Raw genomic sequence first — 246,664 nt, 5'->3', positions numbered from 1 at the left:
GCAGCATGCTCTGATGCCACTGTGCAGAACTCCAGTGTTTACTCTGATAATAGGGATTGGATGTTGTTGTTTCGCACCCCAAGGCATCTACAGAGACGTCATTAAATCAATCCTCAAACAGAGGCTTGTGAGAGGAGGCTCTGATACACTGCGATGGATTCTGCCACCCAACCCCCTCCTCCACCCCCCACCGCCTGAGACAATAGCTCTGCTCTTTGGAGAATGGGAGGAATATGCTCTAGTTAACAACGAGAAGGGAACGCAGGCGTTGGATTCGTTTCCATTAAAGTGGCCACACTCTAAATTTGAGTTTTGAGAGGTTCCCTGAAACACGTGAGGGATTCAATACAAAGCACACCTATAAAACACCATCTCTATCTAATAGAGTAAGTAATAATCAAATGTTTATATCTAACATGAAAACCACAAAATATCCTTTATAACCAATGAGAATGAAGTTAAGACGAAAGGGCCTACCACTGGGAAGAAAATTGGTTGCATCTAAAAAACAAATCCCTTGTTATTTCAGCTTACTTTATCAATGGAATCAAGTTGCATCAACTTGGCAGGTTTCAACAAGTGAATAAAAATGAATACTAAACACAATTCCCCCCAAAATAATTCCTACTTCATTATCTTTCCATCCTCCCCATTGTTCGTATGACCATTTGGTTTGAGCATTTGATTTCCAAGATGGCGTAGCAGTCAGATGTGTGTTTATCTTTGTCTTATCCCGTGTAAATAGCAGTTTTTTTCTTGTATATTTTAATCTCAATTTCTATCTACTAACTAAATATACTTTCCTGCAACCCACCTCACCCAATGTGGTACAGATCTGCTATTTTTATTCCATTCTCTCCACCACGTCACCGGATTTCTGCCGCTCTGGATCATTACACCGGATCATCCCAGCTAGCTCCTCTGTCCCGAAGCAAGCACCAAGTAGCCTTGAGCTAGCCTCGAGCTAGGCCCATATACCAGCTGATTCTAGGGCTACAATACCTATTTTGCCAACTGGCCTGGACCCTTTGCTGTTGACAAGGAACCCCGCCGATCCATCACGACTGGTCTGCCGAAGTAATCGCCCAATGTGTTCTCAACATGCTATTCCGTTACGATGTCGCCAAAGAACCACCTGCTAGCCCCAGCCCGCTAGCTTTTCTGAACACTGTGTCCCTCGCTTGTCTAGCGTAGTAGTGACTACCGAACGGCCCCCTGACTCACCTATTGCTGTTCATTGGACCCTATGATCACTCGGCTACACAGCTGATGCCCCTTGGACTGTTTCAATAACACGGTACCTCATTTTGTTTATCTGTCGGCCCCAGCCTCGAACTCAGGCCCTATATGTACCTAACTGACCCGCTTTGCCCATTCATCGCCATTTACCCGTTGTCTTAGCTCTCCCGACCAACACCTGTGATTACTTTATGCCTCTCTCTAATGTCGATATGCCTTGTCTACTGCTGTCTCGGCTAGATCTTCTTCACTGTAGAGCCCTCAATCCCGATCAACATGCCTTAGATAGCTCTTCTACACACACATGCGGAGACCTCTCCTGGCTCAACTGGTGCCTCCATTGACAAAACCTCTCTCATCGTCACTCAACGCCTAGGTTTACCTCCACCGTATTCACATCCTACCATACCCTTGTCTGTACATTATGCCCTGAATCTATTATACCGCGCCCAGAAATTTGCTCCTTTAATTCTCTGTTCCCAAAGCACTAGACGCTGAAGCTGGAGAATTATATCTCCCTCACTAACTTTAAGCATCAGCTGTCAGAGCAGCTTACTGATCATTGCACCTGTACATAGCTCATCTGTAAATAGCAAATCGCCTCTTTGGGCCATTTATTACCGTACCTCCCTAATCTTACTACATTTGCACACACTGTTAATCCCATATGTAACTCTGTTGTTTTTGTCACACTGCTTTGCTTTATCTTGGCACGGTCGCAGTTGTAAATGAGAACTTGTTCTCAACTGGCCTACCTGGTGAAATAAAGGTGAAATAAAAAATATGAGCAATTGATTTGAGCTTTTCAAATCCCTGTGGAGCAGGAGACTGCTCTCTCAAACCGTTTACTTTCCCTACCTCCCTGGATTTTAATGAGACATTTGTCTGAGGCTGGCTGATAGGGATGCAACCTCTGCAGTGTATAATCAACTCAATCATTAACTGTCTGAGCTCAAATATAGAAGTCTATTAATGCCTTTTCTCTGTCTCCCATGTCTTTTCATAAGGAGTCGGAACATAGGTGATTATGTGACTCATCACGATAGGCATGTGGCCCAACAGCTGAGCACCATGTGCATGTCAGAGTGTTTTCACACATATCCATCAGCCTAGACTAACGTGGCAATTATGACGGGACAGCCAGTTTTAAATGAGCATGAGACCATGGCAACCATCTCTCTTTCTCCCTCCAAATAGCCCAGTTGGAGCGCAGCACCCGCCAATGCCGTCATTCTGGAAGACAGGTGAGAATATGACACAGGAGTTTCCCTCAAGAGCTCTAACCTCTTACCTGCTACAATGTTGAGGATATAATGGGAAAGGTAGCTTATTTTGACTCAGAGCGCTGAGGTACAAAATCTAACAACAACATAAACTGTGTAAACCAGACTAAACAATGAGGAAGGTATTTTGGCTGGCCTCCGGTCTAAATGATAAACAGTGTCCCACCAGATGGTGTGTTTGTGGCTGTCGGCAGGCAGAGCTGGGTTAGAGCCAGGCCTTTCATTAACACATCGTAGCACAGATCAGGAGGTTTTACACAGTCCGGTTTTAAAGCTACTGGATCAGGGGTTAGAGACAGAGAGAGAGAGAGAGAGACAGAGACAGAGAGAGAGAGAGAGAGAGAGAGAGAGACGGACAGAGAGAGAGAGAGAGAGAGACGGACAGAGAGAGAGAGAGAGAGACGGACAGAGAGAGAGAGAGAGAGAAAGAGAGAGAGAGAGAGAGGGGCGATCAGGTAGGTAGGTAGGTGTGGTGTGTGTAGGATCAGAGAGGAGACAGGGGTGAAAAGTTAGGGGTCAAGGGTCAGGTTCCATGGAGGAGTGTGTAGGGAATACTCACTGTCCTCCGAAAAGCTGCATGCCCAGCAGGGCAAAGACAACGATGAAGAGGAAGAGGAGGAAGAGCAAGCTGATAATGGACTTCATTGAGTTGAGAAGAGACACTACCAGGTTCCTCAGGGAGTTCCAGTACCTGGGAAAAGCAGAGAGAAGAGAAAGGAGGAAGAGAGAGAGAAAGAGATGGAGATAGTGGTGAATGGACAAGGAGAATATAGGGAGGAAAGGATGATGGGAGGGTTGATTGTGGTACTACCGGTAAATAGATCCACATTTTCCATTTTTGTTGTGAATCACATGATTATTGACTAATCTAGTGAGTATAAAATGATTGCAATCTAATTTTAATAGGATTATAGACTGACAGAGTGGGACAATGCTAAACATTGCTCTTAGGAAAAATTATTCATATTGTCACCACATTTGATTCTGAATGTATGTTGATATCTTGTATGAGAAATGTGTGTTCACTCACTTGGTAAATTTGAATAACCTGAGCAGACGAAGAGCCCTCAGCACACTAATGCCATAGGATGCCCCTGGTTTGATCATAGACCACACCACCTCAAGTATACTCCCTATTATCACCTGTGGAGAAGAGAACAGGAGAAAAGGCGAAAGAGCTACTGTAACAAAGTAGCTACTACTTGTTACTCAGCAGCTAATCACTGTCACTGATTACACACTACCAGTCAAAAGTTTGGACACACCTACTCATTCAAGGGTTTTTCTTAATTTGACTATTTTCTACATTGTAGAATAATTGCGAAGACATCAAAACCATGAAATAACACATGGAATCATGCAGTAACCAAAAAATTGATAAACAAATCAAAATATATTTTATATTTGAGATTCTTCAAAGTAGCCACCCTTTGCCTTGGTGCCAGCTTTGCAGACTATTGGCATTCTCTCAACCAGCTTCATGAGGTAGTCACCTGGAATGCATTTCAATTAACAGTTGTGCTTTGTTAAAAGTTCATTTGTGGAATTTATTTCCATCTTTCAGCCAATCAGTTGTGTCAGTTATTCTACAATGTGGAAAATAGTAAAACAACTAAGAAAAACCCTGGAATGAGTAGGTGTGTCCAAACTTTTGACTGGTACTGTATACATACACACAGTCCCTTCAGAAAGTATTCAGACCCCTCAACTTTTTTCACATTTTGGTAAGTTACAGCCTTATTCTAAAATGTTAAAGATGACTTTTTCCCCCTATCAATCTACATTCAATACCCCATAAAGACTAAGCAAAAACAATATTGAATACATTTTTTGTTAATTTATTAAACCTTTCAAACGGAAATATCACTTTTACATAAGTACTCAGACCCTTTACTCAGTACTTTGTTGAAGCACCTTTGGCAGTGATTACAGCCTCGAGGCTTCTTGGGTATGACGCTACAAGCTTGGCACACCAGTATTTGGGGATTTTCTCCTATTCTTCTCTGCATATCCTCTCAAGCTTTGTCAGGTTGGATGGGGAGTGTCGCTGCACAGCTATTTTCAGGTCTCAACAGAGATGTTCGATTGAGTTCAAGTCTGGGATCTGCCTGGGCAACTCAAAGACATTCAGAGACTTGTCCCGAAGCCACTTCTGTGTTGTCTCTGCTTTGTGCTTAAGGCTGTTGTCCGGTTGGAAGGTAAACCTTCGCCCCAGTCTGAGGTCCTGAGCAATGTGGAGCAGGTTTTCATCAAGGAGCTCTCTGAACTTTGCTCCGTTCATATTTGCTTCGATCCTGACTAGTCTCCCAGTCCCTGCTGCTGAAAAACATCCACACAGCATGCTGCTGCCACCACCATGCTTCACCATAGGGATTGTGCCAGGTTACCTTCAGAAGTGATGCTTGGCATTCAGGCCAAAGAGATCAATCTTGGTTTTATCAGAGAATCTTGTTTCTCATGGTCTGAGAGTGTTTAGGTGCCTTTTGGCAAACTCCAAGCGGGCTGTCATGTGCCTTTTACAGAGGAGTGTCTTCCGTCTGGCTACTCTACCATAAAGACCTGATTGGTGGAGTGCTGCGGAGATGGTAGTCCTTCTGGAAGGTCCTCCTATCTCCACAGAGGAACTCTGGAGCTCTGTCAGAGTGACCATCGGGTCCTTGGTCACCTCCCTGACCAAGGCCCTTCTCCCCCGATTGCTCAGTTTGGCCGGGACTTCCAAACGTCTTCCATTTAAGAATGATGGAGGCCACTGTGTTCTTGGGGACCTTTAATATTGCAGAAATGTTTGGGTACCCTTCCGCAGATCTGTGCCTCGACACAATCCTGTCTCGGAGCTCTACGGGCAATTCCTTCGACCTCATGGCTTGGTTTTTTGATCAACTGTCAACATTATACAGATAGGTGTGTGCCTTTCCAAATCATGTCCAATCAATTGAATTTACCACAGGTGGACTCCAATCAAGTTGTAGAAACATCTCAAGGATGATCAATGGAAACAGGATGCACCTGAGCTCAATTTCGAGTCTCATAGCAAAGGGTCTGAATACTTATGTCAATAAGTTATGTTTTTTGTTTTTAATACATTTGCAATAAAAATTAAGAACCTGTTTTTAACGGGGTATTATGGGGTATTGTGTGTAGATTGCTGAGGATTTTTATTTATTTCATCAATTTTAGCATAAGGCTGTAACGTAACAAAATGTGGTAAAAGTCAAGGGGTCTAAATACTTTTTAGCAGACGCTTTGATCCCAAGCAACTTACAGTCATGAGTGCATTCATTTTATGTATGGGTGGTCCGGAGAATCAAACTCACTATCCTGGCATTACAAGCACCATGCTCTACCAACTGAGCTACAGAGGACCAATCAATTCAATCAATTGATTCAATTCAACATTTAACATCAAACAATTCAACATTTAATTATCATATAAAAAATGTATCCAGTTGCCATGTAAGTCAAATTAAGTAAGCATCTGTATCTGAGACAGATTAATTAGCTCTTAAAGGTATTGCGCAGGCATTTATGGTGACTTACACTAAAGTCGAAGCAGTTGAAAGAGGAATGGAAGTAGTTCCTGGCTCCCAGGCCATACATCTTCAGGCTCATCTCAGACAGGAACAGACCCAGGAACACAAACTCTGCCAGGTCTGGGGTTCCAGGGGGATGGAGAACCATCAATGACTAAATGCATCAGCTACTAATAATCATCCATTTGATTGTGAATGTGTGTGTATTTGTGCATGTGTGTGTAGGCATCTGTGTGTGTGCACGTGCCTGGTGTGCATACACGTGTGTGTGTGTGACTTACAGAGGGCAGTGGTGAGCCACTCAGGCTGGTCGTAGTGGACGATGGCCACACACAGGGTGTTGAGGCCCACCAGACATAGTACTACCCAGTAGAAGCTCTGGGCTTTGACCATGCGACGGATGAAGAAGCGCATTCTCCTCTCCTTGCGGCGGAAGTAGGACGAGCTCTCCAGCTTACTGCTCTTCACGCTGGCTCGGCCAAACGGAGAGCCTGGGGGGGCTAGGGAAAGTAGGGAAGTCAGCACAGAAAGGTGTATCATGCCATACATCACGTCACATTCCCTAAAGGGATTTACTGTTCATCATTATCAAGTCATCATCCGCAAGTCTAGGGTGATTTGAACATTATATTACATGTTCTAATAGTTTACAAAGAAAACTATTGGCATCCAGCATTAAGTCTGTATTTCTGAATCTGAGGGGGAACAGTATAAGAGTATTGAGGCTACTTCAGGCTGTAATCAACCGCACTAGAAGCTCCATATTTAGACTCTCGCGCTACATTCCACCTGAATAAATCCAAGCTTCTTTGCTAATTGAAAGACATTCACGACTAAGACTAAAATGGATAAGACGCAAATGACTAAGGCAAAAATGTATCCTCAATTCTCACTTTCCACTCTGAAAATGTGCCATTTTTTGCATTAAAAGGTTATGTAATCTGCCTCAATGAGAGTGAAATTGGATCTTTAGTCTAGAACAGGAAAAATGTAGATATAAGATTTGACTGTGTAAAGGCTGTATCCCCATGACATTCATTTAGATGTAAAACAGCCACTGGAGGTTATCAGGAAAGGAATCCAGCTGGTGCTTTTAATGTGAATGCACTAAATCATTGCAATTATCATGGTTAGGAGGATTTCCCCCAATTACAGATTTTTTCTGTGAAGCAAACTGAATTTCATTAATATTAAAACTCTAATTCCATTATCCTGGAGTTATAGTTATAGTTTGTTTATAATAAGAACATTTAATGAACCTAACCTCTGGGTGACTGTGTAAAGCCTGCATCCCCATGACACTTTTACTTTTAGGTATGTGTGTATTATGTGTATTGTTGTGAATTGTTAGATATTACGGCACTGTTGGAGCTAGAAACACAAGCATTTCACTACACCCGCTAAACATGCGTATGTGACCAATACAAATTGATTTGATACAAAGAATCAGTAAAACAAGCAAAACCTCTGACTATGATACTGTGAGTAGAGTTTCCTTGTACAACAAGTGTTGTTATTTGTGTTTACATACCAGAGACAACAGCTAAGTACATCGAGGCATTAAAAAGATGCATGAGAATAGGAAAACATTTTAATAGGCCCAAAGGTCACCAGAGAGGGAACATGACACATTTTCCCAATAGCTTAGATAAGGTACAAGCTGTGAGGACAAGCTCAAGGACTTATCTAAAAGGTCAGTGTTAGCCAAAGGTTGATTTAGTCAGTTAAGGTCAAATGTGAAAGTTGGGGTCAGTCAGACAGTTGACTGGTCAGTCAGATAGGAGTACAGGATGGTTGAGTCTTACCAACAGAGGACATGTCAGTGAAGTGATCCTCTCCCTCCTCAGCACCAATCAGGTCATTCTTACTCTTCTTTACCTTGCCTCGTTTCAACACTGCACATACACAGCACAGCAGAGAGGCAGGAATAAGGACATGTACACACACATGGACATTTACATACACACATATGTATGTGCTGCCAAGCGCACGCACGCACGCACACACCCACCATACCCCTCCCCCATATGTGTGGGCTAATTGGATGCAATGAATAGTGGGCATCAATCAAATTCTTCATTCACCGATTCTAGCTTCCGCTTCAAGTCAGCCTTGAAATAAAAAACTGCAGTGCATGAATGTGATCGTCACATGACCATCAATGTCACAAAAGCTCTTACAACCCTTCTAGAATCTAGAGTACCTCTTCAATGCTCTGCTCAGAGGCAAAATGAGCTCTGCTTATGTTCTCTATGAATGAGGATCGGAGCAACATCTTAATTCTCTGGAGAGTTATGAGTAAATGGTGAAATAGAGAGAACCGATAAGGTGTTTAAAAGAACGACAGACAGATTGACAACGCTCCAGCGTTTGGATCTTTACCTATAAATCTGTCCTTTCATTTCTCTCCATCCCTTCCAGCAACTGTATCTTTGCTCGGTCAGCAATGTTTGGCATTTGCACAATGCAGTCACCTGCACTCCATGCAGCAAGTAGCCTAGTGGTTAGAGCAGGGTTCCTGTGACCGAACGATTGCTAGTTCAACTCCCGAAGCTGACAAGGAGAATCTGTCGATGTGCCCTTGAGGAAGGCACATATCCCCAATGTGCATAGTCACTTGATAAGATGGATGTCCTCCAATTGCGGATTTGCTATCAATGTGACGCTCGTAACTACAATTTCCTCTGTTTTACTGAAAAATGGCATTTGTACAAGATATTCATCGAGGGGACAGGACATCGGATTCAGGGACAACCAGAGGGGGACGGATATGTCTCTTCATCAACAAACTGGTGTTCTGACTCTAGCGATAGTCTCGACCTATTGTTCACCCGTCTTGGAATACCTGATGGTCAAATGCCAACCCTTCTACCTCCCGAGATAGTTTTCCTCTGATATCGTAACTGCTGTATACATTCCACCTCAGGAAATCAACAAAAAGCTGGCACTTGACAAACTGTACGAGGCTATAAACATGCAGGAAACCATGCACCCAAAGCTTGCTTTTCTTGATGCAAATAATATAATTCCGCATCACTAAAACAAGTGATGCCCAACTTCTAACAACAATTCTCCTTTGCCACTCGGGGTAATAAAGTCCTGGACCACTTTTACTCACAAGCAAGCACACAAGGCCCTCCCTTGTCCCCCTTCGGCAAATCTGACAACGACTCTATACTCCTGCTTCCCCTTTATAGACAAAAGCTCAAAACAGGAGGTAAACAGGGCGCGCTCCATTGAAAAATGGTTGTCCGAATAGATGGCAATGCTACAGGACTGCTTTGCTAGCGCTGACAGGAACATGTTCCGGGACTCCACCGATAGCGTTGTCGATCTAACCACCCTCGTCACCGGCTTCATCATGAAATGCTTTGGATGCTTCTCCAATCAAAAGTCCTGGATTCCCTCCAAAGTGTGTCAATGATGGTGAATTGACTGACTTCCAAATACTTAGTATACGTTTTTCAAGATGAGTGATGAGAAAATAATTGTCCAGGCCATTGAGTATCTCACTACAGCCCCATATGCCATGTCTTGAAATATGCAGAGAGACAGATTAAATGTAAGTTTACATTGTAATCATTCTGACAGCCAACTTTTTAGGTCTGCCCACAACTTCTGGACTATATAGCATTCCCAGAAAGCATGGATTATTGAGGCATTATTAGTTGTACACTTGAGACATGACTCTGCCATTGTGCTGTAGAATTTGTGAATATTGTCCTTGTGTGATATACAGAACCAGTCAAAGGTTTGGACACGCCTAAGGGTTTTTCTTTATTTTTACTATTTTATACATTGTAGAACAATAGTGAAGACATCAAAACAATGAAATAACACATGGATTAATGTAGTAACCAAAAAATACATTTTATATTGAGATTATTCAAAGTAGCCACCCTTTGCCTTGATGCCAGCTTTGCACACTCTTGGCATTCTCTCAACCAGCTTCATGACGTAGTCACCTGGAACTCATTTCAATGAACAGTTCATTTGTGGAATTCCTGTCCTTCTTAATGCGTTTCAGCCAATCAGTTGTGCTGTGACAAGGTAGGGGTGGTATACAGAAGATAGCCCTATTTAGTAAAATACCAAGTCCATATTATGGCAAGAACAGCTCAAATAAGCAAAGATAAATGACAGTCCATCATTACTTTAAGACATGAAGGTCAGTCTATGCGGAAAACTAAAATAACTTTTAAAGTTTCTTCAAATCAAATCAAAATGCATTGGTCACATACAAGCGATTAGCAGATATTATTGCTGGTGTAGCAAAATGCTTGTGCTTCTAGCTTCGACAGAGCAGTAATTACTAACAAGTAATATCTAAGAAATTACACAACATATACCCAATACACACAAATCTAAGTAGGAATGAATTAAGAGTACATAAATATAGACGATCGATGTCAGAGCGAACGGACTACGATACAGTAGAATAGTATAGAAAACAGTATATACAGTTGAAGTCGGAAGTTTACATACACTGGTTGGAGTCATTAAAACTCATTTTTCATCCACTCCACAAGTTTCTTGTTAACAAACTATAGTTTTGGCAAGTCGGTTAGGACATCTACTTTGTGCATGGCACAAGTAATTTTTCTAACAATTGTTTACAGACAGATTATTTAACTCACTGTATCACAATTCCAGTGAGTCAGAAGTTTACATACACTAAGTTGACTGTGCCTTTAAATAGCTTGGAAAATTCCAGAAAATTATGTCATGGCTTTAGAAGCTTCTGAAAGTCGAATTGACATCATTAGAGTCAATTGGAGGTGTACCTGTGGATGTATTTCAAGGCCTACCTTCAAACACAGTGCCTCTTTGCTTGACATCATGGGAAAATCAAAAGAAATCAGCCAAGACCACAGAAAAAAAATTGTAGACCTCCACAAGCCTGGTTCATCCTTGGGAGCAATTTCCAAATGCCTGAAGAAACCGCGTTCATCTGTACAAACAATAGTACGCAAGTATAAACACCATGGGACCACGCAGCCGTCATACCGCTCAGGAAGGAGACGCGTTCTGTCTTCTAGAGATGAGCATACTTTGGTGAGAAAAGTGCAGAACAACAGCAAAGGTCCTTGTGAAAATGCTGGAGGAAACCGGTACAAAAGTATCTATACCCACGGTAAAACGAGTCCTATATCGACAGAACCTGAAAGGCCGCTCAGCAAGGAAGAAGCCACGGCTCCAAAACCACCATAAAAAAGCTAGACTACGGTTTGCAACTGCACATGCGGACAAAGATCTTACTTTTTGGAGAAATGTCCTCTGGTCTGATGAAACAAAAATAGAACTGTTTGGCCATAATGACCATCATTATGATTGAAGGAAAAGGGGGGGTGCTTGCAAGCTGAAGAACACCATCCCAACCGTGAAGCACGGGGGTGGCAGCATCATGTTGTGGGGGTGCTTTGCTGCATGAGGGACTGGTGCACTTCACAAAATAGATCAAATCATGAGGATGGAAAATTATGTGGATATATTGAAGCAACATCTCAAGACATCAGTCAGGAAGTTAAAGCTTGGTCACAAATGGGTATTCAAAATGGACAATGACCCCAAGCATACTGCCAAAGTTGGACAACAAAGTCAAGGTATTGGAATGGCCATCACAAATACCGGACCTCAATCCTATAGAGAATTTGTGGGCAGAACTGAAAAAGCGTGTGCAAGTAAGAAGGCCTACAAACCTGACTCAGTTACACCAGCTCTGTCAGGAGGAATGGGACAAAATTCACCCACTATGTTGTGGGAAGCTTGTGGAATGCTACCCAAAATGGTTGACTCAATTTAAAAGCAATGCTACCAAATACTAATTGAGTATGTAAACTTCTGACAAATGGGGAATGTGATGAAAGAAATAAAAGCTGAAAACAATCACTATCTCAACTATTATTGTGACATTTCACATTCTTAAAATAAAGTGTGATCCTAACTGACCTAAGACAGGGAATTTAAATGTATTTGGCTAAGGTGTATGCAAACTTCCGACATCAACTGTACATATCATACATACATATCATAGATGAGTAATGCCAGATATGTAAACATTATTAAGTGACTAAGATACCATATAATAGTATAAATACAGTATAGATGAGATGAGTGATGTGTGATACGTAAACATGACTAAAATGACTAGTGTTCCATTCCTTAAAGTAGCCAGTGATTTCTAGTCTGTACCTATAGGCAGCAGCCTCTAATGTGCTAGTGATGGCTGTTCAACAGTCTGATGGCCTTGAGATAGAAGCTGTTTTTCAGTCTCTCGGTCCCAGCTTTGATGCACCTTTACTGACCTCACCTTCTGGATGATAACGGGATAAACAGGCAGTGGCTCGGGAGGTTGATGTCTTTTGTTTTTTGGCCTTCCTGTGACATCGGGTGCTATAGGTGTCCTGGAGGGCGGGTAGTTTGCCCCCGGTAATGCGTTGGGCAGACCGCACCACCCTCTGGAGAGCCTTATGGTTGCGGGTGGTGCAGTTGCCGTACCAGGCGGTGATACAGCCCGACAAGATGCTTTCAATTGTTCATCTGTAAAAATGTGTGAGGGTTTTAGGTGACAAGCCAGATTTCTTTAGCCTCCTGAGGTTGAAGAGGCTCTGTTGCACCTTCTTCATCACATTGTCTGTGTGGGAGGTCCATTTCAGTTTGTCAGTGATGTGTACACCAAGGAACTTGAAACTTTCCACCTTCTCCACTGTGGTCCCATTGATGTAGATAGGGGGGTGCACCCTCTACTGTCTCCTTACCTCCACGATCATCTCCTTCGTTTTGTTGACGTTGAGTGAGATTGTTTTCCAGGCACCACACTCCCAGAGCCCTCACCTCCTCCCTGTAGGCTGTCTCGTCATTTTTGGTAATCAAGCCTACTACTGTTGTCTCATCTGCAAACTTAATGATTGAGTTGGAGGCGTTCATGGCCATGCAGTCATGGGTGAACAGGGAGTAGAGGAGGGGGCTGAGCACATACCCTTGTGGTGCCCCAGTGTTGAGGATCAGCGGAGTGGAGGTGATGTTTCCTACCTTCACCACCTGGGGGCGGCCCGTCAGGATGTCCAGGACCTCTTGTCCAGATGGGAGAGGGCAGTGTGCAGAGTGATGGCAATTGCATCGTCTGTGGATCTATTGGCCGGTAAGCAAATTGAAGTGGGTTTAGGGTGGTAGGCAAGGTAGAGGTGATATGAACCTTGACTAGTCTCTCAAAGCACTTCATGGTACCAGAGGTGAGTGCTACGGGGCGATATTCATTAACTTCAGTTACCTTTAGCTTCTTGGATACAGGAACAATGGTGGCCATCTTGAAGCATGTAGGGACAGCAGACTGGGATAGGGAGAGATTGAATATGCCCGTAAACACACCAGCCAGCTGGTCTGCGCATGCTCTGAGGACGCGACTTCTGATGCAGTCAAAGCCGGCAGCCCTGCGAGGGTTAACATGTTTAAATGTTTTACTCACGTCGGCCATAGAGAAGGAGAGCCCACAGTCCTTGGCAGTAGGCCGCGTCGGTGGTAGTGTTATTCTCAAAGCATGCGAAGAATGTGTTTTGCCTGTCCGGAAGCAAGACATCGGTCTCGGCGACTTGGCTGGTTTTCCTTTTGTAGTCCGTTTTTGTCTGTAGTCCCTGCCACATACGTCTCGTGTCTGAGCCGTTGAATTGAGACTCCACTTTCTCTCTATACTGATCTTTATCTTGTTTGATTGCCTTGCGGGGTGAATAACTACACTGTTTATATTCTGCCATATTACCAGTCGCCTTGCCATCGTTAAATGCGATGGTTCGTTTCAGTTTCGCACGAATGCTACCATCTATCCACAGTTTCTGGTTAGGGTAGGTTTTAATAGACACAGTGGGTACTACATTTCTTACACACTTCCTTATGAACTCAGTCACCGTATATGTGTAAATTATTTTCGCAAGGATATGTGCTTTCCAGTTTGCATAATGTCCAGTGAAGTTTGTAGAGGGACAATGACACAAAACACACCTTCAGGCTGTGTAAGGGCTATTTGACCAAGAAGGAGAGTAATGGAGTGCTGCATCAGATGACCTGGTCTCCATAATCACCTGACCTCAACCCAATTGAGATGGCTTGGGATGAGTTGGACTGCAGAGTGAAGGAAAAGTGGCCAACAAGTGCTCAGCATAAGTGGGAACTCCTTCATGACTGTTGGAAAAGCATTCCACATGAAGCTGGTTGAGAGAATACCAAGAGTGTACAAAGCTGTCAAAGGCAAAGGGTGGCTACTTTGAAGAACCTAAAATAAATATATATTTACATTTATTTAACACTTTTTTGATTTGTTTAACATGACATGTTTCCATATCTGTTCTTTCATAGTTTTGATGTCTTCAAACCCTTGAATGAGTATGTGTCCAAACTTTTGACTGGTACTGTATATATTACCACTAGTATATTACTAGTATACAAAACCCTTCCGGCTGGCGTTAAGGCGGTGCTAGTGTCAAACGCACATTATTTTGTCATGTAAAAACAGGTACACTGGCATTTTCCAGCCCTAACGTCAGGTTCGGCAATTTACCTGTCTTATATTAGCTCGCTTGCACTCAGATGGGCGAGGTGGAAACATTACATATCTACTTCATATACTCCAGTATTCCTGCACATTGTAAAAACATTTAAACGTTTCTTATTTCTCATGTTTTCTTTATTATATAAATGTGTTATTTTATGAATTATACTATTTTGACATTGATTACTGCCTGTTGTATAGATCTTGCAAGTTGAGCATTTGACTGTACTTGTGCATGTGTCAATAGAACTTGAACCTGCCATTCAATATCCCTTGGCCACGTCGACATTTTCAACTTTAACAATATTATTCAGTGGCATAATAATCTGCATCATGTAATTAAGTTATTAAACAAAGGAAGATGTAGACAAAATACGTAGACCAGCCATCAGTTCTGTCATCTAACCTGAGAAATGTGTGTGAGTGTGTGTGTAGATTTGTGCTTGTGTGTTTGTGTGTGCGCGTATGTATCGTACAGCCCTAATCCAATTAAGTCATCTCTCTAAATCCCCCTAATTAACCCTGGCTCCCACACCAGACCTAATTGGCTGAGAGTATGGACATAACACAACATGCTGCTGCAGGGGGCTGGGGGGAGTAACAGCTGGGACATGACTGGACTCCAGAAGGAGCAGGAAGAACCGTCCAAGTCGGAGAGAAGAGGAAAGAGAAAGAGAAGAGAGAGGAGGGGAGTGAGAGAGAAGGGGAGAGGGAGAAAGAAGAGGGAAGGAGAGAAGAGGACAGAGAAAGAGAAGAGAGAGGAGGGGGACGGAGAGAGAAGGGGAGAGGGAGAAAGAATAGGGAAGGAGAGAAGAGGACAGAGAAAGAGAAGAGAGAGGAGGGGGACGGAGAGAGAAGGGGAGAGGGAGAAAGAATAGGGAAGGAGAGAAGAGGACAGAGAAAGAGAAGAGAGAGGAGGGGGAGTGAGAGAGAAGGGGAAAGGGAGAAAGAAGAGAAGAGGACAGAGAAAGAGAAGAGAGAGGAGGGGGAGTGAGAGAGAAGGGAGAGGGAGAAAGAAGAGGGAAGGAGAGAAGAGGACAGAGAAAGAGGAGAGAGGAGGGGGACGGAGAGAGAAGGGAGAGGGAGAAAGAATAGGGAAGGAGAGAAGAGGACAGAGAAAGAGAAGAGAGAGGAGGGGGACGGAGAGAGAAGGGGAGAGGGAGAAAGAATAGGGAAGGAGAGAAGAGGACAGAGAAAGAGAAGAGAGAGGAGGGGGAGTGAGAGAGAAGGGGAAAGGGAGAAAGAAGAGGGAAGGAGAGAAGAGGACAGAGAAAGAGAAGAGAGAGGAGGGGGAGTGAGAGAGAAGGGGAAAGGGAGAAAGAAGAGGGAAGGAGAGAAGAGAGAGGTGAAGAGAGAGGAGGGGAGTGAGAGAGAAGGGGAGTGGGAGAAAGAAGAGGGAAGGAGAGAAGATGACAGAGAAAGAGAAGAGAGAGGAGGGGGAGTGAGAGAGAAGGGGAGAGGGAGAAAGAAGAGGGAAGGAGAGAAGATGACAGAGAATGAGAAGAGAGAGGAGGGGGAGTGAGAGAGAAGGGGAAAGGGAGAAAGAAGAGGGAAGGAGAGAAGAGAGAGAGGTGAAGAGAGAGAGAGGGGGAGTGAGAGAGAAGGGGTAGTGATAGAGAACAAGAAGAGAACTGCCCACAACAGAGAAGATGAAAAAAGAAGAGAGGGCAAGAAGAGTGGAGTGAAGGGGAATACATAGATGGAAAGTTTAAGAAATAAAGGATAGAAATAGAGGGCGAGAAAGACTGAATAGAGAGAGAGAATGAGACCAGCATCTCATTACAGCAGTCTCCCTGGATCTTAGTAATCGCTCATTGATACTCTATCACATTGTAATAGTGTATTAATCCATATAACCCAGGTGAAAGAGAACCAGACCACATTCATGGAACCCTGAATATGGCATGAATCGAATTGAGCGATTTATATACCACAGAATGACATGGTGCAAAATAGTCTGAATCTGAAAATGGGCGAGGCTAATTCATGAGAATGGTGAATAGTATCTAACTGTGCCTGTTTTACCATAAGGTACCATGGTAGTCCAGTAGGTTACCATGGTAAAGGCCACAGCGTGGACCTCTAGCCCTCTTTTCACCTGGGAGGTTATGTTTCCTCTTGTACCACGCACCGTCCAGAGGGGACTTTTCCTCCGCGTTCTCATCCTCCTCCTCCAGCAGCACCTCCTCTGGAACAGGAGAGGACAGGGTTATATACCATGTCACACACACACACATACTCACATGCTCACACACACACATACTCACATGCTCACACACATTCTCACACACACACACACACACACACACACACACACACACACACACACACACACACACACACACACACACACACAAACTGTACACTCTTAGAAAAAAAAGGGTTCCAAAAGGGTTTTTCTGCTGTCCCCGTGAGAGAACCCTTCTGGGTTTTTCTTTGGAAGAGGTTCTACATGGAACCGAAAAATAGTTCTACCTGGAACAACAGGGTTTTACCTGGAACCAAAAATGGTTCTTCAAAGGGTTTTACTATGGCGACAGTCAAATAAGCCTTTTAGGTTCTAGGTAGGGCCCTTTTTTCTAAGACTCTACATACCCATGTACAGTGCATACACATCACCATCATTTAAAGTAACAATGCACACATGCCTTGCAAAAGTATTCAGACCCCTTGGATTCCTTCACATTTTATTGTGTTACAAAGTGGGATTAAAACGGTAGTCCCATAGGGTTGTGCACAATCGTCCCAGCGTCATCCAGGTTAGGGGAGGGTTTGACCAGGGGGGTCGTTACTTGGCTCATCGCGCTCTAGCGACTACTCGTAGCGGGCCGGGTGCCTGTAGGCTGACCTCGGTCGGCAGTTGAATGTTGTTTCCTCCGAAACATTGGTGTAGCTGGCTTCCGGGTTAAACAGGCGGGTATTAAGAAGCGAAGTTTGGCGGGTTTGGAGCATGACTTGACCTTCGCCTCCCATTGGGGAGTTACAGCGATGAGACAAGATCGAAATTGGGGAGAAAAAGGGGGCTTTTTATATTTTTTATAATCATAAAGAAGTGTATAACTAAAAAAAAGCATAAGTATTCAGCCCCTTAGTTTAGTCAAGACTAAATTAGTTCAGGAGTAAAATTTGGCTTCACAAATCATCTAACGAGTTACATTATTTTTAAATGACTAACTCTTTCTCTGTCCCCATACATACATCTGAAATGTCACTCAATATACACTAAAAACCTGTTTTCGCTTTGTCATTATGGGGTATTGTATGTAGATTGATGAAGGAAATGTTTTAATCCATTATAGAATAAGGCTGTAATGTAACAAAATGTGGAAAACACACACACGGATTAGAAAAAGTGGAGGTGAGCCTGACCTGCCTTGCATATCCACTCCAGGTATCCTGTCAGCTCTCTCTCTATCTGCTGCTGTCTGCGCAGCTTTAGAAAGTCCTGCCTCTTCTCCACACGCTCTCTTTCTTTGGCAAACTCCCTGTGAAACACACACACACACATATGGACACACACATTTCTATGGCATTTCAGCCTCTGTGTGTGTTCCACTCTTCCTCTCCTCTCTGGGAGGAATGGATCATGAAAGTGCTCTTTGAAGGGCCAAACTCAGAGAGAAACAGACATGGATGAATGTCTTCTTCCCTGTTTCTCTCTCTTTAGTCTCTTTTAATATGGGATGCATTATTCACCCACGCACAAACACACAGGCATACAATGTCTCCGATCAGCCCTACAAGGAGACATCCTGTTAAGAGTAACGTAGTATGGCTACATGTTTCTGGTCAGGTGCTATGTTTACATTTTCTGGGAAGCCTAATCTCCTACTCAGTGAATGGCTAGCTCTCCTCTGTTTTGTGTGTGTGTGTGTGTGTGTGTGTGTGCATTGTGTGTGCGTGCGTCCTCCATATCTTCTGTCCTTCCTGAACCCAAAGGCATGCTTCCCATCTGAAACAATTTGGAACAGTTTGTGCATATATTATGATGTCATTTTGTGACGCTTTTGTTCGTTTTGGTCTTCGGGGGGGTTTTCGTCTGTTCGTACAAATCCCCAAATTCTCGAGGCAAGCCGAAATTCGGAGCCAAAATCTACACCCCTTCGTCGTCATTGGTCAACAGTAGGGATTCTTCAGCTAAGTGTTTGTTGTCATTCAGCGACAGACAAATTGTTTTCATGGTACTTTTTTCACTTGAGAAATACTGCACCAAACAGCTTAGTTAGATGTAAAATTGTGCAACTAAGATCTCATTTATTCTCAGTATTTTTGGTTACAACGTCTCAAGATGGACAAACAGTACTATTGCTGCTTTTTCTTGTTTTTCAAGCGAAGGTGTTTTAAGGGAGTATGCGAGCTGGACACCAGCCGAACCAAAGTATGCGGACGCCTTTAGCCTCAAGATCCATGGCCATCTTGTAGAGCCTCCCTTCTCACATTCCACAGCTTACCACAATAGAAACTCAGCCATCACTCCAGTGGTTTAGCTAACAAAGAGATGGCACTGAGAAGACGGTGTCACTTTTGGGTAACATAAAATTATACTGATGATACCGCATTCATTTTGAATTCCTCCAACTGACAGGAAATGCATCTCAACTGAAATGACACTGAAAAGAGCTAAAATTAGTCATCTCCCACTCTCCTTCTCTCCCTCCCTCCCCCGACTTGCTCTCTTTAACCCCCCCTCTCTCTCTTCTCACTCTCCTTCTCTCCCTCCCTCCCCCGACTTGCTCTCTTTAACCCCTCTCTCTCTCTTCTCACTCTCCTTCTCTCCCTCCCTCCCCCGACTTGCTCTCTTTATCTCCCTCTCTCTCTTCTCACTCTCCTTCTCTCCCTCCCTCCCCCGACTTGCTCTCTTTAACCCCCTCTCTCTCTTCTCACTCTCCTTCTCTCCCTCCCTCCCCGACTTGCTCTCTTTATCTCCCTCTCTCTCTCTTCTCACTCTCCTTCTCTCCCTCCCTCCCCCGACTTGCTCTCTTTATCTCCCTCTCTCTCTCTTCTCACTCTCCTTCTTCTCTCCCTCCCTCCCCGACTTGCTCTCTTTAACCCCCTCTCTCTCTCTTCTCACTCTCCTTCTCTCCCTCCCTCCCCCCGACTTGCTCTCTTTAACCCCCTCTCTCTCTCTTCTCACTCTCCTTCTCTCCCTCCCTCCCCCGACTTGCTCTCTTTAACCCCCTCTCTCTCTCTTCTCACTCTCCTTCTCTCCCTCCCTCCCCCGACTTGCTCTCTTTAACCCCCTCTCTCTCTCTCACTCTCCTTCTCTCCCTCCCTCCCCCGACTTGCTCTCTTTAACCCCCCCTCTCTCTTCTCACTCTCCTTCTCTCCCTCCCTCCCCGACTTGCTCTCTTTAACCCCCTCTCTCTCTCTTCTCACTCTCCTTCTCTCCCTCCCTCCCCCGACTTGCTCTCTTTAACCCCCTCTCTCTCTTCTCACTCTCCTTCTCTCCCTCCCTCCCCCGACTTGCTCTCTTTAACCCCCTCTCTCTCTTCTCACTCTCCTTCTCTCCCTCCCTCCCCAGACTTGCTCTCTTTATCTCCCTCTCTTCTCACTCTCCTTCTCTCCCTCCCTCCCCCGACTTGCTCTCTTTAACCCCCCTCTCTCTCTTCTCACTCTCCTTCTCTCCCTCCCTCCCCCGACTTGCTCTCTTTAACCCCCTCTCTCTCTTCTCACTCTCCTTCTCTCCCTCCCTCCCCCGACTTGCTCTCTTTATCTCCCTCTCTCTCTCTTCTCACTCTCCTTCTCTCCCTCCCTCCCCCGACTTGCTCTCTTTATCTCCCTCTCTCTCTCTTCTCACTCTCCTTCTCTCCCTCCCTCCCCCGACTTGCTCTCTTTAACCCCCTCTCTCTCTCTTCTCCCTCTCTCTCTCTTCTCACTCTCTCGCTCTCTCTCCTGTGTTTTAAAATGGCCAGGTCTTTAATCTTAAGCGTGTCCCTTGCTCTTCTCTTTGAACTCAGTGGTGTCGGTCTCATTGTCTCTGACAGTGAGAAACACTCCTCTACACACACTGGGTCCGTCTCAACAGGGCTCATTCCATATACATTGTCATTTGTCTAGAAAGAACTGGGTTCCTATGGGGAAGCAGAACCTTATCTGGGCCTAAGGAAAGAGTTGGTGTGTGTGCATGTGTGAGTGCATGCATAGGTGTGTGCGTGTAAGCATATTTAAAGAACTTTGCAACCCTTTCATCTGTGAGCTGACCTCTTCCACACCATACCTTAACAGTGGGAGACAGGGCTCCGTACGTCTGTGTGTGTGTGTGTGTGTGTGTGTGTGTGTGTGTGTGTGTGTGTGTGTGTGTGTGTGTGTGTGTGTGTGTGTGTGTGTGTATATGTTTGGTCAGACTTACCCTGATAAGACACCCAGGACCAAGTTGAGCATGAAGAAGGATCCGATGATGATCAGGGGGATGAAGTAGAGCCAGTTCCAGGTGTTCCCCGAGGCATCGTTAGCCTGCACGCACGCACGCACACACGCACGCACAATCACACACACACACACACACACACACACACACACACAGACAGAGTGGGAAAGAAAGACAAAGAAAAAGGTGTATGAGTATTACGTATCCTCTTAATGTTTGCAGTTGGTCAATGTACAACATCTGCATAACATCTATATCTGACATGTTTGCTGTACTTGCTTGTACACAAAAACATCAATATACGCTACTTAACACTAAAATAAATGTCTTCTTACCGGTAAACACACTCCCACACAGTCAGTCAACCAACCACCAAATCAGATCCACCAGGTACCATGTGCAGAACAGAGAGACCTTGGGGCTTCTATCACTGTATAACAACCGTGTAATACAACACCAAACTACTGTTTCTAAACAGCCAATTGGAAAAAATTGTGGAAAGCCAAACTAGCCTGACAAGCCAATCCCCTGCTGGGAGAGACACAGGCTGAGGTCTGGCCTATATATTGGTCTGGAGCTGTCTGCCTGCCTGTCTACACTGGCTTGCGAAAGTATTCACCACCTGTGGCATATTTTTCTATTTTATTGACTCACAACCTGGAAATAAAATTGATCTTTACACAACATGCCTACCATTTTTAAGATGCAAAATATTTTTTCTTGTGAAACAAACAAGAAATAAGACAAAAAAACAGAAAACTTGATCGTGCATAACTATTCACCCCCCCCCAAGTCAATACTTTGTAGAGCCACCTTTTGAAGCAATTACAGCTGCAAGTCTCTTGGGGTATGTCTCTATCAGCATGGCACATCTAGCCACTGGGATTTTTGCCCATTCTTCAAGGCAAAACTGCTCCAGCTCCTTCAAGTTGGATGGGTTCCGCTGGTGTACAGCAATCTTTAAGCATACCACAGATTCTCAATTGGTCTGAGGTCTGGGCCATTCCAAGACATTTAAATGTTTCCCCTTAAACCATTCGAGTGAAGCTTTAGCAGTATGCTTAGGGTCATTGTCCTGCTGGAAGGTGAACCTCCGTCCCAGTCTCAAATCTCTGGAAGACCAAAACAGGTTTCCCTCAAGAATTTCCCTGTATTTAGCTCCATCCATAATTCCTTCAATTCTGACTAGTTTCCCAGTCCCTGCCGATGAAAAACATCCCCACAGCAATCTAACTAATTATGTGACTTCTGAAGGAAATCGGTTGCACCAGATCTTATTTAGGGGCTTCATATCAAAGGGTGTTAATACATATGCACGCATCACTTTACAGTTTTTAATTTTTTAGTTTGAAACAAGTCATTTGGACTATTTTGTGTATTTCCATTACATGAAATCCAAATAAAAATCCATTTAAATTACAGGTTGTAATGCAACAAAATAGGAAAAACGCCAAGGGGGATGAATATTTCTGCAAGGCACTGTATCAGCCTGTCTGCCTGACTAGTTTCCCAGTACACTGAGAAAAAAGGGTTCCAAACGGGTTCCTTGGCTGTCCCCATAGAACAAAGATTTTTGGTTGCAGGTAGAATTATTTTGGGTTCTATGTAGAACTCTGGTTCTACCTGCAACCAAAAATAGTTATTTAAAGGGTTCTCCTATGGGGACAGTCACACCTTTTTTTCTGTACTCATAGTTAGTGGGGAGAACAAGTATTTGATACACTGCCAATTTTGCAGGTTTTCCTACTTACAAAGCATGTAGAGGTCTGTAATTTTTTTGATTGAGTGTGTGGACAGGTATCTTTTATACAGGTAACAAGTTCAAACAGGTGCAGTTAATACAGGTAATGAGTGGAAAACAGGAGGGCTTCTTAAAGAAAAACTAACAGGTCTGTGAGAGCTGGAATTCTTACTGGTTGGTAGGTGATCAAATACGTATGCAATACTCATGCAATAAAATGCAATAAAAATCATACAATGTGATTTTCTGGATTTTTGTTTTAGATTCCGTCTCTCACGGTTGAAGTGTACGTATAATAAAAAATTACAGACCTCTACATGCTTTGTAAGTAGAAAAACTTGCAAAATTGGCAGTGTATCAAATACTTGTTCTCCCCACTGTATGTATTGGTACGATATGCTCCAGTGGATTATTGGACTCTAATCCAGCTAGGTCTGCTGTAATGTTACACACTTCTCTTATTCCATGTTGATTTATATTCACGTTTTTATTGTCACGTGCACAAGTACAGTGAACTGCCTTTCTTGCTTACTCTTTCCCAACAATGCAGTTATCAATATCAGTAATACTATAAAACATGTATTTTTAAAAAGTAAAGTGGAACAAAAACATGAGAAAAGGAAAGTGTGTGTGCTAATGTGTGTGTGTGCATAGAGACACGGCAAAAATAAACATAAAAAAGAAAGGTTAATGCAGATCGGAAGTGTACTGTATCTGCAATAACCTGTCATTTGAACTACCCATGAGCTCTCCATGAAAAAACTGCATCATAATTTTTTCGGTGTGCATCCCAAATGACACCCAATTCACAATATAAAAAGTGGTCCCTAATGTCGAACACTATATTGGGAAGACAGTGTGCCATTCGGGACAAGGCCTCAGATTGTGATTGTTGCAGAGAATATTAATAATGCAGTGGGTAGCCTGGTGCCCTCTCTACCCTCCTAAAACTTCCTGGATCAATCTTAGTCTCCAGAGTTGGCCATAGGGTGAGGATTCCATTGTTTAGATAAGACCTACACTAAGACCTCTTGACCAATGGCTTGTACTGGGCAATTAAGGGAAGGTGGCAGGGGGAAGATACTGGCTTAACAAGGGTAATTAACAGCTCAGTCATTAACCCATAGGGACCTGGTTCGTCACCTAATCAGAACACATTCATGTATGCTAACGATCAATAGTGCAGTAACAGATGCAGTAACAGATAAAGATGTGAGACCTATAGTGAATACACTACATGGCCAAAAGTATGTGGACCCCTGCTCGGCGACTACCTCATTCCAAAACCCTGGGCATTAATATGGACTCGGTCACTCTTTTGCTGCCATAACAGCCCCTATAACTATTCTGGAAAGGCTTTCCACTAGATGTCGTAACATTTCTGCAGGGACTTGATACCATTCAGCCACAAGAGCATTAGTGAGCTTGGGCACTGATGTTGGGAGATTAGGCCTTGCTCGCAGTTGGCGTTCCAATTAATTCCAAAGGTGTTCGATGGGGTTGAGGTCAGGGCTCTGTGTGCAGGCCAGTCAAGTTCTTCCACACTGATCTCGACTAACCATTTCTGTATGGACCTCGCTTTCCCGTCACTGAAACTAAGAGGCTCACACCTGAGAACGAGTATACACTGCTCCAGAGTCCAATGACGCCGAGCTTTACACCATTCCAGCCGATGCTTGGCATTGCGCATGGTGATCTTAGGCTCGTGTGCGGCTGCTTGGCCATGGAAACCCATTTCATGACGCTCCCGACTAACAGTTCTTGTGCTGACGTTGCTTCCAGGGGCTGTTTAGAAATCGGTAGTGAGTGTTGCAATGGACAGACAATTTTTACATGCCGACCTCTTCAGCACTCAGTGGTCCTGTTTTGTGAGCTTGTGTGGCCTACCATTTCATGGATGAGCCGGTGTTGCCCCTAGACGTTTCAAATCAAAATCAAATCAAATTTTATTGCTCACACACGTGGTTAGCAGATGTTAATGCGAGTGTAGCGAAATGCTTGTGCTTCTAGTTACAGTAATATCTAACAAGTAATTGAATAATTCCCCAACAACTACCTAATACACACAAATCTGAAGGCGTGAATGAGAATATGTACATATGGATGAGCGATGGCCGAGCGGCATAGGCAAGGTGCAATAGATGGCATAAAATACAGTATATGCATATGAGTAATGTAAGATATGCAAACATTATTAAAGTGGCATTATTTAAAGTGGCATTGTTTAAAGTGACTAGTGATCCATTTATTAAAGCAGCCTCTCTGCAGTGATTGGGTCTCAATGCAAGCAGCAGCCTCTCTGAGTTAGTGATTGCTGTTTAGCAGTCTGATGGCCTTGAGATAGAAGCTGTTTTTCAGACTCTCGGTCCCAGCTTTGATGCACCTGTACTGACCTCGGTGTGACAGGCAGTGGCTTGGGTGGTTGTTGTCCTTGATCTTTTTGGCCTTCCTGTGACATTGGGTGCTGTAGGTGTCATGGAGGGCAGGTAGTTTGCCCCCAGTGATGCGGTGCAGACCACACCATCTTCTGGAGAGCCTTGCAGTTGAGGGAGGTGCAGTTGCCGTACCAGGCTGTGATACAGCCCGACAGGATGCTCTCGATTGATGCTCTCGCATCTGTAAAAGTGTGTCAGGTGTTTGGGTGACAAGTCAATTTTCTTCAGCCTCCTGAGGTTGAACAGGCGGTGTTGCACCTTCTTCACCACCCTGTCTGTGTGGGTGGACCATTTCAGTCTGTCTGTGATGTGTACACAGAGACATTTTTAAAGACTCCACTGCTGTCCTTTCGATGTGGATAGTGGGGTACCTCTTCTGCTGTTTCCTGAAGTCCACAATCATCTCCTTTGTTTTGTTGACGTGGAGTAAGAGGTCGTTTTCCTGACACCCCACTCCGGGTGCCCTCACCTCCTCCCTGTAGGCTGTCTCGTCGTTGTTGGTAATCAAGCCCACGACTGTTGTCTCGTCTGCAAACTTGATGATTGAGTTGGAGGCATGCACGGCCACGCAGTTGTGGGTGAACAGGGAGTACAGGAGGGGGCTGAGCATGTACCCTTGTGGGCCCCCAGTATTGAGGATCAGCGAAGTGGAGATGTTGTTTCCTACCTTCACCACCTGGGGGTGGCCCATCAGAAAGTCCAGGACCCAATTGCACAGGGCGGAGTTGAGACTCAGGGCCTCCAGCTTGATGATGAGCTTGGCGGGTACTATGGTGTTGAATGCTGAGCTGTAGTCAATGAACAGCATTCTTACATAGGTATTCCTCTTGTCCAGATGGGATAGGGCAGTGTGCAGAGAGATGGCGATTGTATCGTCTGTGGACCTGTTGGCGCGGCATGCAAACTGAAGTGGGTCTAGGGTGGCCGATAAGGTGGAGGTGATATGATCCTTGACTTGTCTCTCAAAGCACTTCATGATGACTTCATGATGTGCAGTAGTCATTTAGTTCAGTTACCTTTGCCTTCTTGGGTACTGGAACAATGGTGGCCATCTTGAAGCACGTGGGGATGAAGTGACTATGCATAGATAATAAACAGCGAGCAGCAGCAGTGTACAAAACAAATGTAGGGGGGGGGGGGGGGGGTCAAGGTAAATAGTCCGGTGGCTATTTAATTAATTGTTCAGCAGTCTTATGGCTTTGAGGTAGAAGCTGTTAAGGAGCCTTATGGTCCTAGAAATGGAGTTTCCGGTACAGCTTGCAGTGAGGTAGCAGAGAGAACAGTCTATGACTTGGGTGACTGGAGTCTCTGACAATTTTTAGGATTTCCTCTGACAACGCCTATTATATAGGTCCTGGATGGCAGGAGGCTTGGCCTCAGTGATGTACTGGGCCATACACGCTATCCTCTGTAGCAGCTTACGGTAAGATGCCGAGCAATTTCCATACCAGTGGGTGATGAAACCGATCAGGATGCTCTCGATGGTGCAGCTGCAGAATTTGCGGAGGGAAAAGGTGTTGTAGTGCCCTCTTAATGACTGTTTTGGTGTGTTTGGACCATGATAGTTCATTGGTGATGTGGACACCAAGGAACTTGAAACTCAATGTTAATGGGGGCCTGATCGGCCCAGAATTTTTCCTGTAGTCCACGATCAGCTCCTTTGTCATGCTCAGGGACCACACCACACTGCCAGGTCTCTGATCTCCACCCTATAGGCTGTCTCATTGTTGGTGGTGATCAGGCCTTCCACTGTTTTGTCGTCAGGAAACTTAATGATGGTGTTGGAGTCATCTTTGGCCACGCAGTCGTGGGTAAACAGGGAATACAGGAGGGAACTGAGCACGCGCCCCTGAGGGGCCCCCGTGTTGAGGATCAGCGTGGCAGACGTGTTGTTGCTTACCCATACCACCTCGGGGCGGCCCATCAGGAAGTCTATGATCCAGAGGGAGGTGTTTAGTCCCAAGGTCCTTAGCTTAGTCATGAGCTTTGTGGGAACTAAGGTGTTGAACACTGAGCTGTAGTCAATGAACAGGATCCTCACATAGTTGTTTCTTTTGTCCAGGTGGGAAAGGGCAGTGTGGAGTGCGGTTGAGATTGCGTCATTGGTGAATGATGTTGGGGAGGTGTGCGAATTGGAGTGGATCTAGGGTATCCGGGAGGATGCTGTTGATGTGTGCCATGACCAGCCTTTCAAAGCACTTCATGGCTACCGACGTAAGTGCTACGGGGCAATAATCATTTGGGCAGGTTACCTTCGTCTCCTTGGACACAGGGACTATGTTGGTCTGCTTGAAACATGTAGGTATTATAGACTTGGTCAGGGAGAGGCTGAAGACACTTGCCTGTTGGTATCCTTGAATGTTTTGAGTACACGTCCTGGTAATTCGTCTGGCCCCGCGGCTTTGTGAATGATAACTGTTTAAAGGTCTTGCTCACATTGGCTACCGAGATCGCTATCAAACAGTTGTCCAGAACAGCTGGCACTCTAGTGCATGCCTCAGTGTTGCTTGCCTCGAAGCGAGCATAAAAGGCATTTAGCTCATCTGGTAGGCACGCGTCACTGGGCAGCTAGTGTCTGAGTTTCCCTTTGTAGTCTGTAATAGTTTTCAAGCCAAGCCACATCTTTCAAGCCCAGCCACCAATTACAACATTTTCCATCAAGACAGAAATGCTAAAGGGGGTGGAATTGCAATCTACTATAGAGATAGCCTGCAGAGTTCTGTCATACTATCCAGGTCTACACCCAAACAGTTTGAGCTTCTACTTTTAAAGATCCACCTCTCCAGAAAAAAATCCCTCACTGTTGCCGCTTGTTATAGACCCCCTCAGCTCCCAGCTGTGCCCTGCACACCATATGTCAATTGTTTGCCCCATCTATTGTCAGAGTTTCGTACTGCTAGGTGACCTAAACTGGGATATGCTTAACACCCCGGCCATCCTACAATCTAACCTAGATGCCCTCAAGCTCACAAAAATTATCAAGGAACCTACCAGGTACAACCCCATATCCGTAAACATTGGCACCCTCATAGATATCATCCTGACCAACTTTCCCTCTAAATACACCTCTGCTGTCTTCAATCAGGATCTCAGCGATCATCGCCTGGGTCCGTGGTCAAACGACCACCCATCATCACTGTCAAACGCTCCCTAAAACACTTCTGCGAGCAGGCCTTTCTAATCGACCTGGCCCGGGTTTCCTGGAAGGATATTGACCTCATCCCGTCAGTAGAGGATGACTTCTTATTCTTTAAAAGTGCTTTCCTCACCATCTTAAATAAGCATGCCCCATTCAAAAAATGTGGAACTAAGAACAGATATAGCCCTTGGTTCACGTCAGACTTGACAGCCCTTGACCAGCACAAAAACACCCTGTAGCGTACTGCACCAGCTTCGAATAGTCTCCACGATATGCAACTTTTCAGGGAAGTCAGGAACCAATACACACAGTCAGTTAGGAAAGCAAAGGCTAGCTTTTTGAAAAACAAATTTGCATCCTGCAGCACTAATTCCAAAAAGTTTATGGACACTAAAGTACATGGAGAATAGGAGCACCTTCTCACAGCTGCCCATTGCACTGATACTAGGAAACACTGTCACCACTGATATATCCACAATAATTGAGAATTTCAATAAGCATTTCTCTACAGCTGTCCATGCTTTCCACCTGGCTACCCCAACCCCGGCTAACAGCTCTGCACCCCCCGCAGCAACTGGCCAAAGCCCCCCCCCCCCTCCCACCACTTCTCCTTCACCCAAATACAGATAGCTGATGTTCTGAAAGAGGTAAAAACTCTGGACCCCTACAAATCAGCTGGACCCTTTCTTCCTAAAATGATCCGCCTGCCATTGTTGCAACCCCTATTACTAGTCTGTTCAACCTCTCTTTCGTATTGTCTGAGCTTCTTAAAGATTGGAAAGCGGCTGCGGTCACCCCCTCTTCAAACAAAACAAAGCCTCTTTCACTCAAGGTGCCAAACATACCCTTGTAAAACTGACAATCCTACCGATCCTTAACTTCGGCGATATCATTTACAAAATTGCCTCCAACACTCTATTCAGCAAATTGGATGCAGTCTATCACAGAGCCATCCATTTTGTCATCAAAGCCTCATATACTACCCACCACTGCGACCTGTATGCTCTCGTTGGCTGGCCCTCACTACAAATTCATCGCAAAACCCCCTGGCTCCAGGTCATCTATAAGTCTTTGCTAGGTAAAGCTCCACCTTATCTCAGCTCACTGGTCACCATGGTCAGCACGCGCTCCAAGCAGGTATATTTCACTGGTCATCCCCAAAGCCAACACCTCCTTTGACCGACTTTCCTTCCAGTTATCTGCTGCCAATGACTGGAACGAATTGCAAAAATCATTGAAGTCGGAGACATATCTCCCTCATTAACTTTAAGCGTCAGCTGTCAGAACAGCTTACCGATCGCTACAGCTGTACACAGCCCATCCAACCAACTACCTACCTCATCCCCATATTTTGTTTTTGTTTTTCTGCTATTTTGCACACCAGTATTTCTACTTGCACATCCTCATCTGCACATACAGTATATCACTCCAGTGTAAATGGCTAAATTGTAATTACTTCGCCACTATTGGACTATTTATTGCCTTACCTCCTTACTTCATTTGCACACACTGCATACAGATTTTTCTATTGTGTTATTGACTGTACATGTGTTTGTCCCATGTGTAACTCTGTGTTGTTGTTTTTGTCACACTGCTTTGCTCTATCTTGGCCAGGTCACAGTTGTAAATGAAAACTTGTTCTCAACTGGCCTACCTGGTTAAATAAAGGTGAAATAAAAAATTAAAAAATAAAAAACATCTGACGAGTGTCAGAGCCAGTGTAGTACGATTAAATCTTAATCCAAAGCTGACGCATTGCTTGTTTGATGGTTCGTCTGAGGGCATAGCAGGATTTCTTATAAGTGTCCGGATTAGTGTCCCATTCCTTGAAAGCAGCAGCTCTAGCCTTTAGCTCGATGCGGATGTTGCCTGTAATCCATGACTTCTGGTTGGGATATATACGTATGGTCACTGTGGGAATGACGTCATTGATGCACTTATTGATGAAGCCGGTGACTGAGGTGGTTTACTCCTCAATGCCACTGGATGAATCCCGGGAACATATTCCAGTCTGTGCTAGCAAAACAGTTCTGTAGCGTAGCATTCGCGTCATCTGACCACTTCTGTATTGAGCGAGTCACGGGTACTTTCTGCTTTCGTTTTTGCTTGTAAGCAGGAATCAGGAGGATATAATTATGGTCAGATTTGCCAAATGGGGGGCGGGGAGAGCTTTGTATACATCTCTGTGTGTAGAGTAAAGGTGGGCTAGAGATCTTTTCCTCTGGTTGCACATGTGACATGCTGGTAAAACGGATTTAAGTTTGCCTGCATTAAAGTCCCCGGCCACTAGGAGTGCCGCTTCTGGATAAGCATTTTCTTGTTTGCTTATGGCCTTATAGAGTTGGTTGATTGCGGTCTTAGTGCCAGCATCGGTCTGTGGTGGTGAATTGATACGAATTATATAGATGAGAACTCTCTTGGTAGATAGTGTGGTCTACAGTTTATCATAACGTACTCTACCTCAGGCGAGCAATACCTCGAGACTTCTTTAATATTAGACATCATTACTTACAAATAGACACACACCCCCACCCCTCGTCTATCCAGACATAGCTTCTCTGTTCTGCCGGTGCATTGAAAATCCCGCCAGCTCTATATTATCCGTGTCGTCGTTCAGCCATGACTCAGTGAAACATAAGATATTACAGTTTTTAATGTCCCGTTGGTAGGATAATCTTGATCGTAGGTCATTGATTTAATTGTCCAATGATTGCACGTTGGCCAATAGAATGGATGGCAGTGGGAGTTTACTCGCTTGCTAACAAATTCTCAGAAGGCAGCCCGACCTCCGCCCCCTTTTTCTCTGTCTTTTCCTCACGCAAATTACGGGGATTTGGGCATGTTCCCGGAAAAGCAGTTTATCCTTCTCGTCGGACTCGTGAAAGGAAAAAGTTTCTTCCAGTTCGAGGTGAGTAATTGCTATTGATGTACAGAAGTTATTTTTCGGTCATAAGAGACGATAGCAGAAACATTATGTGCAAAATAAGTTTTAAAAACAAGTTAAAAACAACGCAAAAAAATGAACAAAATACCAGTTGGTTAGGAGCATGTAAAATGTCAACCATCCTCTCCAGCGCCATTGATGATTTTTTGCCCAGGGACTATCTAGCTAAATGTTCTTGTCCATGGTCCCTGACAAAAAAACGAAGTGTTTGTGTGAACACACACATACTATTCCCATCTTACCATCTGTCTCTCAGCTGTCACTTTCTCTGCCCACACACAGGATGAATGTCCAGCATCAGCCTCTCTGTTTCACTTCATCATCCGTTACTCTTGCTTTTGTCTCTTTATCTCTATAACTTCTCTCTCATTCTCTGTAGTTTATCATTCTCTCTCCCAATATCTGACTGACTGTCTCCCCCAGCCTCTCTGGGGACAGTAGATGGATAATTGTAAGGAGAAAATAAAGTGAAAAGATAAACTGTTGTGTCAGCTTCGCTATTGATTTTAAATAAGGCACTGATACATATTTTGAAATGAAAGTCTAAAAACAATAGTTCCTCCAGTCAATGAGCAATGTATTGGGCAATGGCTCACCAGCAGTACCAAATAGAAAACATTGTTCAAACTTTAACCGACCACTTTTACTGTAGTACCCTATCAAAGCAAAGCCAAGCATCTTTAAGGAAAGACAGTTCTGAAGTGACTTTTCATTCACTACTGTATTTCTATTTCATAAACACACACACACACGAATATGTGAACACACACACACAAACACGCACAAACAACTGTTGTTGACAGGGTAGCCTAGTGGTTAGAGTGTTGGACTAGTAAAGGTTGCAAGTTCAAATCCCCGAGCTGACAAGGTACAAATCTGTCGTTCTGCCCCAGAACAGGCAGTTAACCCACTGTTCTTTGGCCATCATTGAAAATAAGAATTTGTTCTTAACTGACTTGCCTAGTTAAATAAAGGTAAAATAAAAAATAAATTTGTTAAGGTGAGAGCAGGTATTACACCCAAACCAAACATGTCGTGTGCACACAGCTCGCTTGCATGAACGTGCGTCTGCGTAGCCAAGTGTTAAAATAGAACTTAGGTCTTCACGTGCTGCAAGTCCCCTCCTTATTGAATATCAGGAAGATACAAACCCACATGGATGATTGAAAGACAAGCGAGGACAGATTAATAATAATAATATATATATATATATATATATATATGCACACATACACAGTACCAGTCCAAAGTTTGGACATCCCTACTCATTCAAGGGTATTTCTTTATTTTAACTATTTTCTACATTGTAGAATAAGAATGAAAACATAAAAACTATGACATAACAGATATGGAATCATGTAGTAACCAAAAAAGTGTTAAACAAATCAAAATATATTTGATATTTTTCAAAGTAGCCACCCTTTGCCTTGATGATATCTTTGCACACTCTTGGCATTCTCTCAACCAGCTTCATGATGTAGTCACCTGGAATGCATTTCAATTAACAGGTGTGTCTTGTTAAAATATAATTTGTGGAATGTCTTTCCTTCTTAATGCATTTGAGCCAATCAGTTGTGTTGTGACAAGCTCAGATAAACAAAGGTAAATGACAGTCTATTATTACTTTAAAGACATGAATATCAGTCAATTCGGAATGTTTCTTCAAGTAGCCGCAAAAACCATCAAGCGCTATGATGAAACTGGCTCTCATGAGGACCGCCACAAGAAAGGAAGACACAGAGATACCTCTGTTGCAGAGGATAAGTTCATTAGCATTACCAGCCTCAGAAATTGCAATCCATATAAATGCTTCACAGAGTTCAAGTAACAGACACATCTCAACATCAACTGGTCATAGGAAACTGCATGAATCAGGCCTTTATTTAACCAGGCAAGTCAGTTAAGAACAAATTCTTATTTACAATGACGGCCTACACCGGCCAAACCCAGACGACGCGGGCCAATTGTGCTCCGCCCTATGGGACTCCCAATCACGGCCGGATGTGATACAGCCTGGATTCAAACCAGGGTGTCTGTAGTGATGCCTCTAGCACTGAGATGCAGTGCCTTAGAGCGCTGGGCCACTCGGGAGCCCAGAAGGGTCTAAAGGATACCATTAAGAAGAAAATATTTGCATGGGCCAAGAAACATGAGCAATGGATATAAGACAGGTGGAAATCTGTCCTTTGGTCTGATGAGTTCAAATTGGGGATTTTTGGTTCCAACCGTCATGTCTTTGTGAAACACAGAGTAGGTGAACGGATGATCTCCGCATGTGTGGTTCCCACCGTAAAGCATGGAGGAGGTGGTGTGATGGTGGGGGAATGATTTGCTGATGACACTGGACGTGATTGATTTAGAATTCAAGGCACATTTAACCAGCATGGCTCTCACAGCATTCTACAGTAAAATGCCATCCCATCTGGTTTGCGCTTAGTGAGACTATAATTTATTTTTCAACAGGAAAATGACCCAAAACACACCTCCAGGCTGTGTAAGGTCTATTTTACCAAGAAGCAGTGTGATGGAGTGCTGCATCAGATGATCTGGCCTCCACAATCACTCGACCTCAACCCAATTCGATGGTTTGGGATGAGTTGGACTGCAAAGTGAAGCAAAAACAGCTAACAAGTGCTCAGCATATGTGGGAACTCCTTCAAGACAGTTGGGAAAGCATTTCAGGTGAAGCTGGTTGAGAGAATGCCAAGAGTGTGCAAAGCTGTCATCAAGTTAAAGAGTGGCTACTTTGAAGAATCTCAAATATATTTTGATTGTTTAATACTTTTTTGGTTACTACATGATTCCATGTGTTATTTCATAGTTTTGTTGTCTTCACTATTATTCTACAATTTAGAAAACAGTAAAAATAAAGAAAAACCCTTGAATGAGTAGGTGTGTCCAAACCTTTGAATGGTACTGTATGTATGTGTGTGTGTGTATATACAGTTGATGTTGGAAGTTTGCATACACATTAGCCAAATACATGTAAACTCAGTTTTTCACAATTCCTGATATTTAATCCTAGTAAACATTCCCTGTCTAAGGTCAGTTAGGATCACCACTTCATTTTAAGAATGTGAAATGTCAGAATAATAGTAGAGAGAATGATTTATTTCAGCTTTTATTTCTTTCATTACATTCCCAGTGGGTCAGAAGTGTACATACTCAATTAGTATTTGGTAGAATTGCCATTAAATTTGGGTCAAACGTTTTGGGTAGCCTTCCACAAGCTTCCCACAATATGTTGGGTGAATTTTGGCCCATTCCTCATGACAGAGCTGGTGTAAAAGGTTTGTAAGCCTCCCCACAAATGTTCTATAGCATTGAGGTCAGGGCTTTGTGAAGGCCACTCCAATACCTTGACTTTGTTTTCCAACTTTGGAAGTATGCTGGGGGTCATAGTCCATTTTGAATACCCATTTGCGACCAAGCTTTAACTTCCTGACTGATGTCTTGAGATGTTGCTTCAATATATCCACATACTTTTCCATCCTCTTGATGCCATCTATTTTGTGAAGTGCACCAGTCTCTCCTGTAGCAAAGCACACCCACAACATTATGCTGCTCTTCGGCTTGCAAGCCTAACCCTTTTTCCTCCAAACATAAACATCGTCATTTAGGGCCAAACAGTTATATTTTTGTTTCATCAGACCAGAGGACATTTCTTCCAAAAGTACGATCTTTGTCCCCATGTGCAGTTGCAAACCGTGGTGTGGCTTTTTTATGGCGGTTTTCAAGCACTGGCTTCTTCCTTGTTATGTTGATATAGGACTCTTGTTAATGTGGATATAGATACTTTTGTACCTGTTTCCTTCAGCATCTTCTTCACAATGTCCTTTGCTGTTGTTCCTGGATTGATTTGCACTTTTGGCACCAAAGTACGTTCATCTCTAGTACCGCTCCTTCCCAAGCGGTACGAAGGCAGCGTGGTCCCATGGTGTTTATACTTGCGTACTATTGTTTGTACAGATGAACATGGTACCTTTCAGGCGTTTGGAAATTGCTCCCAAAGATGAACCAGACTTGTGGAGGTCTACAATTTGGCTGATTTCCTTTGATTTTCCCATGATGTTAAGCACAGAGACACTGAGTTTGAAGGTAGGCCTTGAAATACATTCACAGGTACACCTCCAATTGACTCAAATTAAGTCAATTAGCCTATCAGAAGCTTCTAAAGCCATGACATAATGTTCTGGAATTTTCCAAGCTGTTTAAAAGCACAGTCAACTTAGTGTATGTAAACTTCTGACCCACTGGAATTGTGATACAGTGAATTATAAGTTAAATAATCGGTCTGTAAACAATTGTTGGAAAAATTACTTGTGTCATGCACAAAGTAGATGTCCTAACCGACTTGCCAAAACTATAGTTTGTTAACAAGAAATTTGTGGAGTGGTTGAAAAACAAGTATTAATGACTCCAACCTAAGTGTATGTACATTTCTGACATCAACTGTGTATATATATATACACATCCATATATATATATATATTTGCAGATTTTTTTTATGGAATATCTACATAGGTGTACAGAGGCCAATTATCAGCAACCATCACTCCTGTGTTCCAATGGCACATTGTGTTAGCTAATCCAAGTTTATCATTTACAAAGTCTAATTGATCATTAGAAAACCCTTTTGCAATGTTAGCACAGCTGAAAACTGTTGTTCTGATTAAAGAAGCAATAAAACTGGCCTTTAGACTAGTTGAGTATCTGAGCATCAGCATTTATTTGTATGTTTGATTCCAGGCTCAAATACCAAAATGGCTCAAAAGACCTTTCTTCTGAAACTAGCTATTCTTGTTCTGAGAAATTAAGGCTATTCCATGTGAGAAATTGCCAAGAAACTGAAGATCTCATACAACGCTGTGTCCTACTCCCTTCAAAGAACAGTGCAAACTGGCTCTAATAAGAATAGAAAGAGGAGTGGGAGGCCCCTGTGAACAACCGAGCAAGAGGACAAGTACATTAGAGTGTCTAGTTTGAGAAATAGACACTTCAACAATTTATTTTCCCTGAAAACAAATAATATATACGGAACGCTTCAGTCTGGTTTTAGACAATATCATAGCACTGAGACTGTATTCGTGAAGGTAGTAAATTACCTTTTAATGGTGTCAGACCAAGGCTCTGCATCGGTCCTTGTACTCCTAGACCTTAGTGCTTTTGACACCATCAATCACCACATTCTTTTGGAGAGATTAGAAACCCTAATTGGTCTACACAGACAAGTTCTTGCCTGGTTAAGATCTTGTCTGTCGGAAAGATCAGTTCGTCTCTGTGGAAGATTTGTCCTCTGACAAATCAATTGTAAGTTTCGGTGTTCCTCAAGGTTCCGTTTTAGGACCACTATTGTTTTCACTATATATTCCACCTCTTGTGGATGTCAATCGGAAACAGAATGTTATTTCACTGCTATGCGGACAAAACACAGCTGTACATTTCGAATAAACACGGTGAAGCCCCAAAATGACCTATCCTGGAAGCCTTTTTTTCAGACATAAGAAAGTGGACAGCGGAAAATGTTTTACTTTTAAACTCGGACAAAACAGAGAGGCTAGTTCTAGGTCCGCAGAAACAAAGAGGCCTACTGTTGGTTCTGAATACATTTAATTAATTAATTAAGTCTCAAATAAAACTGTGAGGAATCTCAGCGTTACTCTGGACCCTGATCTCTCTTTTGACGAATATATCAATCTTAGTAACATTGCAAAAATCAGAACTTTTGTCCAAAAATGATGCAGAAAAGCTAATCCATGCTTTTGTCACTTTAAGATTAGACTACTGCAATGCTCTACTCTCCAGGCTACCCGGATAAAGTACTATATACACTTCAGTTAGTGCTAAACATGACTGCCAGAATCCTGACTAGAACCCAAAAATGTGATCATATTACTCCAGTGCTAGCCTCTCTACATTGGCTTCCTGTTAAGACAAGGGCTGATTTCAACATTTTACTGCTAACCTACAGAGCATTACATGGGCTTGCTCCTACCTATCTCTTCTATTTGGTCCTGCCGTACACACCTACATGTATGCTACGGTCACAAGACGCAGGCCTCCTTATTGTCCCTAGAATTTCTAAGCAAACAGCTGGAGGCAGGCTTTTTCTATTTTTATGGAATGGTCTGCCTATCCATGTGAGAGACGCAGACTCGGTCTAGACCTTTAAGTCAATACTGTAGAATCATCTCTTCAGTAGGTCCTATGATTGAATGTAGTCTGGCCCAGGGGTGCGAAGGTGAACGGCACTTGCTGTCTCAACCTCTGAATGGTCGGCTATGAAAAGCCAACTGATATTTCCTCCCGAGGTACTGAGCTGTTGCACTTCTACAACCACTGGTTTTTCCTCCAGGCCTAAGGACAAACACCTTACTCTAGACTTAGAGAAAAAAATCAAATAAATTGTGACAGCTAGGAGGGGCAATAGAGTCAGCTACCATCCTCAGTAGCTTTCCATCTAAGTTGTCAATGTCAGGAGGTTTGTTATTATCGAACAATAACAATACGTTTTCCACCTCTATTACACTATCTTTACAAAATTAAAATGTACAATGATTTTCTTGCATTATTTGTTTTATTATGAATTCTTTATATCCTTAATCTTGGCTTCAAAATACAGTTTCTTCTTCTTTTTGTGGAGTTTAGTCACATAATTTCAGACTTAATAGCCATTCCTTTTACCATCTCTTTCAAACAGTTTTAAAATTCCTCATCAATCCATAAACAGTTCACAGTTCTAACAGTCAGTTTCTTAACAGGTGCATGTTTATTAATAATTGGACGAATCAATTTCACAAATTCATCAAGTGCAATGTCTAGATGCTCCTTATTAATCACATATTTGTTTTACATTGTCCACATAAGAGTCACAGCAAATTCTTTTGTATGATCTTTCATCCACCATTTTAGGCCCAGCTTTTGGAACTTTGGCATTCCTGGTTATAGCTATACTGTGATCACTGCACAAATGCAGCTTTAGAACAAAGTCCTGTGATCAATACACGTGGATGATCTTGTTCCTGTAGTGTTTGTCAACACCCTAGTAGGTTTATTAATAACCTGAACCAGGCACTGGTTACAGTGAGAAGCTTCCTCTTGAGTGGACAGCTTGATGAAAACCAGTCAATAATCTGATCCCAGAGAAAGTAGACCTCTCTGTTTACATCACATGCACTATCAAGCATTCCACACGCATGATTTAGATTGTTAGCACTTGGTGGCCTTTAGAAACACCCCAAAGGAATAGGCTTCAGATGCAGGTGAACCTGCAACCACAGCACTTTAATAAAACTTGGTAGCTAGTTATGAGGTTGGGAGAATGACAGTGCACAGGGAAACAGATTCAAGCCCAAACCCATTCCTACCCCTCAAAGATTCCACAGGGTTGCATCACTGGAGGAGGAAAAGTGCTGTAGAGGCACAATGATGGGAGAGATAAACACACACACCAGCAGATCTGGAGAGCTACAAAAAGGCCACCGTGCTAGACGCATGGTAAAAGATTACACTGGGGTTGCATCCCAAATGGCACCTCATTCTCTCTATATAGTGCATAACAGAGCCCTATGGGCCATGGTCAAAAGTAGTGCACTAAATAGGCACTCTGAATCCTTTAAGAGTGCAGACACAGGGAGAGCGAGGTACAAACTGGTTGGAACAATGGGGGAAACACAAGGAACAAGGGCCTTGAGAGAATTCTGAAAAGGAAAGCATTTTCTTTGCGGTTCTAGGTGATGTTAAGTGCACTACTCTCTGGTTATCATCTTGGTTTTGTTCATGAGATGAACACTGGAATATTATTACGGTGTAAAACGGGAAGAAACTATGTCTCTCTCAATATCTCTCTATCAGCCCTATGTATCTCATTTACACACTCACTGCCCTTGCCTCTCCATTTGTCCTTCTCTCTTTTTCACTTTCTCTCCGTCTCACTGCACATAGAGCTTACGGATGCCTCTGGAATGTGTAGCCAGCCGTCTGTTCTCAGTAAAGACACACACACGCACACATGCACACACAGAGACATGAGCCCAGTCTCTTCCACTCCCCTCATGTTTTACTGCCGATCCAACAAGCTACAACCAAAACGGGATGATTCACTGACAACAGACAAACACAGATCATATTAGTCTCAACGTAGCTCCTCTCACTCCGCGCTGTCCGCCTGCCCCTCCTCCTCACTCCCCTTCTATTTTTAAGTGTTTAATGAGCGATGTGATCGTTGTGACAGTGCAGGATACCATGGAAACGGGTTCAAGGTGAGCCCAGACTACAGTGACTCAGATGGCTCTAATGAGGTGAGAGACACGGGTAACACTGACCACAACCATTGGTGAAACTACGACCACAAAGACTACTGTGACTTTGAAGCTAGGTCCACAACCACTACTGTAATTGTGAAACTACAGTAAGACCCCAAAGACTACTGTGACAAGACAAATGACACACCTTTTAGGGGGCACTATGACCACAAGAGGGCCACACAGGCAATCCACCACTATAAACATTTAGATAGCCATGACCACATTAAGAGTCACAATAATAAACAATTAAACCTTTCCCTGTAGTCAATGACCAAAAGTTCCCTCTAGTAGCTTCATGTGTGGAAAGTTATATTTTTCATAATTAACGTTATTTCTAAACTACCGCTGAAAATAGTGTTTTTGTGGCAAATGGGCCCCAGCCAGCCAAATCACCAGTTGAGATCTTTATCTGCCTCTCTCCCCCCCAACACAATGTTATAAATCACCAGCTGCCCACTATTCCCCAGTCTCCCTGACACCTACAATTGAAGTCGGAAGTTAACATTCACTTAGGTTGGAGTCATTAAAACTAATTTTTCAACCACTCCACAACATTTCTTGTTAACAAACTATTGTTTTGGCAAGTCGGTTAGGACATCGACTTTGTGCATGATGCAAGTAATCTTTCCAACAATTTTTTATAGACAGATTATTTCAGATTATTTTTTTTATATATATATATATATATATATGTATGTATGTATGTATGTATGTATGTATGTATGTATATATATATATATATATATATATATATATATATATATATATATGTATGTATGTATGTATGTATGTATGTATGTATGTATATATATATATATATATATATATATATATATATATATATGTATGTATGTATATGTATGTATATATATATATATATGTATATATATATATACACAGTTGATGTCAGAAATGTACATACACTTAGGTTGGAGTCATTAAAACTTGTTTTTCAACCACTCCACAAATTTCTTGTTAACAAACTATAGTTTTGGCAAGTCGGTTAGGACATCTACTTTGTGCATGACACAAGTAATTTTTCCAACAATTGTTTACAGACCGATTATTTAACTTATAATTCACTGTATCACAATTCCAGTGGGTCAGAAGTTTACATACACTAAGTTGACTGTGCCTTTAAACAGCTTGGAAAATTCCAGAAAAGGATGTCATGGCTTTAGAAGCTTCTGACATCATTTGAGTCAATTGGAGGTGTACCTGTGGATGTATTTCAAGGCTTACCTTCAAACTCAGTGCCTCTTTGCTTGACATAAATGGGAAAATCAAAAGAAATCAGCCAAGACCTCAGAAAAATTGTATACCTCCAGAAGTCTGGTTCATCCTTGGGAGCAATATCCAAATGCCTGAAAGTACCACGATCATGATCATCTGTACAAAAAATAGTACCCAAGTATAAACGCCATGGGACCACGCAGCCGTCATACCGCTCAGGAAGTAGACGTGTTCTGTCTCCTAGAGATGAATGTACTTTGGTGCGAAAAGTGCAAATCAATCCCAGAACAACAGCAAAGGACTTTGTGAAGATGCTGGAGGAAACTGATACAAAAGTATATTTATCCACAGTAAAACGAGTACTATATCAACATAACCTGTAAGGCCGCTCAGCAAGGAAGAAGCGACTGCTCCAAAACTGCCATAAAAAAAGCCAGACTACAGTTTGCAACTGCACATGGGGACAATTTTTTTTCGGAGGTCTTGGCTGATTTCTTTTGATTTTCCCATGATGTCAAGCAAAGAGGCACTGGTGGAAAAATATGGCTGGCAACAACACCTGACTCTGTACTTCAGGCCGCTGCCATAGATCAAGCAATACCAGCACGTCGGGTGAATATCATTTTCATTGCATTATAGGAGGTTATTCTTCTTATCTAAACATGGTAGGTGAATTGATGTTGTAATGGCTTCTACCTTTTTTTGTTATTTCCTGTTTTACAGCTTCGATGTTCTGGAGCCTGATGTTGTCGCCAAGGAGCGTTCGGACTCTATCGGTACCAGGTAGCAGCTTCCTCCCATAGATTGTCTGCCTGTACAAGCATCACCTGGACTGGACAGAGCTAGACAAACTTATTGTTTTGAGGAGAAAGGGGAGTTTTGCGACAAAGAGGCTATGGCCATCACATGCCCTTCACCAAAGTCAAACAGGCTCTCTGAATATAGATTCCCTTGTTCATGCGTGATTTGGACGGACCAGTCATCAGCACTATCTGCAGTGCCTCTATTCACATGACTACTAACACACACGCCATACGTTGCTGCTACTATTCGTTTTTATCCCACTGCTCAGCCACTTTACCCCTGATTGTATGCATACAACTACCTCGTCTATCACTGATATTGTTCTTGTACATACTGTATATTTTATTTATATTGACTCTATTTCTGATATTGCTACTATGCAAGTAACCATTTGGCTGTACCGTTTCCACCTCCTGTAGAGACCCATCCACTTAGCAAGATGTGGCTGGTGGTTAGGGCATTTCCTTCACATGACCCATCAATTTAGACCAGTGTGTCTTTGTGAGCGTTATCTAATATTTATAAATAACTTCTATCTGGACACTTTCTGTTTACCTGAAATTTTCCCTTATTGTAGAATACTACTTTTACCACTTTTAGTCTTAATCTTACAAAATGCAGTGTATGATATGCCATTTTGTAGTGTTTTTGCTTTTATCCAATGAAAAAAAACACAATTTCACATTTTTGCTACATAAGAATGAATCAAGGTGGTCGGTCACATTTGTACATTGTTACAACACTGCATATAGCCATATGATATTTGAAGTGCCTCTATTCCTTTTGAATGGTTGTGTGTAATGTTTACTGTTTATTTTAATTTTTTTAATCACTTTGGTTTACTATTTCACTTGCTTTGGCAATGTAAACATATGTTTTCCATGCCAATAGAGCCATTTGAATTGAATTGTGACATGAGACAGTAAGAGGCCCTACTTGTAAGATATTTTGTGCTAAACATACCTCTATTTGAATCCCCCCCCCCCTTAAATTCAAGTATTTACTCTGAGCATTATAATGGAAAAGGGGAAAAAAGGAAAAGGTCGCGGAGCTACAACAACAGCCCGTAACAAGACAGCAGAAGATATAATCGTCGATGAACCTGAAATAAGATAGCAGCAGCAAAAGAACCCTCATTTCGTGAGGTGATGAAGGAGGAATTGCACGAGGCACTCACAGGCTTACGAGAGGAACTTCGAGAAGATGTAAGAAAATAACTAAATGAGTTCAAAAAGGACATGAACCAGAAACTGGAAGAAAACAAATTAGAACTTCACAGCATATCTACAAGAATGGGGGACGCAGAACAGCGCATTGGGGAAACGGACAGATGGAACTCCGCAGTCAAGGAAATACTTGAACAGTCACTGAAAAGCCAACACGCACTACAGGCAAAAGTGACAGAACTCAAAGGTTTCTCACGTCGAAACAACATTAGACTTTATAACGTAGTAGAGGGTGCAGAAAAAGACTCTATGCCCAACTTCGTGTAGGGTCTATTCAAGGGCATACTTGAATTTTAATTTTTTATTAAACCTTTATTTTACTAGGCAAGTCAGTTAAGAACAAATTCTTATTTTCAATGACGGCCTAGGAACAGTGGGTTAACTGCCTGTTCAGGGGCAGAACAACAGATTTGTACCTTGTCAGCTCGGGGATTCGAACTTGCAACCTTTCGGTTACTAGTCCAACGCTCTAACCACTAGGCTACGCTGCCTGGGAATCGAGAGAGCACACCGAGCTCTGGCCTCAAAACCCCCCAGCGGCGCCCCACCAAAATCCATAGTAGTACGGTGCCTAGAATTCTCAGTCAAAGAGAAAGTCTTACATGCAACCTGGAAAATGCCTGTTAACTTCCAAGGCCAAGGTTCTTTGATCATGACTACGCGGGAGAGATACTGAAAAGAAGGAAAGAATACACCCCCATTAAGAAAGCACTTAAAGAGAAGGGTATTCGCTTCCAAACACCATACCCAGCAAAAATGCGGGTATTTCTGGAAAATGGCCCGGTTACATACGAGCATGCAGATGAGGCGGCTGAGGACCTGAAGTCTGGGGCTTCCCAGTGGAGTATACCGCCAGGAGAAAGGAGACATCACCAGCGGAAAGACTCGAGCAGGCTCTCCCATGGATCACTGTTGACAAGCAGGGTCATGGAGAAAGAGGGAAACCACCTCGGCGAGAGGACGTTCACATCCGAGAGAGACTGAGGCATTTCCAACGGGAAGATGTAAGACACTGAATCGGATTTAACAGAATGAATTGTTACCGCGATCTGTTAAGACTTTGGGTTGTTACGGTTGACATTGCAATAGGTAAAATATATCCCCTATTTTCCCCCAATGCAGAACAAGGGTGAGCAGCCAAAAGCATGTGTTCTTTACGAACACACTAAGTAGCGTCACGGTAATAACATATATATTAGCTAAGGATTAATGACACATTGACAACAGGGCGACAGAAGGGCATATCAAGGGGAGGATTCATGATATGCAAGCATGACCGATATAGTTTTCACTTGTAATTAACCGATGTGTTAATTCCACCAGGTCTTGTTTGTGACTACGTCACGCATTTTCATATCTGAGTGAGGGGCCCATCCTGCGGACAGGCTCATCTCCTCAAACCCCAGAGGCAAGAGACAGTCCTCTGACATGGGAGTCCAAATACCAAAGTATTTTCCCACTTTGGTTTACTTTATTATCGTTCTTGATTTTTTGTTCATTTTTAGGTTCATGATAAGCAGGCAGATATGGTGCACAGGGTTTTCTATTTATATCGATGCATCATGGGGAATATAAGGTCATAAGTCTCAATGTAAACAGACTGGGGAGTGCCATCAAGAGTAGAAAGGTAATAGCAAAGATGAAACGGGAGAGAGTTGACATACTATTCTGTCAGGAAACTCACTTATCCACACCTGAACACGAGAAACTCAAGAAAATGGGATATAGGAACACTTTTTTTTCTCCTTACAAAATGGGTAGAAGGGGAGTTGCAATCTTGATCCCAAATTCAGTTAATTTTGAGTATATCAGAAATAAAAGACAAGGAGGGTAGATTTATACTTGTTAAATGTAAACTGGATAACAAGGAAGTTACCTTATTTAATGTATACGCACCCCCAGGGAGTGACATGGTCTTCTACGGGAAGTTACATTATTTAATGTATACGCACCCCCAGGGAGTGACATGGTCTTCTACAGGAAGTTACATTATTTAATGTATACGCACCCCCAGGGAGTGACATGGTCTTCTACAGGAAGTTACATTATTTAATGTATACGCACCCCCAGGGAGTGACATGGTCTTCTACAGGAAGTTACATTATTTAATGTATACGCACCCCCAGGGAGTGACATGGTCTTCTACAGGAAGTTACATTATTTAATGTATACGCACCCCCAGGGAGTGACATGGTCTTCTACAGGAAGTTACATTATTTAATGTATACGTGCCCCCAGGGAGTGACATGGTCTTCTACAGGAAGTTACATTATTTAATGTATACGTGCCCCCAGGGAGTGACATGTTCTTCTACGGGAAGGTGTTTGATTTAATTGCCACAGAAACCACTGGCACTCTTATCTGTGGAGGGGACTTTAACACAATTCTAAACTCAAAATTGTACAGCACAAACCAAAATAGGAAAATGAGTCTAGTTGCCAAAAAGATCAATAGGATACTGCAGGATCTAGGACTGCTCGATGTATGCCGTGACACCCACAAGACCGATATACTTTTTACTCAGCCCACCACACTGAATTCTCTAGATTAGACTACTTTTTTATGTACAATGCAGATAGATACAGGCTTAAGGATTGTAGGAATAATGAAAATGGGAAAGTATCTCTTGCTATATTGTGGGATGCAGCTAAGGCGGTTATTAGAGGGAAGATCATAGCCATATCATCTCTCAAGAAAAAGATTAAAGCACAGAAACTGCTGAAATTACAGTAACACTAAGAAACTTAGAACGATCTCATAGTCAATACAAAGACCCTCTTGTATTACGAGAGATTCAAAAGTTAAAACAGGAAATTGACCAGATTTATAGAGAAGAAGTAGAGAAAAAGCTTAGGTTCCTGAAACAACGATATTATGAAGCAGGCTCAAAGGCAACCAAATTACTAGCATGGAGACTCCAGAAACAACAAGCACAGAATACCATTTTCAAAATAAAAGACCCCAAAACAAAAAAGATCACATGCAAATTAGATAAAATACAGAATGCATTGGAATCATATTACACAAATCTGTACAAGCAACCAGAGAAGGCAGATGCACAGACAATAGAGCACTTTTTGAACTCACTTGATCTCCCCTCAATTGGGACAGAACAAAATGATAGACTAACTTTAGAAATATCCACCGAAGAAATTAATAAAGCAATATCTCAACTAAAAGTCAACAAGTCTCCAGGCACTGATGGCTTCCCTTCAGAATGGTTCAAGACCTTCAGAGAACAATTAGCACCTCTACTTAAGGCCTGTTTTAACTGGACTCTGAGGGAGGGGGTCTCCCACCGTCATGGAGAGAGGCCATCATATCTGTAATCCCAAAAGAGGGTAAAGATAAGAAAGAATGCAGTTCATATAGACCAATCGCAATTCTTAACACAGATTATAAACTATATGCATCAATAATAGCCAAAAGAATGGAGAACATAATCCCAGAATTGATTGACGGAGATCAAACTGGTTTCATACAAAATAGGCAGACACAGGACAATATAAGGAGAACACTACAAATCATGGACCACATTACTCAGAATAAGACAAGTGCAATATTAATCAGCCTAGATGCAGAACAAGCATTTGATTCAGTGAGATGGGATTACCTATTCCAAGTTATGGAAAGATTTGGTTTCAACAAAGAAGTGATACAGTGCATCAAAACACTGTATTCATGTATTCATGTCCGACCGCTAGAATAAAGATAAATGGACATTTGACACGAACGATAAAATTAGAGCGAGGGGCAAGACAAGGCTATAATCCACACTCATCTCCTTGTACCTCGAACCATTAGCACAGGCAATAAGACAGGACCCAACCTTAGAGGGAATAACCATAAGAGGCTGTGAACATAAGACATGCATGTATGCTGATGACGTTCTGTTATTCCTTAAAGACCCAGGCTCAAGTGTACCTAGATTGATGGATGTTTTACAAACATTTGGAACATATTCAGAGTATGTGCTTAACGTACACAAGACCCAAGCCCTAGTATATAATTATACCCCACAGGAAGAGCTGAAGAGTAGGTATAACTTCACCTGGACCTCTTCATCCATTAAATATCTGGGAGTAAATTTACCAAAAGATACACCCAAACTTTATTGCATGAATTACGATCACATTAACAAGAAAATATATGATGACCTAGACAGGTGGAATTCACTTCCCTTAGATCTTAGTAGTAGAATTGAAACAATCAAAATGAACATCCTGCCAAGGTTACTGTATTTGTTCCAATCACTGCTCATAGAAATCCTGCCTAAACAGTTTAGGGAATGGGATAAACGGATATCAAGGTTTATCTGGAACAGTAAGAGACCAACATTACAGTTACCAAAAAACTGTGGGGGTATGGCCTTACCAAACCTAAAAGATTATTGTGTCAGCCCAATTGAGACCTCTGGTGTGTTGGTGCAATTCAGAATACGAATCCAAATGGAAAGACATGGAGACTACTTTGACAGAGATACCCATACAGTCAGTTTAGGGAAATAAGGACATGTTAAAAGAAATATACAATAGACAAAATCAGTGGATTAATATCTCTCTGAAGACATGGTTTAGGGTAGTTAAGCAAAATAATTTAGACAGCGAGATCAAACTGCTGAGTTGGCCCGCATACGACCCCAGCTTCATCCCTGCAACTCAGGACAGCAGGTTTAAACAATGGACACAGAAAGACATCACATCATTCAGTACAATTATAAGGAATGGGAACCTAGATAACTTCCAGGACATAAGTAAAAAACATGGCTTGGATAAACAAGATTTTTACAGATACCTACAAGTTCGACACTATTTCTTAAGGGAGATAAAAGTGACTGACCCTTGAGTACCTCCAAAATTAATCCAAGTATTCACTAATGCATACAACTTGGGGAGTAACAAAAAAACTATTTCAAATCTCTACTTGGGTATTCAATCCTCAAAGAAACATTCTACAAACTATATCAAAAAGAAATGGGAGGAGGAACTTAACATTGAAATAACTGATGAAACATGGTTGAACATATTAGAGACTCTACAAAGCTCCACCAACTCAAGGTCATGGAGAGAATTCTGTTGGAAGAATGTTATACGTTTCTTCATAACACCTAAATTGAAATCAAAACAGACTGGCTCACTACACCCTTGTTGGAGAGAATGCGGTCTATTGAGGGCGGACCACTCTCATAGCTTTTGGACTTGCCCCGCAATCTAAACTTACTGGGGAGAAATAAGATCTAACATTGGAAAAATAATGGGATTTGACATAGAACAAACATTAATTTCTTTGTACATGGGTGAAATACCTAATAACTAACACAATAGCGAAAAGTACCTCTTGAAGTTCCTACTGGCAGTCAGTAAAAAGGATGTCACTAGGAAGAGGCTGTCAGGGCAGATTGTCTGCCCTGAGATTGGAAGGTTGTGGGTTTGATTCCCCAGGCGAGTTCTACCTAAAACTGTACAAATGGGACCTGATGTCTCTCTGCTTGGCACTCAGCATTAAGGAAATGGATTGGGGGTAAGACCCTGCGACAGATTATGAACCTGTCCAGGGGAAGTACATCAAGCTGCCTCACGCTACAGAAACAGGAGATTCCTGCACTATTCTGGCTCATTCTGACAAGGCTACTTACTTAATGCCATTTACCAGAGGCTTTTAGCCAACACTAGATCACACTACATTGAGACAAAGATCCCATCAGTTGAAGGGAGATAAAGCCTTCTATACAGAGCGAGAGAGGCTTTTGTGCAGTAGTCTTTCCATATGGTCAGGGAGACTGCGGTGCCAAGGAGAATTATGGGGGACATAAAGCTAAACATTTCACAGCAGAGGTGATTATAGATTGTTCTAATTAGCCAGCAGTCATTAGGTTGCTTAGAAAGAGAGAACGAGATAAATAAAATCAACAAGCATGAAATTAAAATTGCCACATTATTAACGCTTGGAACCACCCTATTCACTGAGATCTAACAGTAGCATCTAGCTAGCATGACAGGGTAGCATCCCAAATGGCACCCAATTAACCCTGTATAGTGCACAACTTTTAAATCAGGGCACATTGCTGCTCCGATCCCAGTAGCAGTCAGCAAGAAACAGAAAGAAATATACAGAGAGAAACGGAAGCTAGGTTTCCATTCAATCGGCGACAGATTGTTGCGGATAAAAATGAGTGCGTGATGACAGTGCACAAAACAAAATGTAACTTAGGTTTTCATGCACTGAATATAAATCTAAAGTTCAATGTGTTTCCTTATCCAACAACAGCTCACAGTCTACATGATGAGATTGTTATGGATAAGAGTGAGAATATTTTTATTTGTCAAACAGCAGTCAAGCATTGATCATCATGTCCCCAGAATAAGACTCTCCATATTTGATTGGAAATGAGCATCAAGCTCATAGTGTGCACTTTCATCATAACTTATTTCAGCTGTAGCCTAATAAGCTGCATGGTTTTGCAAGTCGTAGTGGAAGGACAACAAACCATAACATTGCGTAACTCCAAGTTTACTTTGATATGATAGTTATTATATCAATATTTGCACATAAAAGTGTCCACCGCCATTTTTCCGCACAATTCACTTTACCGACACAAAAAGATCACACCATGTCGAACGAACAATTCCATTACAGTTGTTGTGATTTTTACCTTTTATATGGTATGAAGTTACTCGCATAAAACAGTAGATAGAAACGTGGTTAGAGAGAGAGAGAGAGAACGAGACACTGAACAATAGAGAGCAAATGAGAGAGTTATTTAACAAAATATATATATATATTTAAACTTTATTTATCTTGCCAAGTCAGTTAAGAACAAATACTTATTTACAATGACGGCCTAACCCGGCCAAACCCTAACCCGGACAACGTTGGGCCAATTGTGCACCGCCCTATGGGACTCCCAAGGGGCGGCAGGGTAGCCTAGTGGTTAGAGCGCTGGACTAGTAACCGGAAGGTTGCAAGTTCAAATCCCCGAGCTGACAAGGTACAAATCTGTCGTTCTGCCCCTGAACAGGCCGTCATTGAAAATAAGAATTTGTTCTTAACTCTTCCTCTGAGAGCTAAGGATTGGGGCAGAGGAGGGAGAGGCAGATTAGCGCTCACCGCACCATTAATGAGTATCCCAGCATTCCCTTGGGGCTGTGGAGAGGAGACAGTCCATCAATCCACAAGGTTAACGCTGGGTAACGGGAACACACAATGTACAGAATGGAGAGGGGCTTGTGTTCTTATTTCATTATGCTACTGTATTGTTCCTTCCCCTGCATCTGTGCTAAGTACACACACACAGATAGATACAGTCTCCTCACAGTGCCTTTAGCATGATGTGCAAATATTACTGGAAGTGACTCAGAGGCCCAGGCTGAATGTGTGAGCATAACATAAGCAAGGTTTCAACACCATCCCATAGCTCTTATGAGGCCCGCTTTACAATTGTCATGTGTTCACAAACGCATCACTTCCAAGAAAATATCTCCAGGATGTCTTCCAGGATCTGTGTGTGTGCGTGTGTGTGTACGCATGCGTGTGTTTGTGTACCCTGATGAAGACAGCTTGGCTGTCAAAACGTTGGTAATTACATTTTTGCATCTGAGCTCCTAGAGTGTGCGGCTCTCTTTTATTTTCAAGTTTTCTACTCCGCTAGCCAGCACCTCGTCTTAATAGGTGTGCGTTTATTTTTCTTCTAGATATGTGTGTACACATGTACCAGTTCAATCCACTTAACCAGATTCGAGGAGGACGAGCAAACAGGATTGATCTGATAGGAGGAAGGCAAACAGTATGTTTACGAGTTCCATGAGGCCTTGTGAAGAGAGTCTGTCCTACTTAGAGGGAACACTCCTCACCCTGTGTGAAGGCAGCCTTGCCAGGAACACAGCAGGGGGCATGAGAGAGAGAGAGACAGAGAGGGGAGAGAGAAATAGACAAATTGGGAAAAAGGTGAGAGAAATAGAGAGAGGGAGGAAGAGAAGGGGAAGAGGGAGAGGTAGAGACAGAAACAGAGAGAGAGAAGAGAGATAAATAATGGGGAGAGAGACAAAGGGATAGAGTGTGACAGGTGCACTAAAAGCCCAGTGAGTCTGTTCCCAGCAGCATGTAGCCACACAGGAGAGGAGCTTGCTAGCATAATGAGAAAGCAGGCAACAGGAGAGGTTTTATAAAGAGGGAACAAATGAGGATAGAGAGAAGAGGGAGAGGTGTTGGAAGTTGTAGCAGTTGCAAATGCTGCTATCCTGCCACGTTGCTGGCAGCTCAGCCTACCTAAAGACAAGGTGGCAGGATTTGGGGGGGAAAGGAGGAAGCCAGAATCCACACAGGGCTCCAGAACCCAGCAGGGAGTAATCTAAACTGCTGTCTGCTAGTCCTTGTTGTCACATACCAGCTGGTCTTTATTCAAACTGTCTGCTAGTCCTTGTTCTCACATACCAGCTGGTCTTTATTCAAACTGTCTGTTAGTCCTTGTTCTCACATACCAGCTGGTCTATATTCAAACTGTCTGCTAGTTCTTATTCTCACATACCAGCTGGTCTTTATTCAAACTCTCACATACCAGCTGGTCTTTATTCAAACTGTCTGCTAGTCCTTGTTCTCACATACCAGCTGGTCTTTATTCAAACTGTCTGTTAGTCCTTGTTCTCACATACCAGCTGGTCTTTATTCAAACTGTCTGTTAGTCCTTGTTCTCACATACCAGCTGGTCTTTATTCAAACTGTCTGCTAGTCCTTATTCTCACATACCAGCTGGTCTTTATTCAAACTGTCTGTTAGTCCGTGTTCTTACATACCAGTTGGTCTATATTCAAACGGTCTGTTAGTGCTTGTTCTCACATACCAGCTGGTCTATATTCAAACTGTCTGCTAGTCCTTATTCTCACATACCAGCTGGTATATATTCAAACTGTCTGCTAGTCCTTGTTCTCACATACCAGCTGGTCTTTATTCAAACTCTCACATACCAGCTGGTCTTTATTCAAACTGCCTGTTAGTCCTAGTTCTCACATACCAGCTAGTCTTTATTCAAACTGCCTGTTAGTCCTAGTTCTCACATACCAGCTAGTCTTTATTCAAACTGTCTGCTAGTCCTTATTCTCACATACTAGCTGGTCTTTATTCAAACTCTCATATACCAGCTGGTCTTTATTCAAACTGTCTGCTAGTCCTTGTTCTCACATATCAGCTGGTCTATATTCAAACAGTCTGTTAGTCCTTGTTCTCACATACCAGCTGGTCTATATTCAAACTGTCTGCTAGTCCTTGTTCTCACATACCAGCTAGTCTTTATTCAAACTGTCTGCTAGTCCTTGTTCTCACATACCAGCTGGACTTTATTCAAACTGTCTGTTAGTCCTTGTTCTCACATACCAGCTGGTCTATATTCAAACTGTCTGCTAGTCCTTGTTCTCACATACTAGCTGGTCTTTATTCAAACTGTCTGCTAGTCCTTGTTCTCACATACCAGCTGGTCTTTATTCAAACTGTCTGTTAGTCCTTGTTCTCATATACCAGCTGGTCTTTATTCAAACTGTCTGCTAGTCCTTGTTCTCACATACCAGCTGGTCTTTATTCAAACTGTCTGCTAGTCCTTGTTCTCACATACCAGCTGGTCTTTATTCAAACTGTCTGCTAGTCCTTGTTCTCACATACCAGCTGGTCTTTATTCAAAATGTCTGTTAGTCCTTGTTCTCACATACCAGCTGGTCTTTATTCAAACTGTCTGTTAGTCCTTGTTCTCACATACCAGCTGGTCTATATTCAGACTGTGTGTTAGTCCTTGTTCTCACATACCAGCTGGTCTTTATTCAAACTGTCTGCTAGTCCTTGTTCTCACATACCAGCTGGTCTATATTCAAACTGTCTGCTAGTCCTTATTCCCACATACCAGCTGGTCTTTATTCAAACTGTCTGTTAGTCCTTGTTCTCACATACCAGATAGTCTTTATTCAAACTGTCTGTTAGTCCTTGTTCTCACATACCAGCTGGTCTACATTCAAACTGTCTGCTAGTCCTTATTCTCACATACCAGCTGGTCATTATTCAATCTCTCACATACCAGCTGGTCTTTATTCAAACTGTATGCTAGTCCTTGTTCTCACATACCAGATAGTCTTTATTCAAACTGTCTGTTAGTCCTTGTTCTCACATACCAGCTGGTCTATATTCAAACTGTCTGCTAGTCCTTATTCTCACATACCAGCTGGTATTTATTCAATCTCTCACATACCAGCTGGTCTTTATTCAAACTGTCTGTTAGTCCTTGTTCTCACATACCAGCTGGTCTATATTCAAACTGTCTGTTAGTCCTTGTTCTCACATACCAGCTGGTCTTTATTCAAACTGTCTGCTAGTCCTTGTTCTCACATACCAGCTGGTCTTTATTCAAACTGTCTGCTAGTCCTTATTCTCACATACCAGCTGGTCTTTATTCAAACTGTCTGCTAGTCCTTGTTCTCACATACCAGCTGGTCTTTATTCAAACTGTCTGTTAGTCCTTGGTCTCAGATACCAGTTGGTCTTTATTCAAACTGTCTGTTAGTCCTTGTTCTCACATACCAGCTGGTCTATATTCAAACTGTCTGCTAGTCCTTATTCTCACATACCAGCTGGTATTTATTCAATCTCTCACATACCAGCTGGTCTTTATTCAAACTGTCTGTTAGTCCTTGTTCTCACATACCAGCTGGTCTATATTCAAACTGTCTGTTAGTCCTTGTTCTCACATACCAGCTGGTCTTTATTCAAACTGTCTGCTAGTCCTTGTTCTCACATACCAGCTGGTCTTTATTCAAACTGTCTGCTAGTCCTTGTTCTCACATACCAGCTGGTCTATATTCAAACTGTCTGTTAGTCCTTGTTCTCACATACCAGCTGGTCTTTATTCAAAATGTCTGTTAGTCCTTGTTCTCACATACCAGCTGGTCTTTATTCAAACTGTCTGTTAGTCCTTGTTCTCACATACCAGCTGGTCTATATTCAGACTGTGTGTTAGTCCTTGTTCTCACATGCCAGCTGGTCTTTATTCAAACTGTCTGCTAGTCCTTGTTCTCACATACCAGCTGGTCTATATTCAAACTGTCTGCTAGTCCTTATTCCCACATACCAGCTGGTCTTTATTCAAACTGTCTGTTAGTCCTTGTTCTCACATACCAGATAGTCTTTATTCAAACTGTCTGTTAGTCCTTGTTCTCACATACCAGCTGGTCTTTATTCAAACTGTCTGTTAGTCCTTGTTCTCACATACCAGCTGGTCTACATTCAAACTGTGTGTTAGTCCTTGTTCTCACATACCAGCTGGTCTTTATTCAAACTGTCTGCTAGTCCTTGTTCTCACATACCAGCTGGTCTTTATTCAAACTGTCTGCTAGTCCTTGTTCTCACATACCAGCTGGTCTTTATTCAAACTGTCTGTTAGTCCTTGGTCTCAGATACCAGTTGGTCTTTATTCAAGCTGTCTGTTAGTCCTTGTTCTCACATACCAGCTGGTCTATATTCAAACTGTCTGCTAGTCCTTATTCTCACATACCAGCTGGTCTTTATTCAATCTCTTACATACCAGCTGGTCTTTATTCAAACTGTATGCTAGTCCTTGTTCTCACATACCAGATAGTCTTTATTCAAACTGTCTGCTAGTCCTTATTATCACATACCAGCTGGTCATTATTCAATCTCTCACATACCAGCTGGTCTTTATTCAAACTGTATGCTAGTCCTTGTTCTCACATACCAGATAGTCTTTATTCAAACTGTCTGTTAGTCCTTGTTCTTACATACCAGCTGGTCTTTATTCAAACTGTCTGCTAGTCCTTGTTCTCACATACCAGCTGGTCTTTATTCAAACTGTCTGCTAGTCCTTGTTCTCACATACCAGCTGGTCTATATTCAAACTGTCTGTTAGTCCTTGTTCTCACATACCAGCTGGTCTTTATTCAAAATGTCTGTTAGTCCTTGTTCTCACATACCAGCTGGTCTTTATTCAAACTGTCTGTTAGTCCTTGTTCTCACATACCAGCTGGTCTATATTCAGACTGTGTGTTAGTCCTTGTTCTCACATGCCAGCTGGTCTTTATTCAAACTGTCTGCTAGTCCTTGTTCTCACATACCAGCTGGTCTATATTCAAACTGTCTGCTAGTCCTTATTCCCACATACCAGCTGGTCTTTATTCAAACTGTCTGTTAGTCCTTGTTCTCACATACCAGATAGTCTTTATTCAAACTGTCTGTTAGTCCTTGTTCTCACATACCAGCTGGTCTTTATTCAAACTGTCTGTTAGTCCTTGTTCTCACATACCAGCTGGTCTACATTCAAACTGTGTGTTAGTCCTTGTTCTCACATACCAGCTGGTCTTTATTCAAACTGTCTGCTAGTCCTTGTTCTCACATACCAGCTGGTCTTTATTCAAACTGTCTGCTAGTCCTTGTTCTCACATACCAGCTGGTCTTTATTCAAACTGTCTGTTAGTCCTTGGTCTCAGATACCAGTTGGTCTTTATTCAAGCTGTCTGTTAGTCCTTGTTCTCACATACCAGCTGGTCTATATTCAAACTGTCTGCTAGTCCTTATTCTCACATACCAGCTGGTCTTTATTCAATCTCTTACATACCAGCTGGTCTTTATTCAAACTGTATGCTAGTCCTTGTTCTCACATACCAGATAGTCTTTATTCAAACTGTCTGCTAGTCCTTATTATCACATACCAGCTGGTCATTATTCAATCTCTCACATACCAGCTGGTCTTTATTCAAACTGTATGCTAGTCCTTGTTCTCACATACCAGATAGTCTTTATTCAAACTGTCTGTTAGTCCTTGTTCTTACATACCAGCTGGTCTTTATTCAAACTGTCTGCTAGTCCTTGTTCTCACATACCAGCTGGTCTTTATTCAAACTGTCTGCTAGTCCTTGTTCTCACATACCAGCTGGTCTATATTCAAACTGTCTGTTAGTCCTTGTTCTCACATACCAGCTGGTCTTTATTCAAAATGTCTGTTAGTCCTTGTTCTCACATACCAGCTGGTCTTTATTCAAACTGTCTGTTAGTCCTTGTTCTCACATACCAGCTGGTCTATATTCAGACTGTGTGTTAGTCCTTGTTCTCACATGCCAGCTGGTCTTTATTCAAACTGTCTGCTAGTCCTTGTTCTCACATACCAGCTGGTCTATATTCAAACTGTCTGCTAGTCCTTATTCCCACATACCAGCTGGTCTTTATTCAAACTGTCTGTTAGTCCTTGTTCTCACATACCAGATAGTCTTTATTCAAACTGTCTGTTAGTCCTTGTTCTCACATACCAGCTGGTCTTTATTCAAACTGTCTGTTAGTCCTTGTTCTCACATACCAGCTGGTCTACATTCAAACTGTGTGTTAGTCCTTGTTCTCACATACCAGCTGGTCTTTATTCAAACTGTCTGCTAGTCCTTGTTCTCACATACCAGCTGGTCTTTATTCAAACTGTCTGCTAGTCCTTGTTCTCACATACCAGCTGGTCTTTATTCAAACTGTCTGTTAGTCCTTGGTCTCAGATACCAGTTGGTCTTTATTCAAGCTGTCTGTTAGTCCTTGTTCTCACATACCAGCTGGTCTATATTCAAACTGTCTGCTAGTCCTTATTCTCACATACCAGCTGGTCTTTATTCAATCTCTTACATACCAGCTGGTCTTTATTCAAACTGTATGCTAGTCCTTGTTCTCACATACCAGATAGTCTTTATTCAAACTGTCTGCTAGTCCTTATTATCACATACCAGCTGGTCATTATTCAATCTCTCACATACCAGCTGGTCTTTATTCAAACTGTATGCTAGTCCTTGTTCTCACATACCAGATAGTCTTTATTCAAACTGTCTGTTAGTCCTTGTTCTCACATACCAGCTGGTCTTTATTCAAACTGTCTGCTAGTCCTTATTCTCACATACCAGCTGGTCTTTATTCAAACTGTCTGCTAGTCCTTGTTCTCACATACCAGCTGGTCTTTATTCAAACTGTCTGTTAGTCCTTGGTCTCAGATACCAGTTGGTCTTTATTCAAACTGTCTGTTAGTCCTTGTTCTCACATACCAGCTGGTCTATATTCAAACGGTCTGCTAGTCCTTATTCTCACATACCAGCTGGTATTTATTCAATCTCTCACATACCAGCTGGTCTTTATTCAAACTGTCTGTTAGTCCTTGTTCTCACATACCAGCTGGTCTATATTCAAACTGTCTGTTAGTCCTTGTTCTCACATACCAGCTGGTCTTTATTCAAACTGTCTGCTAGTCCTTGTTCTCACATACCAGCTGGTCTTTATTCAAACTGTCTGTTAGTCCTTGTTCTCACATACCAGCTGGTCTATATTCAAACTGTCTGTTAGTCCTTGTTCTCACATACCAGCTGGTCTTTATTCAAACTGTCTGCTAGTCCTTGTTCTCACATACCAGCTGGTCTATATTCAAACTGTCTGCTAGTCCTTGTTCTCACATACCAGCTAGTCTTTATTCAAACTGTCTGCTAGTCCTTGTTCTCACATACCAGCTGGACTTTATTCAAACTGTCTGTTAGTCCTTGTTCTCACATACCAGCTGGTCTATATTCAAACTGTCTGCTAGTCCTTGTTCTCACATACCAGCTGGTCTTTATTCAAACTGTCTGCTAGTCCTTGTTCTCACATACCAGCTGGTCTTTATTCAAACTGTCTGCTAGTCCTTGTTCTCACATGCCAGCTGGTCTTTATTCAAAATGTCTGTTAGTCCTTGTTCTCACATACCAGCTGGTCTTTATTCAAACTGTCTGTTAGTCCTTGTTCTCACATACCAGCTGGTCTATATTCAGACTGTGTGTTAGTCCTTGTTCTCACATACCAGCTGGTCTTTATTCAAACTGTCTGCTAGTCCTTGTTCTCACATACCAGCTGGTCTATATTCAAACTGTCTGCTAGTCCTTATTCTCACATACCAGCTGGTCTTTATTCAATCTCTTACATACCAGCTGGTCTTTATTCAAACTGTATGCTAGTCCTTGTTCTCACATACCAGATAGTCTTTATTCAAACTGTCTGCTAGTCCTTATTATCACATACCAGCTGGTCATTATTCAATCTCTCACATACCAGCTGGTCTTTATTCAAACTGTATGCTAGTCCTTGTTCTCACATACCAGATAGTCTTTATTCAAACTGTCTGTTAGTCCTTGTTCTCACATACCAGCTGGTCTTTATTCAAACTGTCTGCTAGTCCTTATTCTCACATACCAGCTGGTCTTTATTCAAACTGTCTGCTAGTCCTTGTTCTCACATACCAGCTGGTCTTTATTCAAACTGTCTGTTAGTCCTTGGTCTCAGATACCAGTTGGTCTTTATTCAAACTGTCTGTTAGTCCTTGTTCTCACATACCAGCTGGTCTATATTCAAACGGTCTGCTAGTCCTTATTCTCACATACCAGCTGGTATTTATTCAATCTCTCACATACCAGCTGGTCTTTATTCAAACTGTCTGTTAGTCCTTGTTCTCACATACCAGCTGGTCTATATTCAAACTGTCTGTTAGTCCTTGTTCTCACATACCAGCTGGTCTTTATTCAAACTGTCTGCTAGTCCTTGTTCTCACATACCAGCTGGTCTTTATTCAAACTGTCTGTTAGTCCTTGTTCTCACATACCAGCTGGTCTATATTCAAACTGTCTGTTAGTCCTTGTTCTCACATACCAGCTGGTCTTTATTCAAACTGTCTGCTAGTCCTTGTTCTCACATACCAGCTGGTCTATATTCAAACTGTCTGCTAGTCCTTGTTCTCACATACCAGCTAGTCTTTATTCAAACTGTCTGCTAGTCCTTGTTCTCACATACCAGCTGGACTTTATTCAAACTGTCTGTTAGTCCTTGTTCTCACATACCAGCTGGTCTATATTCAAACTGTCTGCTAGTCCTTGTTCTCACATACCAGCTGGTCTTTATTCAAACTGTCTGCTAGTCCTTGTTCTCACATACCAGCTGGTCTTTATTCAAACTGTCTGCTAGTCCTTGTTCTCACATGCCAGCTGGTCTTTATTCAAAATGTCTGTTAGTCCTTGTTCTCACATACCAGCTGGTCTTTATTCAAACTGTCTGTTAGTCCTTGTTCTCACATACCAGCTGGTCTATATTCAGACTGTGTGTTAGTCCTTGTTCTCACATACCAGCTGGTCTTTATTCAAACTGTCTGCTAGTCCTTGTTCTCACATACCAGCTGGTCTATATTCAAACTGTCTGCTAGTCCTTATTCCCACATACCAGCTGGTCTTTATTCAAACTGTCTGTTAGTCCTTGTTCTCACATACCAGATAGTCTTTATTCAAACGGTCTGTTAGTCCTTGTTCTCACATACCAGCTGGTCTACATTCAAACTGTGTGTTAGTCCTTGTTCTCACATACCAGCTGGTCTTTATTCAAACTGTCTGCTAGTCCTTGTTCTCACATACCAGCTGGTCTTTATTCAAACTGTCTGCTAGTCCTTGTTCTCACATACCAGCTGGTCTTTATTCAAACTGTCTGTTAGTCCTTGGTCTCACATACCAGCTGGTCTATATTCAAACTGTCTGTTAGTCCTTGTTCTCACATACCAGCTGGTCTTTATTCAAACTGTCTGCTAGTCCTTGTTCTCACATACCAGCTGGTCTTTATTCAAACTGTCTGTTAGTCCTTGGTCTCAGATACCAGTTGGTCTTTATTCAAGCTGTCTGTTAGTCCTTGTTCTCACATACCAGCTGGTCTATATTCAAACTGTCTGCTAGTCCTTATTCTCACATACCAGCTGGTCTTTATTCAATCTCTTACATACCAGCTGGTCTTTATTCAAACTGTATGCTAGTCCTTGTTCTCACATACCAGATAGTCTTTATTCAAACTGTCTGCTAGTCCTTATTATCACATACCAGCTGGTCATTATTCAATCTCTCACATACCAGCTGGTCTTTATTCAAACTGTATGCTAGTCCTTGTTCTCACATACCAGATAGTCTTTATTCAAACTGTCTGTTAGTCCTTGTTCTCACATACCAGCTGGTCTTTATTCAAACTGTCTGCTAGTCCTTATTCTCACATACCAGCTGGTCTTTATTCAAACTGTCTGCTAGTCCTTGTTCTCACATACCAGCTGGTCTTTATTCAAACTGTCTGTTAGTCCTTGGTCTCAGATACCAGTTGGTCTTTATTCAAACTGTCTGTTAGTCCTTGTTCTCACATACCAGCTGGTCTATATTCAAACGGTCTGCTAGTCCTTATTCTCACATACCAGCTGGTATTTATTCAATCTCTCACATACCAGCTGGTCTTTATTCAAACTGTCTGTTAGTCCTTGTTCTCACATACCAGCTGGTCTATATTCAAACTGTCTGTTAGTCCTTGTTCTCACATACCAGCTGGTCTTTATTCAAACTGTCTGCTAGTCCTTGTTCTCACATACCAGCTGGTCTTTATTCAAACTGTCTGTTAGTCCTTGTTCTCACATACCAGCTGGTCTATATTCAAACTGTCTGTTAGTCCTTGTTCTCACATACCAGCTGGTCTTTATTCAAACTGTCTGCTAGTCCTTGTTCTCACATACCAGCTGGTCTATATTCAAACTGTCTGCTAGTCCTTGTTCTCACATACCAGCTAGTCTTTATTCAAACTGTCTGCTAGTCCTTGTTCTCACATACCAGCTGGACTTTATTCAAACTGTCTGTTAGTCCTTGTTCTCACATACCAGCTGGTCTATATTCAAACTGTCTGCTAGTCCTTGTTCTCACATACCAGCTGGTCTTTATTCAAACTGTCTGCTAGTCCTTGTTCTCACATACCAGCTGGTCTTTATTCAAACTGTCTGCTAGTCCTTGTTCTCACATGCCAGCTGGTCTTTATTCAAAATGTCTGTTAGTCCTTGTTCTCACATACCAGCTGGTCTTTATTCAAACTGTCTGTTAGTCCTTGTTCTCACATACCAGCTGGTCTATATTCAGACTGTGTGTTAGTCCTTGTTCTCACATACCAGCTGGTCTTTATTCAAACTGTCTGCTAGTCCTTGTTCTCACATACCAGCTGGTCTATATTCAAACTGTCTGCTAGTCCTTATTCCCACATACCAGCTGGTCTTTATTCAAACTGTCTGTTAGTCCTTGTTCTCACATACCAGATAGTCTTTATTCAAACGGTCTGTTAGTCCTTGTTCTCACATACCAGCTGGTCTACATTCAAACTGTGTGTTAGTCCTTGTTCTCACATACCAGCTGGTCTTTATTCAAACTGTCTGCTAGTCCTTGTTCTCACATACCAGCTGGTCTTTATTCAAACTGTCTGCTAGTCCTTGTTCTCACATACCAGCTGGTCTTTATTCAAACTGTCTGTTAGTCCTTGGTCTCAGATACCAGTTGGTCTTTATTCAAGCTGTCTGTTAGTCCTTGTTCTCACATACCAGCTGGTCTATATTCAAACTGTCTGCTAGTCCTTATTCTCACATACCAGCTGGTCTTTATTCAATCTCTCACATACCAGCTGGTCTTTATTCAAACTGTATGCTATTCCTTGTTCTCACATACCAGATAGTCTTTATTCAAACTGTCTGTTAGTCCTTGTTCTCACATACCAGCTGGTCTTTATTCAAACTGTCTGCTAGTCCTTATTCTCACATACCAGCTGGTCTTTATTCAAACTGTCTGCTAGTACTTGTTCTCACATACCAGCTGGTCTTTATTCAAACTGTCTGTTAGTCCTTGGTCTCAGATACCAGTTGGTCTTTATTCAAACTGTCTGTTAGTCCTTGTTCTCACATACCAGCTGGTCTATATTCAAACTGTCTGCTAGTCCTTATTCTCACATACCAGCTGGTATTTATTCAATCTCTCACATACCAGCTGGTCTTTATTCAAACTGTCTGTTAGTCCTTGTTCTCACATACCAGCTGGTCTATATTCAAACTGTCTGTTAGTCCTTGTTCTCACATACCAGCTGGTCTTTATTCAAACTGTCTGCTAGTCCTTGTTCTCACATACCAGCTGGTCTTTATTCAAACTGTCTACTAGTCCTTGTTCTCACATACCAGCTGGTCTATATTCAAACTGTCTGCTAGTCCTTATTCTCACATACCAGCTGGTCTTTATTCAAACTGTCTGTTAGTCCTTGTTCTCACATACCAGATAGTCTTTATTCAAACTGTCTGTTAGTCCTTGTTCTCAAATACCAGCTGGTCTTTATTCAAACTGTCTGTTAGTCCTTGTTCTGACATACCAGCTGGTCTATATTCAAACTGTCTGCTAGTCCTTATTCTCACATACCAGCTGGTCTTTATTCAAACTGTCTGTTAGTCCTTGGTATCAGATACCAGTTGGTCTTTATTCAAACTGTCTGTTAGTCCTTGTTCTCACATACCAGCTGGTCTTTATTCAAATTGTCTGTTAGTCCTTGTTCTCACATACCAGCTGGTCTATATTCAAACTGACATACCAGCTGGTCTATATTCAAACTGTCTGCTAGTCCTTGTTCTCACATACCAGCTGGTCTTTATTCAAACTGTCTGTTAGTCCTTGGTCTCAGATACCAGTTGGTCTTTATTCCAACTGTCTGTTAGTCCTTGTTCTCACATACCAGCTGGTCTATATTCAAACTGTCTGCTAGTCCTTATTCTCACATACCAGCTGGTCTTTATTCAATCTCTCACATACCAGCTGGTCTTTATTCAAACTGTATGCTAGTCCTTGTTCTCACATACCAGTTGGTCTATATTCAAACTGTCTGCTAGTCCTTGTTCTCACATACCAGCTGGTCTTTATTCAAACTCTCACATACCAGCCGGTCTTTATTCAAACTGTCTGTTAGTCCTTGTTCTCACATACCAGCTGGTCTATATTCAAACTGTCTGTTAGTCCTTGTTCTCACATACCAGCTGGTCTTTATTCAAACTGTCTGCTAGTCCTTGTTCTCACATACCAGCTGGTCTATATTCAAACTGTCTGCTAGTCCTTATACTCACATATCAGCTGGTCTTTATTGAAACTGTCTGCTAGTCCTTGTTCTCACATACCAGCTGGTCTTTATTCAAACTGTCTGTTAGTCCTTGTTCTCACATACCAGCTGGTCTTTATTCAAAATGTCTGTTAGTCCTTGTTCTCACATACCAGCTGGTCTTTATTCAAACTGTCTGTTAGTCCTTGTTCTCACATACCAGCTGGTCTTTATTCAAACTGTCTGCTAGTCCTTGTTCTCACATACCAGCTGGTCTATATTCAAACTGTCTGCTAGTCCTTATACTCACATATCAGCTGGTCTTTATTGAAACTGTCTGCTAGTCCTTGTTCTCACATACCAGCTGGTCTTTATTCAAACTGTCTGTTAGTCCTTGTTCTCACAAACCAGCTGGTCTTTATTCAAAATGTCTGTTAGTCCTTGTTCTCACATACCAGCTGGTCTTTATTCAAACTGTCTGTTAGTCCTTGTTCTCACATACCAGCTGGTCTTTATTCAAACTGTCTGTTAGTCCTTGTTCTCACATACCAGCTGGTCTACATTCAAACTGTGTGTTAGTCCTTGTTCTCACATACCAGCTGGTCTTTATTCAAACTGTCTGCTAGTCCTTGTTCTCACATACCAGCTGGTCTTTATTCAAACTGTCTGCTAGTCCTTGTTCTCACATACCAGCTGGTCTTTATTCAAACTGTCTGTTAGTCCTTGGTCTCAGATACCAGTTGGTCTTTATTCAAGCTGTCTGTTAGTCCTTGTTCTCACATACCAGCTGGTCTATATTCAAACTGTCTGCTAGTCCTTATTCTCACATACCAGCTGGTCTTTATTCAATCTCTCACATACCAGCTGGTCTTTATTCAAACTGTATGCTAGTCCTTGTTCTCACATACCAGATAGTCTTTATTCAAACTGTCTGCTAGTCCTTATTATCACATACCAGCTGGTCATTATTCAATCTCTCACATACCAGCTGGTCTTTATTCAAACTGTATGCTAGTCCTTGTTCTCACATACCAGATAGTCTTTATTCAAACTGTCTGTTAGTCCTTGTTCTCACATACCAGCTGGTCTTTATTCAAACTGTCTGCTAGTCCTTATTCTCACATACCAGCTGGTCTTTATTCAAACTGTCTGCTAGTCCTTGTTCTCACATACCAGCTGGTCTTTATTCAAACTGTCTGTTAGTCCTTGGTCTCAGATACCAGTTGGTCTTTATTCAAACTGTCTGTTAGTCCTTGTTCTCACATACCAGCTGGTCTATATTCAAACGGTCTGCTAGTCCTTATTCTCACATACCAGCTGGTATTTATTCAATCTCTCACATACCAGCTGGTCTTTATTCAAACTGTCTGTTAGTCCTTGTTCTCACATACCAGCTGGTCTATATTCAAACTGTCTGTTAGTCCTTGTTCTCACATACCAGCTGGTCTTTATTCAAACTGTCTGCTAGTCCTTGTTCTCACATACCAGCTGGTCTTTATTCAAACTGTCTGTTAGTCCTTGTTCTCACATACCAGCTGGTCTATATTCAAACTGTCTGTTAGTCCTTGTTCTCACATACCAGCTGGTCTTTATTCAAACTGTCTGCTAGTCCTTGTTCTCACATACCAGCTGGACTTTATTCAAACTGTCTGTTAGTCCTTGTTCTCACATACCAGCTGGTCTATATTCAAACTGTCTGCTAGTCCTTGTTCTCACATACCAGCTGGTCTTTATTCAAACTGTCTGCTAGTCCTTGTTCTCACATACCAGCTGGTCTTTATTCAAACTGTCTGCTAGTCCTTGTTCTCACATACCAGCTGGTCTTTATTCAAAATGTCTGTTAGTCCTTGTTCTCACATACCAGCTGGTCTTTATTCAAACTGTCTGTTAGTCCTTGTTCTCACATACCAGCTGGTCTATATTCAGACTGTGTGTTAGTCCTTGTTCTCACATACCAGCTGGTCTTTATTCAAACTGTCTGTTAGTCCTTGGTCTCAGATACCAGTTGGTCTTTATTCAAGCTGTCTGTTAGTCCTTGTTCTCACATACCAGCTGGTCTATATTCAAACTGTCTGCTAGTCCTTATTCTCACATACCAGCTGGTCTTTATTCAATCTCTCACATACCAGCTGGTCTTTATTCAAACTGTATGCTAGTCCTTGTTCTCACATACCAGATAGTCTTTATTCAAACTGTCTGCTAGTCCTTATTATCACATACCAGCTGGTCATTATTCAATCTCTCACATACCAGCTGGTCTTTATTCAAACTGTATGCTAGTCCTTGTTCTCACATACCAGATAGTCTTTATTCAAACTGTCTGTTAGTCCTTGTTCTCACATACCAGCTGGTCTTTATTCAAACTGTCTGCTAGTCCTTATTCTCACATACCAGCTGGTCTTTATTCAAACTGTCTGCTAGTCCTTGTTCTCACATACCAGCTGGTCTTTATTCAAACTGTCTGTTAGTCCTTGGTCTCAGATACCAGTTGGTCTTTATTCAAACTGTCTGTTAGTCCTTGTTCTCACATACCAGCTGGTCTATATTCAAACTGTCTGTTAGTCCTTGTTCTCACATACCAGCTGGTCTTTATTCAAACTGTCTGCTAGTCCTTGTTCTCACATACCAGCTGGTCTTTATTCAAACTGTCTGCTAGTCCTTGTTCTCACATACCAGCTGGTCTATATTCAAACTGTCTGCTAGTCCTTATTCTCACATACCAGCTGGTCTTTATTCAAACTGTCTGTTAGTCCTTGTTCTCAGATACCAGATAGTCTTTATTCAAACTGTCTGTTAGTCCTTGTTCTCACATACCAGCTGGTCTTTATTCAAACTGTCTGTTAGTCCTTGTTCTCACATACCAGCTGGTCTATATTCAAACTGTCTTTTAGTCCTTGTTCTCACATACCAGCTGGTCTATATTCAAACTGTCTGCTAGTCCTTGTTCTCACATACCAGCTGGTCTTTATTCAAACTGTCTGTTAGTCCTTGGTCTCAGATACCAGTTGGTCTTTATTCCAACTGTCTGTTAGTCCTTGTTCTCACATACCAGCTGGTCTATATTCAAACTGTCTGCTAGTCCTTATTCTCACATACCAGCTGGTCTTTATTCAATCTCTCACATACCAGCTGGTCTTTATTCAAACTGTATGCTAGTCCTTGTTCTCACATACCAGTTGGTCTATATTCAAACTGTCTGCTAGTCCTTATTCTCACATACCAGCTGGTCTTTATTCAAACTGTCTGTTAGTCCTTGTTCTCACATACCAGCTGGTCTTTATTCAAACTGTCTGTTAGTTCTGGTTCTCCAATACCAGGTGCTCTTCATTCAAACTGTCTGTTAGTCCTGGTTCTCCAATAACAGCTGGTCTTTATTCAAACTGTCTGCTAGTCCTTGTTCTCACATACCAGCTGGTCTTTATTCAAACTGTCTGCTAGTCCTTGTTCTCACATACCAGCTGGTCTTTATTCAAACTGTCTGTTAGTCCTTGTTCTCACATACCAGCTGGTCTATATTCAAACTGTCTGCTAGTCCTTATTCTCACATACCAGCTGGTCTTTATTCAAACTCTCACATATCAGCTGGTCTATATTCAAACTGCCTGTTAGTCCTTGTTCTCACATACCAGCTGGTCTTTATTCAAACTGTCTGTTGGTTCTGGTTCTCCAATACCAGGTTCTCTTCATTCAAACTGTCTGTTAGTCCTGGTTCTCCAATACCAGGTGCTCTTCATTCAAACTGTCTGCTAGTCCTTGTTCTCACATACCAGCTGGTCTTTATTCAAACTGTCTGCTAGTCCTTGTTCTCACATACCAGCTGGTCTATATTCAAACTGTCTGCTAGTCCTTGTTCTCACATACCAGCTAGTCTTTATTCAAACTGTCTGCTAGTCCTTGTTCTCACATACCAGCTGGACTTTATTCAAACTGTCTGTTAGTCCTTGTTCTCACATACCAGCTGGTCTATATTCAAACTGTCTGCTAGTCCTTGTTCTCACATACCAGCTGGTCTTTATTCAAACTGTCTGCTAGTCCTTGTTCTCACATACCAGCTGGTCTTTATTCAAACTGTCTGCTAGTCCTTGTTCTCACATACCAGCTGGTCTTTATTCAAAATGTCTGTTAGTCCTTGTTCTCACATACCAGCTGGTCTTTATTCAAACTGTCTGTTAGTCCTTGTTCTCACATACCAGCTGGTCTATATTCAGACTGTGTGTTAGTCCTTGTTCTCACATACCAGCTGGTCTTTATTCAAACTGTCTGCTAGTCCTTGTTCTCACATACCAGCTGGTCTATATTCAAACTGTCTGCTAGTCCTTATTCCCACATACCAGCTGGTCTTTATTCAAACTGTCTGTTAGTCCTTGTTCTCACATACCAGATAGTCTTTATTCAAACTGTCTGTTAGTCCTTGTTCTCACATACCAGCTGGTCTTTATTCAAACTGTCTGTTAGTCCTTGTTCTCACATACCAGCTGGTCTTTATTCAAACTGTCTGTTAGTCCTTGTTCTCACATACCAGCTGGTCTATATTCAAACGGTCTGCTAGTCCTTATTCTCACATACCAGCTGGTATTTATTCAATCTCTCACATACCAGCTGGTCTTTATTCAAACTGTCTGTTAGTCCTTGTTCTCACATACCAGCTGGTCTATATTCAAACTGTCTGTTAGTCCTTGTTCTCACATACCAGCTGGTCTTTATTCAAACTGTCTGCTAGTCCTTGTTCTCACATACCAGCTGGTCTTTATTCAAACTGTCTGCTAGTCCTTGTTCTCACATACCAGCTGGTCTATATTCAAACTGTCTGCTAGTCCTTATTCTCACATACCAGCTGGTCTTTATTCAAACTGTCTGTTAGTCCTTGTTCTCAGATACCAGATAGTCTTTATTCAAACTGTCTGTTAGTCCTTGTTCTCACATACCAGCTGGTCTTTATTCAAACTGTCTGTTAGTCCTTGTTCTCACATACCAGCTGGTCTATATTCAAACTGTCTTTTAGTCCTTGTTCGCACATACCAGCTGGTCTATATTCAAACTGTCTGCTAGTCCTTGTTCTCACATACCAGCTGGTCTTTATTCAAACTGTCTGTTAGTCCTTGGTCTCAGATACCAGTTGGTCTTTATTCCAACTGTCTGTTAGTCCTTGTTCTCACATACCAGCTGGTCTATATTCAAACTGTCTGCTAGTCCTTATTCTCACATACCAGCTGGTCTTTATTCAATCTCTCACATACCAGCTGGTCTTTATTCAAACTGTATGCTAGTCCTTGTTCTCACATACCAGTTGGTCTTTATTCAAACTGTCTGCTAGTCCTTGTTCTCACATACCAGCTGGTCTTTATTCAAACTCTCACATACCAGCTGGTCTTTATTCAAACTGTCTGTTAGTCCTTGTTCTCACATATCAGCTGGTCTTTATTCAAACTGTCTGCTAGTCCTTGTTCTCACATACCAGCTGGTCTTTATTCAAACTGTCTGTTAGTCCTTGTTCTCACATACCAGCTGGTCTTTATTCAAACTGTCTGTTAGTTCTTGTTCTCACATACCAGCTGGTCTTTATTCAAACTGTCTGCTAGTCCTTGTTCTCACATACCAGCTGGTCTTTATTAAAACTGTCTGCTAGTCCTTGTTCTCACATACCAGCTGGTCTTTATTCAAACTGTCTGTTAGTCCTTGTTCTCACATACCAGCTGGTCTAATTCAAACTGTCTGCTAGTCCTTATTCTCACATACCAGCTGGTCTTTATTCAAACTCTCACATATCAGCTGGTCTATATTCAAACTGTCTGCTAGTCCTTATTCTCACATACCAGCTGGTCTTTATTCAAACTGTCTGTTAGTCCTTGTTCTCACATACCAGCTGGTCTTTATTCAAACTGTCTGTTAGTTCTGGTTCTCCAATACCAGGTGCTCTTCATTCAAACTGTCTGTTAGTCCTGGTTCTCCAATAACAGCTGGTCTTTATTCAAACTGTCTGCTAGTCCTTGTTCTCACATACCAGCTGGTCTTTATTCAAACTGTCTGCTAGTCCTTGTTCTCACATACCAGCTGGTCTTTATTCAAACTGTCTGCTAGTCCTTGTTCTCACATACCAGCTGGTCTTTATTCAAACTGTCTGCTAGTCCTTGTTCTCACATACCAGCTGGTCTTTATTCAAAATGTCTGTTAGTCCTTGTTCTCACATACCAGCTGGTCTTTATTCAAACTTCAACATACCAGCTGGTCTATATTCAGACTGTGTGTTAGTCCTTGTTCTCACATACCAGCTGGTCTTTATTCAAACTGTCTGTTCCTTGTTCTCACATACCAGCTGGTCTATATTCAAACTGTCTGCTGCTGGTCTTTATTCAAACTGTCTGTTAGTCCTTGTTCTCACATACCAGATAGTCTTTATTCAAACTGTCTGTTAGTCCTTGTTCTCACATACCAGCTGGTCTTTATTCAAACTGTCTGTTAGTCCTTGTTCTCACATACCAGCTGGTCTTTATTCAAACTGTCTGTTAGTCCTTGTTCTCACATACCAGCTGGTCTATATTCAAACTGTCTGCTTAGTCCTTGGTTCTCACATACCAGCTGGTCTTTATTCAAACTGTCTGTTAGTCCTTGTTCTCACATACCAGCTGGTCTTTATTCAAACTGTCTGTTAGTCCTTGTTCTCACATACCAGCTGGTCTTTATTCAAACTGTCTGCTAGTCTTGTTCTCACATATGGTCTTTATTCAAACTGTCTGCTAGTCCTTGTTCTCACATACCAGCTGGTCTATATTCAAACTGTCTGCTAGTCCTTGTTCTCACATACCAGCTGGTCTTTATTCAAACTGTCTGTTAGTCCTTGTTCTCAGATACCAGCTGGTCTTTATTCAAACTGTCTGTTAGTCCTTGTTCTCACATACCAGCTGGTCTTTATTCAAACTGTCTGTTAGTCCTTGTTCTCACATACCAGCTGGTCTATATTCAAACTGTCTGTTAGTCCTTGTTCTCACATACCAGCTGGTCTATATTCAAACTGTCTGCTAGTCCTTGTTCTCACATACCAGCTGGTCTTTATTCAAACTGTCTGTTAGTCCTTGGTCTCAGATACCAGTTGGTCTTTATTCCAACTGTCTGTTAGTCCTTGTTCTCACATACCAGCTGGTCTTTATTCAAACTGTCTGCTAGTCCTTATTCTCACATACCAGCTGGTCTTTATTCAAACTACCAGCTCTGTATGTAGTCCTTGTTCTCACATACCAGTTGGTCTTTATTCAAACTGTCTGCTAGTCCTTGTTCTCACATACCAGCTGGTCTTTATTCAAACTCTCACATACCAGCTGGTCTTTATTCAAACTGTCTGTTAGTCCTTGTTCTCACATATCAGCTGGTCTTTATTCAAACTGTCTGTTAGTCCTTGTTCTCACATACCAGCTGGTCTTTATTCAAACTGTCTGTTAGTCCTTGTTCTCACATACCAGCTGGTCTTTATTCAAACTGTCTGTTAGTTCTTGTTCTCACATACCAGCTGGTCTTTATTCAAACTGTCTGCTAGTCCTTGTTCTCACATACCAGCTGGTCTTTATTAAAACTGTCTGCTAGTCCTTGTTCTCACATACCAGCTGGTCTTTATTCAAACTGTCTGTTAGTCCTTGTTCTCACATACCAGCTGGTCTATATTCAAACTGTCTGCTAGTCCTTATTCTCACATACCAGCTGGTCTTTATTCAAACTCTCACATATCAGCTGGTCTATATTCAAACTGTCTGCTAGTCCTTATTCTCACATACCAGCTGGTCTTTATTCAAACTGTCTGTTAGTCCTTGTTCTCACATACCAGCTGGTCTTTATTCAAACTGTCTGTTAGTTCTGGTTCTCCAATACCAGGTGCTCTTCATTCAAACTGTCTGTTAGTCCTGGTTCTCCAATAACAGCTGGTCTTTATTCAAACTGTCTGCTAGTCCTTGTTCTCACATACCAGCTGGTCTTTATTCAAACTGTCTGCTAGTCCTTGTTCTCACATACCAGCTGGTCTTTATTCAAACTGTCTGTTAGTCCTTGTTCTCACATACCAGCTGGTCTATATTCAAACTGTCTGCTAGTCCTTATTCTCACATACCAGCTGGTCTTTATTCAAACTCTCACATATCAGCTGGTCTATATTCAAACTGCCTGTTAGTCCTTGTTCTCACATACCAGCTGGTCTTTATTCAAACTGTCTGTTGGTTCTGGTTCTCCAATACCAGGTTCTCTTCATTCAAACTGTCTGTTAGTCCTGGTTCTCCAATACCAGGTGCTCTTCATTCAAACTGTCTGCTAGTCCTTGTTCTCACATACCAGCTGGTCTTTATTCAAACTGTCTGCTAGTCCTTGTTCTCACATACCAGCTGGTCTATATTCAAACTGTCTGCTAGTCCTTGTTCTCACATACCAGCTAGTCTTTATTCAAACTGTCTGCTAGTCCTTGTTCTCACATACCAGCTGGACTTTATTCAAACTGTCTGTTAGTCCTTGTTCTCACATACCAGCTGGTCTATATTCAAACTGTCTGCTAGTCCTTGTTCTCACATACCAGCTGGTCTTTATTCAAACTGTCTGCTAGTCCTTGTTCTCACATACCAGCTGGTCTTTATTCAAACTGTCTGCTAGTCCTTGTTCTCACATACCAGCTGGTCTTTATTCAAAATGTCTGTTAGTCCTTGTTCTCACATACCAGCTGGTCTTTATTCAAACTGTCTGTTAGTCCTTGTTCTCACATACCAGCTGGTCTATATTCAGACTGTGTGTTAGTCCTTGTTCTCACATACCAGCTGGTCTTTATTCAAACTGTCTGCTAGTCCTTGTTCTCACATACCAGCTGGTCTATATTCAAACTGTCTGCTAGTCCTTATTCCCACATACCAGCTGGTCTTTATTCAAACTGTCTGTTAGTCCTTGTTCTCACATACCAGATAGTCTTTATTCAAACTGTCTGTTAGTCCTTGTTCTCACATACCAGCTGGTCTTTATTCAAACTGTCTGTTAGTCCTTGTTCTCACATACCAGCTGGTCTTTATTCAAACTGTCTGTTAGTCCTTGTTCTCACATACCAGCTGGTCTATATTCAAACGGTCTGCTAGTCCTTATTCTCACATACCAGCTGGTATTTATTCAATCTCTCACATACCAGCTGGTCTTTATTCAAACTGTCTGTTAGTCCTTGTTCTCACATACCAGCTGGTCTATATTCAAACTGTCTGTTAGTCCTTGTTCTCACATACCAGCTGGTCTTTATTCAAACTGTCTGCTAGTCCTTGTTCTCACATACCAGCTGGTCTTTATTCAAACTGTCTGCTAGCCCTTGTTCTCACATACCAGCTGGTCTATATTCAAACTGTCTGCTAGTCCTTATTCTCACATACCAGCTGGTCTTTATTCAAACTGTCTGTTAGTCCTTGTTCTCAGATACCAGATAGTCTTTATTCAAACTGTCTGTTAGTCCTTGTTCTCACATACCAGCTGGTCTTTATTCAAACTGTCTGTTAGTCCTTGTTCTCACATACCAGCTGGTCTATATTCAAACTGTCTTTTAGTCCTTGTTCTCACATACCAGCTGGTCTATATTCAAACTGTCTGCTAGTCCTTGTTCTCACATACCAGCTGGTCTTTATTCAAACTGTCTGCTAGTCCTTGTTCTCACATACCAGCTGGTCTTTATTCAAACTGTCTGTTAGTCCTTGTTCTCACATACCAGCTGGTCTATATTCAAACTGTCTGCTAGTCCTTATTCTCACATACCAGCTGGTCTTTATTCAAACTCTCACATATCAGCTGGTCTATATTCAAACTGCCTGTTAGTCCTTGTTCTCACATACCAGCTGGTCTTTATTCAAACTGTCTGTTGGTTCTGGTTCTCCAATACCAGGTTCTCTTCATTCAAACTGTCTGTTAGTCCTGGTTCTCCAATACCAGGTGCTCTTCATTCAAACTGTCTGCTAGTCCTTGTTCTCACATACCAGCTGGTCTTTATTCAAACTGTCTGCTAGTCCTTGTTCTCACATACCAGCTGGTCTATATTCAAACTGTCTGCTAGTCCTTGTTCTCACATACCAGCTAGTCTTTATTCAAACTGTCTGCTAGTCCTTGTTCTCACATACCAGCTGGTCTTTATTCAAACTGTCTGTTAGTCCTTGTTCTCACATACCAGCTGGTCTATATTCAAACTGTCTGCTAGTCCTTGTTCTCACATACCAGCTGGTCTTTATTCAAACTGTCTGGTCTTGTTCTCACATACCAGCTGGTCTTTATTCAAACTGTCTGCTAGTCCTTGTTCTCACATACCAGCTGGTCTTTATATTCAGTCCTTGTTCTGTACCAGTTAGTCCTTGTTCTCACATACCAGCTGGTCTTTATTCAAACTGTCTGCTAGTTCTCACATACCAGTTTCAAACTGTCTGCTAGTCCTTGTTCTCACATACCAGCTGGTCTATATTCAAACTGTCTGCTAGTCCTTATTCCCACATACCAGCTGGTCTTTATTCAAACTGTCTGTTAGTCCTTGTTCTCACATACCAGATAGTCTTTATTCAAACTGTCTGTTAGTCCTTGTTCTCACATACCAGCTGGTCTTTATTCAAACTGTCTGTTAGTCCTTGTTCTCACATACCAGCTGGTCTTTATTCAAACTGTCTGTTAGTCCTTGTTCTCACATACCAGCTGGTCTATATTCAAACGGTCTGCTAGTCCTTATTCTCACATACCAGCTGGTATTTATTCAATCTCTCACATACCAGCTGGTCTTTATTCAAACTGTCTGTTAGTCCTTGTTCTCACATACCAGCTGGTCTATATTCAAACTGTCTGTTAGTCCTTGTTCTCACATACCAGCTGGTCTTTATTCAAACTGTCTGCTAGTCCTTGTTCTCACATACCAGCTGGTCTTTATTCAAACTGTCTGCTAGCCCTTGTTCTCACATACCAGCTGGTCTATATTCAAACTGTCTGCTAGTCCTTATTCTCACATACCAGCTGGTCTTTATTCAAACTGTCTGTTAGTCCTTGTTCTCAGATACCAGATAGTCTTTATTCAAACTGTCTGTTAGTCCTTGTTCTCACATACCAGCTGGTCTTTATTCAAACTGTCTGTTAGTCCTTGTTCTCACATACCAGCTGGTCTATATTCAAACTGTCTTTTAGTCCTTGTTCTCACATACCAGCTGGTCTATATTCAAACTGTCTGCTAGTCCTTGTTCTCACATACCAGCTGGTCTTTATTCAAACTGTCTGTTAGTCCTTGGTCTCAGATACCAGTTGGTCTTTATTCCAACTGTCTGTTAGTCCTTGTTCTCACATACCAGCTGGTCTATATTCAAACTGTCTGCTAGTCCTTATTCTCACATACCAGCTGGTCTTTATTCAATCTCTCACATACCAGCTGGTCTTTATTCAAACTGTATGCTAGTCCTTGTTCTCACATACCAGTTGGTCTTTATTCAAACTGTCTGCTAGTCCTTGTTCTCACATACCAGCTGGTCTTTATTCAAACTCTCACATACCAGCTGGTCTTTATTCAAACTGTCTGTTAGTCCTTGTTCTCACATATCAGCTGGTCTTTATTCAAACTGTCTGCTAGTCCTTGTTCTCACATACCAGCTGGTCTTTATTCAAACTGTCTGTTAGTCCTTGTTCTCACATACCAGCTGGTCTTTATTCAAACTGTCTGTTAGTTCTTGTTCTCACATACCAGCTGGTCTTTATTCAAACTGTCTGCTAGTCCTTGTTCTCACATACCAGCTGGTCTTTATTAAAACTGTCTGCTAGTCCTTGTTCTCACATACCAGCTGGTCTTTATTCAAACTGTCTGTTAGTCCTTGTTCTCACATACCAGCTGGTCTATATTCAAACTGTCTGCTAGTCCTTATTCTCACATACCAGCTGGTCTTTATTCAAACTCTCACATATCAGCTGGTCTATATTCAAACTGCCTGTTAGTCCTTGTTCTCACATACCAGCTGGTCTTTATTCAAACTGTCTGTTGGTTCTGGTTCTCCAATACCAGGTTCTCTTCATTCAAACTGTCTGTTAGTCCTGGTTCTCCAATACCAGGTGCTCTTCATTCAAACTGTCTGTTAGTCCTTGTTCTCACATACCAGCTGGTCTTTATTCAAACTGTCTGTTAGTTCTGGGTCTCCAATACCAGGTGCTCTTCATTCAAACTGTCTGTTAGTCCTGGTTCTCCAATACCAGGTGCTCGTCATTCAAACGGTCTGCTAGTCCTTATTGCTCACATACCAGCTGGTCTTTATTCAAACTCTCACATACCAGATGGTCTTTATTCAAACTGTCTGTTAGTCCTTGTTCTCACATACCAGCTGGTCTTTATTCAAACTGTCTGTTAGTCCTTGTTCTCACATACCAGCTAGTCTTTATTCAAACTGTCTGTTAGTCCTTGTTCTCACATACCAGTTGGTCTTTATTCAAACTGTCTGTTAGTCCTTGTTCTCACATACCAGCTGGTCTATATTCAAACTGTCTGTTAGTCCTTGTTCTCACATACCAGCTGGTCTATATTCAAACTGTCTGCTAGTCCTTATTCTCACATACCAGCTGGTCTTTATTCAAACTGTCTGCTAGTCCTTGTTCTCAAATACCAGCTGGTCTTTATTCAAACTGTCTGCTAGTCCTTATTCTCACATACCAGCTGGTCTTTATTCAAACTCTCACATACCAGCTGGTCTTTATTCAAACTGTCTGCTAGTCCTTGTTCTCAAATACCAGCTGGTCTTTATTCAAACTGTCTGTTAGTCCTTGTTCTCACATACCAGCTGGTCTATATTCAAACTGTCTGCTAGTCCTTGTTCTCACATACCAGTTGGTCTTTATTCAAACTGTCTGTTAGTCCTTGTTCTCACATACCAGCTGGTCTATATTCAAACTGTGTGCTAGTCCTTATTCTCACATACCAGCTGGTCTTTATTCAAACTCTCACATACCAGCTGGTCTTTATTCAAATTGTAAGCTAGTCCTTGTTCTCACATACCAGCTGGTCTTTATTCAAACTGTCTGCTAGTCCTTGTTCTCACATACCAGCTGGTCTTCATTCAAACTCTCACATACCAGCTGGTCTTTATTCAAACGGTCTGTTAGTCCTTGTTCTCACATACCAGCTGGTCTTTATTCAAACGGTCTGTTAGTCCTTGTTCTCACATACCAGCTGGTCTATATTCAAACTGTCTGTTAGTCCTTGTTCTCACATACCAGCTGGTCTTTATTCAAACTGTCTGCTAGTCCTTGTTCTCACATACCAGCTGGTCTATATTCAAACTGTCTGCTAGTCCTTATACTCACATATCAGCTGGTCTTTATTCAAACTGTCTGCTAGCCCTTGTTCTCACATACCAGCTGGTCTTTATTCAAACTGTCTGTTAGTCCTTGTTCTCACATACCAGCTGGTCTTTATTCAAACTGTCTGTTAGTCCTTGTTCTCACATACCAGCTGGTCTTTATTCAAACTGTCTGCTAGTCCTTGTTCTCACATACCAGGTGCTCTTCATTCAAACTGTCTGTTAGTCCTTGTTCTCACATACCAGCTGGCCTTTATTCAAACTGTCTGTTAGTTCTGGTTCTCCAATACCAGGTGCTCTTCATTCAAACTGTCTGTTAGTCCTTGTTCTCACATACCAGCTGGTCTATATTCAAACTGTCTGCTAGTCCTTATTCTCACATACCAGCTGGTCTTTATTCAATCTCTCACATACCAGCTGGTCTTTATTCAAACTGTATGCTAGTCCTTGTTCTCACATACCAGATAGTCTTTATTCAAACTGTCTGCTAGTCCTTATTATCACATACCAGCTGGTCATTATTCAATCTCTCACATACCAGCTGGTCTTTATTCAAACTGTATGCTAGTCCTTGTTCTCACATACCAGATAGTCTTTATTCAAACTGTCTGTTAGTCCTTGTTCTCACATACCAGCTGGTCTTTATTCAAACTGTCTGCTAGTCCTTATTCTCACATACCAGCTGGTCTTTATTCAAACTGTCTGCTAGTCCTTGTTCTCACATACCAGCTGGTCTTTATTCAAACTGTCTGTTAGTCCTTGGTCTCAGATACCAGTTGGTCTTTATTCAAACTGTCTGTTAGTCCTTGTTCTCACATACCAGCTGGTCTATATTCAAACGGTCTGCTAGTCCTTATTCTCACATACCAGCTGGTATTTATTCAATCTCTCACATACCAGCTGGTCTTTATTCAAACTGTCTGTTAGTCCTTGTTCTCACATACCAGCTGGTCTATATTCAAACTGTCTGCTAGTCCTTGTTCTCACATACCAGTTGGTCTTTATTCAAACTGTCTGTTAGTCCTTGTTCTCACATACCAGCTGGTCTATATTCAAACTGTGTGCTAGTCCTTATTCTCACATACCAGCTGGTCTTTATTCAAACTCTCACATACCAGCTGGTCTTTATTCAAATTGTAAGCTAGTCCTTGTTCTCACATACCAGCTGGTCTTTATTCAAACTGTCTGCTAGTCCTTGTTCTCACATACCAGCTGGTCTTCATTCAAACTCTCACATACCAGCTGGTCTTTATTCAAACGGTCTGTTAGTCCTTGTTCTCACATACCAGCTGGTCTTTATTCAAACGGTCTGTTAGTCCTTGTTCTCACATACCAGCTGGTCTATATTCAAACTGTCTGTTAGTCCTTGTTCTCACATACCAGCTGGTCTTTATTCAAACTGTCTGCTAGTCCTTGTTCTCACATACCAGCTGGTCTATATTCAAACTGTCTGCTAGTCCTTATACTCACATATCAGCTGGTCTTTATTCAAACTGTCTGCTAGCCCTTGTTCTCACATACCAGCTGGTCTTTATTCAAACTGTCTGTTAGTCCTTGTTCTCACATACCAGCTGGTCTTTATTCAAACTGTCTGTTAGTCCTTGTTCTCACATACCAGCTGGTCTTTATTCAAACTGTCTGCTAGTCCTTGTTCTCACATACCAGGTGCTCTTCATTCAAACTGTCTGTTAGTCCTTGTTCTCACATACCAGCTGGCCTTTATTCAAACTGTCTGTTAGTTCTGGTTCTCCAATACCAGGTGCTCTTCATTCAAACTGTCTGTTAGTCCTTGTTCTCACATACCAGCTGGTCTATATTCAAACTGTCTGCTAGTCCTTATTCTCACATACCAGCTGGTCTTTATTCAATCTCTCACATACCAGCTGGTCTTTATTCAAACTGTATGCTAGTCCTTGTTCTCACATACCAGATAGTCTTTATTCAAACTGTCTGCTAGTCCTTATTATCACATACCAGCTGGTCATTATTCAATCTCTCACATACCAGCTGGTCTTTATTCAAACTGTATGCTAGTCCTTGTTCTCACATACCAGATAGTCTTTATTCAAACTGTCTGTTAGTCCTTGTTCTCACATACCAGCTGGTCTTTATTCAAACTGTCTGCTAGTCCTTATTCTCACATACCAGCTGGTCTTTATTCAAACTGTCTGCTAGTCCTTGTTCTCACATACCAGCTGGTCTTTATTCAAACTGTCTGTTAGTCCTTGGTCTCAGATACCAGTTGGTCTTTATTCAAACTGTCTGTTAGTCCTTGTTCTCACATACCAGCTGGTCTTTATTCAAACTGTCTGCTAGTCCTTGTTCTCACATACCAGCTGGTCTTTATTCAAACTGTCTGCTAGTCCTTGTTCTCACATACCAGCTGGTCTATATTCAAACTGTCTGCTAGTCCTTGTTCTCACATACCAGCTAGTCTTTATTCAAACTGTCTGCTAGTCCTTGTTCTCACATACCAGCTGGACTTTATTCAAACTGTCTGTTAGTCCTTGTTCTCACATACCAGCTGGTCTATATTCAAACTGTCTGCTAGTCCTTGTTCTCACATACCAGCTGGTCTTTATTCAAACTGTCTGCTAGTCCTTGTTCTCACATACCAGCTGGTCTTTATTCAAACTGTCTGCTAGTCCTTGTTCTCACATACCAGCTGGTCTTTATTCAAACTGTCTGTTAGTCCTTGTTCTCACATACCAGATAGTCTTTATTCAAACTGTCTGTTAGTCCTTGTTCTCACATACCAGCTGGTCTTTATTCAAACTGTCTGTTAGTCCTTGTTCTCACATACCAGCTGGTCTTTATTCAAACTGTCTGTTAGTCCTTGTTCTCACATACCAGCTGGTCTATATTCAAACGGTCTGCTAGTCCTTATTCTCACATACCAGCTGGTATTTATTCAATCTCTCACATACCAGCTGGTCTTTATTCAAACTGTCTGTTAGTCCTTGTTCTCACATACCAGCTGGTCTATATTCAAACTGTCTGTTAGTCCTTGTTCTCACATACCAGCTGGTCTTTATTCAAACTGTCTGCTAGTCCTTGTTCTCACATACCAGCTGGTCTTTATTCAAACTGTCTGCTAGTCCTTGTTCTCACATACCAGCTGGTCTATATTCAAACTGTCTGCTAGTCCTTATTCTCACATACCAGCTGGTCTTTATTCAAACTGTCTGTTAGTCCTTGTTCTGACATACCAGCTGGTCTATATTCAAACTGTCTGTTAGTCCTTGTTCTCACATACCAGCTGGTCTATATTCAAACTGTCTTTTAGTCCTTGTTCTCACATACCAGCTGGTCTATATTCAAACTGTCTGCTAGTCCTTGTTCTCACATACCAGCTGGTCTTTATTCAAACTGTCTGTTAGTCCTTGGTCTCAGATACCAGTTGGTCTTTATTCCAACTGTCTGTTAGTCCTTGTTCTCACATACCAGCTGGTCTATATTCAAACTGTCTGCTAGTCCTTATTCTCACATACCAGCTGGTCTTTATTCAATCTCTCACATACCAGCTGGTCTTTATTCAAACTGTATGCTAGTCCTTGTTCTCACATACCAGTTGGTCTTTATTCAAACTGTCTGCTAGTCCTTGTTCTCACATACCAGCTGGTCTTTATTCAAACTCTCACATACCAGCTGGTCTTTATTCAAACTGTCTGTTAGTCCTTGTTCTCACATATCAGCTGGTCTTTATTCAAACTGTCTGCTAGTCCTTGTTCTCACATACCAGCTGGTCTTTATTAAAACTGTCTGCTAGTCCTTGTTCTCACATACCAGCTGGTCTTTATTCAAACTGTCTGTTAGTCCTTGTTCTCACATACCAGCTGGTCTATATTCAAACTGTCTGCTAGTCCTTATTCTCACATACCAGCTGGTCTTTATTCAAACTCTCACATATCAGCTGGTCTATATTCAAACTGTCTGCTAGTCCTTATTCTCACATACCAGCTGGTCTTTATTCAAACTGTCTGTTAGTCCTTGTTCTCACATACCAGCTGGTCTTTATTCAAACTGTCTGTTAGTTCTGGTTCTCCAATACCAGGTGCTCTTCATTCAAACTGTCTGTTAGTCCTGGTTCTCCAATACCAGCTGGTCTTTATTCAAACTGTCTGCTAGTCCTTGTTCTCACATACCAGCTGGTCTTTATTCAAACTGTCTGCTAGTCCTTGTTCTCACATACCAGCTGGTCTTTATTCAAACTGTCTGTTAGTCCTTGTTCTCACATACCAGCTGGTCTATATTCAAACTGTCTGCTAGTCCTTATTCTCACATACCAGCTGGTCTTTATTCAAACTCTCACATATCAGCTGGTCTATATTCAAACTGCCTGTTAGTCCTTGTTCTCACATACCAGCTGGTCTTTATTCAAACTGTCTGTTGGTTCTGGTTCTCCAATACCAGGTTCTCTTCATTCAAACTGTCTGTTAGTCCTGGTTCTCCAATACCAGGTGCTCTTCATTCAAACTGTCTGTTAGTCCTTGTTCTCACATACCAGCTGGTCTTTATTCAAACTGTCTGTTAGTTCTGGGTCTCCAATACCAGGTGCTCTTCATTCAAACTGTCTGTTAGTCCTGGTTCTCCAATACCAGGTGCTCGTCATTCAAACGGTCTGCTAGTCCTTATTGCTCACATACCAGCTGGTCTTTATTCAAACTCTCACATACCAGATGGTCTTTATTCAAACTGTCTGTTAGTCCTTGTTCTCACATACCAGCTGGTCTTTATTCAAACTGTCTGTTAGTCCTTGTTCTCACATACCAGCTGGTCTATATTCAAACTGTGTGTTAGTCCTTGTTCTCACATACCAGCTGGTCTTTATTCAAACTGTCTGCTAGTCCTTGTTCTCACATACCAGCTGGTCTATATTCAAACTGTCTGCTAGTCCTTATTCTCACATACCAGCTGGTCTTTATTCAAACTGTCTGTTAGTCCTTGTTCTCACATACCAGCTAGTCTTTATTCAAACTGTCTGTTAGTCCTTGTTCTCACATACCAGTTGGTCTTTATTCAAACTGTCTGTTAGTCCTTGTTCTCACATACCAGCTGGTCTATATTCAAACTGTCTGTTAGTCCTTGTTCTCACATACCAGCTGGTCTATATTCAAACTGTCTGCTAGTCCTTATTCTCACATACCAGCTGGTCTTTATTCAAACTGTCTGCTAGTCCTTGTTCTCAAATACCAGCTGGTCTTTATTCAAACTGTCTGCTAGTCCTTATTCTCACATACCAGCTGGTCTTTATTCAAACTCTCACATACCAGCTGGTCTTTATTCAAACTGTCTGCTAGTCCTTGTTCTCAAATACCAGCTGGTCTTTATTCAAACTGTCTGTTAGTCCTTGTTCTCACATACCAGCTGGTCTATATTCAAACTGTCTGCTAGTCCTTGTTCTCACATACCAGTTGGTCTTTATTCAAACTGTCTGTTAGTCCTTGTTCTCACATACCAGCTGGTCTATATTCAAACTGTGTGCTAGTCCTTATTCTCACATACCAGCTGGTCTTTATTCAAACTCTCACATACCAGCTGGTCTTTATTCAAATTGTAAGCTAGTCCTTGTTCTCACATACCAGCTGGTCTTTATTCAAACTGTCTGCTAGTCCTTGTTCTCACATACCAGCTGGTCTTCATTCAAACTCTCACATACCAGCTGGTCTTTATTCAAACGGTCTGTTAGTCCTTGTTCTCACATACCAGCTGGTCTTTATTCAAACGGTCTGTTAGTCCTTGTTCTCACATACCAGCTGGTCTATATTCAAACTGTCTGTTAGTCCTTGTTCTCACATACCAGCTGGTCTTTATTCAAACTGTCTGCTAGTCCTTGTTCTCACATACCAGCTGGTCTATATTCAAACTGTCTGCTAGTCCTTATACTCACATATCAGCTGGTCTTTATTCAAACTGTCTGCTAGCCCTTGTTCTCACATACCAGCTGGTCTTTATTCAAACTGTCTGTTAGTCCTTGTTCTCACATACCAGCTGGTCTTTATTCAAACTGTCTGTTAGTCCTTGTTCTCACATACCAGCTGGTCTTTATTCAAACTGTCTGCTAGTCCTTGTTCTCACATACCAGGTGCTCTTCATTCAAACTGTCTGTTAGTCCTTGTTCTCACATACCAGCTGGCCTTTATTCAAACTGTCTGTTAGTTCTGGTTCTCCAATACCAGGTGCTCTTCATTCAAACTGTCTGTTAGTCCTGGTTCTCCAATACCAGGTGCTCTTCATTCAAACTGTCTGTTAGTCCTGGTTCTCCAATACCAGGTGCTCTTCATTCAAACCGCTAACTGAACGCACCTTTGGGTGCACACTGGCTGACCTCCAGGACACCTACAACACCAGGTGTCGCAGGAAGGCCAAGAAGATAATCAGGGACCCCAGCCACCTGATTCATGGCCTGTGCTTCCCGTTTCGATCACTCAGACGCAGGCAGTATAGGAGCATCATGACTGTAAGACTGGCCTATAGTTTTTACCCCCAAAGCCACCACTAGTCAGCTACCTGCTCCCCCCTTGCCCACTTGGACTTCCTACCCACCACCTCCTCAACGGACATTTTTACACTGCCTCCAACTAAAATGGACATTTTATCATGCTGAATAGCTACCACTAGTCAGACACCTGCTCGCCCTGTCCCCCCTTCCTACTCCCCTGGTATTCCTACCCCCCATCCCCTCCTCCCCTGCTGTTCCAACACCCCTTAATATATATTATTACTATCTATTTTTATATGTCACTTTGTCCTGCATTGTTGGTTGGAATTGTCACTGTAATTACATCTGCAACCCTGTACATGTGACTATTAAACTCTCTAATTTAAACACACACACAAACGTACGTAATGGAAACACACGGTACCAAGTTTTAGGCCTCCCTTACTTGTCTACATTTTGATAGCCTTTTATAGACAGATTTTGATAGATCACCTTTCAAGGTTGGATAAATAAGTGTCTCTCAATAAGGAGTTGATGGAGCTGAAATAGATAGATATTCTCCCACTGGAGTCAATGTGTTGATGTGGAGGTAAAAATGGATCTGATAGAAAACAGTTCCTGTATGCATACTTTATGCCATCAGTGTCAATGGAGGGTGTGAGTTGATCATAGTGTTGACGGCTCTACCAGCTGGAGGTTGTGTGTGTGTGTGTTTGACCCTCTGTGTGGTGGTGGTGTGAGAGGTCTTGACAGCCTGCTAATGTATGTGTGTGTGTGTGTGTACATGTGAGTTATTTTAGTAAAGAACAGAGGGGTAACAAATCAGCTCAAGGCACTGGTAACATCTCCCCAGCTGTAGGTAGGTTTGTTTGTGTGTGTGAGATTCTGTGCACATACACACACAGCAGCACAGCAGACACGTACGCTACCTCCAGATCCTCAGTTCTGTTCAAATTAAATGTTATTTGTCATATGTGCTTACTTACAAGACCTTAACCAACAATGTAGTTTGACGAAGAATAAGCGTTTACTAAAATAAACTGAAGTCAGAGTGAATGTGCGGGGGAACAGGTTAGTCAAGGTAATTGAGGTAACATGTACATTGTAGGTAGAGGTAAAGTAACTATGCATAGAAAATAAACAGTAGCAGCATTGTAAAAATGGGGGGGAGGGGGACAATGCAAATAGTACCGGTAGCCATTTGGTTAGCTGTTCAGGAGTCTTATGGCTTGGGGGTAGAAGCTGTAAAGAAGCCTCTTGGACCTAGACTTTGCGCTCCAGTACTGCTTGCCGTGCAGTATCAGAGAGAACAGTCTATGACTAGGGTGGCTGGAGTCTTTGACAGTTTTTAGGGCCTTCATCTAACACCACCGGTATAGAGGTCCTGGATGGCAGGAAGCTTGGCCCCAATGATGTACTGGGCAATACAAACTACCCTCTGTAGTGCCTTGCGGTCGGAGGCCAAGCAGTTGCCATACCAGGCGGTGATGCAACCAGATGCTCTCGATGGTGCAGCTGTAGACCTTTTTGAGGATCTGAGGGCCCATGCCAAATCTTTTCATTCTCCTGAGGGGGAATAGGTGTTGTCGTGCCCTCTTCACGACTGTCTTGGTGTGTTTGGACCAAGTTAGTTTGTTGGTGATGTGGACACCAAGGAACTTGAACCTCTTAACCTGCTCCACTACAGCCCCGTCGATGAGACGGGGGTGTGCTCGGTCATCCTTTTCCTGTAGTCCACAATCATCTCCTTTGTCTTGATCACGTTGAGGGAGAGGTTGTTATCCTGGCACCACACTGCCAGGTCTCTGACCTCCTCACTATCGGCTGTCTCCTCGTTGTCGGTGATCCGGCCTACTACTGTTGTGTGGTCAGCAAACTTAATGTTGTTGGGAGTCGTGCTTGGCCATGCAGTCATAGGTGAAAAGGGAGTACAGGAGGAGACTGAGCACGATCCCGAGGGTCCACCATGTTGAGGATCATCATGGCAGATGTGTTGTTACCTACCCTTACCACCTGGGGGCGGCCCATCAGGAAGTACAGGACCGAGTTGCAGAGGGCTTAGTGATGAGGTTTGAGGACACTATGGTGTTGAACGCTGAGCTGTAGTCAATGATTAGCATTCTCACGTTTGCTACTCAGTCAAATAAACCTCTAGTAGCTCTCTTTCTCTCCATCTTTTCTATACACAGACATGCACTCACTATATACCCAATAGAATATAGGGAGAGAAACCGTGAGAGAGAGAAGGAAAGTGTGGGATGTGTTAGCTCTTAGTTTACAATAAGTGGAAAAGTAATGTGTGTGTAGTGTTGCAAAATTCCAGTATATTTCCCAAGTGTGCCAGTTTTCCAGAAAACCTGGTTGAAACATTCACAGAATCAGGCAGGATATCCAGAATTCTCCAACCAGGATTTCTGAAAAACCTGAGAATTTTGGGAGAGTTGACTGAATTTTGTAACCCTATAGAGGTGACATTGTTCTTGGAGAAAGCGTAAAAGAGAGACAGATGGAGAGAGAGAACGAAATAATGAAAGACAGAGGTCTTACATTGTAGAGGATGTCCACCCATCCCTCCATGGTGATGCACTGGAAGACGGTGAGCACGGCAAACAGGATGTTGTCAAAGTTGGTGATGCCGTAGTTGGGGCCGATCCAGTACTCTGTACACTCTGTACCATTAGGACACATCCTGGCTGGGGCCTCCGTACCACAGGGGAACGCTGCTGCTCGCTCACCTGGATGGGGGAGAAGAGAAAGAAGGGAGAGAGAGGGGAGAGTGGGGGGGGGGGGGGGGTGGTAGGGGGAAGAGAGAGGGGTAGGGAGGGAGAGTGGTAGGGGGAAGAGAGGGGGAGTGGTAAGGGGAGTGGTAGGGGGAAGAGAGGGGGAGGGAGGGAGGGAGGGGGAGTAGTAGGGAGAGAGGGATAGAAAAAGAACAGGGAGAGATGGGGTGAGGGAGGGAGGAGGGGAAGGTAGGGCGGGGTGGGGGGAGGGACACAGGGGAGAGGGGGAGGGAGATAGTGAGTTACTGTAATTACAACACATACAGTAAAACAAACACACTGGCAGATTAAGTGAGCTTAAAATATGGTACACACACACACACACTCACTAACATGCACTCAGTGCACACCTGCTGATAAATCACACACACAGGAACGTGCAGCTGGGGAGATGTTACCAGTGCCTTGAGCTGATTTGTTACCCCACTGTTCTTTACTAAAATAACTCACATGTACACACACACACACACACACATACATTAGCAGGCTGTCAAGACCTCTCACACCACCACCACACAGAGGGTCAAACACACACACACACAACCTCCAGCTGGTAGAGCCATCAACACTATGATCAACTCACACCCTCCATTGACACTGATGGCATAAAGTATGCATACAGGAACTGTTTTCTATCAGATCCATTTTTACCTCCACATCAACACATTGACTCCAGTGGGAGAATATCTATCTATTTCAGCTCCATCAACTCCTTATTGAGAGACACTTATTTATCCAACCTTGAAAGGTGATCTATCAAAATCTGTCTATAAAAGGCTATCAAAATGTAGACAAGTAAGGGAGGCCTAAAACTTGGTACTGTGTGTTGTGTTTCCATAACCTACTGTGTGTGTTTGTCTGTGTGTGTGTGTGTGTACTACTACTGTGTACAGTACTGTGTGCAGTATGTGTGTGTAATCCATTCAGCACTCACCAGTGTCGACAGTGAAGCAGGTGGAGTGGAACTTGCCCATGTAGAACTCCACTCCGATGATGGCAAACATGAGTATGGCGAAGAAGAGCAGCATGCCTATCTGGAGCAGAGGCACCATGGCCTTCATGATAGACTTCAAAACCACCTGAAGACCTGTGGAGAGAGATGGATTGGGAAGGAAGAGAGATGGGGGGGTGAAGGGAGAGAAAGGTGACATGTTGACCATGTAAGATAAGATACGTCATACTTAATAAGTCAGTTTGTGTGTGTGTGTTTAGAAATGTATGATCTGTATACAAATCTTCCATATTTTATTAATGCTACAGTAATGTGATGGTGCACACTAAGTAACCTGTTGTTGATGTCAGTGACTTACTGGGGATGCCAGACACCAGTTTGAGTGGTCTCAGTACTCTCACCGCTCGCAGAGTCCTCAGGTCAAAGTCTGAGCCCACCGTGGCCAGGATCCTGGAGACACATACATGACAACGAGAGGAGAGTCAGGTGGGTGCATTCATAAGAGGCACGTAAAAACAGTACACTCAGGGCAAGATATCTTCACCACTTTCTCTCTCTGTCAGTAAGGACATTAGAGCAGCAGCAGGTCCTTAAATTGATGGGCTATTTACCAGTTCATGCTTTTCACTACAATAATATGACATCAAGACATACTGTATGTGAGGTTGATGCCAATCATATGGGTTGGTCTTGCCTGTGGTTCAGTACCAGCTGGTGAAATGCATCGTTTCATATTGGTTTCCCATCAGTGGGAGTGTGTGTGAAGCAGGTGTGTGTGGATGATAACTCAAGCTAAAGAGATAGACTGTAAGGATTACATAGTTCTGTGTGTGTGTGTGTGTGTGTGTGTGTGTGTGTGTGTGTGTGTGTGTGTGTGTGTGTGTGTGTGTGTGTGTGTGTGTGTGTAACTCTCAGTCACAGAGCCACAGCTGGCTGGCTGCATTATAAGCAGAAGCACATGGATGGGGGGGACAACTAAGTGCTGCACTAAAACCTACTGAAAAACATCACACACTGCGAGAGAGAGACAGAAATACAGTCAGGTCCAGAATCATTGGCACCATTGACAAAGATGAGCAAAAAAGACTGAATAAAATAAATAATAATACTGAGCTATACTGTATGCTCCCCCCAAAATTGGGAAATTATATGATCTTATGCTAATACAATTGTTCAGAGAAAGAGATTTTGTTCAACAAGTATTACAAAATAAAACATTTAAAAGTTCAATACTGGCACCGGTTGCAAGGATAATGATGCCGAGACTTTTTCTATAATGTTTTATGAGATTGTAGTACACGTTGGGAGGGATCCTAATACAGAATCTTTACAGATCATTGATATTCTTTGTCTAAAGACTGACCTCTTCAATTCAAACCACAGGTTTTAAATGGGTTTCATGTTGGGCTCGAACCAGGAACACATCGACAACAGTCACCCTCGAAGCAGCGTTACCCATGCAGAGCAAGGGGAATAACTACTCCAAGTCTCAGAGCAAGTGACGTTTGAAACGCTATTAGCACGCACCCCGCTAACTAGCTAGCCATTTCACATCGGTTACACCAGCCTAATCTCGGGAGTTGATGGGCTTGAAATCATAAACAGCGCAATTCTTGAAGCACAGCAAAGAGCTGCTGTTTGAATGAATGCTTACGAGCCTGCTGGTGCCTACCATCGCTCAGTCAGACTGCTCTATCAAATCATAGACTTAGTTATAACATAATAACACACAGAAATACGAGCCTTAGGTCATCAATATGGTCGAATCTGGAAACTATCATCTCGAAAACAAGACATTTATTATTTCAGTGAAATACGGAACCGTTCCGTATTTTATCTAATGGGTGGCATCCATGAGTCTAAATATTCCTGTTACATTGCATAATCTTCAATGTTATGTCATAATTCTCTAAAGTTTAAATTTCACTCTTGACTGGCCTGTGCACTCGCGGGACCCATCCTCTGCTTGCTCAACCACATTTTTTTTCGCACATAACTAACTCAGTGTTTGCTGAGTCATCTTAAAGTATGACTCAGAAATACAAAACAGGCTTAATTAGCTACCTCGCAATGCCACACTTATGAGCCCCGAAATACAGAATGAGTTGCTTGAGTGTGCAGCATCATTGTTAATGTGGAGGATAAAGATGAAGTTCATTCTGCTCCTTCCACATATTTTGCCATACTAGCAGATTAATATAAGATCAATCTAAACGAGAATTTATTGCTGTGTGCATTCGATACATTCATGCTGGAATAATTTTTTATTTATTTCACGTTTATGTAACCAGGTAGGCCAGTTGAGAACAAGTTCTCATTTACAACTGCGACCTGGCCAAGATAAAGCAAAGCAGTGCTACACAAACAACAACACAGAGTTACACATGGAATAAACAAACATACAGTCAATAACACAATAGAAAAAGTCTATATACAATGTGTGCAAATGAAGTAGGATAAGGGAGGTAAGGCAATAAATAGGCCATAGTGGAGAAAAAATTACAATATAGCAATTAAACACTGGAGTGATAGATGTGCAGGAGATGAATGTACAAGTAGAGATACTGGGGTGCAAAGGAGCAAAATAAATAAATAAATAACAGTATGGGGATGAGGTAGTTGGATGGGCTATTTACAGATGGGCTATGTACAGGTGCAGTGATCAGTGAGCTACTCTGACAGCTTGTGCTTAAAGTTAATGAGGGAGATATAAGTCTCTAGCTTAAGTGATTTTTTCAGTTAATTCCAGTCATTGGCAGCAGAGAACTGGAAGGAAAGGCGGCAAAATTAGGAATTGGCTTTGGGGGTGACCAGTGAAATATATCTGCTGGAGAGCGTGCTACGGGTGGGTGCTGCTATGGTGACCAGTGAGCTGAGATAAGGCGAGGCTTTACCGAGCAAAGACTTATAGATGACCTGGAGCCAGTGGGTTCGGCGACGAATATGAAGTGAGTGGCAGCCAGAGAGAGCATACAGGTCGCAGTGGTGGGTAGTATATGGGGCTTTGGTGACAAAACGGATGGCACTGTGATAGACTGCATCCAATTTGCTGAGTAGAGTGTTGGAGGCTATGTTGTAAATGACATTGCCGAAGTCAAGGATCGGTAGGATAGTCAGTTTTACGAGGGTATGTTTGGCAGCATGAGTGAAGGATGCCTTGTTGCGAAATAGGAAGCCGATTCTGGATTTAATTTTGGATTGGAGATGCTTAATGTGAGTCTGGAAGGAGAGTTTACAGTCTAACCAGACACCTAGGTATTTGTAGTTGTCCACATATTTTAAGTCAGAACCGTCCAGAGTAGTGATACTGGACGGGCGGGCAGGTGTGGGCAGCAATCGGTTGAAGAGCATGCATTTAGTTTTAGAGGCCACAGAAGGAGCTCGTCTGGAGGTTGGTTAACACAGTGTCCAAAGAAGGGCCAGAAGTATACAGAATGGTGTCGTCTGCGTAGAGGTGGATCAGAGAATCACCAGCAGCAAGAGCGATATCATTGATGTATACAGAGAAGAGAGTCGGCCCGAGAATTTAACCCTATGGCACCCCCATAGAGACTGCCAGAGGTCCAGAAAACAGGCCCTCCGATTTGACATACTGAACTCTGTCTGAGAAGTAGCTGGTGAACCAGGCATGGCAGTCATTTGAGAAACCAAGGCTGTTGTGTCTGCTGATAAGAATTTGGTGATTGACAGAGTCAAAAGCCTTGGCCAGGCCGATGAATACAGCTGCACAGTATTGTCTCTTATCGAGGACCTTAGAAAGGCAAGGTAGGATAGATATAGGTCTGTAAGCAGTTTGGGTCTAGAGTGTCTCCCCCTTTGAAGAGGGGGGTGACCGTGGCCGCTTTCTAATCTTTGGACGATACGAAAGAGATGTTGAACAGGCTAGTAATAGGGGTTGCAACAATTGTGGCGGATAATTTTAGAAAAGAGAGGGTCCAGATTGTCTTGCGCAGCTGATTTGTAGGGGTCCAGAATTTGCAGCTCTTTCAGAACATCAGCTATCTGGATTTGGGTGAAGGAGAAATGGGGGAGGTTTGGGCCAGCCGTAGAAAAATGCTAATCGAAATACTCAATTATCGTAGATTTATCTGTGATGAGTGTTTCCTAGCCTCAGTGCAGTGGGTAGCTGGGAGGAGGTGCTCTTATTCTCCAATGGACTTTACATTGTCCCAGAACCTTTTGGACTTTGTGCTACAGGATGCAAATTTCTGTTTTAAAAAGCTATCCTTGCTTTCCTAACTGCCGGTGTGTATTGGTCCTAACTTCCCTGAAAAGTTGCATATCCCGAGGGCTATTCGATGCTAATCCAGTACGCCACAGGATGTTTTTGTGCTGAAAGGCCTTCTCGCTGAAGTGTTTTAGGGAGCGTTTGACAATGATGAGAGGTGTTCGTTTGACCGAAGACCCATTGCGGACACAGGCAATGAGGCAGTGATCGCTGAGATCCTGGTTGAAGACAGCAGAGGTGCATTTGGAGGGCAGGTTGGTTAGGATGATATCTATGAGGGTGCCCGTGTTTACGGATTTGGGGTTGTACCTTGATAATTTGTGTGAGATTGAGGCAATCAAGCTTAGATTGTAGGATGGCCAGGGTGTTAAGCATGTCCCAGTTTAGGTCACCTAACAGCACAAGCTCTGAAGATAGATGGGGGCAATCAATTCAGGGTGTCCAGGGCATAGCTGGAGGCAGACGGTGGTCTATAGCAAGTGGCAACGGTGAGAGATTTGTTTCTGGAAAGGTGGATTTTTAAAAGTAGAAGCTCAAATTGTTTGGGCACAGACCTGGATAGTAAGACAGAATTCTGCAGGCTATCTCTGCAGTAGATTGCAACTCTGCCCCCTTTGGCAGTTCTATTTGTCGGAATATTTTATAGTTCGGGATGGACATTTCAGGGTTTTTGGAGGTATTCCTAAGCCAGGATTCAGACACGACTAGGACATCCGGGTTGTCAGAGTGTGCTAAAGCAGTGAATAAAACAAATTTAGGGAGGAGGCTTCTAATGTTAACGCATGAAACCAAGACTTTTACGGTTACAGAAGTCAACAAATGAGAGCACCTTGTCAAGACGTTGGCCTGGGGGTAGGTTTATGTCAGTCATAAATACCTCTTCCCCCCTTTTTCCTCTCTCTACCCTACTGATGTTACATTTGCAAACCCCTTTGGTTAAAATAGAGATTCTGGGAACATCAGAAGGTGGGGGGAAATGAACTATATTCTGGTAAAACCGACCAATTGAATATATGCGGTGGTACTTAATGAATATGATGTCAGTTCGGTTGTCATCTGAGACATTCTCATCAATGATAAGATGACATAAACTCTACAGTGGAAAGTCACATCAGAGTTATTGGATTCACATGGAATTGTTGTTCAATTTAAATGTTTGAATATGAAATTATTCGTGATGGGATGAAATGTGATTTTAGCTTCTAAAATGTGAGATTTGGGTTTTCATAAGGTTAGGGCTATGCTCAATCAGTGGCCCGCCCCTGTGAAGGGACATGGGCTATAAAACTTTTCAAGCACGCCCTCCTCTCCCTTCCTATATAAAGCCTTGACGACAATGTAACCTCCTGTTCCGAGGATGTGAGGACGATGGTCCGATGTCAGAATGGTTCAGACAATAACTACAGAACGAAGCCAACATCAGCGTGAGCTTTGGTTGCGAATGGTATGAACTTTGAACTCTTATTCACTACAGAAGTGATACCTCCTAGCCGTTGATTTAGCAACAGCAGCTCCAAACGCAGGTTAGGAAGGAACAGACAGAGTATCCCGTCTACCACACAACGACGTTACTACAACGTATCCAATTTACCAGCAGATACATTCTTCAAAGGATTCGGTTGGGCAACACGGCCTTCCATCTACCACCAACCTACCGAAGCGCAGCTCAGAGTAAACAGTTGTTGCATTTTCCTTTTCCAAATGGGCGGTAATTTAGAATGCATATGATACTGTATTTACGATAGCACAGCTTCGCCTTTTGTTCCTCAGTCTTCCCGCTCCTCCACTCAAACCCAGCCCTTTTCTTTTGTGTAACAAGCTGTCATATCTGTTCCGCCCGCTAGGGACGTTTTCCTTTATGACGTAATTTGTAATGAAGTTATGATTAATTATGTGTATGTGTAATTCTGTGTGATTAGTTAGGTATTTAGTAAATAAATAACTAAACCCAATTATGTATTCCTGATTCTACTTGTTAGCCAGGATTCGTGAAGATAACCAAGAATTTACAACTTTCAGATGAGACTGAATTAAGGTGACGATTAATATTGACTGCTATTGATGTAAAATATTACTAGGTCTAAGAGTTTATTCGGAAGATAACAGCTCTATAAATATTATTTCGTGGTGCCCTGACTCTAGTTAATTACATTTACATGATTAGCTCAATCAGGTAATATTAATTACGGATAAAAAAAATTATAGAATAACATGTCATATCACTTAATCCGGCATAGCCAAAGACACGACAACCTGGGGAATGGGAGTGGAGCTAGGAACTGCAGGGCCTGGATTAACCTCTACATCACCAGAGGAACAGAGGAGGAGTACGAGGCTACGGCTAAAGGCTATAAGAAATGGTTGTCTGGTACGTTTGCAACAGAGAGTAAAAGGAGCAGGTTTCTGGGCATGGTAGAATATATTCAAGGCATAATGTACAGACAAAGGTATGGTTGGATGTGAGTACAATGGAGGTAAACCTATGCATGGAGTGAAGATGAGAGAGATATTGTCTCTAGAAACATAATTTAAACCAGGTGAGGTCACCACATGTGTGGGGGTTGGAACTAAAGGGTTAGCTAAGGCGTATTGAGCAGGGCTAGAGGCTCTACAGTGAAATAAGGCAATAATCACTAACCAAAACAGCAATGGACAAGACATGCTGAAATTAGGGAGAGGCATGCGTAGCCGAGTGATCATAGGAGTCCAGTGAGTTGCTAGGCGGACTGGAGACATGGCGATTCAGACAGCTAGCGGGCCGGGGCTGGCAAGCTTGCAGAAGGGCCTTAGAGGGACGTCGCGACGGAAGTGTCTGTTGTAGCCCCCTCGTGCGGTTACGTCGGCAGACCAGTCATGATGGATCGGCGGGGCTCCGTATCGGCAGTAAAAGGGGTCCAGGCCAATTGGCAAAATAGGTATTGTAGCCCAAGGAGTGGCTGATGGACCTCTTCAGCTAGCCGGGAAATGGGCCTAGCACAAGCTAGCTCCAGGATAATTGGTACTTGCTCTGGGACAGAGAAGTTTGCCAGGAGTGGCCACTCGGATAGCAGCTAGCTAGCTGCGATGATCCAGGTGAAAGGGTTCAAAGCTGGCGGTAGGAATCCAGAGATATGGAGAAAAATAAGTCTAATATGCTCTGGTTTGAATTGCGCTGTGCAGACTGGCAAGAGTTGTCTGGGCTAAAGGTTAGCTGATGACTGCTAGCTGACACCTAGCTAGTTAGCTGGCTAGCTTCTGTTGGGGGTTCCGGTTCTAAAGTAAAGAAAATAGCAGATCCATACCACATTGGGTGAGGCGGATTGCAGGAGAGTATGTTGAAGTTTAGGTTAAGAAAAATATTTTTTTAAATATATGCGAAGAAAAAAAGATATATACATGGGACACGACAAGATGAAGACAAAGACGTCTGACTGCTATACTATCTTGGACTTGATTAAAGAAAGAGCTGTTGGGTTTATGGAAACTGCTGACTTGTCTGCACAAGGAATTTCTCAGAAAATACTGTAACCCCTGGAGTTGGATCCCACTCTGTGTGAGGGTTTATGTTTCGATGGCGCTTCAGTCATATCGGGGAACAGAGGAGGGGTAGAAGTCCTACTAAAGCAAACATTTAAGCAAGCGGTATATGTGCATTGCAACTCCCACCATCTGAATTTGGCTCTGTGCACCGCGACAAAAAGTGTCGGGACATGTCAGTACTTTTTTTGACACAGTAAACTAGTTACACACATTTATGAGTGGATCCCACAGACATGCTGGATTCATAGAAGTACAGAAAGAGTTGCATCCCGATAGACCGTGTATCGAGCTAGAAAGATCCACAGATGTACGTTAGAGTTCAAAATCAGGATCAGTGAGTAAAGTGCTGTTACTGATAGATGTCATTTTAGAGGTTCTTGCAGATTTTCCAGAGGCTTGTGGACAAAGCAAATTAGAAGCTGATGCCCTCTTACAACAAATCCAGAAAAATACGTTTTTATTCCTGTTACTCACGTTGAGTCAATTGTTTGACACTAGTGATTTTAAAGCTCTACATTGTCTGTGACGGACTGTATTGGTTTAATTGAAATCCTCAAAAGCAGCTTTTCTACGTTCAGCGATAACTCAGGCGGAGACTTTGATAAAGTTCTCAAGCTAACTGAAGAGATGATGATTAAGCATGATATTAGTCATTGGGATGTGAGCGCATCACGGCAGCAAAAAATGCCTGTAAAATTGGCAGTGTAGTCACAACTTCTTTAGGGAAAACATCCAGCATCAAGAGTGACAGTGACCTGAGGAGACTTTGGAACTATATTCTAGACAGACAGATTACTGAGTTGAACTCAAGATTTCAAGAAGACACATCCCAAACCTGCGGCCTTAAAGAGCAGCTGAACACCACATGCAACCTTTATACAATATCAATTGAGGATGCTGAATTCGCTGTTTTTATTCAGCAGTTGAGTCGCAAAATTAACATGGGAAAGAGTGAGTTTTCCTCCATAATGAGTGTACTTGACAGCTGCCCTGATTATATTTTCCCTAATATAAACTCTCTGTTAAGGATCATTGTCACACTTCAATGACATCATGCAATGTAGAGAGACTTTTCTCAACAACAACTAGGATAAGAGAAATCGTCTTCGCACATCAATGACAAGGGCCCGGCTGAACCACTTCAGTTTGCTGTCTTTTGATCGTGAACTGACAGATACATTGGATTATGATGAAATCATCACCATATTCAACTCAAAGCCTCGCCGTCTGTGCCTTATGATTGTAAGTCACGCCTTATGTATGGTACGTCTGCGAAAGGAAAGTTACCATTTTATAGTAATAATGCCCACCATGGTATAAATTGAATCATCAAATATAAGCTTGCTTGCCCATCGAGATTAAAGTGAGTCTGAAGATGAGTTTTATATTGCTGGGAAGTTGGCAACTGGTCTAAAGTTACTGCCTTTTTTAATGTGCTGGGATAGGTAATTATTTGTATACAGTTGAAGTCGGAAGTTTACATACACCTTAGCCAAGTACAGTTTTTCACAATTCCTGACATTTAATCCTAGTAATAACTCCTTGTTTAAGGTCAGTTAGGATCACCACTTTATTTTAGGAATGTGAAATGTCAGAATAATAGTAGAGAGAATGATTTATTTCAGCTTTTATTTCTTTCATCATATTCCCAGTGGGTCAGAAGTTTACGTACACTTAATTAGTATTTGGTAGCGTTGCCTTTATATTGTTTAACTTGGGTCAAACATTTCGGGTAGCCTTCCAACAAGCTTCCCACAATAAGTTGGGTGAATTTTGGCCCATTCCTCCTGACAGAGCTGGTGTAACTGAGTCAGGTTTGAAGGCCTTCTTGCTCGCACATGCTTTTTCAGTTCTGCCCACAATCTTTCTATAGGATTGAGGTCAGGGCTTTGTGATGGCCACTCCAATACCTTTACTTTGTTGTCCTTAAGCCATTTTGCCACAACTTTGGAAGTATGCTGGGGGTCATGTCCATTTGGAAGACCCATTTGCGACCGAGCTTTAACTTCCTGACTGATGTCTTGAGATGTTGCTTCAATATATCCACATCATTTTTCTTAAACATAATGCCATCTATTTTGTGAAGTGCACCAGTCCCTCCTACAGCAAAGCACCCCAACAACATGATGCTGCCACCCCCGTGCTTCACGGTTGGGATGGTGTTCTTCAGCTTGCAAGCCTCCCCCGTTTTCCACCAAACATAACAATGGTCATTATGGATAAAAAGTTATATTTCTGTTTCATCAGACTAGTGGACATTTCTCCAAAAAGTAAGATCTTTGTCCCCATGTGCAGCTGCAAACTGTAGTCTGGCTTTTTTAAGGTGGTTTTGGAGCGCTGGCTTCTTCCTTGCTGAGCGTGCTTTCAGGTTCTGTCGATATAGGACTCGTTTTACTGTTGATATAGATACTTTTGTACCTGTTTTCTCCAGCATCTTCACAAGGTCCTTTTCTGTTGTTCTGGGATTGATGGTCCCATGTTCTTTATACTTGCATACTATTGTTTGTACAGATGAACGTGGTACCTTCAGGCATTTGGAAATTGCTCCCAAGGATGAACCAGACTTGTGGAGGTCTACAATTTATTTCTGAGGTCTTGGCTGATTTCCTTTGATTTTCCCATGATGTCAAGCAATGAGGCACTGAGTTTGAAGGTAGGCCTTGAAATACATTCACAGGTACACCTCCAATTGACTCAAATGGTGTCAATTAGCTTATCAGAAGCTTCTAAAACCATGGCATAATGTTCTGGAATTTTCCAAGCTGTTTAAAGGCAGTCAGCTTAGTGTATGTAAACTTCTGACCCACTGGAATTGTAATACAGTGAATTATAAGTGAAATATTTTGTCTGTAAATAATTGTTTTAAAAATTACTTGTGTCATTCAAAAAGTAGATTTCTTAACCGACTTGCCAAAACGATAGTTTGTTAACAAGAAATTTGTGGAGCGGTTGAAAAACTAGTTTTAATGACTCCAACCTAAGTGTACGTAAATTTCCAACTTCAACGGTATGTAATGAGGTTGCTCCAAGTACTATGCACTAGTATGAAACGATTGTATTACGAAATAATATACAGTGCACATCGCAAATTAAATAAATAAGTAGAAAAAAATGGCAATCCAAATTTTTCTAGGCCTACCCCCAAAAAATAATTCTGGCTGTATTTGTGAGTGCAGTCATTTCTGAGTCTTGATTATTTATCCTTTATTTTACCAGGTAAGTTGACTGAGAACACGTTCTCATTTGCAGCAACGACCTAGGGAATAGTTACAGGGGAGAGGAGGGGGATGAATGAGCCAATTGTAAACTGGGGATTATTAGGTGACCGTGATGGTTTGAGGGCCAGATTGGGAATTTAGCCAGGACACTAGGTTTAACACCCCTACTCTTATGATAAGTGCCATGACCTCAGAGAGTCAGGACACCCGTTTAACGTCCCATCCGAAAGACGGCACCCTACACAGGGCAGTGTCCCCAATCACATATATTTGTTTTAGACCAGAGGAAAGAATGCCTCCTACTGGCCCTCCAACACCACTTCCAGCAGCATCTGGTCTCCCATCCAGGAACTGACCAGGACCAACTCTGCTTAGCTTCAGAAGCAAGCCAGCAGTGATATGCAGGGTGGTATGCACAGTAGTAAGTATTTCTTCAGGTGAACAAAAATCTCTGCTCTTAAATTAATTTACTGCATGCGGAAATGCCTTTCTGCTTGATCAAAGTCACACTCGCAAGCTCTCAAGTTTAATTTGCGTTCAACGACACTGGCCTGCACTCGCGGCACCCGCCCTCTGCTCGCTCGACCACAGATCTTCTCCCTCGACTCAAGTGTTTGCTTGTGCAATGATGTTTCATCTTGCTCGCTTCCGTTCGACTGTTGAATTGGAATTGACACCATATCAGCCCGAATCAATGATGAAACCTTGTGTGTGTGTGTGTGTGTGTGTGTGTGTGTGTGTGATGGGGACAGGAGGGCATGGTTTTATGTCTGAGGAGCAGACACGCAGCTGGGAGTTGAAGAGGAGTGGGTTTTATTATCTCTTTATCATCACCACAATATATCTATGTGGGTGCCAGGCGATGCCACGGGAAATATAAAGGATGATGCAATCAGCCATCAGCCACACACTCGGCGCCTGCTAGCCACACACAATCAGACGGCGGGTGTGTATGCATTTCATAAAGACACACACACACACACACAAATGTTATCTTGTGGGTCCTTGGTGATGTTTCCCTATCCTGTGAGTCACCCCTTATCAGTATACCAAAACATAGCATATGGCAGAAATCTTAAGCATATATTGTGGAGAGCATTCACCTGTATGAACCTTTGGACTGAGCCCACTCTCTGGGGGGGTGGGGCTTTTTCAATATATGCTTTTTCAAGTTTTTAAGTCAAGAAAATTGATGTAGTAATGGCAGAATGTCCATTTAACCCTAAAAGCAACAACAGACAGGTAACTGCCAAAATAAAGGAAACACAAGTAAATAAGGGATACAAGTACATTATTTATAACCCTAAAAGTGCTAATTAAACATTTCACAGTATCAAGCTGTAACACTTTATTTTATTAACCTTATGTAACAAGTAAATAGTTTAAATCTCTCCAAATAAGCATATATTTAACAAATTTTACATAACAGTCAAATTGTTTAAATCTCTCCAAATAAGCATATATTTGACACATTTTACATAAGTCAAATTTGATGTTTAGAAATATGTTTTTATGCTTTGAACAGTTATTTTGATCAATTTCATCCATAGCAACTTGTCATGTACATGTTACTGTTGTTCATTAAAAGTGTTTGTGATGTTTAGAAATTGGCGATTGAGCTAATCTGACATACCAGTACAACGAAAGACTTTCAGCATGCTTAGGAATGCTATAGGCTATCAACTCAGTTCCAATTGCATCTGAAAGATGATACTCTCAACTTGGTAAAGAGACATTGACAGAAAGCTAATTATGTTTTTATATTTTTGTGTTATAGTGGCTGACACGCCCTCCAGGGGCCCAATCTAGGGTGGCTCCATATCTATATATCTACCTTTGTGATAAATGTGATGCTTTTACCATAAAGTGCACGATTGAGTCACATTTAAAAGATGTAATTCCTCCAGAAATCATGGTAAGTGGTGTATTTTGGTCGGTGACTAGCTGCTTGACAGTCTTCAAATTTGGTGCTTCGAGGGTTAAGCGTATATTGTGGAGAGCATTCAACTGTATATGGACTGAGCCCACACACTGGGGCTATACTATTGATATATTCTAGTTGGTCTACAGCTCTGTTCCTAGTAGCTAACAGGCAGACCTGTGGCAGGCAGAGACTCCACACCAAACCACACACCAAGCCAAGGTACCAGGCAGAAACACCTACACTACTACACTGAGCAAAAATAAAAAGATCCCAGAAATGTTCCATATGCACAAGAAACGTATTTCTCTCAAATTTTGTGCACAAATTAGTTTACATTCCTGTTAGTGAGCATTTCTACTTTCACAAGATAATCCATCCACCTGACATGTGTGGCATATCAAGAAGCTGATTAAAACCTCTTCTGGATAGGACCCTTCATCTCAATTTCAACCTAAAATGACATACCCAAATCTAACTGCCTGTAACTCAGGACCCGAAGCAAGGATTTGTATATTCTTAATACTATTTGAATGGAAAAACTATGAAGTTTGTGGAGATGTGAAATTAATGTAGGAGAATATAACACAATAAATGTGGGAAAAGATAAAAACAAAAAAAAACATGTGTTTTCTATTTTATCATCTTTGATATGCAAAAGAAAGGCCATACATTGAGATAGGAAGCTGGGGATAATTTAGATGTTGTCCACATTCAAGAATGAGAGAGCTACATAATATTTAGAATGAAGTCTTTCAGGTGTCCCTCACAAGTTTGCCCAAATGTACCCAAGTGGCCGAATTAATAAATGTATACATTTTCAAGTATATAACTATAGAGAACATACAAAAATGCTATGGTAATAAAACATTAAGTTTACACACTCCCAGGAATGTCATACATGATGGATCATTAGCTTCCCTACATAAAAGGTACTAACAGGAGACGCGACAAGAACGCTGATCCAATGCCTCCCAACACAGACGTTAACTATTTAAGATAAGGGCCAAGTTAGCAACCAACACTGATCTAATAGCATAGTGTAAATACACACAGCACAAACAATGTGAAAAAAAATGTACACACTATTTTTATTTAATCTTAATTGTATCAGGGGGTGAGCCCTGCATCAATACATCAAATACACAACACATATCTATAAACATATATATTATATAGAGTATGGGGAACACCATCACTATAATGAAATATGAAGATCAATAGGCAATAAGATACTCAAACCACAGCATGTCATAGCCAACATAACATACACATAGGCTATGCTAACACATTGTATGCCTCAGGAATATATATAAACTCAGCAAAAAAAGAAACGTCCCCTTTTCAGGACCTTTTCTTTCAAAGATAATTCGTAAAAATCCAAATAACTTCACAGATCTTCATTGTAAAGGGTTTAAACACTGTTTCCCATGCATGTTCAGTAAACCATAAACAATTAACATGCACCTGTGGAACGGTCGTTAAGACAGTAACAACTGACAAACGGTAGGCAATTATGGTCACAGTTATGAAAACTTAGGACACTAAAGCGGCCTTTCTACCGACTCTGAAAAACACCAAAAGAATAATGCCCAGGATCCCTGCTCATCTGTGTGAACATGCCTGAGGCATGCTGCAAGGAGGCAGATGTGGCCAGGGCAATAAATTGCAATGTCCGTACTGTGAGACGTCTAAGACAGCGTTACAGGGAGACAGAACAGACAGCTGATCGTCCTCGCAGTGGCAGACCACGTGTAACAACACCTGCACAGGATCGGTACATCCGAACATCACACCTGCGGGACAGGTACAGGATGGCAACAACAACTGCCCGAGTTACACCAGGAACGCACAATCCTTCCATCAGTGCTCAGACTGTCCGCAATAGGCTAAGAGAGACTGGACTGAGGGCTTGCAGGCTTGCAGATCCTCACCAGACATCACCGGTAACAATGTTGCCTATGGGCACAAACCCACCATCGCTGGACCAGACAGGACTGGCAAAAAGTGCTCTTCACTGACGAGTCGCTGTTTTGTCTCACCAGGGGTGACGGTCGGATTGGCGTTTATCGTCGAAGGAATGAGCGTTACACCGAGGCCTGTACTCTGGAGAGGGATTAATTTGGAGGTGGAGTGTCCGTCATGGTCTGGGGCGGTGTGTCACAGCATCATTGGACTGAGCTTGTTGTCATTGCAGCCAATCTCAACGCTGTGCGTTACAGGGAAGACATCCTCTTCCCTCATGTGGTACCCTTCCTGCAGGCTTATCCTGACATGACCCTCCAGCATGACAATGCCACCAGCCATACTGCTCGTTCTGTGCGTGATTTCCTTCAAGACAGAAATGTCTGTGTTCTGCCATGGCCAGCAAAGAGCCCGGATCTCAATCCCATTGAGCACATCTGGGACCTGTTGGATAGGATGAGGAGGAGATGCACTGCAGTACTTAATGCAGCTGGTGGCCACACCAGATACTGACTGTTACTTTTGATTTTGACCCCCCCTTTGTTCAGGGACACATTATTCCATTTCTGTTAGTCACATGTCTGTGGAACTTGTTCCGCTTATGTCTCAGTTGTTGAATCTTGTTTTTACACATGTTAAGTTTGCTGAAAATAAACGCAGTTGATAGTGAGGACATTTCTTAAATTTGCTGATTTTATATATATATTAGAAAAATCTCAAATGAATATGCAACCATTTAAGCAACTGCATTAGCATACTGATCTAAAAGTGGATCTTGTTTTTCTTTCCAAAAACATTTATTCCACGCAGGAATCAAAACTGTGGTCACTCACAAAGTCCACATCCATGTGTGTGTGTCACTCTCCCGGACAATTTCTGCAATAATCTCATCCAAATGTGTATACTTAGACTTCGATTTAGCTTTTCCATTCCTAGTAGCCATGTTTTACTTTTTCAGTTTTGAGAAAAGTATGTAGAAGAGAACGAACCGCTGCGTAACGTAAATTACCATGCGTTCAGTTTGCTTTCACATGAAAATGAACACTGTTGCGCACAGCTCTAGCATGATGGCTGTTTGTCGTACAAAGGGAATTCACATACTACTGGAAAGCCCAGCTCATTGGCTATCCAGCTAGCTATGTTTCAATGACCAAGACACTGTAATTCAAGTGAACACCGCTTGTCTCATTGGTGCGTAATGATGTCTGACCTTCATGGGCTAATTGTCATGTTGTGTAGCCAATACATAATGTAGAAAGATGAAACACGTTTGGTTGCCTTCTAGAGTGTCTGAGGATTGCACAGAAACCAAACTTGACCGGGTTAAACAACGTTTTGCCGAATAGATTTAATAAATTGTTTTCATTCATGCAAAACGCAGTATACAACATGGACAGTGTAGGATTTGAAAAAATACTTTATCAAACAAAAAAATGCTACATTTTATCTCTGGGACCCTCAGGATGACCAGTCAGAGCAAGATTCTTGAATGACAGTACATTATTTACCGTCAGAGGTGAATGTATCAAACTAGTTGCCTTGATAAAAGTGTTGTTATCGTGCACTACCCTCAAACAATGGCATGATATTTTTTCACTGTAATAGCTACTGTAAATTGCAGTTAGGTTAACAATCATTTAAGCTTCCTGACGATATAAGACATGTCTATGTCCCGGAAAGTTGGCTGTTGCTTACAATGCCATTCTAGTCACATATCGCATATTGAGCAGCAACTGTCCCAATTTCGGGACACTGATTCTGTAGAGATTTTAAACAGCATGATCATTACACAGGTGCATCTTGTGCTGGGGCCAATAAAAAGGCACTCAAAAATGTGCAGTTTTGTCATACAACACAATGCCATTGGCATGCTGATTGCAGGAATGTCCACCAGAGCTGTTGCCAGAGAATTGAATGTTAATTTTTCGACCATAGTCCAGAGCGGTTTTAGAGAATTTGGCAGTATGTTCAACCGGCCTCACAACCACAGACCACGTATATGGTGTCGTGTGGGTGAGCGGTTTGCTTGTGTCAACGTTGTGAACAGAGTGCCACATGGTGACGGTGGGTATGGGTTATGGTATGGGCAGGCATAAGCTACGGACAACAAACACAATTGCATTTTATCGATGGCAATTTGAATACAGACGCCCATTGTCATGCCATTCATCCACCCCCATCACGTTTCAGCATAATAACGCACGGCCCCATGTCACAAGGATCTGTACACAATTCCTGGAGACTGAAAATGTCCCAGTTTCTCCATAGCCTGCATACTCACCAGACATGTCACGCATTGAGCAGGTTTGGGATGCTCTGGATCAACGTGTACGACAGCGTGTTCCAGTTCCCGCAAATATCCAGCAACTTCGTACAGCCATTGAAGAATAGTGGGACAACATTCCACAGGAAACAATCAACAGCCTGATCAACTCTATATTTAAATTTTTTGCTTGAGGAAAATGGTGTTCACGCAGATTTTTTATTTAACTAGGCAAGTCAGTTAAGAACAAATGCTTATTTACAATGACGGCCTACCAAAAGGCCTCCGGGCGGGACAGGGGGCTGGGATTAAAACAAAAAATCTAGGACCAAACACACATCACGACAAGAGAGACACCACAACACTACATAGAGAGAGACCTAAGACAACAACATAGCATGGCAGCAAAACAACATGACAACAACATGCTAGCAACACAACATAGTAGCAGCACAAAACATAGTACAAACATTATTGGTCACAGAAAACAGCACAAAGGTCTGTTTTTATCTCACGGGAAGCAGGTACAACTGTCAGTAAGAGTGTCAATGATTGAGTCTTTGAATGAAGAGACAGAGATAAAACTGTCCAGTTTGAGTGTTTTTTGCAGCTCGTTCCAGTCGCTAGCTGCAGCGAACTGAAAAGAGGAGCGACCCAGGGATGATTTGACTGATTTTCTTATATGAACTGTAACTCAGTAAAATCTTTGAAATTTCTGTGCATTTCATCCTGTTACATTAGGATGCCTCAGTAGCTCTGGAGCCTGTGTGTGAATACAGCTCGTCATTCCTTCCTCCAGATCCACGCGCGCAGAGAGAGAAAAAGGTTTCCTGCCCTCTGCGGGTGAGTGAGACACTTTAATTACTGAAACACAGCCAGTCTGGGGGCACCGATTGAGTTCTTCACACGTCCTGACTAAAGGAGGCGCAATGTGCACTCTCAGAGGAGAAGCCAGTAGTGTGAGCACAGTGAGGGGAGTAGTAGGAGCACAAAAGCGGCTGCCTGACTGTCTACCTGATCCTCTGTGTCTGTCGGTCTGTCTCGATAGGCCAACAGCTTAATTCCAGACCTATGCCGTGATACAGGCAGATAGAATTGCCTTGCTTTCTGTATAGTTGTCTTTCTTAAAGGAAATGTTCCCCCATTTTGAATGTTATACTGTTTTTGTGCATCTCAGAGATGTTCTATCAATTCCCTGGGTCATTAACTCATCTGAGTTATTGGTGTTCTAATTAGGAAATGTATAATGCCCAAACTAGCAGACTATCGACCTATCGCGTTCATGTTGTCATGCTGCGTCACGCGGTTGCTAAGCTAAATCGTCACATTGTGGATTTTGTAGGCGACTTGAGCTGCAACAGATTTTTGCTACCAACCTCATAATACCAAAATTAAACATTTGTTCACCAAAAATATTTCTCTCTCATATTAGTGTTATGTAACACTGTAAATTAAATGAATGAGTGGTTTTGGGTGGATTTGTCCATTAATGTCTCTAAATGCAAACACAAACATACAGAAATGACACACATACCCTATGAACTGGCCATTAGACAAAGCCCATTTCTTGCCAATTAAAATTCATTTCTGCCATCTCTTCTAATAGAAAGGGACATCAGTCAAGTCCACCAATTACGTAGCGGCAGTCTTCACGTGTCATATCCTGTTAGTCTGCTAGGCGGGGGTCAACTCGTCAGTGAAGCTTTGACCACAGCCTCCCGCCACCATGTGATTTGAGAGGACAGCCGTGCCGAGACAGAAACGGAGAGAGGCATTTTCCACAATGCCCCATAAGGACGGGTCTAATGAATTCATTGTGCCTGCCAGGCCTCCTTTTGATCAAATATGGCCACCTTTGGCAGTCGCATTGACTGTGATGAACAGGGCGTCAACATGAGGAGTGATGAGACATTTTCAGATTAGAGACATGAACATCTCAGACATCAAAGATCAGGACAGAAAAGTCAGACAAAACAAACTGTCCATCCCACGTCAACAATACGTCTTTCTCACGTCTTTTTCCTCGTCTCACATAGCCAGACTTCATATTTTAGGGGTTGGCATGCATCCCATGAACCTGGAGAACCTAGAAACTTGATGCGTGCGGCTGTCTTTATCCTAGTTCTATTACTGTCATTATGGGCAGATACAGTATATTAGAAAGAATATTCTCTGAGTGTTGAGCAGCGTAGCTTGAGCACTGATGTCACAGCAGTCAGGCAGGGTACAACATGTTCTCCTTAGGGGTTCTCCTGTACTGTAGAAGTTGAAATCTGAGCCAGTCTCTTGCCTATTCCCACCTCAGTCAATTAACACAGCAGAGAAGGGGGGGGGGGAATGTTAGTTTTGCCACATTACTCACCCGTCCTCCCCCTCTCCTCCCCCGCCTCCTCACCCCTCAGAACGTTAATTAATGCCAGCCCACTAATGTGTCGCAAGCTGATCCTGCACTAATTGCAGAAAAACTAAAAAAGAAAAGAGAAGAAATTGACTGAGTCATGTGTTTTCATTCCCTCTTCACACCCAATAGGATGCTCTTAGCCATTGCCAGATTTGGTAAATAAGGAAAGAAAAGTGTGGCCGTTGGGTTTTATCAAACTGACTGGCTGACTTGATGACAAAGCTATGGCAAGTCTCCGTGCCCTCTCTGCCCCTGCCACCAATTCAGCTAGAGGGGATGAAGGCTTTCTACCAAAACATTTAAATCACTCAATTATTCATTCTCACAATTTCCCCATAAGACAAAACAATATAATACACAAATCCTTAATTTTGGTAAATATTGAATAAATAGTGTGAAAATAGAAAGAAGCGGTGGCAGGCAGCCATTGTTGGAGTGAGTAATACTCTGCTTCCTTCCCTGGTGGTAGCTGCATTGGGTGACGCTGGTTGTTAGAGACCAGAGCCTGCTGTGGCCTTGGGGGACAGAGAGAGAGAGAGAGGCTGACGTCATGGTCTTATTTTAGGTCCGTCCACCAAGGAACTCTGGAAGACCCAGCGCCAGATAAGGAAAGGGGTCAGCTGACTGTGTCAGAGTCCCACTGCTGCACACAGTACAGTACACCAGTGGTTCTCAGACTGGAGTGTCGGGAGAAGGATTTGTGGGGTCACGAGTGTGAAAAAGAATGGGAAAATATATATTTTTCATTCATCTTTTAAAAGGCTACATCCACCATGTGGATTTGATATTCATTCCTTTGCCTATTAGATCTGGTTAATAACATAGTCCTACAATATTGTACCAAATTCTTATCTCAAAAACATCTCATCTGTGCTTCAGAGCCAAAATGTTGAGCGTCAACTGTTGACTAATGGCACTGGCGCGCTAAGGCGGGCGCGCATAGCCATACTAGTAACCAGAAAGCACTTACATTTTCTCCCATTTTGCTTGGCATCCATATAAAATACAGTTCAGCAATCTGCTATGGACATCTTTGCCAGAACAATAATTGATCATTTTCATATATTGGCCTAATTTAGGTGACTACTGGCTAAAGATTGCCGTAACATCACACGTTTTCCAAGATGACGTAGCTGTCAGACGTCTTTGTCTTGTCTCGTCCCATGTGTATATATCTTTTTCTTCACATTCTTTTTAATATTTTTCCTCAACCTCAACTTCAAAATACTCTCCTGCAACCCGCCTCACCCAATGTGGTGTGGATTTTTATTTTTTCCTAAAGTATTTCTATTTACCTCCGAACTAGAATACCTCAACTGAAGCTAGCTAACTAGCTACCAGCTATCAGTAAGCTAACCACTGCTAACGGTCATCAGCTAACCTTTTGCTCGGAAAGCTCTCGCCACTTCGTACAACGCGTTTCAAACCAGAGCATAACGGACCTATTTTTCTCTCCATATCCCGAATTCCTACCCCTAACTCTGAACCTTTTCATCTCAGCTAGCTAACCGCAACCCGGGTTGACTACTCCTGGCTAACGTTTCCGTCCCGGAGCTAGCACCAAATAGCCTGGGGCTAGCCCATGCTAGACCCATCTCCCGGCTCACTCCTGGGCTGCAATATCCGGACCCCTTCTACTGCCGGTATGGGGCACGGAACCCCGCCAATTGTCTACAACTGGAATACCGACATAATCTGCCCGAGGATTCCAACAGGCCCCTCAGGCGCGACGCCCGCTGAAGGCCCATTCTGCTAACCTGCTAATCCGGCTACCTAGAGCTACTTGGAACCCTACTAACTCCGCGACTGGTCTATTGACATCACCGCACAAAGAGGCAAAAACAGACTTACCCCAATCGCGACGTCCCCCAAAGGCTAACTGCAAGCTTGCCTGACCCGGTCTGCTAACTGCTAGCCCCTGGTAAATGCTTGCTTGCTAACCCAGTCAGCTAACTGCTAGCTTGTTTAGCCACGGCCTGCTAACTGTCTGAATCACCGTGGACCCATATGTTCACTTGGATATGCATGCCTCTCTCTAAACGACATCATAACCGTCATCGATAAGATACATTACTGTGCAGCCGTATTCATCGACCTGGCCAAGGCTTTTGACTCTGTCAATCACCACATTCTTATTGGCAGACTCGACAGCCTTGGTTTCTCAAATGATTGCCTCGCCTGGTTTACCAACTACTTCTTTGATAGAGTTCAGTATGTCAAATCGGAGGGCCTGTTGTCCGGACCTCTGGCAGTCTCTATGGGGGTGCCACAGGGTTCAATCCTCGGACCGACTCTCTTCTCTGTATACATCAATGATGTCGCTCTTGCTGCTGGTGATTCTCTGGTACACCTCTACTCAGACGACACCATTCTGCATACTTCTGGCCCCTCTTTGGATACTGGGTTAACTAACCTCCTGACGAGCTTCAATGCCATACAACTCTCCTTCCATGGCCTCCAACTGCTCTTAAACGCAGGGAAAACTAAATGCATGCTATTCAACCGATCCCTGCCTGCACCTGCTCGCCCGTCCAGCATCACTAGTCTGGAAGGCTCTGACTTAGAATACGTGGACAACTACAAATACCTAAGTGTCTGGTTAGACTGTAAACTCTCCTTCCAGACTCACATTAAGCATCTCCAATCCAAAATCAAATCTAGAATTGGCTTCCTATATCGCAACAAAGCATCCTTCACTCATGCTGCCAAAAATACTCTCGTAAAACTGACCATCCTACCAATCCTTGACATCGGTCATGTCATCTATAAAATAGCCTCCAACACTCTTCTCAACAAACTGGATGCAGTCTATCACAGTGCCATCCGCTTTGCCACCAAAGCCCCATACACTACCCACCATTGCGACCTGTACGCTTTCGTTGGTTGGCCCTCGCTTCATACTCGTCACCAAACCCACTGGCTACAGGTTATCTACAAGTCTCTGCTAGGTAAAGCCCCGCCTTATCTCAGCTCACTGGTCACCATAGCAGCACCCACTCGTAGCACACGCTCCAGCAGGTATATCTCACTGGTCACCCCCAAAGTCAATTCCTCCTTTGTCTTTCCTTCCAGTTCTCTGCTGCCAATGACTGGAACGAACGTCAAAAATCTCCCTCACTAGCTTTAAAGCACCAGCTGTCAGAGCAGCTCAAAGATCACTGCACCTGTACATAGCCCATCTGTAAACAGCCCATCTATCTACCTACCTCATCCCCATACAGTATTTATTTATTTATCTTGCTCCTTTGCACCCCAGTATCTCTACTTGCACATTAATCGTCTGCACATCTACCATTCCAGTGTTTCAATTGCTATATTGGAATTACTTCGCCACCATGGCCTATTTATTGCCTTAACTCCCTTATCTTACCTCATTTACACTCACTGTACATAGACATTTGGTTTTCTTTTGTTCCGCTGTACTATTGACTATGTTTTGTTTATTCCATGTGTAACTCTGCGTTGTTGTTTGTGTCGAATTGCTATGCTTTATCTTGGCCAGGTCGCAGTTGCAAATGAGAACTTGTTCTCAACTAGCCTACCTGGTTAAATAAAGGTAAAATAAATCAAATAAAACTGCCGTCAATACTTATGGGTCGAAGATGTTTTTGCTTAATTTATTACAATATTTGGCTACAGACAGACCATGCCTTCCATCCGATCCGGCAACTGCTTACAGGTAGGTTGTATGCTGCTTGCTCTGGGAATCCAGAGAAGTGACATTTCCCTCCCTAGTCATAAATAACTTTCAGCTCAAACTGCAGGTGTAAAAAAAAGAGTTTATTTCTGTATCTTGCATTTTGAAGAAGCATAATCGTTTATGGCTGTAATGACTGGTTACATTTGTGTAGAAACTGTGCGTGCTTGTGTGCGCATGGATGTGCATGTACGGGGGTAGCAAGCTTTTTGGGGGTCACAAGTCAAAAAGTTTGAGAACCACTCCATAAGAGAACCCTTTGAAGAACCCTTTTTTTGTTCCAGGTAGAACCATTTTGGGTTTCATGTAAAACAAGAGTTCTACATGGAACCCAAAAGGGTTTCAACTGGTACCAAATAGTGTTCTATCAAGACAGCCAAAGAACCCTTTTGGAACCCTTTTTTCTACGAGTGAAGGATAAGAAGCTGATAATACATCTATTTTTGGATAATGATCGGCTAGACAAAAACATACACACTTGAGAGAACCTTGAGATAAAATAGTGTACCTGTACGCGTATGTGGTGTATGGTAACATTAGTTAACCCAGCCAACCTTCCTCCAGTATATAATAATTGCAAATCCTCTTTTGTGTTGGTACTAACTCAAACATCAATATTCTTTCCAAATGGAATCAAAACAAAAAGTGTCCACTGTCTGGCCCAAGGGATCCTGCTCCCCTCTCATGAATTAAATTGAGGGAGTGGGTTGCTGTTAAAATAAAATACGAGAGAGTGGAAGAGAGAGAGAGAATGAGAGTGGAAGAGATACAGTGGGAGACAGAGAGAGAGCAAGAGAGAGAGAGAGAGAGATACACTACATGACCAAAAGTATGTGGACACTTGCTCGTCAAACATCTAATTTCAAAATAATGGGCATTAATATGGAGATGGTCCCCCCTTCGCTGCTATAACAACCTCTACTCTTCTGGGAAGGCTTTCTACTAGATATTAGAACATTGCTGTGCGGACTTCCATTCAGCCACAAAAGCATTAGGCCTGGCTCGCAGTCGGCGTTCCAATTCCTCCCAATGGTGTTTGATGGGGTTGAGGTCAGGGCTCTGTGCAGGCCAGTCAAGTTCTTCCACAAAGATCTCAACAAACCATCTCTGTATGGACCTCGCTGTGTGCACGGGGGCATTGCCATGCTGAAACAGGAAAGGGCTTTCACCAAACTGTTGCCACAAAGTTGGAAACACAGAAATCATCTAGAATGTCATTGTATGCTGTTGCATGAAAGATTTCCCTTTACTGGTACTAAGGGGCTTAGCTTGAACTATGAAAAACTGCCCCAGACTCCTATTCCTCCTCCAACAAACTTTAGTTTGCACTATGCATTTGGGCAGGTAGCGTTCTCCTGGCATTCGCCAAACCCAAATTCGTCCGTCAGACTGCCAGCTGGTGTAGCGTGATTCTTCACTACAGAGAACGCTTTTCCACTGCTCCAATGGCGGCCAGATTTACACCATTTCAGCCGACGCTTGGCTTTGTGCATGGTGATTTTAGGCTGTGTGTGGCTGATCGGCCATGGAAGCCCATTTCATGAAGCTAGTGACAACCAATTACTGTGCTAACGTTGTTTCCAAAGGAAGTTTGGAACCCGGTAGTGAGTGTTGCAACCAAGGACAACCAATGTGCTACAGCAGTCGGCATGTGAGTTGTGTGGCCTACCACTTCGTGGCTGAGCCGTTGTTGCTCCTAGACGTTTCTACTTCCCAATAACAGCACTTACAGTTGACCGGAGCAGCTCTAGCAGGACATAAATTTAATGAACTGACTTGTTGGAAAGGTGGCATCTTATGACTGTGCCACATTGTGCCACACTGTGCCAAACCATCTTAATTGGGTTGAGGTCGGGTGATTGTGGTCATCTAGGTCATCTGATGCAGTACTCCATCACTCTCCTTCTTGGTAAAATAGCCCTTACACAGCCTGGAGGTGTGTTGGGTCATTGTGTCCTGGTGAAAAACTAAATTACAGTCCCACTAAGTGCAAACCAGATGGGATGGCGTATCGCTGCAGAGTGCTGTGGTAGCCATGCTGGTTAAGTTTGCCTTGAATTCTAAATAAATCACTGAGGGTCACCAGCAAAGCACCATCACACCACCACTTCCATACTTCACGGTGGGAACCACACATGCAGAGAATATCAGTTTCTGCGTCTCACAAAGACATGGTGGTTGGAACCAAAAATCTCAAATTTGGACTCATTAGACCGGTCTAATGTCCATTGCTTGTGTTTCTTGGCCCAAGCAAGTCTCTTCTTCTTCTTATTGGTGTCCTTTAGTAATGGTTTCTCTGCAGCAATTCGACCATGAAGGCCTGATTTACAGTCTCCTCTGAACAGTTGATGTTGAGATGAGTATGTTACTTGAACTCTGTGAAGCATTTATTTGGCCTGCAATTTCTGAGGCTGATAACTCTAATGAACTTATCCTCTGCAGCAGAAGTTACCCTGGGACTTCCTTTCCTTTGCCGGTCCTCATGAGAGCCAGTTTCATCATATCGCTTGAAGTTTTTTGTGGAAGCATTTGAAGGATTTACTGACCTTCATGTCTTTAAAGTAATGAAGGACTGTCGTTTCACTTTGTTTATTTGAGCTGTTCTTGCCATAATATGGACTTGTTATTTTACCAAATAGGGCTATCTTACCCTACCTTGTACCTTGTCACAACACAACTGATTGTCTCAAACGCATTAAGGAAAGAAATTACACAAATGAACTTTTAACAAGGCACACCTGTTAATTGAAATGGTTTCCAGGTGACTACCTCGTGAAGGTGGTTGAGAGAAAGCCAAGAGTGTGCAAAGCTGTCATCAAGGCAAAGTGTGGCTATTTAGAAAAATCTCAAATCTCAAATATTTTGATTTTTTAAACATTTTCTTCGGTTACTACATTATTCCATGTGTTATTTCATAGTTTTGATGTCTTCACTAGTATTCTACAATGTAGAAAATAGTAAAAATAAAGAAATACACTTGAATGAGTAGGTGTGTCCAAACTTTTGGCTGGTACTGTGTGTGTGTGTGTGTGTGTGTGTGTGTGTGTGTGTGTGTGTGTGTGTGTGTGTGTGTGTGTGTGTGTGTGTGTGTGTGTGTGTGTGTGTGTGTGTGTGTATATATATATATATATATATATAGAACCTGGTTCTTCACCTCCTTATTGGATATCAGGAAGATACAAACCCACATATATATATGTAATTAGTATCTATATATATATATATATGTGGGTTTGTATCTTCCTGATATCCAATAAGGAGGTGAAGAACCAGGTTCTATTTTAGAGCTTGGCTACGCAGATGCACGTTCACGCAAGCGAGCTGTGTTGGTGAAATTAAATTGCTAGCATGCGAAACGTGGCACCTTAACAAAGAAGACTATAAACAACAGTCATTTGTGGATGTTTGTGTGTGTGCCAAAGACACGACTTAAATCTGCCGTTTCCAGCTACAATAGACATTTACAACAGTAACATTGGCTACACTGTATAGACAATAAATAATTGCATTTCTTTCAAAAACAAGGACATTTCTAAGTGTGTGTGTGTATACATACCACCATTCAAAAGTTTGGAGTCAATTAATAAAATGCAAAAAAAATGCTAATTAATTACTTAAAAATCATACAATGTGATTTTCTGGATTTTTGTTTTAGATTCCATCTCTCACAGTTGAAGTGTACCTATGATTTAAAAAATTACAGACCTCTACATACTTTGTAAGTAGGGAAAACCTGCAAAATCAGCAGTGTATCAAATACTTGTTCTCCCCACTATACACACACACATACATACATATATAATATATATATATATATACATACACAGAGAGGAGACAGAGGAGCCTCTTAAAGAATAAGTTACAGGTCTGTGAGAGCCAGAAATCTTATTTGTGAGAGCCAGAAATCTTACTTATTTTCCACCATAATTTGCCATTAAAATAACATCAAATGTGCAAATAAACTCATAAAAATCCTAGAATGTGATTTTCTGGATTTTTTTTCTCATTTCGTCTGTCATAATTGAAGTGTACCTATGATGAAAATTACAGGCCTCTCTCATCTTTTTAAGTGGGAAAACTTGCACAATTGGTGGCTGACTAAATACTTTTTTGCCCCACTGTATATACATACATACACTACCATTCAAAAGTTGAGTCACTTAGAAATGTCCTTGTTTTTTAAAGAAAAGCTGCTTTTTTGTCCATTAAAATAACATCAAATTGATCAGAAATACAGTGTCGACAATGTTAATGTTGTAAATGTCTATTGTAGCTGTAATATCTACATAGGCGTTGTGTCCTTGGTATCATTAAAAGTGAAGACTGTTATTTTATCAAATCAATTCTCTGTAATTATTATTACGTGATTAAACAAATCATGTAAATGTAATTAACTAGGAAGTCGGGGGACCACGGAAAATCTTCAGATTACAAAGTTACAATTTTCGGAATATAACTTGATATTTTAATATTCAATGATAAATTAGTCTTCTATTAATTAATTATTCTTTACCTCACGTCAGTCTCATTCCAAACGTCGCAAATTGTTGGTTATCTGCACAAACCCAGCCTTTACTATAAATCATCCATACACCAATTGGCTTAATCATTTATTTACTAACTAAATAATCACAGAAATGCATAAACAAACAAACAGTATATATATTACCAACAAATGATAGGGAAGATTCCCTAGTGGGCTAAGCCGACTTGGTGGACAAAGGGAAGTGGGTGTGGACAGAGAGAGCGGGAAAGACAAAAGGGATCACTACACACAATTGACAATTATATTAATTGAAATGCTAATCCTTTGCCAATGAACACTCACTCATTCGGGAATAATTTAAATCAATATATATTTACTCCCATGTGTCGTGATCTTTTCTGTTAGAATCCGGTGTGTCTGATGGAGAGTTCATCCGAGTCGCTCTCTCTTTCGTGGTTAGAATGGATACTTCAGAGTACCATTCAGAAATGTTCTCATAGATAGATGTTTTGGCGGTTCTCGGTATTCGCATCCCAGGTTCACAATAATTTATAGCTGCAGACTAGTAATTAGTATCTAACATTTGCTCTTATTCTGTAGGGATCGACAGTCTCAGAGTTTAACCATTTCCAGCCGTGTAGCCAATGCTCCACGGGGTATGGTTAGGAATTCAATAACTATTCGCAATCACAGCTCACGCTGTGGGTTTGCTTAGTCTAAACTATTCGCAATCACAGCTCACGCTGTGGGTTTACTTAGTCTAAACTATTCGCAATCACAGCTCACGCTGTGGGTTTACTTAGTCTAAACTATTCGCAATCACAGCTCACGCTGTGGGTTTACTTAGTCTAAACTATTCACAATCACAGCTCACGCTGTGGGTTTGCTTAGTCTAAACTATTCGCAATCACAGCTCACGCTGTGGGTTTGCTCAGTCTTGGTACTCAAAACTGTGCCACCTCAGCTTACACCGAGGTATGCCCTCAGGAGTGGGTTTTATTCGTAACAGTAGAAAAGGCGGTTCTATGACGCCTGATCATGTCTGTGTTCACGGGGGCATGCCAATGACTTAGTTAAACTTTAAATGTGAGAGAAACCCTTTAAAGGTTTAACATCACATTATATAATTTCACAAATAGTTTCATCTTGACTCATTCATTTTATACAATAATTAGATGCAAACCCCATAATTGAGAAATGTACACATTCAGAGATATAGTTATGTCTGTTTGGTCACCAAACAGGTCACCAAATGAAACACACTCATCATACCCGTCCCTTAAGTGTCCACAGACCATTCCCACCTTCTCACAAGTTGACACTTTGTTTCATATTCCGATTTTGGGGATTTCGGAGTTTGGCCACGTGAAATCCTTTGTTCACTCTGTGGTCTCTCTGCATGAAAAGGGGGAGAGAGTCTCCGCCAGGAATCTACAACCTGAGATAACAGAACCTGGGTTGTAGGAGAGAGTGAGAGAGAGGGGGAAGCCACGATCTATATCCAGAAAGGGCCATGTCATGAAAGCGTACAGAGGCCCATTATCAGCAACCATCACTCCTGTGTCTAGTTTGAGAAACAGAAGCCTCACAAGTCCTCAACTGGCAGATTCATTAAATAGTACACACCAGTCTCAATGTCAACAGTGAAGAGGCGACTCTGGGATGCTGGGAGGCCCCACAATAAGCAAGTAAAGAGTTATAGCTAGCTATGTTCCTTCAGCTGCATTGCAAGGCAAGCTTACACAATTGTACATGACATTTTTCAGTAAATGCTTTAGCTAGCTAGATTCTTTACATCCACAAGACGACAGCCTGGTTTGCTGGTTCTCAGGAGTCCCTAAAACATTAAACACAAATGACATATTCATTCTCCTAACACCAGCTAGTTGGCTAATGTTAGCTTGTCAGATAACTTGCTAAATAGCGATTTTTGTAAATGAACTCTACGACAAACAAAAAAATATGCACAAGCTTTTTTAATTTTAAAGGAGGAACAATTGTATTTGCAAAAGGGTTTTCTAATGATCAGTTAGCCTTTTAAAATGCTAAACTTGGATTAGCTAACACAACGTGCCATTGGAACACAGGAGTGATGGTTGCTGATAATGGGCCTCTGTACGCCTATGTAGATATTCCATAAAATAAAAAGATGTTTCCAGCTACAATAGTTATTTACAACATTAACAATGTCTACACTGTATTTCTGATCAATTTGATGTTATTTTAAATGGAGAGAAAATGTGCTTTTCTTTCAAAAACAAGGACATTTCTAAGTGACCCCAAACTTTTGAACGGTAGTGTACACACACAAACACATACACTCTTAGAAAAAGGGGTTCCAAAAGGGTTCTTCAGCTGTCCCCATAGGAGTACCCTTTCTGGTTACTGGTAGAACCCTTTTGGGTTCCATGTAGAACCCTCCACGGAAAGGGTTCTTCATGAAACCCAAAAGCGTTCTACCTGGAACCAAAAAAAGGTTATTCAAAAGGGTTATCCTATGGGGACAGCCAAATAACAATTATTAGGTTCTAGATACACTCTTAGAAAAAAAAGTGCTAACGTACATTACAGTCGACCCAGAACGCACATCCCACTGGGCACACAATGGTTGAATAAATGTTGTTTCCAAGTCATTTCAATAAAATTACATTGAATGTGGAATAGATGTTGAGTTGACGTCTGTGCCCAGTGGGATCACAGGCCTCTCCATAGAGATCCTATAATTAAATTGATTCTATAAGTAACTCTATGGCACTGTCACTCGAAGCTAAGGAATAGGAGACTGCTGAACCAGAGTGATGTTAGCAGTAGAGGAGACATGGCAAAGAAGGGACACGTTGAAAACAGATAACCAAAGGAATTAATAAAGGATGTATAGTCAAAGATTAATCCTGTGCACATTTTCATTCAAAGCACTAATTGAGAGTAATTTAGTATGTTGATGTAAATAATCCAACAGATGAGGACTGAGGTTTGAGAGTTGTTGACTATGGAAGGCAGATTCTAGTAGCCTTGATGAAAGACAGAGAGATTAGAGCAGAGGGCAAATCTTTGCGAACAGCAGTGATCCAGTTGGAGGGAGCTATTTTCTCGTCCTTTTTTCATTAATATTAACAAATTGTGTATGAGTTGGCGCATCCTACTCCGTTTGATTCAGAGGGTTTGTCACAACCTCATTAAGACGTCTAGAGGTGTATCATCAAAATCATGGGATTAGTCTCAATTGTATTCCCTTGATTCCTCACATCCACTCTCCTGGCCTCAGATCTTCTGCTCCAATGTGCTTTGAGAAGGAGATGAGGAGGGAGGACATGAGGAATCAAGAATTCACTCCTGCTCTCCATTGCCACCTATGAAAAGCAATCATAGAAAACCACTACTGTACCTCAGAGCAGATTTCTATGACCCTCAACATTCACAAAAGGTTGACCCTTCTACAGTGAAGAAGATCAAGCCTATGACATTGAAAATGCTGTATTTCACTAATGTAATATTTCTACTCCACTTCTACACTTCGCAAACTGCTGATCACCTCATCTTCCAAAGACAGACAATCTCTGATTGGTGCTTTCTGTAGCTGAGAGAGAGCGAGAGAGAGACACTGGGACACACATTAGCCAGAGACTTGAAACCATTTGCATTCACATTCATTTTGTCTAATTGGGCTGCATGTGTAAGAGGAAAGTAGAAAAGAGACAACAACCTTGCCCCAACCCGGTCCGCCCACTCTCATTTGCTGACTAATCGCCTAGATAAACACATTAGTAGTGAGCGTACAATGAGGGGACTGGGAGGGCATGTGAGTCCAAGGCTCCAGAAAAACAAGCTTATAGCCTCTATAACAAATATTACGATTGTATGTGGGTGGAGCCCTGACATCACCCTGATATTGTAGAACAAGAGACCGAATGGAGGATGATTACAACAAGATGTTTTTCTTGAATTATAAATTATTGTTCTTTCCAAGTAACAATATGGTAATAAAACAAATGACAGCTAAAAGGATGTGTTGAAAGAGAAATGGATGTCAGGGCCTAATAAAGTGAGACCCGGCCAGGTCTCTGGCCTCCTCCCTATAGGCCGTCTCGTCGTTGTCGGTGATCAGGCCTACCACTGTTATGTCGTCTGCAAACTTAATGATGGTGTTGGAGTCGTGCCTGGCCATGCAGACATGGATGAACAGGGAGTACAGGAGGGGACTGAGCACACACCCCTGGGGGGCTCCAGTGTTGAGGATCAGCGTGGCAGATGTGTTGCTACCTACCCTCACCACCTGGGGGTGGCCCGTCAGGAAGTCCAGGATCCAGTTGCAGAGGGAGGTGTTTAGTCCCAGGATCCTTAGCTTAGTGATGAGCTTTGAGGGTACTATGGTGTTGAATGCTGAGCTGTAGTCAATGAGTAGCATTCTCACATAAGTGTTCCTGTTGTCCAGGTGGGAAAGGGCAGTGTGGAGTGCAATAGAGATGGCATCATCTGTGGATCTGTTGGGGCGGTATGCAAATTGGAGCCTTTCAAAGCACTTCATGGCTACAGACGTGAGTGCTACGGGTCTGTAGTCATTTAGGCAGGTTGCCTTTGTGTTCTTGGGCACAGGGACTATGGTGGTCTGCTTGAAACATGTTGGTATTACAGACTCAATCAGGGTTGAACATGTTGAAAATGTCAGTGAAGACACCTGCCAGTTGGTCAGCACATGCCCGGAGCACACGTCCTGATAATCCTTCTGGCCCCGCAGCCTTGTGTATGTTGACCTATTTAAAGGTCTTACTCACGTCGGCTACGGAGAGCGTGATCACACAGTCGTCCAGAACAGCTGATGTTCTCATGCATGCCTCAGTGTTGCTTGCCTCGAAGTGAGCATAGAAGTGATTTAGCTCATCTGGTAGGCTCGTGTCACTGGGCAGTTTGCGGCTGTGCTTCCCTTTGTAGTCTGTAATAGTTTGCAAGCCCTGCCACATAAGATGAGAGTCGGAGCCGGTGTTATATGATTCAATCTTAGCCCTGTATTGACGCTTTGCCTGTTCGATGGGCATAGCAAGATTTCTTGTAAGCTTCCGGGCTAGAGTCCCACACATTGAAAGCGGCAGCTCTGCCCTTTAGCTTAGTGCGAATGTTGCCTGTAATCCATGGCTTCTGGTTGGGGTATGTACGTACAGTCACTGTTGGGACAACGTCCTTACCGGAGTGTGCCGTTCTAGCTTGCCGATACAGCGTATATCCTGCTAGCTTAATATTCATGTCGTCATTCAGCCACGATTCTGTGAAACATAGGATATTACAGTTTTTGATGCCCCATTGATAGAATATTAGTGATCGTACCTCGTCTAATTTATTGTCCAATGACGAGTAATATTGACAGTAACGGCAGTTTGCCCACTCGCCTTCTGCGGGTCCTCACGAGGCATCCCGCTCTGTGTCCCCTGTGCCTGCATTTCTTCCTCTTGCAAATAATGGGGATATTGGCCCTGTCGGGTGTTTGGAGAATGTCCTGTGCGTCTTACTTGTTGAAGAAAAAATCTTAAAATACGTAAGATACGGTTGCAGAAACATAATGTACAAAAAAAGTTACAATTAATGGGGAAAAAAACACATAATAGCACAACTGGTTGTGCACCGGTAAAACTGCTGCCATTTCTTCCGGCACCATTTTTATTAAATTGTATGCTGTTAAGATTTCCCTTCACTGGAACTATGGGGCCTAGTCCGAACCATGAAAAACAGCCCCAGACCCTTATTCCTCCTCCACCGACCTAGCACTATGCATTGGGGCAGGTAGCATTCTCCTGGCATCCGCCAAACCCAGATTTGTCCGTCGGACTGCCAGCTGGTGAAGCGTGATTCATCACTCCAGAGAATGCGTTTCCACTGCTCCAGAGTCCAATAGTGGAATGCTTCACACCACTCCAGCCGGCGCTTGGCATTTTGCATGGTGATCTTAGGCTTGTGTATGGTGATCTTAGGCTTGTGTATGGTGATCTTAGGCTTGTGTAAACCTATTTCATGAAGCTCCCGACAAACAGTTATTGTGCTGACTTTGCTTCCAGATGCAGTTTGGAACTTGGTAGTGAGTGATGCAACCGAGGACAGACAATTTTTATGCGTTACGTGCTTCGGCACTCGGCGTCCCGTTCTGTGAGCTTGTGTGGCCTACCATTTCGCGGCTGAGCCGTTGCTGCTCCTAGACGTTTCCACTTCACAATAACAGCACTTACAGTTGACCGGGCCAGCCCTAGTAGGGCCGAAATTTTGCGAACTGACTTGTTGGAAAGGTGGCATCCTATGATGGTGCCACAGTGAAAGTCACTGAGCTCCTCAGTAAGGCCAATGTTTGTCTATGGAGATTGCATGGCTGTGTGCTCGGTTTTATACACTTGTCAGCAAATGGTGTGGCTGAAATAGATGAATCCACTCATTTGAAGGGGTGTCCACATACTTTTGTATATACTGTATAGTGTAGGAACACAGCCAACTGATGTACCAGATAATTATCACAAAACAGACGCATGCACACACGTACACAAACTTAAAAGGAACAATTTATATTGGGCGGCAGAGTAGCCTAGTGGTTATAGTGTTGGACTAGTAACCGGAAGGTTGCATGTTCAAACCCCCGAGCTGACAAGGTACAAATCTGTCGTTCTGCCCCTGAACAGGCAGTTAACCCAATGTTCCTAGGCCGTCATTGAAATTAAGAATTTGTTCTTAACTGACTTGCCTTGTTAAATAAAGGTAAAAAAATTAAAAATAAATGTCTTTGAGGGTCAATTATTTTATGTTCAGACGAAAGCAGACTGAACTTCGTTTGAGTGTCTCTCATCAGACAAAATAATGATTTCAGCAAACAAACAAGAAACAGTGTGTCCCCCCGCTCGCTCAGTGACTACAGGGCTCTCAGGGAGAAAGAGAGCAGCAATTGACTGCTACACATGGCCTGTCTTTCTGTCTGAGAAACTCTCCTCTTCCCCCTTGGGCATGTTACATCACTCACTCCCATAACAATAATTAATTCTTCCCTCAGTATACAGCAAATAGTGTTAGCTAAATATAACCACACCAGACATACTTCCAGACTGTATGAGCACATCAAGTAGTGTCGATTTCTCAATAAAAAGCTACCGATGGCTACTTAAAGCACACAGATAATGGTGTTAAAAACCAAGTGAGTTTGGTTTAATTTCCCATTGTGTAGGAAAATAAGAACAAAGAACCAAATAAGAACAAAGTGTGCTATCAAATGGCGAGAACAGAGGTGGAAGAAGCTGCGAACCAGACCCAGAAATCGTTACTGTCCTCAGTGCGTCCATATCAGATGAGGTAGTGCTTACATTACACCTTCTCGAACAGGCACAATAGAATTTCAGATCAATGACTTATTGACTCCATGAAAAGACTGCGTCCCGCTCTGGGGCCATTGCATATTACAAGCTAATGAAAATAATTATTCTTGGATGGCGACAGATCAGAATGTATTTATGTGAACAGTAGATGAGGTGAAAGGGGTGAGAGAAGAAAAGCCATTTTCTTTTTCCTACGACGGTCCTTGTTAGCGAGAGACCAAATCAATCTCCAAATGGATGTTCAAATCACACCAGGGAGATGGAATAGCAAGACCCTTTTGCCGACACAACACATGTACTGTATGTCACCTTCTGTCAATGGTAATCCATTCCAAGGAGGTGCACCCTCACACATTCTCTTCTGCTGGGTCCTCAGCTTGGCATGTATATAGTTTGTCTTTTAGCCAATGTCTTCATCCCAAATGTTTAGGGCTGTGCACATACCTTTTGGAGGGGGAGGGGGGGGGGGTGCATGTGCTCAAACCAAAACAACCCCCCCCTCTCCAAAAAAAATCCTGCAGCCACGGTCACAGATTTGTTGTGCAATTATTACTTTTATTATTTAGTAGATACACTGCTACTCGACCAGTGCTCCAGACTAACATGTTCCCCTGGTGACACTGGTGCCACTAAGATTTTTAGTCACACAAATACGTTTTAGCAGTGTCACAAAATTTGTATCATCTTAAAAAGTAATTCACAGTGCTTTATTAAAAAGTGTAGACTACGGAGATGGTACTCGAGAACTAAGTTGTTTAATCATCTTTTCATTGTTGTGATTCAAAATATTTTCATGTGCAACCTAATACAGGGATTGTCATGCATTTTGGTTTAACAAATATGCTTTTGTTGTTAGATTTGACTGTTAATATAGGACTCCAGAATGTCCTTTTTTTATATGTGAATTTACCGGCATCTTTATGTACAATAATATCATAGGCTCATTTATTTGGGACTAATTCACCACCTGCTTAAGTGGAAACTCATAACAAGATTGCTGACTCTAAATATACCTCCCTAATCTTACTACTACTCCCTAATCTTACTACTACTCCCTGATCTGACTACTACTCCCTAATCTGACTACTACTCCCTAATCTTACTACTACTCCCTAATCTTACTACTACTCCCTAATCTTACTACTACTCCCTAATCTTACTACTACTCCCTAATCTTACTACTACTCCCTAATCTTACTACTACTCCCTGATCTGACTACTACTCCCTGATCTGACTACTACTCCCTAATCTTACTACTACTCCCTAATATTACTACTACTCCCTAATCTTACTACTACTCCCTAATGTTACTACTACTCCCTGATCTTACTACTACTCCCTAATCTCACTACTACTCCCTAATCTCACTACTACTCCCTAATCTTACTACTACTCCCTAATCTTACTACTACTCCCTAATCTTACTACTACTCCCTAATCTTACTACTACTCCCTGATCTAGATTATTCTATTGTGTTATTGACTGTACGCTTGTTTATGTTTAACTCGATGTTGTTGCAGTTGTAAATGAGAACTTGTTCTCAACTGGCCTACCTGGTTAAATAAAGGTTAAATAAAAATATAATACCCACTGCTAATAGCCATGTATTAATCTAATAGTAAATGTTATGTCCCAAAAAACATTTCAGTTGTATATCGTCCAATGAGGCCTACACAATCCCAATGGCCATGGAGAATTTCGCTCACTCAGTATCTCAATGCCATATCAAATATCTTGGTTGTAAAATAGTTGCTATTGAGTTAAAAATGTAGAGCTGAGAAATAAGAATACCAGAAATCTAAGAACCTCCTTAACTGTGACAACAGGATGGCTGTGTTTTGGATTTTAAAATGTTATACATTGGAGCATGTTTCCCCTCCCCGGAAAGTAGAGAAAGATTGGCTTGCTCGACACAGCAGTAGGCCCCAGCGAAACAGGTACAGGGACAGGCAGACACATTCATTAAAGAAATCATGATGATAATTTACTTTACTTTTACCCCATCCCATCTGGTATGTGCAACTATCATTTGGTTTTCAACAGGACAATGACCCAACACACCTCCAGGCTCTGTAAGGGCTATTTGACCAAGAAGGAGAGTGATTGAGTGCTGCATCAGATGACCTGGCCTCCATAATCACCTGACCTCAACCCAATTGCGATGGTTTGGTATGAGTTGGACCGCAGAGTGAAGGAAAAGCAGCCAACAAGTGCTCAGCATATGTGTGAACTCCTTCAAGACTGTAAGAAAAGCATCACAAACTTTTCATTACATTTCATTACATTTCATTATAGTACAACGGTTTGATTTGTCTAATCTTAGCAATTTCTTCTTAGCTAGCTACATAGCCGTCATTGTATCAAAGATAATTGCGTAATTATCGTATTTCGTCGTCCTAACGTAGTCTACACTGCTATCTGCCCAGCAGCTAGCCAGCTAGCAAACGTTCACCGTCTACCGAATAGCTGCGCTGTAGAAACTATTACACTCAACTGAACGACTTGATTAGTGTAGTGTTAGCTAGCTACATAGTTGTCTTTGCTGTCTTCGTATCCAAGATTATTGTGTAGTTTAGAGTGTGTAGTTTTAGAGTGATTATCTTAATTTACCGAGGTTAGCTAGCCAGCTATTTGTCGTCCTTCACATAGGAGACACTGCTAGCTAGCCAACAGCTAGCCAACGTCTACCGAATAGAAATTCCGCACTCAACAACCCGGTCGCATTCCGCTTCGCTCCACAGGTAGTATCACATTTTCATTTCATTTCATTACAGTACAACGGTTTGATTTGTTTGATCGTAGCTAGCTACATAGCCGTCTTTGTATCAAAGATAATTGTGTAGTCTAGAGCGATTTTCTAGGTTAGCTAGCCAGCTAGGTTAGCTAGCCAGCTATTGTCGTTCTTTTAACGCAACGTAACGTAATCAACACTGCTAGCTAGCCAGCTAGCCCCCGAATAGCAGCACTGTAGAAACTATTACACTCAACGGAACGACTTGATTAGTGTAGTGTCAACAACGCAGCCACTGCCAGTTAGCCTACAAAGTCAACAACGCAGCCACTGCCAGCTAGCCTACCTCAGCAGTACTGTATCATTTTAATAATTTTAGTCAATAAGATTCTTGCTACGTAAGCTTAACTTTCTGAACATTCGAGACGTGTAGTCCACTTGTCATTCCAATCTCCTTTGCATTAGCGTAGCCTCTTCTGTAGCCTGTCAACTATGTGTCTGTCTATCCCTGTTCTCTCCTCTCTGCACAGACCATACAAACGCTCCACACCGCGTGGCCGCGGCCACCCTAATCTGGTGGTCCCAGCGCGCACGACCCACGTGGAGTTCCAGGTCTCCGGTAGCCTCTGGAACTGCCGATCTGCGGCCAACAAGGCAGAGTTCATCTCAGCCTATGCCTCCCTCCAGTCCCTCGACTTCTTGGCACTGACGGAAACATGGATCACCACAGATAACACTGCTACTCCTACTGCTCTCTCTTCGTCCGCCCACGTGTTCTCGCACACCCCGAGAGCTTCTGGTCAGCGGGGTGGTGGCACCGGGATCCTCATCTCTCCCAAGTGGTCATTCTCTCTTTCTCCCCTTACCCATCTGTCTATCGCCTCCTTTGAATTCCATGCTGTCACAGTTACCAGCCCTTTCAAGCTTAACATCCTTATCATTTATCGCCCTCCAGGTTCCCTCGGAGAGTTCATCAATGAGCTTGATGCCTTGATAAGCTCCTTTCCTGAGGACGGCTCACCTCTCACAGTTCTGGGCGACTTTAACCTCCCCACGTCTACCTTTGACTCATTCCTCTCTGCCTCCTTCTTTCCACTCCTCTCCTCTTTTGACCTCACCCTCTCACCTTCCCCCTACTCACAAGGCAGGCAATACGCTCGACCTCATCTTTACTAGATGCTGTTCTTCCACTAACCTCATTGCAACTCCCCTCCAAGTCTCCGACCACTACCTTGTATCCTTTTCCCTCTCGCTCTCAACCAACACTTCCCACACTGCCCCTACTCGGATGGTATCGCGCCGTCCCAACCTTCGCTCTCTCTCCCCCGCTACTCTCTCCTCTTCCATCCTATCATCTCTTCCCTCTGCTCAAACCTTCTCCAACCTATCTCCTGATTCTGCCTCCTCAACCCTCCTCTCCTCCCTTTCTGCATCCTTTGACTCTCTATGTCCCCTATCCTCCAGGCCGGCTCGGCCCTCCCCTCCCGCTCCGTGGCTCGACGACTCATTGCGAGCTCACAGAACAGGGCTCCGGGCAGCCGAGCGGAAATGGAGGAAAACTCGCCTCCCTGCGGACCTGGCATCCTTTCACTCCCTCCTCTCTACATTTTCCTCTTCTGTCTCTGCTGCTAAAGCCACTTTCTACCACTCTAAATTCCAAGCATCTGCCTCTAACCCTAGGAAGCTCTTTGCCACCTTCTCCTCCCTCCTGAATCCTCCTCCCCCTCCCCCCCTCCTCCCTCTCTGCAGATGACTTCGTCAACCATTTTGAAAAGAAGGTCGACGACATCCGATCCTCGTTTGCTAAGTCAAACGACACCGCTGGTTCTGCTCACACTGCCCTACCCTGTGCTCTGACCACTTTCTCCCCTCTCTCTCCAGATGAAATCTCGCGTCTTGTGACGGCCGGCCGCCCAACAACCTGCCCGCTTGACCCTATCCCCTCCTCTCTTCTCCAGACCATTTCCGGAGACCTTCTCCCTTACCTCACCTCGCTCATCAACTCATCCCTGACCGCTGGCTACGTCCCTTCCGTCTTCAAGAGAGCGAGAGTTGCACCCCTTCTGAAAAAAACCTACACTCGATCCCTCCCATGTCAACAACTACAGACCAGTATCCCTTCTTTCTTTTCTCTCCAAAACTCTTGAACGTGCCGTCCTTGGCCAGCTCTCCCGCTATCTCTCTCAGAATGACCTTCTTGATCCAAATCAGTCAGGTTTCAAGACTAGTCATTCAACTGAGACTGCTCTTCTCTGTATCACGGAGGCGCTCCGCACTGCTAAAGCTAACTCTCTCTCCTCTGCTCTCATCCTTCTAGACCTATCGGCTGCCTTCGATACTGTGAACCATCAGATCCTCCTCTCCACCCTCTCCGAGTTGGGCATCTCCGGCGCGGCCCACGCTTGGATTGCGTCCTACCTGACAGGTCGCTCCTACCAGGTGGCGTGGCGAGAATCTGTCTCCTCACCACGTGCTCTCACCACTGGTGTCCCCCAGGGCTCTGTTCTAGGCCCTCTCCTATTCTCGCTATACACCAAGTCACTTGGCTCTGTCATAACCTCACATGGTCTCTCCTATCATTGCTATGCAGACGACACACAATTAATCTTCTCCTTTCCCCTTCTGATGACCAGGTGGCGAATCGCATCTCTGCATGTCTGGCAGACATATCAGTGTGGATGACGGATCACCACCTCAAGCTGAACCTCGGCAAGACGGAGCTGCTCTTCCTCCCGGGGAAGGACTGCCCGTTCCATGATCTCGCCATCACGGTTGACAACTCCATTGTGTCCTCCTCCCAGAGCGCTAAGAACCTTGGTGTGATCCTGGACAACACCCTGTCGTTCTCAAATAACATCAAGGCGGTGGCCCGTTCCTGTAGGTTCATGCTCTACAACATCCGCAGAGTACGACCCTGCCTCACACAGGAAGCGGCGCAGGTCCTAATCCAGGCACTTGTCATCTCCTGTCTGGATTACTGCAACTCGCTGTTGGCTGGGCTCCTGCCTGTGCCATTAAACCCCTACAACTCATCCAGAACGCCGCAGCCCGTCTGGTGTTCAACCTTCCCAAGTTCTCTCACGTCACCCCGCTCCTCCGCTCTCTCCACTGGCTTCCAGTTGAAGCTCGCATCCGCTACAAGACCATGGTGCTTGCCTACGGAGCTGTGAGGGGAACGGCACCTCAGTACCTCCAGGCTCTGATCAGGCCCTACACCCAAACAAGGGCACTGCGTTCATCCACCTCTGGCCTGCTCGCCTCCCTACCACTGAGGAAGTACAGTTCCCGCTCAGCCCAGTCAAAACTGTTCGCTGCTCTGGCCCCCAATGGTGGAACAAACTCCCTCACGACGCCAGGACAGCGGAGTCAATCACCACCTTCCGGAGACACCTGAAACCCCACCTCTTTAAGGAATACCTAGGATAGGATAAAGTAATCCCTCTCACCCCCCTTAAAAGATTTAGATGCACTACTGTTCCACTGGATGTCATAAGGTGAATGCACCAATTTGTAAGTCGCTCTGGATAAGAGCGTCTGCTAAATGACTTAAATGTAAATGTAAATGTAATAAGTGGATAGAGTAGTACATATACAGCAACAGTTGAAAAGGATTGTCTTGACCAGAATACAGTTTACTGTCTTTATATTTGGTTGATTGAGCTCTGGCTGGACAAGTGGAAGTGGTAATTCATTTATTCGTTTGCTCATCTATCACTGCAGAAACATTTAGCATGCAATAACGTAACCTAAATCAAGTCTATTAGTTATCTATTGACTCACGTCAATGGAGCCTAGGCTATATTCCTATCATCCCAATCCCACTGAAACGCAAAATCCTTTTCTTGTCTTGCATGAAAATTCCTAACTTTATTCTATAATCCATTAGTTGCATTATCAACGCAATGCCTATGCATGTCAAAATACCGCTATAACATTTGTCCGCTTCTCTGCGCTGTCTCATATTGCTGCCCATATGAGAGTTTCAGTAGAGAATGTGTGATCAACAAACAGTATGAGAGATGGCCCCTGTTAAGATATCTTGATATTTAAACCATTTCCTCTCTTCATGTCCCCGTTATTTATGAGCTGATCTGGTATCTCTATAATTATCAACTTGACTTTGGCAAATATGGTGATATTCTGATATTCCCGGTACTGAAACTTCGGGAAAATATATAATATATAAAATATATTTTCGGGAAAATATTAACCCTTATGAAAAAAGATTTCAAAAGAGTCCAAAATAACACATTTTTATTGACTGCAGTAATTTTGCAGTGTAACTGCAATTACAGTGAAGCAAAACTGCAGTTCAACTGCAGTACACTATAGTTATTCTGCAATCACTGTGTCCAAAATACCACAGTCGACTGCAGTTACTGCACTTTTACTGCAGTTTCAAAACGGCAATCTTTTTTGTAAGGAAATCCCTAGTATTGACTGCATCAAAACAAGAGAAGCTAGTTACTCGAGCTAGGCTAATTGAGACTAAATAACTTTAACTATGCACTTTTTCCACTTCCAAATCCTACAGTAAATATTAGGGAATGCAATTATAGTGATTATATTTCTGTGGTCGATACTGTAGCTCTGATACATAGCCAGAAGGTCCACGTTTCAAGTTATTGTCAGGTGCACTAGTACAGTGAAATGCATTTCTTGCTTGCTCTTTGAACAATGTACTATAATAAATCATGTATATAAAGGTCTTCACACACAATCACAGTGCTCGAGCGGGTACAAACCCTTGGATGAGGCCAGTGGTAAATTAGCAGATTTTGCTGGAAGGGTTCAGAGATTCACACCATTGCCAGCTCATACAGTACACCCCTCAGCCTGGACAGCTGTCTCCACCCAGGGGCCAGGGAGAGGAGCAAACCCCCTCCACACACACACACTTCAACCCCCTTGACATGCAACCATTTTCTCTTACGTTCACAGCAGAGGGTAGGACGGAGAGAGAGAGAAATAAAGAAAGGAATCAAATAAAAATGGATTAGAAAAAGAGAAATATAGAGTACACTACAGCACGCTGGCAGCTATACCTGTCAACTCTCTCATTGTCATGCAAAGTATCATCCTCCCACACATGCTGTCACTGTCTTATTATATGGGGTATAATATAATTATGACAAAAATAAAGAGTCGCACACACTATATGTAAGCTTCCAGTAATTTGTTGGGACAAATATATATATAAAGGTTTCAGCCACTCTGCCTTGCTTCTTCAGGCTGGAGAAGCACAGTGATGCCAAAACTTGTGTTTACCCAACATATTACTTACATATACAGCTTACATATAGAGTGTGCGACTCTCTATTTTTATAGTCTACAGTTCACTCACCTTTAGTCAGCACCTCCACTAAAATGATGGGGTATTTGCCAGCTCATGTTTTTCACTACAATAATATGACATCAATACTTACTGTATGTGAGGTTGATGCCAATCATATGGGTTGGTCTTGCCTGTGGTTCAGTACCAGCTGGTGAGATGCATCGTTTCATATTGGTTTCCCATCAGTGGGAGTGTGTGTGAAGAAGGTGTGTGTGGATGATAACTCAAGCTAAAGAGATAGACTGTAAGGATTACATAGTTCTGTGTGTGTGTGTATGTGTATGTGTATGTGTATGTGTGTGTGTGTGTGTGTGTGTTGTGGGATAAAGGGAGAGACCGAGAGGGTTAGAGAAGGAACCTCCTGTGCCTCCTGCCTAAGTGTGTCTGTGTGCGTGAATATTCATGAATGTTAGATGGCATGTGAAAGGTCATGATTGAAAGGGTCAATGAGTGTGTGTGTGCCTGCATGATGTGCATAAGCGTTAGTGTTCATGTGTTTGTGAGAATACTGAGACTGAGCCACACTGACCATAGATCGCACCCTGTCACCATAGAAACAGGAAGGTGAGATGACAACAGCTCCATTGGGTTTGTGAGAGTAGCACAGCATTAGATGGAGCGAGAGAGTTTTTCCTAACGTCACACTGCAAAGGGGCACACGCAGGAATATGGACAAGACTAATGTCAATATTAATTGAGACTGAATTCCTCCATGTCAACTAAAATATCCTCCATAAAGATTCATATACCTACTATGATTAGTAGGTGTGACGCCAGAGTGCACGCAAAACACATGCACACACACACTTTGATAAGTAAAAGCCATGCATTCGTAGATAGCAATGGAAAGAAAAAATATGATTCTGTGCTGAGAGGAGCACAGCCTTCCTTCAGGTCGTGGGCAGAGAGAGGGCGAGGCAGAGAGAGAAAAAGAGGAAAGGAGAGAGAAGGGAGGAAGAGAGAGAGTAAATTAAGGGATGGCTGTCTGCAACATACAGACAGAGCTAACAACAAAACAAGGCTGGCATTATCACATACAGAGCTGAACACGAACACATAGGGTTATCAGAGTCAGGGACAGATACGCAGGGGACATAAGGACAAGGATAAACACAAAGAGCCAGAACAAAGAGCCAGAAGTAGATAAAGACATAACAAGATCACAGGTTGAGGGCAACAACAATAGAAAATACACTAAAAACATCCACGCAGGGACAAAGACATCCACACAGGGACAAAGACAAACACAGGGGGCATGAGGGGACAGTGGGAATTGACACGGTGCATCATGGGGGGTTTACTGAGATCTAAGGCTGTGTTAACATTTAAATGTCAGGTGGAGGGATGGAGAGACTTGTTGGCAGTGCAGGGCCCAGGGGTGAATCGAGAAAGGCAGAAAGAAGAGAGAAAAGAGAGAGAGATAACAGGGGTAGCAGAGACAGAGAATTAGGGAGGTAGCTGAAGCTCTATGTGCATTAATCCAGCCTAAGAGCAACATGGAGGACAGTATTTTTAATGAAACAGAGAGATGATTGTGGGAAATTTTTCCCGAAGGACCCATTCTGACAAGGTGCACTGTGATGTAAGCTAGCGAGTGCGATTAACCCGATCTAGCAAGTTTAAGCCTTGTGCTGAAAAGCCATGTGCAGCCTACTGGGGGCCACCCATACGTGGGTATGATGCTACACCTGTACACCTTGGCATACCTGTATTTGGGGAGTTTCTCCCATTCCTCTCTGCAGATCCTCTCAAACTTTGTCAGGTTGGATGTGGAGCATTGCTGCACAGCTATTTGCAGGTCTCTCCAGAGATGTTTGATTATAAAAACCTGTTTTTGCTTTGTCATTATGGTGTATTGTGTAGATTGATGAGGGAAAAAAACAAACAATTTAATATATTTAGAATAAGGCTGTAATGTAACAAAATGTGGTAAAATTCAAGGGCTCCGAATGCACTGTACTCATATTGAACTTACTATTTGGATAAATCTGAACTACCTTGACCAAATGAACAGACTATAGGGTATAATTACTAGAAGCTATACTGTAAGTCAGAAACTCCCACTAAAAAGGGCATTGAATATATCCCTGCTGGCAATCCAGCAGAACCACTTCTCCCACACTAGAAGCTAACATTCCCTCCTCTCTCATGGGTGTTGAAATCATTAGCATAACTACAGGTAACTGCCAAAGTAAAGAATACACCAACATAATGACTTAATAGAGCGTTGGGCTACCATGAGCCAGAACGGCTTCAATATGCCTCGTCATTAGGTCTACATAGTGTCTGGAACTCTACAGACGTCTTGCTTCCGGATAAGCTAAAACACCTTTCTTGCTTTGAGGATAACAGTGTTGCAGACGCGGCCAGCTACCAAGGACTGTGGGCTCTCCTTCTCCGTGGCCGACGTGAGAAAGACATTTAAGCGTGTTAACCCTCGCAAGGCTGCCGGCCCAGACGGCATCCTTAGCCACATCTTCAGAGCATGTGCAGACACGCTGGCTGGAGTGTTTACGGACATATTCAATCTCTCCCTATCCCAGTCTGCTGTCCCCACTTGCATCAGGAAGTCCACCATTGTTCCTGTACTCAAGAAAGCAAAGGTAACTGAACTAAATGACTATCACCCTGTAGCACTCAGTTCTGTCATAATGAAGTGCTTTGAAAGACTAGTCAAGGATCACATCACCTCTACCTTAGACCCACTTCAATTTGCTTACTGCCCCAATAGATCCAGAGATAACGCAATCGCCATCACACTGCCCTAACCCATCTGGACAAGAGGAATACCTATGTAAGAATGCTGTTCATTGATTATAGCTCAGCATTCAACAGCATAGTACCCTCCAAGCTCATCATTAAGATCGGGACCGTGGGTCTGAATCCCGCCATGCGTAACTGGTTCCTGGACTTTGACAGGCTGTCCCCCAGGTTGTGAAGGTAGGAAACAACACCTCCACGTCTGTGATCCTGAACACAGAGTCCCCACAGGGGAGCGTGTTCAGCACCCTCCTGTACTCCCTGTTCACCCATGACTGCGTGGACATGCACGCATTCAACTCATTAAGTTTGTAGACGACACAACAGTATTTGCCCTGGTAGAAAGCTTCAAGTTCCTCTGCGTACACGTCACAGACAAACTGAAATGGACCACCCACACAGACAGTGTGGTGAATTAGGCACAAAAGCAAAACAACCTCAGGAGGCTGAAGAAATTTGTCTTGGCACCTAAAATCCTCACAAACCTTTGAGATGCACAATTGAGAGCATCCTGTCGGGCTGTATCATCGCCTGGTATGGCAACAGCACCGCCCTCAACCGCAGGGCTCTCCAGAGGGTGGTGCGGTCTGCCCAACGCATCAAACTACCTGCCCTCCAGGACCATGTACAGCACCAGATGTTACAGGAAGGCCAAAAAGATCATCAAGGACAACAACCACCCGAGCCACTGCCTGTTCACTCCACTATCATCCAGAAGGTGAGGTCAGAACAGGTGCATCAAAGCTGGGACCGAGAGACTGCAAAACAGCTTCTACCTCAAGACCATCAGACTTAAATAGCCATCACTAGCACCTGAGAGTCTGCTGCCCTATATACATACACTTGAAATCACTGGCCACTTTAATAAATGTTTACATATTTTGCATGACTCATCTCATATGTATATACTGTATTCTATTCTACTGTATTTTAGTTTATGCCGCTCCGTTATTGCTCAACCAAATATGTACAGTGGGGCAAAAAAGTATTTAGTCAGCCACCAATTGTGCAAGTTCTACCACTTAAAAAGATGAGAGGCCTGTAATTTTCATCATAGGTACACTTCAACTATGACAGACAAAATGAGAATAAAAAAAATCAAGAAAATCACATTGTAGGATATTTAATGAATTTATTTGCAAATTATGGTGGAAAATAAGTATTTGGTCAATAACAAAAGTGTATCTCAATACTTTGTTATATACCCTTTGTTGGCAATGACAGAGGTCAAACGTTTTCTGTCTTCACAAGGTTTTCACACTGTTGCAGGTATTTTGGCCCATTCCTCCATGCAGATCTCCTCTAGAACAGTGATGTTATTGGGCTGTTGCTGGGCAACACGGACTTTCAACTCCCTCCAAAGTTTTTCTATGGGGTTGAGATCTGGAGACTGGCTAGGCCACTCCAGGACCTTGAAATGCTTCTTACGAAGCCACTCCTTCGTTGACTGGGCGGTGTGTTTGGGATCATTGTCATGCTGAAAGACCCAGCCACGTTTCATCTTCAATGCCCTTGATGATGGAAGGAGGTTTTCATTCAAAATCTCACGATACATGGCCCCATAAATGTTGTCCTTTACACGGATCAGTCGTCCTGGTCCCTTTGCAGAAAAACAGCCCCAAAGCATGATGTTTCCACCCCCATGCTTCACAGTAGGTATGATGTTTTTTTGATGCAACTCAGCATTCTTTGTCCTCCAAACACGACGAGTTGAGTTTTTACCAAAAAGTTATATTTTGGTTTCATCTGACCATATGACATTCTCCCAATCTTCTTCTGGATCATCCAAATTCTCTCTAGCAAACTTCAGACGGGCCTGGACATGTACTGGCTTAAGCAGGGGGACACGTCTGGCACTGCAGGATTTGAGTCCCTGGCGGCGTAGTGTGTTACCGATGGTAGGCTTTGTTACTTTGGTCCCAGCTCTCTGCAGGTCATTCACTAGGTCCCTCCGTGTGGTTCTGGGATTTTTGCTCACCGTTCTTGTCATCCTTTTGACCCCACGGGTGAGATCTTGCGTGGAGCCCCAGATCGAGAGAGATTATCAGTGGTCTTGTATGTCTTCCATTTCCTAATAATTGCTCCCACAGTTGATTTCTTCAAACCAAGCTTCTTACCTATTGCAGATTCAGTCTTCCCAGCCTGGTGCAGGTCTACAATTTTGTTTCTGGTGTTCTTTGACAGCTCTTTGGTCTTGGCCATAGTGGAGTTTGGAGTGTGACTGTTTGAACAGGTGCCATTAATACAGGTAGCGAGTGGAGGACAGAGGAGCCTCTTAAAGAAGAAATTACAGGTCTGTGAGAGCCAGAAATCTTGCTTGTTTGTTGGTGACCAAATACTTATTTTCCACCATAATTTGCAAATAAATTCATTAAAAATCCTACAATGTGATTTTCTGGATTTTTTTCCAAATTTTATCTGTCATAGTTGCAGTGTACCTATGATGAAAATTACAGGCCTCATCTTTTTAAGTGGGAGAACTTTTGCGCAATTGGTGGCTGACTAAATACGTTTTTTGCCCCACTGTATACATTCTTAATTCTATTCCTTTAGATGTGTGTATTGTTGTGAAATTGTTGCACTGTGGAGATGTAAACACAAGCATTTCACTACACCCGCAATAACATCTGCTAAACATGCATCTGTGACCAATAAAATTTGATGTGCTGGAAAACGGCATCTCAGGGGCCACTCCAGAATCTCCCATAATTGTTCAATTGGGTTGAGATCTGGTAACAGACTTCCATGGCATATGGTTTACATCGTTTTCATTCTCGTCAAACCATTCAGTGACCTGTGGATGGGGGGCATTGGCATCTTATGGGGGCATAGCCATGGTAGCCAAAACAACGAGCAACTGGCCCTGTCCGGCATTTTGTTACATGACCCTAAGCATGATGGGATGTCAATTGCTTCGGAGTTACTCAGGAACCACCTGGTTTCGATATACTTTGCATCTCTCACTTACTCAAATGTTTCCTTTATTTTGGCAGTTACCGGTACATTTGATTCAGTCCTGGTATTTTTCCCTGTCCCTCACTTTTTTTATGCAGAACGGATATACAGTAGTAAATCAATTGCCATGGCGACTAAAAGGCTTCTCAGTGTTTCGGGTGCTATTCCCCCAAAATTCTGCTATCCCAGAAAGAGTGCAAGAGGAAGGGAAAGACAGGGAGGAAAGCAAGGGAAAAACATGGTTGAACATAACCAAATATCACCACCACAAGGGGCAATGAAATACTCACTGCACAAAAATATAAAAGCAACATGTAAAGTGTTGGTCCCATGTTTCATGAGCTGAAAATAAATAAATTCCAGAAATGCTCCATACGCAGGGACTAATTAATTTATTTCATTTGACTTATTTCCTTATATGAACTGTAACTCAGTAAAAACGTTCATTGTTGCGTTTATATTTTTGTTCAGTATAGATGGGTGCTCATACTTCATTATTTATTTGGCTTTCAACAAGGTTGAAAAGCAAGACATGAATAAAAAGAGTGTATATTATCACAAATTCACGTTTTCTTGAAGAAAGCACACCAACATAACTAAACGCTCCTTAATCATCATCACGTACGTGCACACAGACACACAGTGTGGTGAATGGCAGGCAGCGCCTAGTGGCGAAGGGCAGGCAGTGGAGGCAGGGTCTCAAACGGGTCAGCCGCTCTGCTCCTGTTTCCATTCACACCCATGGATTAGACTGGCTCTCCTGAGATGCCCTCCGGTGCGCGAGCGCCAGACAGTTCATCTAAAGGCCTTCTCCATCTTCTTGCTCTCTGTCTGCGTCCCAAACAGCATCCTCTGTCTCTGCTCTAGACACCGACTGCCTGGGGTTCAGTTTCAGACAATAACTGGCACGTGTGTGCGTGTATATTTCTCTAGATACTCTACTCATAAGTGGATTGCCTGTACAGGAATATGAGCATTCATGTGTAAAATCTATGCATGCGTGCTCATGTGTCATTCCTGCAGTGAGGGGAGAGTTTTCCAGAAGAGCAATCCAGCCAGGGCAGTGAGTTGAAGGACAAACAAGGGTCCAGTGATCGATTAGAGCAGCACATCTCAGAATGATAACAGCCTTGTTTGGCTGACCTAGATTGTGGACTGGCCATTTAGTGGGATGGTGTGTCACTAACAAGGAGATAACGCTTGGCTGATCCCAAGGCAGACAATCTCTGCAACTCATTCCCCTCCCGCTAAAGGCACTAGTCAATATTGACTTATAGTGGATTGGTTAAATGTCAGATAGCAACACGTTATTTCAATCGAGGTGTTTGGTTAAGAGACTGTATTTAGTTTAATTTGTGTTTTTTAGATCATGTTTAAGACTTGGATGATGATCCATTTAATAGCTGAAAAACACCATACTGACCGTATGGAAGGGGCTGACCGTATCAATAGTCTCCACTGCTAGGGATCAATATTTCATGAGCATATCAAGCAAACACAGACAGATGCATGCACTGACCACAGGGTTGGATGGCTGGATCCTCCCCTCGCCCACACAGCCCCTCTTTGTCTTGCTCATACTTACCTTGAGCTTAATTGCCTCATCCACAGTCTCTCACTTTCTCCCTCCTTCTCTTGCGCTCTGTGACACGTTTACCTCCCCGTCTTACTCTACCCCTCCTCTCTGTATACAAGTTATTTACATTTACATTTAAGTCATTTAGCAGACGCTCTTATCCAGAGCGACTTATGCGAGTTATGCTCCCTCTCGCTTTCTCTGTCAGATATGCCACAGAAAAAGGGCAAATACAGAGCGGCGCTGAGTGAACAAACAGAGCGTTTCTACACTAAAGCGAGACGAGACGATAGGAGGCGAGCGCTTCAGCACCGAGCGAGCCAGCCTCCTGGTAGATGTAATGATACAAAAGGGAAACTGGAAGAGGAAGGATATTCTCTAAACGCACGAAGCAAACTCTCCCCTCACTCACCCTCTGTTCTATGGAACTGAAGGGAGGCAGACACAAAGCTTTCTCTACAACCATCCTCTCCATTACACTGCTGTTTGGGAGAACGGACAAGTCGCAAAAAGCCATCTTTCTCCCTTTTACAGGCTTTCCATGGAGCTGTAGAGAACCAATACTTGCTAGTCAACAGCCCATTACAACACAGCCATGTGATGTGGTTTATATTTTGTTGACCTACACCCTTGGAGGAGCACTCAGAGAATGAAGAGGAGGCTGACTGGTGTACACCAATAGGAGTTGGTTGCATCATTCATTATTCACACGGTCGGTGGTTTCACCTCCTCCACATTCGTAAGTCTTGAGGGACACGTTATGAGAGTGCTATGGTACCATCTATGTTCAGATGTATTTGGACAACAGAAACAGTGGGTGGGGTTTGAGGGAGACATTTTATTGCAGACATTTTGGGTACACAGAAACAACACAAATACACTATATCTCGATCTTGAGAGCAGACTGAGATGAGCAAGTAGCCAGGGCCCTATGTGCCTTGACCGTAAAGCCAACCTGATCATTTGGCCGATCCTTTGGCAAACCTTCCTTGACAGGTCTTCTTATGTATTGTATTTGTTTGCAGCTTGGAGCCAAGATGTTATGATGGGTGAAGAGACGTTATCAGTGGGCAGCCATGAATGATAAACAGCATTTCCACATTCAGATCTCTGTCAAAAGCCTGATGAATCATCACAGTTCCCTGGCCAATACAATCTGTTAAGACTTCTGATGCAGTGATGAGACTTCCTGGCTCAGAGAGGACCTTTTCAAACACTTCCTCCGTACATACACTGCTGTCAGTCTGGGATTGGCTGCACAAGGCTGCCATCAGGGGAAGGGCGGGAGGACAGAGGACTCCATCTTGGCTCCAGGCTCCTTGGGCAGACTGATTGACAGCTTTTCGTCGAATCATAATAGCCAATGATCTTTCCATCAAGCTTGTTGGCATACAGGTAGGACCTTCTGAATCTCAATTTCCAACACACACCAACGTGCACAAATTCAACCCACTCCCACTTCAGAGGAGTCGTTTTACCACTACAGAGACACAGAGAAAGTCATTACCATGTGAAGGGAGTGGCCCAGCCAAAAGCTGAACCTATCCAAGGGAGATGGCCACCACGCAGGCTACTACATAATAGAGAGATGCCGCTAATGTCACCACTTCTTGCTTTATTCCCTCTCTCTTACTGTCTCCTCTCTCTCAGCACAAACCTCTGCCTCCACCAAAAGTGACATAACCATCAGATGACAAAGCAGATCTCAGGTTCAGATATATCAATTATGATGAGACGCATCCTTACAATCACTGTAATCATTACATCAAAGGTCACATTTTAATTTGCTCAACTGTGATGGGTGGCAGAATTCAATTACATTTTAGGAAATGTGGTCATTAGGCGACCTGGGTAATCGCTGCTGTAAAAAAAAAATTAAAAGCTATGTGTGAAGAGACGTCAGCTGTGGCTTTCTCTAGTTCATCTGCTCACAGGAAAATTAACAACCACCACTCAACAATGCATGAATGCACTACTGCCAGCAAAACCACACAGATATGGGGTGTGTGTGTGGTGTGTGCAGAAAGCTCTGAACTGAAGAAGTGCACTGATTCACAAGCTATTAACATCTGCCTGGGGTTGGTACAAATGCTACAGCTTGTGGCGTAACTCTTGACCCCTCCAACAGGAAAGTGGCATATACATATACTGTATGTCATAATGATTGTCAGGGGATGGAAGAATCCCTCGAAACCAATACACCCACCACTCTCACGCAGTGAGTCAGTCTAAACCATCTAGACCATTGATTTCTACTTGATGCCACTCGAGTAGATAAAGTTCTGAACAAGACATTGTTTCTGTTGTTAAGGGTTCACATAAAAGGAACCAATAGTCTCTTAATCTCAATAGTTTTTTTTTGTAACACTGACACCACACCATAGAGACCTGTGCATGGTCACATAGGCATGAAGGCACCTAACATGGTCCACACACACCCGCACAGTCGTGAAGAGGGCACGACCGAGCCTCTTCCCCCTCTGGAGGCTGCAAAGATTTTGCATGGGTCCTCGGATCCTCAAAGTTCAACCGCTCCACCATCGATAGCATCTTGACTGGATGCATCAGTGCTTGGTATGGCAAATTTATGCACCACCTTTGACCACAAAGCGGTACAGAGTGTGGTACGGACAGCCCAGTAGATCATCGGTGCCGAGCTCCCTGCCATCCAAGACTTCTATATCAGGAGGTGTCAGAGGAAGGTCCAAAAAATTGTCAAAGACTCCAACCACCCACGCCATAGACTGTTCACTCTGCTACCGTCCGGCAAACGGAACAGGGGCATCGGCTCTCGGACCAACATGCTCGAGACAGCTTCTACCCCCAAGCCATAAGACTGCTAAAAGATACAGACTGCTAAATAATCAATTAATGGTACCCTAACTATCTGCCCTGACTATTTCTTGCACTGACCCTTTACTCACTAGACACACACACAACCATTCAAACGTTTGGGATCACTTAGAAATATTATTGTTTTTGAAAATAAAAGCACATTTTTCATTGATTAAAATAACATAAACTTGATCAGAAATACAGTGTAGACATTAATGTTGTAATTGACGATTGTAGCTGGAAACGGCTGATTTTTAATGGAATATCTACATAGGTGTACAGAGGCCCATTATCAGCAACAATCACTCATGTGTTCCAATGTCACGTTGTGTTAGCTAATTCAAGTTTATCATTTAAAAAAAGCTAACTGATCATTAGAAAATCCTTTTGCAATTATGTTAGCACAGCTGAAAACTGTTGTCCTGATTAAAGAAGCAATAAAACTGGCCTTCTTTAGACTAGCTGAGAATCTGCAGCGTCAGCATTTGTGGGTTCGATTACAGGCTCAAAATGAGGGGGAAGCCACTAGCTATACACAAAAGGGGCCACGTCATGACAGTACGATCTTTGGCCCCATGTGCAGTTGCAAACCGTGTTCTGGCTTTTTTATGGCGGTTTTGGAGCAGTGGCTTCTTCCTTGATGAGCGGCCTTTCAGGTTATGTTGATACAGGACACATTTTACTGTGGATATAGATACTTTTGTACCTCTTTCCTCCAGCATCTTCACAAGGTCCTTTGCTGTTGTTCTGGGATTGATTTGCACTTTTCGCACCAAAATACATTAATCTCTAGGAGACAGAACGCGTCTCCTTCCTGAGCGGTATGACAGCTGCATGGTCCCATGGTGTTTATACTTGTGTACTATTGATTGTACAGATGAACATGGTACTTTCAGGCATTTGGAAATTGCTCCCAATGATGAACCAGACTTGTGGAGGTCTACAATTTATTTTCTGAGGTCTTGGCTGATTTATTTTGATTTTCCCATGATGTCAAGCAAAGAGGCACTGAGTTTGAAAATAGGCCTTGAAATACATCCACAGGTACACCTCCAATTGACTCAAATGATGTAAATTTGCCTATCATCAGAAGCTTCTAAAGCCATGAAATTATTTTCTGGAATTTTCCAAGGTGTTTAAAGGCACAGTCAACTTAGTGTATGTAAACATCTGACCCACTGGAAGTGTGATACAGAGAATTATAAAGTGAAATAATCTGTCTAAACAATTGTTGAAAAAATTACTTGTCATGCACAAAGTAAATGTCCTAACCGACTTGCCAAAACTATAGTTTGTTAAAGAATGGCTCATAAGCAAGCATTTCAAAGTCAAATCTACACCAGTTGAGTTTGGCATGTGACAAATAAAATGTGATATGAGTGAGAAAAAGTGTTCAGTTGGCACGACAGCTGGCCAGGGATGAGTGATGAGTGGTGGGAGGTGGTACCTCATACGTGGCACCTCATGGTCCACCTCTTCCTTTGTTTCCCCAGTGCTACGCCTGCTCTCACACAGGTGCCAAAGAAGTGTGTGTTAAGTTCATGTTTTAAGTATCCCTATATTATTAAAGGTGCTATCACTCTTATTAGTACGCCTGCGCGTTAGTCTCACTGTTGATGGACCTGGCCTGAGAGCAATGGCAATCATGTATTGTGGAAATACGGTTTAGTAAACGTTAAACTGGAACCTAGTCGTTGTGTCATTTTAAGTTAACATTGTAGTTATTAGCCATTCTCTCCTACCAATGTACCACCTCGGTTCAACGACAAGAGGTCGTATGAAAATAGGAAAAAAATAACTTGGAATCTGGACACGGGTTACTAATCTGGATGAGATAAAGCATGCACTTGTGGTGGTATTATTACTCGAGACACGGGTTACTAATCTGGATGAGATAAAGCATGCACTTGTGGTATTATCACTCGAGACACAGGTTACTAATCTGGATGAGATAAAGCATGCACTTGTGGTGGTATTATCACTCGAGACACGGGTTACTAATCTGGATGAGATAAAGCATGCACTTGTGGTGGTATTATTACTCGAGACACGGGTTACTAATCTGGATGAGATAAAGCATGCACTTGTGGTATTATCACTCGAGACACGGGTTACTAATCTGGATGAGATAAAGCATGCACTTGTGGTGGTATTATCACTCGAGACACGGGTTACTAATCTGGATGAGATAAAGCATGCACTTGTGGTGGTATTATCACTCGAGACACGGGTTACTAATCTGGATGAGATAAACCATGCACTGGTGGTGGTATTATCACTTGAGACACGGGTTATTAATCTGGATGAGATAAAGCATGCACTGGTGGTGGTATTATCACTCGAGACACGGGTTACTAATCTGGATGAGATAAAGCATGCACTTGTGGTGGTATTATTACTCGAGACACGGGTTACTAATCTGGATGAGATAAAGCATGCACTGGTGGTGGTATTATCACTCGAGGGAAGAGCGAGACATACAGCACAGGAAATATCCCTGGAGGATTTGAACAAGGATGATGGTATGGGAATTTAAATCAGAGCACTTGATTCTGTGTGTCTTAAAGAAGAGAGAGACCGTGCCTACGAGGCATATTCAAACTTTGACAGTGTTACTAGAGACATTTTGGTTGCAATGACGGACTACATAATTGATTTCGGACAGAGGTAAAACAGGATGCACAAGTACGACATGGTTCTCCTGAATGCAGTGTTAGCGTTCAGGTTGCAGGATGGCGCCGACAGAGATGGTCGCCTCGCTTCGAGTCCTTAGGAAACCTTTTTTATGTATTATTTCTTACATTGTTACCCCAGAAAATCTTAAGTGTTATTAAAATACAACCGGGGAGAACTATTGGATAAAAGAGAACTATTTGATAAATGTCAATTTACCAACTTTATGACCAGGAATATTACTTTCCCAAACTGGATCCTTTGTTTGGACCACCAGCCAGGACAGTGGATCTAATTCCTGAAGCCGACCCGAAACAACGTCGCCGCAGAAGTGGCAGACGGCGCAGCCTCCTGGTCAGGCTCCGTAGGCGTGCACACCGCCCACCGCTTCCGGGTATACTACTCGCCAATGTCCAGTTTCTTGACAACAAGGTAGACGAAATTAGAGTAAGGGTTTCCTTCCAAAGAGATATCAGAGATAGTACTCCACTCCTCCACCAAGGCACCTGCAAGTTCCTGGACATTTATGGGGGGAATGGCCCTAACCCTCACTCTATGATCCAACAGGTCCCAGACGTGCTCAATGGGATTGAGATTCAGGCTCTTCGCAGGCCATGGCAGAACACTGACATTCCTGTCTTGCAGGAAATCATGCACAGAACGAGCAATATGGCTGGTGCCATTGTCATGCTGGAGGGTCATGTCAGGATGAGCCTGCAGGAAGGGTACCACATGAGGGAGGAGGATGTCTTCCCTGTAACGCACAGCGTTGAGATTGCCTGCAATGACAACAAGCTCAGTCCGATGATGCTGTGACACACCGCCCCAGACCATGACGGACCCTCCACCTCCAAATTGATCCCGCTCCAGAGTACAGGCCTCTGTGTAACGCTCATTCCTTCAACGATAAACGTGAATCCGACCGTCACCCCTGGTGAGACAAAACCGCGACTCATCAGTGAAGAGCACTTTTTGTCAGTCCTGTCTGGTCCAGCGATGGTGGGTTTGTGCCCATAGGAAACGTTGTTGCCAGTGATATAAGGCAGGTCCTCATCAGACAACAGGCCTACAAGCCCTCATTTCAGCCTCTCTCAGCCTATTGCGGACAGTCTGGGCACTGATTGAGGGATTGTGCGTTCCTGGTGTAACTTGGGCAGTTGTTGTTGCCATCCCGTACCTGTCCCGCAGGTGTGATGTTCGGATGTACCGATCCTGTCCAGGTGTTGTTACATGTGGTCTGCCACTGTGAGGACGATCAGCTGTCTGTCCTGTCTCCCTGTAGAGCTGTCTTAGGCGTACAGACATTGCAATTTATTGCCCTGGCCATATCGGCAGTCCTCATGCCTCCTTGCAGCATGCCTAAGGCACGTTCACGCAGATGAGCAAGGATCCTGGGCATCTTTCTTTTGGTGTTTTTCAGAGTCAGTAGAAAGGTCTCTTTAGTGTCCTAGGTTTTCATAACTGTGACCTTAATTGTCTACTGTCTGTAAGCTCTTAGTGTCTTAATGAACATGCACCTGTGGAACGGTCATAAATTGTTTATGGAACAAGCATGGGAAACAGTGTTTCAAACCTTTACAATGAAGATCTGTGAAGTTGTTTGGATTTTTACAAATTATCTTTGAAAGACAAGGTCCTGAAAAAGGAATGTTTCTTTTTTTGCTGAGTTTATGTAGATATTCTTATTCCGTCCCTTTAAATTTGTGTATTAGGTAGTTGTTGGGGAATTGTTAGATAGTACTGCACTGTTGGAACTAGAAGCACAAGCATTTCGCTACACTCGCATTAACATATGCTAACCATTTGTATGTGACCAATACAAATTGATTTTAAGTTGCTAGATACTACCTGTCTGGATGGCAGGGAGAAGCAGTTGGCTTTGACTGCTTGTACTGTGCTCACTTTTCCGTCAATGAAGTCAGCACTGAAAATATTTTTGGGTGAAAAGACGTCTATCGTGATGGAATGCAAGTGAGTGACTTATTATTATACTCATATATTATACTGAACAACAGAGAAAAGACGCCAACTAGTCACATTCTCAAGACAACCAGACGAGGGCTCCATTGCACGGCACAAATCCACTGGACAGGTATGGGAAGGAGATCAAAATGTTCTATTGGTCAAAGCACTTACCGTTGGGTTAAAGACTGTCCTCATAAAAATGAACAAGTTAAACTAACAGAGGAAAATGTAAACACAGAGAGAGCAGTGTAACTTTACACTGTTTTCAAACAAATCTGTTTCTGATATTGAGATCTTTATAGTTGAATCCTTAGGATCTGCTGTGATTGATATGGCATGTACACAATGTGTGTGGTGCAAAATGGCTTGATAGCTATGTCAGTTAACTAAATATGAAAGAAATACAAAATATGATTGACACACCAAGCAACTGAGCTTTCAAATTTGGAGACGGTAGAATGGACAATACTCCCAAAAGAGTTAAGATACCAGCAAAAATGTGTCAGATTAAGTGTTACATTAAAACAGAAGTGGTCCCTACAGATATCCCCGTACTATTAAGCAAAGCTTCCCTCAAGAAAGCAGGGGCTGTATTAGACATTAAAAAAAATGACAAGGCAGTGATGTTTAAAAAAAACATTGACGTTTGAACTTACTACCTCAGGCCACTATTGTGTAAACATTTTAGACAAAGACATCACACAGAGTCCATGTAAATTCTGATGCACACAGAGCACATGGAGATTCTGACAGTCACAGAGAACATGAACACAAAGGAAAAACAGTTTGGACATGCTACAGTTGAAAGACTTCAGAAATGACTCAGCAGTTCTGGGAATAAGGATGATGAGAGTATTTCCATTCTACAGCAGATAGTTAACCGTTGTGAGACATGTCAGAAATACAGCAAACTTAATCCCAGACCAGCTGTTGGTTTGCCACTGGCTTCCAAGTACAATGAAACATTGGCTGTAGATCTACATGAGCTAGGACCAAGTGTGTGGTACCTTCACATAGTCAACCACTTCACACACTTTAGTGCTGGAAGCATTGTGAATACAAAGAAACCCAGTGAAATCATCAAGCACTTCATTCATTCCTGGATAAGTGTGCATGTCCCGCCCCAGAATGTGTAGTGACAATGGAGGAGAATTCAATAATAATGAAATAAGAGAAATGGCAGAGAACTTCAACATGGAAGTAAAGACAACTTCTGCATACAGTCCATGGAGGAATGGACTTCTGGAGAGACACTCAAACACTCACAGGAGATGCTGAAAGTGAAGCAAGACAATAGATGTGACTGGAAAACAGCCCTAGATTGGGCTTTGTTGGCAAAAAAAAAATGCATCATGTTCATGTCTACAGCCCATACCAACTAGTGTTCGGGCAGAACCCTAATCTTCCCTCTGTACTGGTTGACAAGCCACCAGCACTAGAAGGGACCAGTGTGATTGAATGGGTGGGACAGCACCTTTCAGCACTTTATGCAGCGAGAAAAGCATTCACTGAAGCAGAGTGTTCAAAGAGAATTCGCAGGGCTCTGCGTAACCAGCTTCGACCCACCGATGAGAAATACGAGACTGGAAACAAAGTGTACTACAAAAGATTTGACTGTCAAGAGTGGAAAAGGACTGGCAGTAGTCATTGGCCAAGATGGTGTGGTGATATTTGAGGCACGGAGGCACCATTGTCAAGGTGCATCACTCAAGATTGTGGAAAGTAAATGATCAACAAGATGGAGGGGCTGTTGCTGAGAATCAACCTCCTAATGAAAATGACAAAAATGACACATTAACAGACAAATCTTCCAGATGTCGCATCCAATGATATAGACACTGGAACAGGAAATGGAGCAGAGACCTTCAACCATGACACATGTAATACTGTTGAGCGTTCAACTGAGGAAAACGTTCAACAACAGCCACGTATTAAGACAACACGGTTGTTCCAATCTGAAAACTGGACAAACTTAAATACATGGACAGAGAAACACACAGCAACAGTCATTGAACGAGCAGGAAAAACCAAAGGAAAAGACCAGAACTGGTACAACTTGCATTTCTCTGAACCAGCTACACTTTCTGGTACAACAGGGTCAGCTGACCTGTCATGTGTTTTGGTTCCTGAGTGGCGCAGGGAAATGCTGTAGGAATGCTCAACCAGTGTAGCTCATTCAGCCGACAGAAACTTTCAACCGGTTCTCCCCATTAAGCAGCAAGTCGGAGTCAAAGGCCGAGCCTTCTCTGGTCTCTACTCCTCTCGTTACGGGGTCTGAGACGCCGAAGCCTCCCACCATTAGCTCTGACAAATTGAAAACCCTAGTCATTGGCGACTCCATTAACCGCAGTATTAGACTTAAAACGAATCATTCAGCGATCATACACTGTTTACCAGGGGCAGGGCTACCTACATTAAGGCTAATCTGAAGATGGTTCTGGCTAAAGCTAAAACTGATGAGTGTAGAGAGTATAGGGATATTGTTATCCATGTCGGCACCAACGATGTTAGGATGAAACAGTCAGAGATCACCAAGCGCAACATAGCTTCAGCGTGTAAATCAGCAAGAAAGATGTGTCAGCATCGAGTAATTGTCTCTGGCCCCCTCCCAGTTAGGGGGAGTGATGAGCTCTACAGCAGTCTCACAACTCAATCACTGGTTGAAAACTGTTTTCTACCCCTCCCAAATGATAGAATTTGTAGATAATTGGCCCTCTTTCTGGGACTCACCCACAAACAGGACCAAGCCTAGCCTGCTGAGGAGTGACGGACTCCATCCTAGCTGGAGAGGTGCTCTCATCTTATCTATGAACATAGACAGGGCTCTAACTCCCCTAGCTCCACAATGAAATAGGGTGCAGGCCAGGCAAAAGGCTGTTAGCCAGCCTGCCAGCTTAGTGGAGTCTGCCACTAGCAGCTCAGCTATCCCCATTGAGACCGCGTCTGTGCCTCGACCGAGGTTGGGCAAATGCTAAACATGGCGGTGTTCGCCTTAGCAATCTCACTAGAATAAAGACCTCCTCCATTCCTGACATTATTGAAAGAGATTGTGATACCTCACATCTCAAAATAGGGCTACTTAATGTTAGATGCCCCACTTCCAAGGCAGTTATAATCAATGAACGAATCACTGATCATAATCTTGATGTGATTGGTCTGACTGAAACATGGTTTCAGCCTGATAAATTTACTGTGTTAAATGAGCCCTCACCTCCTGATTACACTAGTGACCATATCCCCCGTGCATCCCGCAAAGGCGGAGGTGTTGCTGACATTTACGATAGCAAATTTCAATTTACAAAAAAAAAACAGACGTTGTCCTCTTTTGAGCTTCTAGTCATGAAATCGATGCAGCCTACTAAATCACTTTTTATAGCTACTGTTTACAGGCCTCCTGGGCCATATACAGCGTTCCTCACTGAGTTCCCTGAATTCCTATCAGATCTTGTAGTCATAGCAGATAACATTCACATTTTTGCTGACTTTAATATTCACATGGAAAAGTCCACAGACCCACTCCAAAAGGCTTTCGGAGCCATCATTGACTCAGTGGGTTTTGTCCAACATGTCTCCGGACCTGCTCACTGCCACAGTCATACTCTGAACCTAGTTTTGTCCCATGGAATAAATATTTTGGATCTTAATGTTTTTCCTCATAATCCTGAACTATCGGACCACCATTTTATTACGTTTGCAATCGCAACAAATAATCTGCTCAGACCCCAACCAAGGAGCATCAAAAGTCGTGCTATAAATTCTCAGACAACCCAAAGATTCCTTGATGCCCTTCCAGACTCGCTCTGCCTACCCAAGGACGTCAGAGGACAAAACTCAGTTAACCACCTAACTGAGGAACTCAATTTAACCTTGCGCAATACACTAGATGCAGTTGCACCCCTAAAAACTAAAAACATTTGTCATAAGAAACTAGCTCCCTGGTATACAGAAAATTGGAAAGGAAATGGCAACACCAAACTGGAAGTCTTCCGACTAGCTTGGAAAGACAGTACCGTGCAGTATCGAAGAGCCCTCACTGCTGCTCAATCATCCTATTTTTCCAACAAAATGTAGGAAAATAAGATAGTCGCAAAGCTAACTAAAAAGCAGCATTCTCCAAGAGAGGATGGCTTTCTCTTCAGCAGTAATAAATCCCTGAACTTCTTTGAGGAAAAGATCAATCATTAGAAAGCAAATCGGAGTATTCCTCCAAAGCTCAGTTGTCCTCAGTCTGCACAACTATGCCAGGATCTAGGATCAAGTGTTTTAATACTATATCTCTTGACACAATGATGAAAAAAATCATGGCCTCTAAACCTTTGAGCTGACCCTATGCTAACTAGACTACTGAGAGAGCTGCTTCCTGTGCTTGGCCCTCCTATGTGGAACATACTCTGGACCCTGATCTCGATTTTGACGAACATATCAAGACTTTTTCAAGGACAATTTTTTTCCACCTACGCAACACTGCAAAAATCTGAAATTTTAGGTCCAAAAATGATGCAGAAAAATGTATCCATGCTTTTGTTACTTCAAGGTTAGACTACAGCAATGCTCTACTTTCCGGCTACCCAGATAAAGCACTAAATAAACTTCAGTTGGTGCTAAATACGGCTGCTAGAATCCTGACAAGAACCAAATAATTTGATCATATTACTCCAGTGCTAGCCTCCCTACACTGGCTTCCTGTTAAGGCAAGGGCTGATTTTGAGGTTTTACTGATAACCTACAAAACATTACATGGGCTTGCTCCTACCCATCTTTCCGATTTGGTCCTGCCATACATACCTACACGTACACCCTACGGTCACAAGACGCAGGCCTCCTAATTGTCCCTATAATTTCTAAGCAAACAGCTGGAGGCAGGGCTTTCACCTATAGAGCTCGATTTTTATGGAATGGTCTGCCTACCCATGTGAGAGACGTAGACTCAACCTTTAAGTCTTTACTGAAGACTCATCTCTTCAGTAGGTCCTATGATTGAGTGTAGTCTGGCCCAGGAGTGTGAAGTTGAACGGAAAGGCTCTGGAGCAACGAACCGCCATTGCTGTCTCTGCCTGGCCGGTTCCCCTCTCTCCACTGGGATTCTCTGCCTCTAACCCTATTACAGGGGCTGAGTCACTAGCTTACTGGTGCTCTTCCATGCCATCCCTAGGAGGGGTGCGTCACTTGAGTGGGTTGAGTCACTGACGTGATCTTCCTGTCTGGGTTGGCACCCCGCCTTGGGTTGTGCCGTGGCTGAGATCTTTGTGGGCTATACTCAGCCTTGTCTCAGGATGGTAAATTGGTGGTTGAAGATATCCCTCTAGTGGTGTGGGGGCTGTGCTTTGGCAAAGTGGGTGGGGTTATATCCTGCCTGTTTGGCCCTGTCCGGTGGTATTGTCGGACTGGGCCACAGTGTCTCTGGACCCCTCCTGTCTCGGCCTCCAGTATTTATGCTGCAGTAGTTTTTGTGTCGGGGGCCTAGGCTCAGTCTGTTATATCTGGAGTATTATATCTCCTGTCTTATCCGGTGTCCTATGTGAATTTAAGTATGCTCTATATAATTCTCTCTTTCTTTCTCTCTCTCGGAGGACCTGAGCCCTAGGAACATGCCTCAGGACTACCTGGCATGGTGACTCCTTGCTGTCCCCAGTCCACCTGGGGGTGCTGCTGCTCCAGTTTCAACTGTTCTACCTGCGGCTATGGAATCCTGACCAGTTCACCGGACGTGCTACCTGTCCCAGACCTCTAACTCTCTAGAGACAGCAGGAGCGGTAGAGGTGCTGACCTGTTGCACCCTCGACAACTACTGTGATTATTATTATTTGACCATACTGGTCATTTATAAACATTTGAACATCTTGGCCATGTTCTGTTATAATCTCCACCCGGCACAGCCAGAAGAGGACTGGCCACCCGTCATAGCCTGGTTCCTCTCTAGGTTTATTCCTGGGTTTTGGCCTTTCTAGGGAGTTTTTCCTAGCCACCGTGCTTCTACACTTGCATTGCTTGCCGTTTGGGGTTTTAGGCTGGGTTTCTGTACAACACTTTGAGATATCAGCTGATCTAAGAAGGGCTATGCATTTCAGTGCTAGAGGTGTCACTACAGCCACCCTGGGCGGCGTACAATTGGCCCAGCGTCATCCGGGTTTGGCCATCATCGTAAAGAATTTGTTCTTAACTGATTTGCCTAGTTAAATAAAAAGGTAAAAACAAATAAAATAAAACAAAAAAATTGAGATCAATCCCAGGATCTAACCAATGGAAAATCAAGACAAACACAATGACATTCAAAATGATGATGTACTTGAAACCAAGAACGTGTCATTTGACTCAGCTAAACTAAATGAGCTCAGTAGTTGGAGGAACTCACAGTGAGGAGGTAGAGATGTGGGCAGGAACAAAGACCCACCTGCAGCTGGTGTTGATTGGTATGCCAGCAGATATTGTTGCTGTGCAGCTGAACGGTAACCAGTTCATCAGATAAAAGGGCCTCTTCTTTTAGGTTACACAGTAACCGACAGACGTGGGCTGCGTATGAAATGACACTCTATGTCAAATGTAATGCACTAAATAGGGAATAGGGTGCCATTTCGGACACAGCCACATTATGTGTTCAGTCATTCATTAATATTGAGTGTGTACTTATTTAACCAGGCAAGTAAATTAAGAACACATTCTTATTTACAATGACAGACAGGCAAGAGGCAAAGGGTACTGGGGCTTAAAAATACATTTAAAAAAATAAAAGACAAAAACAGACAGAAGACACAGGCAACAGCACAAATACAACAGAAAACAAATGATGGATGTGCCCAGTCGGACATGTCTCAACAACCTGTAAACTTGTCCTGCAGGGACACCAGGTCGTGGAGTTTTGGTTGGCTTGGAGGAAATTCCAAGTGATGAAAGGACCTTTTTCCATGCTCGGATCGAATTTTCGGGACTGTGCCACATGAGTCTGGGCATGTGTGCTCTGCTTTGGATGATATTGTGAACAAATAAACCCCAGCCACAAGCTGGAGGGCCCCAGATGAATCACTGCTGTCAGACAGTAGGACACACACACACACCTGGGGAGGTGCAAATAGAACAGGGAGACAGTCTTAACTAATACAACCTGTCCACTTTGATGCAAGTCCCTTGACTAAAAACAACATGGTAGAAGTGGAGGAAACTCCCCATATAGCCGGATGATTGAGAGTAAAACAAGCTCTCGCAGTGGATATCGTCAGAGGCCTTGCCAAAATAAGTACAGCACTAGCGTAAAACATAACACTTTATTATTTCAGGAGTTCAGTTCCTAGCTGCTATAATGTGATCATTATTACCAAAAAAGTAGGTGAGTCTAGGGCTGTTACGGTGACTGTATTCCCTCCACACAGGCGGTCATGAGTCATGACTGCAGTCAAATTCCACGTAACCGTTTAGTCACAGTAACTAGGCTTCTCCAAGAGCTGATGCTGCTGATGATCATTAGTAGCCTACCAAACTTGCTAAATGCCTGGTACTCAGCACTCCATTGTCCCTCTAATCACTCTGACGTCAATGCAAATGTAATCAAAAATCGAATCAAACACTTCATGAGAGCCCATGAGCTCGTGTGGAGCAACATTTCTATAGGCTATGCAACTGAGTGAGAAAACAGAATTTTGACGGCCTCTTATATAGGATCCCATCAGCTTTCTTCTATAGGCTAGGCCTATTATATTTATTTCTCAACATCCCTAATATTAAGCACATTGCTTCTGTTTACAACAGGAGTATAGCCTACCTAGCCAATTAACCATGGGAAAAGTGTCCCGGTTTCAAGACAGGTGCATGATACTGGTCAATTGTAAATGAAAACAAACTGCATCATGCAGACTAACCCATAAGCCTATATGTTTTAATAAGGTTTGTATCACAACTAAAGTGGCCAAATAACTTCCTAAAATTCAGCACATTAATCTGCTTTACAACTGGTGTTGAGCCTAACTGGCATACATATGCAGCGCATGAGTTAAGTTTAGGACAGGTCATTTTTACAATAAAAATGCACCTTTATAATAAAGCATTACATGCATAAATCGCATTTGCGGTCACTTTTGCGAATGGTGTTTTCCCGCTAATTTATTACATTTTGGAACATTTGCACATTGCTGCGTTTATAATGTGAATAAATAACCTAATAGTTGATCAACATTTTAAGCTAAATGTTCTGATCTGCTGCATCAGCCTCATTGCTTTTAAAAGTATTGTTGATACTAGTTGCTGTATTCATTTGGAATCTCTCTCATCCCACAACTGTCCCAGACTATGTTTGGAATATTTATTTAAATCACACAGAAGGACAAGTTGACCAATAGAATAGGTAAATGTTTACACTATAGGGGATAGTAGACTGACATAGGCTAGTGCTTTTGCTGTTCGTTAGGCCTATTCATCTTGTTGCCTGACAAAAAGTAAATGTGGACAGTTCTTCCAACATCTTCAATATGCGCCTTTGAATTCTATAAGGACTCATTTGCGTCCCCGATTTATCGGTCTTCACTTGTAGACTGAGAAGGACCCGATCACGTGACGGACATTGGATAATAAGATTTGAGATATCTGAGAGAGCCATGTGAGTGAGCGGTGCTTTGGAGCACGCAGCCAGGAGAAGGGAATTATAATTATTATATTCAGCCCAAGGGCAAAACACTGGCCACTACAGGCATGGATTTTTTAAGGGGGCATTACATCCACAAAAAAGGGAACTTAAGGCATTATCAAGTGCTTGTCAAATTGTGAATGAGAGACTGATGGTGTGCAGAATGTGCAAAAAATAAAGCATGCCTTTCATGTGACTTTTTTTCAAATAATAATTTGAGTCGCTTAATGCAGCCTTAGAATGTATTAAAAATCCAAACATATAGCCCAACATTTTGATTACAATTAAAGTTGCATAAATAACACTAAATTAAGCATATAGCAGGACCTGTTTCTTTGTTAACTGCTCAACACAGAACAGCTGTATGTGCACACTCCCTCAAATCATTGAGAAAATATATATTTTATTCAGCTATGTTCAGTTTTATTCTTCATACTATGAAATTATATAAAATAATGCCACGGAATTCTAAGCAAATCTTGTCTGCTTAATGAACTAGTGTAGCCCACAGCCATTTGGCTTAGCCAGATCAGGACCTAACATAAGGACAACTCAGAGTATGCCCAAACAGACTACATTGTCTTCACATCGCGTTTCTTTAGACCTGCCTAAAATAACTGGATGGTGTAGGCTATATTAAATGGATTTATTATACTTTTTTAAATGTAGATGTTCCAAAGCTCTGCATCAGTGGCTTTCAGGCTATGCGTAGAAGCCAGGAGATACTAAATGCTTTCTGTTAATTCACGGTCAATTACCGTGAGACCGGCAGTTATTCGCTTGACAATCACAGGCTGACAAAATGTCATGACCGCCACAGCCCTATGTGAAACACTGGATATAAAATATAGTGTAAAATATGGTAATATTTGGGTTTATTTATTATGCCATAACCAACACAACCTTTATTTCCATATCAATGACCTAAATCTGTCCTGTTTAAAATGCTGACGACGTAAAACACATTTCATTTTACAGCCCTATTTACAAGCCTGTGCTTTTTATAGGATGCCTGAGATTTGATGAGGTGCTGAGAGCACGGGGAAATTTCACAGTGGCACCGTTTAGCGGTGCTCTTCTCCTGTAACTCTGACGGCACTACTCTGGAAGCAACAGTCATAGAAATGTATCCTTCAGGTGACAAAGATGTCATTTAATTCATTAAAATTGATATGAGGGAGGTGAAATAAACAGCGGAAAGACAACTGAGCAGAAACAGAATGAGAATGTGTGTAAGTGTCCACACGTGTGTGTAAGACAGAAAAAAATAGGGAGATGAGAGAAAGAGATGAGTGAGAAAAACAAAAGAGAAAGAGATGTGTAGATCCCCCTGGAGCACATTGGCCAGCTGACAGCGAGAGGAGCTGGTATCAGTATGTTACAATGTGGGGAACGGCGTTCCGCACCAGCATTTACAAACCACTTATGCAAAAAACACTAAGCCTTCTGAAGACTGGCTGTACCAGGCAGACAGGCATGAGAGTCCCACAGCCAACAGCTAATCAACCCAGCTCAGTTCCCTGCCCATGTCTAAGCATACATAAGGCTGTGGCGATCACAACATTTCATCAGCCGGTGATTGTCAACCAAATAACTGTCGGTCTAACGGTAATTGACCGCCACAGCCCTATGTATGCCTAATAATAAATCCATGTAATATAGGCTACACCTTCACAAATCCATAATTTATTTTAGACAGTTCTAAAGAAGCAAGATATTAAGAAAATGTAGTCTATAATAATAGCATACTCTTGAGTTGTCCTTATGCTAGGTCCTGATGTGTCTAGGCCAAATGGCAATGGGCTACACTGGTTCATTTAAGAGACAATATTTGCTTATCATTCCGTGGCATTATTTTATAGTATGAAGAATATAATTGAACAAAGCAGAATAAAACAAATATTTTCTCCAAATGATTTGAGGGAGTGCGCACATGCGGATATTCTGTGTTGAGTGGTTAACAAAGAAACAGGTACTCTTATAGGCATCATTTAGAGTTAATGCCACTTTAGTTGGGCTATATGTTTTGATGTTTAATACATTGTAAGGGTGCATGATGAGACTAATGATGATTTGAAAGAAGTTGCTTGAAAGGCATGAGCTCCGCTTAGTTGTTTGCGCAGGCTGCACACATTCCAATAGTCTCTCATTTACAATTTGACAAGCACTTGATAATGCCTCGAATTTCACAGGGGCATCCCCTTCATGGCCATAATGCACCCTAAAAAAAATCCATGCCTTTTGCAGCCCGGAGTGCCGAAGCGTCTCTCACTCACATGCCTCGGTCATGTGATCGGGTCTTTCTCACAGGCTACACGAAGACAGACACATCTGGGAAACAACTGCATCCTTATCCAATTCCAAGGTGCACATTGAAGATATTGAAAGAACGTTCCACATTTACTTTTCGCCAGCCAACAAGATGAGTAGGCAAAAGCACTAGCCTATGTCAATCTACTATACTCCATAGTACCAAAGTCAACCTATCGTATTCTGTGCGAGAAATACAAAAAATCCAAACAGTCTGGGACAGCTGTGGGATGCTATAGATCAAATTAATACAACCACTAGCGTCAAAAAAAAGGTATGCAACGTTGCTGACGTAACAGAACGTTTAGCTTAAAATGTTGATAAACTATGAGGCCATTTCTTCACATAAGCGCAGCAATGCGCACATGGTAGTAGGCTATAAGAGGAATGTTCCATTAAAGGGAAAACGCCATTATCAAAAGTGACCACAAATGCAATTATGCATATCATGCTTTTATTATAAAAGGTGTATTTTTATGGTGAAAATTATCTTCCCCAAACTTGAAATTCACTTGCTGCTTATGCCAGTTAGGCACTACACCAAACCTAAAGCAGATTAATGTACTTCATTTTAAGAAGTTCATTTTGCCACTTTAGTTATGATACAAACCTTATTAAAAAATATAGGTTAGGCTACAAGAGGTGCACGACTATGATTAGAAAAAGTCGTCAAAAAAGGCATTGTTTCTTATGCTGGTCATCAATCACAAGTTATAATATATAATTGATAGGCTAATATTATCACCCAGACTATTCTTCATTCAATCTTGTCTTTACATATACTAAATAATATATGTGTGACATTTGTTTTGATTTAGAATGAACATTTAGAATGCACGTGTGTCGACAACGGGCCAGCGGGAAAAAATATGTTATCTATGCACTTACATGGGGAATGGAGGACGCTTTTCCCCGTGGTTCATTTACATGCCAGCCAAGTAGATTATTCTCCTTTTGTAAATATAAGCAATGTGCTTAATATTAGGAAAGTTGAGAAATAAATAGTAGGCCTAGCCTACAGAAAGCTGATGCCAACCTCGTCTTTTTATTAGCAGCCATCACTGTTTTCTCCCAAAATTGCATAGGCTGTAGAAATGTTGCCCTCATGAAGTATTTGAGATAGATTTTCAAATACATTTGCATTGATGTCAGAGTGATTAGAGGGACAATGGAGTGCTGACTACCAGGCAATTAGCAAGTTTGATAGGCTATTAATGACCAGTGACTAAACGGTCACATGGAATTTGACTGCCATCATGACTCGTGACCAGTCACCGCCACAGTCACGGTGACTGGTCACCGCAACAGCCCTAGGCATACAGCAGTCAGCAGGTAGAGGGAAATCACATCAATGTGAGAAAAAGCCAAACCATAAGGAACATAGTTCTTATCACAGAGATCCTTCTCTTTGTGGATGTGGGAAATATTTAACTGGAAAAGGACTTCCTGACTGTTCTTATGAGGCAGCTGAGGTCAAACAGATGCGTTTCGGGAACAACCTTGGTCAGTGTTTCAATATTCAACTCGCGTCAAATTTGATCATGCTTTCCGGCATGTTTGAAAGGTGAATTCCTGCAGTCAAATATAGGGCAACCAAGTCCTAATCAAATCAAATTTTATTTGTCACATACACATGTTTAGCAGATGTTAATGCGAGTGTAGCGAAATGCTTGTGCTTCTAGTTCCGACAATGCAGTAATAACCAACAAGTAATCTAGCTAACAATTCCAAAAGTACTACCTTATAGACACAAGTGTAAGGGGATAAAGAATATGTACATAAAGATATATGAATGAGTGATGGTACAGAGCGGCATAGGCAAGATACAGTAGATGGTATTGAGTACAGTATATACATATGAGATGAGTATGTAAACAAAGTGGCATAGTTAAAGTGGCTAGTGATACATGTATTACATAAAGATGCAGTAGATGATATAGAGTACAGTATATACGTATACATATGAGATGAATAATGTAGGGTATGTAAACATTATATTAGGTAGCATTGTTTAAAGTGGCTAGTGATATATTTTACATAATTTCCCATCAATTCCCATTATTAAAGTGGCTGGAGTTGAGTCAGTGTGTTGGCAGCAGCCACTCAATGTTAGTGGTGGCTGTTTAACAGTCTGATGGCCTTGAGATAGAAGCTGTTTTTCAGTCTCTCGGTCCCAGCTTTGATGCACCTGTACTGACCTCGCCTTCTGGATGATAGCGGGGTGAACAGGCAGTGGCCCGGGTGGTTGTTGTCCTTGATGATCTTTATGGCCTTCCTGTGACATCGGGTGGTGTAGGTGTCCTGGAGGGCAGGTAGTGTGCCCCCGGTGATGCGTTGTGCAGACCTCACTACCCTCTGGAGAGCCTTACGGTTGTGGGCGGAGCAGTTGCCGTACCAGGCGGTGATACAGCCCGACAGGATGCTCTCGATTGTGCATCTGTAGAAGTTTGTGAGTGCTTTTGGTGACAAGCCGAATTTCTTCAGCCTCCTGAGTTTGAAGAGGCGCTGCTGCGCCTTCTTCACGACGCTGTCTGTGTGGGTGGACCAATTCAGTTGGTCTGTGATGTGTACGCCGAGGAACTTAAAACTTACTACCCTCTCCACTACTGTTCCATCGATGTGGATAGGGGGATGTTCCCTCTGCTGTTTCCTGAAGTCCACAATCATCTCCTTGGTTTTGTTGACGTTGAGTGTGAGGTTATTTGCCTGACACCACACTCCATTGGGCCCTCACCTCCTCCCTGTAGGCCGTCTCGTCGTTGTTGGTAATCAAGCCTACCACTGTTGTGTCGTCCGTAAACTTGATGATTGAGTTGGAGGCGTGCGTGGCCACGCAGTCGTGGGTGAACAGGGAGTACAGGAGAGGGCTCAGAACTCACCCTTGTGGGGCCCCAGTGTTGAGGATCAGCGGGGTGGAGATGTTGTTGCCTACCCTCACCACCTGGGGGCGGCCCGTCAGGAAGTCCAGTACCCAGTTGCACAGGGCGGGGTCGAGACCCAGGGTCTCGAGCTTGATGACGAGCTTGGAGGGCACTATGGTGTTAAATGCCGAGCTGTAGTCGATGAACAGCATTCTCACATAGGTATTCCTCTTGTCCAGATGGGTTAGGGCACTGTGCAGTGCGGTTGAGATTGCATCGTCTGTGGACCTATTTGGGCGGTAAGCAAATTGGAGTGGGTCTAGGGTGTCAGGTAGGGTGGAGGTGATATGGTCCTTGACTAGTCTCTCAAAGCACTTCATGATGATGGAAGTGAGTGCTATGGGATGGTAGTCGTTTAGCTCAGTTACCTTAGCTTTCTTGGGAACAGGAACAATGGTGGCCCTCTTGAAGCATGTGGGAACAACAGACTGGGATAGGGAATGATTGAATATGTCCGTAAACACACCAGCCAGCTGGTCTGCGCATGCTCTGAGGGCGCGGCTGGGGATGCCGTCTGGGCTGCAGCCTTGCGAGGGTTGACACGTTTAAATGTTTTCCTCACGTCGGCTGCAGTGAAGGAGAGTCCGCATGTTTTGGTTGCGGGCCGTGTCAGTGGCACTGTATTGTCCTCAAAGCGGGCAAAAAAGTTATTTAGTCTGCCTGGGAGCAAGACATCCTGGTCCGTGACGGGGCTGGTTTTCTTTTTGTAATCCGTGATTGACTGTAGACCCTGCCACATACCTTGTGTGTCTGAGCCGTTGAATTGAGATTCTACTTTGTCTCTATACTGACGCTTATCTTGTTTGATTGCCTTGCGGAGGGAATAGCTACACCGTTTGTATTCGGTCATGTTCACGGTCACCTTGCCCTGATTAAAAGCAGTAGTTTGCGCTTTCAGTTTCACGCCAATGCTGCCATCAATCCACGGTTTCTGGTTTGGGAATGTTTTAATCGTTGCTATGGGAACGACATCTTCAACGCACGTTCTAATGAACTCGCTCACCGAATCAGCGTATTCGTCAATGTTGTTGTTTGATGCAATACGAAACATATCCCATAATCAATATTAATCTTATGGACTAACCCTAATGGACTAACAGAATCAGGGAATCGAGACATGGGTTTGTTTTCCTAGCTATCATTTAGCATTTGCATCACTGAGACCCCTATTAGCATTCTCTAAATAGCATACTGAATCACCTCCAAGTGACTTCAAATCAGCAGCGGCAGAGGCCTCCCGGGTGGCGCAGTGGTTAAGCTGTGCCATCAGAGTCCCTGGGTTCGCGCCCAGGCTCTGTCGTAACCGGCCGCGACCGGGAGGTCCGTGGGGCGACGCACAATTGGCCTAGCGTCGCCCGGGTTAGGGAGGGCTTGGTCAGTAGGGGTGTCCTTGTCTCATCGCGCACCAGCGACTCCTGTGGCGGGCTGGGCGCAGTGTGCGCTAGCCAAGGTGGCCAGGTGCACAGTGTTTCCTCCGGCGCATTGGTGCGGCTGGCTTCCGGGTTGGATGCGCACTGTCTTAAGAAGCAGTGCGGCTTGGTTGGGTTGTGTATCGGAGGACGCATGACTTTCAACCTTCGTCTCTCCCGAGCCCGTATGGGAGTTGTAGCGATGAGACAAGATAGTAGCTACTACAACAATTGGATACCACGAAATTGGGGAGAAAAAGGGGTAAAATTCTAAAAAATGAAAATAAAAATAAAAATCAGCAGCGTCAGCTACATAATATTAGAGGCTAGTATTACAATATTTTCCCAAGTGGTGAAAAAACTCCGGAAGGTTTTTGACATACTACACTATAGAGAACCTGGTAGAAAAACATATCAGATACTCCATCAGTACTGACAAGGTGTCTAAGTACTACACAATTAATAAACAAAGTGAAAGAATTCCACCTCTCAAGGATGAAAAAAGACAAGATCAAGATAGAAAGAGGAAACAGGAAGGGAGGTGTAGTGATAGAGATGTGAATACTGTACTTAGAGGATGGAAGCAGACATAAAGAGACATGATTTAAAGAAAGAAAGAGATTGCCACACACCCAGGGGTAATATGACTACCGGTAAGCCTAAGCAGACAGAGAAACACACACACCTCATGTGCACAACTCTCCAAAGCCACACCTCAAAGCCAGGGTGTGTAAATAAGGCTCCTATCTGTACATTTCAAATGGGATTTTGATGCCCTGACCAGGAGGTGTGACACGGAGACTGTCGTTTTAGTGTCACTTTGCATCAGGCAGTGACAGCGCAGCACGCCCATTCCAAACGACACCATATGGTTCATTCATACTGTCATGTCTTATTCAGCAGAGCCCCGAGGTCTGGCAACATACAGATGACACACACACATTTGTTTTACTATCCTTGCGGCGACCCAAAAATGTATTCCCATACAAAATCCTATTTTCTCTAACCCCTAACACTAAAAGTAAACATAACCCCTAAGCCTAAAAATAGTTTTTTTTTCCTTGTGGGAACCAGCGAAATGTCTCCACTTGTCTGAATTCTCCTTGTTTTACTATCCTTGTGACGACTTCTGGTACCCACAAGGATAGTCAAATCAAACCACAGACACACATATAATCTCAAGCACACATCACCTGTAGAGCTTTGTGAGAGCAAAACAGTTACGCAAGTACCAGACATACAGTAACAGTTTGGCAGAGGTTCAAATGGACTGAAACAGACAGGACTGACCCAAACACGCTTCTCTCTACTGCCACTTTGAAGCCCACGATTGTTGGTCCGACCATATTACATGAAAAATGCACATGAAAGGGTGAAGGATTGAAAGCAGTACTTTGAAGTCAGCAACGGCCATCTCATATCCATAACACTTAGAGGTCCGACTTGATCATCAAGTCCAAACGCAGATGACAAACAACACTACTGCCAATGTTTTGTCTGCATGTAGTTTACTGTTAGCATAGAGTGAAGTCTTTGACCTCACCGCGAGAACATTTGATTGTGGTTGCCATGCTGTTGCTAAGGGCTTTACAAGGCCAACTGAGGCCTTGATCAATAAAAGTGATGCCTGGATGTCTACAAGCATGAACAATGAGAGGAGCTGGCGCTCTAACCACAGGAGCACGGTGGATCACAGACCTGGCAAGCTCTCGGAGGGAAACAAAACACAGCCGATTATAGATCTCTCATTCAACACATACACATCTCACATAACTCTCCTGTGATTAAAAGCTGGCCATCAATCAAATGCATGGGCTAAGAAAACGGGAAGCAGCTCTCCTCCTTTTCACCGTGTTTCAGCACATACTGTAACTGATTAATTACTCTGTTATAAATTCAATAGACCAAGGGGCCTTTTCAATCAAAACAGTGAACCAGGTTTCTAAATGAAGTAATCAGATGTTCCTGTGTAGCTAGTTAAATTAATAATAATACAACGAACACAACATCCAGTATTGCAGCGCAAAAAGATTTGTACTCCTCTCTGAAAATGTGGTTACTGAGTTAAAATTGGATGGAACCCGTGAAATTGACGGGCGGTAACACACTGGGCGGCAGGTAGCCTATCGGTCAACAGCATTGGGCCAGTTACCGAAAGGTTGATGGTTTGAATCCCTGAGCAGACTAGGTGAAAAATCTGTTGATGTGCCCTTGAATAAGGCACTTAACCCTAATTGCTCCTGTGAGTCACTCTGGTTAATTGCGCTTGTTAAATGACAAAATATATATATATATATATATATATCACCTTTATATAACCAGGTAGGCTAGTTGAGTTCTCATTTGCAACTGCAACCTGGCCAAGATAAAGCAAAGCAGTTCGACACATACAACAACACAGAGTTACACATGGAATAAACAAACATACAATCAATAATACAGTGGAAAAAATATATATACAGCATGTGCAAATAAAAGAGGTAAGGCAATAAATAGGCCATGGTGGCGAAGTAATTATAATATAGCAATAGAAAACACTGGAATGGTAGAATGTGCAGAAGATTAATGCGCAAGTAGATACTGGGGTGCAAAGGAGCAAGATAAATAAATAAATACAGTATGGGGATGAGGTAGATTGGATGGGCTATTTACAGATGAGCTATGTACAGGTGCAGTGATCTGTGAGCTGCTCTGACAACTGGTGCTTAAAGCTAGTGAGGGAGGTAAGAGTCTCCAGCTTCAGTGATTTTTGCAGTTCGTTCCAGTCATTGGCAGCAGAGAACTGTAGTGTTTAAAGCAAGAAAATACCCGTTCTTCAACATGTCATGGATACTCTCAGGTCCAGAGTTGTGGTTGGCTGTTTTGGCTCCAGGTCAGTATTTATTTTTATTTTACCTTTATTTAACCAGGAAGGGCTCATTGACATTCAAATCTATTTTTCAAGAGCGCCCTGGCCAAGATAGGCAGCACCAAGTCATTACAAAAAAATTACAGACAGACAACATGAAAAACTACAAGTAATCTAGTAAAAACCATTGAATTCACAAGAGTATAAAACAGCAAATTAAAAACATTGACAGGTCAGGGAATCAGCCTCAAAATCCTTCATCAGTGATTTAAAAACACCAAATCGGGACAAGTTCTTCTAGTTTAAAAGTATTTTGTAAGGTGTTCCAAGATGATGGCGCAGAGTACATAAAAGCCTGTTTACCAAATTCAGTTCAGATATTTGGAACAGTTAGCAGGATAAAGTCCAGCGAACGAAGAGTACCCACCACATTTCTGAACAATGAAAATGCACAAATAAAAAGGTAGTAAACCCAAAATGACTTTGTAAATAAAAGTATACCAGTGACTGAGCCTACGAGTGACTAAAGAAGGCCAGCCAACCCTGGTCTACAAAGTGCAGTGGTGCGTAAGGGTTTTGCAGTTTAAAATAAATCTCAAAGTGCCATGGTAAAGAGTGTCAATTGATCTCAAACACTGAGCGGAAGCATTCATATATAAAATATCCCCAGTCTAGTAAAGGCATAAATGTAGCTGATACTAGCCTCCTTCTGGCTTCAAAGGAAAATATACATGAGCATGAGTACCTGAGTTCTTTCAGTTGTCAGTGTTCTTGGCTCTGTACTCTATTGATTAGGCCTGTGGCACCCAGGGCAGATGTATTATCTTATTAGCAGCTGCTGATGCCTGAACAGGAAAGATTTTTTAAAAGTCTGTCACTGTCCCAAGGATCACAATCATTAGCATGTATATTTTAAGGTTGGGCAACCATATGTCCCCAATCTCCTGGGGACAGTCCCCGGTTTTAGTTTTGTCAGAAGAAAAACGCAACTCTGGTGTTAATTGAGTCAGATATTTCATTATTCAAACACTGTATCCAATCAGATTTTAATGTAAAAATGTTGTCTGACCTTAAACCAAACGCTTCTCCCGCAGACCTTTTTATGAGAATGTTCGATGGCAGTGATAGATACATTGCAACCACCAGATAAACAACCATGGCCAGAAAGTGTTGCATCCAACAGCATAGGCTACCAAACTTGGGTAATTCTAAAATCACTAGATAGAAATGGATAACCCCTCCCAGTCTGTGTTATAATGAATAACAGTATTTGAAAGATCGTTTTCAATAAATCGTCACAATAAGGTGTAGAGCATTTGATTTGCCTGCTGGTGGACAGAGTATGTGAGCAAAGCTGTGAAGGCGGAAATCCCGCTCATGGAGCGGTGCATTCATTAACCTGTTGAGTGTAGGGGGCAGTATTTCGATGTTCGGATGAAAAACGTACCCAAATGAAACTGCCTATTTCTCAGGTCCAGAATATGCATATAATTGTCAGATTAGGATAGAAAACACTCTAAAGCTTCCAAAACGGTCAAAATATTGTCTGTGGGTATAACAGAACTGATATTGCAGGCGAAAACCTGAGGAAAATCCAACAAGGAAGTGCCTAAGAGAAACAAATCTCCCTGTTCCATTGCATGCCTTCCCTCCATTTAAAGGGATATCAACCAGATTAATTTTCCTATGGCTTCCACATGGTGTGAACAGTCTTTAGACATAGTTTCAGGCTTTTATTCTGAAAAATGAGCGAGAAGGATCACCGTGTCAGTGGATGGCTGGGTGCCAGCAGAGTTTTGCATGCGCAACAGCTTGGAGCAGACATTTTCTCTCTCTCCTATTGAAAAAGCTATAGTCCGATTGAAATATTATCGATTATTTATTGTAAAAACAACCTGAGGATTGATTATAAAAAACGTTTGACATGTTTCTACGAACTTTACGGATACTATTTGGAATTTTTGTCTGCCCCGTCGTGACCGTTCGAGCCTGTGGATTTCTGAACAAAACGCGCCAACCAAATGGAGGTATTTTGGATATAAAAATAATCTTTATGGAACAAAAGGAACATTTATTGTTTAACTGGGAGTCTCGTGAGTGCAAACATCTGAAGATCATCAAAGGTAAGCAATTCATTTTATCTACTTTGCTGCTAGCAGTTTGTAATGTTTTGTCTGCCGAGAGAGATGTCCTAACATAAACACTTGGATAGCTTTTTCTGCAGAGCTTTTTTTAAATCCAACACACCAGGTGGATTAACAACAAGCTAAGCTTTGTTTTGCTATATTGCGCTTGTGATTTCATGAAAATTTAATATTTTTAGTAATTTAATTTGAATTTGGCCCTCGGCAATTCAGCGGATGTTGACAAATGATCCCGCTAACGGGATGGGTCCAAGAAGTTAAATTCACAATTTAACCGACACCCATCTATTTTTGTGACTACCTGGACCTACCATTTGTTTTTGAAGTATTGAAAGCAAACGATTTGAATTAAAAGTATTTTAATAAACAACAGGAGAAGGTGACTAAGTAGCTCTCATTTCAAATAGGCTACATGTCGTGTTAAACAGCATATGAACACTAAATAGGTCAGGAGCCAGACAGGTAGCCTAAATAAAATCATTATTTAGGCAAAAGCATGCAAATAAATAAATTGAGAAGCATTTGCGAGTGACACTAGGCTGGCAGGGACATTAAGAGCTCAGCATTCAAACAACATTTTGTTGTATTAAATCATTATAGTCTATAAATTGCACATATAGGTTATAACTTACTTAGAATTCATTACAAATTAAACGAAAAAATGCCTTAGGCTCCATTACAGGGACTTTGAATACATTTTTGGAAACATGAGTTTGGCCAGAGTCTCTTGCTTCAGGCTCATGGAGAACGGTGGATAATACCTGGGCAGGGATGCTTAGTCATTCATTTGACATTTTTCTGTAGGTAGGCCTAAAGAGTTTAGGCAAAATAACCCGACCAAAAGGAAAGCTCCTTGAAAAAGAGGCAATATGCCAGCACTATTGGGCCAAAATCACTGATGGCCTATTGTAGAGATTACAGAACGAAAATGAACGAAACTTAAGAGATCAGATTTTTTGTTTATAAATACATTGCTACAATGACACACTTCGCTAGCTACCCACTTCGTTCCTTTTTGTTAGCATGTGCAAGTTCTTTCGGGATACCCGTCTATTCAGATTCCACAATGACTCTTTAGTTGTGGACACATCACCGCACTGCGTCTCTTGCTCCACCTCATCTTTGCGAGTTACCTTGATTTTTCATCTGTGTGTTAATCAGATTCTTCATGAAAATATTTAGCATACTAGATGACAGTAGCTAAAGTAAGGGGTCATAGCGGCAAACAACTAGACTACAAATGCATGCTGGCCCAGGCATGCCCTGAGCTCGTGAAGTGAGCGCTACTGGATGCGAAATTGGGGAGGACGGCGCTCCACCCTTTGGGTAACTCGCTTTACTCTCCAGTCAAATTGAGCAAGCTCCACTCCACGCTCCAGCTCTGCTCCAATCACAACTGCGTTAATTTTAAAAAGGATTGTTAAATGTGAACTATACTGAACATAAAAATAAACGCAACAATTTCTATGATTTTACTGAATTACAGTTCATAGAAGGAAATCAGTCAATTTAAATAAATATATTAGGCCTTAATTTATGGATTTCACATAACTGGGCAGGGGCACAGCCATGGGTGGGCATGGGAGGGCATAGACCCATCTACTCGGGAGCCAGGGCCAGCCAAACAGAAATAGTTTTTACCCACAATCTTGGCAAAGGAGAAAACCTTCACTAACAGGGATTTAAACATTTTTTTTGCACAATATGAGACAAATAAGCTGTGTGTGTATATGGAAAATTTCTGGAATCTTTTATTTTAGCTAATGCCCCTCCTGTACTCCCTATTCACTTATGACTGCATGGCCAGGCATGACTCCAACGCCGTCATTCAGTTTGCCGTTGACAACAGTGGTAGGCCTGATCACCGACAACGATGAGACAGCCTATGGGGAGAAGGTCAGAGACCTGGCCGTGTGGTGCCAGGATACCAACTCTCCCTCAGCGTGATCAAGACAAAGAAGATGATTGTGGACTAGAGGAAAAGGAGGACCGAGCACTCCCCCATTCTCATCGCAAGGGCTGTAGTGGAGCAGGTTGAGAGCTTCAAGTTCTTTGGTGTCCACATCAACAACAAACTAACATGGTCCAAACACACCAAGACCGTCATGAAGAGGGCACGACAAAGCTGATTTCCCCTCAGGAGACTGAAAAGAATTTGCATGGGTCCTCAGATCCTCAAAAATATCTACAGCTGCACCATCGAGAGCATCACTGCCTGGTATGGCAACTGCTCAACCTCCGACCGCAAGGAACTACAGAGGGTAGGGCGTACGGCCCAGTACATCACTGGGGCCAAGCTTCCTGCCATGAAAGGAACTCTATACCAAGCGGTGCCAGAGGAAGGCAGAAATTGTCAGACTCCAGCCGCCCTAGTCAGACTGTTCTCTCTGCTACCACATGGCAAGCAGTACCGGAGCGCCAAGTCTAGGTACAGAACCAGTACCCCCTGTATATAGCCTCACCATTATTATTTTACTGCTGTGCTTTAATTATGTTACTTTAATTTTAAAAAATATTTTTCTTTACTTAAGTATAAATTTGTAGCGGTATTTATTAGAGAGGGGTAAAGAAAGATTTTGTTCGGGCGCCAGGCAGGTATTAACGAAAGGAAAAGAGTAGAATAGAGAGAGTACCACTACCAGACCCACACACATCAGCAGAAGAGACTGCCTAGAGTGTAGCCTGTTTACCAGATAGCCAGTGGAGAGAAAAGAGAATACACACCATATGAAACCCACATCACAGCACAGGGGTAACCTAAACAAGAATACCTCATACAATAATACTAATACTAATAATGGCAGAGCAATTCAACAGCAACGTCATACAAGAACGAACCCAGTCATCAACATAGGATTTGCAATAATCTGTATTATTTTCTAGTGGATGAGTGCACAGGGTATGAATGTGGGGGGTGTTCATCGACACAACAAAGGCCTTAAAAATGTCCACAGTCTTCTCGGCCACATGTCATTAGTACACCCCACCTCAATACAGTTCACATAATATACAACTTGCAAGTAACCTACTAAAATGTCCATCCAAATACTTCTGGCAGGGAAATAATAGTCCAGCTCTAATGAACTTCAATGGGAAGTGCATTTAAAAAATAGAGAGTCTGTTGCAGGGTAAAGCACTGGAATGAGAGGGAAGAGAAAGAGAGAGAAAAAGATCAATCTTAGCTGTGGTCTTCAGGCCTGCCGGTGTCTGACTGTCCGATGGTTTGTTGGTTTGTTTGTTAAAGCTTCGCAACAATGTTGCTACTAATCCATGCGATCCATAACGGGCGCGGTCCCAAACAAAAACAACCACGATCTAAAGCGATCACACCGATGATTGAGTTAAATACTTTATAAACTACAAACGCTGAAAAACAAACAACTTCTGCAGCACAGCACACACAATCAAACTGTCGCGCCACCCAAGAGTTCCTCCCCAAAGAGCTGAACGAGCTCTCTTTATTTCCTCCTTCCTTACTGCTCATGCACTCTTAAAGTGGCAGCGCACGGTGAAGGCTCCGTGCAGATTTCGCCACAAATTAACACTTATTTTTCTTACAACAGCATTGTTGGTTAAGTGCTTGTAAGTAAGCATTTCACTAAGGTTGCGTTTATATTTTTGTTCAGTATATTTTGTTATCAGAGCTGCCGACTCATGCAGTGGCATGAAACACATATTTGACCTCATATCTCATGAATTCAAAAGTACTGATTTAATTTTCTAATTTGTCCATTGTATAGTCAGCATGTTAACTTTAAAAAATGATGGGCCACCAGAATGGCGCAGTGTGCCACCAGAGATCCTGGTTCGAGGCCAGGCTCTGTCGCAGCCGGCCGCGACTGGGTAGCACTGTTTTGTCAACAAAATTAGATTGCGGTTACTCCCATCCCTATCGCAGAATGCAGCCTTTTGACAGCATGTACTAAAGTCGATTTAATCCACACTTGCATTAGTCGCCTCGTTTTGTGATTAGTATTTAGGCTGTGACAATGACAAGGCAGCAGACACATCTACAGTATGTTTTAGCAGGGAATTTTGGTAGGGTGACCTGATTTGTAACTATGAAAATAATTTTGGCAAACAGTTTGTACGTTTTATTCTGGGGGGAAGGAATAAATAAAAACATTTGGTTAGGGTGTAGGGGAAGATTTATGTAATCTTGTCTTCAGGAGATTTTATTATCTGTTACATTGCATTTATTCTTATCAGTGGAACAATTCTCATTCTTAGCAAATCTCTCTCCAAGCTTTCTTCAAAAGTTGGCAGCCCAGTCACCTCTTGAAGAGCATAGTCAGACCTACAAATGTCCAATTATTCCATGCAAAACAATTGTGCACATTTTTAGAGTTACACAGCAAGTAACTGCATGCTTTTTATGATCAGTAAGCATCAATGATCATGTAATTTCAGATATGTGACGGTACCTTATCCATTTGGCATGTAGCTAGCTAAGCAAACATCATTTAGCTTGCTTCAGAGATTAGGCTTTTGGAAAGAGCTTGACATCCTGGTAAAGTTGTCAGTCGGACTACTATCCTCACCACTCTACGTAGATAGCAAGCAAATCAAACAATATTTGGATATAGTCATCTAGTTTATCCCCTGAAAGTTTGCTTTTTACCTAGCCATATTTACGTGATCTGTTATTAGCTAGCTATCCAATTTGAAGTGGTCCTTCAATCAATCAATGTAGCCTATATGTCTGTCAGCAGCAATCATAATTAAAAATGTACAAACAATGTTGAAAAGGGGATCATGTTAGCTAACTTTGCTAGGTAGGCCTACATTGGTTGGAGGGGAAAAAAAGTACATTTAGGTCTGTACAACATGTTACTGGTAGCTTGCAAAGTAAACATTAATCGGCTAACAGTATCATGGCAAATGCACTCTTCTATTGCTTGACAGGCAGAACCCTCAAAAGATGGGAAATTAACATAAACCACTCAGGTATTGTTCACTTTTATATCACTCAAATATCCAATAAATGGTGGCCAATATTGAGAGATGTTGCTTCTGCTCTGACAATGTTCCCCAACTCTGAGGATTGTTTTTTCCAGCAGGACAATGCTCCATGCCACACAGCCAGGTCAATCAAGGTGTGGATGGAGGACCACCAGTTCAAGACCCTGTCATGGCCAGCCCAATCTCCAGACCTGAACCCCATTGAAAACCTCTGGAATGTGATCAAGAGGAAGATGGATGGTCACAAGCCATCAAACAAAGCCGAGCTGCTTGAATTTTTGCGCCAGGAGTGGCATAAAGTCACCCAACATCAATGTGAAAGACTGGTGGAGAGCATGCAGACACGCATGAAAGCTGGGATTGAAAATCAGGGTTGTTCCACCAAATATTGATTTCTGAACTCTTCCTAAGTTAAAACACTAGTATTGTGTTGTTTAAAAATGAAAATGAACTTACTTTCTTTGCATTATTCGAGGTCTGCCAACACTGCATATTTTTTGTTTGTTATTTTGACCAGTTTGCATTTTCTGCAAATAAATGCTCTAAATGACAATATTTCTATTCAGAATTTGGGAAAAATGTTGTCAGTAGTACATAAATGAAAATGTGTTTTATTCTTACCCAAACACATACCTATAAAAAGTAAAACCAGAGAAACTGATAATTTTGCAGTGGTCTCTTCATTTTTTACAGAGCTGTATACTGAACAAAAATTAAACACAACATGCAAAAAATGTACAATTTTACTGAGTCACAGTTCATAAGGAAATAAGTAAATTGAAACAAATTCTTTAGGCCCTAATCTGTGGATTTCACATGACTGGGAATATAAATATGCATATGTTGGTCACAAATACCTTTAAAAAAAAAAGTAGGGGTGTGGATCAGAAAACCAGCCAGTATCTGGTGAGACCATCATTTGCCCCATGCAGCGAAACACATCTCCTTCGCATAGAGTTGATCACGCTGTTGATTGTGGGCTATGGAATGTTTTCCGACTCCTCTTTAATAGCTGTGCGAAGTTGCTGGATATTGGAGGGGAACTGGAACACGCTATCATACACACTGATCCAGAGCGTCACAAACAATGGGTGACATGTCTGGTGAGTATGCAGGCCATAGAAGAACTGGGAAATTTTCAGCTTCCAGGAATTGTGTCCAGATCCTTGCACAATGGAGCGGTGCATTATCATGCTGAAACATGATGATGGCAGCGGATGAATGACAATGGGAATCAGGATCTTGTCACAGTCCAGCGGCAGGGTAGCCTAGTGGTAAGAGTGTTGGTAACCGAAAGGTTGCAAGTTCAAATCCCCGAGCTGACAAGGTACAAATCTGTCGTTCTGCCCCTGAACAGTTCCTAGGCCGTCATTGAAAATAAGAATTTGTTCTTAACTGATTTGCCTAGTTAAATTTAAAAAATTAAAAAACTGGAACACGCTGTCATACACGCCGATCCAGAGCGTCACATTCAAATTACCATCGATAAAATGCAATTGTGTTCGTTGTCTGTAGCTTATGGCTGCCCATACCGTAACCCTACCGCCACCATGGGGCACTCTGTTTACAACGTTGACATCAGCAAACCGCTCGCTTACAATCTACATACATGTGGTGTGCAGTTGTGAGGCCAGTTGGACGTACTGCCATATTTTCTAAAATTATGTTAGAGGCAGCTTATGGTAGAGAAATGGTCAATTCTCGGGGAACATCTCTTGTAGACATTCCTGACATTTTTTGAGTGTCCTTTTATTGTCCCCAGCACAAGCAGCACAACATTTTAGAAAAAAATAACTTTTTGTGCACATGGAAAATGTCTGGGATCTTGTATTTCAGCTCGTCAAACATGGGACCAAAACTGTACATGTTGTTTTTAGTTTTTATTCATTGTAGTTCAATGCCATTGCTTGTTTGTTTTTGCTATAAAGACAGCTGGGCTGCCTAAGATAAGATATTTCACATTGTACATGCGCTCTAAAATAAAATAACGCTACTGATTACTTATGAGAGGTGTGTGTGTAGGGGAGGGGGGCAAGACGAATACTACATCAACAGCCAAACTGTTTCTCCCACTCCCTTCCCCACTCTCTCACTCTTCATTACTTACCAGCTTCAGTATGCAGCTTGATTTATTTGTTTATCGACTTTCCGGAATGGCCATTATTTAGACCATAAATCTTATCCAAACTACTTATAACAAGCTGGCACAATACCTTGCTACTCATAAATTGAACAAAGCAAGGCAACGTTTACCACCGGCAAGAGCAACAGAGAAATAGAAGCAGTAACAGAGTGACTGTGTTGCATTTGTAGGCCCATGCCTGGCTCCCTATAGCAGTGGAGTATGATACACCCTGAGGTGATTCTAGCTGATGACCTGGCTGGTCCACTTCTCAGAGGTGATTATACTGTGTTGGTACCGCATCACTGCTCCACATAGTTACAGTAGCTCTACCCTCTCACCCATCTGGAGTCAATCAGAGGCCGAGCCATTACTGTTCTCCAAAGTCCTCTGACTGGCTAGTGTCACCTTGCCAGCCAGACACTCTCTCAGCACAGCCGGACTAAGAGCCGAGACCAGACTTTGAACTTATGGAACACAGAGCATCCATCCAAAACTGTGCTGTCTCACTGAAGTTCTACTCATTTTTACCTTTGGCTGAGTTAGCCTATTACAGTGCCTTGCGAAAGTATTCGGCCCCCTTGAACTTTGCGACCTTTTGCCACATTTCAGGCTTCAAACATGAAGATATAAAACTGTATTTTTTTGTGAAGAATCAACAACAAGTGGGACACAATCATGAAGTGGAACGACATTTATTGGATATTTCAAACTTTTTTAACAAATCAAAAACGGAAAAATTGGGCATGCAAAATTATTCAGCCCCTTTACTTTCAGTGCAGCAAACTCTCTCCAGAAGTTCAGTGAGGATCTCTGAATGATCCAATGTTGACCTAAATGACTAATGATGATAGATACAATCCACCTGTGTGTAATCAAGTCTCCGTATAAATGCACCTGCACTGTGATAGTCTCAGAGGTCCGTTAAAAGCGCAGAGAGCATCATGAAGAACAAGGAACACACCAGGCAGGTCCGAGATACTGTTGTGAAGAAGTTTAAAGCCGGATTTGGATACAAAAAGATTTCCCTAGCTTTAAACATCCCAAGGAGCACTGTGCAAGCGATAATATTGAAATGGAAGGAGTATCAGACCACTGCAAATCTACCAAGACCTGGCCGTCCCTCTAAACTTTCAGCTCATACAAGGAGAAGACTGATCAGAGATGCAGCCAAGAGGCCCATGATCACTCTGGATGAACTGCAGAGATCTACAGCTGAGGTGGGAGACTCTGTCCATAGGACAACAATCAGTCGTATATTGCACAAATCTGGCCTTTATGGAAGAGTGGCAAGAAGAAAGCCATTTCTTAAAGATATCCATAAAAAGTGTTGTTTAAAGTTTGCCACAAGCCACCTGGGAGACACACCAAACATGTGGAAGAAGGTGCTCTGGTCAGATGAAACCAAAATTGAACTTTTTGGCAACAATGCAAAACGTTATGTTTGGCGTAAAAGCAACACATCCCCACTGTCAAACATGGTGGTGGCAGCATCATGGTTTGGGCCTGCTTTTCTTCAGCAGGGACAGGGAAGATGGTTAAAATTGATGGGAAGATGGATGGAGCCAAATACAGGACCATTCTGGAAGAAAACCTGATGGAGTCTGCAAAAGACCTGAGACTGGGACGGAGATTTGTCTTCCAACAAGACAATGATCCAAAACATAAAGCAAAATCTACAATGGAATGGTTCAAAAATAAACATATCCAGGTGTTAGAATGGCCAAGTCAAAGTCCAGACCTGAATCCAATCGAGAATCTGTGGAAGGAACTGAAAACTGCTGTTCACAAATGCTCTCCATCCAACCTCACTGAGCTCGAGCTGTTTTGCAAGGAGGAATGGGAAAAAATTTCAGTCTCTCGATGTGCAAAACTGATACAGACATACCCCAAGCGACTTACAGCTGTAATCGCAGCAAAAGGTGGCGCTACAAAGTATTAACTTAAGGGGGCTGAATAATTTTGCAAGGCACTGTACCTCAAGCTTCCACTGAGCCCTTGCATCATAAAGGGAGGGTCAAAACAAAGACTCATGAGCAAATTTCATGAGCAATATTAGACAATAAATTGGTATAACAGAATGTATTTTTTTATTTAAACGTCACTTTCGGTTGCTTTGCATTAATATTCTTTGTTGGACAGTGTTAATCATTAAGTATAGCACAATAGTGGAAAAGGCAAATTCCAGGCAAATGCAACGCTAAGGAATGTGCCCCATACACATTCATAAAACACATACAAATAAGCATGGACATGAACAAATCTACACACACACACACACACGGCAGGCCAAGGACTCACCCAGTGAGGACGACCACAAAGTCCATTACGTTCCAGCCGTTGCGGAGGTACGAGCCTTTGTGAAATGCAAAGCCCAAGGCAATAATCTTAATGCCAGCCTCGAAACAGAATATTCCAATAAAGTAGGGCTCTGTGTCATCCTGCAGAGAGACAGGGAACAAGGGAGAGGGAAATGAAGCATGGCAGAAGAGAGACCGGGAACAAGGGAGAGGGAAATGAAGCATGGCAGAAGAGAGACAGGGAACAAGGGAGAGGGAAATGAAACATGGCAGAAGAGACAGGGAACAAGGGAGAGGGAAATGAAGCATGGCAGAAGAGAGACAGGGAACAAGGGAGAGGGAAATGAAGCATGGCAGAAGAGAGACAGGGAACAAGGGAGAGGGAAATGAAGCATGGCAGAAGAGAGAGGGGGGAAGAGAAGGGGGATTGTTTATTTTACTTTTCTACTAGCATGTGGAGAATGGGTCAAGGAATGGAACCCTCTCTTCATGGATGAAAAGAGGAGAAGGAGAGAGGGGAAGTGAAAACATAGCCTACACCAGAAGAGCAACTGTAATCTTGGACACCATTTTCAATCAGTGAGATTAACACATTCATCCTAACATGTTATCACCTGCATAAGATAAAAGCTTACATTTTACTCTTAACAAATAATACTAATTGACAGCAAATGAGTATGATTACAAATTACACAACTATAAGTTGATGAAGCTATTTAGTCTCCAATAGGGCTATTAGTGATTGGCTTCCTGCTAAATATATTTAACAAAACATTAAAACAATTAAACCATTTGAGTGGCATGAAGATCTTTAACAAAAAAAACATTTTCAGATAGGATGACCCTTGCTCTTGTTCAAAGAAGTGCTGGATCAGACACAAATCACATGTCACTTAACTCATGAGGCCCTGTTACACACACAGGCACCAGCAGAGGATATTGCACACCTTACAGTAACTTCCCTCTTTCTCTCTCCACAGCTCTATGAACTCAACCACCAATGCAAATAATCACAAATGAGTTTGACAGGCTAAAGGGTATGTGAGCTTTTCACTAACTGTACGGTAAGAACTAACAACAATTAAACTAGTAAAATAATAGACATGTTTTGTTAACGTCACTGTAACAGAATGGTACGGCAAATTAAAGTGTTTTAAATAACTGGTTTGTTGTTCAGCCAGTGAAGTGATTCTGGGCCTCCCGCTGACTATGAAGACAACACACAAGGTTGAGGCTCTCGGGGCTTTAATGTAAGGAAAGACACTAATGAAGAGCATTAAGACTGACATCTATGCATCTCTGTCTGCTATAAAAGAGATAGCAGACAAAACAATGCTATGCCAAGCCTTATAAACTCAAAAAAAAAAAAATGTCCTCTCACTGTCAACTGCGTTTATTCTCAGCAAACTTAACATGTGTAAATATTTGTATGAACATAACAATATTCAACAGACATAAACTGAACAAGTTCCACAGACATGTGACTAACAGAAATTGAATAATGTGTCCCTGAACAAAGGGGGGGGGGGGTCAAAATCAAAAGTCAGTATCTGTGGTGGCCACCAGCTGCATTAAGTATTGCAGTGCATCTCCTCCTCATGGACTGCACCAGATTTGCCCGTTCTTGCTGTGAGATGTTACCCCACTTCCACCAATGCACCTGTAAGTTCCCGGACATTTCTGGGGGAATGGCCCTAACCATCACCCTCCGATCCAACAGGTCCCAGTTGTGTTTAATGGGATTGAGATTAGGGCTCTTTGCTGGCCATGGTAGAACACTGTAATTCCTGTCTTGTAGGAAATCACGCACAGAACGAGCAGTATGGCTGGTGGCATTGTCATGCTGGAGGGCCATATCAGGATGATCCTGCAGGAAGGAGGTCTTCCCTGTAACGCACAGTGTTGAGATTGCCTGCAATGACAACAGGCTCAGTTTGATGATGCGTGACACACCAACCCAGACCATGACGGACCCTCCCCCTCCAAATCAATCCCGCTCCAGAGTACAGGCCTCATTCCTTCGACGATAAACGTGATTCCGACCATCACCCCTGATGAGACAAAACCACGACTCGTCAGTGAAGAACACTTTTTTCTAGTCCTGTCTGGTCCAGCGACGGTGGGATTGTGCCCATAGGTGACGCTGTTGCCAGTGATGTCTGGTGAGGACCTGCCTTACAACAGGCCTACAAGCCCTCAGTTCAGCCTCTCTCAGCCTAATGCGGTCAGTCTGAGCACTGATGGAGGGAGTGTGCCTTCCTGGTGTAACTTGGGAAGTTGTTGTTGCCATCCTGTATCTGTCCCGCAGGTGTGATGTTCGAATGTACCGATCCTGTGCAGATGTTGTTACACGTGGTCTGCCACTGCGAGGACCATCAGCTGTCCATCCTGTCTCCCTGTAGCGCTGTCTTAGGTGTCACACAGTACAGATATTGCAATTTATTTCCCTGGCCACATCTGCAGTCCTCATGCCTCCTTGCAGCATGCCTAAGGCACATTCACACAGATGAGCAGGGACCCTGGGCATCTTTCTTTTGGTGTTTTTCAGAGTCAGTAGAAAGGCCTCTTTTAGCGTCCTAAGTTTTCATAACTGTGACCTTAATTGCCTACCGTCTGTAAGCTGTTAGTGTCTTAACAACCATTCCACAGGTGCATGTTCATTAATTGTTTATGGTTCATTGAACAAGCATGGGAAACACTGTTTAAACCCTTTACAGTGAAGATCTGTGAAGTTATTTGGATTTTTACTAATTATCTTTGAAAGACAGGGTCCTGACAAGGGGACATTTATTTTTTTGCTGAGTTTATAATGGCTAGGCTGGAGGGTCAATCCATAAATGCATTATGTAGTACAGTAGACTGTTTGTTAACATAAGGTATAGATGTCAAATGTTCATGAATAATGAACACTCCATCTAAAGTAAATGCATCTGGAGGGGCAGAGGGGAAATCACAGGGGACCATGAGGGTAAAACTCTGCTATGGAGCTGAACAACCATGCCTGTTGACAATGTTCTATTATCATGAGCTCCACATAACAGACACACCTCAATCTATTCACCCTGGACCATAAAAGATGCTGGTATTCCATGTTTCTTCTTGAGGTGAAGGAGGGAGAAAGGAAGAGGGGAGTTGTATATTCTCTCTCAAACACTAATCAGTTTCTCAGGTGTCGAGTACCTTGTGTTTTCTTGTGCCACTACTTCACTGCTGATGTTGCATCACAATTACGGAGATAATTGAGAACAGGAGCAGGTGCCTACATTTGAGGGGAGTCATTAACCTTATCTCGCCAAGCTGTTGCAGCAGAGCCTTTTATGCCTTTTCCTCTATTTTATACAGACTCCCAGGAGTAAAAACATCCTTAAGACCGATCTGTGAGCTAAGTGCTGAACAATGTAATGCTATTCTATGCGTGTCCTGACTGAAGACGCTGTGTTGGAGGATTGTGGTGCTGTTTCTCTAATGGCTACGTGGCAGCCCCTCCAACTTCATTCTTTCACAGCTTAAAGTGAAAAGATACCATTTAAGCTTTTTACAGTTTAAACGGCATTGGTTTAATGACTCAACTGGCAGAGTTCAAACGGGGGTTTAAGCTACGCGTGTGAGCAGGTGGTGGAACAAGGGGCCTGTGGAGGAGAAGGGGGATCAAAGCCTGCTCAGTGTGAGGCTCAACAGATTTACAGAATGATAGCTGGGAGGAGGGGAGACACACACATCTCCATGCTTCCAGAAACTAATAAGAAAGGGGTGCTGCTCTCCCATGTACTGGAGGTGTGTCTGAGACTCAGGGCCCTCTGGGAGGTGTTGTTAGGGCTGACTGGACTGCCTCATCACAGAGTTCAAGTGGTGGAAAGCTCAAAATTAGCAAAAAAGAACAAACATTACACACTTTTACAGCAAACAAACAGAAGACAAAACTGAATAAGTATATAAATTGTAGCACTAAGTAAAGTTATAGAAAGTGTGATAGGTATAGTTATCATAGGCTGTGTCACAAATGGAATCCTATTCCTTACATTGTCCACTCTGGCTCCTGCGTGTCGTGTTAGAATGCCACCATCTGACGGAAGACAATGGGGAAATAGGGTGCCATTTGGTACACAACCATCCATTTGGGACTCAGTGTGAGGAGTGTCTTACCAGACGTTCTGACATGGGGGTCTTGTCATTTTCTGGTAGGTGCTGCTCCAGGGCCAGTACGATGCAGTTGGCGATGATGGTGGCCAGGATCAAGTACTCAAACGGAGTGTGCAGGTTAAGGAACACAAGCCATGACAAAGAATTGCATGCACGGTAAAAGAAAAGAAACACTAACTCCGACATGTAAGTTTATTAGTCTTAACCCATAGCGGTAAATATCTCTGTATTGACATAGAATAACCTAGATTTTAAAAAAGATAGGCAAATACCCAAATTGTGTAAAGGATGGGGAGAGTTGCCTCAACAGTGTTTATGTACAATGAGCATCACTAAAACGGTCTCACTGCCACCACCCACCTGAGGTGCCACAGAACAGATTGATCTATTTGGATGAGCAGAGCAGAACATATATTCAGCTTTAGGAAGTCACTGACTCATTGAGCTCAGTTAACCAATTAATGACATTGACTGAACAGGAGTCCAATAGATATCCTAATTCACACAGCATGGCTACACATGGACAGAAATAAAAGATGGTAGGCTTATCCCACACACTACAACAATAGACCATACTCTGCCCATGCAGGGTTGCTAAGAGCCTGGGCTGTAGAGCTATCCTTGGGTTACCATTTCAATCCGTTTTCTATGGTTGAATCGTGTGCCCAGGGCCCGCCAGAAGCCTAACACTGCACTTTGCCCTTGCAAACAGGCCATAACGAGCCTTACTCGACTGAGTGGACAAATACGAAAAATTAATGGTGGAATCTGCCCTTTAGGCGAGGCGTTTTACAACATCAGAGCCAGCGGTCTCCAACTCACTGGGCGCTCACCTTACCATGGAAACGGACAAATCGGTGAACAGCAACAGTTGAAATGACACTGCTAACAAACAGGCAATGTGCAAACGAGACGGGTGCCTTAAAAAACGAACCCTTATAATCCAAGAGAAGCAAGCGCTGAGATATCTAAAAACATACATACACATTGCAAAGATTAAACTCGCTCATTTACAATTGTAACTGAAAACTGAATCTAGCGAATATGTAGTTGGCAATTGCGAATCACAACCAAATATGTTTGAAGTAAAAAGCAGTTGTGCATAATTCGTGAGTGTGTACACGGTACATAGGACATTTTGCCAAGTCATTAAACTGTATATGCTAACACTATTATTGGATGAAAATCCTTTCTCGTGTCCAATCAGGCAGAACACTGAGTGACAGGTGTACCAGAGGTTAAGCAAAAGGTTTAATGAACTAATAATTTACACCAGAATAGGCTTACTTCCTATAATGTAATAATCGATTGAGTACACTTACAGATGAGCTTCGAAATGGTGACAAAGGGCATACATTTGTCATGTTCAGTAAAATCAGACATATTGAAATAAAATAAAAGCGCTTCACTCCCTGTGTCATGTTTCTTAATGAAAATCTTCCAATGCGTGTTTGTCAAATAAGGATATGTGCGTTATACAAATACCAATGTGTAACCTGGTTTTGGGTAGGAAAGGATATGGCCATTCGGTTATTCGCTTAGCATACTTCCTAATGATATTGTCCTCTCGAAAGATGAACAAGGATCGGTTGACAGTGAAGCAGTTCTGTTTGACAGGGTTAGGGTTGTATATGGCCATTGTCCTGGCTCTCTGAGCCATCGACTGCTTGTACATCCTTTGGCCGCCTGGAGGACCACCAGCCCGGGCGCCACCTCTGCCTGCGCCGGGCGCACCTCTGCCTCCTCCACCTGCTCCAGCTCCAAAGCGGGTGGGTAGACCTTCTGCGAAGCGAGCCATTCTGGAAACGCACAGATCCAACAATAAAAATCCAAACTGGTGTCAGTGGAAATGGAGGGCAGAAGCATTACAACAAACACGCTTAGCCAGACCACAGGTTTGCATTAGTGTATGGCTTGTGTTTTAAGAAAATACATCGATTTTCTTTGGGTAAATCCTTTCCTTTTTGTCCATTCTCAAAGAAATTCGAAATATAATTAAATAAAGTTTGCATTCAATCGCAATATGTGCCAAATGCACTTCAACCTATCTAATGATATATTCTCCAATTAATTCCACATATCACATCCATGTCAGCCCTCTCCCACTAAATAGATAATGCAGCCACAACAGGAAAAATGCCGAAATGAAACACACACGTGTATCTTTTCGGTAGTGGCTACATCTTGTCAATGTTGAAAGACCCCAGAAAAAGTATTTTGAGTCTCCAGAAGAAAAGAAAAGTACACAAAACAGTTATGTTTTGTCTGCAAGTGTCAATTATCGATTCCAATGGCATAGCAATGAACCATTACGGGGTTGTTTCCTCCTGATTCTCACTTGAACGCTCGCTGTCTGTACAACGCAACCAATTCAGTAGACTCCGATCCAATGATTTACTGGTCCCTAACTATCAGCGCATGTGACCAAAATTAGCCTATCGGTACTCGACCAGCTCAGGAGCGCTCTGCGGATGGAGCTGGATGGATGTGAGTGACTGGCTGGATGTGTGACAGAGAGTTTCTAATAATTATTTACTCAGGACGCACCAAGAGCCTATATTTAATTTGTGTTTAATAATGTATTCGATTAAACATTAAGCCTACATGAAACATGTATAATACGTTAGGATTTGTTGGTAGGCTAAACGCGCTAAACATATAAAATCATACTGTCATGTAGTTTACTGGGTTTGACACCAGTGGGCATCCTTGATGTATGACGTCACTACTTGAAGTGAAAATCGTTGTATCTAAGTGGCCTGAAAAGAGTGCCCCTTGTAGGCTATTGTGGCACTACTGATTATAGAAAAGGTCCACATTGTGTGCAACTGTCAACGCAGGAGAGCTCTACTTTTTCTGGACCGGATGATGCGGATTATGGAGCTGCGATCAGAGCATTGCATCTTCTTCATTCCACAAGTTAACACAGCATTTGCCTGCACAAAGGGAAGGTGAGACTGTACAACAATTTAGCACTCGCCTTAGGCAGGGTGCAAGAGAGAGATTTTTCCGGTGATACTGAGAATCAGATCAGGAATGCTATTCTTAGCTAATGTAGCCTACATCAGACTATGCACAAAGTTACTGGAGGAAGGCGCAAAGCTAACGCTAGCCCGCATGTTGGAACTATTTTCTCAGTCTGAGAAAATCGAGGACCCGATGTCAGCCATGTCAATGACCGTTAAGCTGCAATATGTAAATTGTTTTATTATTTGTTTCATCCAAACGTTACAATATCGCACCTCCAGTCTGCCTGAACCTCTTCAATTTCCCTGTCTGGTTCGAGTTTGCAGCCATATTTACAGCGGCATAAATAATGAATGGACAGTTTCTGGAGGCAGCGCCAGCTCAGACAGATTATGAATGGGATGTCGATGCCCATATAGCAGATAAGGGTAGCACACAACCTGAACAAGCAGCTCGGACCCCATCTAACCCAAAGAAATGGGAACTGGAGGGCCAACGGGGGAAAACGATAGATATAAGCCAGATAGCTGCCAAAAGTTTGAACGTACGTATCATTAACTTAAACTCGTAAGAAAATCCATACATAAATTGTTAGGATTGTAAGAAATGCCATGCGTGAAACATGAAAAGTAACCGTTAAAATAGATACGTAAACGTACAAACCATATGTTACGACTATGAATCAAAATATAATCGTTTAATTCTTACTTACGTCTCGCTTTACTCAGATACAGATATTTTTTATATGTACAAACTTTTGTCAGGAATGTGGCATCTGCAAAGTACATGAAACAAACTTAGCTAGTCGAAGTTAGTTAGTCAATCAAGCAACTTCTAGGCCAGATGATAGTTGCTTTGCATCTTCTGGTTTAATGATCAAAATAAAAGTCGAGCTTGTTTTAGAACGGCATTCGATAAAGACGTTATACCAGTAGATGACGTAGTATAGGCTTGGGCCTTCAGCAAATTACTATTGTGAGAATGATTATATAAAGACAGAGAAGAGCCTTGTCTAGAATAACAGCCTGAGCTGCAAAATAGAAAGTAAATCTGATTTAGGCTAGGCCTATTCCACTATCTTAATATACCATGCTGTTGTGTGTAATTTAATGGCTATATAATTGCATAATTTATTTTTATAGTCTGTGGGGCTGTGGTGATCATGTAACCTAATGAATCACACTTTTCCAGTATTTAGGAGCATGGACTGTAGGTCTTATATTAGGCATTTTGACTGCTGTATTAGCGAATTCCACTCTGTGTGTAGGCTTGTTATAGCCATTTGCATTGCACAACCCCATCACGCAGAGGCTATATTCATATCAATAAATGAGACAAAACAAAATATTGATTAAGTCTGGGCTATAACCTGTCCTGAGTGAAATAGCCAAGGGGTCCCAAATGGTCAAGACTATCTATAGCCTATAATTGTTTATATTTTTTATTAACCCATCCACCACCCCCCACTCTACGGAGGACAACTATATATATATATATATTTTTTTACAGCTTTTCTGACAAATATACAGTGGGGCAAAAAAGTATTTAGTCAGCCACCAATTGTGCAAGTTCTCCCACTTAAAAAGTCGAGAGAGGCCTGTAATTTTCATCATAGGTACACTTCAACTATGACAGACAATGAGGGGAAAAAATCCAGAAAATCACATTGTAGGATTTTTAATGAATTTATTTGCATATTATGGTGGAAAATAAGTATTTGGTCACCTACAAACAAGCAAGATTTCTGGCTCTCACAGACCTGTAACTTCTTCTTTAAGAGGCTCCTCCACTCGTTACCTGTATTAATGGCACCTGTTTGAACTTGTTATCAGTATAAAAGACACCTGTCCACAACCTCAAACAGTCACACTCCAAACTCCACTATGGCCAAGACCAAAGAGCTGTCGAAGGACACCAGAAACAAAATTGTAGACCTGCACCAGGCTGGAAAGACTGAATCTGCAATAGGTAAGCAGCTTGGTTTGAAGAAATCAACTGTGGGAGCAATTATTAGGAAATGGAAGACATACAAGACCACTGATCATTTCCCTCGATCTGGGGCTCCACGCAAGATCTCACCCCAGAACCAGAACCTTGTGAAGACTTACAGAAAACGTTTGACCTCTGTCATTGCCAACAAAGGGTATATAACAAAGTATTGAGATAAACTTTGGTTATTGACCAAATAGGTGGAAAATAAGTATTTGGTCAATAACAAAAGTTTATCTCAATACTTTGTTATATACCCTTTGTTGGCAATGACAGAGGTCAAACGTTTTCTGTAAGTCTTCACAAGGTTTTCACACACTGTTGCTGGTATTTTGGCCCATTCCTCCATGCAGATCTCCTCTAGAGCAGTGATGTTTTGGGGCTGTTGCTGGGCAACACGGACTTTCAACTCCCTCCAAAGATTTTCTATGGGGTTGAGATCTGGAGACTGGCTAGGCCACTCCAGGACTGAATGGAGATGAGCCTCCCCCACCAGCTCACTGCTGAAGATATTCCCTAGGAAGTTGTCCTGTGTTTCCCAACTAGGGACTGGGTGGGATGGCAGTGGCCTGGCGGGTCTTTCTGTGCAATCATGGTCGGTCTGTCCCCCTGAGCCAAAGACCCTGTTTGAGCTGCTTGGATGCCCCCTGGTTTAGGAGCTTATCTCCCTCTGTGCTGGCTTGGCATCACTGTCACTTACTATCCTCAAGGACCACTGGAATTCAGGTTTTCATAGTCTATACATCAGACTGGTGGGAGAAGCTATAGGAGGACGTAATGGAATAAATGGAAAGGTATCAAACATGGAAACCACAGGTTTGACACCATTTCAGTAATTACATTCCAATGACTCATTCCAATGAGCCCATCCTCCTATAGCTCCTCCCACCAGCCTCTGCTATACATTTATTGAATGTGTTTAATTGACCTCATCTATGTAAGAGAGCTATTGATGGCATGGTATAAGCTCAATGTTGCAATAAATCCAACAGAACAGCCTCTTAGGTTGATAGAAAGAAACTTTGAGAAATGCCTGTGCATAATAGTGCCTAATAACTCATGGCCTGTGTTTGATTTGTAGATATCTAGAGGAGTTGAGTGAGGTTTTAATCCCTCTGGTGGCTGCAATTATCTATTGCAACAGAATGAAAATGCAAATTAATAAGTAACCTTTTCAGTGATATTAGAGACCAAATATCCCTCGCACAAACGCTACTGGGAAGAAAGCCTCTATCAAAGTTGTCAAAAGTGTTAATCTTCCTCAGGTCATTGCGCTAGCCTAGCCTGAGAATACCATTACTGGGTCATTCGACTTGTTCTATCAATTCGTTTCATTTTGAGATGTTTAACTTGGTGGCAAATACTTTATTTAATCTAATTTTAACATTTTGTCATAAAGAGCTCATGTTTAACTTGATAAAAAAACACGTTTTCCCAGAGAGTAAAAAAAACAAACTATTAGTGCCTATTAAGTGGAAAATAAACTAACAGGGTTGACAGCTGTAACAGGGTGGATGATTCATCTTAAATCAGGCAGAAATCCCCTTGTGACAGGGGAAATGGAAGCTTGTTGTGTGCAACAGAGTGGCAATTGAATTTGTTAAACATTTCTAGCCTGTCTATCAAGGTTGATGTGTTATGCTCGACTCACTCAGTTTTCCACCACAAAACACTAGAAAATTGCCAAAAAATAGTAGAACCATCTCAACTGCTTTTACACTATGATTTGAAGTATTAATGTTCAATGTTTTTTTTTATTATTATTATTTAAAAAGGAATAGTTTCACCATATTAAAACGAACGGAATGATCAACATTATTATTATTAAAATGGTTTCTGAATCACTAATTACATGATAACAATCTTCAGAAATAACTAGTGCTTTACAATGATGGTTAAAACCTGGAGAAATGTTGTGGTTACTTGGGTTTAAATGTTCCTGGAAGTCACAGAGGGACATGTCAAAATGCTGCATTTTGGCACTTTAGCAAATCTGTATTTCTATAACAAATCTGATTTATTGAATTCTCTATGTGGTCTATATTAAAGGGAACTTCATTGAATATCACAGGCTTTTAAATGTCAATATTGGTGCTGATTTTGTACTTTACCTGTTAGACTTGGACCATGGCGTGCTATTGAGGGCTTCGTGTGTACGAATGATGTTATGATTACCACGACTCCCTCCTGAAGCTGCTCTCTCGTCAAGGTGCAGGATGGCATCATACTGTTGAGGAACGTCCATCTGCTGCCATGACGAGTCAATGTCGATGCTGTCCGTTTCTTCAGCATTCTCGCTTATCACTGCCTGTCGTTGACGAAGGCTTTCAGGAGACTGGGCCCATGAGCTGTATTCCGTGCCCAAAGTCAGCATCCTCCATGAGCCGAATGTGGCAGAGCGCATTGCTTGTGGGGTTAACAAAATAAAATAAATCATAACATCACCTTATGGTTTTTACAAGTATAAAATTATTCTAGCTGTGATTGTAGGCTACAGTAGGCATATAGGCTAGTTAACATATTGCCTGGGACTCAAATTGAACTGGATTTTATTTACTGCTTATTTGTTTTTATGAGATATGGCCTACAGATACTTGTTGCATCATATCTGGTCTTGTAGCTGTTTTTTCTTGGCCTGTCCTATTACTAATTTGAGTCAATCCCATGCAAACTTGCCCCAAACCAGCAAAATAAAAGGCAACTCTAATCCACTATGCCTGCTTGTGCATTTTACTCAATTGAATTCAACATTAGCCTAATATTGGTTAAAGGCCCAGTGCAGTTAAAATTAGTTTTTTTATTGTGTTTTGTATTATATTGTTGAACAGCCGATGTATTTTCAACCAGCAACTATCAGGATATAACACACTTTTTCAGTGTTAATTTCAATCTGCACAGGACCTTCAAATCAGCAGGATTTTTGCACGTCATGGGGCAGGTTTTGGCATGCCTCATGACATCATCAGGTGGTAAATGAGTTAATGAACCAATAACGAAGAGAGTTACAAACATCTCTGCCAATAATGGCAATTTTTCAATTTTCCCCTATCCACTCAGACCACTCCCAGACGGTCCAAGCTAAATTCTTACTTCTGGAATAGTTTTTTGATAAAATGCTATTGTTTATTTTTGACAATTTTAATAGAAAACTATTACAATAAGGTACTTAACTGCTGCATTGGGGCTTTAATAGTGGTTACATGAGAATGCACACAATGTACTGGCCAAATGTGAGGTGCCAATACATGCTCTAGTGTCCAAATAATTATTTCATGTACAAAACCAAGTTTTATTTAATAATAAATAATAGAAGGAACCACAAACAGGGTTGAAAAAAAAGTGACTCATTGTCTGACACAAAAGCAAGTGGAGTATCACAGTGTTGCGATGTTGAGGAGTGAGTGAGGAAGGCAGCCAGAAAAGGAAGAAGCACCATAAACCAAGTCCCATCATGGATGCACCTTCGAGGGAAGCTTTGCAATTTAAGAATCCTCACCTACCATAAACCACAGTGGATCGCCTTTCCGCCCATTTGGAGTAGTTTGGGGCCCTCCTCTCCATGACTGCTCCCTTACTAACCGCTGTGTCTGTAATCCAAGGTAAAAAATGAAATGGCTACAAAAGCAAGCCAACTAACATTTCACTTCTACTGTGTATATGCCTGCTTACAGGGACTTCTCTACGTGGCACAAGGACTGGGGGCACAAAAGGTTTTGCCCCCATGGAATGCGGAAAGGCTGTTTCCTGTTCTGCTAGTTAAGAGCTTTGTTATCAGCCCAAATGTCTTCAGTTCTGAAGGAGAAAATTCTCTGATTCAATGATCAACGCTTCTTTCTCTGTAATCAGGAAGGGAGCAATCATCGACCTAAAAGGACTGCTGATTCACAATCAAAGTCACTTCCTGATGTGTTCTCGTTGCTTGGTTTCTTCTGGGGACATTTTGAGTTCAAGCATCAGAGGCCTTTCTAAGCCATCAACCAATGCCTATCTCTGAATGCAAAGATATCAGAGAGATAAACAACTGAGTTCAATGGGATCAACCGTCCAGCCTGGTCTCATAGACTAGACATTTATTTTACCTTTTATTTAACTAGGCAAGTCAGTTAAGAACAAATTCTTATTTTCAGTGACGGCCTAGGATCAGTGGGTTAACTGCCTGTTCAGGGGCAGAACGACAGATTTGTACCTTGTCAGCTCGGGGTTTGAACTTGAAACCTTCCGGTTACTAGTCCAACGCTCTAACCACTAGGCTACCCTGCCGCCCCATAGCGTAGTAAATGTAAATCTGGAACACCAAAAGAATATGATATGTAAAATTTGGTATGGTTACATAATACAGATGGTTACTTCAGGCAAAAACGAAAGGATTGGGTGGATGGGTGGGCATATAACGTGAACACCTATCAACCCAAAGGTTGCGAGTTTAAATCTCATCACGGACAACTTTAGCATTTTAGCTAATTAGAAACGTTTTAACTACTTACTACATTTGAGCTACTTTGCAACTACTTAGCATGTTACTAACCTTAACCCTTTAACCTAATTCCTAAACTTAACCTAAACCCTAACCCCTAGCCTAGCTAACATTAGCTAGCTAGCTAACATTAGCAACCTAGCCACTTCGCTAGAATTCGTAACATATAAGTTTGCAAATTCGTAACATATCATACGAATTGTAATTAGTAACATATCATACGAAATGGGTGATTGATATCCACATACGAAACATATCATACTAAATATCATACTAAATTAAGTGTCTCGGATTCACCTGCAGAATAATATGAAAATGGGACCAGGATGCAGCATCAGGTCCTGGCTTATATGCCACCCTAGGCCAGACAAAAAATATTGCAACCTCTTATCCCGCAAAGTAGAATAGTAGCCTAGGCTATACAGTGAATTCTTCTTGTCTCAGCATTTCTAATTATACTCTAGACTTGCTGGCTTCCCAACTAGGCATAGGCCTATCCTCTAGTAATTTGAAACAATCCGCAGCAGGAGTAATTAGATAATTTTGACAAATGTATTTCGAAAGCACCATCTAGTCTATTGTATCTGATATTGAGAGCTTGAATAGCCAAAATAATTCATCTTAAATCATTGTCAGGTATCAGGACTATAAAGCCAATGGAACTACAAACCACATATATAGGCATTCCCAATAAGTGTATTCATGCATGTCAACATCAGAAGCCTCCTCCCTAAGTTTGTTTTACTCACTGCTTTAGCACACTCCACTAACCCTGATGTCCTTGCCGTGTCTGAATCCTGGCTTAGGAAGGCCACCAAAATTTCTGAGATTTCCATACCCAACTATAACATTTCCTGTCAAGATAAAACTGCCAAAGGAGGAGGAGTTGCAGTCTACTGCAGAGATAGCCTGTAAAGTCATGTCATACTTTCCAGGTCCATACCCAAACAGTTCGAACTACTAATTTAAAAAATTACTCTCTCCAGAAATAAGTCTCTCACTGTTGCCGCCTCCTTATCTACAAAATAGCTTCCAATACTCTACTCAGCAAACTGGATGCAGTTTATCACAGTGCCATCCGTTTTGTTACTAAAGCACCTTATACCACCCACCACTGCGAACTGTATGCTCTAGTCGGCTGGCCTTCGCTACATATTCGTTGCCAGAACCCACTGGCTCCAGGTCATCCAGGTTCCGCCTTATCTCAGTTCACTGGTCACAATGGCAACACCCACCCGTAGCACGTGCTCCAGCAGGTGTATCTCACTGATCATCCCTAAAGCCAACACCTCATTTGGCCGCCTTTCGTTCCAGTTCTCTGCTGCCTGTGACTGGAACGAATTGCAAAAATCGCTGAAGTTGGAGACTTATCTCCCTCACCAACTTCAAACATCTGCTATCTGAGCAGCTAACCGATGGCTGTAGCTGTACATAGTCTATCGGTAAATAGCCCACCCAATTTTACCGACCTCATCCCCATACTGTTTATATTTATTTACTTTTCTGCTCTTTTGCACACCAGTATCTCTACCTGTACATGACCATCTGATCATTTATCACTCCAGTGTTAATCTGCAAAATTGTACTTATTTGCCTACCTCCTCATGCCTTTTGCACACAATGTATATAGACTCTTTTTTTTCTACTGTGTTATTGACTTGTTAATTGTTTACTCCATGTGTAACTCTGTGTTGTCTGTTCACACTGCTATGCTTTATCTTGGCCAGGTCGCAGTTGTAAATGAGAACTTGTTCTCAACTAGCCTACCTGGTTAAATAAAGGTGAAATAAAAATAAATTGGCCATTTGGAAGACCCATTTGCGACCAAGCCGACACTGAAGAAGGGGAGGGGTGGGTGGCGAAGATATAGGCGCATCTCTCCAGTATGCGCTCAGCTGTCTCCCACCAATTCATGCTGCATTAATTGTGTGTATTGCTTGCCCTTTGATTGTTTATTTTTGATCAATTCCCCATTACATATGTCACCAGTAGCCTAGTAAATGTACCGTGAATCACCTCATTTGGTTAGGCCTACAAAAGTTCATGCATGTATTAATCACATTTACCATTCTCCAGTGGTGTAAAGTACTTGTTGTTTTTTGAGGTATCTGTACTTCACTGTACTATTTATATTTTTAACAACTTTTACTCCACTACATTACTAAAATGACAAATAAACAATATATGTTTTAATCCATACAATTACCCTCACACCCAAAACTACTCGTAATGGTTAGCAGGACAGGAAAATGGTCCAATTCACACATTTATCAAGAACATCCCTGGTCATCCCTACTGCCTCTGATCTGGCGTTACTTAAACAAATTGCTTCGTTTGTAAATTATGTCTGAATGTTGGCTATCCGTAAATGAATAAAAACAAGAAAATTGTGCTGTCCTGTTTGCTTAATATATGGAGTGTGAAATTATTTATACTTGTACTTTTGATTATTCACTCTCCTGTTGTGTTGGTTTCATGCTAATGATTTCTGTGTTCCCTGTCCAAAATGACCGCCCCATTATAGCTGATTACAAATCCATAATACATATATTATCACCTAATATTGTGTTAGATCTTTTTATTATCTTAAGTTATTGTGAACATTACAAGTTTTGAACTTCTGTTTGCTATTTATGACCTGTAGGCCTCATTGACCTGAGCTCATACAACTCGTTTTTGAGAAAATAAATAATGTATGGATTATTTTCACTATAACAAATACTCAGATGAAACATATTGTGCTATATTTATCACAGACTACTTTGTGTCAAAGTTTAACAAGGACTCTCTCCTCAACAGTGTCATGCTCAAGATATGATCAAGAGCCTCACATACATTTCTAACCTTTCAATGTCTTTCTTGCCCTACTACAGCCTTGTGCATGGCCATTTTGCATCTTCAAAGCGGTCTGTCTGACATGTATTATCTATCTATACCACAGAGGAATGATCTTTAATGGTAAACTCACCGCAGATGTTGAGATGAGCGTGATGAAAGGACTGCTCTCAGAGTATCTTGAGCATGTGCACAGGTGCGCTTCACGCTGCTACGAAATGGAAGCTACAGGACCAAAACAGAGAAGTTTTCCATCCTATCATTTGGTCATTGTGCTGCCACAGAATTAATTGTGAGCAAGGCCTCAAAAAAGCTTTATATGCCAAAGCTGCGAGAAAAGTTCTATATGTTATTGAAACAATGTTGCGATTGTTTGTGAGAATGCCAACAGGTGTGGTTCCCGTGGGGGAAAGATTCTGTTGGGGAAGGTTCCCGTGGGGGTTGCCATGGAATCCAGGAAGGGGAGTGAGGTGTGTGTGCTCAAACACACATGCATGTGGGGGTCTGGGAGAGGAAGTGTGTCCATCTGATGAATGGGCTTGTGCCTGAACTCAATTTTATACACTAATTGTAGTCTCACCCATTCATGTCTAACGAACCGTCATTTTTGACCGGGGTACACCACAGGTGTACAAAAGTTCAACAAAACACCCAAAATGTATTTCTGTTCAGATGCCCTGTGCGGACAAAGTCATGGAACCTTATGACAATCAGATGCAGTGAACTACATTTTTCAGAGAGAGAACTTGTAAATCGGTCCAAATCGACTGGAACACAGCAGGAGGGTTAAGTATATTTTTAGCAATTACATTTACTTTTGATACTTACGTATATTTAAAACCAAATACTTTTAGACTTTACTTAAGTAGTATTTTACTGGGTGACTTTCACTTTTACTTGAGTCAATTTCTATAAAGGTATCTTTACTTTTACTAAAGTATGACAATTGGGTACTTTTTCCACCACTGCCGTTCTCATTCTCGGAGAGGAAACATTGTTTGCAAAGTTCACAACCTACTACACTTGTGAGGAACACGTTTTGCTTTACTTCATACCATCGTATAAGCCCTACGAGTTTTGTAAAATTTTTTATGATCTTATGTTAGGAGATCTCCATGTGAGCATATGTCTGGTCTGGTTTATTTCTCTGTCCTGTTAATGTTGACGTAGTGCGCACACCTGAGCACGACAATGTGGGCTACCTGGCTTGCTGCGCACAAATGTTGGAAAGTGCACATTTGTGGATGTCTGATTTCTCACAACCACTAATAATCTGAAATGTTCAGTGATTTTTTTCTTCACCTCATACAGTATGTCAACATAAATACATCAATTGCGAATGTTAGGCTAATAGGCCTAGTTCCTCGAAATATATATATATATATTTTAAACTTTCCAACACCCCCCCTCGATAATAACCAAGCCTCGGTGTGAAAGAGCAAAATGTTATGCTCTGATGATCCCACATATCCAGTAGAAACTTCAAAAATGCCTGAACACTTTTCCCTATGAGGGACCGGAATAGGCTAGTTGATACAATGTTGCAAGCTGGTTAGCAACGAGCTTCAGGATAGGCCAGGTTGATTGATTTGATACAATGTTGCACTTCACTAGCCATAGCTCAAGTCGAGACAGATAAAGAGAGGCAGACAGGCTGAGTAGATGGATGTATGTGATTGAAAGAACCTGAATTTATCAGGATATTTTCTACAGTTTTTATTTTTGAAGTTTATGTATTTTCACTTAGTTGACAATGGCCTACTGCTGAATTGTGCCTATAGGCTATCTCTGAGTTCCATGTGCTCATTTCTTTAGCCGCCAATGGCTCACCTTGTAGGCCTATTAATGTGTCAATAATGGCAGAGGCTGGTAAGGACTACTCTCGCATTAGCTGAAAGTTAATTTGGAGATTTTTACCATTTTAATTCAGATTTTTATTATTAACCACGTGACAATGATGTTGAGAAACGGAAACGTTATTATTGAAATTAAACTGTTCCACGATAATGCGAATACGAAAATCATAATTGAAGCAGATTGGTAGAAATGGTAGGACACATTATTTTAGCTTCCCCAAACATGAATCTCACGCGTTGTGCCGCCTATGACTCCTATAAGCCTACCTACCAAAGTTTATCAGGAGTTGCGTTATCTTGGATAATGCCGTTCTTATTTTCTGCTTTGCCATGATCAGGTCAGAAATTGAGGAATAGGCCTACACACTTTAAATCGCAAACTATCATACAAATTTAGCCCACTGAGTGAAACTCCCAGACAGCAGTTGTGAGTAGCATAAATTCAGTGCATAGGCTATTGTCCATTTTACTTTGATATCGTGTGATTGTTAACATGTTAATTCATATTCACATCGAAGCCATTTGTTTTATTTGATAGAGTGCCATTCAGGCTATTTCATCCGAGACACTCATGCTGTAAAAAGTGTCTGTGACAATGTCATAAATTAAATTCGGTTGCCATGTAGACTACAGAAAAGGCCACAATGCCTTCAGAAAGTACTCATACCCCTTCACTTATTCCACATTTTGTGTTATAGCCTGTATTCAAAATGGACACACAATACCTACAATGACAAAGCGAAAACATGTTTTTAGACATTTTTGCAAATGTATTGAAAATTAAATACAGAAATATCTTATTTACAAAAAATTATTCCAGCCCTGAGTCAATACTTGAATCCCCGTTGGCAGCGATTACAGCTGAGTCTTTCTGGGTAAATCTCTAAGAGCTTTACACACCTATTTTTTTTCTTCTTCAAGCTCTGTCAAATTGGTTGTTGTCATTGCTCGACAGCAACTGTAACTAGGCCACTTTGGAACATTCAATGTCTTCTTGGTAAGCCCCTACAGTGTATATTTGGCCTTGTGTTTCAGGTTATTGTCCTGGCCCTGCTGAAAGGTGAATTTGTCTCCCAGTGTTTGTGGGTAAGCAGACTGAACCAGATTTTCCTTAAGGATTTTGCCTGTGCTTAGCTATATTCTGTTTCTTTTTATAGTAAAAAAAAACACCTTAGTCCTTGCAGATGACAAGCATACCCATAACATGTTGCAGCCGCCACCATGTTTGAAAATATGAAGTGGTACTCAGTGATGTGTTGTGTTGGATTTGCCCCAAACACAACACTTTGTATTCAGGACATGAAGTTAATTTCTTTGGCATTTTCTTTGCAGTTTTAGGATGCATGTTTGGGAATATTTTTTATTCTGTACAGGCTTCCTTCTTTTCACTCTGAAATTAGGTTAGCATTGTGGAGTAACTACAATGTTGTTTATCCATCCTCAGTTTTCTCCTGTCACAGCCATTAAACTCTAACAATTTAAAGTCAACTGAGTTAGGAAGTACACCTGTATTTTTCTCATGACTGGGTGTATTGATACACCATCCAAGGTGTAATTTATAACTTCACCATGCTCAAAGGATAGGAAGGACGCCTGTATCTTTGTCGAGACTGGGTGTATTAATACACAATATAAAGTGTAATGAATAACTTCACCATGCTCAAAGGGATATTCAATGTCTGCCTTTTTTCTATTTCTGCCCATCTATGCTGGGGTTAAAGAAAAAAAATCCCATGACTGAAACTTAAAATTGTTCTCAGACCGATTGTCTAGGGCTAAGTTAACCTCCCCTTTTATTTAAGTCATGACCATCATGCTTTTGGGTGAAAGAGGATACTTTTTTACAAGTATTAAACAGCAAGTTTGCCAATTCCAGTACCCTTGCTTATGGGGTCCGGGGTCCTCCCCAGGAGAATTGGACACAACACCCTGATTGTTATTGTTAATTATTATGATTTTATAAATATGAATAAACAATTATTAATTCGAAGGAAAAAAGTAATTACAAGGTGTGTCGTTGCCCTTTTAAGACAATATTGCACCTTTTAAGAGCTCTGTTTAGTACCTGCGCCTAAACCATGCTTGAAGCTCCGGTTGAAAAACTGCATTTGTGAAAACAATGCCACACGTGCAATTGAAGCAGTAGAAAATTAAACGTGGTATCAATGCAAAACTGGGGCCGCCCTCTTTTTTTTTAAACAAAGGCAAAAACTACTTTCAAAATACATTTGCCGAAACTGCTTTTCCCACGATTGCATTAATAATAGTGCATTGTCTGATAACTTGTGTTAATAACAGCTAACGTAGGCTACACACCGCTATCTGAGTTGAGCATGGTGCGCATTAAAATACTTTTAATTCCCTTCATCTGAACATTGGAATGTCATCAACAATCATGCATGCCAGTTCAGCGCACACATCCTAACAGAAAATAAAATATTGGAGAATACATTTCTTTGGGAATATAGTATATTTCGTGGAACAAATATGCTTCTGTCTGTATTAGGCTGTCATCTCCAAACCATCCCCCCCAGATATTTTTATTGCGGATCTACACTGATCCAAAGATTATGGATATACTGACAATACACTGTACATCTCTCTCTCTGCCCAAACAATGGGAGTCGTTGTCCACATAACGGCACGCGGGTTGTCTTGCTCCCGCCTTTGATGAGGGTTGTTGACATAAACCGGCTGTATACTGTGGAGAGAAGATGCTGTGCTACTAGCCTCATACATCATGAAATAAAAATAAAAATTAAAAAAGACCATGAATATGCATAGCCATCTCGAGACAAATCCGATAGTGTTTTGCTCATAGTTGCCGGGATGTCACGTGTCCTACTTATCAGTACACAAACAACTCAAGCATTACGACCCTTCTATTCGATCAAATAAACCTCACCTAGCAAATAAGCCAAATTCGACACTAATTGACCTCCATATAAAAAGTAATTGCTTGGTGGGAAAAAACGCCACCTGCTGGAGACAGATTTTCCGCCGAGTTGGGCCTCAATTCAATTTTAAATCATTTTGAGAGCTTTATTGGCATGGGAAAAATATGTTAACGTTGCCTAAACTAGTAACGCCGATAATCAAAGGGGAAATAAACAGTAAACATTCTTTTGGAACTTCTGTGAGTAAAGACATTTCAAATGTCTCAGCCTCCAGTATTTATGCTGCATTAGTTTATGTGTCGGGGGGCTAGGGTCAGTTTGTTATATCTGGAGTACTTCTCCTGTCCTATTCGGTGTCCTGTGTGAATCTAAGTGTGCGTTCTCTAATTCTCTCCTTCTCTCTTTCTTTCTCTCTCTCGGAGGACCTGAGCCCTAGGACCATGCCCCAGGACTACCTGACATGATGACTCCTTGCTGTCCCCAGTCCACCTGGCCATGCTGCTGCTCCAGTTTCAACTGGCCTGGGCCCTAGGACCATGTCCCAGGACTACCTGACATGATGACTCCTTGCTGTCCCCAGTCCACCTGGCCATGCTGCTGCTCCAGTTTCAACTGTTCTGCCTTACTATTATTCAACCATGCTGGTCATTTATGAACATTTGAACATCTTGGCCACGTTCTGTTATAATCTCCACCCGGCACAGCCAGAAGAGGACTGGCCACCCCACATATGCTCTCTCTAATTCTCTCTTTCTCTCTCTCTCGGAGGACCTGAGCCCTAGGACCGTGCCCCAGGACTACCTGACATGATGACTCCTTGCTGTCCCCAGTCCACCTGACTGTGCTGCTGCTCCAGTTTCAACTGTTCTGCCTTATTATTATTCGACCATGCTGGTCATTTATGAACATTTGAACATCTTGGTCATGTTCTGTTATAATCTCTACCCGGCACAGCCAGAAGAGGACTGGCCACCCCACATAGCCTGGTTCCTCTCTAGGTTTCTTCCTAGGTTTTGGCCTTTCTAGGGAGTTTTTCCTAGCCACCGTGCTTTTACACCTGCATTGTTTGCTGTTTGGGGTTTTAGGCTGGGTTTCTGTACAGCACTTTGAGATATCAGCTGATGTACGAAGGGCTATATAAATAAATTTGATTTGATTTGATTTTTGAAATGTCATACAGTGTTGTAATGACATGCAAACAGTTAAAACACAAAAGGGAAAATATGTTGTATTTACAATGGTGTTTGTCTTCACAAGCAACTGAGCATATTTATGCTTGCAATAACAAAGTGGTTGAATACTTGACAAGATGTCTTTTCAGTTTTAATTCATTTGTAAACATAATTCCACTGACATGGGATATTGGGTGTAGGCGAGTGACAAAAAAAAAATCTAAATGGAATACATTTTAAATTCAGACTAACAACACAACAAAATGTGGAAAAAGGTCAAGCAGTGGGAATACTTTGAAGGCACCATCTGCCTCAAGCTTCTGTCTCCAGGTATTTCTCAGGCTTCCTCTTAAAATCTTCTCTTCCGAAAATCCTCATCCCCCCGGAACCTGTCTGGTGTGCCCCACCACACTCATTATGCTCTTAATAAAACCTGGCAGCCATATCCATTAGTAGTAAATTTATTGAAAGATACAACCAATTCGATGGATGTTGCACAGTCCAGAAATATGTAACAGAAAGTAAATTTTGTATAACCTTTTTATATTCATACCTTTGAAAAATGTGCACAAGAGTCACTACTGTACTAACCACATTAAATACATAGGAATAATGTGTAGGTTTCCATCAACATGAAATGGTGTAACAAAATTGAAACAGGCTAAACTACAGTAACTACAGATACAAAACTGAAGTTAAATGTAAAAAGAAAAATAATTTGCTTAATTTTACAATGCAAAATCAACAAAAGGAAAAGAAAACATTGGCAGCAGAATACTTGCATCTCACCCCATTAACAGTCAACCCCAATGCAGTCCCTCCAGAATTGTGTAAAATGTATTTAAAACTTAATATTCAAGGTGTCAGCCTTAGAACATGCTTAAAAATCCTGCAGATAAAAAATACAAATCCACCCGCTTTAATTTTGTAGGTACAGTATAGTACATAACTGTACAGCTTAGTCAACTCCCACCTCAACCCTTTTGCAATCTTCATACCCTTACAGTTGGTCAATTTGATGTCACACCACCTTTCATATATGCACATACTGTTTCCAGAACAAAAGTATTTAATAGAAGAGGACCATTGTGTTGAAGAGGAATTCATGCCAGAACTGACAGAATCTGCCACTCCTTTGTGGTCAAAACAGATCTGCCTTTACTGGACAGTGTCAACTTTACTTCGCCCCTCAAAACAGAACAGCGAGTTAGGTTGGTTAGTATTCTCATAGACTTCAAATGTTGTACTCATGATCATTATCAAAAGGTCTTTCCATAACCTGATTCTGCATACAATACACTTGACTAAATGTAACAGAATATAACATTAGATTTCAAATTAGATTTGAATATAAAGTGAATTCAAAAGTATTTTGTTTTCATAATTGTTATCTAGCACTGACAATTATTTTCCTGTAGAAATGCTCAAGAGAAGAAGTCCAGTAGAAACATAAATGATTGTGACTTAAGTCCTCTGTCCCCTTTGCAATCAAACTATAGCATGAGGTAAATCCATCAAACGTCTCAAATTGTGCATGAACATTTCTCATTTCTATGGTATCATGTGAGAGGGTAAGGGCACTCCTATGCTACAAATGCCTTTCGCACAGTGGAAATATTTTTCATGGATAGATATACATTGTTGCTTAGTACAAACTTAATTCAGACCAAGGGCCAGGAAACACCATTACCCAGAACTGAGCACAAAGCCGGTTTGAGAATGACAATGGGAAACAACAAAACAAGAGCCAGGCTCATAGTAGTGTTTTTTTCTTCTCATAAAAGTTGTTCATAGTGCATCGGACACACGTCAACAAACAGACTGGCTTCCTGTCCAATATTTCCTGCACTGAGGGTGAGTTTTAGCAGAAGTTCAGAATTTGTGCTGGTAAGGAGGTGATGTTAGAGCTGGTTGAAACATGAAGCAGGTGGGTTTCTGTGGGGTTGATTTTAGGTCTCAGTGATGGGCTCCACAGGCCTGAAGGTGATGATTCAACTGGGGATGGAGGTGGGGCGTCTGGGGACGTACGGCCTAGGGGTGGAGGTTGCTGTTTGGGGGAATGGAGACATATCTCCACTGGTCTGGAAGTCCTTTTTGTGGGGGTGTCAGAGGAGGCTCAGAAAGGGGTGGTGGAGGAGCTGGTGTCAGGGAGGGCGCTGGACTGCTGGTCCAGGGGTGAGCTGTCTGCCTGGCACAGGGCGATGGTCGCTGCAGAGTGCTTGCACTTGGGAGAGCCGCACTCACAGCTAAAGTGCTTTCCCTTGATTTCCCAGAAATTGTCACCGTAGTCAAACCTGAGAGATGAGGGGTTGGAGAGAAATCTTAAATCAAGCAACCTAATCTTGATTTTAGGGGGAACAAAGTTATTAAAGGCCCAAAAAACCAAAAGAAAACAGATTTCAACTTAAATATGCTTACAGGGTAATAACTTCCAAAGATTGGTAATAACTTGACCGTGTGCCAAGTAAAACATTAAAGTGCCTTCAGAAAGTATTCACAAGGTGGGATTAAAATGGATTTAATTGTAATGTTTTGTCAACGATATACACAAAATACTCTAATGACAAAATGGAAAACTTCAATAAACAAATCCTTTTACACCCAATAAACCCTAACTGTTTTAAAGTCACTATTGGCCTCATTGTGAAATTGCTGAGGTTACCTTCCTCTCCGGGCAACTGAGTTAGGAAAGACGCCTGTATCTTTGGAGTGACGGTGTATTGCTACACCATCCAAAGTGTAATGAATAACTTTACCATGCTCACAGGGATATTCACAGTACCCTTCTTTGCGAGGCATTGGAAAACCTCCCTGGTCTTTGTTGTTTAAGCTGTGTTTGAAATTCACTGATCAACTGAGGGACCTTACAGATAATTGTATATGTGGGGTACAGAGATGAGATTGTTGAATTACGATCATGTTAAAAACCTTTTTGGGATAGACGTGCCGCTAGCACCCCACCTCGACAACATCCGGTCATATTGCAGAGCGCAAAATTCAAAATGTGTAATATTAAACATTCATGAAAATACAAGTGTCTTACATTGTTTAAAAGTTGAATTTATTGTTAATCCATCCACTCTGTCAGATTTCAAAAAAGGCTTTACGGCAAAAGCACACCATGCGATTATCTGAGGAAAGCACCACGCACACAAAAGCATTACATACATTTTCCAACCAAGCAGAGGCACCACAAAAGTCAGAAATAGCGATAAAATAAATCACTTACATTTGAAGATCTTCCTCTGGTTGCAATCACAAGGGTCCCAGCTACATAACAAATGGTCCTTTTGTTCGATAAAGTCCTTCTTAATATCCCATAAAAGTCAGTTTAGTTAGCGCGCTTGACTCAGTAATCCACCGGTTTTCCTCGTTCAAAATGCATACAAACGAATCCCGAAAGTTACTAATGAACTTCCTCCAAACAAGTCAAACAAAGTTTCTAATTAATCCTCAGGTACCCTAATATGTAAATAAATTAGAACATTTAAGAGAGAATGGTATGTTCATTACCGGAGATAAATAATGAAGTGCACGCCCTCACTGACACGCACCACAACACTACAGCCAAAGTGGGAGCCACTTAGAAAAACTACAAATTCCAGCTCATTTTTCAAAAAACAAGCCTGAAACCTAAAGACTGACATCTACTGGAAGCCCTAGGAACTGCAATCTGGGAGGTATTACATTCGAGTCTCATAGCAAAGGGTCTTAACACTTATGTAAATATGTTATTTCCATTTTTTATATATATAATTTGCACATTATTATTATTATTTTGTAACGATTGGCTTTCATTATGGGATATTGTGTGTAGCTTGAGGAAAATATTGTATTTAATCAATTTGAGTAAGGCTGTAACGTAACAAAATGTAGAAAAATGAAGGAGAATTCCCATCCTTTCACTTGTCCAACGTTTTGTTGTTACAGCCTGAATTTAAAATGTATTAAATAGAGGTTTTGTGTCACTGTCCTACACACAATACCCCATAATGTTAAAGTGGATTTATGTTTTTTGAAATTTGTACAAATTCATAAATGAAAGGCTGAAATCTCTTGAGTCAATAAGTATTCAACCCCTTTGTTATGACAAGCCTAAGTAAGCACATTTTTACTCCTGAACAGAGGTGCCCAATGTAAACTGCGTGTTACTCAGGCTCAGAAGCTAGGATATGCATATAATTGCTAGTATTGGATAGAAAACACTACATTTTTCAACTGTTAAAATAATGTCTGTGAGTATAACAAAACTGATATAGCAGGTGAAAACCGGAGGAGAATTCATCCGGGAAATATTGAGGTCACCACTCATTATAATGGCTGTCTATGGGAATATGAATGTAAAATGCATTGTACATGACCCTTACCCTAGCTCTTCCCCAGCCTTGATGGTCTCGCAGGCGAAGAAGGCGATATGGGGGAAGCGCAGGTCCTGGTGTGCCGTGAACACCCGGCAGGAGAATAGGTTCGGCTCGCACATGTGGTTGATGAACCGGCTGATGTTGCCATAGAAACGGGCATCTATGCAGTACACGTCACCCACCTGCGACCAAAGAATACCCATAAATGGATGATAATGAATAAAGCAGGATCTGCTGTGGTAGAGATATCAAAGAGAATAACAAAGACAATTATCAGAAGAATAGAGTGTTTTAGAAACCCCACAAGGATAGGCCTCAAGCGACAGGAATAAAATTCATTTTTGATCACTGGGTAACAGATTGAGTTGAGATAACTAGTTACATTTAGGATTTGTCCTAGTAGCACTGATCCCTACCTTGCTATCCAGGTTGAACAGATAGCAGTCGTTTTCCCTGACATCTGCCTCTGCATCAGAGATGATCTCCCCCACGTACCTGTGGACAAGAAGTGGGGCCCGGACCCACCAACACCACAAATATCAATGCAGCACCACACACAGATGACATTGCATGGGAAATCATTAAGAACTTGCAGCAAAATAAAGCTTAACTATGCATTGTGAAAGGGGTACGTCTGGGACTCACTCGCACACAAAGGTCCCCTGAGGAATTTCCTGCAGTGTCCGGACCCCCCAGCCCATCCGACTGGTCCGGAACAGCTGGAGCCGGACCCTGAGAAAAACAAACTTTTTCAGCATTGATGTTCTTACAACACACTCAATCTCCCAAACATCATCTTCACATGGATTTGGGAAGTCAAATCCATGAAAACTTTCCCATGAAGGACTACTGATTGTCATTAAAATATTTTTATTTTATTTAGATGTTCTTATCAATAGGGTTGACAAGTGTTTGCTTGGTTTCATAAATATGGTAGCATGTATAGACAGGAAATTTGGCTGTCAGTGTGGCCATGTGAGGCGGTCTTGGTACGGTACCTCAGTCCGTTCTGGACCACACGGTTCTTGCAGGTTCTCCAGCAGGAGCAGGCGTGGTTACACTCGAAGATAAGGGGCGGTTCCTCACGATAGAACTCGGGGAGCAGACGACCATTCTGAGAACAGTCACGGAACAGACATGACGATCATGCAAGATCATCACTTTGTCAACAATAGTGAAGTACTCGGCCTTACCTTGTCATACCAACAGCGTAGGCTGAGCTGGCCACACATGCAGCTGCTTGAGGAGCAGTTGTCTTTACACACACAGTACTGTGGACAGCAGGGACGAAAAGACATGGTCATTTAATCTTTCATGACATGCTATCCCAGGGGTGGGCAGTAAAAATTGTCTTGAGCGCCACCTTGGGATTTCAAAATTCAGCAGTAGGCCGCAAATATTTCTTCAAACAGATTTGTTTGTCAAAAGCAATTTGCGGGCCAGAAAAAAAGGCTGTCATTTAAAAGTATTGGTTCCTTATAATTCGACATACTTAATCTAGTTTTAGACAGGCACATTTATTTTTTTGCCATTTACTTAGTTTACCCAAACCTCCCACGGGACAGATTGAATGGGTATGTTGCCCACCACGGTGCTAGCCTGTAAGCATGATCAACTATATGATGGTCTATCCAGCAACATTACCCACCTGTAAGTGTGTGATGTTCTTGTCTATGTTCATGGGGGAGGTAACACAGTTGTCTGGCACGTATTTATAGTTGTCTGGACAGGGCTCACTATCCACCGAGTTGACACAGGGGACTGGAACTCTCTCATACCCCCGGGCTATGTCTCTGTAGTGTGGAGGGAGATGGAGGCTCAGGTCCCAGTGGACTCAGTGTTAGACTATCAATGCATTATTATCAAAACAAAGGAGGTAGCGACAAGTGAAGGAGAGATAAAAGGAGAAGGGTACCATGCATTGCCGACAAAAGAAAAATAATGTCTAAGAGCGTAATGCAGGAGATTATTGTGAGAGAAAATGAGAACAAGGGATTCTACCTGTTGAGGACCTTCTCCCCCTTGGTGCTGCTCCTGGCCTCCCTAATCCTCCTGTTTGTTTGAAGGGTGAGCCACACCCTGGAGCTGCGGCTGCAGCAGTCCGGCGGGGTCTCCCCCTCGCGGTTCTTCAAGTTGACATCCACCCCACGAGACAGCAAGAGTCTGAGGGACCACAGACTTCACCACATCACTTAAGTGTACTAGATGGAATAGTCCTGATATGGCTACAGCCTTGGTTATAATAAAGGAGGCTACATCCAAACGAGTGCTGTAGATGGCGATTTTATTACTTATTGCTGAATCACCAGAGCCATTTCCCCTAAACCTTTACTCACGTGACACATTCAAGCCTGTTCTCCCGCGCGGCGATGTGCAGAGGGGAGTCTCCATGGATGTTGACAGCGTGGAGATCACACTTGGCCTCTAGGAGGAGCTCAGCAATCTCCACACTGCCAGAGAATGCAGCCCAGTGGAGACAGATGTTCTCCTCCTTCAAAACAACAACAAACAGCAGCAAATTCACAAGTCAGACAAAACAAAGCCATAGACATAACAGTCAGACATAAGTCAGACACAAAGCCATTGAAACTATTTGGCTTGGGGGAGGTCATGAGGACCTTCAGTTGAACATGGTTACTGACCTTGTCCCTGATGTTGATGTCAGCCCCTTTAATGAGAAGCAGCTTCACCTGGTTTAGGTGCTTATACTCCGTTGCCCAGATCATGGCCGTCCAACCACCATCGTCCTAGAGAGTAGCAACATCATAGCTTTAAGAATGGGCCCCTACAGTACAGGATTGGTTTAAATGTCCTGGATATAACGATGTGCAAGTTCACCAACCTTCTCCAAGAGATTGTATTATAAGAGGGTGAGGATGTATTTCTATTCAAGAGCTCAGAGACCAAGCTTAGGTGGCAGGGTTACCACCACAAGGACAAAGAATGCCTTAATCGCACCATACCTGCCGCAAGGTCAATCACTTCAAATACCACACTGGGGTTCTAAACTGTGCAGTCCCACAGGCATATGGCGTCAGAGGCCCTTTGATGGTGGCATACAAAGGACGAAAGAGATCTCCTTTTGAAATGCTAAAGCATCCCTGCCACACGTCACTGATATGAGATAAATTTTTAGAGGCAAAGAAAAACAACCGTTTTAGAGAGATGGCCAGAATAGAGGTCAAAGGCAACTTACTCGGCAGTGTATAGCTTTACACAATCAAATAGGTTATCAGACAGCAGGGGAGCTGCAATCCTAACTAATGCATACTAGGAAAGAGCTGATAATTCCGCAGCGGCTGCAAAGTAAGAGAATACCATTAGGGACCCATGTCGAGTGGATGGGGGCAGCACACCCACCGGGAGGAGAATCAGACCTCTACAGAAAGGCCACTAGTGAGAGGATGACACACAGGCCAGAGGAAAATAGAACTGGATCAACATGAAAGCATTCTTGGTTCTGGTTGTGGTTGACTTCAGTAGTACAACCAACATGTGCCATCCTAAGCCATAACCTTCTTGAGGGACTAAACTTGATTGTGCAGAATTACAGTTATGCTCAAATAAACTTGTATTTCACTGGTTTATGACTGAAAAGGACAGAACTCACCTGACAGTTGATGTCTATGAGTCCAGTGGAGAGGAGATGCTCCACGATGTTGTAATGGCCAATCTTAGCAGCTAGGTGGAGACACGTGAACCCCTCCACATCCTGGAGAACAGAGGGAAGTCAACACACATTGCTCCGGTCATAAGATTTGCACTGTAATACAATGCAACCATCTAATAACCAACCAACAGTGCTTGCATGCTATCAAAATACCCTTACCAACGCCTAAAACAAGAGCGGCACTTCCATACAGCAGCTTTAAATCCACTACGCCCATGGAGCTATACATCAATAAAACAACTTTGGAGGATGATGTGAAAATGATATAGTGGTGGAAAGAGGGGGTTGGTGGACCCACCTTGTGGCTGGCAATGGCTCCTGCACTCAGTAGGTAGCGGACTGTCTCCAGGTGGTTGTTCTCACAGGCCTCCATCAGGGGTGTGCGCTGGTCCTCATCACAGATGTCCAGGTTAGCACCAGACTGGTAGGTAGGGAGGGACATCAAAACTGGATCAATCTACTCATCAATACTATGGACATGTCCTTATACAATGTCAAAATATTAAAATATTGTCTGATCAAAATGAACACGAGTCCATTATAAGATGTCAATCCATGTTCAACATGATAAGCTGGTGAGTCACATGACAGATACCAGTGAACCCATTCTGAAAAGCTCTATTCTGCATGTCCAAGTAATGCATTGTCTACCCCATCACTCATCCACTGCCAGGGGGAACCATAGCCAACCATCACCTGAACCAGCAGGTGACAGATCTCCTGGTGGCCTGCCGCAGCTGCTACATGGAGGGGGGTGCGTCTGCTCTGGCTCTCCATCTTAAAGTTAGGGTCCATCCCATCCACTAGTGGACAGAGATGCAGAAAGATATATATATTTTTTTAATCACAAAATCCCAACCACAGAACCAGTTATAAAGAGTGAATGGCCAGATAATGACTTTTGTTAATTGATTAATATAAACATCCTGGCCCACTGAGGTTTTACTCAAGGCATCTCCCCTCACCCAGCATGAGAAGGACCTTCTGTAGCTCGCCCTGTTTGGCAGAGATGAACAGCTGCTTGGGGTGAAACCGCAGCTTCTTGGGTCTGATGCACGACACATGGAGAAAGTCAAGTCAAAGGAATACACACACCCTCACAATAACAGGAAAAACTTGATAGATAATTGAACGTGCATAAACATGAGCAAAGCACACAAGAACGTCAAAAGAATGTACTGTACAATGCACTTTTCACAATACTAATAACAATCTGAAACAATTTAGCCTAACGAGTGCATAGTAGAGCAGCATTCTTCTCTCAACCCTGAGTGTTGGTAGTGTCTTACTTCTCTGTGTCCAGTGCCAGCAGGATGCTCTCCAATGTCTCTTTAGGGGTGGTGCCCACTCCTATGCCCATCCCAATCCCCACTGCAGGAGGCAGTACTCCGGTTCTGGAGCACCCAGGGAAGGAGGTGTCCAGTGTGTGCCCAGGGGGGATGGAGAGAGAGCTGTCTGCTCGGCCACTTATATCACCTCCCACAGAGAAACAGGATAGACTGAAACACACACAGAATGCCTGACTACTACAACAGAAGAGTGATACGGTTCAAAGTACCAGTGACCTCTTCCCAGACTGAAAGGGAGGTGTAATAGGAAACCCCCTCTTCCCACCACTATATCACTTCATCATCTTCCAAAGATGTTTTATTGATGTATAGCTCCATGAGCATAGTGGCTTTAATGCTGCTGTATTGAAGTGCCACTCTTGTTTTAGGCTGAGGTAAGGGTATTTTGATAGCATGCAAGCCTTCTTGGGCCACAACAACCCAGAACAGCTTCAATGGACCTGGGCATATATTCTACAAGTGTCTGGAACTCTATTGGAGGGATGCGACACCATTCTTCCATGAGAATTTCCATAATTTGGTGTTTTGTTAGAGGTGGTGGAAACAGCCGTCTCAGGTGCTGCTCCAGAATCTCCCATAAATTGTTCATTTGGGTTGAGATCTGGTGACAGACGGCCATGGCATATGGTTTACATCGTTTTCATGCTCATCAAACCAATCAGGAACACTCATGCCATGTGGATGGGGACATAGCCATGGTAGCCAAAATAATGGCCTGCCCAGCATTTTTATACATGACTAAGCATGATGGCATGTTAATTGCTTAATTAACTCGGGAACCACACCTGTGTGAAAGCACCTGCTTTCAGTATACATTGTATCCCTCATTTACTCAAGTGTTTCCTTTATTTTGACAGTTGTATGTATTGACGAAAATGCTAGACTGCAATGGACCCCCCCATTACTCCCAACAGTGCTGTGAACCTACCCCCCAGTGGTGGTGTCTGCCCTGCCCTCTGTAGCCCCGGGGGTGGCAGGGCCGTGTGCAGCATGTGTGGCGGGCATGGTGGAGGTGGTGTCGGCCTTGGCAACGGTGACCTCCTTGGCCTTGCTGGCCTCCTCTCCACAGTGTGGACAGAAGGTTTGGCCCTTCAGCACCGAGGCACAGGCCCGGTGGAAACGGTGGGAGATGTTGACATCCAGTTGGCACTCCATGAAGGTCCCCTACAACCCACAGCTAGGTCAGTTCGACTACAGCTGGAAAATCCCAGTATAACTGTTATGTTTAGGAACTTGGATGACAAAATTAAGCCCATCGATAAGTCAGTGGTTTACTTGGGCCAGGGGTTTTTCCTAAACACAGGACATGACCAGGAAAACATATTTGTGCCCTAACAGCAACCATCACTATACGTAGGACCCAAAGCTTTTACTGGCTTACTACAAGACACTTTCTACTAACTCAGAATTAGATGGTGTTTTCCCATTCCCACCCCAGGGAGGTTCCAGTACTTACAGCCCTGCAGAAGAAGCCACAGCCGGGGCAGCACTGGTGTTTGACCATGCCGGCCCGGTGGTCCTCACACAGCACCAGCAGCTGCACAGAGTTCGAAGGACGCATCATCTCATGCTTTAGAACCGCACTCTGACATCTGCTTAGCTGTGGGGAGAAGGAAAGAGATTTGAGTGAGAAACAAAGGCTGCATCCCAATTTTCCAGCCTTTTCCCAGTGTAGAAAAGAATGGAGAATCAGGAGGCAGCCAAAGATACAGGGAGAGAATGTGATAAGTGAACATACGGAATGGAATAAGTATAAAAATAGGATGAGGCCAAGCGTCAGGCTCACCTGTCGGTCAAAGCTCTCCGTGGCCATGCATTTCCTGTCGGCCAGTGTGAGGATCTCCCGGCTCTTGGGTGTCTCCATGCGACAGCTGCAGAGGGGTAGCTCCTGCACCATGTCTTCCTCCACACCCCCAGTAACTCCTGCACAGAGGACCATCAACTCAGCTCAGCTCATCCAACAGATGTCAATGTGACCCTTCCTAGACACAGGTTTCCTGCTCTTTCCAAGAGTTTATAGAGACTCATTTGAAAAGACACAAATATACTATAAAGAGCAAAACTCACAAAAAAAAGAGACATCCCTTTTTCAGGACCCAGTCTTTCAAAGATAATTCCTAAAAATCCAAATAACTTCAGATCTTCATTGTAAAGGGTTTAAACAGTGTTTCCCATGCTTGTTCAATGAACCATAAACAATTAATGAACATGCACCCGTGGAACGGTCGTTAAGACACTAACAGCTTACAGACGGTAGGCAATTAAGGTCACAGTTATGAAAACTTAGGACACTAGAGGGCTTTCTGCTGACTCTGAAAAACACAAAAAAAAAGATACCCAGGAACCCTGCTCATCTGCGTGAACGTGCCTTAGGCATGCTGCAAGGAGGCATGAGGACTGCAGATGCGGCCAGGGCAATAAATTGCAATGTCCGTACTGTGAGACGCCTAAGACAGCGCTACAGGGAGACAGGACGGACGGCTGATCGTCCTCGCAGTGGCAGACCACGTGTAACAACACCTGCACATCCGAATAGCACAGGTACAGGATGGCAACAACAATTGCCCAAGTTACACCAGGAATGCACATTCCCTCCATCAGTGCTCAGACTGTCCGCAATAGGCTGAGAGAGGCTGGACTGAGGGCTTGTAGGCCTGTAAGGCAGGTCCTCACCAGACATCACCATCAACAACGTCACCTATGGGCACAAACCCACCATCGCTGGACAAGACAGGACTGGAAAAAAGTGCTCTTCACTGACGAGTCAAGGTTTTGTCTCACCAGGGGTGATGGTCAGATTAGCATTTATCGTCGAAGGAATGAGCGTTACACAGGAGGCCTGTACTCTGGAGCGGGATCGATTTGGAGGTGGATAGTCCGTCATGGTCTGGGGCGGTGTGTCACAGCATCATCGGACTAAGCTTGTCATTGCAGGCAATCTCAAGGCTGTGCATGACAGCGAAGACATCCTCCTCCCTCATGTGGTACCCTTCCTGCAGGCTCATCCTGACATGACCCTCCAGCATGATAAGGCCACCAGCCATACTGCTCGTTGTGTGACTTCCTTCAATACAGGAATGTCCGTGTTCTGCCATGGCCAGCGAAGAGCCCGGATCTCAATCCCATTGAGCACGTCTGGGACCTGTTGGATCGGATGGTGAGGGCTAGGGCCATCCCCCCCAGACATGTCCAGGAACTTGCAGGTGCCTTGGTGGAAGAGTGGGGTAACATCTCTCAGCAAGAACTGGCAAATCTGCTGCAGTCCATGAGGATGAGATGCACTGCAGTATTTAATGCAGCTGGTGGCCCCACCAGATAGTGACTGATACTTTTGATTTTGACCCCCGCTTTGTTCAGGGACACATTATTCCATTTCTGTTTGTCACATGTGTGGAACTTGTTTATGTCTGTTGAATATTGTTATGTTCATACAAATATTTACACGTTAAGATCTTTGAAAATAAACGCAGTTGACAGTGAGGACATTTCTTTTTTTGCTGAGTTTACAATAGTGTTACAGTTCCAGACTCTACTATCTCGTCACATATTTTATATTTCTATGACAGACATCACCAGCAGGGGGGAGGCTCAGCACTGCTCCGATGAGTCATCTGGCCCAGTGAGGGAGGAGAGGCCTTGTCCCTTAACATAAATAGAAACTCTTACCAACAGGCAGTTCAGTTCTCAACTATACCACTACCTACTTCTCTTACTCCCCCATCACCAACTCCTATAAGGCCTAACTCACCTGTGTGCTGTGGGGAGAGCAGCATTTCCTTGGCTTTAAGGTTGAGTGAGTGGAGGGGAACCTCTGTGTAGTCCTTACTCAGGCCTGCCTGGCCCTGGGGCCCTGTGCCTGAAAGGGGAGGAGAGTTAGCTAACACAGGGAGCAGAAAGTCAGGGGTAAGAAAGTCAGGGGTAAGAGATATCTCCAAGTCTTTATTATAGTCCTCATAAGGCAGAAATATGGGTTTCTGTACCAGGGAGTCCCTCAGTCTTGGGCTTCCTATTTTGTTTCCTGGATGGCCGGAGCAAGAAGTAGTCTCCCTTTGATTTCTTTTTCAACCTCTTCTTCACGCTGGATTCCGAGCTCTGTGTGAAAGCAGATCAATTGAGATATGTAAAGTTCTATTCTCTCCCATGAACATCAATATATTCCTCACTCTGATGGTGAAACAGATGATGGTGGAACAGACAGAGAAAATGACTGTGCATTGATAATGTTTGGGTTCAGAAAAACACTCCTTCATGCCATTGGATGATGGTCTAATCAGCGGACTCAAAGAAGGTTAAATTGTTGTCAATGATTGTGTGTTCTTACCAAGTCTGACTCGTTCCCCTCTTCTTCACCTTCCTCCTCAGCTGATTCCTCAGAGTCCGGCTCCTCTCCCAGCTCCCCCTGAACAGACAAGTATCACAACGTCAAAGAGGTTTGGCCATTTGGAAAGGGAGGGTGGGGGATTTAATGGTCTACATTATTTGTGATTCGATACCTGTGATACCTATGAATGTAATAGGAGCATCATTTTATCAAAGTTATCAGCTGGGGTCCAGGTAAAGCAAACTAAGATAATGAAGTCAATAGGTTCCCACCTGAAGGGCAGGGCCTGATGTTTGACTCTTCTCCAGGGCTGTGGGGACACCTTCCTCTCCACCCTGCTCCACCTCTTCCTCCCACTCCTCTCCATCCTCCCACCCTTCCTCCTCTGACTCGTTCTCCACCCTTTCCCCGTTCACGTGTGATACCGCTTTAGCCTACGAGGAGAAGCAGAGTAATATTACAACATGACACTTATAGCTAAATCTCCTAATTACAATACATTTATTGTAAAACAGTTAAGATAGTCTACGGAAGTGAGACCTGTGCACTTTGAGTTGATTGAAGTTGACTAAACATCTGCAGCACCGTCCCCTGCCTCAGCACTTTCGTTTTCTTCCTGGGGACCAGACTGTATGTTCCCATCTTCCGTCTCTTCTTCCTCGATGCTGGAAGAGAGCGTTCAATTGAGCTCAAGGAGCCATGAACCTCTTTACAGAAGCTCTCATTCATACTCCTCTGGCTTTTGCAGCCTTGAAACAAGTAAATAGCCTTCAGTAAGCAAAGTCCTGCCATTATATAACTGCATTTCCATTGTTGTGTGTGGACTGTGATGATTATTTGGCTTATACCCCTGTCCCTCCCCTTCCAGGGCCCAGTGCGGTCTGTCTGACCTGTCTGGGACTTGGCCGTTGCTGCAGCCGGCACGTCGATTTGGCTCGGAGGTAACTGGTTCCGGGAGGGGGACGTCTGCTGGGACTTCTCCTCCTCTGGTCCATTCTGACTCTCCTCGTCTGCACCGTTTGGTTCTGTTAATTTCCTGTTTAGAAGCTATGGGGATAAAAAACAGCAGTGAATCAAGTGGTGGCTATGCTTGATATTGTTGTTGCACTTCCCTCACCAGTTGCAGAACCAATAAAACATGCAATCACTGTCCAATGTGGACTATGTCTCATCCAAAGACCAAGACAATTAATGGACTACCTCTTTACTAGGCTAAAGTTAGTTACCTTTAGTGTCTGGTTGGATGCTGGCATGGACATGGTTTTGCGTGCTCGGTGTATGGCGATGGACTGCGGGGAAGGGGCGGGGGAGTCGTTAGCGGACGTGCCGTTTTTAGTCTCTGCGTCTGAGGTCCCCTGTCCCGACGGGGACCCGGCGTGCTGGGTGTCAGTCGTTATTGCGCCCAGACTGTGGCCGCACCCGTCTGCCAAAGGCGGGAAAGTTTTGGCGGCGTGTCCAATCATGGTGGTGCCTGAGGGCAACCAGCTAGTCCTGTGTGGGGCAGCCGTCAAGCCCGTCGAAGACCCCCCCTCCTGCTGCTTGCTGAGAATGTATCCGTTACTACCGGTGGTGGAGCCGTGAGGCAGGTCCGTCTCCATCATCCCATTCTCTGTAGCCGCCTGTGACCCGTTGGCCTGGGAGATCAGGGGGGTGGGGTTCTTGTGTCTGTTCCCCAACTCTGCACTCTCATAGGTCCCATTTAGCTCCGCCTCTGCTCTGGGACTGGACTGCAGTCTGGCAGCTACCTCCTTGTCTCTTGATGCATCTATAATAGTAGATATCAGTCACTCACAGTATGGCCTTATGTTAGTTCAAGAGAGGACATACAGGTAACTGCCAAAATAATGAAAACACTTAAGTGAATGAGGGATACAATGTGTATTGAAAACAGGTGCTTAGGTGTGGTTCCTGACTTAATTCAGCAATTCAAATCACATCACGCTTAGAGTCATGTATAACATTGCTGGACATCCCATTATTTTGGCTACCACGGCTATGCCCCCATAGGTTGACAACGTCCCCACCCACAGGGCATGAGTGATCACTGATTGGTTTAATGAGGATGAAAACCATATGCCATGGCCGTCTCAGTCACCAGATCAACCCAGCTGAACACATGGGAGATTCCAGAGCAGGGCCTGAGAGTGTTTTCCACCACCATCAACAAAAAAAACTAATTATGGAATTTCAAGGAAGAATGGTGTTGCATCCCTCCAATAGAGTTCCAGACACTTGTTGAATCTATGCCCAGGTGCATTGAAGCCGTTCTGACTTGTGGTGGCCCTATTAAGACACTTTATGCTTCCTTTATTTTGGCAGAGTACACCTTGCCATGTTTAGCTGTGATGACTTTAAAGATGAACTCACCTCCCTCCTCCGCTTGGTCCCCAGGTGACTCCATCCCATCCTCCATGGACTCCCCTTTAACCACTCTGCCTTTGGCCAGACCTGTGGGCTGACAGCACACATATACACTTAACGCCATACACAGCGTCAAGAACACAACTATGGTCAGAGAACGTCCTATACAGCAGCATGCTGGAAAATAAGCAGCCCTGCTATGCACTAACAGAGCCTGTCTCCATATACACAAGTTACAGACTAACATAATGCACTCATTCACCTAACCTAAGTAGCCAGTCCTTTACAATTTCACCTGATTTTTTAAACTTAGCCTGAACATTTCAAAGAATGCGGTAGGTTGAAGTATTATTGGAAGCGTATGATCCCCATGGCTGAAATGGCATACAGCAGTAGGAAATGAATCAAACAGTGTCTCCACCTCCAGAGAGCTGCATTCTGAAAAGCTTTACCTGCAATGTCTCAAACCTCCAGAAGAGGAATCTCATGCTCAAACAACTTATCGGAGACCTAAGTCAATGTGATTGGTAAGGTTAGCACCAGGACCACACATCAAATATGATGGTTATGGTAAAGACCTATTCAGGGAAAACTATCCATCTTCTGTTCTTGTTTGCCTTGCATCATTCTGCCTCGTTTCACTGATGCACCTGGCCTCTCTTTCAATACAAGGTAATGCAATTTTCCAGCAGCACCAGAAAACAGCAATGGAAGGAAATTCACCATCTTCCCCTCCCCCGTGACAACCCAGGCCCCAGACGGCATTGGCCGTGGAGCATTTATGGTGATAGGGCCTCTGCAGAAGTCAGGGCATTCTTGCGCTTCATGGAGCAGCGCAGAACTGTTGTGAAGGAAGTGAGTTTGTGTTTATATAGGACCTCCTGCCGACACCTACCGTCAACCAATCATGTCAATGCGGAGCTATAAGGAGCCCTCCGCAATGTTACAGAATTTGAGAGGCACACAGTGATGCGCTACAGAGTTCATTTTGGTCTCTGCATGCCTCCGGAGGCTCTGCAATTGCGTCACACCATCCATATGGCGCCTCCGACCACATTTTCAGATCAACCATGAATTGGCTTTAAAACCACTACAAAATGTCTACTCTTAAAGCACCCTTCTCTCAGTCTCCAGCAGGGGAGCCACTACACAGAGTCTTATATTAGCTCAAGTTTGTGCTTTGGTTTTGGAGGATATAGCCTAGCCTAGCATTAGCCTTCTTCACCAGCTGTCCACTGCCACCTTCCCTCAGTCACCTCAGCCACAGAACGGCCCCCACCTTTTGGCACACAGCTATCAAAAGCTGACGAGGACTGGATCTATTGGATCAGTTACAGAGGCCTCTTGTTTCAATGTGTCCTTCAGGATTAGCCTGGCCAATGCCTGTCAGAATAAAAATAAAAAAGACACCTCAGCCTAGCTGCTAGATTTGAGGGAAGAGGTTTTTGCCATGAGACCCTGCTCTCGTGACCTGGATGCATCTCTAGAATCTACAGGGAGCATCACCTGACAGAGAACATGGTGCTAAGGCTGATAATTCACCTTAGAAATAACAAGCAATATCATTTTTGAAGGTAACCCAACCAATAGGCTAATTTCTTAAATCTGAGCAAAGGGATATGTGAATTGCCTATGACCACTGACACTCCAGTGGACAAAGACACTGGTGTCCTTTGCCAGGCTTTTGATAATGTAGTGATCTGTCTGTAGAGCAACACTTGTAACTCAGTGGTTCTACAGACAAATCTATTAATATTCGGAGCATTCTCTAACTTGTATCCTCTGGGTTATGAGAGAAATGCAATGAAGAGATGCTCTTTGACTTATATGTTTTATGAAAAATCACAACCATATAAAAACGAAGTCTTCCGACATTAAACAGATGTACATTTAGCTTTTTCAACAGTTACAGGGTAAATGTGTCTTACTCGTCAGAGTGGCTAGCAGCACCCAAGAGCAAGCTGTCAGGCTGAGGCACCCAAAGAAGAAGGATCTCCAAGGTATTCAAGGAGTTCCAAGGTGTGTGGTTCGACACACATCTATATGGGAGGAGGAAAACCCTTTAGTTTTCCTTCATGGTATCAAGAAACCTTCTCTAACAGTGCTTCTCCATGTCCTTAGTCCTCCCCCTAGTGGGTAAAAAGGGAACGTGCCCATTGGAGGGAGAAGAGAGGGGGAGGGGAGAGCTGTCTGCAGAGCTCCGCCATTTCCTAACCAGATTGTTTACTGACACAACGTGGCCAACGCTGCATTTTTCCACTAGGTGGGGGACATAAGAGTCAGGATTTGTGTGGGTGGGGGGGATGGGAGCTCAAAGGCAGATCCACCTATGGGTACTAAAATAATTAGCGCACATTAGAAAAGACAGATCAGAATCATTACAAATGTAGGCTACATAATAAAATCCTGTACAAAAATATATAACTAAACCCAAACAAATTCTGAGATATTGTAAAAGAAATAAAATAATAATTAAGACAGGCTTTTAAATTGTTGATATCAGAGTCAGACACTGTCATTTAAACATGACTGTGCATCTATCTGCCAAGTATTTCTTGCCAAAAATCTATCTAATTGCAGTGAGGTCAGCGCAGCCTATAGGCCTAGCTATCTTGGGTTGTTTCTGATGCCAGACTCCTGAATTAGGCTCGTCTATCTAATGAAAGGTGGTGAACGAATAGAAAACATCTACTAACACAGTCCAGCATAGTAAACAACAATTAAGCCTTCTCCTATTGCAGGTGTTAGACTGCCCATGAGAGCAACACCTTAAAGGAAAGTTGGTAGCATGAACAAACAGTGAGGAGTTTGGATTTACACCAAACTGAAAAAAATCAACTAATTGTTACAAAGCCATTTTGAGTGTAAAATGCAGGCACCATCACACTGGAGAGTGAACATGGTACGGGACACCACTGAGGCTAGGCTATTATAAAGACCTGGGTCCCGAGGCGGTCTATTGCACAGAATTATCCTGAAGTCATTCCTCTCATCTGTTTCTATCCAATGTCTTTGACCATATGGGACATTCTCCCTGCAGTACCTTATTGGCCCGTTCCTGAAGGAGAGGGTAAGGCTGCAGAGGGAGAAAGAGAGGATGGGTCTCAGTCCTAGAGTGCCTGCCTGGCAGGAAGGAGAACCATTCGAGATTACCAGGAAGTCCGATCTCTGACCTGCACGCAGTCATCTCCAGCCTACTGTAGCCTGCTCCTTTCCCTTGTGTCAATGATCCAAGCACAGCTAATGAGTCCCTTTCGCACAATACGCAATCAATCCATGGAGATTTCTCAAACAGCTGGATCGGCGAAACACATCAGTGAGACAAAATACATTTTTCTAACCCCTGACCCAGGTGAACACAGTGCGTTACTAACCATTTCACCACAGGGTAGTAGAGGTTTGCTTCCATATGCAATGTTGCAATCAAAGATCACATAAGGCTGAAAATCCCTTGATTACTGATCAAGCGCTCTGTTCAAGCCCTCTGTCATGGACTCTGAAGACTGGCTGCACCTCCCAGGGGCCAAAGAACTGCCTCCTTTGAGCAAAGACCAGACCAAGCAACCAATGACAGATTAGCAGCCTAAATGTCAATGGCAGAGACGACAAAGCCACAAAAAAATACATGGAAATACAGAGCAAGTTCAATGTGTCTCGACAGAGGACGATTCAAAAGCAACCAAGGGGAAAGTGTAGGCTAACGTCTCCTTCCCTGTGGTAAATATGCGCTTGCAGCAAGCATCATACCTGCTTTCTCCTGATGGGCTCCATTGAGGAGAGTGGTTGAGAGGGACAGAGAGAGCGAGCAAGAGAGAGAGAGCGGGAGTCTCGAACGGATTATTCCTCTTTTCCTTGTCCTCCCCACTTGCACACATTAATCTTGTTGGTCATGTGACCCAGCAGCTCCCTCTGTTGGTCTCTCTCTTAAGAGGGCTTCCGCAGAGCATGCTCAGTCAGTTCAAATTTCAGTGGCTCTTTTTTCCCCCGTCTCTCTCGCTCGCAACCTGTTTGCTAATGAATGCGCGCAGCCATTTCAAGAACAGCAACAAAAAATGAGGAAAGGTAGCTAGGCAAGGGGCCAAAGAGGAGAGCTGCATGAGAGTCAGAACCCTAAATACCCAACATATGCTCTCCTTCACAAGGACAAAGAGCCCCAAATATAACCAAAATGGGAGCGACTTTCAACTATCTTACTTCTGTCAAGGAATTGGTCTCCACAGAGCAGGAAAAGGAGAAGATACCACACAATGATATCAGGCCTAACCAACTACTGTAATGCACCTGTGAAATAGCCTAATGATGCCCACTTCACTGTATAGGCTAGGAGAGGACAGAAAAGGCCTCCAGCTCCCACTGTTCTCTGACATGAATCAGACAGATCTCACGTTAATTCTATTGAACAAAATAATTGAGCAATGATCAGGGGCAAAAACAGAAAGGATAGCTTGAAGATGAGGACAATCTCTGAAACATGACCATAAGCCCCCCCAAAACAAATTCTGTCCCCTGGGAGGTGCAGCACTGCCGATGATCTGTTGCTACCTTGCGGCGCAATCATTTTTCAGTTTGTGTATAATGCATAACACCAAAGCTTATTCTAGGATCTACTCCAATCCCATTGATTCACACAGCTGGGTAACTGGTCCACCTCTCCAGAGGTGAAATGCATTATGCGTGCAGTCAGGATCTCTCCCTCTTCCTACTCTTGCTTCCTCTCCATCTCTAAAGGGTGGGAGGCATCAACACTTCCTCTCTGACTACAGAATTAATTTCTTATCTTCAGGCTGAAAACCACAAGGCAACACCACACAATACCTCCCAGAAGAGCTAGGGAAACTAGCACATATCACAATAACACAGGGTCTTCTTCTGATTTCATATGCACATTGCACATGTTTTCCCAATCCTCTTTTTGACCTCTCCAGAGTAACGTCTTTTCATTTGTTGTGGTAAATGAAAACACCAAAACTAATTGTTTCCCGCCAAACTGATGTGAAGTGGAAAGTATTTCAAGGGAGGATAATATGGAATTATCCCTTTTCTCAGAGATAGTTTGATAAGGACACTCAAGATCTGGCACACGGGCCTAGTCTTTCAGAATGTCCAATGGCTATTCTGGGATTCCCTGTTATGAGTGGAGTGGCTGGAATAAAAAAAAAAAAATGGACTAATAACAAACCTTTCTCCAGAACATGAAGATAATTAGCCTAGATAGGCTGGGAACTCAACGGTGCTCAACGCTTCTGCCCTCTGTGTTCATGCTGCTCTATTTCCATGGCGGTTTCAGGCTGTCAACATGGCACCACAAAGCAGAGTGAGAGTCAGTCTACTGCGCATGCTCAGTAGAAGGCATGTCAGCCATTTTGAAGCTATGAACTAGCCAAGTGGCAAGCGGTGGAATAGGATCTGATAAACCCTGGCAGTCCCTTCTCTCAAAATAGTCCATCTTTACACATCGCTGAACAAAAGAAAATCTGTTTCCGTTTTCAGTTGACAGGAATCAACTTGTTTTCTTCTGCCTCGATAGAGCCGACACAGGAAGAGAGAGAGAGAGAAAGAGTACATGAATGAGAGCAAGAGCGTGATGGAGAGAAAGAGGGAGCGAGAGAGAGAACGAAAGAGTTGTTACAGGAGCTCTGGCCAGGATAGGATCTCTGTCAGTCTACTAGCAGCAGTGTATGCTACCACACCCCCACAGAAAGCAGGGGGCCCACTGCCAATGAGACATTTAGTCCTTAGCTCTTCTGGCTAAAGCCACTACAATGAGTAGAACCTATGCACATGCATGGCAATTGAGGCTACCAGACATCACTAGTACACTAAAATAAACTATGCTTAAAAGCCTTGAAGAAAAGGACTTGACAATTACTCTTCTACATTCGGACAGTTTCTACTGTACTCGCCTGCCATCACACAAGTAATCATATTTTAAACACCCCATCTGCAATAAAATATAGCACCATTAGTTGCAGAGGTGGGAGGATTCTCAGGATTACATGCAATGTTTATAGGAGAGCATACAAATCAGCTAGATTTGGAAACATCAATGCTGTTCATTGGGAACAAAGTCCTTTCCCAGATCAGCCCCCATTAATTAAATCAATGAGTCAGAGTGGAACACAGGACTTCTGCTAACCTGTCCCTGCTGAGCTGAGCTCCTGGGGTGGATGTGGATTTCAGGCCCCTCTACATGGAGCGTTCAGATGATAGTCCCTCAGTCTTTACCACAGGAATGTGGCTTAGCAATAGCCACATACTAGGCTATAGGCAGCTGATCAAGTCTTGCTGGTGATCTGGTTCCCGTGATTGATACTAGAGCATGTTTGGTCTACAGGTAAAAGACATGGCCCAGTCTGGAAAGTTGACAGAATTACATCGATTAGCCTAATTAGCCAATTAAATATTCCATTCGTCCATCATGAGTTTTCGCTTAAAAAGGCAAAGGAAGGATATTCAATTCCCAAACTGGTTGCAGAGAATACTTAAAAAGGACAGAAGTCAGGCAGTGAAAGACAACACGATCCATGTGAACAAGCTCCATTTGAAGATACTTGAAATGGAGATTGTTATAATGCTGTCCTTTTTTCTTTAAGTTGAGCCCCCAGGCAACCATTGAAGTACCTGGATAAAGCAGTGAGTGTCCAATAATGGGGGAGGAAGAGGGCAAGAGTTGAGCTCCACACTCCAACATCTAGCGTCCCACACATGCAGCGTCCCAGCTCAGGTCACATGACCAACTCTCAATAGAAAGCTCTGCCATGGCCCTTACTGGGCATGCTCAGATGGAGCCCTGCTGTTCTTCATGGAAAAGGAAGAAGAGGAAAAAAAAACATTGCAGCCATTTCGTGAAACAATATCAAGAGACAATGGGTAAACTGTCAAGGGGTCTAACACTTCAGAATGTTCATGTCTAGTCATGAAATCATACATTTTTACGCAATCAATCGGTGACACGCAATCAAAAATATTATTTTCTGTTAATAATCACATCAACAATATTTTCCAGAGGATTTAGGATTAGGATGGCCGGAAAGGTTTTTGGGGTTGAATATCAGGGTAACATCTGACCAAGTCCTTCCTACTAGATCTAGCATACATTTGCAGAGAGACAATAGCCTCTGAAATAGCCTAAATCTAGTTCACTTACCTAAAAGAAAGATCTTCTTGGAAGTGTACCATACTGTAAGAGTAGAATATCACCTTAATGGAAACAAGGACTTTAACAATGCACATGTCTAAAAATACGAATTATACTGCCCTACGTCTATCTACCCTATTACACTACGTAGCCTAACGCAATAATCACTTTCCAGTCACAAACTTGGACCCCTTCAGGGGCCAAGAAGTTCACAATTCTTTATCTGGATAAACTATACTGAGGTAGGCCTAAAACGAAGAGTCCAGATGGGTCATTGTCGTCTGTTTTTTACAGATTAACACTAACAGGATATATCGCCCAACAACCTGAATGGTGTTGATAACTGCCTTATGATTAGTTGACAGCATCTAGAATGACATTGATTAAATTGCAATGCAAAGTATCTGTAGAACACAGCTATACTCACTTTACATTAAATCATTGTACTGCTGCTGGGTTTATTCATTCAAAAAGTAGCCTGAACAAAAAAAAATAGGCCTCCCCATTAAATAAATGTTTCATCGAAAAGAGGCATTGCATATTTTCCATTTAAGAGTAGGATCTGTGTAGATGATAAGCTGCATGCTCTATCATGACCCAAAAAACAGGAATAGGAGGCTTTTTCCATCACAGAGTCTTCAATCCAAGCAAGATCGATAAGATGCATCCCAAAAATCACCCAATTCACCCACTCCTTTTGCCACTTCAGATATCAGTGGAAGGCACTTCAGCCACCGCGCCTGAATTAGCTAAACCCGCACACATCCTACCTGCACATCACAGGTTACAATAGGTTTAGGCTACATACAGCTTGTGGCCTGATTGCTAAAACAATGATTTATCAGTTACCTGACAAATATATAAGATAGAAGGAAATAGTGTGATAACCACAACATGAGTGAATATTTTGAGAAATAAAGACCAATAATGTCCCCATTCCACCAAAACAGAAGACTCCCAGTATAAGGTTGCAGTAATATAGAATGTTTACACCCCACCAGCCCAGCCCAACATACCTTTGTCTGTCAGCAACAGAGGCCGTGCCTTCAAGGAGCTGAGCTGACGCCATAAGAGTGGGTCGTTGCTGTGAAGGCCAAAGAGGCCAGGTTGTCTGCTCTAATCAGTACCCCCTCTATACAGCAGGAGCAGCAGAGCTCAACTCAGTGCTGAGCATGCTCACTGATGCCCAACATCTGTCAGTCAGAGGGAAAGGGAAGGCTGCAGGGAAGAACTAGCTTTCCTGGCTAACAATGAGCAAAACTCTCCAGCGGCGTCCCTGTTTACCCACACCACCACCAGTCGGACTTTCTTGTATAATCAATACACTTCTCTTTAGCAAATGTTTTAAGTCTGTAAATAAATCATTTGTTGAATAATCATTTTAAGATTAATCCCTCGACTAATGTTTTTTAATGCTCTCATCCAAAATGCCGGCAAATGGCCGAAACAATAAACCAAGTTAGGTCAGGCTCTCTGACAGTCTTTGCCCAATAGAGATCTTTGTCAAACAACAAAGAAGCCTCCAGGGCCCTTCTTTTAGGGAGCCACCACCAGGGCCTTTAATGAGAATTTAAGCCTACACACTAACCTTCAAAGCCAGGTAGGATAAGGAAATATGTCAGTAAACCATCAAATGTCTTCTCGATTCACAGAGAAACCAGTCTAAACAACATTGACAACATCCACTCCTCTGTATTCCCTGCCAAAACCGTCTCTATGGGCATGGCGTGTGGTTATTACTGGCATGTGTAGGATATTGTATGCATGAAAAAAAACGTGTTGCCTATGTGGCTCTGGACCAATAATTAATAGATTTTTGGGTGCAGAAGACAACTGAGGATTTAGAAGATTAATCCCTTTAAACAAGCTAGACGCACGTTGTCCCTCACAAAACTGACATTCAAGTTCTCAAACAGATGAAGATGGTACAGAGGGCTGCCCCTGTCAATGGAAGGAAGCTGTCAGGTGCTGGGGCAGACTGTACCCGAGTGACACGTCATTCGAGCTCCCTCTGTCGGATAACAGCGGATTATGACAAAATTGCAAATGTACATGAGAGTTTGAGTAGACGTCACCAAAGTCTGTTGACATATTGATCATATTACTTTTTTACGGCCCATATCAGCGGAGCATTCGACATTGTTGGTTAATAAGTCAACACAACACCGGGTGGTGGAAAGTGCGTGGAAGCTAGCTATCTACAGTAATCACGTCTGGCTACACTGTAGCGATCTAACAAATCCCCCATGCTTCCCTGTGCATACAAGTTTTGCTATTCTGAAGCGTTAGCGATTCTTTTAAAAGTCACCAGTTTACTATCTTGTGTTATATTGATCTCAAAATGTTTCGTTACTAACCCCCACAGTTAGCTAGCGAGTAGGAGTTCCACGCTAGATCGCTAGCTATATTCTACATGCTCAATATGTAATTGTTGATGTCTCGTGCAGCGAACACCAGCAATACTACTGAAAGTTTGATTTGAGAGGAAACATGGCTTTATTCGATGTTCGTAGGTACAGAATACACTGACCAGAATCATGTCGCTTGCTACCTACCAAACATACGTGAAAAACCGTAGCTAAGTTATATAAAGTGTGGTTAACTACATCCTTTACCGAAAGCCTTGCTTGGACTCAATATACCGATGACTGTACACATCCTACATAACTACTACAGTACTGTACACATTTTATACATTTATTTTCCTAACTCTGACATTGCTCGTTCTGATATGTCTTAGTTCCTTTATATTGTTAGGTTGGGTATTACTGCACTGTTAGAGGTAGGAACATAAGCATTTCGCTGCACCTGCGATAACAGCTCCAAAATGTGTACGTGACCAATCAAAATTGATGTATAGTTATTCCCAGCCATGGCTACTCAGGTTCTCTAACATTAAAACCAACGTTAGCTAACTTGCTAAGCGAATCTGCTGCCTAGCAGGTCCCAGCATGTGGGCCAGCGTAGAAACAGACTGCTCTTGCAATAGTATATGCAAAAAAAATAGTTGAAATACATTGCAAGAGTTAAACTAATTACAATAATGTAATGTATGTGTTTTGCACAGGCAAACCAGTCGCGAAGAGACGGATAGTAATAAAGCCCTGACAATTGTATGACTGATACCACAACGACAGCGCTGGATACATCAACTTGCACAATTCAGATTCAAGGGCCGCGCATCCTCCCAACGACACAAGCGCATTCAATCGCCATACCAACACAAAAGCTCAGGATAGAGCCGGGCGGGCAGTTTGAAATTGACTGCAGGCATAGGTGTCACTACAGTTACCCAAGTTCCGCTTTCTTTCCCTAAAACGATTACATTTGTTGCTACGGGAAAGCCCACATATTCATACAAACCCCCACACCTCATCTGATGGAAATCAATCTTGATGTAAATGTGTCTCTCGCTTACCTCGGCTTGCACGGAAGCCATGGCTCTTTTTGCCTAAACAGTCTCCGCCCACTTTACTCTATACGTCATCACATTCGTTTCTCTGACGTGCAGAGGATGGTAATGGTTAGAAGGGATACAGCTTTTGTCAAATTATTAACGTAAAAAATATACATTTGGGGAATTTTAGCTTACTCTAATCCTTTTCCTAACCTTAACCTAATTCTCCTAACCTGCTACGTTAATTCTCCTAACCTGCTACGAATTCAAATATGATGTAAATTAATATATATATTAAAAAAATGTTTACCCCTTTTTCTCCCCAATTTCGTGGTATCCAATTGGTAGTTACAGTCTTGTCTCATCACTGCAACTCCCATACATACTCGGGCGAGGCAAAGGTCGAGAGCCGGGCGTCCTCCAAAAAACAACCCAACCAAGCCGCACTGCTTCTTGACACAATGTCCGCTTAACTCGCAAGCCAGCCACACCAATGTGTCAAAGGAAACACTGTACACCTGGCAACCGTGACAGTGTGCATGCACCCGGCTCGTCACAGGAGTCGCTAGAGCGCGATGGGACAAGGACATCCCTGCCGGCCAAACCTTCTAACTCGGACGACGTTGGGCCAATTGTGCGCTGCCCCATGGGTCTCCCAGTCGTGGCTGGCTGTGACAGAGCCTGAACTCAAACCAGGATTTATAGTGGCACAGCTAGCACTGTGATGCAGTGCCTCAGATCTCTGCGCCACCCAAATCTGAATCTTAATTTGACAAAAGCTGGATCCCTTCTAGCCAGGGCGCTCAAGAGTCGTCTGCCACAGAGAGGATGGAGAGAGATGGATTTTGGCCCCTTCACACTGCCCTTTCCCAATTGGACAAGAGGGGAAACAACTATTCGAGAATGCTGTTTATAGACTACAGTTCAGCGTTCCACATCATAGTCCACTCCAAGCTCATCAACAAGCTAGGGACCCTGGGACGGAACCCCTCCCTCTTCAACTGGATCCTGGACTTACTGACAGGTCGGCCCCAGGTGGTGAGGGTTGGCAACAACACCTCCGCCACGCTGACCCTCAACACGGGGGCCCCTAAGAGGTGTGGTGCTTAGTCCCCTCCTGTACTCCCTGTTCGTGGGTGCACACGACTCCAACACCATCATCAAGCTTGCTGACAACACTATGGTGGTAGGCCTGATCACCTATGGCGATGAGTCAGACTACAGGGAGGAGGTCAGAGACTTAGCAGTGTGGTGCCGGGACAACAACCTCTCCCTTAATGTCAGTAAGACCAAGAATCTCATCGTGGACTGTAGGAAAAAGAGTGCATAGCACGCCCCATCCACATTGATTGGCGTCCACATCACCAAGAACTTAACACCCTCAGGAGGCTGAAAAGATTTTGCATGGGCCCTCAGATCCTCAAAAAGTTAAAAGTCCTCAAAAATAGCTGCACCATTGAGAGCATATTGACTGGCTGCATCACCACTTGGTATGGCAATTGCACCTCCCTTGACCGCAAAGCGCTACAAAGGGTGGTAAGGACAGCCCAGTTTAACCTTTATTTAACTAAAAATAGTTAAATAGGCAGTGTCAGAGGAAGGTTTGAAAAATTGACAAAGCCATAGACTGTTCACTGCTACCGTCTGGCAAAAGGTACTGGAGCATCAGCTCTCGAACCAATAAGCTCCAAGACAGCTTCTACCCCCAAGCCGTAAATCTTCTAAATAGTCAATTAGGGGCACCCAAACTATCTGCACTGACTCTATCTTGCACTGACACTGCGCACACTCACTATACTTTATATACACACCATACAATCACTCACACACACTACACTTTCAATCCCACACAAATCCATCACACATTAAAACACTACATGCACACAACACACACGCATACCGACACAACACAAACACTTTTACACTCATAGTTTGTGGGTGCTACTCTGAACTTTATTTTACTCGTGTTATCTATCATGATGCCTAGTCACTTAACTTAACTTGTAGAAACTCCTTAAAGACTGTTAGAAAAGCCTTCCAGGTGAAGCTGGTTGAGAGAATGTCAAGAGTGTGCAAAGCTCTCATCAAGGCAAAGGGTGGCTAATTTGAAGAATCTAAAATCTATTGGACACTTTTGGTTACTACATTATTCATTATGTGCTATTTCAAAGTTTTGGTTTCTGCACTATTACTCTACAATGTAGAAAATAGTAAAAATAAAGAAAAACCCTTGAATGAGTAGATGTGTCCAAACTTTTGACTGGTAATGTAGATTCGAGCCAATGTCTTAAGTAGTTGAACATGTTATTACTCCAACATCGTGAAAGTGACACGTTAGATTTTTAGTCAAAAACAACTTTATATAGAAGGAGTACCTTTGATTTTGACGGCCTGCACATGTGTAGTTCAGCGCGAGACGACCAATAGACCCGATGACGTGTTTCTACGCATGAGCTTTGCTAGCCAACATCACCATGACGCCATCGCCTACAAGTGTGATCGGCGAGTTTTAGCCTAATGTTTTCACACTTTTACAGTGTTAGTTTCATCAGCTGTCGTAGAGTATGATACAAAATACAGGAAAACATCATTTTGACTGCACTGAACTTTTAAGCAACTATGTTCCGAACCCACTACTGTGCTTTGGGTGCCAAGGATTCAGAGATGTTGCAGTATTTTGTAGAAGGGAGATCCCATGATCTGAGAAATGTGTAGGAGAGCTGTCAGAGGGAGTGTAAAGTTGGAATAGAGAAAGGACTGTGTGAGAGAGACAGATTGAGATTGCCATAGTTCGAATGGGGCAGAACGTTTCCTGTGCTGAGGCGGTGAAGAGAGTAAAGGATAGCCCAAGTGTGAATGAATCGACTGGGAGCCCCACAGTGAGCAGGCTTAGGCCTGAAGAGAGAGGCAGAGATGATGATATTTTAGTAAGGTAGGATTTCTTTGTTTAGTGCTGTGGTCATTAATTGTACCACACAGATGGAACGGGAATCCCAGAAGATTGATTTGGTGGTAGCAGCAGCAGATATGTTTTTGGGTGTCAGAGCTTTGAGAGAAGGGGTTTGCCTCGTGTAGGATCTGTTAGGGACAAAGTAGTGGGAAGGGGGTGGTGGGTTTGTTGGGGATAGTGGCTTATAGGCTATGTACTGTAGGGTTAGATTCCCTTTTTCCTTTTTTTGTGAACAATGTGCAATTCACATTCTGACCTGTGAAAAGCAGCAATACACAACAAAGCGTTGTGTCTGCCAGAAAACCACACGAAGAAGAAGAAGCAGACGCAATGATTTGTATAATCATTGGGCGGCAGGGTAGCCTAGTGGTTGGCGCGTTGGACTAGTAACCGGAAGGTTGCAAGTTCAAACCCCCGAGCTGACAAGGTATAAATCTGTCGTTCTGCCCCTGAACAGGCAGTCAACCCACTGTTCCTAGGCTGTCATTGAAAATAAGAATTTGTTCTTAACTGACTTGCCTAGTAAAATAAAGGTAAAATTAAAATTAGATAGACCATAGTTGTTTTCAATGGGAACAAATTAGTCATGGCGGGCAGAACAAGCAAGGAGAGCCAAGCTCGAGCTCGTGAGATCCTACTGGTTTGTTCTAGCAGGATTTGCATATATCTCTGTCCAGTGTCTGTGATCTTTTGCCAATTTTAATCTTTTATTTTTATTGGCCAGTCTGAGATATGTCTTTTTCTTTGCAACTCTGCCTAGAAGGCCAGCATCCCGGAGTCGCCTCTTCACTGTTGACACATTGAGACGGGTGTTTTGCGGGTACTATTTAATGAACCTGCCAGTTGAGGATTTGTGAGGCGTCTGCTTCTCAAACTAGATACTAATGTACTTGTACTCTTGCTCAGGGCCTCCCAGTCCTCTTTCTATTCTGGTTAGAGACAGTTTGCGCTGTTCTGTGAAGGGAGTAGTACACAGCATTGTACGAGATCTTCAGTTTCTTGGTAGTTCCTCGCACGGCATAGTCTTAATTTCTTAGAACAAGAATAGACTGATGAGTTTCAGAAGAAAGTTCTTTGTTTCTGGCCATTTTGAGCCTGTAATCGAACCCAGAAATGCTGATGCTCCAGATACTCAACTAGTCTATAGGCCAGTTTTCTTGCTTCTTTAATCAGGACAACAGTTTTCAGCTGTGCTAACATAATAGCAAAAGGGTTTTTTCTAATGATCAATTAGCCTTTTAAAATTATAAACTTGGATTAGCTAACACAACGTGCCATTGGAACACAGGAGTGATGGTTGCTGATAATGGGCCTCTGTACGCCTATGTAGATATTCCATTAAAAAATCAGCCGTTTCCAGCTACAATAGTCATTTACAACATTAACAATGTCTACACTGTATTTCTGATCAATTTGATGTTATTTTAATGGACAAAAAATGTGCTTTTCTTTCAAAAACAAGGACTTTTCTAACTGACCCCAAACTTTCGAACGGTAATGTATATATATTTTTTGGTACAAAAAAATGTGTCTCAAAGCAGGTGGGGCTCTGCCACTGTATATTGCCAACACACCATAGCCAAGGCCTGCATCCAGTCACTCCGAGTTGTGTCATGCATCATAACAGCCCCAGCCACAGCATATTTGTCACACCGCTTAAATATATAATATACCTCTCGCTTAGGGAAGTGCTTCAATAAGCCAGTTATTGTGTTGGTTCTACCGTTAACTTTACATTTACATTTACATTTAAGTCATTTAGCAGACGCTCTTATCCAGAACTTTAATCAGTTATCCCAGTGTTAACCAGCTTGCCAGACACTAATAGAGACAACAACCCTGTTGACAATACCCAATCCATTTTTCCCGGTGTGTTTAGGAACATTTTTTAAAGGTAAAAGGATAATGACACCAATTACTTTAGAAACGTACAGGCCTTCCAAGCCCTACATTACATCTATTCATATTTATTAAGTTTTATCTTAGAAGCTAATCGTTCCGATTCACATCTGGGAACAAGGGGCACACTATATAACAGCTTTTAAGTCATAATATACCCGGCCTCTACAATTAGGCCATGTCATATAAAAAAATAAAACGTGGTATTTCTAATGTACTACTGTGCAATATGCATATTAACTATACAATCAAAAAGAAAAAAGGTCAGCCCGACCAATCTTCTCCTTTCCCCTAAATCAAAACCTGATTGTAAGTCCATCTAGTCCAAAGTTCCATATCGCCAACGTTTATCATACCCAATGTATTTATCATACACAATTTATTTATCATACCCAACCTTAATTTATGTAGTCCAGGGTTCTATATTGCATTGTAAAAAACAAATGAATCCATAATTATACTATGTAATGCGTTGCAAATGTGTATCGGGGACTACTCCAGATGGATGTAGCTATCATTCACAGCCAAAAAATATTGTTTAAAATATTTACATACAGTGCCTTGCAAAAGTATTCGGCCCCCTTGAACTTTGCGACCTTTTGCCACATTTCAGGCTTCAAACATAAAGATATAAAACTGTATTTTTTGTGAAGAATCAACAACAAGTGGGACACAATCATGAAGTGGAACAACATTTATTGGATATTTCAAACTTTTTTAACAAATCAAAAACTGAAAAATTGGGCGTGCAAAATTATTCAGCCCCTTTACTTTCAGTGCAGCAAACTCTCTCCAGAAGTTCAGTGAGGATCTCTGAATGATCCAATGTTGACCTAAATGACTAATGATGATAAATACAATCCACCTGTGTGTAATCAAGTCTCCGTATAAATGCACCTGCACTGTGATAGTCTCAGAGGTCCGTTAAAAGCGCAGAGAGCATCATGAAGAACAAGGAACACACCAGGCAGGTCCGAGATACTGTTGTGAAGAAGTTTAAAGACGGATTTGGATACAAAAAGATTTCCCAAGCTTTAAACATCCCAAGGAGTACTGTGCAAGCGATAATATTGAAATGGAAGGAGTATCAGACCACTGCAAATCTACCAAGACCTGGCCGTCCCTCTAAACTTTCAGCTCATACAAGGAGAAGACTGATCAGAGATGCAGCCAAGAGGCCCATGATCACTCTGGATGAACTGCAGAGATCTACAGCTGAGGTGGGAGACTCTGTCCATAGGACAACAATCAGTCGTATATTGCACAAATCTGGCCTTTATGGAAGAGTGGCAAGAAGAAAGACATTTCTTAAAGATATCCATAAAAAGTGTCGTTTAAAGGTGTTCAACCTTCCCAAGTTCTCTCACGTCTCTCAAGCCACCTGGGAGACACACCAAACATGTGGAAGAAGGTGCTCTGGTCAGATGAAACCAAAATTTTTGGCAACAATGCAAAACGTTATGTTTGGCGTAAAAGCAACACAGCTCATCACCCTGAACACACCATCCCCACTGTCAAACATGGTGGTGGCAGCATCATGGTTTGGGCTTGCTTTTCTTCAGCAGGGACAGGGAAGATGGTTAAAATTGATGGGAAGATGGATGGAGCCAAATACAGGACCATTCTGGAAGAAAACCTAATGGAGCCTGCAAAAGACCTGAGACTGGGACGGAGATTTGTCTTCCAACAAGACAATGATCCAAAACAAAGCAAAATCTACAATGGAATGGTTCAAAAATAAACATATCCAGGTGTTAGAATGGCCAAGTCAAAGTCCAGACCTGAATCCAATCGAGAATCTGTGGAAAGAACTGAAAACTGCTGTTCACAAATGCTCTCCATCCAACCTCACTGAGCTCGAGCTGTTTTGCAAGGAGGAATGGGAAAAAATTTCAGTCTCTCGATGTGCAAAACTGATAGAGACATACCCCAAGCGACTTACAGCTGTAATCGCAGCAAAAGGTGGCGCTACAAAGTATTAACTTAAGGGGGCTGAATAATTTTGCACGCCCAATTTTTCAGTTTTTGATTTGTTAAAAAAGTTTGAAATATCCAATAAATGTCTTTCCACTTCATGATTGTGTCCCACTTGTTGTTGATTCTTCACAAAAAAATACAGTTTTATATCTTTATGTTTGAAGCCTGAAATGTGGCAAAAGGTCGCAAAGTTCAAGGGGGCCGAATACTTTCGCAAGGCACTGTACTTTGCAAGACGAACGATTTCCTCAATAGACCTGTTTACATGGACACACCTGAAATCATGCTCTTGATGGGACTTTTGATAAATGCAGAAAATCGCCAGTCAAAATAAACAAAATAAATGTTATTTATTTTGTTCAGACAAAGTTTGTATTAGAAAACTATTTATACGTGTGAGTACAGTTTGTTTAGTGCTGTTGAGGCTGTTCGCTCTTAATGGTAAAATGGATCCCATAATAAAGGCCATTGTAAAGTACACTACAATACCAAAAGTATGTGGACACCTGAACATCGCATTCCAAAACCATGGGCATTAATATGGAGTTGGTTCCCCCTTTGCTGCTATAACAGCCTCCACTCTTCTGGGAAGGCTTTCTACTAGATGTTGGAACATTGCTGCTGGGACTTGCTTCCATTCCATAAATCACGGGAAACCAGCGCTCCGAAAGACATGTGTCACAAAACAAACAATACCTTACAGTGATGGGGTGCAAAGAACTAAACTAAATAGTGTGTGATAGTGACATACAGGTGTGTGAACAGGTGATTAGAATTCAGGTGATTGGGATCTGGAGAGTGAGCTCCGTTCAGGGGATGTAGGTGTTAGAGAGTGTGAGCTGGAAGCAGACATTACAAGATCATCTGGAGGTGAATTTAAGAAAGAAGGAAGGGAAATAGGAGGGATAGAAGGGAGACAGACACACACACACAAACCTGACCTAAGGCCAGGGAGTGGGAGGAGAGCAGATCAGACTGTGACTATCATTACTCAAGTGCAATAAGTCCAGACAGTTCCAGTGTGGAGGATTGCTACTGTGAATTAGTCATCCAGAACATGTCTATAACTATGAGATCAGACTCAAACAATGCCTGATCTGAGGGCAGCTTCGTGTTTTCCTTTTGAATCATGCTGATCAGTTTGTCCTAGCCTGCAGTAAGTGAGGCTGCCATTGGCGAAACCACCTTTTGTAATAATATTGACATGATCATTTACGTCAATGTGTGATGTTCACTAGTTGGTTCCAGGCTCAATTCCTTTTGGGTCATGGCTTAAGACATGGGTCTTGGATAAAAACCTTGGATGGTTATAAATATAACTGAAAAGTAGAAACATAGGACAAAACATATTGGAACAACTCATCCAGAGGGTTATCATGGGTCATAGATCATCTCTGACCTGTCCTTCTGTGCAGTGGACTGACCTTAGATCAGTAGGCAAGAGTGAACTAGCTAGCTCTACAGCCCATTGTTGAAGGTCTGTATAGTGCTGTATGGGAGAGATCCTTGTCAATACTGTGTCATCTCCCAACACCAGACTGGACCGCATTCCATTGTGGTTTTATTGACTACTGATCCACTAGACAGTCCAAACCCTTAATAAAATATTGGCCCCAACACTCCCCCTCAGGAGCTGAATGGATTTGACAATGCTGTCACCCTCTGCATGGTCAGTGTCTGAGGTCTTCAACCATGCACTCAATGAACTACGATGTGTAAGAAAGGCTGTTGGATGTAGTAAAAAATAAATCCAGGAGAGGGCACTGTTGCCACAAATGTGCTTGTATGAATGTTGTAGTACAGCAGGGGTCCCCAATTACATTCAGCTGAGGCCAATAAAAATTTAAAATTAAATAAGACTATTACATAAAATAAAAAATAATAATATTCATAATAGGTGTGTGCTTTAAATTTTGGAATGGATGGTCAGGGTGCTGGATAATAATTAAGTAATAAGGAGCAACGCAGAGTTCTTGGAAACAGCCCTTACATGCTGCCCCTGTCGCATGTGTGAGTATTGCCCAAAAAATGTACACATACATGTTATTCAATCTGCACGCGAGTGGCGCTAAAATAGAAGTTGGTTTTATTTGCACACAATGCAAATAGTCTGGGTAACCATTTGGTTACCTGTTCAGGAGTTTTATGGCTTGGGCGTAAAAACTGTTAAGAAGATAATTAACGGTCAATTACTGTTAGAACGGCAGTTATTTTCTAGATGATTATGCATGACAAAATTTCATTACAGCCACAGCCCTTGTTCAGAGTTTGTTTTGATACTTCAACCTGCATGTCCTGATCACATCTGGTGTGGATGGATAAAATCAACATACTCTTGATGGCGCACCCGCGCGCTTGGTCTGGTCAGCATTGGTATATTTGCCATATACCGGAAACCGCTGAGGGGCCTTATTGCTATTATAAACTGGTTACCAATGTAATTAAAAAGTAATTAAATAATTTTGCATCATACCCGTGGTATATTGTCTCATATCAGCATCCGGGACTCAAACTAGCCGGTTTATAATTATGAATAATTTGTACACTGAACATTTTTATACAAGAAGCCAAGCCCAAACAGATATAATATTGGACAAAACATGTTTACAGAATGTGTCATTTTACCTATAAAACAGAAATCAATGTTTAAAGTGAGAATTAGGCAGGTCTTTTGCTGAAAATGAAAGGAAATGATTGCCTACTTCATCCGTGTGTGTGTGTGTGTGTGTGTGTGTGTGTGTGTGTGTGTGTGTGTGTGTGTGTGTGTGTATACAGGACCAGTCAAAAGTTTTTTTCGCAGGGTTTTTCTTTATTTTTAATATTTTCTACATTGTAGAGTAATAGTGAAGATATCAAAACTATGAAATAACACATGGAATCATGTAGTAACCAAAAAAGTGTTAAAGAAATAAAAAATATATTTGAGATTCTTTAAAGTAGACACCCTTTGCCTTGATGACAGCTTTGCACTCTCTTGACATTCTCTAAACCAGCTTCACCTGGAATGCTTCTCCAACAGTCTTACAGGAGTTCCCACATATGCTGTGGTAGCCATGCAGGTTAAGTGTGCCTTGAATTCTAAATAAACCACTGACAGTGTCCCCAGCAAAGTACCCCCACACCATCATACCTCCTCCATGCTTCACGGTGGGAACCACATATGCAGAGATGATCCGTTCACCTACTATGCGTCTCACAAAGACACGGCAGTTGGAACCAAAAATCTCAAATTTGGACCCATCAGACCAAAGGACAGAATTCCACCAGTCTAATGTCCATTGCTCGTGTTTCTTGGCCCAAGCAAGTCTCTTCTTATTATTGGTGTCCTTTAGTAGTGGCTTCTTTGCAGGAATTTGACCATGAAAGCCTGATTCACGCAGTCTCCTCTGAACAGTTGATGTTGAGATGTCTCTTGAACTCTGAAGCATTTATTTGGGCTGCAATTATTTATTTATTTTTTACTTTATAGATTTTCAGATAAAACAACAGAAACAGTACAACCCCAACCAGTCATTCTCCCTCCCTCCCTCCCTCCCTCCCTCCCTCCAAACCACCCACCCACCATGGCATGTATAAAAGTAAGTTAAATAGGAAAGAAAAACAGAAACAAAACAATGGGAAAAAAGCTCAATACAAATTCTTATCAGCACAAACAGCTACTAGAACAAACATGATGACTGCTTACCAAACTATGCAAGTTACACTAAGCAAAAAACAGGCTCTCCACGTATTATATTAATCGGGACCAATGAACCTAACCTTCTCCAGAGGCAAAGATGACATCACCTCCTTAACCCACTGCATAAAGGAGGGAGGCTTTGCAGACTTCCAGTGGAAGAGGACAAGGTGGCGAGCTAGCAGCTTTCGCATTTGCCTGATGTGTGGCAGCATTCTGGTCTAGGGGAAGTACCCAAAAAATGGCAGGGACTGAGTTGGGGCTAACAGTTGTATTACACATATGTGAGAATGCCTCAAAAATGGGGTCCCAGAGGCCACTCAAAGATTGGCATGACCAAAACATGTGTCCCACAGGCACTAGACTGGTGGCATCTCAAACACTTGGGGTCAACAGTTAGACATATTTTTGCCAGTCTGTTATTTGCGTAATGGAGACGGTGCTAAACCTTCAACTGAATGAGCCCATCCCTGCCTTATGCAAAATTATGTGTGGATACGCTCAATACTGTGTTTGTGTTGACATATATCATCGGGTAGCTCACCACCCATGTCTTGCTCCCATGTAGATGTTGTATTTGTCAAGGAAGGTGGATTAATGTTCTGTATTATGTCATATAATCTGGAGATTGTGCCCTTCAGATACAGGTTAAGATCTAAGCACCTATCGACTGGACACTTAGTAGGCTCGAGTGGAAATTAAGGGAAATGTGTTTTAGCTAAGCTGCGAGTTTGCAGGTACCTAACAAAAGTGGGTTTTGGGAATATTATGGTCAACCCTCAGAGTATCGAATGAGACAAATGTGTTGTCAACAAATAGGTCACAAAAAACACCAGACTGTTCCTATGCCAGAACTGGAATGGGGTTCAAAACATGGGTGCCAAGGTTCATGGGCATTGGGGAGCACAGGAGCGAGACAGGAGAAGTTGGAAGGCTTAACTAACTCCATGATGGCCCAAGTTGGGCCATCCTTGTTTTCAAATGTAGAAACCCAATAAACACATTTAGATATATGTATATGTATAGAAAAACCCTGGAATGAGTAGGTGTGTCCAAACCTTTGACTGGTAGTGTGTGTGTGTGTGTGTGTGTGTGCGTGCGTGTGTGTGTGTACACCCCTTCAAATGAGTGGATTTGGCTATTTACCCCACACCTTTTGCTGACCGGTGTATAAAATCGAGTACACAGCCATGCAATCTCCATAGACAAATATTGGCGGTAGAATGGCCTTACTGAGGAGCTCAGTGACTTTCAATGTGGCACCGTCATAGGATGCCACCTTTCCAACAAGTCAGTTTGTCAAATTTATGCCCTGCTAGAGCTGCCCTGGTCAACTGTAAGTGTTGTTACTGTGAAGTGGAAACGTAGGCCCCACAAACTCAAAGAACGGGACCGCTGAAGCACGTAGTGTGTAAAAATCATCCGTCCTTGGTTCCAAACTTGTATTTTTTTGAATGTATAATAATTTAACTTGGCAAGTCAGTTAAGAACAAATTCTTCTTTACAATGACGGCATTCTTCACAAAATATAAGACAAAACACCCATCACGACCAGAGAGACAACACTACATAAAGAGAGACCTAAGACAACAACATAGCATGGCAGAAACACATGAAAACACAGCATGGTAACAACACATGACAACATCATGGTAGCAACACAACATGGCAGCAGCACAAACATGGTACAAACAATATTGGGCCTCTGGAAGCAATGTCAGCACAATAACTGTTAGTCGGGAGCTTCATGAAATGGGTTTCAATGGCCAAGCAGCCTCACACACAAGCCTAAGATCACAATGCCAAGTGTCGGCTGGAGTTTTATTTATTTTTATTTTTATTTTTTTATTTCACCTTTATTTAACCAGGTAGGCTAGTTGAGAACAAGTTCTCATTTGCAACTGCGACCTGGCCAAGATAAAGCATAGCAGTGTGAACAGACAACACAGAGTTACACATGGAGTAAACAATTAACAAGTCAATAACACAGTAGAAAAAAATGGGCAGTCTATATACAATGCAAAAGGCATGAGGAGGTAGGCGAATAATACAATTTTGCAGATTAACACTGGGGTGATAAATGATCAGATGGTCATTTACAGGTAGAGATATTGGTGTGCAAGAGCAGAAAAGTAAATAAATAAATAAAAAAACAGTATAAAAACAGTATGGGAATGAGGTAGGTGAAAATGGGTGGGCTATTTACCAATAGACTATGTACAGCTGCAGCGATCGGTTAGCTGCTCGGATAGCTGATGTTTGAAGTTGGTGAGGGAGATAAAAGTCTCCAACTTCAGCGATTTTTGCAGTTCGTTCCAGTCACAGGCAGCAGAGTACTGGAACGAAAGGCGGCCAAATGAGGTGTTGGCTTTAGGGATGATCAGTGAGATACACCTGCTGGAGCGCGTGCTACGGATGGGTGTTGCCATCGTGACCAGTGAACTGAGATAAGGCGGAGCTTTACCTAGCATGGACTTGTAGATGACCTGGAGCCAGTGGGCCTGGCGACGAATATGTAGCGAGGGCCAGCCGACTAGAGCATACAAGTCGCAGTGGTGGGTGGTGTAAGGTGCTTTGGTGACAAAACGGATGGCACTGTGATAGACTGCATCCAGTTTGCTGAGTAGAGTGTTGGAAGCCATTTTGTAGATGACATCGCCGAAGTCGAGGATCGGTAGGATAGTCAGTTTTACTAGGGTAAGCTTGGCGGCGTGAGTGAAGGAGGCTTTGTTGCGGAATAGAAAGCCGACTCTTGATTTGATTTTCGATTGGAGATGTTTGATGTGAGTCTGGAAGGAGAGTTTGCAGTCTAGCCAGACACCTAGGTACTTATAGATGTCCACATATTCAAGGTCGGAACCATCCAGGGTGGTGATGCTAGTCGGGCATGCGGGTGCAGGCAGCGATCGGTTGAAAAGCATGCATTTGGTTTTACTCGCGTTTAAGAGCAGTTGGAGGCCACGGAAGGGGTGCTGTATGGCATTGAAGCTCGTTTGGAGGTTAGATAGCACAGTGTCCAATGACGGGCCGAAAGTATATAGAATGGTGTCGTCTGCGTAGAGGTGGATCAGGGAATCGCCCGCAGCAAGAGCAACATCATTGATATATACAGAGAAAAGAGTCGGCCCAAGAATTGAACCCTGTGGCACCCCCATAGAGACTGCCAGAGGACCGGACAGCATGCCCTCCGATTTGACACACTGAACTCTGTCTGCAAAGTAATTGGTGAACCAGGCAAGGCAGTCATCCGAGAAACCGAGGCTATTGAGTCTGCCGATAAGAATATGGTGATTGACAGAGTCGAAAGCCTTGGCGAGGTCGATGAAGACGGCTGCACAGTACTGTCTTTTATCGATGGCGGTTATGATATCGTTTAGTACCTTGAGCGTGGCTGAGGTGCACCCGTGACCGGCTCGGAAACCAGATTGCACAGCGGAGAAGGTACGGTGGGATTCGAGATGTTCAGTGACCTGTTTGTTGACTTGGCTTTCAAGACCTTAGATAGGCAGGGCAGGATGGATATAGGTCTATAGCAGTTTGGGTCCAGGGTGTCTCCCCCTTTGAAGAGGGGGATGACTGCGGCAGCTTTCAATCCTTGGGGATCTCAGACGATATGAAAGAGAGGTTGAACAGGCTGGTAATAGGGGTTGCGACAATGGCGGCAGATAGTTTCAGAAATAGAGGGTCCAGATTGTCAAGCCCAGCTGATTTGTACGGGTCTAGGTTTTGCAGCTCTTTCAGAACATCTGCTATCTGGATTTGGGTAAAGGAGAACCTGGAGAGGCCTGGGCGAGGAGCTGCGGGGGGGCGGAGCTGTTGGCCGAGGTTGGAGTAGCCAGGCGGAAGGCATGGCCAGCCGTTGAGAAGTGCTTATTGAAGCTTTCGATAATCGTGGATTTATCGGTGGAGACCGTGTTACCTAGCCTCAGTGCAGTGGGCAGCTGGGAGGAGGTGCTCTTGTTCTCCATGGACTTCACAGTGTCCCAGAACTTTTGGAGTTGGAGCTACAGGATGCAAACTTCTGCCTGAAGAAGCTGGCCTTAGCTTTCCTGACTGACTGCGTGTATTGGTTCCTGACTTCCCTGAACAGTTGCATGTCACGGGGCTATTCGATGCTATTGCAGTCCGCCACAGGATGTTTTTGTGCTGGTCGAGGGCAGTCAGGTCTGGAGTGAACCAAGGGCTGTATCTGTTCTTGGTTCTGCATTTTTTGAACGGAGCATGCTTATCTAAAATGGTGAGGAAGTTACTTTTAAAGAATGACCAGGCATCCTCAACTGACGGGATGAGGTCAATGTCCTTCCAGGATACCCGGGCCAGGTCGATTAGAAAGGCCTGCTCACAGAAGTGTTTTAGGGAGCGTTTGACAGTGATGAGGGGTGGTCGTTTGACTGCGGCTCCGTGGCGGATACAGGCAATGAGGCAGTGATCGCTGAGATCCTGGTTGAAGACAGCGGAGGTGTATTTGGAGGGCCAGTTGGTCAGGATGACGTCTATGAGGGTGCCCTTGTTTACAGAGTTAGGGTTGTACCTGGTGGGTTCCTTGATGATTTGAGTGAGATTGAGGGCATCTAGCTTACATTGTAGGACTGCCGGGGTGTTAAGCATATCCCAGTTTAGGTCACCTAACAGAACAAACTCTGAAGCTAGATGGGGGGCGATCAATTCACAAATGGTGTCCAGGGCACAGCTGGGAGCTGAGGGTGGTCGGTAGCAGGCGCCAACAGTGAGAGACTTATTTCTGGAGAGGGTAATTTTCAAAATTAGTAGTTCGAACTGTTTGGGTATGGACCTGGAAAGTATGACATTACTTTGCAGGCTATCTCTGCAGTAGACTGCAACTCCGCCCCCTTTGGTAGTTCTATCTTGACGGAAGATGTTATAGTTGGGTATGGAAATCTCTGAATTTTTGGTGGCCTTCCTGAGCCAGGATTCAGACACGGCAAGGACATCAGGGTTAGCAGAGTGTGCTAAAGCAGTGAGTAAAACAAACTTAGGGAGGAGGCTTCTGATGTTGACATGCATAAAACCAAGGCTTTTTCGATCACAGAAGTCAACAAATGAGGGTACCTGGGGACATGCAGGGCCTGGGTTTACCTCCACATCACCCGCGGAACAGAGAAGGAGTAGTATGAGGGTGCGGCTAAAGGCTATCAAAACTGGTCGCCTAGAGCGTTGGGGGCAGAGGATAAGAGGAGCAGGTTTCTGGGCATGGTAGAATATATTCAGGGCATAATGCGCAGACAGGGGTATGGTGGGGTGCGGGTACAGCGGAGGTAGGCCCAGGCACTGGGTGATGATGAGAGAGGTTGTATCTCTGGACATGCTGGTTGTAATGGGTGAGGTCACCGCATGTGTGGGAGGTGGGACAAAGGAGGTAACAGGGGTATGCAGAGTGGGTCTAGGGGCTCCATTGTGAACTAAAACAATGATAACTAACCTGAACAACAGTATACAAGGCATATTGACATCTGAGAGAGACATACAGCGAGGCATACAGTAATCACAGGTGTTGAATTTGGAAAGCTAGCTAAAAACAGTAGGCGAGGCTAATCCGCTAGCACAACAAACAGCAGGTAAAATGGCGTTGACCAGGCAACGGGGCCGACAGGTAAGACAAACAAGCAGAAAGGAGTACCGTGATTAATGGACAGTCCAGCGTGCGTCAGCTATGTAGCCAAGAGATCAGTGTCCAGGGGGCAGCGGTGGATGGGCAGGGGGGCTGGGCTGGCGAGTGTTATCCAGGTTTTTTAAAAACTAACAATGACTAAATAGCTTGTAGCTAGTTAGCTGGTTAGCGTCTGGAGGTTCTTGAGTGTGTCATAAAAATAAAAATAAGAGTAAAAGTAATAGCGATTCCGTATCACATTGGGTGAGCCAGGTTTCCGGAAGGTATAAACAAATTAAAAATCAAAAAGAGATAGAAAGTAAATGGGGTCAGAGAGTGATTGGGACGCGGTGGTTCAGACGGTTAGCAGGCCTGTGCTAACAAGCTAACAGTTCGTAGGCCCGAGCTAGACAAGGTAGCAGTTAGCGGACCGGAGCTTGACAAGCTAGCCGTTATAGCAGGCCGAATTAGCAAGCAGGGAGATAGCGAGGGCTAGAGAGTTAACCTTTGGGGGACGTCGCGATGGGGTGAGTCTGTTTATTCCTCTTCATGCGGTGAGCTGGAGATACAGCGATTCAGAAAGCTCGCGGGCCTTGGCCAGGAGATGGATCTTTGGCGATGTCGCAGCGGAAAAGCCTGTTGAAACCCCCTCGGACGATTATGTCGGCGGACCAGTCGTGATGGATCGGCGGGGCTCCGTGTCGGCAGTAGAGGGTCCAGGCCAATTGGCAAATTAGGTATTGTTGGACCTCTTCGGCTAGTCGGGAGATGGGCTTAGCTCGAGGCTAGCTCCAGGCTAACTGGTGCTTGCTCTGGGACAGAGACGTTAGCCAGGAGTAGCCACTCGGATTGCAGCTAGCTAGTTGCGATGATCCGGTGTAAAGGTTCAGAGCTTGCGGTAGGAATCCGGAGATGTGGTAGAGAAAAAGCAGTCTGATATGCTTTGGGTAGATGTCGCGCTGGTGTCCTAGTTAGCGTTGAAGACCGCTAGCAGTGGCTAGCTACTAGCTAGTAGCTAGTTAGCTGGCTAGCTTCTGATGAGGGTTCCGATTCTAAAGTATAGAAAAAGCAGATCCGTACCACATTGGGTGATGCGGGTTGCAGGAGAGTATATTCAGCCTGTAGTTGGAAAGTGAGATTAAAATATGTACGAAATATATACAGAAAAAAACGAGGAAAAACTATATTTACACTATACAGGACGGGACAAGACAAAACACACGTCCGACTGCTACGCCATCTTGGAATAAAAAAGTGTGTGTAAAGCTCACCGCCATTGGACTCTGGAGAAGTGGAAATGCGTTCTCTTGAGTGATCACGCTTGGAGGAGGAATGATGGTCTGTTCAGGGCTAGGCCCATTAGTTCCAGTGAAGGTAAATCTTAATGCTACAGCATACAATGACATTCTAGATAATTATGTGCTTCCAACAAGTGTGGGGAAGGCCCTTCCCTGTTTCAGCATGACAATGCCCCCGTGCACAAAGCAAGGTTCATACATAAATGGTTTGTCGAGATTGGTGTGGAAGAACTTGACTAGCCTGCACAGAGCCCTGACCTCAAATACATCGAACACCTTTGGGATGAATTGGAACACCAACTGCAAGCCAGGCCTAATGGCACAACATCAGTGCCCGATCTCACTAATGCTGTTGTGGCTGAATGGAAGCAAGTCCCTACAGCAATGTTCCAACACCTAGTGGAAAGCCTTCCCATAAGAGTGGAGGCTGTTATAGCAACAAAGGGGAACCAACTCCATATTATTGCCCATTACTTTGGAATGAGATGTTCGATGAGCAGATGTCCACCTACTTTTGGTCATGTAGTGTATCTAAAAGGGAAAGGGGGATACCTAGTCAGTTGTCCAGTTGAATTTATTCAACTTAAATGTGTCTTCTGAATCAGAGAGGTGTGGGGGGCTGCCTTAATGACATCCACGTCTTCAGTGCACGGGGAAAAGTGGGTTAACTGCCTTTACTATTTAAAAAACATGCCTACTAAAAAAATAACTACTATTTAGAATGCAAGTACAGTCGTGGCCAAAACCTTTGAGAATGACACAAATATTAATTTTCACAAGGTCTGCTGCCTCAGTTGTTTGTATGATGGCAATTTGCATAAACTCCAGAATGTTATGAAGAGTGATCAGATGAATTGCAATTAATTTCAAAGTCCCTCTTTGCCATGCAAATGAACTGAATCCCCCAAAAACATTTCCACTGCATTTTAGCCCTGCCACAAAAGGACCAGCTGACATCATGTCAGTGATTCTCTCGTTAACCCAGGTATGAGTGTTGACGAGGACAAGGCTGGAGATCACTCTGTCATGCTGATTGAGTTCGAATAACAGACTGGAAGCTTCAAAAGGAGGGTGGTGCTTGGAATCATTGTTCTTTCTCTGTCAACCATGGTTACCTGCAAGGAAACACGTGTCGTCATCATTGCTTTGCACAAAAAGGGCTTCAGAGGCAAGGATATTGCTGCCATTAAGATTGCACCTAAATCAACCATTTATCGGATCTTCAAGAACTTGAAATTGTTGTGAAGAAGGCTTCAGGGCGCCCAAGAAAGTCCAGCAAGCACCAGGACCATCTCCTGAAGTTGATTCAGCTGCGGGATCGGGGCACCACCAGTACAGAGCTTGGAGTGGCAGCAGGCAGGTGTGGGTCCATCTGCACGCACAGTGAGGCAAAGACTTTTGGAGGATGGCTTGGTGTCAAGAAGGGCAGCAAAGAAGCCACTTCCTTCCAGGAAAAACATCAGGGACAGACTGATATTCTACAAAAGGTACAGGGATTGGACTGCTGAGGACTGGGATAAAGTCATTTTCTCTGATGAATCCCCTTTCCGATTGTTTGGGGGATCCGGGAAAAAGTTTGTACGGAGAAGACAAGGTGAACGCTACCATCAATAATGTGTCATGCCAACAGTAAAGCATCCTGAGACCATTCATGTGTGGGGTTGCTTCTCAGCCAAGGGAGTGGGCTCACTCACAATTTTGCCTAAGAACACAGCCATGAATAAAGAATGGTACCAACACATCCTCCGAGAGCAACTTCTCCCCACCATCCAGGAACAGTTTGGTGACCAACAATGCCTTTTCCAGCATGATGGAGCACCTTGCCATAAGGCAAAAGTGATAACTAAGTGGCTAGGGGAATAAAACATTGATATTTTGGGTCCATGTCCAGGAAACTCCCCAGACATTGATCCCATTGAGAACTTGAGGTCTTGTATTTATTGCAGTTATTCCCAAATGAGCGGCCGTTCATGTGCAAAGGATTAGCATTTCAATGAATATAATTACCCACTGTGTGTGGTGAATCCATTTTGTCTTTATCGGTCCACACCCACTTTCCTTTTCCCACCAAGCCGTCATATAGTTTAATCCCACTAGGGAATCTTCCCCATCATTGTTAGTAACCAATATCTACGGTTTGTTTGTTTATGCATTTCTGTGATTAGTTAGTAAATAAATGATGAAGCCAATTGGTGTATAGATGATTCATGGTTTAGGCTGGGTTCATTCAGATAACCAAGAATTCTACAACGTTTGAAACGAGACTGTAAGGTAAAGAATAATTCATTAATAGAAGACTAATTGATCAGATATTAAAATATCTTTAGTTATATTTGGACAATTATAAATGTGTAATCTGAAGATTTTTCGTGGTACCCTGACTTCCCACTTAATTAAATTGACATGATTAGTTTAATTACATAATAATAATTAGAAATTTGATTTGATAAAATAAGTATTCAAATTTCATGATAGCCAACGACACGACACAAGCTAGCTAACAAGCTTGGGTTTGCAGAGCGGCATCTGCATTAAAAACACATATGACCTTTTTTGTTGTTAATAGCCATTGAAAAAGTGAATCCATTCTTCTCCAATTAAAAATCTCTCTCCCCATCCTCTGAATCACACTTGTAACGTCAGTAGGCTACAGCTATGCTTCGGAGGAGGAGGGGCAGGTAGCCTACATGCGAGTGCACACACTGGTAAAGATTCTCAGCTGGCAGGCAGACGCTGGAAGAAGTTTCTGATTGACAGAGGAAGGGCTTTGCATAGGTTATTTGTTGCAGGTTTTTTGTGTGGGACTGGTAAAAACTACATGAAAGTAAAATAACGTTAACTGTTTCCTGTCCTTTTAAAGTAACTGTTCTGTTCCGCAACCATATACAATAGATCACTTTTGTTCTGGGTTTTGATTCTGTTTCTTGAAAGATTTGGTTATTTTCTGGTTTTCGGTTCTGTTACCTGAACTGGTTCCAACCCCTTCTGCCAAGATGATATTTTATACTTATTCATCGGTCTGCGTATGTTTTTCCACAGCTCAACCTTTATGCTGGGTCGCGACTCAAAAGATGTGTCTATTGGTGGGTCACGAAGCAAAAAGGTTTGCGATTCTATGGGCTAGAGGATGATTGACTGACACTCTGCACATAGTTAATTGATAGTTGAGGAAGAGGAGTGACAGGGCATTGTTTTTAACATAACATTATGAGGTTCCCGCTGTGCCTATGATAAAGGAAGCAATGTGAATATGATGTACTGCTGAACCAAAGTTAATGTAAGATGGGACTTTCAGACCAGTCTTACTGATTGAACTTACGTTAACTACATTTGGTTAGAGCTGTGGTATTGACAAATTTATTTTCTTTAAACGGGCAATCTGCAGTTCCTACATACATTTTTGGACTTGTAAATGAATGATCCTGTATAGACCAATTGATTCCTGAAGAATATAACTTTTATAAATGTGTTTGAAATGCTTTTGGCAGGTCCCAATCGCTCAAAGGCCCTAGAATACAGGTGGCCAGAGGTGGTCAGCCAGTCACTGGGACGACAATCCAACTTGGGATGGGGAGAGGTTTTAGCAGGTGGAATAGTGGAAAACAATTGGAGGTTTACTCAGAGCAGTGCACATACCATGTTACAGCTATATGGACACTCAATCATTATGATCTTTTTTAATGGTAAGTTTAGAAACATACAGTGCCTTCGGAAAGTTTTCAGACCCCTTCACTTACTCCAAATTTTGTTACATTACAGCTTTATTCTAAAATGGATTTATATATTTTTTAAATCCTCAGCAATCTACACACAATACCCCATTAATGATAAAGCGAAAAACAGGCTTTAGAAATTGTAGCAAATGTATTAAAAATCAAAAACAGAAATACCTTATTTACATAAGTATTCAGACCCTTTGCTATGAGACTTGTAATTTAGCTCCGGTGCATCCGGTTTCCATTGATCATCCTTGAGATGTCTCTACAACTTTATTGGAATCCACCTGTGCTAAATTCAATTGATTGGACATGATTTGGAAAGGCACACAACTGTCTATGTAAGGTCCCACAGTTGATAGTGCATGTCAGAGCAAAAACCAAGCCATGACTTGTCCGTAGAGCTCCATGACAAGATTGTGTCGAGGCACAGATCTGGGGAAGTGTACCAAAAAACATTCCATTCTTAAATGTTAGAAGTTTGGAACCACCAAGTCTCTTCCTAGAGCTGGCCGCCCGGCCAAACTTAGCAATCGGGGGGGGGGCCTTGGTCAGGGAGGTGACCAATAACCCAATGGTCACTCTGACAGAGCTCCAGAGTTTCTCTGTGGGGAAGGGAGAACCTTCTAAGGACAACCATCTTTGCAGCACTCCACCAGTCAGACCTTTTATGGTAGAGTTTCCAGATGGAAGCCACTCCTCAGTAAAAGGCACATGACAACCCGCTTGGAATTTGCTAAAATGCACCTAAATGATTCTTAGACCATGACAAACAAGAATCTTTGGTCTGATGAAACCAAGATTTAACTATTTGGCCTGAATTCCAAGCTTAACATCTGGTGGAAACCTGTCACCATCCCTACGGTGAAGCATGGTGGTGGCAGCATCATGCTGCAGAAATATTTTTCAGCAGCAGGGACTGGGAGACCAGTCAGGCTTGAGGGGGAAAATGAACAGAGCAAAGTACAAAGAGATCCTTGATGTAAACCTGCTTCAGAATGCTCAGAACCTCAGACTGGGGCAAAGGTTCACCTTCCAACAGGACAACGGAAGCCAGTCTTCAATTACAACGACCCTAAGCACACAGCCAAGACAATGCAGGAGTGGCTTCGGCACAAGTCTCTGAATATCCTTGAGTGGCCCAGCCAAAGCCCGGACTTGAACCCGATCAAACATCTCTGGAGAGACCTGAAAATAGCTGTGCAGCGACACTCCCTATCCAACCTGACAGAGCTTGGGGGCAATTTAATCAATTTTAGAATAAGGCTGTAACGTTTCAAAATGTGGAAAAAGTCGAGGGGTTTGAATACTTTCTGAATGCACTGTATATTAGAATGAGGTGTGTTTGTGTGTTCGTACGTGTTTAACTATACTTGTAAGGACTAGACATTTTGTTTGTCCCTCCACGAAAAAGTCTATTTCTTGGAAGTTTAGGCTTAAGGTTATAGTGTTAGGGTTCAAATTCAGGTTAGGTGTTAGGGTTAGGGGTTAAAGAAAATACGATTTTGAAAGGGAATCAATTGTGTGTGTCCACAAGGTTATTTAAACACGTGCCTATTTGTGTGTGAGAGAGAGTGAGAGTCAGTGTTGATAAGACTAATTCATGTCATCTAAAGGAAGCTGCTGAACCCTGCATAGTGACAGTTGCTATTTATGACATCCGTGAGATGAGTATCCCTTTGTGGAATGGCATACTACCACAATGGAATGCAGCCTTTTCATATTTCCCACGTGTAATGTATATGGGCTGGTTTAACCTTATGGTCTTGGTTTAGCCTTATGCTTTTTGTAAATGAGAACTTGTTCTCAACTGGCCTACCTGTTTAAATAAAGGTGAAAAAATAAACACAACTATTTTACTATCTGGCATATCATACCAGGTTAAATAAAGGTGAAATTTAAAAAAGAAAGTTAAATAGTTATGTTTATTTCTATCTGGCACATCATACATACTGTAACTGTCGACTAATTGAGATTTTTGATACGTATATTGTTAATTTTTACTTTACACTGAGATAAATTAAGACTTGAAACAATGCATGTACCCTTGTGCCTCTTTGAATATGTTCAGGTCTTAAAGCTGTTGATGACAAATTGGCTTTGAGAATTAATTTTTTTTCTTTCAGATCCATGGCAGGACGTGTGGAATTGCAGGAGATTAGCTTTGAAACGGCAAAATTGTCTCTATGCTGACAAGATGTACATATTTTTTACTTATTCTTTGTATGGGGTCAATTTCACACCATGTGTATTTTAATTCAAAATAAAATAAATCGTGAACATAAAGTTGAGAATGTAAACATTATATTTTTGAGGACGGGTGAAATAATGGATGTTGAAATCAAAAACCAAACAATTGAAAGCAAAGTGTATAGAATTGTAAACACATAAGACATCAAAAGCAAAACTCCAAAATTTGTAAGCAAATACTTTTCAAGCGACTGTTGTGTATGTTTTCCGTGTATGTTTTTTCACTGCTCTACCATTAAGGTTTGGGTTAGAGTTTTGCGAAAATTATTTGATTACAAATGTTTGGGTTTTGCAAGACAACTCACTTGGTGGTTGAATGATTTATTTGATTTTGTATTCAAAGCAAAACAGTTTGGGAATCCATGGGCTAGAGGATGATTGACTGACACTCTCCTAATTGATAGTAGAGTAGAAGGAGTGACAGGGCATTGTGTTGTTGATGAAACCAATTGTGAACATGATAGTATAAAGTTCCCTCTGTGCCTGTTAACTACATTTAGTTAGAGCTGTGGTATTGACTCATTTATTTTCTTTAAAGGGGAAATCTACAGTTGCTACATCCATTTTTGGACTTAATGAATACATTAATGATATATATATATATATATATATACCCATTGATTCTTTAAGAATATAACTTAGAAATGTCTCATGAGCTTAGTTTAACTGTCAAACCCCATCAGAA

General features: G+C 42.7%; 2 protein-coding genes and 1 long non-coding RNA gene across 11 annotated transcripts; 1 reads left to right on the top strand and 2 right to left on the bottom strand.

The window, feature by feature from the left end:
* Positions 1 to 3,077: 3,077 nt before the first annotated feature.
* Positions 3,078 to 180,243, bottom strand: LOC115117368 (voltage-dependent N-type calcium channel subunit alpha-1B-like). The gene is made up of 14 exons (XM_065017440.1): positions 179,976 to 180,243; positions 177,822 to 179,617; positions 173,680 to 173,819; positions 86,543 to 86,634; positions 86,167 to 86,319; positions 85,000 to 85,187; positions 20,944 to 21,047; positions 17,964 to 18,079; positions 16,693 to 16,782; positions 7,858 to 7,947; positions 6,334 to 6,552; positions 6,060 to 6,172; positions 3,553 to 3,665; positions 3,078 to 3,213 (listed from the first exon to the last, which is right to left on the bottom strand). Exons 2-14 carry the CDS (start codon positions 178,002 to 178,004, stop codon positions 3,078 to 3,080), a joined length of 1,737 nt encoding a protein of 578 aa, XP_064873512.1. The 5' UTR covers positions 178,005 to 179,617; positions 179,976 to 180,243.
* LOC135571388 (uncharacterized) lies at positions 174,662 to 197,142 on the top strand. Its single transcript, XR_010463760.1, has 5 exons — positions 174,662 to 174,742; positions 174,856 to 174,928; positions 177,861 to 178,004; positions 192,975 to 193,025; positions 195,259 to 197,142. It is a non-coding gene; the product is annotated as an uncharacterized LOC135571388 (long non-coding RNA).
* Positions 196,454 to 222,703, bottom strand: LOC115121652 (histone-lysine N-methyltransferase EHMT1-like). Of its 9 annotated transcripts, none has more exons than XM_065017432.1 (27): positions 222,627 to 222,703; positions 212,077 to 212,164; positions 210,936 to 211,474; positions 210,600 to 210,756; positions 210,250 to 210,374; positions 209,982 to 210,143; positions 209,710 to 209,787; positions 209,369 to 209,480; positions 209,137 to 209,244; positions 207,175 to 207,311; positions 206,845 to 206,988; positions 206,317 to 206,552; positions 205,329 to 205,538; positions 205,005 to 205,087; positions 204,736 to 204,842; positions 204,338 to 204,460; positions 203,980 to 204,081; positions 203,012 to 203,116; positions 202,706 to 202,860; positions 202,371 to 202,532; positions 202,018 to 202,162; positions 201,563 to 201,640; positions 201,368 to 201,483; positions 201,015 to 201,101; positions 200,786 to 200,864; positions 200,376 to 200,551; positions 196,454 to 198,302 (listed from the first exon to the last, which is right to left on the bottom strand). In XM_065017432.1, exons 1-27 carry the CDS (start codon positions 222,645 to 222,647, stop codon positions 198,125 to 198,127), a joined length of 3,813 nt encoding a protein of 1,270 aa, XP_064873504.1. In that variant the 5' UTR covers positions 222,648 to 222,703; the 3' UTR covers positions 196,454 to 198,124. The 9 variants fall into 9 exon arrangements, with proteins under 9 accessions (XP_064873504.1, XP_064873509.1, XP_064873506.1 ...); XM_065017437.1 differs by lacking the exon at positions 222,627 to 222,703 and adding an exon at positions 222,580 to 222,622; XM_065017434.1 differs by lacking the exon at positions 222,627 to 222,703 and adding an exon at positions 220,225 to 220,588.
* Between the last annotated feature and the right edge of the window lie 23,961 nt (positions 222,704 to 246,664).

Source organism: Oncorhynchus nerka, linkage group LG4 (assembly GCF_034236695.1).
Source record: "Oncorhynchus nerka isolate Pitt River linkage group LG4, Oner_Uvic_2.0, whole genome shotgun sequence".
In the NCBI taxonomy this organism is placed as follows: Eukaryota; Metazoa; Chordata; class Actinopteri; order Salmoniformes; family Salmonidae; genus Oncorhynchus; species Oncorhynchus nerka.
This window is presented reverse-complemented; position numbering and strand designations above follow the sequence as displayed.

Coding starts and splice junctions, on each gene's coding strand:
- LOC115117368 (XM_065017440.1), bottom strand. CDS start 178,004: ATGTCGGAGTTAGTGTTTCTTTTCTTTTACCGTGCATGCAATTCTTTG. Junction 173,820..177,821: donor CCCCCATGTCAGAACGTCTG/GTAAGACACTCC, acceptor GTCTCTCTGCAG/GATGACACAGAGCCCTACTT. Junction 7,948..16,692: donor GAGGAAACATAACCTCCCAG/GTGAAAAGAGGG, acceptor GTGTATGTGCAG/TGTTGAAACGAGGCAAGGTA.
- LOC115121652 (XM_029650790.2), bottom strand. CDS start 215,841: ATGGAGCCCATCAGGAGAAAGCAG. Junction 210,757..210,935: donor CATCCAACCAGACACTAAAG/GTAACTAACTTT, acceptor TTATCCCCATAG/CTTCTAAACAGGAAATTAAC. Junction 210,375..210,599: donor AACGGCCAAGTCCCAGACAG/GTCAGACAGACC, acceptor GCTCTCTTCCAG/CATCGAGGAAGAAGAGACGG.